This window comes from Bos javanicus, chromosome 16 (assembly GCF_032452875.1).
Source record: "Bos javanicus breed banteng chromosome 16, ARS-OSU_banteng_1.0, whole genome shotgun sequence".
In the NCBI taxonomy this organism is placed as follows: domain Eukaryota; kingdom Metazoa; phylum Chordata; class Mammalia; order Artiodactyla; family Bovidae; genus Bos; species Bos javanicus.
This window is the reverse complement of record NC_083883.1, coordinates 3253693-3484507: the sequence shown is the minus strand read 5'-3', so window position 1 is coordinate 3484507 and position 230815 is coordinate 3253693. Positions and strand designations below refer to the sequence as shown.

Sequence of the window (230815 nt, the reverse complement as noted above, 5' to 3'; positions counted from 1 at the left end):
CTGAATTAAGCACATGGTAGGTACTCAGTAAACATTCACACTTCCCTTTGGGCCCTTTTAGGATTCAGCTTCCCCATCTGTAATGAGTGCATGTACCCATGAGGCTGAGCCCTTCTCTGCTTCAAGGATTGGGTGACTCTGGATTCACCTTCAGAAGAGCTGGACTCTCAGCTCTGGATGACCCAGCTGGAGGACAATGGCAGGTCACTGACGAACACTTAATTTCTCTGAGAATCCAGGTTCTCATCACCAAAATGCAAACAATCCTATTCCTAACTTAGAATAGTGTAAGGACAAGTAGATTAAAATATGACTTTTATAGGCACTGTTTGTATGAAAGTGAAGTCGCTCAGTCGTGTCCAACTCTTTGCCACCCCATGGACTGTAGCCTACCAGGTTCCACCGTCCATGGGATTTTCCAGGCAAGAATACTGGAGTGGGTTGCTATTTCCTTCTCCAGGGGATCTTCCCGACCCAGGGATCAAACCCAGGTCTCCCACATTGTAGGCATTGGAGGCAGACGCTTTACCGTCTGAGCCACCGGGGAAGAGATGAAGTCAAGTTTGTATGAAGTGCCATGCAAAATACTGGTGATGATTCCCTCGACCATGCAGTCTCTGAAGGCAGAGATTTTCTCATTCACGCCCATGTTTCCCACACCCCCACCCCCAGCTTAACCTAGTGACTGATGCCTAGCAGAGACTCAAATAACTATCTGTTGACTGGTGAATAAATGGCGGAGAATGACTGCTCTGACAGTTCAGATGGGGGAAAGCGGGAGCTAGGAGGGGGGCAAAGGTTTTGGTGGATGGGTTGGGGGTGCCTCCTGACCTGGAATAAACAGTGTAGAGGTGGGGGACCCGTTTCTGGCATGGGTTGCTGGGGACTGGAAAGAGCATGATTCATGTGGGTCCGGGAGGAGCCAAGTTGAACTAAGCAGGGGGCTGGAAGGGAAATCTCAGTACCCCACCCACATTTGCCTTCCTAATTTTGTGTGAGGGCCTGAACGGGCCTGCAGCCCAGAGGGGCCTAATTATTCTCTTAGCCATTTCAACACAGGGCTCTCGGAGCTTCTTTTCAGGCTTATAATGGACAATGCTAATGTCATTATTAATATTTAATAGTAATGATGCTAATAATGCCTTGCATTTATGCGGTCTCTCCAAAGAGCTCAAAGAACCCTGAGATCTTTTTTTATGCACAATTTGGCCAGTGTGGGAGGTGGAGGGTGGGAGGGCAGGGGCAGCCAACAAAGGATGGAGCCATGGGGAAACTGAAGCCCAGAGGCTGTCCCAAGGTCCCGGAACGGTGGAGATGAAGCTGGGCTGGGATTGGGCGCTGGGGTTCCCCGTCTGGGGCTCTGCCCTCCGCCTCTCCAGGACATGCAGGGTCATGTTTTGACTTTGCCAGAAGACTCCCCCACCAAAGATGGCCTCCTCCTCAAAGCACGGCCCTGGATGGGGCAGGGCTGCCGGGCAGCGGCCTCTGAGTGCTCTTTACGAAGCCCGCCCTGTGTGGCTAACGCGCAGCCTGGGCACATGGGAGCTGGGGGGGCAGGTGAGGACACGGGTCCTTGACCAGATTCTGCAGGCCTCCCTGAGCCTCAGGCCAGGCCCTGCTGTCTGGCATCCCCGGATGGCTGAGATGTCATCTGCTGGAAGCAGCTTCAATCCACCCATGTCAGGGTGCAGACCCTCTCTTTGCTCGGTCTTCTTGTGCCGACTTTGCTGTCTTTATATTCCCTGCTACAATCTGTCAGGGCCAAAAACATACCCCAAAGACGCAGTCAAAAAAAGCGAGCACAAAAAAAAAAAAAAAAAAGCGAGCACATTAGAATTTCAGGGCTGCTACGAAGCACTATCCAGGGAACTGCACTTATATAAGAATGGTGGGTGGTACCCCTCGAAGGAGACAGTGCGGAACAGAGTGGAAGGCTATGGGCTTTGGCGTCTGACAGCTATTGATTCCAGTCCCACTCACTGTATTGATTGTCTGGTGACCTTAGGCTTCTCTGAGCCTCAATTTCCTCTTCTGCAAAATAGAGGTGAGATGCTCTGCCTCAGAGGGATGTGTGGGTCAGAGGAGGGAGGCACACATGTTGGACTGCAGCAGAGGAGGCGGCGGGACCCTCACGGCTCTGTCACCCGTGCAGGGAGCGTCCGGTGTGAGTGATGCTCGTGACGGTGTCCTGAGCAGGCTGTCCTGAGATGTGACCTTGCTGCCTCTGCCACCTAGCCTCCCTCTGTTTCTACCCATTTCTGAGTCACTTTCTATAGCCTCCTCTGATTCTGTGATCCATCTGATAACCTCCTGGTGAATCTCCTTTTTGCTTACGACAGCCGAAGTCTGCTTCTGCTGTCTGCAACCCAGAGCCTGGACTAATTTAGGATTCAAAGTTCCTAGCACAGTGCCTGGAACAGAAGTGCCGAGCCAGAAGCTTTGAGAAAAGTGTTGTACTCACACACCCAACCGCATCCGTCCTTCCATTCATCCATCTGTTTAATAAGCAACTATCAAGTCCTCTTGTAGCAAGCACTGTGCTGGGTGCTGGGGACACTGAGAAGAATAAGGCAGGGGATGCCCTCTTACGGAGCTCACAGCGGAATGGTGGGATGACGTGAAAAATGATAAGAACACAACCCATTGAGTGCTGTAACCCAGGCTCACACAAAGTATCATGGAAGGGTACCTGCCTTGGCCTAGTGAGGCTCAGGAACAGAGAAAGCATTTAATTGTGTCTTAGAGGTATACTCTGAGCTCGCCAGGTAGGCCAGGTGTGTTTGGCATGGGCTTGGAGGGGTGAGGAGGATGTGGTTCCAGGAAGGAGCAACCGTTTGTGCAAAGGCAGCAGTGTGGCAGAATATGGTATGTTTGGAAAAGGAGTTGGTCTAGGGTTGAGGATTCAAGGAAGGGATGAGGTTGGAGGGGAAGGCTGCAGTCAATCCTCAAGGAACGTTATGAGCCCAGGAGGAGCTTTATCTGAGGGCAGTGGGGACCATCAGAGGGGTCTAAGCTGGCAAGAGACAGGCTGAGATGTGTGCTTTGGAAGGTCCACTCAGGGGCGGCAGGGAAGGTGGAATGCACAGGGCAGACGCAGATGTGGAGGCAGGGAGGCCGTGTACTCAGCCACTGTCAGAGGGGAAGTCATGGGGGCTTGGAAGGGTTCTGGGCACGGGGCTCAGACCTGCGCTGGCCAGCCAGGAGTCTTCATCGGATGGCCATGGGGCTCTCATGCCTCTACATTGGGCCAGCCCCTGTATCCACCCCCGTGACGGTCAGTTTTGTGTGTCAACCTGGCTAGACTACAGTACCCAGCTGTCTAATCAAACACTGATCTAGGTGTTGCTGAGAAGTGATTTTGTAGATGTGGTTCACATCTACCATCAGTTGACTTCAAGTAAGGAGGTTACCTTCCATAATGTGGGAGGGCCTCATCCAATCAGCGGAAGGGCCTGAAAAGCACAGCTGAGAATTTCCAGAGGAAGAAATTCTGCCCTCAGACTGCAGCCTCCGCTGTCACCTGAGTTTCCAACCTGCCAGCTTGTAATCAGAAAACAGACTCGATAGCCCTCACAGTTATGTAAATCAATTCCTTGAAATGAAGCATATTTATTTCATGTGTATTTGTACACACATACGCACACACACACCTCATTTGTTTTCTTTCTTGGGAGAACCCCGGTTGATACACCCGCCTTTACCCTGTCCACCGGCCTCTCCTCTTGGCTTCCCTGTCTCATGAATGGCACCCCGGCCTTTACACCCTCTGTGACCGCACCCCCCCTCCTGTGTCCTGCTCGTTCTGCCTCCCAGGGGCCTCTCCCATACACGCCCCGCCCCCGTGCCCTTCCTGCAGTGTTAGCTCTGATGCTCACCTGTTTTCACCTGAGCTCTTTCTATCTGTCCTCCCCAGGCTTTCTGTTTCCAGTCTAGTTCCCATTCACCCTCCAGACTGCAGTCAGAGGGAGCCTCCAAAAATGCAAACCAGATCATACCGCTTTCCCGCTAACAATTCTGCAGCTCCTCTCCCTCCAGGCTGGTGCCAGGCTCCTTGCTGTGACTTGTGGTCTGGTGTCGCCTGCCCTGCCCTGATGTCACCTGCCTCACCCTCTTTAGCTCAACCCCGGTCCAGAGTACCACACACCCGCCCCCCTCCGCCTGACACCCCCCGCCCCCCCCGCCCCACCCCCCCGACTCACTCCCAGCATGCTGACCTGTCTGCCCTTCCTGGGAGGTGCTGGACTCTAACTCCACTCTTTCAGTGGTGTTCTTTGTTGGAAATGGCTGTCTTTCTCTCTAGGTATACCTGGCTACGTCCTCCTTGCTCTTGAGAATTGGCCTGGAGGTCGTGCCTCCAGGGAGCCTCGTGTGCCCGCCTTTCTCGAGCACGAGGTGGCCCTCCCTGGTGCCCTTGTCACACGGGCATGCTCCTCGCTCATCTGCATGGGGATGGGCTGTCTCTCCCTGTGTCTTACATCTGTGCACCGTCAGTGCAGTATCGCTGCTCAAAACGTGTTTGTTACATGGCTTGATGAGTGTGGCACCCATTCTTCTCCGGGGTTCAGGATGCGGCAGGGGAGGAGACCCTGCCGGACCACAGATGGCTACCTCCCCCACCATCCCAAAGGTCCTGTATCGTGATCCCTTTGAGAGCCTTAGGCCCAAGTGCTAAGAGTGTGTTTCAAATTTTCAAAGAGTTTAAAAAGGAAAGATGTTTTGGGAGACACAAAAAGAATATGAAATGCAAATTTCAATGTTCATAATAAACATTTCTTGGAACACAGCCACATTTATTCATTTGTGCATTTCCGGCCACTTTCCTGATGCTCTGGCAGTGGAAGAGTTGCCAGAGAGTCTGTATGGCCTGCAGGCTGAATATTCTCAGCCTGCAAAGCTGAGAAGATTCCCTATCGGGCGCTGCGCAGGAAGTGTTTGCTGGTGCTTCGTCTGAGGCGTCCCTTCGTCGCCTGGGGAGTCTGAAGCTCGAGGCGTGGCAGGCACTGGTGTGCCGGCGTCAGTTCCCCTCTTGCCTTAGCTCAGTGCTTCTCGACCAGGGGATATTTGGTGAAGTCTGCAGACGTTTATCACAACTGGGGTTGTGCTGGGGGGTATGGAATGTGTATCAGGCATCTGGGGGTAAAGGTCAATAGCCTATAAAGCATAGGGCAGCCCCACACCTAAGAATTACCCCAGCCCCAAGCATCATTGGGAATCCCTGTGTGGAAGGTCAGGACAGGGCCGGCCAGGTTCCTGGTTGGTCTTCTGGGCTGAGGAGCCAGCCAGAGCTTCCACTGCCCTGGAGTGGAGCAGTTCAATGATTGTGCGTGTAGGGAGAGGGGCAGACAGGCCAGTTCTTTTCTTGGCCCCCTGAGGCTCCTGTACCTGCTAGGGGCCCTGGGCAGGCCTCCGGGGGAAGACTAACCTCTCTCCCGTATCCCTCAAGGGACAGGACAGGTGCCTACCTGCTTGGGCAGGTGAGTTTGGTTCCAGAAGGGGAGATGGTTGCCAAGGCTGCCAGCTGAGGACATAGGGAGGGGTGCCAGGGCCAGGGACAGGGGGAACTGGAGGTGCTCGCAGGGGCCCAGGTGATCAGGGTGCTCAAACTGGCAGAAGGCGCATGAGGCGGGGGGAGCCTCAGGGAAGGGGTTGGCACGGCTCCCACCCAACCTTCTGGAAAGTGAGAAGAACAGATGCTGTGACTATCAGATGAGATGCTCCTGGCACTTTGGGAAATTGCAGAATTAACAAAAGGACGGTTGCTTTCAGGGAACACAAGCAGGGGCCCAGCGTGCACAGCTGGGCTAGACTCTGGGGACCCCCTTTCCTGGAAAAGCAGCGAGCAGGGGTCCTCCTGCCTGGCTTCTGGGCCTCCTGTGGGTCAGGACTGGGGAGACAGGGGGATGAAGCAGACGGTCGGGTCTGGGGGCAGAACAGAGTCAGGTCAGAGTCGGGCCAGTCTGCACGCAGCTTGGAGCCTGGCAAGTGGCAGGGCTGTTTGGAGGTCATCTCATCTCTACTCCTGCTCCTGGGTCCAGCCTCAGCAGACGGTGCCCCGCCGGCTGAGGATCCACACAGAGGGGCCCTCAGCAGGAATGCGAATTCACCAGCTGTTACTTGCAGAGCCCCCAGGAGCAGCAGCCAGCTCTCTCTGAAAGCTTCACAGACAAAGAGGCATGGGCCTGAGGGTCTGCAGGGAGCCTGCACTTCCTCCTGGCGGAAAGCTGGGCAGCAGGATGGCCCGCAGCTGGTGCGGTCGCCTCCTGGACGCTCACCGGGGAGAGGGAGCTGGTGTGCGCACCGCGTGGCTGGGGTAACTGAGGAAGGCTCAGACCAGAGCTGGCTGGCCGGTCCGCTCAGAGGCAGGAGGCTCAGACGCTGTGCTTCTAGACCTATTAGAAGAACAGGAAAGGAGAGGACGATAAGCAGTGTCCCAAGAGGGGACGGTTTTAATTGCAATGTGGAGCTAATTTAGACTCAAAGACAACGCTTTCTTTTCTTTTTTTAAATTGGGGTATAGCTGACTTACAATACTGTGTTAGTTTCAGGTGTACTTATAGCTGATTTAAAATATTGTGTTCATTTCAAGTGTACACATACACACCTACGTACGTATGTATTCCAGAGTATTTTCCATTATGGCTTATTATGAGATATTGAATATAATTCCCTGTGCTACATAGTAAATCCCTGTTGTGTATGTATTATATATATAGTGGTGTGTATCTGTTACAGAGAAGGAAATGGCACCCCACTCCAGTACTCTTGCCTGGAAAATCCCATGGACGGAGGAACCTGGCAGGCTGCAGTCCATGAGGTCGCTAAGAGTCGGACACGACTGAGCGACTTCACTTTCACTTTTCACTTTCATGCATTGGAGAAGGAAATGGCAACCCACTCTAGTGTTCTTGCCTGGAGAATCCCAGGGACGGGGGAGCCTGGTGGGCTGCCGTCTATGGGGTCGCACAGAGTCAGACATGACTGAAGTGACTTACAGTAGTAGTGTATCTGTTAATCCTAATTTTATCCCTTCCCACCCTTCATCCACAACTTTGTATTCTGTATCTGTGGGTCGGTTTCTATTTTACAAATAGATTCAGCTGTATTATTTTTTAGGTTCTGCAGATAGGTGATATAATACATCACATTTGTCTTTCTGTGTCTGACTTACTTCACTTAGTGTGGCATTCTCTAGGTTCGTCCACCCGAAGAGAGCTTTCCCAAGCTGAGAGGTCAGACAACCGGCAGGGGAGCAGTGCAGTCTCTGCGGGGTCAGGGACCTGCCTGCCTGCCCTGGAGGCCTGGCCTGGCTAAAGCTCCCCAGTCGGGTGGTCCTGGGGCATTGCTCTGTCCTTCCTGGCATACCCTCTGCTTTCTGGCTCCTGGAGCTGCTGCAGCTGAATTAAGGAAGGGTGACTAGGGTCGGGAGCCAGGGACTCCGACACTCTGGAGGCCCCGGGCATGGGCCAGGGAACCCCCAGAGGAGGCGGTTGTCTCCTCCACCCTCGGAACGTGAGCCATCGTGAGGCCACTCGTGACCGGGAGGCGAGCAGGAGTGGAGGGCGAGGGGCAGCAGAGAGGCGAGGGGTCACGCTCCTCATTTGCTGCAGTGTCATCCGTCTCCCTGTCACAACTCTCTCCAGGGGGCCAGCCGGCGACAGATGCGCCCCTGAGGAGGGGCTGCCAGCCTCCTCCCCACCGCCACCGGCTTATCCCCGTCCCTCCTCCCCGCTGGCGGCTGCCGGCTTCTCCCCAGCCCCGCTCCCCTGGAGCCCGCTGCATTGTTAGCTGGCCCCCCGGGGGACAGACTGCAGATGGAGCCAAGCGGGTGTCTGTTTTGTTTTGGGGGCGGGGGAGTCTCTGAACCAAGAACCTATTTGGCTAATGAAGTTGTAATTACTCCCGGGCTCACTAATCGGATGAAAACCCACGGCTCTGCTAAGGCCACTGACGGACCCGCGTGTGCCTGACAGCTCTGCAGAGGGCCGGGTGTCGGGAGTGGGAAGGGTTGGTGCTGGGCAGGGAGAGGGCGCAGAGGCTGTGCTTCTGGGCGCAAGTCACACCGGCACGGTCCTCGGTTCAGGATGAGACGAGATTCCTGAGAACTATCATGCCCCCAGTTTTCCCAAACCCAGCACAGCTCCCAGCTACCTGGTTTGGTGGGAGATAGACAGCTGAAAATCCCAAACTATTTCTACCTGTCTGTAGAATGAATCTATTCACAGGTTTTTACATATTTTGTTTCTTCTAGGAAACCCCTCGGGCCTTTCGGATGCAGTCCAGTTGAGCATAATGAGAAATGTGAGCCTGCTTTCACCAAGGAGGGCTTGGCTAAAAGGGAAGGCAGGGCCAGGGCGTTCGCTGGGGGCCAGGGACTTAGTGTTTGCTGGGAGGTTCCATGAAATGAGGGGACGAACCAGGACTCACAGTGGCCTTCACTTTCTGTAGGGCTGTTTCCTGAGGGCCAGGATCTTACTTCCCATCCAGGGATTGAAACTTGCTGCCCTTCTACCAGGGGCTAGAGGCTAGAAGCAAAATTTCCTGATTCTTACCCCATTTAAAAGCAAAAACGCTTCAAGGAGTCAGAAACTGCAAAACACGCACAAAGTTTATTATTAGAGATGCAGCCCAGTGTATATGGGAGCACACAGAGGAACATTTATTTTTGTCCGAAGCAGCACAGAAATACACACTGGGAGAGGAGCGTGGAGCGCAGTACAGTGATTTAAGTCACCGATACAGGACGGCCCTTCGGGTCTTTGTTTTCAGTTGGCCAATTACTTGTTTCTTCCTTCACAGCTGACAGGTCCTTGGACCCTCCCCAAGATGCACGCAGAACCTTCTGCTGAGACGGATCCCACCGCAGAGGCTTACGGCTGCCCATCCACACTCATTACAGGGTGGGGCCCCCTCCCCTTCGACCCCAAGAAACCTTCCTGCACGTGTGCAGAGGGAAGTCTCCCTTGACCTCAAGAGAGGCCATCTGATCTCTTGGCTTCAGCGGAGCTTAGTTTCTGCCACTAGATTTGCCCTTGGAATACCTGAGTGAGAACGACGTTTCAATTTTACTCCGCTTGACAGAAACCCGCCGTCCAGCCCAGGGGCCCGTCCGTCTCCTACCTCAGGTCTGAGCCACATGCACAGAGTTGGGAGGGCTGGGTCCGTCCAGGAGCCCCTGCCGACTGAAGGCTGCGCTCGCGGCCCTTGCGCACACCCAGCCCGGCCCACGTCCCATCCCAGCAGTTGGCCTGTGGCCTTGACCGCAGCAGGCAGCCCAGGGCATCATCATGTGGAAAACCTGGGGAGGAGGCGCGTGTGGCTCGGGAGGAAGGACTTTCTGGCTTTTGTGTCTTGTGGAGGCTGTTGCTCAGCTTTGGGAGGGAGAGGGATAGCGGATTTTAGCTTCTCTGGGCTTCAGAGCTGATGGCATCAGTGATGGTCTCTGACAAACGCCCCTTCCTTGGGGACAGGTGTGTCAGTGTGGAGCCGGAAGGAGCCCTGAGTCCCATCCCTGTGGCCTGGACGGGTGGTTCCTCCCGCCGAGCTCTGGCGTTGGTTCCTCAGTCTCAGGGGAAATGGCCCCAGGGAGGTAACCATACCCATTTCCAATCTGGGCGAGAACTCAGGAGGGGAACCTGGCCGAGTTCTGCCCTGGGGCCATTCTCTCGTGGGACAGACCCAGGCCTTCCGGATGTCTAGCCTATTCCTCTTCTGCGGGTTGTCTGGCCGGGAGGGGCTGGAGAGAGCAGGGGCAGGAGGGAGGGAGGTTCAAGATGGACAGTTCTTTCCCATAAATGAGAGTGGGTTCCTTGGCTTTCAAGGGAGACAAAAGCACTTAGGGGACTTTGGGAAACTTAATTAATGGGGCTGTAAAACGAGCCTCTAGCTCTAATATCCATCACCAGCCCTTACATCCAACCACTTGGAACCTGGTAAACTTGCTTTTAGGAAGACAAATACTGGCCGCTCCCATCCCCTCCCACCTGCCACCACACAGTCAGCACCACACGGACTAGACCCCTAGCTGGGCAGTAAATACAGTCATGCAGACGGCTTGAAGACAAACGGGCCTGCTTAGCCTTGGGACCACTGGGCGCTAAAGATCAGAGGACCACCCACTGCACATGAGGGACCACAGAGTTAGAGTCACGGGCCGCTGCTCCTGCCCACCAGAGGCCTGCAGCCTGGCCAGGCGTGGAGGAGACAAGTTGGGCACTTGTGTTGAAGGCTGGGGACAGAGGGAGTGGGGAGGTCAGGAGAAGCTCTTTGGAGAGAGATGGAACTGTGGGCCAAGGTAATTATGAAAGGAGGGACTTGAGCCCCCCTGGAAGGATGGGAAGGACTTTTGAAGGAAGGAATCAGGCTAGGGAGAACATCCTAGAAGGCAGAAGTATAAGGGGATTCATTCATTTATTTAAATTTAACAAAGTATTATATAATACTATGCATCAGGCATTTTTCATGTTTTAACTAATTTGATCCTTTGTGTTGTTTAGTCACTAAGTCACGGCTAACTCTTTGCGACCCCATGGACTGTAGCCCTCCAGGCTCCTCTGTCCGTGAGATTCTTGAGGCAAGAATACTGGAGTGGGTTGCCATTTCCTTCTCCAGGGGATCTTCCCAACCCAGGGATTGAATCTGCGTCTCCTGCATTGCAGGCACTCTTCACCGCTGAGCCACCAAGGAAGCCAAATTTGATCTTTACAGCAACCTAAAAGGTAGCTACAATGATAATCCCTGCTCTATAGATGAAGAAACTGAGGCAAAGCAAGGTCAGGTAACCTGTCTGCGGTCACAGAGCTGGGATCTTACTGACTGTCCACCGAGCCCTGGCTTTTTCTCGGTACTCAAGGCTGACTTGAGGAAGGATGCATGCCTAGGGCTTCGCTGCCCCTCGTCATGTGGCCAGGGGCTGCAGGGACCCACAGCCCTTCCCTGGGTTCTCTGGGTTTTCTTGGAGTGGGGTCAGGAACCCACATGTGCTACCACAGCAGAGCAGAGCAGAAAGGGACCAACTGCTGCCGGATCCCGTGAAAAGCTAGCAGGGGCCGCTCCGGCATGAAGCCTTGAAAACAAGATCCCAGGGCTAACTCTTCACAGATATGTGCATTCACACCCGAGTGTAGCCGTGACAGCCGAGGGTTCAGAGTCAGAAAGCCCTGATGGCTGGTTCTGGCTTCATCACCCACCTTGGGCCACAGATTCAGCCGCGCGGAGCTGCAGCTTCCTCATGCATAAACAGGACATAAAGCTACCTCCTCAGAGGGCGGCTGTGAGGTTAAGAGACCATTTGCGTAAAGCGCACAGCCTCTGTCTCGCGCAGTCGGCCAGCATCAACGTTATTAGTTACTCTTCTCCTGAATCACTTAATGTAGATGCACTGTGACCCAAATGCCAGCTGGTGCCTCTCTCCTCTTTGACATCCATGTATAAATGGCTTGCTGCTGCTACTGCTGCTAAGTCGCTTCAGTCGTGTCCGACTCTGTGCTACCCCATAGACGGCAGCCCACCAAGCTCCCCCGTCCCTGGGATTCTCCAGGCAAGAACACTGGAGTGGGTTGCCATTTCCTTCTCCAATGCATGAAAGTGAAACGTGAAAGTGAAGTCGCCCAGCCGTGTCCGACTCCTAGTGACCCCATGGACTGCAGTGCACCAGGCTTCTCCGTCCATGGGATTTTCCAGGCAAGAGTACTGGAGTGGGGTGCCATTGCCTTCTCCCATAAATGGCTTAGTTGTCTGCCAATTCCATGGTCTGTGGAAGTCAAAGTCTCCCATAATTCTTGCTGATTCCTGAGGTCTGTGCTCTGACCTCTACATTCTCCTGTGGTCTCTGCTTCCCTTTGCATCAGTTTGCATGTAGCATTCACCAACTTGGCTAGTTTTTATAAAACATTGACTCACACAAAACTCATCCATCAATTGGGTAGGCTTGACTGACAATTTGGGGGCAGTGGGTAGGGCTACATCCCAGAGTTCCCAGGCTTTTCCTTATGGATCCTCTAATCCAGGGGTCCTCAAACGTCAGTCTGCCTCAAGGGTTTGTTAAAACACATATTCCAGAGTTTCTGAGACAGTAGATGGGAGCGGGACAAGAAATCTGCATTTTTGATAAGCTCCCAGGTGATCCTACTGCTGATGGTCTAAGAACCACACTCTGAGACCAGTGCTGGTCCTGGGACCACACTCTGAGACCACTGCTGGTCTGAGGACCTCACTCTGAGACCACTGCTGGTCTTTGGACCACACTCTGAGACCACTGCTGCTCAGGGACCACACTCTGAGACCACTGCTCTCGTCTTCCTTCTGATGTCACTGCACTGCAGCTGTCTCTTGCCCTGGATTGCTCCAGAGTCCTCAGACCTCCCCCCTCTGTCATGCAGGCTTCCCTCACTGTTCTCTGGGAATGCTCCACCCAGATCAGTCCCAGACCCTCCACTGGTAGGATTCAGCCCTGTTAGAGGGCAATTGTGATTTTAAATATATCCTCAGTAATTTTGTTTTTTGTGTTTATTTGTTTCAGACTGATCTACTCTCGCCCACCAGCCACAGCTCACCTTTCCCTAGTTCTCTTGAAGCTGAGTTCCTATTGAGGATAGGATGAGTTCCTATGGAACCCTGGCCAGGACCCTACCAGACCCATCCCTGTCTACACAAAGCTGTGCTTCTCTGCTGAGGGTCTGAGGCAAGCTCTGGGCAGGGGTGGGGGAGGGGGAGGGGGCTGGGACCTGGGGCTGCTGGGCCGCAGCTGTGGCTCCAAATTGCTCGGAGGCCCACTGCCTGGTCCGCAATTCGGCAGGAACCACATCAAACAAATGGGCTCTGATGCATTAAGTGGGGAGGGGGAGGCTGAAATAGGCGCCCCCCCCAATGCAGTGTTGAGCGGTAGAGGCTGCCTTGATGAGGGGGACCATAACGAATTCCCAGATTCCATCCCTTCAAGGGCAGCTGGGCAAGAGGGGATATAGCCTTCACTCTTAATAAAGATTGGAGGATGACGCGCTCCCTCCCACTGGGTCAGTTAATCCAGCTCCACACTAGGGATCAGCATTTCTAATGGGCTGGGAGGCACAGCCTTCAGAAGCCGGGGATGAGGGATGACAGATATTCTGGGGTCCCTGGGGGCTCTGGAGGGAGGCTGGCCTCGCTTTGTTTGGACTCATTTGAATCGAGGTCCGTGTTCTTCGAGTAAGACAGTCGTTTCATCTCTCTACTTCTGTGCTCTTGAGTGGAGGCTCCTGCTCTAAAAGTGGGCCAGTGGACCACCCCAAATGTATCCAAGTCCAAAATCCAAATATCCAAAAGGGTGACACAAAAGTTTCAAATTCACCCGGCTACTTCTTTCCTTCAAAGGCACAGCTGTGTCATTCATTCATCCATATGCATTCTGTCCTTACTGTGTGCCAGGCTGGCCTGCAGATACAGAGGTGGCAAAAATGATATTAATTCAGGCTGTTCATCTTTTAGTGAAAGAAGCAGAAAATAAGTGTTATATGCCAAGCCCCTGGGAGAGACCTGAAATAGGTGTTCTGGGGGCATAGAGAGGGAATCTTAACGAGACTGCACTGTGCACACACTGTGCGTGTGTGCGCATGTGTGCGTGTGTGTGTGTGTGTGTGCACACGTGTGCATGTGTACTCATGTGGCCATAGCAGAATCAGGGAGAACTTCCCGAGACAGTGTCCCCTGCACATCTTGTTAAAGACATGTGACCCAGCACGGAGGCCACAGCCTGACTTTCAGGAGCTGAGATGATCTGTAGGGGAAAAGGTGGTTAGAGAGATTTGGGAAGGACGAAAGAGCCTGGAATTAGGTGTTTCAAGGCCTGGTTGTGAGCATCAGATTATGCATTATCCGGTTGGACAGGTGTCTGCAAAGTTGAGAGGAGAGTATTTCAAGCCTGCCAACTTTTGATGATAATTTATTTATTGAATCCACAGTTATTGAGCCCGTTGTCCTGGACATTGTCACATTGCTTTTGCTTACCTGGTCGTCTCTCTTGATAGTCTGAGTTTCCTGAGGACTGGAAATCTATCCTACTGATTTTATGTCATTAACTGGTCCAGAAAAAGTTATTAATAGGTGCTTTTTGAGGGGAATTAAATTGCCAAAATGGAGAAGTCTGAGAAATTGCATGTCAAAGGCGCTAGAAATCGCTTGAAATGGCTAAAGTTTAGGGTATATGTGAAGAATCGTAAAAGTAAAAAAAGACTGCAGAGGTAAGGGTCAGGTCATGAAGGATCTAACACGTCAAACCAAGGAGTTTAGACCTTATCTTATTGTAGCAAACTTGAGGTTTCCAAGTAAAGGAGTGACATGATCAGATTTGTGGTTTAGATCTTTTGGCTGCAGTTTCAAGAGGGAGTAGGCAACACTCTTGGCAAGGACACTGTCAGTTCAGCACGCGGCCGCAGACTAGCGCTGGGGACAGTGCAAATGAGCACAAGGAGCAAATTTCTGAGATAGTTTGTGAACGTGAGAATGATAAGATCTTTCTTGCGTTAGAACAAGTGCTCAGGGACGTTCAGAAGTGGTGTGTGACAAACCCAGTGAGTTATTCAGGAGCTAGACCTGGAAATACGTTCTTATTTTAATCTAGTGAAGCAGCAACTCCTCGAGTCAATGGTCTTTTCTGAGGGAAGAATAAGTACCAGTGCCTTGGAACTTGGTGGTTCTTTGTCCCAGAGGTTTGGGTCTGCGTTTGCAGGGGAGTCTTTTTGCCTATATTTCCCATTACTGCCTATAAACCACTAGTTACCTTTCTGCACAAGCAGAACCCCTGCATGCCCCACACTGTCCTGAGGAAAGGGAGGGGGCTTACGAAGTCTGGGTGCACCCTCACCATTCACCCTGCCTGGCGATGGTCTGCAGCCACTCCTCAGGGAAAACGCGCACTACCGAACCACGGGCCAAAGCAAAGGAGGCGTGCTGGAGCCGGAGCCGTGTTCCTCACCAACAGGGGCCTCTCTGGCTCCTTCCCTTCTCTCTTTGCTCATTGGCTGATATTCCTTTGAGTCTATTTGTTTCAAATTTAATTTAATTTTTAATTGGAGGATAATTACTTTACAATATTGTGATGGCTTCTGTCGTACACCAACGTGAATCAGCCCTAAGTATGCTTATGCCGCTTCCTCTTCAATCTCCCTCCCTCCTCCCACCCCATCCCCCACTCTAGGTTGTCACAGAGCACTAGCCCTGGGCTCCCTGTGTCACAGACAGCCTTTGAGTCTATTAGGAGGGGCTTTTGGTTCGTCATAAGCAGTTTTATTCATTCTTTCAATGCGCTCTTCCATCTCAGGGCAGGGCTGCACGGGCAGAGCGGCCAGCAGGCAGCCCAGCCTGGTGCTCCTCTAGAGGCAGGGGTGCAGAAGCACAGAGGCAGCTGCTGTGAATCAGCAGTGTCTCCATGACTGAGCACATTCCCGCACCACTCATTCTACACTGAAAACACAGATTGTGCCATTGAGTTTTCCAGGATATGACCAACTTCAAAATGGGGGCTGGTGGGACTGCCCTGGTGATCCAGTGGCTGACTTCACATTCGCATGCAGGAGGCCCAGGTTCAATCCCTGGTCAGAGAACTAGATCCCGCACCCTGCTGTGAAGATCAGAGACCCCACGTGCCGCCACTGACTCAGTGCAGCCAAATAAAGACAATATAGGGGCTGCCATCACCGACTTCTGTGTGTGTGCTGCCTAATGCCCATGAAAAACCCTATGACTCATTTCTTTTTATATATAATTTTATTTTTATTCTTTTAAAATATTTTGGCTGCGCCGGGTCTTCGTTGTTGCGGGTCTCACTGGGGTGGGGGTGGGCCTTCTCGTCACGGGCGCAGGCTCTGGGGTCTGGGCCGGCAGAAGTGGCGCACAGGCTTAGTTGCCCTGCAGCCTGTGGGATCTTCCTGGACCAGGCGTCAAATCTGTGTCCCCTGCATTGGCAGGTGGATTCATAACCACTGGGCCACCAGGGAAGTCCCCTGTGATTCATTTCTGTCATTAACCCCCAAACATCCCTCTTCTAGCCACCAACTAAGGAAATTGAACAAATTACACGGCCAGAGTCCATTGTGAACAACTTTTATTATACGTTTAGTGTTCTCTATACAAAAGAAATCAGTTTTGTTTTTTTTTACAGTGATTCAAAAAAAAATTCTGAATAATTTGGCCTTTCCATTGCTCATGCAGTCAGTTTATAAGTCCACATATTAGATGGTCTTCTACGGCCCAGAAGCCTTCCCTGCTGAAGGTCAAGCATGACACCCTCAGATACGCATCTGTCGCTGACAAGGTTGGTTAATGCAAAATAACTCGAAAAAAGGAAAGAACATGATGTGAGAGGGGTTAAAACAAGGTGTGCCACGGTGAGTGAAAATATTTAACCAATGGGAAAAAAAGATCAGACCAACTTGTGGGTGTGTGGGTATGTGGGAAGGGATGGAGACATTTGGAAAAGATTTCCCCGCTGAACAGAACAAACTGGAAAATGTGTGTGCTGGGGAGGCTGCGGGGCCAGAGGTCCCTGGGGCCCAGCGTGGAGTAGGGAGGGGCAGGACAGAGCGGCCACGTCACAGGCGACCGGTGCTCAGAGCAGGAGGGCGCGAGGCTGGCACAGAGCTGGGAGCCGGGCAGGGGACAGCTGACTGAGAACACTGAGTCTGGAAGTCAGAAAGGAGAGCAGGGCAGTCGTCTGACCTGCATCCTCTTTCAAAGAGAAACAAGAGACGTGCACAAAATTCTGCACTTCATCTCCCGGAGTTTTGTGTTTATTGCTTCACTGAAGTCTTTGCATGTGCTGCACGCCAGCCCGGCAGATCCGGGGGTGGAACTTCCACGGCCCCGCTCCCCCGAGGCCAGGGTGGAGGGCACAGAGCCTACCAGGCCCCCTCTCTCGGGGACGCAGTATGCTGGGGGCAAGAGATGCCACCCGAGGGGAGAGCTTCGTGGTGACAAACACCAATCAGCTGGTCCCTCTCCTCCTGGCCTGGGTCTCTCCTGAACAGCACAACCGGTTCACCACGGGCTGGCAGACTGACTGACCTGGGACTCAGAAAAATCCTGTGATTTCATTTGTGGAGGTATAAGGGCGTGTGGGAGAAGCAGAAAAGAATGTGGGCCAGATCTTAAGTAACATCACTGTGTCCAAGGCGGGAACACCGCTGTTTCCAGCTGTGCTGAGATGAAAGAACACTGCACAAGGAGTCAGAGGGCCCGAGTTCAAGGCCGGACCTCACCTCGATTTACCAGTTATGTGACTGCGGACAGTCCCTTCCCCTCTCTGGATTTGACCATACAATGAGTCATTTCAATCAGATCAGCTCTGTGGTTCCTCTGCATGCTGAAATCTGATCCTGTTTAAGCTTTGTACCTATTTCACTTCCATCTTTACTATGATGAAACCACCATTTAATACTAATAGACCAGTAGGGGGCACTGGTTTTGGCTTGAGACGCCGTGTGGTGGGGTCTGGCGGCTTCCCTGGATGGCTGTCCTTCTTTCCCTGTCCCTTCTCAGAACCTGTTCTCAGTAGCGGAGGGAGGGTAAGCTGGGCAGGCTGGGCACAGCCATAGTTTGGCGTGAACTCCCACAGGTGGCCCCTGCCTGTCCTGAAGAGGGGCTGCCCAGGAGTTGGGCTCTGCAAAGGTCACTGAGTGTCCTCCTGTAATTTCAAGCTCTTTGCTTTATTTGTTGACTCCTCTGATTTATTTTAATCAAGGATCTCCCTCTATGCACCTCCTAAGCCCACCACGTAGTGATCAACCAGGATCCTCAGAGTGGTTTCTTTCCCGGGGACCGAATCACAGCACGGGCCGGGGTGTATGTGGCTACTGGCGGAGTGACCGAGGCATCACAAACGGAGAGTGCGCTGCATCCTCCCACGGAGATGCCCTCCCGCCCCCGAGCTGAGAGGCCAGGAAGCCTCCTCTCTTCAGCCCTTAGCAGAGCAGCCTCGCAAAGACTGAGGCGAGGGTGGGAAACCCCCACCGCTCTCGTCACACGGCTTTTGGGGGTGCTCTGTGACTTGGCCTTGATGCTGCAGAGGGCTCCAGGAGCCTTGGAGAGCTGCGGCCCGTGTTGTTCCCCGGGAAAAACCCTCTCCTTTGGATCAGACTCTGTTCAGGGTTTGCCCACAGGAATCGCTCAGACGGAGTCCGGCACGGGCAGCCTCCGACCGCTGCCCCGACACTTCCAACACACTTCCCCACAGCCCTTCACACTTCATCTCCGTGTCTGGGAGTGGACTCAGCCTCTTCCAGACAAGGTCATGCTTTGTACTGTTCCTCCTGAAAGTGCTGCCCGGCGATGGGGCCTCGGCCTGCGTGTGCATGTCCGTGCGGGTGCTGAGTGTGAGCAGGGGAAGCCCTCCCTTGGCTGGAAAAGCCACAAATATCCACGGATCTGTTTCCAGCCCTCTTCTAAGGCTAACTGTGTTCAGGGAAATCACGAAGGTACTCTCCGAGCCCAGGCCACAGAAGTCCTTGTGGTGAGAGCAGTCGTGACCCCGGCAGCCTCTCGGACAGGCGAACATTTCTCTAGGCCTCAGGACTTGCTGGGAAGGGGGCCAAGGCGATGGACAGGGGACAAGTGTAAGCTCAACCATTTCCTCAAAAGCAAGGCAAGGGGCGAAGAGGTCTGTTCACCATGACCCCGGCCAAGGGGCAGGTACTGTCCCCCGGCCCTGCAGTGTGCTTCCTAGAGACTGGCACCCGCTCCTTTAGCTGGGCACATGCCCCTCTGTGGGGACAGGTTTTCAGAGGAGGGACTGACTAGAGGAGACAGAGGCACCGAAATACAGACAAGTCAAGCAGCCTGTCCGAAGCGCAGAGCAGAGCGACCCGGGAGGACCGTTCCCGTCCGGCCCAGAATGGGGAAGCGAGCTATCCCCGCAAGGACCTTCCCTTCAACCTGCAGCCACTGGTGGCTCGAGCATGCAGAGCGCTCCCGTCAACGCCGCCTGTCACGATACTCAGCGCTGAGGACAGGGGCCGCGGCTGCTCGGCACCGCGGTCTCCAGGGCTCAGGCCAGCTGCTCCTGACCATCTGCGGAGCGGAGGGATGGACGGACGGCTGAGAGGAGGAGACGCCATGGCTGAGTCCCGCGGGCAGACGGGGGCTCAGGCCGGGGGTTTCCGGAGCCGGAAACGGCCTACACTTCCGCCCCCTCCCCTGCCCCGGGCCAAGCAGGCCGAAGCACCGGTGGTGGCGCTCTCCTGGCATTGCGGTGGGTATGTTTGGGGTGGCTCTTGAGCACCCTGCTTGGCAGGGAGCGTTGGACAATACTGCTCTCCGGCTGAGCTGGGTGGGCTCTGGCGCGGGCTCCACGGAAGATGGACGCTCCTCGGCCTAACCCTGCGGCCCACACAGCCCTCTGGGCCCCTGCTGTCTTCGCTCGGGGATGACCTGGCCCCCGCCTGCCAGGAGGGCGGCGGTCACGTGGCGTGTGGCTCTCAGCACAGCAGCGCACAAGGGGGCTGGTGGCACTGCCTTCACACACAAGGAGGGGCAAGCCTGGCAGGACGCGGAGACAGGCTGAGGTCCCGCCCCCCTTCCCGTCATGGGTCTTGTGAAGGACTTTCTGAGGCAGGGGGATGGTATGACCACAGCTCGGCGCCCACCCTGCCTGCAGAGCTCGCCTCCAGCCCGGTGAGCGCAGACAGTGCGGTGTGGAGTGAAGGCCTGAGAAACGACTGCTCTGCTCAGATCCAGAGTGTTTCCGAGAAATCCAGCTCACAGGCACACCTCCCTGCCATTCCCTGCCCAGGCTCCGGGAACGCCCAGCGGCATCCAGGCAGGTAGAGGGGGTGAACGCCCGGGAAGGCGCCCCTGAGCTGGCTCCTTGGCCCGTCGGTCACCCCTTCCCTCTGACCACGAGAGCCCGTCCAGGCCTCCTGCCCGCACACCTCCCGCGGCCTGGGCCAGTGGAGAGCTGCCTGCCCTCAGGTTCAAACAGCACAGCTGGTGCGGCTCGGGGCTACCTTATCTACAGACAGAGTACCTGTGTCTAGGGGCTTGACCTGCACCTGACCAGTAAGTGACGTAAGCATTGCTAATACCTTTGTGGCTTAAACGTGTGGCAAACGAGGCTTAAATAAGGTCTCTGAAGGACACAGCGCTGCTCCTGCCCAGGTGCCCTGGCAAGCAGCCAGAGGCTCCCTGCAGAGACTCTGTCTGTGGTAGGTGGTCCACTCTGGGCGTCAGCTCCACCCTCCTAAAAGCAACTCTAGCTGCAGCAACAGCTGAAGGGCTACCCTTAGGCTCAAGATTTCTCTCTCTGAGGCTAGGTACCTTTGGTTTCAAAATGGAATAGGTGGGGAGGATAAAGGCAGAGCCCTGGGTCTCTGAGAACCGCAGGTCTTCGAGTGTCTCCATCTGGGGCATGTTTTGAGTGGCTGCTTCGGGTTCTGCTGGGATGCTTGCATAGGCCGCCCCGCTCTCCTTGAGACAGGTGTCACTGGAGGCTTCAAGGCTTGCAGGGAGGGGCTGCGGACCTGGGAACTGCAGGGACAGGTCAGAGCTGCGTAAGGCATACGAAGAGCGCTGCCAGGCCCTGCTCTGCAGCACCGAGTACCGAGGTCCTGCGGGGGCTCCTGATACGGGAACACCCTAAGGAACAGACTCGCAGGCCACTCCTGGGGGTAGCCGCGCCCCATCCACACACCGTAAAACACCAGACCCACTGTCACACAGAGCCGACCGAGGAGAGGCTACTGCCACACACGCAAGGGGAGTGCAGGTCCACCCCCAGGCACACCAGCACAGCCTTCGCACCGTGGGCTCCGTCTCCCGGGGGCAGCAGCACAGGCCCTGACCCGGTGTGGGGCAGCCCCCACCCTGGATGCAGGGGGCGCAGTCCTCTGCCCCACAGCCTGAGTCTCAGTGATGAGGAGGAAGGCAGTCCAAACCCAGCCCTTCCCTTCTCTCTCAAGGTGGGCACGGCTCCCAGGGACCAGACGCCTGGCTTCCCTCTGCTTGAGGTACACGGTCACAGGAGCCGAAGTCCTTCGCCTTGGTGCCCACTCCTGTTCCTCAGACTCCTTCAGTCAGCACAGCTTTTGTCTCAGACGCTCCAGAGCAAGGGGCAGGGTGAGAGCGAGGAGCAAGAGGTAAGCCCACCCCCCCAGCTGAACCAGAGCCCAGGCAAGGAGGCCTGACCCCCCTCTCCCTCCCTGCCAAAAATACTGTCATTTCCCAGAAAGGCGCCAAGCCCAGCTCAGCAGCTGACAAGGTTGAGGCAGAGGGGTTGGGGGCCGGGGGAGGCATGTGATGAGAAAGGCATCCTTGGGAAATACATGGGCCCAGCAGCAGTTTGAATACTATAGCTCTTCTGTATGTTGGCTTACAGATCAATCCTTTTTGCTTATCTTGCAGTTTCCTGGGGGAGAATCCGCCTATCGTTTCTTTTTCCAGGGACATTTCTTCAAAAGGAAAAGAAAATGGACATGTTGGGTCTGGAGGGGGAAGACTCACGGAGCAAAAACAGAGACGAGAAGGACTGTAACCAGCGGAAACCTGGTGTGTGTGTGTGTGTGGAGGTCGGGGTGGGCAGTGTGGTGGAGGCCTGGGGTGACCGTGAGGCTGAGTGAGACACTGGGGCTCCCTCCGGCGGAGCTGAGCCGAGGCAGCAGCTTGCCCACAGGTGGCACCGGGGGGTCATCGGGAGGGGGCTTGCAGTCGGCTGGGCAGTCGCCGGCCCTCACAGCTTGGCAGCCTCTCATGCTGTCCCCCCGTCCCTGAAGGTGGTGGCGGCTCTGGGGCAGGTCTGCAGCGGCTCATCTCCCCCCTTCCCCCTCTTGCTTGCGGAGTAGCGGCTGTGCCTGCAAGGCTCCGTTAGGCCAGAGAATAGATGGCGTTGACCGGTGACGTGGCCTCCGAGCTCTCGTTGCCTTCCGTCTCCTCCTTGTCCTTCTTGACTGTGTACTGGCCGATGAAGGAGCCGTCCTCGTTGAACTGGCCCTCGCCACCCTCGCCATAGTCCACCAGGCTGTCGTCACTCTCCTGCTGCTTAATGGTGCCGTCCAGGGACGTCTGGCTGCCCTGCAGGGGCTTGTTGTCCTCGTCACTGGACGGGGAGAGACAGAGGATCAGAGCCAGTCCACCCAGTGCCGCCCAGACCCCGGCCGGAAGGGAGAGGGCCTCCAGCCTCTTGCTGCTCAGAGGACCGGACCCCAGGATGACCCAGCCCTCACTTGCTGGCCCTGTCTGGCCAGGTCTGCAGAGGGAAGCTGAGGCCAAGAGAGGACACTTCTCCAGGGCAGAGGGGCAGGCGGGTGCTGGGCCAGGATGCCAGGATGTGCCCACACTCCTAGACGCCTGGGCGGGGGTCTTTTCTGTGAGGCTGGGCTGCTGGCTCTCTGGGATGGAAGCAGAGAAGCAGCCACCCTCCAGGAGGCAGACGGAACTGCTTGTGGACCAGCGGGGACAGGAAGGGTCAAAGAAAGAGGTCAAGGGCTCTGAGTTCTGGTCCCGAGTGTGTCCCTGCGGCTTTGGGAAAGCCCTTCCTTCTCACTGGGTCTTAGTCCTGCCATCAAGAGGGTTCATCTAGCTCTGACTCTGTGATCTGTGACTCTCTCTGGAAAGACTGCCCTTGGCAAGAAGCGAGGGTCCGAGCCCAAGAGAGACAAACCCCTCCCTGCCTTTCCTTTTCTCCTTCTTGGCGGTGTTACCCTTAGCTCTGGTTTATCCACACAAAGATGCTGGTTTCAGGGCAAGCGGAGGGAGGTGGCAGGGTGTACGTATGAGACAGGAGGGCTGGCAATCAGAGACAAAACTAGCCAGGCGTGGAGGGCTGTGCCCAGCTCCCTCAGAGGCTCTGCAGGCCCTGCCCTTAAGCTCCTCTCACGCGGAGAGAGCTGGTCATTACAGTGGCATCTGCCTGCTGGGGTGCCTGCTGTGCCCCCAGGGAGGGAGACACCCAGAGGGGGCAGGCATCTGCTCTGGCACTGCATCCCGTCCCCCGAGGCAGGGACCAGGTGCTGCACTTCAGAGGAGAGAGAGGTCCCGGCAGGCAGGAACACAGCGGGCCGGGCAGGCTGAGCAGACACCCCTTCAGAGGAGAGAGAGGTCCCGGCAGGCAGGAACACAGCGGGCCGGGCAGGCTGAGCAGACACCCCGCAGCCCGCTCCTCTGCCCCAGGCCACACCTAGCCATCCCTGGGCTGTGGCAAACGCCGTCTGGATTGTCACTAGAGTGGGAAGGGAGTTCTTGCCTCAGCGCTGGGCACAGGCAGCTGCCAGGGGCGGGGAGGGCTGCGAACCAGAGCAGAGGAGCTGGGCACCAGCAGGTGGGAAGCTAGCAGCCCACCCCCACTGCGCCAAGCGAGACACCCCCACCGCGCGCCAAGGGACAGTGGCCCTGTCTCCTGGCCTAACTGACGGCAGGGCTGCGGGAGGGGCAGCTGAGATGGAAGTGGGCCTCCAGGGTTACGTTATCTTTGTTCAGGGGGTGAAATTCATGTTTTGAAAAACAAGCAGATTCTAATGACCAAGCCCCTGACCCCACTTGCCACTCTGTTTCACCGGCACCCTCTCCCCAGGGCTCTCCACTCCCGCTGCACGGTCGTGATGACTGTCTGTGTGATTCTTGTGAACTCCAGGCCCCCAAGCTACATGCAGGCACTGGCCAGGCTGGCCCAGCGGGCGTGGAGGCTGTGGGAGAGGGCTTCACTGTGCTAGGTTCTTCTGGGGAAAGAGGACCTACATCCGGGAAAGGACTGTGACCCTGTGGTCTAGGCACCCGTTCGCCTCCCTTCCAGAAGACCTCTGAGGACCAGGTGGACAGACAAGGGAGAGAGAAGCAGAGAGAGCCCCACCAGAGAGGTGCTGGGCAGGGGGGTCCCAGACGAGCAGGGCGAGCCCACACCCCAGGCTGTCCCGCCCGGGAACCTGGTTTCTCCTCTAACATACTGATTTTCACCCTTTCCAACTTCCGACTCTGGGATTCATCCAAGTGGGGCTCCAGGATGGATGCTGCAGGCCCCCCAGAGCCACAGCCAAGGGGTGTGCAGGTGCACACACGTGTGTGTGCCCATGTGTGTGCTGTGTAAGCCCGTGCGTGCACGCACCAGTATTTGTGTCTCCAGCCTCAGAGTCAGTGGGCCCGGGGGTGGCAGTGGGGAGGAAGCACACGCTTTCACCCAGCAACTGTGGTGTCTGGGAGGAGAGGTGCCCGAGAAAGCAGCTTCTCCCGGCACAGGTCCCTGGGCCCACCCCTCACGCCGCCTCGAGCTGCACTGAGGGTCTGGGGAGAGAAGGCCCAGGCCCTCTGGGACTCATGGCCAGAGAAGGACCCTGGACCAACGGGGAAGCTGGGCCCCACGAAGGGTGCTGAGGACTGTTGGGGAAGGGCCTCTCACACTTGCCCTTTGGGAGGCTTATGAGGATGCAGAGAGTGGACGGACAGACAGTCTATAAGGCGCAGACACTCCCCAGCCTGGGCCTTGGTCCTCTCGGTGGGGACACGGGCCCTGGACCAAACGCTGTCCAAGGCCCATTCCAGGCTGCAGCCCAGAATGTCATTCTAGGTCCTGAGGGAAAGGCCCAGAACACCGCTCCCTTCATCCCTCAACCAGCTGTCTCAAACACAATACAACTTCCCCGTGTCGTCACCATTTTCAGGGCCAGGGTGGGGTACAGGCAGAGGGGGAGCTGAGGCAGATGGCTCCTGTGTGGGCAGCGGCTCAGCTGCCCGTTGATCTGATCCTGTCTGGGAGGCTGCTGACGGGCAACGTGGCAGAGGCCCAAGACAGGCTAAGGAGAGGTCAGAGGGGGACGGGGTGGCCTGGCCCAGAGAGACTGGTGGGGGTGGGCTCTGATCTGAGCACTTCCTCCCATCGCACCTGGCCTGGGGAGACCTCCAGGACTCATTCTGCACTAGTCCTTTGCTCAAAGCACACTTGCCATTAAAATGGACAGATGACAATTCTGTTAAGCCAGATACAAAGGCCCGTCCAGACCTGAGCGGAAGCATGGGCGCAGGACAAGGGCAGTAGCCGGACGTTGCGGCCCGGCCTCCCCAGTTCTGTACTAGCTCACAGTGGGGAGTGCATGAGGCTTGGCCAGGTCACTTCCTAGTCCGGGCCTTGGTCCTCTTGTTGGGGACACGGGCGCCAGAACAAATGCTGTCCAAGGCCCATTCCAGGCTGCAGCCCAGAGATGTCATTCTAGGTCCTGAGGGAAAGGCCCAGAACATCGCTCCCTTCACCCTCCTGTAGTTGAGTCTCAAATATAATACAACGGCCCCGTGTCATCATCATTTTCAGGGCTGGGGTGGGGTACAGGCAGATGGGAAGCTGAGAGCAGAGCTCATTGCACAGCAAGAGGGAGCCTGGGGCTCGCTTTCAGAGCAAAAAGGTAGAAACACACATACAAAGAACACAATAAACCTGAGTTGTGCAGCTGGATGAATAAAACGCTGCTCATCAAATGAGTGTGAGTGTGCTGGGCGGTGCTCCCGCCACAGGCAGAGCTGATGGGAGCACCTCCACGCGGTGGCCTCTGAGCCCAGCTGTCAGCCCTGAGGGCAGGAAGGAAAACCCACCAGACAGGGGTGCTGTGCGTGAGCAGGAGTGAAGGGGACCCCGCACCTGTAATCAAAGGAGCCATCCTCTTCTTTGGGGTCTTCAGGGCCGAGGGGCACATCCTTCTTTTCTCGCACTTGGTCAGGAAGAGAAACAAAGACACAGAGGTGATGACTGGCCCCAAAGGAACAGCCAAAGACGCTGCCTCTGGGTTCAACACCTCTTTCTCGATACAGCACCACCCACGCCCTCTGCTTCTTGCCTCCCGCTTTTAAGCAGGTTCCAGGCTAATTCTGCCTCCTCGCCATCATCTCTACTGACCACTGAAATCTTCCCCAACCTGGCTCGCCTCAGCCTCTCCATGAGGTCCTTCCCAAACACCTGGACGCCGTCCTTTCCTTGGCAACTTTCCTTTTTGCCACACTGTGTGGCAGGCGAGATCTTAGTTCTGTGAACAGGGATCCAACCCACGCCCCCTGCACTCCTTAACATGGAGTCCTAACCACTGGATTGTCAGGGAATTCCTTGGCACCTTTCTTAATCCTGCTCTGTGTGACAATTACTTGTGCACATTTATGACGCCCGTAATAGAATGCCAGTTCTTTCCTTGAGGGTGGGGACTGTGTGTCTCTTCAAAGCTCCTGGGAGAGTGTCCTGGGCAGAGAGGACACGCTGTACACGCCTCTGGAATGGAAGGCGCTCTCCTAACTGGGACCCCACTTGTCTGCGTGACTCCCCTTTCCCACACCGCCCGTGAATGGCCAGCACTCCTCCCAGGCCCTGTCTGGTGCTGTGACCCTCCTACTGCACCAGCTGCCCTGTCCTTGACAGAGCAGTCACTTCTTCTAGGACCCTTTGCACCCAGGACAAGGGCTGGTGCACCGCAGACACTCAGGTGAATGACTGTGCTTCTTTTTGAGGCACAAGGCAGGATAACCACCCCTATTTTCGTGGAGGGAAGCTGAGGCCTGGAAGACATCGCATAACAATTAGCCACTAAACAAAATGTCGAATGGACACTGGAGCCACTGGAGCCCTGGTCTCATGGCTCCTGGCTCTTTCATCTTCTGATGTAAGGAAAGGGGCATAACTGGAAGAAGAACTTTCTGAAATGGGCAGAGGAAGGTCCAGAGTTAGCTGATCAGTTCTCAGGTGTCCCAGTTCCACCTGGAACAAGGAGTGAGATCAGAGAGGCCGCCCTTCCTCAGCCTTTCTTACAGAAGAAAAGCAATCCCAGCACAGCACAACAAAGTGAACAAATCGTTCACCAATGTGCATGCTAAGCGCTAAGTCGCTCAGTCGTGTCCAACTCTTTGCGACCCCATGGACTGTAGCCCGCCAGGCTCCTCTGTCCATGGGGATTCTCCAGACAAGAATACTGGAGTGGACTGCCATTTCCCTCTCCATCATTCACCAATAATGAAGTATAATTTCCTGCCATTCCTGACTTGAAGGAGTCCTTTAGAATCCTAGGGTCTGAGAGCACATGGGCCAGAGGAAGAAAATAGAATAGAATCTCCTCTCTCTGAGTTGAGTTTTAGGAGATTGTGGAGAAGGACTTGTTCACAGAGATGGGGAGAAGCCAGTGCTTGGAGAGCACAGGGTGTATCTGGTGATGGCTCTGGGGGCAGGGAGCAATTTCATCCTGCAGTCCAGCTGGACTTCTGCTCTCAGGGTCATCCATTATCCTGTCTCCTGTCACCCTCCCCACCCCATCACAGACAGATGGCTTTCTTGTCCCTGTTTGAAAAACAATCAATATTTCCAGAAACAAAAAAGCCAGAGGTCCTTGTCCTTGACCTTGGTTTGTCTGGGCTGGAGGATCTTCAGGCCACAGAACAGAAGTACCTCTCTGGGACTCAAAGGAAAGCCCAAAGCCCTTTAAGGACTGGTGAGGGGTGGGGTTCCTCTCCGTGCAACCTACCCCCCAGCCTCTGCCTGCTCCTCATATAGGGCCATCTGTCCCCTTGTTGAGGTATTGTGATTGCAACCCCGCCGTGCTGAGCGCCCAGCTCCACAGCCTCTCTCGTGCGTGTGCTTCTTCCATCCAGACCTCTCCTCCCTCCAGCCTCTCTCTCTCATGGTTACAGAAAAGCATCTCTCCTTTCTCCTTCACTGGGATACAGGGTCCTAATGAGATTCAGGCTGAAAAAAGCCAATTACTGAGCAGATGGGTGGTGAGTCCAGGGGAGGGAAGGTCACTCTTAATGGGAGCCAGGGCTCCTTCCATCCCCTCTCTGGCTGCTTGGACTGCTCCATCCCCCCACCTCAGGGGAGCTTAATTAACTCAAGTGCTTTCTGGCAACTCTACGGTGCACAGAACAGGCAAGAGGACCCTACGTCCCAGCCTGGGGAAGGGCTGTGCTTGCTGAGAGAATGGCGACTCACAGGAAGAGCCTGGTGGCCCTGTCCCCGAAGCTGGCTCCTCGGACACATCTTACCGGGGTACTTGCCGCCGCGACTCCTCTTGATGAAACAGACGATGAGCAGGATCAGCACCAGCAGGGCGATGGCACACATGAGTCCGATGAACCAGCCCTGGGTGGCAATGTCCGCCTGGTTGTTGGTGTAGGCTGTGGGGGAGGGCCAGAGGCACACACATGAATGACCGGTTCACAAGGCGGCACGCAAGGAGGAGGGAGAATTTCGGCTATTTCATGGCCAGGTTCCTCCTGCAGCCTACCGCTACCACCCGGCAGCCCTCTGGCTCAAACCACCCCGCTACAGGGATGAAAAGGCAAGGGCAAAAGGTCAGAAAAGAGGCACCAACAAGGAAGGAGTAGAGGGAACAGAATAAGCAGCAGAAGGCTGAGCAGGCCCTTTGGGAAGAGAACCGTCCTAAGCTTGAGGCACTGGCATTCTTGCAAGCACAGTGGCTGGGCACAGCCTGGTGGGGAAGGAAGGAAGGCCAGGGACTGACTGTGACTCCCTGTGGATGAGCCGGGTTGAGCTTGCGTGCTGCCCACCCGGGAATGGGGGCCGCGGTCACACGCACACCCCCGGGGGAACACCTTCGCGGGCCGGCACAGACACCGGGACAGACACCTGTCCTCGCAGCCCGTTAGCCTTTCCCGAAGCAGGACCTGGGTGTGGTGCAGTCCAGGGTGCCCCATACTCCCTTGTGTCTCTCCAACATCCCTGCATGGGCACCTCAGATGGGCCAGGGGAGGCCATGCCTTCAGCACACCCCACGCCACTCCACCACACGTGGAGACCCCTGTGACAGACAGCCCCTTGCCACCCCTGCCTGGACACGTGGAGGCCTGTCTCAAAGCGGGAGACCCCTTCATGACTCCAGGGGCAGGCTGCATGGGCCTGGAGACCGGAGCACGTCTGACGGTGTCCTGGAGGACCCATGACTGAGGTTAGAGATGGGAAGGGGTGGGGTGCATAGGCGTCACCTGCCCTCTTCCTGTCTACGGACTGAAGAAGAAAAGATGCAGCCTTCCCTGGAAACCACGACTTGGAGGACAGGATCAGGGACAGAGGAGACCGCAGGGAACCTGGGGCAGACAGAGCCAGTGCAGTAGCCTCTGGGAGACCCCAACAATGGTGGGAGTGCTGGGAGTCACGCAGCCCGAGCTGAGGCTCCGGGCCTCCCAGGGGAGAAGCTCGGGGGCAGAGACGTGACCCCAGGCTGCACCCCAGGGTCTGAGTCACACCATCGTGTAGGGCAGGTATCCAGGTGTGGCCTACTCTTTGCTCTTCGTGGGCAGAAAAACTGTCTTTACCGTGTTCTCAGCGTCCAGCCAAGGGCCTTGCACCAAGCTGGGTCTCAATAAACAATGAAGACTGATGAACAAGACCTTCCCCTCTCTCTGCAGTCTGGCTGCCCAGGCAGTCCGGGCTGGAAAGTTCCATAAGACCATGGCCATGACCACGTTGATCCGGGTGCTGTGGGGGAAGTCCCACCCCTGCGTCCACAGGCTATGTCCCACACAAGATCTGAGAGGTCTTCCCAAGCCCCACAAAGGATCAGATTACAAGGATCAGATTACCTCCTTCCTTCAACCTCCAGCGTTTCTCGTTACCACTAGGAAAAACTCCTCTATTGCTTATCCTGACCCGCGGGGCTCCATCAGTCGCGTCTCCCACCACCCTGGCCGCTCCAGACCCCCCGGCCGCTCCCATGCCTGCCTCAGGGTCCTCTGCATCTGCTGCTCTGTCTTCAGACAGCGGCCTCATCAAATGTCATCTCTTCAGAGAGGCCTTCCTGGACCTTCCCAGCTAAGACAAAACTCTCTTTCCCACCCTGCCACTCTATCTGCAGGACTGATTGTGCCCTTTTCATAGCACTTATAACAACTGGCTATACTACTACTGCTAACAGCTTACACTTGTAAGCACTTCCTATGGGCTGACACAGCTCAAAGCACTTTCCCACAATTATCTAGTTTAACCCTCACAACAGTCCCATAGGGTGGATTTGTTGTTCAGTCACTAGGTTGTGTCTGACTCTTTGCGACCCCATGGACTGCAGCATGCCAGGCTTCCCTGCCCTTCACTGTCTCCCAGAGCTTGCTCAAATTCATATCCATTGAGTCGATGATGCTATCCAACCATCTTGTCCTGTCATCCTTTCTCAAGAAGAAGCAAGAACTGCGATCCGATGGCCTCCAGAATGAAAAGTACAATCACAGAAAACTAACCAAAATGATCACAAGGATCATAGCCTTGTGTAACTCAATGAAGCCATGAGCCATACTGTGCAGAGCCACCCGAGACAGATGTTTCATGGTGGAGAGTTCTGACAGGATGTGGTCCACTGGAGAAGCGAATGGCAAACCTCTTCAGCATTCTTGCCTTGAGAACCCCATGAACAGTAGGAAAAGGCAAAAATGTGGATTTGTACTATTACCCTGTTTCATAGGTGAGGCAACCGAGGTGCTGAGGTCAGTGATCGGCTCAGGGCCCTGGAACTGGTAAGTGGTGGAGCTGAGGTGTGACCCCAGGCTGTCTGGTTTGAGTCTGTGCTCTTTACCACTCCACTCAGAAGGTAAGCTCCTTGAAGGAGGGACTGTCAGGGACTGGAGGGACTGTCGTGCCCAGGGCTGGGCCACAGCCCGGAACACAGGGCCCTCAGTTCTCGTCTGCTCCTTGGCCTCCGCCCCGTGGCCCACCCTCTCACCCTCTCGGCCTGGTGGGGCTCTGCCTCCCTCAGACTCCATGCTGCCCTCCCTTCTGCACCTGTGCCAGCACTTGACCCAATCGCCCGCTGTGGGTCCCCTCGGCAGTTACTGCATTCTTCTGCTCTACAGTGAGCGTTGCTGGCGGAAGATGCAAACCAGGCCCGTCACGGACTCGCCGAGTCATACTTCAACGGGCCCTCCACGGCAGCCTGGCCCTCCTTCGACTCCTCCCTGCTCCCCGTCTCCCGCCCAGTCTGTGTCTCGTTGTTGCACTCACCTGCCCCACACTGGAGGCCACTGGAGCGTCACAGGCTCTACAACCGTCTCCTTCCATACCTGACGGGGCTCTCCTCTCTCCCCTCTGCAGGGACCCAACGCCTCACCTCCTTGGTGGCTCAGTCCTGTGAGGATCTCTGAAAACTCTAGCATTTCCCAGTTCTTCCCCAGTGCTGTCTCTTCCCTTTCTCTGTTAAACGTGCCGAAGCTCCCTGTTTTCAGGCATTGCTGAGGAACCTGCCAGGCTTTTTGGCTCTTGTGCGCACACTGTCCTCTTACAGGTAAGTGCTCCAACCTTCCGCCATCATCGCCGATCCCTGCCAGCTCCTTTCCGTGCCCCACATGCTGGCCTCCAAGCCCGCTGTAGTCCGTGCTCACCCACCACCACCAAGAGCGCCTTTCTCAGACTCACCGCGGCGCCCTAGACTCTCTCGCCTGTCCTCTGGCCATGCCTTTCCAAACTCCTTTCATCTCTCCTTGTTCTTCTCGCTGGTTCCACACTGCAAGGCCAGGGCTTGCTCCTGACATCTCCCTGGATCACCCATCTGCCCCTGCTTCTGCCAGCGCCTTCACAACTCACCTCTAAGGGCTATCGTTTACTCCTTCCAAAATGTCTCCCGTAGTCAAGTCACTACCCAGTTCTAAAGGGTTCCGCTCAGTCTGTGTTCATCAGACTTCAAGGATACGACAATACATCACGCTGTTACATTTCTAGAACACTTCAATCAAATCAGGTGCCCTGATCGTCCCCTTCCGCACCCTCCCCACCCTGCCCCAGAGAGCCTGGATGGCCACCCTTCCTGTCCTTCCCCTTTGCATGTTCAACCCCTCCTTCCTAAATCTCTGATTCCTCCAGCTCACACCAGTCTCTTAGGTCCGATTTCAACCCCATTTACTCTGCATGATGCAACATTTAATTGCTCTGTCTCCTGGGTTCTGATGTCCAATGATATTACAAAGGCTGGAGACCTGGGGATCCTTTGAGCCCCCGTGTCCTTAGCATGATGCTGGTCACCTAACAAGTCGTCACCGACTACTTACTGACTAATGGCCAATTTAATCCTAATATAACTATGGAGAAGGAAATGGCAACCCACTCCAGCATCCTTGCCTGGGAAATCCCATAGACAGAGGAGCCCGACAGGCTACAGTCCATGGGGTTGCAAGAGTTGGACATGACTTAGCAAATAAACCACCACCACCACCACCGTTAACATGGGCTACCTCTTTCATTTTTTCTTGATACCAGCCGAAGGGTCACAAGGATATTGGCTTCACCACTGCCACCTGGGCACTGGGATGACGAAGTCATTTCAACTTATGTTTGAACGGTGGTCCCCACCTTTTGCAAAGAAGTTGGTCTGAATATCTGCAGTGACCTGTTTGCTCCACTATCTTGCTGACAGCTGTCTCCCATGAGACCCCTTTCTCTTGGGAAAGAAAGGCGCAATTCCAGGGAAGGTGGCCATATGAGAAATTTACCAGTTAAATATAGCTTTCCATCCCTGACATCACCATGCAAAGTTCAAATGTTACTTTCAGTCCTTACTGAAAAGACCAGAGAATTTTCTGTGAAGTTCAGACATACAAGGCTCTTCAAAACCAAGCAGATTTTGTAACTATGTTTGGTGATAGATGTTAACTAAACTTGTGATAATTATTTTGGGTAGATCAAATGATTATGTTGTACGCCTAAAATTAATCAATGTCAATGATACACAATAACAAAGAAACAAAAAACCCAGTGGGATCTGGGGTAAGGTGGGCTCAATCAGACTCCGCCAAAATGATTTAGTTTCTCAAGAACCAAAAGAAATTTAGGACATAATCTCACTTACATGACTCCAAAGACTCTGAAAGGAGGAGGCATTTTTGCAGGGTTTCAGGGCAATTACATTTGTCTGCCAAGACCATTCTTAATTGATCCATTCAACATGTTTCCAGATCCCTAATGGTCACAGTAATAGCAACATCCCAAGATCAGTGAATATCTACATTTACGACCTTTGCTGGAGCTAACGGAACCCAGGACAGCACCTGTTCACTGGGAACACACAGTTCTAATATCTCATACTCTGGCCTAGAGGTCATATTTTGTGTGCCTTCCACAACCATACTCTACAACCCCGCTCGGAAATGTGTAGCTCACTTGAAAAGCACAGTTCCCTTAACTCTTCACTCTAATCAAGAGGAAATCCGTTTGATCATTGGAGAGAGACCAGTCACTCAAAGCGGGCAGAAAAATTGTATTTCAGAAATAGGGGGAAGAACAAATATGACAGGGATGGGCTTTCTTCAAATGCAGTTTGGCATGGCTGCTCTCACTTAATGCGTCATTTTACACCTTTCCATCTTTATCTCACTCCATCCTGGGTTTCTCCCAGCACAGCAAAAAGAGGCTGACCACAGGTAGGTCCCCTAATGTCCCTCCTCCCATGTCCCTGAAGCCTAAGGCAGCTTGCTGTCTGTCTCGCTGGGCCCCTGTCAGCACCCCATCCAGCCTGCTCCAGGATGTGAGAGCTGACAGGTCTCTTGGAATCCAGAGTTATGTGCTGGGGCCCCTCAGGCCTCTTTGGCTTCAAAAGCTTCAAGAAAGTGATTAACTTCTCACATGGGATCTTTCTGGTGAGAGTCAAGGAGCCTGTGAGCATTCCTTGTGTTTTTTTTTTTTTTTTCCATTTCCTGCATGAACCATTGTAACATGTTTGAGTCTATGGACGGAAGTGATAGCCTGTGGTTGTCTAAAGACCAGTGGTTGGGCCCCAAGATGGTCATAAACTTGATGAGACACAGGGACCTGGGAGATGATTGTGTGAACTTGGCTCTGGAGTCCACCCACTCCTTTGTGTATTTTCAGAGGATCTGGACACACGCTCACAGGCATACACAAAGTTTAGAAAGTAAAAATATTTTTCTTCTCTATGTGATTTGCACATAGTCATTTCTAGCCAGCCCGTGAGGAAAGGGAGCAGTAAGTGCCCAGAGCGAGGGTCATGAGCCTGCCCTCTCCAGCTTGCATGGGGAGGAGGTGGGGACACATGCGAGCGCTGCAGGCCTCACTCACCCTGAAAGCAAGCTATGGGGTCAGCCTCTCCATAGCAACCACAGGAAAGGAAAAATGAACATCTGAGTCAGTGTTCAGAAGTGCATCTCAATCACTACCATTGTTTTTCTTTGCATGGAATGCTGGGACATCAGAGCAGACTGGGACGTCCCTGAGGGCAGGGACTGGCCCTTTCCCCTTTGGCTCTTCCTCCCCAACCCACACCCACAGCCCCTGGGCTCAGCACTGGGCGAAGTTAAGCTCTGCAAGCAGGCTGAGCTGGCTTTTGCTGCATTCCCTGGGATGGAACTCGATCATCAGATCTCATCCTTGCTTTCTGCCTCTGGGCTCGACTCAAGTTTGTAACAAAGCAAAAGCGAACGCATGCATCGGGGAGCACCAGCTTGGCACCCTGACTGGGTCGGAGTCCAGCCCCCTGCTTCAGTCGGTCCACTGCCCAGCGTCCGGGCCTGGCTCCCGGGATGACCTGGCTCCTTGCAGACTTCCTGCCCGAGCCGGCCTGGTTAGCCTCAAGCAGGCAGCAGGACTCAGACTCCCCGAGTCTGGATGGCATGGACAGGCATGGACATGCACATGCGCAGAACAGGCAGAGACACAGGGAGGAGGCCGGGACACCCAGTCCGGGAGGGACCAGGCTGGAAGGGGTGGGGGAGGCATTACACACACGGGCTGAGACTCTCGAGACGCAAGCCACCAGGATCAGCCTCCTCAAGCCAGGCGCAGGAGGACACATAAGTCCACGTTTAGAACTTCACAGAAACCATGCTGCGTTCTTTCCTTTAGCCTTGTGTCTAGTAACCTGCCCCTGAGCAGGACGTGCCTGAGGGCAGGGACTGGTCCTTTCGTTTTTGTCTCTTTCCCCAAACTCATCCTTTCCCCAGGGCTTAGCAAAACGGCCCCTTGGCCAGCCTGCCCAGCTGACTTTAAAGAGAGACACAAACAGGCAAGCAATGCCCTCCAGACTGCCAGCCACCCTGACCAACAGAGAGATTTCTGAACCTTGTTAACTGACCCCCCGTTTCCCTGTTGGTTTGGTACAAATGAAGAAGCTTCTCCATCCACAGCTGAAGCCCTGAAAGATCCAGAGGTCTTCTAGGACTGGAAAGTTTCTCCTCCTCAGTGCAACAAAAGGTCAACTACTTTTAAGCCATGACAAACCTGGGGCAAAGTTAAACTAAAACAAAGCTCCAAACAATTCGGGTAACACACTTTGGAGTTTTTAAACAACGGTTGGCAGTGGCAAGGCAATGCCATACATGCTGATCCTTGGTTTGGTTCCTGGGAAGATTCTGGGGTCAAGACCTGGTCCTATCCCCTAACCCCACATGCAGGAAGCGAGCCCGTGTGAGGCCAGGTCGCACTGCCCCGAGACCCCCACACAAAGACCATGTTTATGCTCACACCGAGCCCTCATGGTTCCAGCACAGTGGAGGCCAGGGGGCCCCCACTGACCTCAGGCTGCGTGGCCTGGCTTCCGTCTGATGCCCCCTCATCCCCACAGGGTCAGACGCGCACTTTCCTCTCTGGTGGCATGCACTTTTGGCTCATTCTGTCTTTCCGGTAGCTGCAGCCTGACACGTAAGAGCCGCGCCGCGCCATGCAAGGTGAGGAACAGGAGGGCGAGTCTTCCTTCCCGGGAGGAGAGACAAGCGGGAAGCTGAGGATGAGCACGACATGCCCATGCTTGCTGGGGACGGCCAGGCCAGACCCCTCTCACCTGCACTGGTCATAAAGGTGATGACGGCACTGCTGATGCCCTCGTGGTCCCGGGAATAAACGCGCAACGTGTATGTCATCCCGGGATAGAGGTCTGTCAGCTGTACGGGCTGGGCCTGGGCCTTAACAGGGACAGTTTTTTTCGTATGATTGCCTGGGGAACAGAAACCTCAGTCAGCCTAAGGCCGGGCACAGGGAGCTGGAGAGGCAAAGCTTAGACGCCTGGGTGCCTGTTAAAGGTGGAGGCACGGTGGGGGCGGCGGGGGCCAGGCCGTCCCGCAAGACGCTGCCCCTCGTGAGGCTCTCTGTGCTCGCCACAGGCTGAGGCGCTGAGCACACTAGGACCCGCTTCCTTAGGCTCTCAGGGTGTCAGCCAGCGCTCTGCTGCCCTGAGAGGATAACTCAGCACCCCGCAGGGTGGCAGAGGGAAGCCGGGCCTCTGCTCCTCGGGCCGCACTCCCGGCTTGCCCTCTCATTTCTCGCCGCGTGAGCTCGCGCTGCGGGAGAAGCAACAGCCTCGGTGTCTGGGGGCGGGGTGAATGCTGGTCACGGGAAGCACTGCAAAAGTACGACAAACTAGCAGTTCTGGGTTCTCCAACCGCAGAGAACCGAGAGTTGGTTTTCTTCTCTCTCAGAGCTTTGGGTGCCCTTCCAGCACAAGTCTAACAGGCCAGCACGGTGGGTCTGAGCCCTCCGGAAGGGGGCCTTCCCCCAGCTACCCGGACCCCACTCCAGTCTCACAAATATCCAGTAAAGGAGGACCAGCTCAGCTCAAGCTGAGACGTGTGACCCTGGACGGTGTCTCTGACCTGTGGGCAGCTGGCGTCCCTCTGTGAGCAAAGTACAGTTGGGGGTCCACCTGTCCAGGGGAGACACTAAGAGTATGGATCCTAAGTAAAGGAATCCACACAGCAACGAGAGCGAGCTCACTGGGGTGCCGTCAAAACCCTTGTCCTGGGCAGGAAATGGACAAAGGGCCCTCAGCCAGGCCACCCCCCCGCTGCCGAGCAAGGTACCCCCAGACCACCACTGAAGGTGCAGAAACCCCTTCCTTCACCTTGAGTTTGCTCTGCCCACCCCTGCTGCCTGAGCACGTTATCGACTTCACGAAGCCACAGTGGAGCAGCTGAAAGGCCTCCCCAGGCCCGGGGGAGTGCCCGGGGCCTCTTTAAGGGCATCTGCGCTACCCACGGCGACTGCTGCCGCACCCACACAGCAATGCTTACTGTCGGTGTACTCAACCACAAAGTCAGTTCCGGGCCCGAAATTGTGCTTCCAGCTGATGTTGGCCCATTTACTGTTGGGGAGCACAGTGACGTTCCAGATGGACTGCTCGTCGGGGGCTGGCGGGGGTTAGAACAGGAGTTAGTGGTGAGGAGGGAGGAGGCACCGGAGACAGACAGACAGACAGGCACACACGGGCAGCCGGGACAGGGTAAGTAGGAAGGGGCCGCACACAGGGCCTGACGGAGCTCCAAGCTGCAGCCTTGGCGGCCAGGCCAGAGGTCGCCATCCAGGCATGAGCAGTACAGTCAGGGGCCCTGTGTATGAGGCAGAGCTGGAAACTGTGTGTCCACATAGGCGGGGGTGCGAACGAGAGAGTGGTGTGGGCCAGGCCACCGGAGGCCCTAACCAGGGTTCCTTCCCTTTTTAGGTCCCTTGTCACAGATTTCAATGGTGCAGTGAAAAGCCCTGTTAGCTAGGATGCAGACAGGGTGGGGGTTGTGGGGGAGATGTGCCTCTTTCCCATCAGCTACAGACATTCTACAGAAAGGAAAAAGGCATCTTGAAAAGCCAGTTGAGAGTCATGATGAGATCTGCATAAAGGGCAAGACCAAATGAAAACCTTATTGCGCTCCTGAAACTGGAGACGGAGAGTGGCAACTTACACGGAGCCCTTGGGGTCATTCTTGGTCACCAAGACGCTGAACTCTGTGAAAAATGGCCTCAGACCATCTAACGGGACTTGGGCCTGAAACCCCAGAGCTCCAAGAAGAGACAGTACGAATCCTTCCTCTCCCTTTCATGGGACCATAGAAGATAACTCCTTCTTGACACCCAACATTCAGAGGTCCAGATACCAGAAGAATCCTGTTCTGTTGGCTTCTTAGCACTGTATCTTTGATCTCCATGCAACACAGAAGACATTAATTATCTAGTTCCTATGAGCTGGGAGCTACTTTATTAAAGCCATCACACAAATCTGAAACCATAGCCTGTGGACAGGAGAGTGGCAGTAATCTTCAAACGTAATCATTTTTCAACATCCCAGCAGTCTAGTCTCTGTATCCCATTTCTCAGCAAAGATTTAATAGTGGAGTACTAGCATGAAGCCCTGTATTTCAAAGACTTTACCAGTGTGGCTCCTGTATATTTTATTAGCATGCAAGGGGGCACTGTCACCAACTCACTTGTCAAAAGTAAATGAATAGAGTACATTGGTGATGCATGTGTTCATTATCTATCTGACACGTGACTGAGTCTGCAGGGCTCGGGAAGTGATTAACGATCTCCTGGTCTGCACTCCAAAGAAGCGCCTTTTCTACTCCAGCCTCGTCAGCTGCCGGTGGTCCCAGGTGAATGGGATTCGTTTTAGGTGAGGAGCAAGAAAGAGATTCCATTGATGGCGCCAGGCCTTCTCTGCGGGCAGGGCAGAAGGCAGGCTTCTTGACTCATCTGTCAACGGTTTCCACTGTATCGGCTGTTTTCAGTCAGCCCGAATCCCAGCTCCTTAGAAGCTCATGGCTCTTTCTAGTGGGAGTGAATTGTGATTGGTTATGGTTTGGGGACTTGACATTTTCCCTCCTCAGCTCTGGGCCCTGGAAATAAGCCCAAGGATTTGGGTTTAAACAGTTTGACCACCAATACAACCCTGGCCCAAGGCTGACTGTCTTAAAGGTAATGGAAATGGGAGCACTATTAGATAAGGTCAAGCAATGGGAAACCAAATGATTTTTACTGGGAGGTGGAGGAAGGCTCTGCCACCTAGAAATACCAAGATGATGATCATTAAAGAGATGAAAAGCTCAGAGAGAGGCAGCAATAAGGAAAGCTATCAATGACTATAAAAACAAAAAGAATTGAAGGGAAGCAGGGATTGTTCTGTCAACTCCTGAGATGTGAGACTTAAGGGGTATCCCTTGAGATCAAAAAAGGAGAACTTAAGGACAAAGTCACATTTCACCCTGAAAAAAAAAGTAAACTTAGGAACAATCCTGTCCTCAGTTGTAAGACATGATAAAGATGTACATTCCTTTTGGAAACCCTGGGCAGCAGAGCCACTGTGCTGCGTGCAGGGAGCAGGGATGTCAAGAGGGCCCCGTAAGGACGAGCTCGGAGGGCAGCCCAGCCCCTGCGGCATCTCGGGTGTAGCTACAACTCTGCGTGCATGTCCACGGGCTCGTCCTCTGTGGCAGCAGGGCCAACCCTTCCAGGAGCAAGACCCACTCCCTGTCTTCATTCTCAGCACATCTCTTCTGTGAATTTGGAGCATCCACGTGGGACCCAGAGGCCCACCTGAAGCCTCCTGTGGCCCCAAAGAACACCCATCACCAAACTGCCAGCGGCAGCTTCTGACAGCCTAGCAGGTTTCTCCTTAGCCAACTTTTTCCTGCAGAGCAGGCTGTTACATTGTTGATACTGCAGCTTTAAGCCAAATCAGTTTTCAAGGTCTGAGGAGCATCATGTCAGCTACACATTGCGTGTCTCACTTACGGCTCACACAACTCCATGTAACTGGATTAAAGAAAAGACTCACACGTCCATTAAGCCTCCATTCTCAGTTGGGTGCTGAGAGAACACGGGTGGGGTGAGTGCAGCCCTGGCAGCTGGAGGGACGTGCCCAGGAGAGAGAGGGGCCTATGGCCCTGCAGCTGCTGGAGGAGCGTTCTGGGCGCTTCCCGCCAGCAGCCCTGCCGCCGCATCATGCTGGCTTGACAGTTGGTCTCTGGGCTCCACAAGCTGGAGGCCCTCCCCTCCGCGGTAATAGGAGTGTTTGATGTCAGTTCTCAGAAGCACTGCTGGGTCCCCGAGGGGTCTCCACAGGCTGCAAGTACAGAGCTTCCCGGCCTGGCTACCTGATGCAGGAACACCACATTGTCTGGGCTCAGCAGGCCAGCCCTGGGATCGATCCTTCCCAGGGGCCTCTAGAAAGCCTGTGGTTTTCCCTCCGTGTGTATATCCGGGGGTGTGGGGAATACGAGGGGGGAGAGCAACAGAGCACTTGCCAGCATTTCAGGACTCCTCGGCAGTACCATTTCCTGGAAGCTCTGACCTTATAAAAAAAGCCTATAAACCTGCTTTTCCAGGAGAGGCTCAAGGGAGGCGCGGGGTTCTGAGAACAGAGCCGCCTGGCTTGGCCGGCTACTCCCCACTCCCCAGGCTCTGCTGCAAGGCTAGGGCAACACGGCAAGGACAGGAGGCCTTCGTAGGCCAGCTGGCCAATGTCCGGCCCCTCTCCTTCCCTCCTCGCCCCCTCTGCAGTGCTCAGCCCTCAGCCGATCCCTCAGTATGTAGCTGGAGGCGGCCCTACCGTGTGGGCCCTGGAGTGCCTGCCTGCGTGGTTGTAGCCCTGTTAAAGAACAAGGATCTGAGCTTAGGACACGGGGTCTGAGTGGTGGAGACCCCCCAAAGAGTTGGGGCAGGGTGCTCTGTGCCTCGAGGCCACCAGCCTGAGAATCCAGTCTCCCCCCTCCTGTCTGGGGAGGCCTGCGCATGGAGGGGCAGGGGCATGGACGATGGGCAGTACCGGATTCTTGGATCTCAGTCCTGGAGGTGGTAGCGGGACTCTCCGTGGTGGTGGTGGTGGCGGTGGAGGCTGTAGTGGCTGTGGCTTCGGTGGTGGCGGTGGTGGTAGGTGCGACAGGTGGGACGGTGGGGACTGTTGTGGCTTCGGTGGCGGCGGCGGTGGCAGTGGCATCGGTACTGCTCACCGTGCCAGGCGCGCCCACCGTGGTCGGGGGCGACGTGGGAGGCGCTAAGGGGAAATGTAAAATAGCCGCGTCTGATCGGTCCGGCTGTCCCAAGGCTGGACGCACGGCCCCGCGTGCAAGGCAGGCAGCCCATGGGCCTGATGGAGCTGAGTGACCGGAAGGCTCCCCAAGCAGGACAGATGGGTCAGGCAGGTACAGGGCCGCGGGAAGGGAAGAGAATGAAGCCTGAGTGTTTCATTTTCTTCTCACGGCCTATGTGGCTCAAAGCTCCCAGCATGCACCCAGCCAAGGGCAGTGATGAAGATGACACATGTACTGAGTCGCTCAGACCCCAGGGATGACATGGAGTCCCAGGCCAAGCGCCACCCAGCAGAGGCCAAGCAGCATCACTCGGGTCCAGGCCTGGGGCCTGGGCCTTGAGATGGGCAGCTGGCAGGGCCCCATCTGCAGGGGCACCAGGAAGCCTGCCATTCCCAACCGTTCACTCCAAAACGACACTTCCTCCCGCCTGCCTGAGTTCTAATACCACCCAAACCCATCGACAGAGAGAGAAGCATCCCCACTCTGCGGGCAAGCCTTGTCCCGTGCTTCCTCTTTTCTGCCTCCATTGTCACCCCTTCCCCAGGCTCTCAGCTCATATTCATTTCCTGCCTCTCTTCCCGTCTTCTCTGCCCAGGGATGGTCCTTCCTGCAATTACCCCGATCCATCCTGGGGGCGACAGGGGATAAGATGGTTGAATGGCAGCACTGACTCAATGGACATGAGTTTGAGCAAACTCAGGGAGATAGTGAAGGACAGGGAAGCCTGGCGGGCTGCAGTCCAGGGGGTCACAAAGAGTTGGACATAACTTAGCAACTAAACAACAACCACCACCCTAACTTGTAGTAACTGCCTTTCTCTCTAGGACATTTGGGTCCTGGGCCCCGCCTCCCCAGTCCACAGTAAATGCAGAAATCCCAAGATATGAGTGAGGCACAGGCGGCCTGCTTTTTCGCATAAATCTTCAGAGGGCTTCACATCTGCCGTAACTCTTACTTTCTCATCTCCCATTCAAAGCTACTTTTTGACAGGGGTGAGCCATAGCGGGTTAAGTCTATCGTGACAGCGTGTCCATAGACCCTCTTTCTTTCTACAGAAGAGCCGTGGATGCTAACAAAGGGCTGGCCTATTACTCTTTAGTTCCAGTACTGCTAATGCTGAGAAGAATGATGGGAAATCAAGAGAGCCAGGGATACCGCTCCTTATCTTCTATCTCCTGTGATCTGACCAGCCTACTTTCTGGTAACAGGGCAGAAAGTCACTCAGCTGTGTCTGACTCTTTGTGACCCCATGGACTGTAGTCTGCCAGGCTCCTCTGTATATGGAATTCTTCAGGCCAGAATACTGGAGTGGGTAGCTGTTCCCTTCTCCAGGGGATCTTACCAATCCAGGGATCGAACCCAGGTCTCCCGCATTGCAGGCAGATTCTTTACTGACTGAGCCACCAGGGAAGCCTAAAAATACTAGAGTAGGTAGCCTATCCCTTCTCCAGCAGATCTTCCTGACCCAGGAATCAAACCAGGGTCTCCTGCATTGCAGATGGATTCTTTACTTAACTAAGCTATCAGGGAAGCCCTTAAGACACAAATAGGTAACTCTAACTTCCAAGGAAGAAAGATATCCTATCTTATCTCAAATCTCCAGAAGTTCAGGAAAATACTATCCATACTCCCTAGAAGAGGGCCGGAGCAAGAAAGAAACGAGAGAGAAAACTGCCAGAAAGCTTCTCTCAAGAATTAAGAGATGTTAAGCCTTCTCAACAAGAGCCTGACCAACAAAAGCCCTTTTCATTCCCGTGGGCCTCCATGTTACAAGTCCCCCATAGAACAGGAGAACTGTTCCTGGGATCCCAGTTGCTTCCCTATTTATAAGATCAGAGGCGTTATTGGGCCTGAGGGTGCTGATCACAGAGGTCACAGTGGGCAACTGACCGTGCCCCATGCATTCCAGAGATTCCTGGACAAGGTCAGGACAGACAGCGCTACGTTCTCCAAACCCCAGTCAACACGGACATCAGGAAGGTGGGCGTGAGGGGAACATGTAGTGGGAAAAACTCTCCCTCTCACAGTCAGTATTCAAGGATGCATTTCAAGTGGCCCAGGCCTGGAATGCAAGCCTAGTGTTTCAAGAGATCAGCCAGCGGGAATTGTCCTATCCCACTCACCAAGACAGGCAAAGAGACAGATGCACACACACACACACACACACGAGTCTGAGATCCACAGGGCAAAGGCGAGCTCCCTCCTAGGCCTCGTACTGGCAGCTCTATGGCCATGGATGCACATGGGCTTTTCCTGCTGTTCTGAGTTGCTGGAAGGAACCCTGAGAAGCTATTTTGTCCATCTGGACAGAACTACTCTGATTTGGCTCCTTATCAATAGTGTGTTTCCTAATAGTTTCAGAAGGCTCACCTTTGCTATGACTACTTAAAAGACATCATCAAAAAACTGACACTCGCTTCTAAGTCACCCGCCTCTGTAGAGTGCAGAGATGCGGGCTTCCCCCCACGTGCACAGTGGTTCTGCGTTCCAGCCCCGGGAGACTACACACACTCTCCTGTGGGCGCTGGTCCTCCCACGGGCAGGGACACATGCTCAAGCGGACACAGGGCTGACTGGAGGCCCACATGCGTCCCCCCCGGCACTGCAGCGAGCAGCCCTAGAAACAGAGATGTGGAGAGGGCCAGAACAAGTCCTTCCTGGGCTCCGCTGGGCAGAGACAAGAACGAGAATTGAAGATGCTGCCACGGTCTCAACCCCTCCCTCTCCGGTCCCTCCACCCAGTGTGGCTAGAGCAAGGGTTTTCTCTGATGATGGCTGCTGCTAAATGGCTTCAGTCGTGTCCGACTCTGTGCTACCCCATAGACGGCAGCCCACCAGGCTCCCCCGTCCCTGGGATTCTCCAGGCAAGAACACTGGAGTGGGTCGCCATTTCCTTCTCCAATGCATGAAAGTGAAAAGTGAAAGTGAAGTCGCTCAGTCATGTCCGACTCTTAGCGACCCCATGGACTGCAGCCTTCCAGGCTCCTCCATCCATGGGATTTCCCAGGCAAGAGTACTGGAGTGGGGTGCCATTGCGTTCTCCGAGCCTAGATGCTTTTCCTTCAGCTTGGCAGCAATAATCAGGCGTTAGCGAGAGGGGCCCAAGAGGAGTGGGAGGAAAGGAATCGCGTCCCAGGTGCCCTCCCAGAGGATGCCCAGCACCGCAGGGGCAGTAGCAGCGGTGCTTTAGCTGGCCGCGGTCACAGCTGGTGAATCGGCACTCTCTCTGGTCCACTGCTAACAGTGTCTGTTGTCCCAGGGATGGACAGGACCAGAGAGACTGGGAGGGTAGAGGCAAGAAGGCAAGGTTCTGGGGGAAGGGCTGGAAGTCAGGAAGTGAGCTGTCAGAGCTGTGTGCAGGCAGGAGGGAAGGGCAGGCTTTCCAGGGAAACTGTCCCGTGTTCAGGTCTAAGGGGATTCAAATGCCTTCAATCCCCGGGGCGGGGTTAGGGTAGCAGATAAAAGGGAAATAAGGCCCAGAAGTGGGGCTTATAGGCAGAGTGGCCCACGGGCTGGACAGACACATTGCTGGGCTGGGATGCCATCTCCAACGACAGCAGAACCAATACGGTCACTGCCCAGCAGAGACCACCAGGCTGGCAACTGCGTGACGGAGGGCCAGGGCAGTGACCGAGAGCGGCGGAGGGCCAGGGTGGTGACCGAGAGCGGCAGAGGGCCAGGGCGGTGACCGAGAGCGACGGACGATGGAGGGCCTGGGCGGTGACCGAGAGCGGCGGAGGGCCAGGGTGGTGACCGAGAGCGACGGACGATGGAGGGCCTGGGCGGTGACCGAGAGCGGCGGAGGGCCATGGCGGTGACCGAGAGCGGCGGAGGGCCAGGGCGGTGACTGAGAGCGACGGAGGGCCAGGGTGGTGACCGAGAGCGACGGACGATGGAGGGCCTGGGCGGTGACCGAGAGCGGCGGAGGGCCACGGCGGTGACCGAGAGCGGTGGAGGGCCAGGGCGGTGACCGAGAGCGACGGAGGGCCAGGGCGATAGCCGAGAGCGACGGAGGGCCAGGGTGGTGACCGAAAGTGATGGAGGGCCAGGGCGGTGACTGAGAATGACGGAGGGCCAGGGTGATAACTGAGAGTGATGGAGGGCCAGGGTGATAACTGAGAGTGATGGAGGGCCAAGGTGGACCTGGAGGCACAGGACCCCTCCCTGAAGTACTCAACCCAGTGTGTTATCTAACATACTCTGGAAGACGCCCCAGCCAAGGCCAAGGGTTTTCCACCAGAGTTTTGGGTGACACCATGCAAGAAATGAAGAAAATTAAGAGACAACATGTCTCTTATTCATCTTTTGTCACCCAGAACCCACCACGGAGCTGCCCAGCAAACGTTGGCAGATATGAGTTGAGCCAAACACAAGGGCAGCAGTTCCCAGACATTCCAAAGTGGATGGCTCGGTCCAAAAGTGTCCACCTGGTGCACAGACTACCTTGGCCAAATACAGATGGCCAGACAGATGGGCAGCAACCCTAAGAGACTGCAGACATGGGCACAGGAAAGGGATCATCTTTCCTGGGTGAGAGGAACACATCAGTTTGGGGGGAAAACACCCACAACTGGCGAGAAAGAGAAAGAAGGGAACAGCGGGCTGGGGTCCAGACCACGCCAACGATGGAGACCCTGGTGCCTGGCGTCACCTGGCGCCTTATAGGCTGGGAACAGCCGATGCTACTGGCACAGCTCATTTACCAAGAAATGCCCTGTGCCCTGCAGAAGCGGAGCCCAGGAAACACGTGACCGACAGACAGAGGTCCCGGCTCCCTCTGCACACCAGGGTGAGAAGGAGGAAGTGGGGGTTTGGAACTACACGCATCCCTCTCACACCTGCCACACGAGAGGGGCATCACAGCCCGGCGTGGATCCCACCAAGCAAAGCAAGCTCCCTGCCACCAGGCCCAGCTGCCTTGGGTCCCCGGTGCCAGCATGGGGAGGGGACTGTGAGCTGTTGACCAGAGAGCTCCCAGGTGATCTGCGTGGCTCCCTCACTGCCTCTCTCCTTCCACCTCCACTGAGTGGTTTCGGGACCCTGGGCACTTGCTGGGCCAGCCCCAGGGGCGCCCATGCAAACTCAAATCAGGAAGTCAGGGCCACCCCCAGGCTGCACGGACGGCCTTCCCCCAGTCTCCAGGCCCAGGACCCGCTCTGCCTCCCATCCCAGCAGAGGTGGGGAGGCACTGGCTGTTGGCCTGGGTTATCTGAGGGTAGGATGGAGGGGAGGGGAGCACGATGACTGCGCACCACCCAGCGGTCTGGCTGACGGGACAAACACAAACAGAGGAAGCAGGGTACGCAACAGAAACAGAACCAACCTAAAGCGAGGGGGGCTGTGAGTGAGCGTGGAGGGGAACCAAGGGGGGAAGGTGGGGTCCTCCACGCAAGCCAGCCCTCTAGCCTCCTTGCTGCCTGCAGCCTGAGGCAGCCCCGGTGCACCCACCTCACGGCCTCTGCTCTGCCTCGAAGGAGCCCGGGTCCCTGCCCAGCCGCTCCAGCTTGAGGGCCGGCCTTGCTGATGCTCCTCAGACCACAGCGTGAGGGGGCTTGGGCCCCTTGGAGGGCAGGTCACCTCCTGCTCCGGACCTGCCCGCCCAGCTCCTCACGGTGTGTCTGCCTCCCAGACCCCGGGAGTGGGCACTGTCCTTAACACCCAAGACTGAGAAGCTGGGTTTCTGCAGGCTGACGGGACTCTCAGCCCATGGCGTCCTCTGAGACTCCAGGTTGGGGGTGCCTGGCCTATCCCAGGACACAGACTCAATGAGTGGAACCCACGGGAGATGGCAGAGCTGGTGCCCGGCCCCATGCAGCATGCAAGGCCAGCATGCACGGCACGCTCACCCTCGGGTCACCTTTTCAGGGGGTGGCAGCCTGACCCGGAGACAGGAGCCAGCTGCCCCCACCCCCAGGGCACAGCAGGTCACCCAAGGGCTCTGGGCCTGCGGTGCTCTGAGATGGCAAGCTGGGCAAGGGACCAGGTGCTCAGAGGAGATAACCACTCAGCTCCAGAGAAAGCTGCAGCTCCAGCGAGCAGGTCTGGAGCCTCTGAGTGGGCTCCCTTCCAAGCCAGCCGCCTTCGTTAGTGAAGGGAGGGGAAGGCGCTGGCTCTCCTCTGGCCCTGCCCCTCCCCCCGCCTACAGGCTCCTGCAGAGTCCGGCTTCCTACCCGCTGAAAGGGTGCATGCTGAGAGCATGCTTTCACCCCAGGCCTCTCCCTCTGTCTGCCCCGCTAGGCTGGCCTCCACCTGCGCTGCCCCATGCCACGCCCATTACCTCTGCAGTTGGTACAGTACCTGCGGTTGGCGTGGCTTCAGAACACGGCACCCAAGATAGCCAGAGAGGGAAAGGGGGAAAGAACGAGAGGGAAGAGAAAACAGCACAGGTGAGACCACAGGACAAGCAATCACAGGAGAGACGGTTCTGGCTCAAAGTGACCCAGACGGCATGGCTGGGTGCTGGCCACAGCCCTGTGGATACCACCTGGCCTTTAGGGATTGTGTTCAACCCCACGGGGGTCTGCCACGCTCCTACAGAGAACCTTCCTGGTTCTTGGAGACCCTTCTAACATCTTTGCTTCTATTTCAACTTGAGGACATCTAGGAGGTGGCAGCAGAAACAGTCTGCCTAGAATGCATGTCCCCATGTCTGTTTTGAAGAATGTGTCCTTCTCTAGCGGGGCTGATCTTTACGAAGGAGCTGGGTGATCCTCGATGGTGCCAGGAATTGAGGGCATAAGACAGAGGTGTATAGGAGGACACCAACCCTAGGCAAAAGGAAGCCTCCTTTATCCCCAGGGGCAGGCAGTGGGTAGCTGAACCACGCTGGGGTGGAGGGAGATGGAGAATGGGTTTGGTGGCCCTCCCCACACCGCCTCAGCCTGGAAAGCTGGGGCCTGTGATGGACGGGAGCACGGGGCCCTGTCCCGTGTCCTGCCGCCCACTGGACTGCATGAAAGAGGAAACACAGCTGCGGACTGAGCCTAAAAGGAACTCCTGAGTCTGCTGCAAAGTCCTTGGCTGAGTGGGGCTGAGCATCCCTCTTGTTCTCTTGCCCCCGGCACTGAGATCCTTCCCTGCAGTGGTCACTGGAGCTGGGCAGTGGGGCCTTGTTTCTCTGATGTTCAGTATTGGTGGGGGCAGGAGAAGGGAGGGAGAAGAGGCTCTCTTTATGTATCTCCTTGTAGAGTGAAGTAGTCAAGAAAGTGCACCATCCCTGGCCTGACCTTTGGTAACAGGCATGTATCAACCACTTACCCAAAGTCACCCAGCCCTAATACACTGTCCAAGTACCCAAGAAACTGGAAGGGAGACTGGGGGAGAGGGGCATGTTGTGTGGCTCACTCCGGGTTTACAGGCACAGACACACAGCACCGTCAGCCTTCCCCAGCTTCCGCCTGGCCCCTTGCCCCTCTGCTTCGGTGCTGGCCTGCTGGTCAGGGGAGCAGGGCCGGGGGAGGGCCGCGGGACTGCTTGTGGAGCTCAGCTGGGAGCCTGGGGGGAGGCAGCAGAGGCAGCAGGCCTGGAGGTACCACTGCTCTCCTGGGCTGGGGGTGGGGATGCCCAGGAGGCCCCCCAAGCCAGGAGACCTCAGCCTTCTTGGGAGAGTGCTGGACGCGATAATCTGTGGTCGGTGTCAGAGGTCCCTAACCACATGGCCCCTTCTTTGCAGCCTTCCCTTGTAGACTCAACCCCATCCCCCGCCCAGCCACGGCACTTCCGTCACCCAAACACAGCACTGCTCGTGGTGAATCACAGTTGGATCCTCTTGTGGGCGTCCCTCCTTCTAGACTGGGGGAGCTCATTAGTTTTTATATCCCTGGTTTTTGGCACAATTGTCCGGCACCTCGGGCAGTGGCTGTTGAACAGCCCACGGTGCCTCTGGGGAGGCAGAGCCCCCACCCTCTCTCACAGGGGGTCTGCGGATGGATGCCAGGGCTTCCAGAGCCTCTCCCACCTGAGAGCTCCCGGACGCCACGAGCAGGGGCGCCGAGCGCCCTCTAGTGGACATCGCGTGAGCGCGCAGCTCCGGGCCGGGTGCCCTCTAGTGGACATCGCGTGCGCGCGCAGCTCCGGGCCGGGTGCCCTCTAGTGGACATCGCGTGCACGTGCAGCTCCGGACCGGGCGCTCGCGGTGGGAAGACGCCAGAGCCCAGGAGAGGAGCTCAAGTGCGCTCTCTGTGCAGCTGGCTGGGCCGACGGCTGTTTCCCAGTTCCCTGTCTTCTCAGCCTGACAGCTCACTCCCTTCAGGCCGCCAGGAGGGCTACTACGTCTGCCTCCTGCTCGACCCAGGACGCCGGCAGTCAGCGTCCGTCACGCCTGGTCTTCGTTCCTCTCAGCGCCAGGCACCCTCAGAGAAGGGGCAGCCCCAGGGGCCACCTCCATCACAGCGCTGCCTCCCTCATCTGGCAAACACCTTCCTGCTCTGTGGAGTCCGTGAGCACACTTACTTCCAACGTGCTTTCTCTCTCGTCCCCTCAGCTCAGCCACGACTCACACTCTCTTCCGTATATCCCCAACAGTTAAACAGCTGAACAAGTCGAGGCCACGTGGGGATCCAGGTCTGACTGGGACAGTATGAAGACGTGTCTTCCAGGTCCATCGCCGGCACCTACCTGTCAGCACGCAGGCTGGCTTCTCCCTCTGGGGGCCTGCGGGCCGCGGCCCCGCTATCCCAGGAGGCCAGAGGCCAGCTCAGGGTTTCTCTAGGCATCTGCACTCCCCGGGACCATCCGCCCCGCGGCCGCCGCAGTGCACCTACCTTCATTCGGGGGTGCTGGCGACTCCTCCGTGACTGCTTCCCCTGAGCCCACCTGCGTCCTGGCACTGAGGGAAAAGCGGTAGCGCGACACGGGGTCTGCTCTTTGCACCGTGAACTTGGTCTGATTGGGAGAGAAGTTTTCCACTATCTGCTTTCCTACTTTGGTTCCATTAACTGGAGAGAGACAGGTAAGTGGAATTGAGCTTTAGCAATGCTGACCATGATGCGTTATATATAAACTGCTGCTGGAAGGAGGAAGCCTTCTCCACTCTCCTGGGAAGGGAACCCATGAAACCTGCTCCTGATCTTAAGGACTCGGCCTGGGAGACGTTTTAAAGGCCGAGTGTTGGGCCACAGCTCCTCTCTGGCTCTTCAATGACGCACCAGGGTTAACACGTTCCCACTGATCTCATTATTGCTAGCTCAATACAAGGTTATGTGGCTGATTCTGAAAGATTAAACTTTTAATCCTCAAGCCTTTTCAACAAGGACAAAACTTGAGTTCCTTTTTTCCTTTCAACAGAACTAGGGCAAAACCACTAGAGCTTTTCATTATTAGTGCCTCCTTTGTAAAAGGCCTATTCACTATATATTCACCTCTGTTCACTCAGAGGGGGAAGGTCAGGTCCAGAGATGGATTCAGAATCACATTCAAGCACACAGTTGGCTATTAAAATCCTTAATAGCACAATGCCTGCCCTTTGAGCCTCACATTAAGGCATAACATCACCTACTTTAGAAGACGTTTGAAAGTCTTTCAAATAAATAACACTCCTGTCCCTGCCTGGTGATGCTGAATTCTTTAGGTGAGGTCATCCCAACCCAGGCTCCTGAGTGAGCCAATATTCAATACTGAATATTCAATATTCCATGGCAACTCCACAAACAGCTGCTTTACCAAAAATGGCAACTTGTTAAGGTGGCTCCGAGGGTCAGTGTCGTGTGGATCCCTGTGCATGTACTATCTGCCTAGTGGATGGAAGCTCTGTCAGGTAAGAAACGTTCTGTCCTAGACCTTTAGGAGTTAGAGACTCTAAGATTCCTGAGCCTGGGGGTTGAATCCCTCATCAGACCAGACGTCCCCTATGCCTCACCGGCTGACTGGAAGCCCCCTGAAGGAGCAGCTGTGACAAGAGAGCAGGGATTGGGTCTCGCTTGCCTCCCATAACCCTATAGGAAGCTTTTTCCCTGCCCCTTGCATCCCTCCACAATGCCCTGTGTACCCAGAGGCTTTCTACTTTAATTCCTTAGGAAAAGTGGTGAGAATGGGGTTTCTGATTCTCAGATTATCCAAGAGAAAGAAGGGCAGAACGTACAGGCCACGTATTTGAGAGTATATCCAATCAGGATCCCATTGGGGTGTTCTGGATGATCCCATTCCAGGTTGATTGTCTCCAGGTTGGGCTGCCGGACTCGGAAACGCCTGGGGGCACTGGGTACTTGGGGAAGGAGGAGAGAGCAGGGGACATGGGGGAGAGAAAGGGGCGGGCAGGATGAGGAAAACAAGAAACAAAGCACAAGTATGAAGGCATTGACCTCTGGACGACCCCTGTGCTGGGTCGCTGCTACGCCAGAACCTGGAGGGCTATGAGGGGGCTGGCACCCACTGCCTCATCCGGGATGGCATCTCCCCGCATCTAGGACAAGCACAGCTCAGACTTGGTTTACATGGGGAAGGGTCAGTCAAGTTCTCCTTTAAAAACTACCCTGAATACAGCACACATTAGACTCTGATCCCGCAAAGAAGCCTCCAGGTTGGGCAGAATCATCCTCAGGTAGGAAACCAATTTTAGCCTCTGTTTGGTAACAGAAGCCACGGTTCTCAATCTTCAGACAAGGATTCTCACCACAGGGTCAAAGTATCAAACCCTGGCCTCTGGGCTGAGAATGCCAGGTTCAGGGGTGAGGAGAAAGAAACCCACGTTGGAACATGTGGATGGTGCCAGGAGCAGGAGCAATGGGGAGAGGCTGGTGATGAAAACCAGACAAGGAGGAAGGGATACAGGAATAAAGAAACAAGGGAGAGGAAACAGGAGAGGAAAAAGGAGGAGGGGCAGAAGAATGGGGGAAAATAACAGTTAAGAAGGAAGGAGAAACAAGAGGGCTTGGTCTGAGGGGCCTGGCAGGAACAGGAGACGCGTGGGGACATCCCCAGGTGTCCAGCTCCCAGGACCAGGGTGCCCCCTGAAGGACAGCCTCTAGGTCACAGCGGTGACAGGAGAGAAGGTTCTTGGGGCTGAGGCTGGCGAACCAAGCAGATGCCTCCTGGGAGTCCAGGTGCCTTCTGGGAGTCCAGATGCCTCCTGGGAGTCCAGGTGCCTTCTGGGAGTCCAGGTGCTTCCTGGGAGTCCAGGTGCCTGGGCTCCCTCAAGATGCTGTGGGCGGCTCCTGCAGTGCCCTTGGGAGTCCGTGTGCACAGCCTGGCCAGAGTTCCGTCAGCAGCCTCACAGTCTTGTTCTGACATAGAACCGCCCATCGGAGCAGCTGCCTCGGGGACAGCACTCCATGGGTGCCATCAGCATGCCAGTCATCCCTCCATGAGGTTGTGCAAAGGTCAACTTGTGTCATCCGGGTAGAGGCGTGCTGGAGGCGCTTGGGGCCACTCGGCCACGCCACCCGTGTCCTGCCCTCCCCGGGGAGCAGCAGCCGGACCTACCTCCTTCCGGGGTGGTGAACTCCTTGGTTTCACTGCGAGGCCCATCGCCTCGCCCATTGACCACAACCATTTCCAGCTTGTAGTTACTGTAGGGGAAGAGGCGGGACACCACACCACGCAGGCGGTCGCCAGGGAAGCCAGCTTGCTGCCTCTTCTGAGACACCCACAGGTTCTTCAGCAAGCTGCTCTCCCTCCAGTAGTAGGCCTTAGGACAGAGGCGGGCTGGTGAGGGCTCGGCCGGGCAGGGCAGGGTTAGTTGTTAGTGGTGGTGCTGGTGGTGACTGGTCTTCCCTTTCCTGGCCACGGGCTCCGAATTGCAAAGGCCCTCAGCAGCCCCACGGAGGGCTGGGGGAGGCACCTGACAGTCCCCGATCATTAGCCACTAGCGTGTGGGGACCGATGTCAAACCAAATAGAGTTTTTGTTTTCGATCATTTTCTGAGCCGTGTTGTCTCTCTGGGGAACAGGCATGCTGGCCAAACGAACAGCCGAGATGCTCCATCTTGAGACTTATTTCCAAGCAGGGATTAGGTTGCTCAGGGAGTCTGTACCAAAAGCACAAATTCGAGCCAAGGGCCCAGGCATGGAGAGCTCTTTCCTGTGCTCAAAGACCACATCACCTTGAGTTAGATTTAGTATGGTTTAGATTGGCAGCAGACAGGAGCTGAAAAGTAGCAGGTTACCCCCAGAAGTCTGAATACAAGACAGGGTTGATTTAGTCCTTTAAAATCAAAAGCTTCCTTTTGATACTATTTAAAAACCCTTAGGATAGTGACATGTCCAAGCCAATGAGAGACCAGGCTGTGGGATGGCAAGAGCTGGGGTGGGATGGGACAGCCTGTGGAAGGTGGTAGTGCCACAGTCAGAGGCTGTGGCATGGGGTGTGATAAGCAGTGGGCGGGAAGCCCCAGGTCAGGCCGTCACACCAGCATCACCTGGGGCCTCCAAGAACAAGGTACGGAGGAAGTCCAGACTTAAGAAGGGGACCCAAAGAGAGCTGTAGCCAAAACTTCTCCCGGCAAGTAGGTTAAAGGTGCAAGTTGGGGAAGAGCTCATTCAGGCATATATATCAGCTCACTTTCCTTCCTCGGTCTGCCAAATCCATTTCCCTAGAAGAGACTGACTCCCTCTGTGCCACCAATTGTCCATCAGCCAACCCCCGATGACCTCTAAGGCACAGAACCCGTGTTACCCCAGGGCCACAGCCTCTCCAGGAGTTGTAAATAGAGCAGCTCATCAGGGAGAGCCTTGAGTACCCTGGGTTATCTCTCCCTTCCCATTCGAAGAGAGAAACATCAGGGAGAGAAGAGGCGGCTGGGGGAAGTCAAGGGCCATAATAACTGCAGTTGGCTGTGACAACAGGGAAGGGTTTGTACCCTTGTAGTAGCTCTTCCGGTTAGTTGGGGCTCCATGAAACCAGAATGGGTGAGGCAAGCAGCCCAGAAGGGCCTGTAGGAGAGGGGAGGGGTGTAGCTCAGCGGTGCCTCAACACTGCCTCTGAAGATACACGTGTCCTCACACATGGAGGGCAAGCATAATGTGTTCTGTGTGGCCAATGCAAACCCAGCACCCACCTGCCGAGCAGACTCTCAGCACACCTGGTGCAGGAGACACCTGGTGTATCTGTATTTTTTCTGAGTCTATTTTGAACAGCTCACTCTAGACATCCTGTTTTTTGTTTTGGCTGTGCTGCATGGCTTGCAGGATCTTAGTTTCCCAACCAGGCCAAGGAGCCGAAAGTGTAGAGTCCTAACCACTGGACCACCAGGGAATTTCTCGGACATCATCTTAAACCAACTCTGGATCCAACAACTATCCCAAGGACCCCTTCCAAACATCTCATGTACCGCGTCTGCTACCCCCTCGCCCTGTTAGGGAGCTGTGTGGTTAGATGGGGGCTGCAGCTGCTTCCTCACTCGATATTCTCTGAGCTGGCCCTGGACCGTGTCGGAGTAGACGCGGTTCCACTGAAGGCTGATGGCGGTGCTGTTCAGGACTCGGATTTTAACATCTGTGGGTGCAGCCCTGGGATCTGCAATGTGTCGGGACAGAGAGCTGGTTATGCAGGTGGGGCTGCCCCTCCCCGACGCCAGAGTCCCCTCTGACTTGCTTGCCCTCTGCTGGTTTGTGCCTTCAGCCCACTCTGGACGCCGGGCACTCCCTCCAGGCCGAGTGGCGTGATGGCACTCCACTGTGGCTGACGCCGGGCACTCCCTCCAGGCTGAGTGGCGTGATGGCACTCCACTGTGGCTGGCGCCGGGCACTCCCTCCAGGCCGAGTGGCGTGATGGCACTCCACTGTGGCTGGCCTCCCGGTGGCTTACCAACCTTGCTGTTTCCCTTCTAACCCTGTCCTCACACTGGAAATAGTCCCCCTTGAGTGGCATTTGTTTCTTGCCAGGGCCCCGCAGGAAACACTGCCCACAGACTGAAGACGCCCTAGCCTAGTTCAGGAAAAGACTCTGATCCTGTGACTACCTGCAGAGGGAGGGCCACTGCGCCCATAACTGGCTCTCTCCCCTGTTTTTTCTACTCTGCCACAACAGTGGTTCTGCCCTATCCCCTCTAACATGTCGGCTGCAGGGTACACAGATGCGACGGAAATGGTGGGGAGGTCCGTGAGTCCATGGCTAGATGCTGCCTTTTCCATACTTACCCTCCAGAAGTCCCCACCGCCTTCTGTCTGGAAGTGTCTGCCACCATGGAAATGAGGAGCGGGATGGACAGAGGGCCTGCTGATCCCCGGTCCCTATCTCCCGAGGGGGTCCAATCCACAATCACCTCCAGGGAAGCGGGGAACGCGGCCCGACCCTCACTTCCTCCTAGCTCACTGTCGTGAACCCCACTCGCCCTGCTCCTGACCCCAGCACTGGCCCCCTGAATCCACTCTTCCCCAAGACTCTCCTCCCTCCTTCCTTCGGGTCACCCCACCCACCTCCATGGTTTCTTCTCGGCTCAGACCCAGATCCACCAGGGTATGGATTACCCTGACCAGGAGGGGCGTCCCTAACCCTCCTGCCTTGCTCAGCAGCCTGCAGGACTGTTGTGCTAGGGACAGAGAGGCCCCCACTGTCTGGAGAGGCAGGTACACACTTCTACACATATCCCACAATCACATTGATTTATCCAGTGACAGCCTCCAAAGAATTCCTCTTTTTATGCCCAGTGTTGCAGTGGCTGGCCTGGAGTGTTCGGTCTGGGGAGCTGTGGACTTTAGTCCCTCCAGGATTCCCCTGGGGAGCCCAGGGAGGAGTCTGGCCTGGTCCTGCTTCCTGTGGAGGCGTCTAGTTATGGCCTTTGGGTCAGATGGTCCTTGGGGCTAGCAAGGCCTGCCAGTAATATAGACCACAAACCTGGGTTCTGTTCTCAAGCCTGGAATTTGCTGTTGTGCAGTATGGGCAGGGGTTTCCCTTGCAGGACCCCAGTTTTCACGTTCATAACATGAGAGTATTGGACTGGGTGACGACGTTCATTAATTCTAACTAGCATTCAGATGATACCATCTCTGCTCCTGGCACTGCCTGGGGCCTGTCTGCTCTAGGTCACTGCAGGAAACCCCTCTTTCCTGGTAACTAACTGTCCTCCAGGATGCTCTTAGAAGACCCGGGGCCCACGCCAAGGTTCCTGGTCTGCGGGGGTGGCCTGGGCAGCCCAGCCGTGCGGGCCTGGGGTGGAGGGAGGGCGGGTACTCACAATCTTCTCCAGAGTAACCGATGACAGTGTCCGGCTCAGGGCCCTTCCCAAAGTCATTTTCAGCCTGGACTCGGATCTCGTAGGGCACATAGACGGGGGTCTGCCCCACCACGTAGCGGGAGCCCCACACGGTGACATTGTTCCAGGTCTCGCGGGTCTCTCTCCGCCGCCACTTGACGATGTAGCGCAGGTTGGGGCCGAAGGCGGAGGTGGCGTTCATGGGCTGAGCGGGGAGAGGCGGCAGGAGTGGTGAGGGCGCCGGTGAGGAGCCCGGGCCACCCCGCTCGCCCTCTTCCCATGGCAGGCCCCTGTCCCCAGCCTGCCCAGCCGTGGCCAGCCCCTTGCACAGCTGGGGAGAGCCTGCCCCCCACTCTGAGTCCCCCGGGAGCCCGGAGTCCTGTGAAGCCAGCAGCACGCAGATCTTCCACCCAGGCCCCAGTCCCTCTGACCTCACAGCCCCCCCTCGGCAGGTGCACAGGCAGTAAAAGTGTTACTGTCAACAGGACTCTTTCCAGTGATGGAGCAATCAGAAGCAAAATGCACGGTGAGGTAACAAGCCTCCAAAGTCAGAGAGGAGTGGGTTCTGGTTTAGTCATGGCATGCCTGCTGCCAATGAATCAAAATTCCCGACTTCAGTCCTAGCGCATCCACGCCTGTCTGCCCTACCCTTCTTACAAGGCTGGAGCTGGGAGTGGGCATAACTCTGTCTTTGTTCTCCAAGGGCTGGTCCAGGAACCCGTTCCCTGGGCGCCTGCAATACGGAGCTGAACCACTTCTTGGCAGGTCCTAAAGGTGAGCCCTGGAGTCTTAAGTCTGGGCTCAGCCCAACTGCCAAGGCTGCTGTGAGACCAGGCCCTCGGCAGACAGTGATGGTCGTGATTCTAAACTCTGCATCTGTCTATTTCCATTATGCACAGCAACAGCACAAAAACGTTAAAATTTCAGTGGCTGGGACTTCCCTGGTGGCACATGCCATGGAGTGACTAAGCCTGTGCGCCACAATTACTGAAGCCCATGTGCCCTGGAGCCTGTGCTTCATAACAAGAGAAGCCCCCACACCACAGCTAGAGAGCAGCTCCTCTCTCCACAGCTACAGAAAGCCCTCGCGCAGCAACAGAGACCCAGAGCAACCAAAAATAAAAAGTTTTCAGTGGCTGAATTTACATCTCAGACTTAGAAGCAGTTTGGGGAAAAAAAAAAGAAATGTCATTCAGAGGCCACATATCCCAGTTTTGGTTTGGAAAATGTGGTCAGGTGAGCCAAGACGGAAGATGAGTTTTTCAATCCTGGTCTGGCGGTCATCTTTGGAGTCCCTCTGTCCATCCTGGACTTACAGACGGCGGCCACTGGAGGCCCACCGCGAGGCTGGTCTCTCTGCACACTCAACAATCTCCAGTGAGAGGAGCTCAGAGCTCACCGAAGCGAGGTACTGGTGTTTAGGCTACATCCTTTCTGGGGACTAATCTAAATCTCTCCTTCCTCTAAAGAAGTGCTTTAGTTTTGTGGGACTCTCTCTGCTTTTGCCAGAATCATAGTGTCTATGTCCTCAGTCACCTCTGCTCCTGTCTTAAAGCTTGCTCTCAGATACCCTCCTGTTTGATTTCTTGATGCTCGATGCAAAGAGTGGCCCTCACATCAGGCAGGACGCCTGGGCCACCCTGCAGCCTGGGGGGTCCCAGGGGTGTACAGGGCGAGGGCCCCAGGCTGCCAGGCAGGCGTCGTGGGCGGGCTGGAGGGGCTCTCACCGTCCACGTGATCTCCATGTTGTTCTTCCTGGTCCCCTCTCCCTTCACATCAGAGGGGTTGGACTCGGGGGCTGGAACCCAAATGGAGACAAAGTCAAACCCAGGGTACGCATCACAGGGCACAGTAAACAGCCTCTCCTCCCCAGCTGACTGGCCCCTTCCATGCTCATCTCTGCATTTCTCAACACACTCAGTCCCCTACGCAGCTGAGCTCGCTCTGCCACTCTGTTGTACATACGATGTGCATTCCTAGCTGAGACTTAAACCCCCAAAGGAGGGATAGTTTCTTCTGAGTTTTAATCGCTGACAAAATAGCATTTATTACAAGGCTTTCCACACTTTAGATGATCAATAGAGCCAACTCAATGTGGATTATCCCCTTTGTGGATTATCCACTAAGTGTGTTTAATACCAACTTGGTTTATCCTGGCATTCGACATTTTGGGGGAGCATCTTTCATCCTCAATGAGCCAGTATGATTTCAGAAATCGAAGCATTTCATTACCCAAGTATGTTAAGAAACCTTATGCAACATGAGATTATATGTTTCTACCGCCAATCTTCATAGCTCTTCCCTTTAAAGCAGATCATCAAGAATTATTCATAATTATTACTAATAAGTAGTAATAAAAATGTCAGTTAACATTTATTGTGTGCTTACTATATGCACATTACATTAAGGACCTGAATTGTATTTTCAAACAATTGTATTTTCACAACAGCCCTGTAACGGAGATGGTATAATTATTCTGTTTCATAAATGAGGAAGCCTGGAATAGCTTGCCTAAATTCACGTGGCTGGGGACCCGGGGAACTTAGTCTGTACTCGGGTGCCTGGCGTCAGCACCCGCCGTTAGCCCTCAAGCACTCACGTGCTCCGCTGGTTCGGTAGCGCTCAGATGGGAGGCTGGGGTGGCTGCTGCCCACCTCATTGATGGCGATGACCCGGAACTGGTAGTTGACATAGGGCGACAGCCGGAGCACAGCTGAGTTGACACTGCCCGGGAACTTGGAATGGTCATGCCAGACCCCTGGCTGGAACTGGTCTTCTTCAAACTGGACGACGTAGTCTGAGGAGGCAAGGAAGTCGGGACTGTCTGGGGAGCTGAGTCAGTGAGTTCTTTCCCAAGGTTTCCTCGGGTTCCCAGCAGTACTGACAGCCTCCCGTGGGGAGACAGAGGCACATGAACTCTTCCCAAACACAAAACGGGAGACAGACCACAGCCTCCATCCTGTCGATAGCCCAGGGTCCATGCCAAGTGAGGAGGCGGCGGGGCCCAAAGCCAGGGCCAGGCCGGCCTCCGGGCTGCGTCCCTCTCTCCTGGTCAGCACAGGCCCGTGGCTGACCTGTGATGGGGCTGTTGTTGTCGTCCCCTGGGATCCAGGTCAGCCTCACGCTTCTCTCAGCCAGGTCGGTGAGCTCCAGGTCCCGGGGTCGGTCCGGTCGTCCTGGCGGCAGAGGGAGGGGCTTCCAGAGTCAGTGCCAGCCAGGCCTGCATGGGTCCCAGCCCCAGCCACCGTCCCGCAGACAGGACCCGGGCGGGCTGAGCTCACCCCACTAAGGGACCAACCCTAGCCTGTGCCGGAGGGTCAGCCCAGGGGCCACCCCTGCCCTCGGGGTTCAAGGAAGGACAAAGAGGAAAGACCCCCAGATTCCACCCCGCCCAAAGACTATCAAGGGGCGCAGGGCGCAGTGAGAACTGGGGCCAACCCACCCCAATCTGTGGGTGTTCTTGGAGTGGAAGCATTTGGGAAAGGCTCACACCTTTAGGAAAGAAGTATGGGACTTCTGTCTATAATTATCTTCTACTCTGTGTGCTGAGGCTCTGAGGGGTCAGGAGCCCAGGAGGGTGTTTGGAGAGCTTGCAGGGCAGAGCAGTTGGGGGGGGTGGGGGGAGCGGGACAAACACAGAGGACCAGGCCAGGGAGGAGAGAGCAGCTCCGTTTAGAAGCTTCCATGATGGACAGCAGGACAGAGTCCCCCAGCAAGGGTGGGGCAGCGCCTTTAGGGGACTCCAGTCTCACTGGGTTTCTGAAGTGGGTATGAGTGCCCTCCTGGCCTAGGGATAAAGCCGTCCTGGTCTCTGACTAGTGAGGGCAGACGTGTTTCTTTTCTCCCACCCTGGCCCCTTGAACTAGTTATTTCCACATTTTGGCTGGTAACTGGAAGGATGTGAAAGGTGAGTCCCAGCAGCCACATTCACGTGTTGCACACATGTGCATGTGGACTGTAAATGGGTGGTAGGTAACAGCAGATCTGGAGAGGCTGCCAAAAAGATGGGCCTACGGATAACTGGAAGCAAGTGTTCCGAGAGCACATGGAGAACAGGCCGCCCCAGGGGAGCAGTGGGCGTGGCCAGAGGTAAGGGGTGGGAGGAACCACAACTCAGTCTACCAAAGGGGCGGGACTAGGAGGGCTCAGGGAGGGGACAGGGCCTCCTGACAGGGGTCAGACTTGGCAGGGGTGGCGCAAGCTGCCCCCTCCCCTGTGCACAGCACTCCTCTCCTGCAGGGCCTTCCTCCTCCTACACGCCACCCTCTGAGGCACCTCGAGTGCTTGGCGAGAGTCCCGGGGTTAGTACGAATTACCTTTGGGAAGGGCAGCCAAACGGTTAGTTGGAGTGGCCTGATCAGCTGCAAAGGTAAGACGGGTTATCCAGGTTAGCAGGTCAGCTGGGGATAAAGGTGCTCTAAGGGCGGGATCAGGAGGCCAGGCTTGAACAGCGGCCCCTGCTTGGCCCCACCCCCCATCCCGTGGAGGGTGCCCCGGCCCTCACAAAGGCCTTCCCATGCTCCCTCTGCAGCCATGCGGTCTGCTTGCTGTCCCGGTGCGGGCACCGTATCTGGGCCCACTGTTCCCTGGGACGGTGCAGGGATGCACCGAGACAGCAGAGGTGAAGAGAGGATACGCTCCCCTGGGCGGGAGACCACACCCCGGGGTTTGGGATGGCTTCGTGTTTACAGTCTGGCTTGGGGGTGAGGGCCCGTCAAGAGGGAGTCATCGGGAGTACCCAGCACCCTGTGAAATCCCTCCAGGAGAGGCAGGCAGAGAATAAAGCAGCAGTGGGTGTTAGAAGGCCAAACACAGAGCTGTCTTGTTGGATGGGCAGTTTTAATTGACTTAGTGATTTAGAGTCAGCTGTAAAGTTGGTTAAAACGACCACAATAGGAACCCCGTCCATCCCTCTCTCCTCCGGCACCCTTCAGTTGAGGATTGAGGTGAGTTAGCGATTCCATTCAGGAGGTAAGGCATCCAGTACAGCCTGCTCTGAGAGGAGCAGCTTCCTAACCCTCAGACCCTCAGACAAGAGGATCCCCATGCCTGGCTGGCTGGCTGACCGCGGGCACTGCCCTCTGAGCCACCCCACTTCTCTGGATGCAGGGAGGCGAGGTGGGGGCCGCGGCAGGGCGTGCAGCGGCGGTTACCTAGTACGGTCAGGGCAGGGAGGCGGGGTGGGGGCCGCGGCAGGGCGTGCAGTGGCGGTTACCGAGGACGGTCAGGGCAGGGAGGCGGGGTGGGGGCTGCGGCAGGGCGTGCAGTGGCGGTTACCGAGTACGGTCAGGTAGGCTTTGGCCAGGTCTTGGTCCAGCTCAGTGCTGGCAACGCACGTGTAGCTGCCCTGGTCCCGCTCGGCCACGCCGAAGATGGTCAGGGAATCCTCCTCCTTCTTCATTCTGCAAAGGAAGCGGGAGGGGTTGGAGGAAGGTGGAGGGGAGACAGTGAGGTGGGGAGGCGGGGGTGGCAGGCACTGCCTGTCCATCTTCTCCCTGGGGTGGGGACAGTGGGTCTGAGTGGGCAGCTGCAGCCCCTCCTAGGGGACGGGGGCTCACTGCAGTGTTGTGGGAGGGACAGGGTCTTCCTGCCATGCTGAGCACTCGTGGAGCTTGAGGAGGTTGAGGAGGGGGCAGGACACGGGCGGCACTAGGGGGCCCCTCCGTATTCACTGTGCTTGGATCCCCCGGGTCCTCTGCGCTCCCCTCCTGAATTAGGGCGCAGCACGGCCCACCCCTGAAGGCAGGTCTTCTCAAGCTTCCAGCTCTGTTTCCATCCCAGAGCGATGCCTGCACTCACCCAAGTGCCCTGGGCTCCCCTGAACTGTCTCCAGAGGGAGGAGGGCACCCAGGAGCCCGTGCCTGCTGTAGGATTATGCCCCTCCAGGAAACCAGATGATCGGCAGACCCAGCTGGTACCCACGTGCACCCTGCCCCGAGACCGAAGCTGGTACAGAAGAGAGCCCGGGGGGAGGCTCAGATCAACGTTCTCAGCCCCAGCTGCGTATTCCCAACACCTGGGGGACTTTACACACCATCTACGCCTGGGCCCACCCTCAACTTCAGTCAGATCCGAATCTGGCTGAGGGAGAGGACAGGCATGGGCCCAGGGTGCAGTAAGGGTGAGCCAAGTAACCACAGGGCCAGAGCCTGCTCAGGCATCCCCGCCTCTGTCGGGGGACGAGGCACTGCTGGCTGGGCTGAAAGGAGGCGGGGGGCATCCGGCATGGACGCCGAAGAGGAGCAAGGAGGGGCTGAGGGACAGAAAAGAGAGTGCAGATGGAAGGAGGAGGGGAAGGAAGGGAGGAGGGAGGAGAGAAAGGAGGGGACGAGGGGAGGAGAGGCGGCGGAAGAGGAGAGAGGAGCAGGGCGCTGAGTGGAGAGGGGGCAGGCATTGGAGGGGATCTCCCCTGAGGGGTCCAGAACCCTCTTCGGCGGTTCTGCAGTGATACACCGACATAGGAGCCCAGGTGCGTCCACGCATCACCAGAATCAAGGGAGAAGGCAGGGCCCCAGGGCGCAGCAGGCAGGGAGGCAGGAGCGGAGACCTGTTGCTGATGTAGAGCGGCTCGTCGTCCTTCAGCCAGGAGACCGCGAGCTTCAGGGAGGGGTCGTGCTTCACGCGGCACTCCAGCTGCACTGTGGTGCCCCTCTTGGCGACCTGGTCCTCGGGCATCCGGTAGATCCTCGTGGGGTCTGCAGAGAAGCGCCTGAGCTTGAGCTCCTCTCTGCCACCCCCACCCCCGAGCGGCCACGGGGTGACACGCATGACCAGCTTGCACGGACCGCAGAGGGTGGCAGAAATAGGATTCAGTTAGGTGCACGGGTCGGGGAGGCCCGGAATAGGAGATCCCCAATGGAAATAACGCCCAGGCCCTTTCTTGCTGGCTCAGGAACACAGGACGTGGTTTCTGGGGCGGTGGCGGGGAGCTGGTGTGGGGAGCAGGCTTCGCTGCCTAGGGCAGGTAATGACTCAGTGCGTGCAGCATGCAGGCCAGCCGGAGGCCCTGAGGGAGGTCCCACTAGGGATTAAACATTAAAGGTGGTGCATTTTCAAAGTGACACACACGGATAACTTTGAGGTGGCATCCTCAAAGTTAAAGATGCCCCCCCGGCCCCGACTCACTGTGTCCTCTACCTAGCGACCGTCTCCTTTACCTTTGACCTCGAGGCGGACCTGGTTCTCTGCTTTGCCCAGGATGTTGGTGGCAACACAGGTGTAGATGCCCTGGTCTTCTTTTCGGATCATCTTGATCTCCAGACTGCCGTTCTCATAGACATGGTAGTTGCCACCATCCAGGTTGCTTCCTTGTCCATTCTTAAACCTCACAACAGAGCAGCAGGACACACAGCATGCTGGGAAAGGACCAGCCGGGGGAAGGGACCCCAGGCCGTGCGTCCGCCCCCACCCATGGCTGGCCTTGGCAAGGCTCTGGCCTCAGTTTCCTTCCTTGCACAATAAGAGGCCTGACCCAGATGCTCTGCCAGCTTCATCTCAGCCTCCACCCTCTGCGGCTCCCAGAACTTGCTGAATCCCTCTCGTGGGCCGAATGCGATGAGAGAGGTGAGACAGATGCCCTTACAGATGCCCCCGTGGGGGAAGCCTGGTCTCCTGGAACTTACCATCGGAGTGTGGGGATGGGAGACCCAAAGAATGGGCAGTCCAGCCGGGTCCGGTTGTACAGGATCACCCTGATGAGCTGGTTCCGGGGCGACAGCATCCGAGGCGGCACGTCTGCAACCCCAGAGACCTAACCCTGACCTTGGGTGGGGGTCTGCCTTCCTCTGCGACCCCAGAGACCTAACCCTGACCTTGGGTGGGGGTCTGCCTTCCTCTGCGACCCCAGAGACCTAACCCTGACCTTGGGCGGGGGTCTGCCTTCCTTCGTGACCCCAGAGACCTAACCCTGACTTTGGGTGGGGGTCTGCCTTCCTCTGCGACCCCAGAGACCTAACCCTGACCTTGGGTGGGGGTCTGCCTTCTGTGACCCCAGAGACCCAACCCCGACCTTGGGAGGGGGTCTGCCTTCCTGTGCGACCCCAGAGACCTAACCCTGACCTTGGGCAGGGGTCTGCCTTCCTCTGTGACCCCAGAGACCTAACCCTGACCTTGGGCGGGGGTCTGCCTTCCTCCCCCTCCTTGGGGACCAGTCTTATCTCAATGTACCTTCTCCTCAGGGCAGCTTTCTAAATACCAGCGTGACCTCCCCCATCAATCTCCCTCGGGATTAGGTGAGGAAGGAGGAAGCTGACCCATCTGCACCTAGTCTACATCCAGTCTCACTTTTGCAGAGGATGCCCCCAGCCTTCCAGCAGCTTCTGCATCTGCCCCTCCACAGCCCCAAGGCTTCTCCTAGTGGCACCTGCCCTCTGCCCTCTGCCTGCTCCAGGAGGGCCACAAACACACTCAGGGTAGCTCCTACCCTGAGGCCCAGGGGAGACTCAACATGGACACACCAAGAAGGTGAGACGGTCCCTCCTCTCGTCAGGGGAGGAAGGAGACTGAGCCTGGTGTCTCAGCTCTCCGTCTGTCCTCTGAGTGGAATGAACCGTCTGCACACCCAGCTCTGCAGATTTTAAGTCCTCCATCACCCCTCCTCATTTCATCCTGGGTCTCCACGCTTCCCCACACTGCTGCCCTTCTCCCCACAGCCTGACCGATCTCTCAAGCAGAGAGGGAGCCCATGCTCCGAGCAGGGCCCTGGAGGTTCCCCGGCAGGCAGGGGGAGAGGGGTGCACTCACCCAGTACGCTGACGAAGGCGTTGGCCAGCAGGTAGCCGTGCTCGTTGGAGGTGTTGCACTGGTACACGGCCCGGCTGCTGATCTGTGTGTCACGGAAGATGATGGTGTCCCCGGCCACCTCACGGTTGGGGTTGGGCGGTGCCGCTACAGACAGGAAGGTGCTCCTCGTAAGACGGGGAGGGCAGGCAGAGGGCGTGTGGGACTCGGGCCAGGGCTCCCTGGTAGGACTGAGCCTACCAGAGTTTATTTCTCAATCCGTCCAATGGGAACAGGAATCCCGGTCAAAGCTACATGGCAGCTGGGCAGCCGTGGTTTGAATTCTAACCACATTACCCACCGGCCCTATTGGCTTTAAACGCTTCGGGCTCCTTGTCTGGGGATAACTTACCACCCTGTGGCATTTCTATGAGGATGACTGGAGAGCCTATGTATGTCATTAGAAGAGGGCTGAGCACATGTGGTTGGAGGGCTGTTATCATTTTAACCCAATGTGCATATACTCAAAAGTGTTTTGAAAAGCATAAAGCAATAAACAACTAGGTGGGGCCTACCCGCTTCCCATCCTCTGAGCAGAGCACTCTGCAGACGTCCACAAAGTTAAACCTGGAGGCGCACGCCTGCTGCAAGTTGATGAGTCCCTGCATTTGCCAAAGTGACCTGACCTTCCCAAGACACGTGCGCACTGAGAGGACACCCCTGTCGCAGTTCTCCTGGCCCCCCTGGCTGCGGATGCAGAGAGCGGAGGCTCGGGAGTCTCTTCAGGCACGTCCGGCTCTTTGCAACCCTATGGACCATAGCCTGCCAGGCTCCTCTGTCCACGGGATTCTCCAGGCAAGAATACTGGAGTGGGTGCCACGCCCTCCGCCAGGGGATCTTCCCGACCCAGGGATCGAACCCGAATCTCTTATGTCTCCTGAACTGGCAGGGGGGTTCTTTACCACCAGCACTTCCTGGGAAGCCCGAATCACTCTAAGAGTCGGGGCAAATCAGTAGCTCTTCCGGGCCTCACTTCCTTCACCTGTCAAGTAGGGAAGCGTTTCTTTCATCTTCCCCTACTCTGAGGAAGGGTAAGGTAAGAGAGCAAGAATGAGATAACGAGCGATACAAATAAAAGTTTTCCAGAAATGTAAAGAATCCACACTTTCCTCATCTTTCACCACCACGAGGTGCCTTTCCTCTGTAAGGTTTTGGGCCTGGGCCAGATGACTTGGCTTGTGTGATCTATGACCTCACCCAGGATCACTCAGACCTTCCACAGGAGTCAGCAGAGGGGGAGCCAGGGTCCGGCCCCACGGGCGCCACCCCATAGACAGCAGGTCTGAGCCTGGAGATGTGGAGTCAGGTGGTGAACAAAGCCAAGGTCAGCGTTCTCATCCTTCTTCCGGTGCCTCAGCAAAAAGGCAGAGAGGAAGCAACGCCAGCAACTTCACGTCTCCTCACCTGGAGGCGACCGGCGTTTCTCCCAGTCACTCCTTTGAACGAGGGGGGACCTCGCCAGGGCCAGTGCTCAGCTGCAAATCCCGGGCTCTACATTTCTTTAATGGTGCTGAGGAGTTTAGAGCCTTTGTCTGCCTTATCCCCGAAGTGCCATCAGGACAGGGAGAAGGGCAGAGGACAGGCCAAGTCAGTAAGTGGCTTGTGTGCAGGGGGAGGCTATTTCCCAGGATAACTAGAGGCTCAGTACCAAACAGGGCAGGTTGAGGCATTGTCACAGCAGCCCCCAGCTCCCTCCGTCCCGGGTCGTGTGACCTCGGGGCAGTTTCTGCAAAGGCGGCACTTCATTTCCTCATCTTCAGTGTCTGAGGTTAACGAGGTTAAGAGGGATGCTCAGCGCCCGGCACACAATAAATGTCTAGAAAGGTGCATTCACGCCGTCTCCTCTGCCCGGCTCCCTCCTCTCCACCTGCTTTTATCAGCTGTTGCTCACGAGTTAGGTTCTGAGTTCTTGCCATCTATTTTCTGTCCCATCTGGTTGATAATACAGTTTGTATTTGCCCTGACCCTTCAGAGAAAGTAAGGACAGGACGTTTAACATGTAAAGCAGGGTTTCCCTGGTAGTTGAGAGTGGTAAAGAATCCACCTGCCAATGCAGAAGACACAGGTTCGCTCCCTGGCCCAGGAAGATCCCACATGCCATGGAGCACCTAAGCCCGAGTGGCAAACTACTGAGCCTGCGCCCTGGAGCGTGGGGGCTGCAAGTACTGAGCCTGTGCCCACAGCCCGAGCTCCACGAGGAGAGAGGCCACTGCAGGGAGAAGCCCACACACCCCAGCTAGAGAGCAGCCCCCACTCACCACAGCCAGGGAAGGGCTCCCACTCACCCCAGCCAGAGAGGGGTCTGCTCACCACAGCCAGAAAAGGGCCCCTGCTCACCACAGCCAGAGAGGGGCCTGCTCACCACAGCCAGAGAGGGGCCTGCTCACCACAGCCAGGGAGGGGCCCCCGCTCACCACAGCCAGGGAGGGGCCCCCGCTCACCACAGCCAGGGAGGGGCACCCGCTCACCACAGCCAGGGAGGGGCACCCGCTCACCACAGCCAGGGAGGGGCACCCGCTCACCACAGCCAGGGAGGGGCCCCCGCTCACCACAGCCAGAGAGGGGCCTGCTCACCACAGCCAGGGAGGGGCCCCCACTCACCACAGCCAGAGAGGGGCCTGCTCACCACAGCCAGAGAGGGGCCCCCGCTCATCACAGCCAGAGAGGGGCCTGCTCACCACAGCCAGATAGGGGGCCCCCGCTCACCACAGCCAGGGAGGGGGCCCCGCTCACCACAGCCAGAGAGGGGCCCCCGCTCACCACAGCCAGGGAGGGGCCCCCGCTCACCACAGCCAGGGAGGGGCCTGCTCACCACAGCCAGGGAGGGGCCTGCTCAACACAGCCAGGGAGGGGCCCCCGCTCACCACAGCCAGAGAGGTGCCTGCTCACCACAGCCAGGGAGGGGCCCCCGCTCACCACAGCCAGAGAGGGGCCTGCTCACCACAGCCAGGGAGGGGCCCCTGTTCACCACAGCTAGAGAAAAGCCTGCGCAGCAATGAAGACGCAGTGCAACCAAAAACAAATAAATAAAGTTTTTTTTTTTTTTATAAAAAAGCAAATGCAACTAGAGTGAATTCAGATGTGAAACTTTGACCAAGGCCTCCGGCTGGAGAGAGCCTGGAGCCACGCACTCCTGCATCTGGGAGGGACTAAATCTTCCTGGACGCTAATGTGCACTCAGTAACTGCACTGGGCAGCTCTGCTCTCAGAGGGGCTTCCCCTCATTTCCGACCGTATCTTCCATGTTGTCGCACAACCCTGCCTCTTATTATACCCTCATAGAGGGAGGAGTTTGGTGGGGGGCAATGGTGATGAGCTACCAAGGTCTCCTCTACCTCCTGAGCCCCATGACCCAGAGCCCATGATCTCAGGGACACAGGTGAGGTCCCCAGTTCTCAAACTGAGCTTTGCAGTTATTAGGGGCAGAAAGCAGAAATTTATGAAAAAACCCCAGGAAGCAGAAATCCCTTAAACACAGGCACGGGCCTCCTGTTCTATCTCACACAAAGGAGGCTGGGTTTCCTCCCTCTTGAAAGGTTCAAAAGGATAGGTCGCTCCCTCACTTCTGATGGCACAGAGCTGGTCCACAGGGGTGGGGAGCTGGATGCTCCCAGGAGGGAGAGCAGAGACAGGCAGGACAGCAGCGATTACTCACATTGCAAAGGTTCCCCGTTCACCATCCACTGGACCGTGGGCTTGGGGTTCCCATTGGCTCGACACACCAGTCTCCCATCCTCGCCAGGAGCCAGGATGAGGTTCTTGGGTTCATCCAGCCAGTAGGGAGCAGCTGGAAGACAAGGACAGGCACAGGCAGGGGTGTCAAATGAGACAAGCAGGCTGAGGAAACCAAGGGGGCTCCCTCTCGGAAGGCAGGAGCCCCCGAGTGCCGGCCCCACCCCCCACGCCTGCCCAGGGCTCGTCCCGATGGGATGGCGGCAGGAGCCCCGAGTGCCGGGCCCACCCCCCACGCCTGCCCAGGGCTCGTCCCGATGGGATGGCGGCAGGAGCCCCCGAGTGCCGGCCCACCCCCCACACCTGCCCAGGGCTCGTCCCGATGGGATGGCGGCAGGAGCCCCGAGTGCCGGGCCCACCCCCCACGCCTGCCCAGGGCTCGTCCTGATGGGATGGCGGTCCCGACCTCTGGTCGACTTGGCACTACAGATGCGGACTGGTTTATTTCAAGTTCTCAGAACAAGAGTTCTAAACTGGGGCCTCCTGAAGAGCTTTTAAGAAACACGAATGCCAGGGCCCATCGTCAACCTAGTAAGTCAGAATCCCGGCGGGAAGCCCAGGCAGCCAATGAATTGAGAGCTACTCAGAGAAGGCAATGGCACCCTACTCCAGTACTCTTGCCTGGGAAATCCCATGGACGGAGGAGCCTGGTAGGCTATAGTCCATGGGGTCGCTAAGAGTCGGACACGACTGAGCGACTTCCCTTTCACTTTTCACTTTCACGCACTGGAGAAGGAAATGGCACCCCACTCCAGTGTTCTTGCCTGGAGAATCCCAGGGACGGGGGAACCTGTTGGGCTGCCATCTATGGGGTCGCACAGAGTTGGACACGATTGAAGTGACTTAGCAGCAGCAGCAGCAGGCCCTCCTGATGTGCACCCAAGGGCTCAAGCCAGGGAGGACAGTAAAGTAGCAGGGGCCAGCCCCGCTGGATTTCCACTGCTATTGCTGCAAGACCAGACCACTTAGGAAAGGCGTGCTGCTCATTCTTTTACCGTTGACCTTTGATTAGCAGAAGCTCTTAGCTGGCCACTCCTTCCAGCTGTTTGGAAATTTTGTGAATATGTGGATTATTCTGAGAAGAGGGTCCTTCGGATCAGAGTTCAAAGATCTTGAAACCCCAATAAATGTTAAGTACCCCTATTCTGAGTGTGGTGCTGAAACCAAGGTCACAGGTCAATGAGCATGTGCTAAGAAAGTTCTTGCTCTGTGGTATTTAACCTTATCACCCTGATCATCCACTCAGCCCCGCCATTCAGACTGAGAAGTGATTGGTGGAGCTCCCAGCCTCATGGTTGGGACCCACAAAGACACGTGCTCCATTGCTGACAACAGCTCAGGTATTTTTAGGGGAGGGAAGCGATTTCCTAAAAAAATAATTCAGGCCATGATCCCTCCCCATTTTTAAAAAGAACCACGTTCAACTACACAGACAGCATAGGGCTAAGACAACATGCCACGAACAGGAATGAGAAACGAAAGACAGGTTCCGGGTCATCCAAATGGGCCACAGAAGAGAGTGCGCCTGTGGAGAGAGCCCCAGGCGCCCAGGGGAGGAGGGCGACAGTGGGGGATCTCTGCCCGTGACACTCCCCTTCCTCCCTGCCCTTACACACGCACACACGCATCCGAGGGGATGCCACTCCTGCAGGTCGCTATTCCCACTCATCAGCGTGCTGGTGTTTTCCCCACTCATGCAACCACCCCGAGAGGGAGGGGTGGCCGCGGAGGTGAGGGCTGGCAAGGCCGTCGTAGTGAGAATTGCGCACAACGTACCCTTCACTCTCACCGAGATCGTGTGCCGGATACTGCCCATCTTGTTGGAGGCCAGGCAGAAATACTCCCCAGAGTCTTCCTCGGACACGTTGGTGATTCGCAGGGCCTTGTTGAAGTTCTCAAACTTGGCCTTGTCGGATGGCAGGTCCCCACCTTTCTTGTACCATGCAATGTCTGGTGTGGGGCTAAGAGAGACCAAGCAAGAAACAGGGACTTACCACCACATGTGGCTCTGCCACGCCTGTGTGGAGCCCAGGACACCCGGGTATCCTTATGGTGTCCTTGGGCTCAGGAGGATGCGTGTCCTTCGAGGGCTGATCCCTCCTGTGCAAAGGGGATGCTCAGCCACAGGGCGCACAAAGGAGTCAGCTAAGATCACAAGGGGGTCTAACACATACAGGAAGCCTAGCTACCTGCTCTCCTCATTATCTGAGAAAGAAAGGTGGCCGGAATGGGATGACCATGATTGGCAGTGTCCTCATTAGGAGCTGTCTGCTTCTCTCTCCCACCCCACCCTCTGCAAAATGTTGCAGCAACAGAGCATGCACAATCCCCCAACCCATCCTCCTGGGGGGGCGGGCAGAAGTCGGGGTGCAAACCATACGTACACCCCAGAGGCGATGCACTCCAGTAGGAGGTCCATGCCACGCAGCACCATCTGACTGCTCGCAGTGCCCTGGGGATACATGAAGCTGGGTGTTCTCTCTGCAACTCCTCGGGCTGAAACAGGATGGAACAAGCTCTGTGAGCTTACTGCCCAGAGGGCTGTCCCAGCTGGGCCGAGCTGTTGGACTAGAGAGAAAGGTCGTCGTGCCCTCCTGATGATGCCCTTAGCCGCAGACCCCCACCCCCTGCCGCACCGCTGAAACCACCCCAGGGGCCAGGGCATCATTAAGAGAGGTGTGTTAGGAAGCGCGGGGCTCCTCGGCCCCACCGGCACATGTGTGTGAGCAGCTCTAAGCTCTGAAAGGCTCTGCCAAAAGGAGCCCAGCGTCCCCCCAGTTCGTAAGCCTCTCCGGCCCTGGAAGGGGCAAATGTTGCCTGAGCAGGGACAGTCCACTCTCTGCACATCCCGCGCTGGGATCCAGAGGCCAGCACGGTGGCCCCAGGGAGGCCGTCTCAGCTTGGGGCCACAGGACAGACAACCGGCTCTTTGGGACCCCGGAGACAAGGAGCTGGGATGAAGCCACAAAGACTCAGATGAACAGTCAGAGATGCAAGGAGTATTATTAATGGCTTAGCAAAGACAGGGGAGAATTAATGCACAGGGATGACAGGAAATCACTGTGGGGCTAAAATCCAATCTGCTGCTTCACTAATGACTTCCGCACGGCAGGGAGGAGGGTGTTAATTGGATGTGAGAGACTGAGGGAGGGGTGAGAAGCAAGTGCAGCCAAGATGGAGGAGCCGCTCCACCACTCAAGCAGGCTGGAGCAGCCCTGGGGCCTGCAATCAGTGACACACACACAGCTTTCCAAGGACAGGGGCTCACAGAGGCGACACGCTCAGGGTGGCTCTGTCCCTGTGGAGGGGGTCATGCAAGTCTGGGGACACCCCAGCGCAGTGGACCCCACCTTACCTGAGCCTCACCTCTGCCTTAGAGCTCTCTGCACGGTTTTACGGAAATGAATGAGATGGGACGAGGAAGAACAAGGATTCTGTAACCAGGAACCCCAAAGCAAGGGCAAACTGGAGGGGTCACCTTTGCTCAAAAGGTGTGTGACTGTCAACAAGAAGAGTTAAAAATATAAATACAAGCTGGGCCTACCCACAGGTTTAATGGGTCTCTGACTCAGCTAGAGGGGAGGCGGCGCTGCCAGGGGCTGGGAGCCCTCAGACGTGCCTGGAGTGAGAGCAGGCGTGCTTCCAGGTGGGGCAGGTACTGTTACTGGGTGCCCGGAGTGAGAGCGGGCGTGCTTCCAGGCGGGGCAGGTACTGTTACTGGGTGCCTGGCGTGCAGGTACTGTTACTGGGTGCCTGGAGTGAGAGCAGGCATGCGTCCAGGCGGGGTGGGGTAGGTACTGTTACTGGGTGCTGGTGGAATGAGGACAGAGTGGCGGGGACCCTGTCTCAGTGCCCCTGCTGGGCTCGGGGGCTAGCTGGGGTCTGGCTGGCGCAGCAGGGCTCCTGTCCTGCGGGCACCCAGCTTCTCTCTATCAGCCATCAGAGGAGGGTGTGTCACAGAACTGGCGTGTATTTTATCCTTTTATCAAGGGGAAGGAATGATGAAATGTGCGTGGAGGTAATTAGTCTGCTGGCACACTGCAGGGCATGTAGCAAGTGCTTGGTAAATGAGTGTGGAATGAATAAATTCAAGAGGAGGAAAGAAGAAAAGAGAAGGCAACAGTTTACCCCGTGTCATCGCTCTATGCAGATGTCCTCACCTGCCCCACCAGCACACACACATACAACACTGGCTACTGAAGGGGTTAATCCATTATGTGGTTAATTGGTTACCATCTGTAACTCTAAGCGCATCCAGCTCTCAGTACCAAAGAAGCCTGATGCCAAGGCAGCAGCTTCCTCCCACCCATCAACCTGGAGTCACCCAAATGGTCAGACAACACAAGGTCAGGGGCACCGGGAGGAGAAGGAGATCTGAAGGCACGAGGCTCTGGTGCCAGTTTGGTGAATCTGTTGAGAGCTGGGAACTGGGGGGTTCCATGGAAGTTCAGTCAGCATATTCCTTCCACGTGGGACCCAAACCTGCGGCAACCAATGTGTGTCCCTGTGGACGTTTAATTCACACCTTAGCATGCAGCCCTGTAAGCACACACGACCAACAAAGCAAGGATGGGAGAGGGGAAGTGAGCACAGCGGCCCCCTGTGGCTGCCTGGACACACTGCAGCTGGGCCTATAAAAAGGCCACAGCATCCCTCACTTACAGGATGTGGGCTAGCAACCAGCGTCGCCCTAAAGGAGGAGAAGCCACTGCAACCAGGCCAAAGTTTAGAAATACAGGGAGGAGCATCTTAAAGGCAGAGGTCACAGTCAGGGCTGCCACTTGGCCACTCACTGCAGGCCAAGCACCGGGCTCGGCTCTGTCTCTACCACCACCGTCATGTTTGAAAGTCACAGCAAACCTGGGGGTATGCCTCTCATTTTCCAGAGAGGAAACAGAGGCTCAGCAGAGTCAACAGACTTGGCAAAGTCACAAGCCAGTTATGTTTGGCTTCTGGACCACTGGAGCCAAAGCTTGGGTTGCACCATCTATTCTACACTGCCCCTCTCTTTAAAGACTGATACCCTACTTGTTCCTACGACTGACAGTCAGTTTTGGGAAGATCTTTCTTACTCAAACCAAAGAATACCAAAATTCAAGGGCAAAAGAGATAAAGGAGAAAGATATTTTTGTTTTAATGAGCTTCTCTGGTGAAACTATTCCACAATGTTTCCCTCAAATATTGGTTCTTGCCATCTCAGCTGAGAGTCCTTCTCTCCTGGATGTCTGTTCAATAAAGTTAGGGAGATCCTTCTCTCCCAAACTGGAAAAACAGAAGCTGGGCTGGAAATTAAGAGGCTCCAAAGACATCTCAACTGGATTGTTAAGGCCATGGAAAGCTTAAAGAGGAGTCAGGGTGACACGTGGGATCGTTAAGGGATGAAAAGGCTGGACTCAAAGGGGAGGCTGTGAAGAAATGTCCTCTTACATGAAACGGATTTACAGGAAAGTTTAAGAAGGATAATTCAGCTGGTACCTTTGGGAGCCACTGCTCCCAAGGGAGGGTAGCTCATTTCTTTCCTGGGAGACACAGACCCAGGAAGAGTGCTAGAGACAAAGGTGATCACTCTATGAGCTGTGTGTGTTGGAAGATGACAGGGGGTTTTACAGGATCTGTCACAGAGGTGGGGACCCAGCCTCTCCAGTGTGATAATGCTTCTCTTATTCTCGTAAATCATCAAGGCTGGAGTCAGACCTGATATCTGAACAAACTCAGAATCCAGCTGCTAACGCTCACATCTCTGAAGACTCACAGCTTCCCACATGGGCTCATCTGACCTCGAGGTCATGGGCAGCCATCCTCTGCTGCTCTTGCTGTGGTGCAAGAGTGGGCTCATGGGTTTCCAGGGAATCTGGTCAGCAGGGGCACATCAGGAGATGCCTCTGCCTCAACCACCTTGGCTTTACAGAGACAATGAAAGCTGCCTCAGCACAAACTTGCCTCCTGCAAGAGGACACGGCAAGACTAAGGGAAACCCGAGTTGCCTGCCTCTGTCGAGTGCTGCGTGTTAGCAGAAGAGAGTTCAATGAATCAGACGTGTCTGAAAACCTCTGCCACACACAGCTTTTAGGGTGGCTGGACCTACCTTTGCTGCTTCCAGTTCTCGGAACTGAGAACTCACGGGGCTGGATTCCTGGCATCTCACCACCTCTCTGGCTCTAGAAATGGCTGACCAAGCAACCCCAGAAGATGAGCAAAACTCTTTGCTAGTAACATTTAATATCTTCTACTGCCAAGAAATCTCTTCCATAAATCTATCCCCAGCCCCTCATTCAGTAGCTGGAGCTTTGTTCTTACTCTGCTCTCAGCATAGCTGAGAATCGGAAAAGCTTTCATTTTTCCAGTCTGCCCTACAATTTCTCCCTCCATAGTACTTTCTTCCTGTGATTGTGCCTGTCTCTCTCCCCTAAGCTTCTCTTCAATTCCTCCACCTCCCTCTTAATTTCAGAAGCAAAGAACAACCGTGCTTGATCCAGTCAACACTAAACCATCCTCTTTAATACCAACAATGGTAACATTTATTAATCATGAATGTGTTTCACATCTCACTAGGGACATATGCACATTATCCTATTTAATCTTCACAACAATCTTTTGGAGCAGGTAATATACTCATTCTGCAGAAAAGGAGATTAAAGTTCCAACAGACTAAATGACTTGTCCAAGGTCGCTTGATGGCATGTCTTAGAGCCTGAGTTTCATTCCAGGCAGACTGCCTCAGAGGGCACGCTCTGCCTGTCTCCTTGCCAGGATGAATTCTAAGTGGCAAGTTACCATCTCAGACCAGCTTCCGCCTGCTACTTAGCGTGTCAGGGGACACCTGGCATATACTCACAGGATACCAAACCACTCTAGGAAAAGTGTGGTTATGGGCTGGCCCTGCTGTTACAAAAGGGGCATATTCAAAGCTAAGCCCAGAGGGGTACTGGGCATTATTCATCACACTGCGCCTCTCGGTCCAGGAACTCAGGGAAAGACTGTATCTTCTCTCCTTCCTTTTCACCTTCTGTTTTCTTCTAGAAGCATCTGAGCTAGCTGTCCTTGGTTCAGCACGTGCCTCACTTTGACCTTTATACCCTTTCTAGCCTGGGTCGTACTTGGTCAGCCCCATCCACCTTGGATTGAGGAGATGAGGCTAATCTTCCTGTGAGCTCCCGTGAGCTTTTAGTTTCCTAGTCTTGGATGATTCTTCTAACTCCTGCTTACTCACAATACTATCCACCACCGGTCACACACTAGTTTATTAAATGGCTAGAATCACTCAAACTTATCACTGATAGAACAACTCTACACGTCTGCCTCGATGGTTTATCTTATATACAGCAAGGAGCTTGGACCAGATGGCCTCTACGAGACTTACTGGCTTCTACAGACTCCAACCTAAAGACTACTTCCATGACAGATTACCCAGAATCTGATTTAGAAAAAGGCACATTTCTCACCAGTGCTCTGAGGCTCTGGACATAATGGTGGTTGGCCCCATTATTTTGAAAGCAACGTCCAGGATCCAACAAAGGTCCCCTGCATTCTCGGGCAGTAAATCTCCTTGGCAGGATCTCAGCATGGCTCTGGCTGCTTGATGCCAAGTTACAGCCTTTGCCTGTCTCCCTGGCTCTCACTCCCCCTTCCTGTCCTCCACTCCAGACACCGATCAGTTGATATTAACACATCAGCGCACAGACACTTCCTATCTTTCTGAGCCAACAGTGAGCCCCCTGGGGACCTGCAGCCTTAGCTCTGAGCCATAACTGATGCTGGGAGCAGCTGCGTCTCCAGAGCCAGCAAATGACGATTTCTCTGGCTGCTCAAGGAAAATGAGACATCCTTGAGCCATGCTTGGGGGGTAGCTCAGGTGTGGAAACAGCCAATTACTCTACTAATCAGCTTGAGCAACCAGTTGTGTGATGAGTTAGAAATATGCCTCATGGAAATTGTTCCATGACTTGCAAATGTGTGGTGGAGGGGGTGGGATTGGATCTGAGTGCACTTCCAGAGGAGGGAAGAGAACCAGGTGTAGACCGCAATGGATGGTCCAACTTCATTTATACTTACCTTGAAAGAAAACTCAGAGCAAGACTCTTCTTCCTATTTCCCAGGTGAATTTTAAAGAGATGTAAGACCTGTGAAATGTATGCCCAGTGACTAAGGCTAGAGCACGATGCAGGCAATTCACATCTAGACACTTAAACCCGGCTAATCAAAGACTACAAAGTTTTCTGTGCTCTTTAAGCCACTGATGGAAACGAGACTTCCTGTTTCCTCCTGACTGTGGGAAGTCCCTTATTTTCAGATATTCTCTGTCCACCCACCACTGATTCCTAAGTTTCTACTGAACCTCTGAGAAGCTGTTTTGAAGTCCTACCCTGGTTTGACCAGGTAGGTCAAACTTGTCCAGAACTCACAACTGGAGGCAGGTATCTCTGAGGAGACCACACCATCACATAAGCACCTCCACCTTCCACACTGGCCACCTTCCTCCCAGTTCTGGAGGAGTCACCTTGGTACCCTGACCTGGCCAACTGTAAGGCTTGGCAGCCGGCACGAGTTAATGACATGGTGTCAGTCGAGTTAGGCAAACTGGGGTTAGGACAGGCAAGGTTACTCCCAAGGCTACCACGGCGACTCACCACTGTACATGTCAGGGTGGTTTCTTAAGGACGAGTCATTATAGGGGTGGTCTGCAATAAACAAAAGAGGGTGAGCAAACAGGGGCCACGGAGAGGTCAAGGAGGCAAAAACGGGGGAGAACAACAGAAATGCAAAGCCACAAAACAACCAGGGAGCACCAGTGGTCTTTCGCAAAGGAAACACACAGCATATTCGGAAAGGAAATACGCTTGGTGAAGAACAAGCAACACAAAACAGCTCCCAGAAGGGAAGAAAAGGTTAAATCCTGCAAAAGAAGGCAATAGTAAGTTTCTTTTTTAATAAAGAAATTAGGCATGACCTTTAATTGCTTGGTCATACTATAATTTCAAACAAATGAGATATGAATTAGTGGTATCCTGTAGCAATTTGAACAACTCTTTTCCACCAAAATCCTCTGTTCCCAGGACTCTGGGTCAGGCCAGCTTCTGGGGTCACTAAAGAGAAAGGAATGTTAGTGAGCCCTGGGGCAAGAGCAAAGCCCCACCCGAGCAGAAGCCAACTTGCAAGGGGTGGGAGGTAAATGAGGGGAGAAGATAGAGACAGATCATCAACAGAATGGGACAGGAGGACCCTTGGTAGTGCCCGGCAATCATGTGCTGACCAGCAACAAGAACTCCCCAGATGGGCACTATCCTGGTCTCCAGATTGAGTCTGTTGGCAGAAACGCCTCTTTCTGCGGAGGCGAGGAGTGATTCTGGGAGAGGGGGACAGCTAGGCTGAGCTTCGGAGTTTAGGCTCAGAAAGGGGGCCAGGGACAGGAGAGAGTGCGTGAGCTGTGAGTTCTACACTTAGAACAGGGAAAGGCCTACTAACAAGATAGAGGTTCAAAGCTCTCTGGACTAGCTTAGGATGAAGCCATCCCTTATGGAACAAGAGACCAGAGGGCTCTGATGTTGGGTAATGAAAACCTTTGGGCATTGAATCCTTAGTGAGAAAGACATTTTGGAATGGGGCATATGATCATGCCAACATCCTTAAGGAGCTTTTCATTCTCCTACCAGCGTCTCCTTCCAGCTACCGGTTCAAGTTTTGACAGCACCAACAGAGGGTCGGGATGGGAGTGCCGACTGGAAGCCAAGCAGACGCCCTGAGAAGCCTGGACCCAGCCCAGCAGCCTGAGGGAGGAGAGGCTGCCAGAGCATTTGCATCTTGGAAGACGGATCAAATCCTGTTATAACTCATGGCGGGGAGGCAACAGGAGCACCAGCATTGCTCTGCATCCCAGAGCTGCTTAACGTCCACTAGAAGGGGTTTCGTTATTCAGAACCATCCTTTAAACAGGGATATATTGGTTGTAAAAGACCTTGCCTGTGTGTGGGAAGGTGGCTTGGGTTTATCTGGAGGTAAAGGTGGAACCCGAGACCCTCACTGGCATGAAGAGGCAGGGCAGCGTGGGGTGGGAGGGGTGACAGCTGGGCCTCGGAGGATGGGGGGGCCCCATGCTCCTGTGCCACCCGCTGCAATAGAAGGGCCCATGCTCAGAACTGACCTTACGCTTTGTGGACTCTGAAGCACATCTGAGAAACTCAGGGAGACTTCCTGACGCCTCTAAGAAGGCCACTTAGACAACAGATGTCAAAGGAAGCAGGGTTAGTTCTCCGGCCTGACTCAAGGACAGCCTTGCTCCTTCCCCACGGCTGCCTCCTGTCCCCGGGAGGCACCTGGGACCGAAGTGGGACAGGCATCTCTTTGTTATTCCCACTTCACTGTCTTTGACTACTTCCCAAGGCAAGATTTTAAAATGATTTTATATTGCCCAGTGTTCTGTATCAGATCCTTTCTCTCCTTCCTTTAATGCAGATAATAAAAAATTGGCTGTGATGAGATTTATTTCTTCCTCAGTGGGCAGACTGTGAAAGAAACCCCTGGTGAGAACAGTCTTTGAAGCTGTCCCAACTTGTCTGATTTGTCTCCCACTCCCAGACCTGGTTCTGAAGGTACAAGAAAACGCTTGTGTCCTTTCCAGGCAGGAAAGCAGAGAAAGCACAGCTGAGTTATTTTAAGCAACTGAACCCAGTTCTGAGCTGGCACGGATGCCCAGAACTTGCTCCCAGCCAAAGCTGCCCCTGGGAGAACTCCAGGAAGCCGACAGGGTTCTGTCCCCGACACCCAGCGCATTTCTCAGCAACTGGAGGCGAGAGTTTCAGTGGAGAAGGGGACCCAGAAATGCAGCAGAAACAAATATCCCTTACCTAACTCTGGTAGAGAAAAGGATGTTTCTGGAAAGTCCAACTTCTAAAGCTTGTTGAAATCTTCAACTGCTTAATTCTACAAAGGAAGGCTCTTCCCCACCTCTGTCTCCCTGCCTCTACCCCACGTACCAGGGACAGCTTCTGCCCAGGACTGCAGTGGCCACCTGACTCTGCAGTCCCCACACAGCAGGCAGACTCTGAGCCTGGGTCGGGAGAGAGGGACCCCGGTGAGGCAATGAAGGAGGTCCAGGGAGGTGCTGCCTTGACATCCTGCCCCTCCACCACTGCCCGAGGCTGCCTGCCCTGTCCTGGCTCCAGAGGCCCCTGGGCAGACCAGACTGTCCTCCTCAGCTCAGCCAGCTGGCAGGCAGTCCCTTCTGCACTCAGACAACCCAACTTTCTTCTCAGGGGTCCTCTCTGGGCCTGAATCCAGAATAAAAAACACCAGGGAAGAGGCAGCAAGTGGACTGAAGCTGGGCAACCCTGCTAGGAACAAGCAAGCCTTGTCCCTGGTTGCTGGCCATCCTGTTGGCTATCAGAGTACAGGCAGCTCTGAGCAGGGCGTGGGGAGCCCCAGAGGTCAGAAGGGGAGATTAGGGGAGGAGGAAATGGGGTTCAGAGAGAGACGAGTGGGGAAAAGAGGAAAGGGGAGGCGAAACAGAGAAGAAGGAAAAAAAAGGGAAGAATGTGAAGAGAAAGGAAAAGAGAAAAAACCCACAACAGGAGAAGGCACACAGGAGGGAAGCTGCCTCGGGGGCCCATCTCTACCCGTGGGATGGCTGGAGGGTGGGGCCAGGCTGACCCGCAGCACTGCGGTTCCCACCACGCAGGGGCCAGTGAGGCGAGAAGGGCCCACATGTCCTGAGAGAGGGGCGAGCTCACCCCTGCCTTCCTCTGCCTCTCATGCCCACCCAGGAGATAGCACCAATCACCCATGGGTCCGCTCTGGGAAGCCAGGGCTCAGCCCCTTTCCTTGAACCTGTGGAAACGGCCAGCCCAACATGGGCCCCTCTGCCTGAGCGCCTCCTCTACTGCCTCTGTCCACGGTGCTGAAAGCAACATTCACAACTGCCTGAGACAGATGAACATCTTTGAGAGCTTTTATACCGAAGGTCAGTGACAAAACCACAGTATAAACCAATACAGCCACTTCCAGTGTCCTGAGCAGGCGAGGACTGTAGCCAAAGCTCCAGGCTGGCTGGTCTCTGGCAAAAAGTGACTCTCTAGACCGAGAGCTTCTCTCTCTCCTGGTGAAGGGTCATCAATGCTAAAATGGGTCAGGAAATGCTGATTCATTCTGGTAGCAGCCAAACAATCAGGGAACAAAAGTGAAAACAGATAAAACTAAAAGATAAACCTGCAACTTGCAAACACAGCAATTCCATATGGTTCAGCATATACTCATTAATATTACAGAATCAAACACAATTTATTTTGTGGTATCACTAATTTAGATATTCCATGCTATTATTTTAGAAATAAAGATAACCAAACCATGACGAGAAATAATCAAGCTGACTGCATGAGAGAGATGTTGAATGACCACTTACAGCAGAGCTTCTCAAATTCTGGTGTGTCTCCAGGACACCTGGAGAACTAATGTAGACCAGAGAGGCCCAGGACTCTCGGGCAGGCGAGGGACTGGATGTAGGTGAGGGCGCCAAGCTTGCCAGGTGACTCTGACTCCACCAAAGTTTGAGAAGCACTGATTTGGAGCAGGACCGAATTTAACTCAAGGCTCCAGAATCAAGAGATATGGCTAAAGAGCAGCTAGAGTCACTCAGGCACCGTGAGCTGGAAGAATTTCTAGGTCAGCCATGGGGACAAGGCACTTCCCAGATCCCAGTGCCCAGGGCTGTCTGGGCTCGGTGGGCTGCTGTTCCCAGCCCCTGGCCCCCAGCCCCGGGCAGGGGCCCGCACACTTACTGGTCAGGACTTTGAGGGTGAATGGGTTCTTCTGCTGGATGGTGTGGGTGAAGTGGAAGCGGGCATTGCAGCTGTAGTCTGTCTGCATGTCCTGCAGCATCACATTAGAGAAATACAGGTCCCCATTATGGCCCTGGGAGACACGTTTGTCTTGGGTGATGGGCTCCATGGCTATAAGGAAGCAGGGGTACAGGGGGAGGTTAGCAGTAATGATAACAGCAATAAAAATCATCATAGTTCTGGTGATTGAACACCTACCGAGGGCCAGGCTGGGGCCAGGAGCTCCACAGTATTTGATGGAATACTGTCAACCCTGAGGCAGGGATTATTCCCATTTTAGAGCTAAGAAAGCTGAGGATTTAACAAGATCCGGCTTGCAAAAGCAGTGAAGGGGAGTGGGATTTCCATTCAGACCTGTCTGTCCACCGTGTTCACGCTCTGCGACCACACCTTTCTATTTCCTATTCATGCCACAAAAGATCTGACTGGCTCCGAGGCCAGAGGGAGGAAACACAGTCCTTCAGATGGTCCCCAAACCGGGAGGCACGTTCACCTGTTTTATTTTTTAAACCTCCACTCATCCCCAAGAAAGAAAAAAGCACCACCAACTGTCAGATATACACCAATCAAGGATGTATATCATCAACTTTAGGACACTTTCCAATTTTAGAGATGTTAAAATATGAAAATGTGTGCTTTTTTTAAGATTAATAACATCATAGGAGTGGCTGAGAATGCTGACCACACCGTCTACGTTTTTTTTAAACCACTGTATCTGTAAACGCAAATGACCAGGTTTCTAGGCTGTTAGGTTTGTAAAAATATAAGGCTGACAACTTACTCACAGGTATCTCCTTCTTATCCCTGATGATTGCTTCTCAAGTCACCATTGCTTTTTCTTTCTCTTGAAAAGTAGTTCTATTTAATTAATTAATTTTATCATGTTGTGACAAGGGGATAAGCTGAGAGGAGGAGTACCCAGTCCATCCTGGGCTTTGAGCTGAGGCTTGAAGGTCCCGTGACATTTACCAGGCAGAAGAGGAAGGAGCTAAGAGGTTTCTAAGCAGCAGGAACAGTGTGTGCTAAAAGTAAGAACCCACAGCCTGAACCGGGGATCGGGGGTGGGGAGGGCATATGAATGAAAGGATCATTTTTAGAAAGACCAGGGAGGCCAGGTATGGATGATTATTGTAACCCAAGGAAAAGCTGATGGTGGCTCCCGCTAGGGAGGTGGCGGAGAGAATGGAGAGCAGGGTCATGGGATGTGCTCAGGAAGCAGCGTGAACACCATCCAGCGTGGTGTGGGGTTGAGAGGGGCTCACAGACCAACCCGGCGGCCTGTGGCCAGCTGCCCTCCCCACACATCCGCACTGTGATGAGACAAGGGGGGGGACAACGACTGAGCACAAAGCCATCCATTCAGGACGGGAGGGAGGGAGGAAGCCAGGGAGAAGCTCAGAGAGATGGCAGCCTTCTATCCATCTTCATAACACCCCCTCCCTTTATCCCGACTGAAAACACAGGAAGAAACAGCGGACAGTTCAGAGAGCCTCTGTCCAAAACAGAGTCAGGACAAGCTCTGAATGAGGTACTCTGTCCTCCCTGCTCCAAACACCCTGTCTCCCCATCACTCCTTTATCTAAAGTTTCATTCCCAAATTCCTCTTCTGTCTGACGAGAAGACTGAATCAGAGCAGATCCAGACGAACCAAAGATTGAAGGAGGCTTGGTTTCAACCTGCCTTCAACTGGCCGATTGGCAGTTCGTCCTCTGACCCATTTCTTTTTCTCTTGCTCTTATTCATCACCACAAATATTACTGAACACTTACTATATGTCTGGCCCTGTTATAAGCACTTTGGACATATTGTCCTTTGAATCCTTAAAATAATTCTATTACATAAATACATTTATCAGTCCTAGTTTTTTAAAAGGGGAAACCGTAGCCCAGAGATGTTAAACAAGTTGCTTGAGATCACACAGCTAATAGCAGGCAGGCTCAACAGTGAGCCCCAGCAACCTCTCTCTGCAAAGCCCGTGTCCTCAGTCGCATGGCCACCTTATATCTGTTCTCACGAGTCAAGGTCGTCTAGCCTTGGGAAGACCCCTTCCCATTCAACACTCTCCAAAAATTAAAACAGAAATAAAACACCAGGCCCTCGAGACTTACAGCTGCTCATCCAGAAGATGACCGGGGATGGAAGCCCAGGTGGGGGGTTGCACTGGAGCGTCAAGGGGGCACCTTCTTGAACCACGACAGGGTCGAGGTTTTCCTTGGGCCACAGGGGGGATTCTGGGGAGAAACAAAGGAGGATTCGATGAGGGTGACGGCTGGGCTGGGCAAGGAGCTGGGTTAGAAGGTGGCAGCTAAGAGGGCAAAGAGAAGAGGAAACGGGAGAACAAAGAAGGCCCGCAAGAGGGACAGGGTCTATGTGTCTCAGCAAGGGGTGGCCTGAAGAGGCAGGGGAGGCCTTTCGTCAGACTGAATGAATACACATCTTCCAAGGCTCTACTCCTTCCCTGCCTCTTGCCCCGGACGGGTCAGTGAGGTTGTTCCACAGCGGTTTGGAAACTTCCTTTCCAAGGAAATTTTTTGAGTTGAGGGAGGCGCACCCCTGCTCAGAGGCCGGGCACGCAGATGCCCCAGGTAGCTGCAGGCCAAGGGCGGGTGGCCCTTCTGGAATGACCGTCTACGCCCTGCCCTCCACAGACCCAGCAGCGGGGCATCCTGGGCCAGGCCCACGCACTCACTGGACACTTGCAGGCGAATCCGATTGGACAGGGCCGTGCCAAATTTGTTGCGGGCAAAGCACTGGTATTCCCCCTCGTACTCCTCTGGCCGCCCGCCACTGCGGAAGTCGATCACCAGCGTCCCGGACCGCCTCCTCATCGACACCCGGGGGTCCTTGGCGATGTTAAAGAACTTGCTGTTGCGCGTCCAGTGGAAGCTGTGGACAATGCGGGGTGGGGGTTAGGGTCAGGGGCAACCAAGAGTAGAGGGTGGGCTCCAGGCTCCCAGCTCTAGGCCAGAATCTCAGGGCCCTAGAGTGGGACTCGGGCCATAACCATTCCTCCAGACCAGTGGGTCCCATCCCTGGCTGAGCAGCAGGACCTGCTCGGACCCCTGATGAAATGCTGGGTCTGGGTCCCACCCAGGGGAGTCTCTGAGGAGGCCCCTGACAGAAGTCGTGCCACCAACCGCAGCTGGGAGTCACGACTGCAAGTGAGAGACACCACGTGGCCGAGGGGAACTGTGCTCTTTGAAAGAGTAGGTAGCGATTCTGGTTTTTTAAAATCCAGAATGAGCAGCTACTCCCACCCCTAACCATTCCCAACCCAAATCCAAATTCCTATTCCACCGGTCCCAACACATCAGGGAATGGGCCCTTCTCCGCCTGTGTCAGTATTCGATAACTGACTCTAAGGTCAACATGAAATGGCCCCAGGTTATCTGTGCGCCGCTCAGAGGATGTAGATTATAAAATGGCTGTGCATTACAACCCCGGAAGAGCAGTTTTAAAATACAAAGTAGCCTTAATAAAACTGGGCCCTACGTGAAGAGACTAGAACATCCTCTGTTTCTCTGGGGGCGGACGCGTGTCTGCCCGGGACATAGCCTAAAAGAAGCACGGACGACGGCAGCTTCTCAGAATCTCAGGCACTGCCTGGCAAAGGCCTGTGGGAGAGAGACCAACCCTGAGAAGCGAGGTCAAGATACCCTGCCAGAGACTCCTGCTTCTTCACGGGCAAACAAGGCCCTGCTTGCTTCTGGGCCAGCCGCCTCGGGCACACCTGTGGAGGGAGACAGAAGCAGGGTGCCCACCCCGAGGCCCTGCTTGCTTCTGGGCTTGCTGCTCTGGGCCAGCTGCCTCGGGCACACCCGTGCAGGGAGGCACAAGCAGGGTGCCCACCCCGAGGCCCTGCCCGCCTCACGGCTCCTGCGACAGACACACACTGCACGAGGGCCTGTCACGTCTGGGTACAAGGCCACCGTGAGGCTGCCGGAGCTCCAGCCTGCGGCTGCTGCTTCGAAGAGGGTGGGCATTCCCATCCCCAGTGCTTATCACTTGGTAGAAGTTATGCCTGGTCTGGGGTGTCAGAGGCCTGGGGTTAGGTTCCTGACATCTCCGAGCCTCATTTCACTTCCTCTCCACGAGGGCATGGGTCTTTCCCTGAAGGGCAGTGAGGTGGGCGAACAGATGGTGTGAGGAGCAACGGCTTGCAATTAGTGTCTGCCGATATCTCATATGATCTCGTGTGTGTGTTTGTTAGTCGCTCAGTCATGCTAACTCTTTGCGACCTCATGGACTGTAGCTCACCGGGCTCCTCTGTCCATGAAATTCTCCAGGCAAGAATACTGGAGTGGGTTGCCATTTCCTTCTCCAGGGGGGAACCTTCCTGACCCAAGGATCGAACCTGGGTCTCCTGCATTGCAGGCAGATGCTTTACCATCTGAGCTACTAGGAAAGCCCACCATATGATCTTGATATGCACATAAATAAGCAGACATGAATGCAGAATGGAAGACTAAAGTTAGCGTGAAGAGGAACTTCCTGTAAGCTAAGCATCGGGTGGATGCTGGAAACATAAGCAGTGGGAAGAATGTTATATTCAAAGTCAGAAAACTTCATATCTAGTCCTGGCTTTTTGGTGTGAACTGAAGCCAGTGAAGTTTCCTGGCTCCCAGATTCCTCATCAACCACATTTCCTAGTTATCCAAACTGTACCTTCTCCCTAATAGGTGCCTAGCGGACATTTTCTGAATGGATTTCTCAGCTGCTTCAGCTATCATCAGGCTCAGGGGGAAGGGAACGGCTTTGATGCCCTTTTGGCAGGTCCTGTTCCTTCCACCCAGCTTGGATTCACCTGCTGTGCACTCACCTGGGGGCAGGGTTCCCCTTGGCTTCACACTCAATCAAGATGTTGTCACGGGGATCCACAATGTGGTCCTTCACGGACTGCTTGGTGATGGTCGGGGGCTGGGACACTGTAAGAGCACACACGGTGATCAGTCAGGGGATCTGCCCTTGGGGAACGGCTGAAATTAAGAGCTTCAGGAGCCACCCAGACAAGCAGGCCAGCAGCGGTGAGCAGTGCCCCGTGCTAGAGACCCAACTGCTTAAACGGGGTTGCAAGAAAGGGCGTGGTGTGTCAAGGACTAAGCGTAAGAAGAACCCCTTTAAGTTCCTGTCTTTATGAGAAACTGAAGGCCAGGCTTTTGGTTTGCTTGTTCATATATTCTCATGCTTAGTACAATGTCTAGCGTACAACAGTTCTTCATAAATGTTCATTGAATGAATAAAGGAACCAAAAGCAGCTCGATTTCCAGAACCTAGTTGCCATGATGGTTCTGAGATCTGTAGGATCAATAGTTGGAAACTGTGGTGAGGCTAGGGCTGAAAGCCGTTTTAGTCCCCAGAGGCCTTCCCAGGGGCTTGTCTGCAGCCAAAGAGCCAGCTCCAGCTCCCAGCCCCAAGATCCGAAGTCCTCACGGCACTGCCATGCCAGCCACTGGAGGACGGGGGCAGCGGTCCTTCCAGAAGCTTCTGGCAGCCCAGTGGCCTCCGCCTCCTCCCGTCCCTTCTTACTGCCCGCCACCTCCCAGAGGCACAGTGCAGACAGGCACCCAGGGGACTTACGCTCATTCTGAATGCTTGCTGTTAGTTCCCGATGGGTTAGCATTGTGAGGGGAGAAAAGAAGACAACGGTTATCAGTTATCAGCATGACTGTCACCTGGTGGCCTCAGGCCCCGGCCTGCAGGGGGAGGCGATGCCAGTGTGGCTCTCTCCTCCCAGCCTCGGAGCTCTGTGGGATAGCCACACAGGGGTAGGGACAGACCCGAGGACCCTTCACAGAGAAGGTGACGCCTCCCCCAGGGGACCAGACCACACAGCTGAGCAAATGACCAGCTTCTGACCAAGTGATTTCCAGGGAAATCTGCAAGTCAGAACTGGCAATGCTGCTCAAAAGAGGCTAGGTTCTGAGGATGCCACTCGTCATCTCCACATGCCAAGGGTGCGAGGGTGAGGCTGGAGGGCTGGGGAAGGGGTGGAGCTGAACCACTGGTGCAGGGCGGAGCCCAAGGGCCAGTCAGGTCCACGGCCTCATTGCTCCGCACCTTCTTCTCCTTCACACCTGAAAGCATCTTCCCACCTTCCTTCCTCTGCCATCCTTTGGAAAACTCGAGGGAAGGATGAATTATTGTCATCTGCTCATGGCACAAGTGCACTGTTCTACGGAAATCCTGCTTCTGAACAACTCCGGAGACGAAGCAGAACACACCAGGGCTTTCTGTGCTTTTTACAAGCAGGGCAAAGGGGCAGGTGGCTTGGATTTCCCCCGGCCTCACCTGAGACGTGCGTGTGCTCACGCACAGGGGTGTTTGGGGTGTGGGCCTTGCACACCTTAATCAGTGTGAGAATCACCTGGGGGGGGTGTTGTCTGGTAAACATGCAGGCTCTGACTCAGTAGGTCTGGGGGGTCTGAGCGCCTGCATTTCTGACAAGCAGCCAGCTCACGCTTGTGCCTGCAGTTTGTGGGCCACACTGTGAACAGCAAAGGTTTAGAGGGTTTATTCTTCGTGGGGAGAAGGGTTTGGTGAAAATTTCTCTGCATAGAAGAGAACATGCGTTGCTATAACTTTTTAAGATATTCTTTCCCTCACAGTTACATCACTATATATATTACATGATTACGTTACTGTAGACCATTCTTATTTCAGGCCAGTGGAGAGGTCAGACACTGCTGGTGTGGTGAGCTGACCTTTTCCAAGTGAGCGGTCCCTGGGGGAAGGCTGAGCCATGATGACCTCAAAACTTTCTGACTTGATTAGTGAGATGTGCAAGAGGAGATGAGAGGCTCTGAGCGGGGTGGCCTGGAGAAAGCAGAGTTAAGACAGGACCAAGTGACACAGAGGAGCCACAGGACAGGGAAGATCGAGAGGGGAGGTGGGGGGCAGCAGGGACGAGGGCCCTGCTACACGCTGTCAGGAAGTGAAAGTCTTGACAATAAAGCTCATGAAAAGGTTCGAAGGGATTCTTTCAGTGGGCTGGGGGTGTGTGGCCTGTTCATGGATTAAAGAGAAATTTTATCTGCTTTACCATGTGCCTGGGGCGACCTTGGCAAGAAATAGAAAAAGCAAGAAAAGGACAGGGCAACAACAGAAATCTTGGTTTCTGAACGCAGGCTCTGGAGAGCTCCCCACCGTGGCAACTTCAACCATCCGTGATTCTCCTGCCAGGACCCAAGAAAGGTAACTCTGGAAAGCCAGGCGTGTTGGGCAGGGACGGGGAGGGAGGCAGAAGGACCCACGGTCAGGAGCAGCAGGGCTGACCCCTGACCCACTCCCTCAACTACCAGCCCGGGCCCCTGGTTACTTCATCTCAGGACACATCTGACGTCTTTTGGGTCCTCATACCCAGTTGAGGGCTCTGGCCTCACCTGGGATACGAAGCCTAACACAGAGTCTGCTTTGCCCACATGGGTTTCAAGTCTCTTTTACACATCAGTTCAGTTCAGTTCAGTCGCTCAGTTGTGTCCGACTCTTTGTGACCCCATGAATCGCAGCATGCCAGGCCTCCCTGTCCATCACCAACTCCTGGAGTTCACTCAGACTCACGTCCATCGAGTCAGTGATGCCATCCAGCCATCTCATCCTCTGTCGTCCCCTTCTCCTCTTGCCCCCAATCCCTCCCAGCATCAGAGTCTTTTCCAATGAGTCAACTCTTCACATGAGGTGGCCAAAGTACTGGAGTTTCAGCTTCAGCATCATTCCTTCCAAAGAAATCCCAGGGCTGATCTCCTTCAGAATGGACTGGTTGGATCTCCTTGCAGTCCAAGGGACTCTCAAGAGTCTTCTCCAACACCACAGTTCAAAAGCATCAATTCTTTGGCACTCAGTTTTCTTCATAGTCCAACTCTCACATCCATACATGACCACTGGAAAAACCATAGCCTTGACTAGATGGACCTTTGTTGGCAAAGTAATGTCTCTGCTTTTGAATATGCTATCTAGGTTGGTCATAACCTTCCTTCCAAGGAGTAAGCGTCTTTTAATTTCATGGCTGTAATCACCATCTGCCGTGATTTTGGAGTCCAAAAAAATAAAGTCTGACACTGTTTCCACTGTTTCCCCATCTATTGGCCATGAAATGATGGGACCAGATGCCATGATCTTCGTTTTCTGAATGTTGAGCTTTAAGCCAACTTTTTGACTCCTCTTTCACTTTCATCAAGAGGCTTTTTAGTTTCTCTTCACTTTCTGCCATAAGGGTGGTGTCATCTGCATATGTGAGGTTATTGATATTTCTCCCGGCAATCTTGATTCCAGCTTGTGCTTCTTCCAGCCCAGCATTTCTCATGATGTACTCTGCATATAAGTTAAATAAGCAGGGTGACAATATACAGCCTTGACGTACTCCTTTTCCTATTTGGAACCAGTCTGTTGTTCCATGTCCAGTTCTAACTGTTGCTTCCTGACCTGCATACAAATTTCTCAAAAGGCAGATCAGGTGGTCTGGTATTCCCATCTCTTTCAGAATTTTCCACAGTTGATTGTGATCCACACAGTCAAAGGCTTTGGCCTAGTCAATAAAGCAGAAATAGATGTTTTTCTGGAACTCTCTTCCTTTTTCGATGATCCAGCGGATGTTGGCAATTTGATCTCTGGTTCCTCTGCCTTTTCTAAAACCAGCTTGAACATCTGGAAGTTCACGGTTCACGTATTGCTGAAGCTTTTACACATAGGCCAGTTCAATGGAAGCAGCCTGAGACGTTGCCCAGGGAGTGTCCGGTTCTTGAAAGGAAAGTTGACTTAGTTAAGGTTCCACAGGAAGTTTGGGGCAATGTATTACTGCAAGGAAAATCAGCTCTCCCACTGCTGGTCGAGAGCTCCTTTCACATGTCCATTCTCGGCTGGAGAGGTGAGCCAGCCAATGGGGGCCCTGGCACTCCGCTCTCCCTGACACTCTGGACAGAGCTTGGGGGAGTGCAGGTTCTCTGGATTCTGCCCCCAGCCCCACGCTGACATCTGGCCGGGGCCTCTTGAGAAACTACTTGCCTAAAGAGGTAATGACATCTGCAGCCACCACTGTGCAGCCAAGGGATTTATCACAGGGACACGGTCAGCCCAGAGGACACGCCACCACAGCGGGAAGACAGCGAGGACAGCCTGCCCAGGGACAGAGTGCCCGTCTCCACCTAGTCCTGTGCACACCCGGCCCTTCTATCCTACGGAACCTGCTGGGGGGCGATGTCGAGGGAGAACGAATTTGCTCTTTTACTTCCAAGAGGGAGGAAATCTTCCCATGGGCTCTGCAGGGAGCGAGACAGACGCCCGCTCAATCTGCAGAGTTCCTGCACTCATGAACCCCTTTCCCTTCCCCGGCTCTGACAGCCCCTGGCACCCCCGCCCCATGGAGGATTGAGTGACCGTGCGTGCACGCTGTCAAGGCCACCCCAGCCTCATGCCCTGGCCCGACAGTAAGGAGGGAGCGCTGCTCCTACCCCGCTGTCCTCCTCCGTGGGTCCCTAGAGGGGAAATGCCAAGTTCCTTGATGCAGGGAGGGCGATGGAGGGGCAAGCTGCCAACAGACTCACTTTTTTTGGCAAAATCGCTCTGATGGATGGGGCAAAAGCAACCCTTTGGTTTTTCCAAAGGTCACGCTGCTCTGCTTGGGGGTGGGGTGGGGTGCATGTGACTCTGCTGGCGGAGCAGCGGCAGCGGGAGGCCACGTGTTCAGTGAGGGATTGCGCTGCGGCTCGGGCTCTGTTCTAGGACACCTGCTGCGCCCAAGCCCCCGGAGGCCCAGATGATGCCCCCAAAGGGGAAGCGAGCAGAGGACACGCCGGGCAGCCCGTGGCCTGAGCCCCTCTGCCGCCCCAGCTGACACACAGAGAAAGCTGAGGGCGTTCCCACCGGCCACTGTCAGCAAAGCTGTGTGAACACAGGCGTGCAGGCACCTTTCCTGCCTTTTGCATCAACATGGATGGACCCTGAGGTCAATGCTAAAGGAAATAAGTCAGACGGAGAAGGACAAATGCTGTGTGTTCCCACTTACATGTAGAACCTAAAAAAAGGCAAAACCAAAGAAATGGAGTAGGGTGGCAGCTGGCTGGGGGTGGGGGAAGTAGGGAGACGCTGGTCAAGGAATACAACTTTTAGCTACGAGATGGGTGAATTCTGGGGATCCTGTGCACAGCATGGCAACTACTGTTAACGGTGCTGCATTATATACTTACAAGCCGGTACAGGAGATCTCAGAGGTCACCACCACACACCCACAAAGCTAACTTCTTTTCTGAGTTCTACACCGTAAATAAACATATTTTTATGTCAGAAATATCTCAATAAAGCTGGGTCTGGAGAGGAGAAAGCCTGACCTTTCCCCGGCCCGTTCCACTGGGTGAGATGGAAGGACCGGCTCAGATCGTCTGGGAGGCATCTACCCTGCTGGGCCCGGGGGCAGGGCAAACCCTGACTGATGAGTGCCTCTTCCCAGGGCACCTGGGTGCCCTCTGAAGGGCCTGCCTCACTCTTGTCTTGCTCTCATCTTTCGCAGACTCAGGCTGGAGACGTGGCCATGGCCACTGTGCCTGCAGCAACCAGGGAGGCACAGAATGTATGCAACAGGCACAGGCAGCAGCGGGAGCTTCTTGTCGACACGGCTGGGGGCACCGGGAGTGGCTCTGCAGAAGGACTTCCTCGTTAAGAGAGATGCCATGGTCACGTCCTGGCCCTGCCTAGGTGAGCTGGAGAAAACAGCTTCATTTCTCTGCCCCTCAGAGTCGGCCAAGGATGACACCGACTCCGCGGACGGGCTGTGAGAGTCACCGGAGATGTGCCTGGAGAGCTCTGAGCTCTCTGTCAGGCGTGAGGCAGATGCTATTCCAGGGAGACCCGAGATGAGCTACAGGGGGCAGGCCAACAGAGGCGGGGTGTGGCGCGTGGTGCCAGACTGGGGGCCAAGGGGCCTGGGCTCTTTCCGTGAGTCCGTCACCCACTTGCTGCGTGGCCCTGGGGAAGCAGGGACTGGGGTCCCGATGGACACTCAGGAAGACACCCTGCAGACCCTCCTTGGGGCTGGCAGCTCTGCCCCACGGCTGGTGCTCTGCAGAGACTGGCTGTGGGGTCCTGCCCACGGCCCCTGAGCTTTAGGATCCAGATTCCTAACACAGATGTCGAAGCCCTTGGTTTACAGGTTCACCCTGCGGGAACCCCTCACCCACCTGCCCCAGGGACCAGAGTGGCAGACGAGTAACCAAGGAGAAGGTGGCAGAAACAAGACGAGCCTTCACCGCTTCCTGCGTAACCCAGCTTCCTCCTCAGCCCCTCTCCTCGCCAGGGACGTGCCTTACCATGCTCCTCATTAGACTGCCTGCCTGGGACCGTTCATGAGAAACTGTCCTTGAGCCAGCAATGCAGACGGTCTCCATGGGAAAGGTCTCCTTCACAACTGCCCTCTCCCTCCCTCCCTGTGTGTGTGTGTGTGTGTGCGCGTGCACACACACACACGTACACAGGCTGGGGCCATCAGGAGGGCTGTGGGGGCCCTGTCCATCTTGCTCTGGGTCCAATCACACTTTCTCCTGGCCCTCTCCACCCGGAAGTACCCCCTCTCTGGGCAGCTGTTACTGGTGAAGTGCGGGCGGGCAGCAGCAGGGAGCTGAGATACCCGCGACTCTTCTCCAAGCTGTGCTAGCTCCAGGCCCCGGAGGCTGGCTTTGGAGAGCTCAGTGGGGACTTCTTCAAGGCTGTATCACTCTCCCACCCCTCCTCAGACACCTGTTGCCTGGAGAGAGTCCAAGGCAACACTGGCATCACATACATCCCATCTATTCCTCGAAGCAGGAACGGGGGACAGAAGTGGTATATTCACATTACAGCTCTGGGATGCCCAGAATTTCTGGCAGAAGAGTCAGAATTGTAGCAAAGGTGGCACCCATCTAAATACAGGGCCAAGGGTCACAGCTGCCAGTCCACGGGCCACTTACAAATGTAACATCAGATACGGCTGGTGGAGACATGGCTGTCAGACAAGCATCTTCATCCTGACTTTATGATCTTGAGGGCCCAATAATGTCCCACCAGAGGAAGCAGATGCCATGGACTTTACCTTTCAACTTTACCATGGGCAAGTTGAAAACAGAAGGAATTCGTGCCTGATTCTCCCACAGTGACACTATAATGGGGTTCTTTATTTTAATGTCTCACTTAGTCACAGTCTTTTGCAAAAGTCACCTCCTTTACAACCCTTCTCAGGCCATCTGTCCTCATCACTTCAGCCAAAAGGACCTGGCTATATGAGAAAGGCAAATCAGAGCTGTCCACCATGCTTGGCGCCTGGAATCTCCACTCTGACAGGTTAGTCAAGAGCACAGAGGGATGAGGGAGGGGTGTGGAGGGAAGGGCTCCCGAGTGATGCTCGGGCTTCCAGACTCTCAGCAGGCTCCGGGCAGCGATTCAGCACAGCCGCGGCCCTGAGACATGGCTCAGCAACTCCAGGTCCCAGGTTCCCAAGCATGAGCTTGCCCGGGTTGATCCTCTGGAAGAAAACCCGCTCTGAATCCAGAAGCCACTGCTTCTGCTGTCGCCGCCTTCTCTGAAGGGTCCTCGCTCTCCCCGCCCCTCCCCGCCCCACTGACTCCTCTGCCCCAGTCAGCAGATTCCAAGCGGACAGGAGACTCACGGTCCATGGGGATCTCGATGGCCCCGCCGAGGCTGAGCACGCAGAGGAGGACGGCTATGTAGGCCCAGGGCGGCGGCTGCCCGGCCATCCTGAGCACCGGGCCTCGCGCCCCGCGCCCCAGCCCGCGAGGTCTCGCTGCCTCCAGTCGCTGGAACTGAGCCTCCCGGACGGAGTTCAGCTGCGGAAAGAAATATGATGCCAAGTGAATGTTCCCTGAACTCCTGGTCCTCTCTAGCAATCCTACAGAGCCTTGAGGATTCAGGGTCCCCTTGATTACAGACCTACAGAGCCTTTTTTAACCTTGTCCTATCGACTTTGGGAACCTGACAATTCTTTGTGTGGGGACCATCTTGGGTATTGTAGGGTGCTGAGGAGCACCCCTGGTCTCTGCCCACTAGATGCCAGGATGGCCTACTCCTGCCCTCAACTGAAGACGTCTTCAGAATCGCCAACTGTCCCCTGGAGGTAGGGCAAACCACCCCCAGCTGAGAACCAGTTTTCTAGAAGGAAGGACAGCTCTACATAGAATAGTCATAAAAACAAATACTGGCTCGCAGGCCCACCAGCTGGAAGGTGCCCCGCACTGGTAGTCGCTCAGTCGTGTCTGACTCTTTGTGACCCCATGGACTGTAGCCCGCCAGGCTCCTCCATCCGTGGAATTCCCCAGGCAAGAACACTGGAGTGGGTTGCCATGCCCTCCCCCAGGGGGTCTTCCCAACCCAGGACTGAACTTGGGTCTTCTGTATTACAGACAGATTCTTTACCGTCGGAGCCACCAGGGAAGCCCCATGCACTGAGCCCGTAGGAAACACACCTATCTCACAGCCTTTCTGATCCAATGTGATGAGGGGGCCTGAGGCTGAGTGTGTCTGGGTTAGCGGCATAGAGACAAGATCACAACGCTGTCCTTTGACCTGGAGTCGGGGAGGGCAAAGGGGGCAGTGGAGCGGGGCAGAAGTTGGGTAAGTGGAAACTTGGTTGCCCACGAGAATTTGTGGAATGATTTCCACAGATACTTTGTGCAGCTAACTATTTGGCAGTGGTCGCTGACGCTGTCCCTTTAGGGATAATGGCAGTGTGGACATGACAGCCCAGGACACAAAGCTCCAGAGGGTTGGGAGAATAAGCAACATTCATGACAGCATGATGCTCACACCCTCAAGCACATTGTTCCAGGGCCGACAGGGGTGAGGGCTAAAAATGCCTGTCCAAGGAGCCTGGGATGGTCCTGGAGAGACAAATCCTCCCCCTGGTCCTGAGAGAGAGGAGCAAGAATGGCTTACAGCCCAGACTCAGATACCAACCTTTAAACTGCCTGAGGCTCTGAAACACAGAGTCTTAAAAAGTGGTCCAGTTTGCTGCTCTGACTATCATGGGGCCAAACAAGCCACAGAGGACAGCGGGAAGCAGTTTCCCCACGATTCCTCTGGCTTTTCTGGATGAGCAGCCACCTATCAAATGGACACACTGCTTAAAACAATTGGGCAGCAATGTGAAGTCTTGATATCACCCGAACACTCCTGCCAGCTCCCATATATCTTGACTGAGGGTACAGGGGATCCCTTGTGCCTGAATGTGGGCAAACCAACGGAAGCTTGGGGCTGACACCAGCCCCTCACCTCATGTGTATTTCTGGACTCCTTTCCTTGTCTGCTGTCTCCCTTCCCACTGCTCCTTCCTTGGTGTTGCCATCACTGTTTACATCAGTTACTGCAACAGCTTCCTAAGTGGTCTCTCCCCACATCTGCCCTTTCCCCTCTGACTTATTCTCCATCCATAACCAGAGCACTTACTCCTCAAAGCAAATCAGTTCAGCTCAGTTCAGTCGCTCAGTTATGTCTGACTCTTTGCGACCCCATGGACTGCAGAATGCCAGGCTTTCCCCTCCATCACCAACTCCTGGAGCTTACTCAAACTCATGTCCGTTTAGTTGGTGATGCCATCCAACCATCTCATGCTCTGTCGTCCCCTTCTTCTCCCGCCTTCAATCTTTCCCAGCATCAGGGTCTTTTCAAATGAGTCAGTTTTTTGCATGAGGTGGCCAAAGTATTGGAGTTTCAGCTTCAGCATCAGTCCTTCCAATGAATATTCAGGACTGATTTCCTTTAAGATGGACTGGTTGGACCTCCTTGCAGTCCAAGGGACTCTCAAGAGTCTTCTTCAACACCGTAATTCAAAAGCATCAATTCTTCAGTGCTCAGCTTTCTTTACAGTCCAACTCTCACACCCATACATGACTACTGGAAAAACCATAGCCTTGACTGGATGGACCTTTGTTGGAAAAGTAATGTCTCTGCTTTTAAATACGCTAAGTTTGTCGTAGCTTTTCTTCCAAGGAACAAGCCTCTTTTAATTTCATGGCTGCAGTCACCATCTGCAGTGATTTTGGAGCCCAAGAAAATAAAGTCTGACACTGTTTCCATTGTTTCCCCATCTACTTGCTATGAAGTGATGGGACTGGATGCCATGATCTTAGTGCAAATGCAAATATAGATACAGTATCCCCTAGTCAAACTCACTAACTCACTGTTGCCCCAAAATTGAAGCTGAAGTTCGTGACTTGGCTGGAAGCCCTGTGTGGTGCAGCCGCAACTGCAAGACCATTTCTTACCCTCCCCTTGCGCTCTGAATCCCAGCCAACATGGGTAGTCTACCAGGTCTCGTCGTAAATATAGCTCTGCTGTGCTGACTTCTGCACAGATTAACTTCTGTCTAGAACACTTTCTGCCTCTGCCCTCTCTCATTAGGGTGTGCCAAGTATGACTGACGTGCCCCCTTGTCTGTGCTCCTGAACACCACTCCCCTATTACAGCACTTGTCACTATGAATTCATTCCAAAAGTCACTCCTCTGTACACCCTATAAAAAGGAAGGTACTGTAGGGAAGGTGCCTCTTCTTGTTTATTCCTAGAGTATAGCATAATACCTAAACCATAGCAGGCACTCAGAACCATGTGATCAGTTCAGTTCAGTTCAGTTGCTCAGTCGTGTTTGACTCTTTGCGACCCCAAGAATCGCAGCACGCCAGGCCTCCCTGTCCATCACCAACTCCTGGAGTTCACCCAGACTCACATCCATTGAGTCAGTGATGCCATCCAGCCATCTCATCCTCTGTCGTCCCCTTCTCCTCCTGCCCCCAATCCCTCCCAGCATCAGAGTCTTTTCCAATGAGTCAACTCTTCAAATGAGATGGCCAAAGTACTGGAGTTTCAGCTTTAGCATCATTCCTTCCACGGATGCAAAATGAGCCTGAACAACAAAAACCACTTGGTTGACGTTTTAGACCTTGTGTTTCCCCATGAAACCACCAGGCGGCGCCAGAGAGCACAGGCTTTGGACCTGGGGACTGTGAGGGTGTTCCGTCAGTGGGGGAAAATCCCCTCCCTACACAGGCGCTGCTCTCTGGTGGGTAACCATTCAGCTGGGAGTGAGTTAAGAAAGTAGAACAGCTCCAGAGGGGAGACTGGCTGGAAGGCCTCACAGGAGGTCTCTGCTTCTTCCTCTTCTCTAAGATGACCCTTACAGTGTCTCAGAAAGAGGCTGTGATTGCCCCTCCATGGTTCCTCACCTCCAAAGACTAGACGCAGGCTGTCCATCTGAAACCTTAGTGCTGAGGGGCCAGGCAGAGGCTCGGCACTCCTCCCAGGAGGACAGTGGGGAGGACTCCAGTTTTGGCTCTGAGAACACCAGGTTTTGTTCAGGAGCCGCCAAGTGGTAGGAAGTGATGGGAAAGAGAAGGGTATCTTTTTCTGGGAATCTTGATGGAAACAGGAAGCCAGAAGCTATTCATTAACTAGATACACATTGGCAGGAAGAGAGGCCAATTATTTGCAGTGTCTTTAACCCACAATTTAAAAAACACAGTAGGAAAAGAACAGAGAAATAATCTCATTTAGCTATTTGACAATTCTCTCTCCCTCTTCCCTTGGAATCCAACTTTTCCAATAAAGTCTTTACAGAGGAAGATAATTTAAAGATTACTTAGCTTTATGGAATCTCCTTACTTCTCAAATGAGGAAACAAGAGCCTAGAAAGGGGAAGTGATATCCTCAATGTCACCTCACACACGGCTTTGTGGCAAAACTAAGAAAAGAACCCAGGTCTTCTGACTGGTAGCCCAGGGTTTTTCCATCAGATTTCCCTGTCTCTCCATATATATGACAATTACTGAGCAAAGTTGCAATTTAAAAAAGAAATGTATAGTTTGACAGTATTTCAAAAATTAAACATAAAATTACCATATGACCCCATATTTCTGCTCTTAAGTATATGCCCTAAAGAATTAAAATCAGGGACACGAACAAGTATATGCATGCCATGCTAAGTTGCTTCGGTCGTGTCCAACTCTTTGTGACCTCATGGACTGTGGCCCTCCAGTCTCCTCTGTCCATGGGATTCTCCAGGCAAGAATACTGCAGTGGGATGCCATGACCTCCTCCAGGGGATCTTCCTGAGCCAGGGATCAAATACCACATCTTCTGCAGCACTTGCATTGCAGGCAGATTCTTTACCATTGAGCCACCAGGGAAGCCCCAAACAAGTCACGTACACACATGTTCATAGCAGCATCATTCACAATAGCCAAGGGGTTGAACCAGCCCAATGCCCATCAATAGATAAATGGATAAACAAATTGCTGGATATAGGTGGGAGAAGCAGAGCAGCCAGGGGCCGGGCTCGGGGGCAGAATTGTCAGGGGCCTTCAGGGGGAATGCCACTAACGACGGAGCATCCCGTGGAGGAGTAAGGAAAGCCACATATCCTTGAAAGGGCAGATGGAGGCTGTGGAAGAGGGGGCGGTGATGACTGCCTTGGAAAGTTGGAGGAGGGTGTGGAATTTTTCTGTTTAGCTTCATGGGGGCAAAAAAAGGATCAAATGAGAAGAAATTCCAGAGAGGCAGCTGCTTCTCTGAGATGCAGAGAAGAATAATCTAATAAATATAGCCATCATACAAAACCATCTGTGAAAATGAACCACCGCCACACAAGCTACCACTATGAAGCATCTGAACAATCCTTTTATATTGAATTAAATAGGTAAGAGGTGAACTATAAGGATACAAAATACAGTAAAGGGAGGTCTATTGCAGGGGGAGAGAGCAAGGAAAAAAACAACAATAAAGAAAACCAAAAGACAAATCTTGTGTGATTTGAGGTATACTGTGAACTGCTGCTGCTAAATCGCTTCAGTCGTATCCGACTCTGTGCGACCCCGTAGACGGCAGCCCACCAGGCTCTGCCATCCCTGGGATTCTCCAGGCAAGAACACTGGAGTGGGTTGCCATTTCCTTCTCCAACGCATGAAGGTGAAAAGTGAGAGTGAAGTCGCTCAGGTCCGACTCCTAGCGACCCCATGGACTGCAGCCCACCAGGCTCCTCCATCCGTGGGAGTTTCCAGGCAAGAGTACTGGAGTGGGGTGCCATTGCCTTCTCCGATACTATGAACTAGGGACTATGATTAATTCAAGTCTTGTATATTTGTGAGCCCCACTCCCCAACCCACTGTGTGAGAAGTAAATGAAAGAGAAGAAAAAAAGAGAGTAGAGTCACTCAAACATGAAGTGTTCGGCAAGCGACGCTGCTTTTCATAAAGAACGCAAACGGCATTTGGTCAGGTGTGTTCCTGCCCCTGCAGGAAGGCAACTGGATGCTTCTGAGGATCACCTCAGCACTACTGTAAAAGCACAAATCCCTGGACCCTCAACCTTCTAGGCAGGGACCAAATCAAGCCTGCAGATTAGAAACGCCTTTTTCTATCTGAAGGCCTTTAGAACCGATGTCGTCTTACACGAGGATGCTTCACATGCTTGGGCAACCTTCCTAAGGCAAGGCCTTTATGCTTGGAAGCCTTGTGGGAGACACGAATTCAAAATATCTTAAGCCGGGGCCTAGGGAAGTACATGTGAGTTGAGTGATGATCAGCCACTGGTGGGGACACCTGGAAACGACATCGTGGCAAAGTTCAAGAGCAGCGGCCATGCAGAAAGACCCCCTGGGTCTGAAGCTGCACCCCGCTGACAAGGTGGGGAGTACTGAAGGTGGGGAAGTACTGAGCTTTCAGGTCTTGGCCTTTCTCATCTGAAAACTGCAGATAAGAGGAGCACCTATTCTGCAGGGCTGCAATTGGGACTTGATACCCACATCCTGCACAAAGCACTTAAAGCTTGGGGCAAACGCTCAAGAAATGTTAGCTGCTGCTACCCAGCAGGCTCTGACCTTCCTCCAGGACACCACCAGCAGCAGCCCCAGGAGCAATGCTACTTGGTCAGCCACAGGCACTTCCTGCTTTTCTGTTTTTCCTCTTTTGTGGGTCCTGGTTTGCTTTCTCTCCCCAGACTGGGGGGCCCCCAGTGTTGATTCCTCAAGCTGTCCCCGGCAGATGGAGGAGAGGACTGCAAGCTGTTGCAGTCGGGAGCTCCCCACATTCTCACAGCCCCATTCTGAGCTGTACTGGTGGTCACAGCACATTTGAAGTGACGGGGAGAAAAGACAGGCTGCGCCGAGACACAGCCCCGCTGGCAGCGCCACACCCCCCGCTGCAGAGTCCACCGTGGACTTCTGGGCGGCAGTCAGCCAGCCATTCGACCACTTACCAGACCTGGTTTCAGAGAACGAACAGGGACGAGAGATGGACACGGGGACAAGGGATAAGCTCTACTGTCACAGGGCTTACAGCGTTCCAGTGGGGAAGACAGGAAATAAACGTTGAACGGCAGTAACAACAAAGTGAGGCACCAGGAGGTGCAAAGAAGAAAATACAATCCGACCCGCACACAAAGTTTACAGTAGCCTTTTCCATAATTGCCAAAGCCTGGAAGCAACCAAACTGTCTTTCAGTAGGTGAGTGGATAAGTCAATTGTGGTCCATCCAGGCAAATGGAATATATTTTAGCACTAAAAAGAAATGAGCTATTAAGACATGAAAAGACATGGAGCAAACAAATGCATATTAGTAAATGCAAGAAGCCAATCTGAAAAAGTATGATTCCATAGTTAACTATGGGGCATTCTGGAAAAGGCGGAACTCTGTCTTTAAGTCTCTGCCAGAGCAAGTGATGGTGGCCAACTCCCTTGCTATAGTTCACTCTGAATAAAGAGCCTCTGCTTGTGCTCACTTGGGTGGCATTTATTTTCACACCAACTTTACACAAATCACTCTCTTTTTCTAGTCTGCCTTTCCTGTTCTTTCACCCAACTTTCTGTTATCTTTCAGGCACAGGTCAGGTGACACCACCTCCGGGAAGCCTCCCTTGGTTTCCCCGGACCACCAAGACTGGATCCGGTCCTCACCCTCCGTGCCACCACCTCCGGGAAGCCTTCCTTGGTTCCCCCGGACCACCAAGACTGGATCCAGTCCTCACCCTCCATGCCACCACCTCCGGGAAGCCTTCCTTGGTTCCCCCGGACCACCAAGACTGGATCCGGTCCTCACCCTCCGTGCCACCACCTCCGGGAAGCCTTCCTTGGTTCCCCCGGACCACCAAGACTGGATCCGGTCCTCACCCTCCGTGCCACCACCTCCGGGAAGCCTTCCTTGGTTCCCCCGGACCACCAAGACTGGATCCAGTCCTCACCCTCCATGCCACCACCTCCGGGAAGCCTTCCTTGGTTCCCCCGGACCACCAAGACTGGATCCGGTCCTCACCCTCCGTGCCACCACCTCCGGGAAGCCTTCCTTGGTTCCCCCGGACCACCAAGACTGGATCCAGTCCTCACCCTCCGTGCCCTCCGAGAATTCTGGGATACACCCGCTGTAACGAGTGCTAGGTCTTGGTGTAGAATGTTGTCTCCCAACTACGCGATGAGCTCCTTGAGGATGGGGGATGGTGTCTTATTCAACCCACACAATGTCAAGCACACAGAGAACCTCGTGGGCACATACTGAATGTTCACCCAGCGCCCCTGCTCTCCTCCTCCCATCCACTGTACCTGTATTCATCAGCTAGCGCTGCCACCACAAAGCACCACCGCCCGGAAACTCACTGTCTCAGGGCTCTGGAAGCTGGCAGTCCAGGATCAGGTGTCAGCAGGGCTGGTTTCTCCTGCGCTCTCTCTCCTTAGCTTGCAAATGCCTGCCTTCCTGCAGTGTGCTCACATGGCCTTTCCTCTGTGCAAACACACCCCTGGTGTTTCTTCCTCTTCTCATAAGGTCACCAGTCCTACTGGATGAGCCCACCCTACTGACATCGCTCAATGTCAGTTACTTCTTTACAGACCCAATCTCCAAATATGGTTACATGTGGGTAGACCTTCAACACACGAATTTTAAGGAGGGGCACAACTCAGTCCATAACAGTACAGACATTTTCCTTCAGCGCATTTGTCTCTAGAGTGATCCTACCCAATTCTAGGGTTGGGCTGTGATTAGTATAAAAAAATTAGCACTTTCTAACTCTCACCCCTATGGCTGGTTTAGGAATGGACACTTATCCAGCCAGAAGCACTGTGCTTCATGGAGACTTCTGCTAAAAGCTCTGAGAAAGACAAGTTTCCCCCTCTCTTGAACGAGATGCAGTGAGGGCGCCCCCGACGGCAGAGGGTGGAGCTTCAGGGATGGGTGGTGGGGGTCTCGGAGCATACCGTGAGGACACCCCAACACTGCAGAAAGCAGAGCGAAGACGCAGCGAGACCTGACCCTTCGCGTCACTGTTTCCATCACTGAGGGAACATTTCCTGAAGAAAGCCCTACTTGGGGATTTTCAATTACGTGTGTGTTTATATTAAAAATCCTTTTGAATTTTTAAGCCAGCTGGAGTTGTTTTCTATCACTTGCAACTGAGAATGCTATCAGAATCAGCAACGCCTCGAGCATATTCGTTGAACCCACAAGCTTCCCATGATCTTCACTTTCTGTATTTAAGAAGCATGTCTCTGTCCGCCTGCCTGCCTCCGCCTGGACCCGGCCCCATCCCTCTGCAGGGTCTCTGACCACCAACTCCCTGCTCTCCTGAGGGTTTCCAAACTCTTCTTAACTGGCTCTCTGCCTCAGCAGAGAAACATCTTCCAGTTCTCTCATAATGAAACCAAAGGATCATTCTCTGTATCGCATAGCTCCCTACAGGTACCTAATTTTTTCTTTCATTTCTTCTCATGAAAGTTTTTTTTTCCCAGTAGAGGTCAATGGCTTCTACGTTTGCTGACTTTGTTCCCATTCATTACTCCTCCAACCACACCCTGAACCTCTCCTGTCGGGCCCCCGCACTGGCCTCCAGATGGCCAGATTCAGGGTTTTCAGTCTTTATCTTGCTGGGCCCCTTGGGGGCATTAACAACTGTTAATCACCCAATCCGTCCTTCGTCCTTCATAACATCCTTTCCTCCTTGTCAGCCTCTGAAACCCCACTCTGGGGGCTCGTTTTCTTCCCGGCCCTTCTAGCCTCCACGGCAGCACGGATCACACTGCTGGACCCTCTTCCTCTGCCTGATGTCCTCAGTGTCTTCACTGGGGCCCTGGCCTTGCATCTCTCTTCTGCGTTTGCCGGTGCCCGCCTAAGTCACCGAGCAGACTCTTGGAATCTCTCTTACCTCCCACTTCTCACACCTCACATCCAGGCACCAATGGCGTCTCTCATCCTCCCCCTTCTGCACATTCTCAGTTGCTTACCTCTGATAAACATCATGTCTCATTGTAATGACCTCTCGCCTGGTCTCCTTCCAATCCATTCTCCATGTTGCTATCACAGTGATCTTTCTAAATCCCCACCTGATCATGTCACCGCTCTGCTGAAAACCTTTCCACTTCTCCCCATTGCTCTACATAAGATCAAATCCAAACTGCTGAACGTAGCACATAAGGCTCTTTAAGATCAGGTTTCTGGAGTGCCCTCCAAGCCCACCCAAATCCTAAATGCTTCCTTATGTGTTAGTAGCTCTCTTTTGCAGCCCCATGAACTGTAGCCCACCAGGCTCCTCTATCCATGGAATTCTCCAGGCAAGAATACTGGAGTGGGTAGCCATTCCCTTCTCCAGGGGATCTTCCCGACCCAGAGATCAAGCATGTCACACTGTATTCAACCTCCGTAATTTATCCATGCCAGCCCCTGTGCCTGTAAAGGCCTTCCCTCCTGTCATGTGATTAATTCCCACTCAGTCTTCAAGACTTCACTGCTCAGACATCTTCTGCACGGTGAAGAACGCCTTGTGCCCCTCCGTGCCCCCTACCCCCAGCAGAGCTGGGAGACCCTCTCATCTCCACTATAGCTTAAACCACCTCTCTGGGCACTTAGCACATGGGCAAAACTGCGTGATTAAACTAAGGGTTGGAGGCCTTTTCTGTAGAAGTCTAGATAGTAAGTATTTTCAGCTTTGTAAGACAGTTTCTGTCACAAGTGCTGAACTTACCATTACGGAGTGAGGACGAGCACAGACAGGAAGCGAGTGGATGGGTGTGGCTATCCACTAACAAAACTTTATTTCCGAAACAGGTAGTGGACTGGGACTGGCCCGGGCTGCAGGTTGCTCACCACTGGCTTAAGCTTTCTCCCATCTTTGGGGAATTCTTGAGGCTCAGACCACGCCCTGCTCATTTTCGTGTCCCCAGAGCCTGGCAGGGTCCCTGGCGGGAAGTATTTAGGGAAAGGAAGATCCAAGTAAAGGTCTCAGCCCTGCCACTTATCTTCTGTACACTACTTGTTTTCCAAACCTTTTCTAAAATCTCATAAATGGAAATAAATATTCCTGCTTTGTCTGCTGCAGATGGTGTTGTGAGAATCACATAAATAATGCATAGGAACACGAAGCACAGTACCAGTGGAAGCTGTTTCACTGTTCACGTGACTCCACTACACAGACTTTATCATGTGGGCCTGAACCCAGGAGAGGGCCTATGATGTACCCGCCCATCGCTCCGCCCTGACGGGTGGTGTGGGGCTTAGCCGCAGCCCACTCTGCCCTACCGCATCCTCTTGCTCTGGGGACGACACCCAGGGGTGAGGCTTCTCAACCATTCTCCTCTCCCCATCGCTCCACTCCCATTGTCCTAGCTTCCAGACTCCACAGTTGTTCGTGACAGATGAATGGCCTGATGGCCTCTGAGGCCTCCCAGAGACGAGAGCATGTTCTCTGGGTTAGAATCAACAGGGGTAGAAGCTGATGGCAGACCGGTAGTGCACGGTGAGAAGGAGGATGGCATCAAGGTTTCCAGGCTGGGAGACTGGATGGGATGACACTCATAACTGGCATCAAGAATTAAGAAAGCGGAAACGTCTGGAAGTGACTTGGGCTAGGGAGATCATGAGCTTGGAACCAAATATGTCCGGTTCGAAATGCCCAGGGCTGTGAACAAAACACCTCTTCAGGTAGTCTGAGGCTGTGCTTCTGAATTATTGCCTGCAGAGACGCACAGCGACAGATTAGTGCTACAGGGCCACGTGCCAGCAGCTAGCTCTTAGAATAAACTAATGAAATGACTGGAATAGTACTACAGGAACCAATGAAGGAGTACACTCACACATCACTGCCACAGGATATTGTGGGGGCAACAGAGAGATAATGAAAGCCCAACCGAGCCAACGCAAAACTCAGCCATCCTGCATCAGATTACAAAAACAAACACGCAGCAGGGTTTATCACTGCGGCTGCCTGGAAGCAACCTGTTCAGAAATCAGAGAGAGGAGCTGAAACAAAAGAGCAAAGAGAAGCCCATCAAAACAGGGAGTGGGGAAGGACCGTGTGCGTGGGGTCTGAGAAGCACTCAGGAGTATCCCAGGCCAGGCCACGGGCTCCCTGCAGACAGGCAGGCAGGCCCTCTTAGGGGAACTCAGGACTAGGACATAAGGAATTTCTCGTCATTTGTTCCCAGTACCAACCAGGAACAGTTGCAAATGATGTATACATAAATATAAATCCAAGTGGCTCAGCTTATATAAATATATAATACATATAACTTGTAATAATCACATTTTCACTCACTTTTCATTTTCTTTCTTCAAGAACAGAGAAAGAGCCGGTATGTGTTCCCTATTATGTTTTGGCAGAAAAAATAGCCGAGGAGCTGACTTAAGAGACAAAACCTACACTCTCTGTGCTCCGCTCAAGCCCTGTGACCTGGCTCCCACCCCATGCGGCCTCTTCTCCCGCAGGGCCAGCCTGGGCCTTGCACCCCCCGCCCCCCAGACCAGCCAGGTAGTTGCTGGGCCTTCGGCCACCTCCGTGAAGGCTGGACCGCTACCCCTTACCTCTCTACAGTGCAAACGCCCCTCCTCACCGAGGCCCTCGGTGGCAACCCCTCTGCAGCGCAGACCCTACCTTCCCACTGAAAGTGGGCTGCGATTTCCCCTGTACCCCCAGCGCGCTCTGTCCCAGGGGTCATACATATCCTCCTGCCGGTGAGACTAGTTGTTCCTCATCCATCTCCTGCATCAGATTCTGAACTTCCTGAGTCTATGCTTTGTCTCCCTCAGTAGCAATCCAGTACAATAAATATTCATGGAGTGAGTGAATAGCCATCTTATCAGATACTTCCTCTTAATTGAGAGATATGCATCCATCAAGAATTAGTGTATTAGAAATTCTTGATTAAATCATATATAATAAAACTGTTGTTACAGCATACACTTGAGTAATAAAAATAACAGCAATAACCTAATAACATCTATTAAGCATCCCATGAAGTAGACAGACCTCGTCCCTGCTCAGCAGACACACTCATCCCCTTTTTCCCTGAAATCCACCCCTACTCCCTTTCAGGGCATCTTTCTGATCTCAGTCAGGGCCTCCCTGTTTCCTCCATCCTGAAGACAGATTCTCAGAACTAGGGATTCGGGGCTCCAGGCATTAACCCCTGAATGGCCGTCTCTTCTGTTCCCAGCCTCCCTGCACCCACATCCAGAGGGTTTCAGCTCAGCTGCCCTGATTCTGAGGTCACCTTCTGCAGTGGGGTGCCCAGGGCGCCGTGGAGGACCCTCCTCCCTGCTCCCCTCCTTCCACGGGTCCACAGATTCCTTCCATCTCTTATGCCAAGGGAGGAACCAGGCAACAGATGGTGACCCCAGCCCGAGTGCTCCCTCCACTCACAGGCATCTGAAGGCCGGATGGGTTTCCTAGGAAACTCAAGTGCCCCATACTGGTGATCCCTAGCCTCTCCCAAAGAGAGCACCAAGCAGGAAGGAGGAAGACAGAGGGGAAGACGAGACCGATGGGAAGCCGCAGGAGGAGCTCCATGCCTTCCTCCCAAGTATCCCCAGTGAAGCCAGATGCCTCACATCTCCCCTTCACCCCGCCAAGATGGCCACAGTCTCAGCATCTTCACAAAGTTTCGCTGCCCGTGCAATCCTCCCCTCTCCCTTTCGGGGCTGTAACTACATGAACCCTCCTGGGGCCCCAGGACTTGACAGCCTAAGTAAGCACTCACCAGCCTGCTTCTTCATCTGCCTCTCCCCTGCCTAGGAGTGGAGACCCGCTTCCTCCCTGCGTGGGGTTCAACCAGTTGTCTTCTAGGATTTTCCAACAACTAAGGACACCTTGTATGTGGATTCAAGCCCCCTTCCCCCTCCTCCCTTCTCAGGGTTGGAGGAGGGTGGTCTCCATCTGCTCGGTGGCTGTGTTGCATGCTTGGCTCCCTGGCATTGTCAGAGGGAGCGATCTGGGAGGAGAGAGGGGCTGTGTTTAACCATTGAGAGGGTTCCCCTGGTGGCAGGGGCACCGGCAGGTCTGGCCCCTCCTCGCCCTGCCTGAGGTCACGGGGTCTCAGCAGGAGTGGGGGATGGGGAACAACAATATCAGGTGGCCCTGATTCCCACCAGGGGAGGGGGCGGAGGGGGACACCTGGGTTTAGGATTAAGGATTTGGCTGAAAACAACTGTTTCCTGCCCAACACCCAGAACTAATCTATTGGTTGAAACCTGAACCACTTGGCTATTTATTAAGTTGGGAACAAGGGAAGGAGGGGGCAGGAAAGGAGAAAGAGGGAAGAGGTCTTTTTCCCTTGAGGTGCCCACCGTGAGTGTCTGGTGAACTTCTCATGCTCCCTCCAGGCTGCCAGGGGCCCAGAGCACGGGCAGGCACCTTGCTGCTCACGAGCCACCAGGCCGCTCATGAAGGCTGTGCCCACCCAGAACGTGTCCCCCTTCTGGGCAGGAGGTGCAGGCCCCTCATTGCGGGGGCAGAGCTGGTTGGGACACTAAGTGAACAGCGCTTGGACAGGGAGACCCGCTGCATGATTTTGCGTAGCTGATTTGCGTGGGTCTACCAAAAATCTTTTAACCTTCCGCTTATAATGGATCTTGGGTTATTTTTATTTATTTTTTCCCCATCACCACAATGCTTCAGTGAACATCCCTGTACATGTAATACAGAGGAAGTGGGGTGGCTGCCTTATCCTGTCTCTTTAACCCCACGCCAACTGGAACCTGAAATATATCTTAGCCTGGTATAGAGAGGCAGCCCGAAGTATAAGCGGCCAGGTCCACGGCCCAACCCTGGACATCCCACCGCACAAGCCAACAGTTGCTGGACACGCTGGGAGGGACTGTACCGGTGCTGCAATCCACCCGAGCCCGCTTTCTGACGTTCTCTGGGGCGGTGCATTTTCTCCACATTATTATCATTGCTTACTCGCTCATCCTCCAAGAGGCAGCACTAGGAAACACACACGGAATGGAAAAAACTCTCAAATGTAGCCAGTGCCGCTGCCTGTGAGCTGGTCAGACGCTGCACAGGGGCTGCCTTCGATACGGTGTGTGGATATCTGTGAATTTCCATTATTCTGGCTCCACTCACTGCCACTGCTCACTGTTAACTGAGCTCTGACCAGGCTCCTTACAAAGACTAACAGGTAAAACAGACTATAAAGGAAACAGAAGTTAACAAGTAGGGTATGCAGACAGCCTCCAGCTTGGAGACACCAGCTAAAGAGACACAGGAAACAGCCTTCCCTCAGTGGGGGAGAAATTCTGCCACCTCCAGGAAGAAGAAGAAGAGCCCCCACCTCCCCGTACCTCAAGAGCCCGCTCCTCATTCATGTCCATTTTCTACCCTCAGGGAGAGAGTTTCACAGCAATTAGACACACATCTTTTTCACAGCTGGAGGGAGAGGAGAGAGGGCTTGTGAAGCTTCCACCCCCTCCACGTGGGGGAGAAGAAAGCAGGATGGCAGAGCTGGCCCCCCTGCTGGCTGACAGCCTGTCAGCAAAGGCTAGAGAGGAAAGTGATCATAACCTATGGACATGATCCTGTGTGTGCAAGGGTGCAGCCCCAGGTCCGGGGAGGGCGGGGAGGGACCTGGGTTCGAAGGAAAGATAAGAGACTGGAGATAGACGGCCTGAAAGGGGGCTTGGATTTAGTATGAAAAGACCTGCTCCTGCTGCTGCTAAGTTGCTTCAGTCGTGTCCGACTCTGTGCAACCCCATAGACCGCAGCCCACCAGGCTCCCCGTCCCTGGGATTCTCCAGGCAAGAACACTGGAGTGGGTTGCCATTTCCTTCTCCAATGCAGGAAAGTGAAAAGTGAGAGTGAAGTCGCTCAGTCGTGTCCGACTCTTAGCGACCCCATGGACTGCAGCCCACCAGGCTCCTCGGTCCATGGGATTTTCCAGGCAAGAGTACTGGAGTGGGTTGCCATTGCCTTCTCCAATGAAAAGACCTAGGGTTCCTCAAAACATGAAACACAGAATTACTATATGCCCCAGCAAACCACTCCTGGGTATACACCAAAGAACTACAGATATATGTCCACATGAGAACTTGTACATAAATGTGCACAGCAGCATAGCTGATCACAGACAAAAAGTGGAAACATCCTGAACGTCTATCAACTGAGGATGGATAAATAAAATCTATATATACCATGGAATATTATTTAACCACCAAAAAGGAATGATACAGAGAGACATGCTACAATGCGGCTGAACCTTGAGAACATCACGCTAAGTAAAAGAAGCCAGACACAAACGACCATGTATTGTACCATTCCATTAGTATGAAATGTCTGAAATAGGCAAATTTCCAGAAGTAGGAAATAGACTGATGATTGTCTAGGGCTAGAGGAAGACCAAGCTTCCCTGGTGGCTCAGATAGTAAAAAATCTGCCTGCAATGCAGGAGACCCGGGCTCGACCCCTGGGTCAGGAAGATGCCCTGGAGAAGAGAATGGCTACCAAACCAGTATTCTTGTCTGGAGAACTCCATGGACAGAGGACCTAGTGGGCTATAGTCCATGGGATCACAAAGAGTTGGACACAACTGAGTGACTAACCCTCACTCCTTGAGAGAAAGACCACGGTCAGGCAGAGGAGAAGGGGCTGCTGATGGGTACGGAGATTCTTTGGTGGACGGAGAAGGTAATGAAAACGTTCTAAAATTAACTGTGGTGATTAGTGCCCAACTCTGTGAATATATTAAAAATCAGTGTATAATATTTTTTAAACTTATTTTTTAATTGAAGTATAGTTGATACGCAAGTTGTATATTTTATAATGGTAAATCGTATGGTATGTGAATTCTATCTCAATGAAACTATTGTTTAAAACATCAATGAGAAAAAAGGATTAACTACGTAAGACCTTGGAAGACTTTGTTAGAAAACGGTGATACTTCAATAAGGAAAATAAACGATTAAATTTATAAACGTAGCTTCAAATGTTCAAAGGAACTCAAGTTTATTAATGGACTCAAACAGATTATTAAAATTTATGAGATTTATAAAAAGAATTGTAAAGTTTATCAGTTGAAAGGTTTAAGAAAAAACTAGGTTTGGGGATCAATATATTGAATATTGAGTTTTTAAAAAAGACTTTGGGCTAACTCCTCAGATGCCACCCAGAACAAGTCGCAGTCTGCGCACTCCCCGCCTCCGCAGTAAGCTACAAAACGCTGTGCAGACACGGTGCTGCAGGAAGCGCAACCTGAGACCTCAGTCTCTCAGCAGCTCCCCCGAAGGGTGAGGGCTGTGCCCTAGCCAGCTTCTGTCCGGACCCCCGCTTCCGCACTCCAGTCACCGACCACTGCATTCCCAGGCTCCCTGAGCGGGCTGTCTGTTTGGAGCCAGGCCCCTGTCCATCTGAGGAGCTACCATCTGGATCCATCTGCTCACGATGTCACTCATGTTAAGCTGCTTACTCCACCCTCTCTTTGTGGGACTCCAGGCCCAGTTTCAACAGACCAGGGTTCTAAAGCCATTTGAAAACCACAGGATGAGCTCAAGCAGGAAAGAAAAGGGTGGGGGGCCAGGGAGAAGGCAGGCTGTTGGAGAAGCTTGGGGTGGGGAAAGAGGAAGGGCCTCCAGCCCCTTCACTGACTGTGAGCTTCTTGGGGCAGAGGGCGGCGTCCTCTCCTTTCCTGTGCTCTTCATAGAAATGAACACCAGATGAAGGCAGAACAGGATCAACTAGGAACATGCAGCCCGGGGGAAACACGCCGGACAGCAATTCCGAGCCGCAGCTTCAAGAGGAAGGGGTGTACTGTGACCCGTCTGGCTCAGGAAGGGGGTGCAGACTCGGGAGCCACATACCCGAGGTTGTCTCTAACCTCACGGTTCAGCAATTCGTTTACCCTCTCTCTCAGTCAGAGCCTTAGTTTGCTTGTCTTTGAATGGGATAATACACATTTATTACAATATTATTGTGACTACTAATTAAATGAGTTGATTTAATTCATTTTAAGTGAATTAATGGGCTAATGCATTTGTATAGCATCTAACGGGCTTCCCCTGTAGCTCAGTTGGTAAAGAACCGGCCTGCAATGCAGGAGACCCACGTTCAACCCCTGGGTTGGGAAGATCCCCTGGAGAAGGAAATGGTAACCCACTCCAGTATTCTTGCCTGGGAAATCCCATGGACAGAGGAGCATGGACAGTCCATGGGGTGGCGAGAGTCAGACACGACTTAGCAACTAAACCACCTCCACGATAGCATCTAACCCAAGGCCTGGCCCAAACTTGACTTTCAAAAGCTATTGGTTATTTCTTCTTCCCCACAAGTGACATATGGTGCAATGCTTTGCTACGTGGCTTTGGACAAGCTGGACTTTCAACCCTAGATGTGTCTTATAGATCTACAAAACACACGATGCCTGTGCTAATAACCATACCCTACTCTGGGGCCAAGGAGTCATTACTGTCTCTGCACAAGTGCAGTCTACCGTGGACCAGACAGAAGGGCAGCTCCTGCGAGATTCCAGAGCAGCCAAAGCAGCCTTCGCTTCCCTCTCTCCTGCCTCAACCCTGCGTCCTGACCCAAAGCGCTAGGAACTCCTGGAGACCACTGCCCCACCCCCATTCTGCCCCTGCTCACCCAGCCTCTTCCACCAGTGGCCCCACGACCCATGACATTGACCACCCCAGGTGGGAGTCAACCTCAAAGGAGCCAGGTCCGTTCTTCTGAGGCTTCCATCCTGCTGTCAGTATTGGCCTAGCTGCTGATATTCCAAGGCAATGGCACCCCACTCCAGTACTCTTGCCTGGAAAATCCCACTGACAGAGGAGCCTGGTAGGCTGCAGTTCATGGGGTTGCTAAGAGTCAGACACGACTGAGCGACTTCACCTTCACTTTCACATTCCAAGGATAGCACATCCCTGGCTGCATTTTTAAGGTTCCTATCTGACACGACAGGGAGACGCAGGGAGGAAAGGACCAAGACAGCAGGAGGGAGCGGCATCTGTTCCCTCCCCTCCCTCCAGCCCTCTGCATTTACATCCAACTCAGACACTGGTCTGGGTCCAACTGCCATCCTGGCAGGCTTCTGCAGGCTGGAGACGTGAAAATACAGGAGCGTGGAAGAGGGGGTGTGGGACAGACAGGGGACGGTCGTTCCCTGCGTTATGAGATACGTTGTTTGTCTAGGGGTCTGCGGCTGAGTGCTGGCTATGATGCTTACGCCAAGACACGGCCGGCTCCAGCGGTGGAGGGGAAAGCCGCGTTAACGCCCCCAGTGAGTGCACACACCTGTGTGTGGCAGGGCCTCTCTTTGTTGTAGTCTCTAGTCCTCCCGTTAGAATCAGAAACTCACGGGGTGACACGCTGTCTCAAACCCAGCAGCCCCACCTCCGGTATACAGGTGGGTTCAGCAGGGCGGCAGAAAGGCTGGGGTGGGGGGGCGGTGTGGAAGTGAGTGCATCGCCTCCACAGAGATGAGGCAGACGGCACACGTCACTGAGGGGACCAGCTCTCTCTGCGGTCACCGGTGGCTCCACACCCAGCCCTGCACACCTCAGCACCCAGGACAGGGTGGTAAGCATGGGTGCTGTCTCAGGGGCCCGGAGTTGGTCCTGGGGAGAGAGTTCCCAGTGAAGCCCCACGGCCCACCCCCGATCATCTCCCAGCCGTGGTCCTGCTCCCCCCATGGCCAGGGAGGCCCGCTGCAGTGCTTCTGGAGGGAGAAGGCCTGGCACCTGGCAGGGAGACTGAGGGGTGTGAATGCAATTAACCAAATGACGCCATCTGAGACACCGAAGGCCTGCAGAGGACGGTGGTTCCTCTGCCTGCGTCAGAGGGCAGGTGTCTGCTCCGAGCGCCTGGCAGGCCCAGGAGCTGAGGCACCGAGGGAGGGAGAGGTTAGTCTGAGCGGGGCAGGTGCTCACGCTGGCGGAGGGGGAGGGTGGAGCGGGAGGGCGGAGGGGGCATGTGCGGGAGCAGATGCCGGGGTGGGCCCCAGATGGCTATGGCCCGGAACAAGAGGAGAGCCAGAGAGGAGGGCAGACAGACAAGAGGAGAGCCAGAGAGGAGGGCAGACAGACAGACAGACGACTTACTCATCTGAGGCCTCCCAAGCAGAGACACAAAATCAGATTTCTACCTAGAACCTGGCTGGAGTCCTGCTCAGAATCATCTGTGCAGCCCAGCCCACCCTGAGAACGCTCCACAGCCCCGAAGTCAAACGGCCAGCTGCGTGGTCCCAGAGCTGCAGGACGGCTGGGGTTCCATCCTGGTGAGGGCACTTTCTCAGCCGTGAGCGCTGAGCACGCTCCTTCACTTGTCGTGACACCAGTAAAACGTGGTAACAGTGTGTCCCATTTCACAGAGTTGCTGTGCGGAGGATTACAAGGAACACACCGAGCGCAGGATTACAGGGAACACGCTGAGCGCGGGCAGCCGGGGAGCCCTCCAGGGCTGATTCAGGCAAGGCTGACTGTTACCATCCTCTAAAGAGCCTGCTCAGTCCTCCTCTTGGAACTTCCTGGGCCCTCAGTAGCCAAATGTGTGTACTCTTGTTTTCTTCTTTTTTTAAGTTTCCCAGTCAATCTGAAAGTCCTCTGATCCTTTGACCCTTCATGATGCCTCAGACTGGAGGAGGCCGTGTGGCATCCCAGCAAGAAAAATGGCTCACAATTCAGGACATCTGAGTCCTAATATGAGCTCTGTTGGGAATTCATTTTGTGGAAGTTAGAGAAATAACTTCTTGAGCCTCAGTTTATCCATTAATCAAATGGCAATGCTGTCACCAGCTGCTGCTGCTGCTGCTAAGTCTCTTCAGTTGAGTCTGACTCTGTGTGACCCCATAGAAGGCAGCCTACCAGGCTCCGCCGTCCCTGGGATTCTCCAGGCAAGAACACTGGAGTGGGATGCCATTTCCTTCTCCAATGCATGAAAGTGAAAAGTGAAAGTGAAGTCGCTCAGTTGTGTCCAACTCTTAGCGACCCCATGGATTGCAGCCTTCCAGGCTCCTCCATTCATGGGATTCTCCAGGCAAAAGTACTGGAGTGGGGTGCCATTGCCTTCTCTGACTGACACCAGCCTTGCCCTCATAACAGAATTTTCATGAAAGTCAAATAACACAACTAATCTAAACAAATGCACTATAAAAATAAAAGCTCTGAACTAATATGGGCTTGCAGATGAGACTGGAAGTGTCCAGAGGTATGAACTAGAACAGGTTTGCCCTGCATCAGGCAGGCTGTGGCAGGGTAGGACTCCAGCTGCCAGTCAGATAGACCGCTGGACAGGGACACTGCTGTCATCAGAGAAGCAGGTTCCTCAGGGAGGCATCTGGTTGGGCAACCCTGAGTGTGTGTGCCCAGTGAGGAGGGCAGGGGGCCTTTGGAGGGAGCACAGAGATACAAAGTAGGGAGGGTGCAAGTGCCAAGAGAGGGGGCACAGCGACCCACAGCTGGACCAGCCCCTGATTCTGCACACACCTGGGGTCTGTTCCTATGCTGTGCCACAGATACTAACATGCCGGTTATAATAATCTATGCATTATTTTTGCAACCAGAGTCCTCCAAATACAAAGCAAAAAAACCCTGGTGGCTACTGCCAGTATGTTTAAGTTCAGTCTTCAGTAACAACGATCAGGTGAAAAAGTCCTGTGGTCAGATGGATTTCCCAGGTGGTCCCTGAAACCTGACACTGTTCTAGGGCAAGCTGCAGATCTAGAAGAACGCCCACAGAAACTACCTTCATAAAACAGGTATATCCGAGCCACTGTTGCTATGACAAATAGTAACTTTCATATACTAAATACCTACTCTAAGCCTACTATATGCCAGGCACAGTATAGGGCTCCTTTATGTTTCATCTTGACCACAAGATATTCCTTATTACCCCCATGTAGATAGCTAGAGTGGCTTGAAACTTTCCTACAGTCACAAAGCAAGGAGAGCTGGATTTTGTCCAGAGCCCAAATCCATGTTATCAGCATATCCTGTTCCTAACTTCCAGCTCCCTCCCTGCCTGCATCCTCCCAGCCCAAATCCCCAACTTTTTCTGGGAGGAAAGGGAACTGGAGCAATGAGGCAGGGATACCCACACTCAAGAATGGGGAAACGCTTCTCTGTTCAGGCTTCCAGGACAGACTCCCTCAGCCCAGAAGCCTGCAGGCTGCTCGTTTGTGGTTCAGTACCAATTACTTCTTGGTTAAAACTGTAGCCCTTAATTCTTGCACGTCCTCCTCTGACATTCCTGCCTGGAGACTGAAGCAGGAGCTGCCAGGAGCAGCAGCATTTTATCCCAGAATGGAACAATGCAGACCCTGGACACAGGGTGTGGCTTCAGTGACGTCAGCTTCAGCCACGAACTGTGCCCTGGACAGCTGTCCATCCACCAGGGCCCCCTGCCCGCCCAGAGAAGGTGTTCTCACAAGGCCCTGCATATGCTGGTGCTGTCATTCAGGAGGCTCCCGGGTTGCAGAGGCCAGGCTAAGAGGGGTGCAGGTCACAAACACAGCTGTTCCCCAGTTTTCAAAAGAGGTGAACAGTCGGGACAATATGCAGGACTAATGCCGGCTCACCACGTCTGCTGGAGGAAAAGGAACGGTACTTCCCCAAAGTCAGCCTCCGGCCAAGGACAGCCTTGCAGCCTGGCTCTGTGGCCCACTCTGGGGAGGAGGATGGAGCTGTCCCTTAGAGCCAGAAACTTCTCTCATCAAAGAGAAGGGGCAGGAGGCAAGAATTGCCCCCACCCCGCCCCAGAGCCAGGGAGCCGGGCACTCACCGTCTCTGCCTCATTCAGCCTCCTTTCCGTAACGCCAGAGGGGGCTCCCTTCCCGGCTGCAGAGACAAGGAAAACTCCGGCGTCCCAAACTGCACAGAAGTCAGTCAACCTGTCACAAAGCAAACACAAAGGAGAACCCGGGGTCACTCGAGGAAAGAAAAAGAAAAGGCTTTGTGCTCTGAGGCTTGTTCATTCACTGGAAATTACATCTTTGTCTACACCCGTTTGCACAGTTTCACATAGCATAAGAGCATCTTTGTTCACAGAAATGCAAAGCACTCTGCAAGAAATGGGAGAGATTCTGCAAGGTGCTGGACTCTGGACTCTGGGGAAGGAAGGTCGGCTCTCTGTCTCTCCATAAGGTCGTTATTGTGACCTGATACCATAATCAAATTGCAGAATCCTTAGTCGCCTAAAGGAGGGAAGCCATATCTAAAGGAATTTCTCCTACACCCGAGGAAGAATTTACCCAATAATTATTTCATTACTTTTCTTACTTAAGTATTATGTTTTTCTTCCCCATCTACAGATAATCAAACGGAGTTCATCATAAATAAACTGCACATTAAAAGCAGACCTAATTTTGGTGTTAGGAGACATGGGTTTTAGGTCCTAGCTTTTTTTATTCTTTAGGGTGGGGTCGCAGAGTGTAGGACACAACTGAGCAACTGAACAGCAACACTTCCCTACGTGTAATGCATTTTCCTCATCTGTAAAATGGGGAGAACGTACAGGACAGTGCATCAGATCACCAGACCATTAGTTGGCATTTCAAATGTTCAGGTCCCAGGTCTGATCCTTGGGGGCAATCATTTAGCCTTTCTCAGTACAGATAACATACTTCAATCATTTGCTTTAACATTAAAATGTGTCTGTAGAAAATGGTAACATCCACCTGTGTGGAGGGGAGTGTGGCAATATCTATCAAAATAAGTGTGCGTTTACTTTTTGGCCCAGCAGTCTCAGTTCTAGGAATCTTTTCGAAATACATCCTGCATGATGCCCATGTTGTGACCTCGAGGGTTACTGTTAAGTGAAAAAAACCATGATAGGAAAAAGTGTCTTTAATATGCTATCATTTAAGAAAGGGAGAACAAATGCAAATATATATATATATATTCTGAAAAGACAAGAAAAGGATAAAGCATAAAATAAAATTTAAAGGACCTGGGGGAAAGGGAAGAACAATGTGGAGGGAACAGGGACACTGAATACATCTTGTTGTGGATTTGCTTTGAAACATGTCAGTATTTGACATAATAATAAGGCACAATATTTCTTAAAGAAATTCCTAAAATGAAAGTGTAGCAAATGAGTCTATGTGTCCAGTTGGTTGATATAGCTACACATAGAGAAACTCAAACATGGCAATTTGGCTGTATATCATTAGAGGGATACACCTTAATAAAAAGAACTGCCCCATCCCTCATCCCCCCACCCAATACCCTAAATTGTTTTCCGTAATCATATTATTGATGAAGATATGGTGTTTTAATTGTTGTCATTCTGAGACTTTTGTATGTATATTGTGGGATAAATCAAATGAGTGATTATATTACTGAAAAATAAGAGTTTCTTGTTGAAAGAAGAAATAAATGTAAGCTTGATGAGATCAAGTTAAAATTTTGTAGTCCTGAGTACGAACTGGGAGTATCAGGATGAACTCCATGTTTTACCTACATCCATACACACACACACACACACACACACACACACACACACTTCCTGCTGCTACTGCTAAATCACTTCAGTCGTGTCCGATTCTGTGCGACCCCATAGACGGAAGCCCACCAGGCTCCCCCGTCCCTGGGTTTCTCCAGGCAAGAACACTGGAGTGGGTTGCCATTTCCTTCTCCAATGCATGAAAGTGGAAAGTGAAAGTGAAGTCACTCAGTCGTGTCCGACTCTTAGCAACCCCATGGACTGCAGCCCACCAGGCTCCTCCATCCATGGGATTTTCCAGGCAAGAGTCCTGGAGTGGGGTGCCATTGCCTTCTCCCCACACACTTCCTAGCCAGGCCTAGAAACAAGGATCGTCCTAGAAGGAATGAGTATGCCCAGAATCAGATTATGAACTCTATGTACCATCACCTAAAGGAATCAGGCTTTCTTGGAGGAAGGTCTGATACAGCAAATGTGTAAGTTGAGTCCAGAACATCTTGTCACATCATAAAAGCAAACAAAGTGTTAATGATTTCTAGAGTTACAGCAAAAAGATTCAGAAGCTACCCAGCCTAGGATGTCACTGGTTAAGTTGAGAATTAAAACAGAATCATGGCTACAATAGGTTGAAACATAACAAATGTGTTTAAATCTTATAAATCCCCAATAAGATTCTTTAAAACCCCAGATAACCTATGAGTCACCTTTTAGGGATGCTAGGAACATAGTTCATCATTTTAAAATCTGGTCAATAAAGCCAAAGGGGGAGGAGTGGGCAGCATCATTGCTGAGACAAGGCTGGCCTTGTACTAATCACTGTTGAAGAGAGTGATGGATGCATCAGGTCCATTACAGTAGTACTCTCTCCTGGTTGTAAAACATTTTCAAAATAAAGGAAAACTTTAAATGATAGAACAGGTTGAGAAATGAGAAATCTTAGAATGCTAATTCTTGAAACTTTAGAATCTAAAGTTATTTAATCCTAACAATAATCCTATATGGTAGCCAAGGATACAGACATTATTATCCCCACTTTGCACTGCAAGAAATAAGTGTAAAGAATCCTTTGAGTCAGGATTCAAGCCCACACATTCTTGTTCCAAAGTTCATTATTTACCAGTTGCTTCTTCAATATTCTCATCTTTTATATCTGCATTAGTAAAACGTTCATTGCCTATATGAGGTTAATGGGAGCTACCAAGAGAAAAGTCCTTGGAAAACAAACCTTTGTATATATATCTTTCTGTCACTTGAAAATTGGGGACCAGATTTGTCCTATGTAGTAGTTGTTCTGAGGATCCAGTGGGAACTGTGATTTGAAGATGGACAGATACCAAGAGAGAGAAACAGAGAACCCTTAAAGATGACTGAGATTACAATTACCCCAATGCCTTCACCATCACTCACAGGACGTGAGGGTTAAATGAGAAGTGAGGCTTGAACTCAGGATATAGACTCCAGCTGACCCAGGAATAGGATGGTCCTCGATATCTGATGCTCTGGGGATGATCAGGGATCAAGAAAGATACCTGACACCCTGCAAACTGCAAGAGCGGCTTGGAGTCACAGGTGGGTGGGGTCCCTGGTCAGGTTGCTGGGCATCTTGGGCACTGCCTCCAGATTCCAGAAGGCCAGACACCTGCTGGGTTCCCTGAATGAGGCCCAGGCTGGAGGGAGTGTGGTGGGCAGTGGAACATGGCTTTCTAGTGACAAGAAGGCAGAGCATGTCAGACACGGGGGAGGGCCTGGGGCCGCTCACCAGCTCCCAACTGCTCTCTCTTGGCATTCATAATCCTGATGTCTGCCTGGAGAGGACTCACAGGTCTCTTCTCAGCAAATGTTTATTCCCAGATTGTCCTTCCCTCTGCCACAGAAGAAAAGTGTGTCTCTAACACTTTTCACCTTGGAATTTCATAATACTATATGTGCTTATTTCTGGAGAAGTACAAAGTCAGACTTCTCCGGGATGCTGGTTCATGTGTCCAAAAGAAGGCTGAGCACCGAAGAATTGATGCTTTTGAACTGTGGTGTTGAAGAAGACTCTCAAGAGTCCCTTGGATAGCAAGGAGATCAAACGAGTCCATCCTAAGGAGATCAGTCCTGAATATTCACTGGAAGGACTGATGCTGAAGCTGAAACTCCAATACTTTGGCCCCTGATGGGAAGAGAACTCACTCATTGGAAAAGACCTTGATGCTGGGAAAGACTGAAGGTGGGAGGAGAAGGGGGCTACAGAGGATGAGATAGTCGGATGGCCTCATCAACTCAATGAACATGAGTTTGAACAAACTCCGGGAGATAGTGAGGGAGAGGGAAGCCTGGTGTGCTGCAGTCCGTGGGGTTGCAAAGAATCAGACACAACTGAGCGACCAAACAACAATTCCCTTGGCTATTTAGTCTGAGCTCACAGAACAAGGACTTTCTCTGTCTCTTGCTTGAGGTTCTTTCTTAAACATTTAAAAAACTACTTTGTACTTTGAATAGGTAATCCTTTCACATGACATGAAACCCAAAACTTACAAGGGTTCACAGTAAAAGTAGAGCGTATATAAAGAAACTTCCTTCCCGAGACTGTCCTGCATGTTCCCAGTCCCACTGAGAGCCTCTCCCCTGCCAGCTACTCTTAACAGTGTTTTGTATTCCTCCCATAGACTTTCTACGTATACATAGATACTCTTTAAAAATTATAGCATACTATACATATTTTGTATACAAAGCTAGTGGAGGTGATGGAATTCCAGTTGAGCTATTCCAAATCCTGAAAGATGATGCTGTGAAAGTGCTGCACTCAATATGCCAGCAAATTTGGAAAACTCAGCAGTGGCCACAGGACTGGAAAAGGTCAGTTTTCATTCCAATCCCAAAGAAAGGCAATGCCAAAAATGCTCAAACTACCACACAACTGCACTCATCTCACACGCTAGTAAAGTAATGCTCAAAATTCTCCAAGCCAGGCTTCAGCAATATGTAAACCGTGAACTTCCTGATGTTCAAGCTGGTTTTAGAAAAGGCAGAGGAACCAGAGACCAAATTGCCAACATCTCTGGATCATCGAAAAAGAAAGAGAGTTCCAGAAAAGCATCTATTTCTGCTTTATTGACTATGCCAAAGCCTTTGACTGTGTGGATCACAATCAACTGTGGAAAATTCTTCAAGAGATGGGAATACCAGACCACCTGATCTGCCTTTTGAGAAATTTGTATGCAGGTCAGGAAGCAACAGTTAGAACTGGACATGGAACAACAGACTGGTTCCAAATAGGAAAAGGAGTACGTCAAGGCTGTATATTGTCACCCTGTTTATTTAACTTATATGCAGAGTACATCATGAGAAACGTTGGGCTGGAAGAAACACAAGCTGGAATCAAGATTGCCGGGAGAAATATCAATAACCTCAGATATGCAGATGACACCACCCTTAGGCAGAAAGTGAAGAGGAACTAAAAAGCCTCTTGATGAAGGTGAAAGTGGAGAGTGAAAAAGTTGGCTTAAAGCTCAACATTCAGAAAACGGAGATCATGGCATCCGGTCCCATCACTTCATGGGAAATAGATGGGGAAACAGTGGAAACAGTGTCAGACTTTATTTTTCTGGGCTCCAAAATCACTACAGATAGTGACTGCAGCCATGAAATTAAAAGACGCTTACTCCTTGGAAGGAAAGTTATAACCAACCTAGATAGCATATTCAAAAGCAGAGACATTCCTTTGCCAACAAAGGTTCGTCTAGTCAAGGCTATGGTTTTTCCTGTGGTCATGTATGGATGTGAGAGTTGGACTGTGAAGAAGGCTGAGAGCCAAAGAATTGATGCTTTTGAACTGTGGTGTTGGAGAAGACTCTTGAGAGTCCCTTGGACTGCAAGGAGATCCAACCAGTCCACTCTGAAGGAGATCAGCCCTGGGATTTCTTTGGAAGGAACGATGCTAAAGCTGAAACTCCAGTACTTTGGCCACCTCATGCGAAGAGTTGACTCATTGGAAAAGACTCTGATGCTGGGAGGGATTGGGGGCAGGAGGAGAAGGGGACGACAGAGGATGAGATGGCTGGATGGCATCACTGACTCGATGGACATGAGTCTGAGTGAACTCCAGGAGTTGGTGATGGACAGGGAGGCCTGGCGTGCTGCGATTCATGGGGTCACAAAGAGTCAGACACAACTGAGCGACTGATCTGATCTGATACATATTTTTTTCAAACTTGTCTTTTTCAGTTAATATCTTAGGTATCTTTCAGTATTAGTTCATATGAAACTGCCTTATTACTTCTAGCAGGTGTATAGTATTCTACTGTATGAAAAATATATATATAATAATCCTCTACTGATAGACATTTAGAATGTTTGTAATCACTGAACATGGAAAATTGCTGTGATACATTATCTTTGGATAAATATGATTTCTCTTATTTGTAAGATTATTTTTAGGGTAAATTCTCAGATGCAGAATTCCTAGGCCAAAGGTAATGTGGCTACTCCATGAAAGTTTGCACAATTTAAACTCCCAAGAGCAATTTATAAAAGTTCCTGCTTCCCATTTCTTCTCCAACATGCTATGTTATTACTATGTTATTATTATTTTTAAAACCTTTGACCATCAGATGCCCACAAATTGGCATCCCTTTGTGGTTCTTTTATTATAAGTGAGGTTGAGCAATTTTCTTTTCTTTGAATTATTATATTCTTTGCCCATTTCTCTACTGGGTAGTTGGTTTATTCTTGTCAGTTTGAAGGAACTCTTTACACTTTTTTTCTTAGAACACAGATTTTTTTAATTCAAAATTATATAGAGTTTACTTGTAAAGAAAGATTTTTTTAAAATTGAAGATTCCTTTCTTATAATTACCATATTAATGGTTATTTAACACCACATTAGTATGTTCAATTTACTATAACATTTTCAGCCAGTAGCCTGTTTACGTATATTTGTTTTTTACCTTTTACAGTGTTGTGTTTGTTTCTGTCATACAGCAACGTGAACCAGCCATAATTATGCATCTATCCCCTTCCTCCCTGCCCTCCCCACCTCCCCAGCCTGTTCCTCCAGGTCATCCCAGAGCGCCAGGCTGGGCTCCGTCTGCTACACAACAACTTCTCACCAGCTGTCCGCCTTACACCTGGTGGTGTATATATGCTGATTCTACTTTCTCCTTTCGTCCCCTTCTCTTCCTCCCCCCCTGTGTCCACAAGCCCATCCTCTATACCTGCATCTCCATTCCTTCCCTGCAAATAGGTTAATCAATACAATTTTTCTAGATTCCATATACGTGTGAATATATGATCTTTGTTTTTCTCTTTCTGACTTACTTCACTCTGTCCACCTCACTAGAACTGACTCAAATTCATTCTTTTTTATGGTTAATATTCCATTGTATAAATACACCACATCTTTATCCATTCAACTGTCAGTGGACATCTAGGTTGCGTCCATGTCCTGGCTACTGTAAATGGTGCTGCTGTGAACACTGGGGTACAGGCTTTTTCAATTTATGGTTCTCTCAGGGTATAGGCCCAGGAGTGGGGTAACTGAGTCATATGGTAATTTCTAGTTTTTTTTAAAGAAATCTCCATACTGTTCTACGTAATGGCTGTATCAGTTTACATCCCCACCAACAGTATAGGAGGGTTCCCTTTTCTCTACATCCTTTCCAGCATTGATTGTAGATTTTTGGATGATGGCCATTCTGAATGGTGTGAGGTGATACCTCATTGTAGTTTTGATTTGCATTTCTCTAGTAAGGAAAGTTATGACCAACCTAGATAGCATGTTAAAAAGCAGAGACATTACTTTGCCAACAAAGGTCCGTCTAGTCAAGGCTATGGTTTTTCCAGTGGTCATGTACGGATGTGAGAGGTGGACTATAAAGAAAGCTGAGCGCTGAAGAATTGATGCTTTTGAACTGTGGTGTTGGAGAAGACTCTTGAGTCCCTTGGACTGCAAGGAGATCCAACCAGTCCATCCTAAAGGAGATCAGTCCTGGGTGTTCATTGGAAGGACTGATGCTGAAGCTGAAACTCCAATACTTTGGCCACCTGATGTGAAGAGCTGACTCATTGGAAAAGATCCTGATGCTGGGAGGGATTGGGGGCAGGAGGACAAGGGGACGACAGAGGATGAGATGGCTGGATGGCATCACTGACTCAATGGACATGAGTTTAGGTAAACTCCAGGAGTTGGTGATGGACAGGGAGGCCTGGTGTGCTGGCATTCATTGGGTTGCAAAGAGTCGGACAAAACTAAGCGACTGAACTGAACTGAATAATTAGTGATGTTCAGCATCTTTTCATGTGTTTATTGGCCATCTGTATGTCTTCTTTGGAGAAGAAGATATTTTTTTGACTGGGTTGTTTGTTTTTCTAATATTGAACTGTATGAATTGCCTATATATTCTGGAGATTAATCCTTTGTCAGTTTCATTTGCTATTATTTTCTTCCATTCTGAGGATTGTCTTTTAATCTTGTTTATTGTTTCCTTTGCTGTGCAAAAGCTTTTAAGTTTAGTTAGGTTCCATTTTTTAATTTCTGTTTTTATTTCCATTACTATAACAGGTGGGTCAAAGAGGACCTTGCCATAATTTATGTCAAAGAGTGTACTACCTATGTTTTCCTCTGACAGTTTTATAGTTTCTGGCCTTAAGTTTCAGTCTTTAATCCACTTTTGTTTTTGTGTATTATGTTAGGAAGTGTTCTAGTTTCATTCTTTTACATGTAACTGTCGGGTTTTCCTAGCACCACTTACAGAAGAGGCTGTCCTTTCTCCATCATATGTTCTTGTCTCCTTTGTAAAAAAGAAGGTGCCCAAATGTGTGTAGGTTTATCTCTGGGCTTATCTATCTTATTCTATCTATCTATCTATATCTATCTATCTATTCTATCTATCTTAAGCTTATCTATCTTATTCTACTGGTCTATATTTCTGTTTTTGTGCTAGTACCATACAGCATTAATGACTGTAGCTTTGTAGTATAATCTGAAGTCAGGAAGTTGATTCCTCCAGCTCCATTTTTCCTTCTCAAGATTGCTGTGGCTATTTGCAGTCTTTTGTGTTTTCATACAAATTGTGGAATTTTTTGTTCTAGTTCTGATAGATAATGATACCAATGATATAAAAATATCACTGGTAGTTTGATAGAGATTGCACTGAATCTGTGTGATTGCTTTGGGTAGTACAGTCATTTTCACAATATTGATTCTTCCAATCCAAGAACATGGAATATCTCTCCATCTGTTTGCACCATCTTGGATTTATCAGTGTCTTATAGTTTTCTGCATATAGATCTTTTGTCTATTTAGGTAGGTTGATTCCTGCTGCTGCTAAGTCACTTTAGTGGTGTCCGACTCTGTGCGACCCCATAGACGGCAGCCCACCAGGCTCCCCCGTCCCTGGGATTCTCCAGGCAAGAACACTGGAGTGGGTTGCCATTTCCTTCTCTAATGCATGAAAGTGAAAAGTGAAAGCGAGTGGTGAGTGGGATTGTTTCTTTAATTCTGTTTCTGATTTTTCATTGTTAGTGTATAGGAATACAAGGGATTTCTGTGTATTAATTTTATATCCTGTGACTTTACTATATTCATTGATTAGCTCTAGTAATTTTCTGGCAGAATCTTTATGGTTTTCTACATATAGAGTTATGTCATCTGCAGACAGTGAGCTTTACTTTTCTTTTACAATCTGGATTCTTTTAATTTCATATTTTGCTTCTCTGATTGCTATGGCTAGGACTTTCAAAACTATATTGAGTAATATTGGAGAGAGTAGGTACCCTTATCTTGTTCTTGATCTTAGAGGAAATGCTTTCAGTTTTTCATCATTGAGAATAATGTTTGCTGTGAGTTTGTTATACCTTTATTATGTTGGGGTAGGTCCATCTAGTCAAGGCTATGGTTTTTCCAGTAGTCATGTATAGATGTGAGAGTTGGACTATAAAGAAAGCTGAGCGCCGAAGAATTGATGCTTTTGAACTGTGGTGTTGGAGAAGACTCTTGAGAATCCCTTGGATTGCAAGGAGGTCCAACCAGTCCATCCTAAAGGAGATCAGTCCTGGGTGTTCATTGGAAGGACTGATGCTGAAGCTGAAACTCCAATACTTTGGCCAACTGATGCAAAGAGCTGACTTATCTGAAAAGACTCTGATTCTGGAAAAGACTGAAGGCAGGAGGAGAAGGGGACAACAGAGAATGAGATGGTTGGTTGGCATCACTGACACAATGGACATGAGTTTGGGTGAACTTCGGGAGTGGGTAATGGACAGGGAGGCCTGGTGTGCTGTGGCTGATGGGGTCGCAAAAGGGGACACAACTGAGCGACTGAACTGAACTGAACTGAGGTTTATTCTGTGCCTACTTTCTGGAGAGATTTTATCATAAGTAGGTGTTGGTTTTGCCAGAAGCTTTCTCTGTATCTATTGAGATGATTATATGGTTTTTATCTTTCAGTTTATTGATCGGAGAAGGCGATGGCACCCCACTCCAGTACTCTTGGCTGGAAAATCCCACGGACGGAGGAGCCTGGTGGGCTGCAGTCCAAGGGGCTGCGAAGAGTCAGACACGACTGAGTGACTTCCCTTTCACTTTTCACTTTCATGCATTGGAGAAGGAAATGGCAGCCCACTCCAGTGTTCTTGCCTGGAGAATCCCAGGGACGGGGGAGCCTGGTGGGCTGCCGTCTATGGGGTCGCACAGAGTCGGACATGACTGAAGCGACTTATATGGTGTATCATATTGATTGATTTGTGGATGTTGAAAAATCCTTGCATCCCTGGGATAAATTCCACTTGATCATGGTGAATGATTCTTTAAGTGTGTTGTTGTATTCTGTTTGCTAGAATTTTGTTGAGAATGTCTGCATCTATACAAAGGAACTCTTTAGGAAAATTACCTCTTTATATTATAAGAGGAGCTGTCCTGTCCATGTCAATATTTTTACCCTAACATTATTTATGATATTTTTGCCATGACAAAAAAAGTTTTTTCATAGTTAAATAGATCTTTTATCACTGTTTTTTGTCATACGTAGGTCTCTACTTTCAAGAATATTTTTAAGATTCCCATATATTCCTTAGCATTTCTATGGTTTAGTATTTTTGTTTCAATCTTCTATTCATCTGGAAATTATTTTGAACTCATAGGAGGGAGGACTATAATTTTATAAATATATCAGCTGGATTTCCCAACTTCATTTACTGAAGAATTCACATTTTACTCTTTGGTTGGAAATACCATCTTTATCATATATTAAATCCCCTTATGCATTTGGCTCTGTTTCTGGGTTTTCTCTTTCACTCATCTATTTATTTCTTCATATGCAGGTACCATACAGTTTTAATTACTGCAATTGATTAAATTTGGTTTTTAAGAATTTTCCTGCTTATTCTTGCTTGTTTTTTCCACATGAACTATAAAACCAGGTTCTCTAGTTTTTAAAAATCAGATGGTATTTTAAAATCATATTAATATTGTATTAGAAATGACAAATTTATGATGTTGAATCTACTTAAGAATGTGACATACTTTTAGAGGAATGGATAAGAAGATATGGTACATATATACAATGGAATATTACCCAGCCATTAAAAAGAATGAAATAAATCCATTGCAGCAATGTCTTCAACATAGTGCTAGAAGTTTTAGCCACTGGAATAAGGCAAGAAAAGGAAATAAATGGCATATAAGTCAGAATGGAAGAAATAAAACTGTTTCTACGTGCTGATAACATGATGGTCTTTATAGAAAATCCCAAGGAAACTACAAAAAGATCCTCTTAGAACTAGAGTCATCAAGGTCTCAGGATATCAGATTAAATACCCCCAAATCATTTGTATTTTTGTGTGTAAGCAATGAACACATGGAAAAAATTTCAGTACCCCTTTACAATCCCTCAAAAATTCAATACATAAGTATTGAATATATACATAAAATGAATAAAACATGTACAGGATTTATATGCTGACAACTACTGATAAAGTAAATCAAAGAATTACATAAATGGAGAGACATACATCATGTTCATGGATTAGAAGACTCAACAAAGTAAGCATGCAAATTCTCCACAATTTATATACTGGTTTAAACAAACTCTATCAAAATCCTACTGAGATTTTTAATAGATATAGACAGACTGTGCTAAAATTTATATGGAAATACAAAGGAACTAGAATAACTAAAATAATTTTAAAAAAGAAGAAAAACGGGAAGAATCAGTCTACCCAACTGAAAGACTCATTATATAGCTACAATAATCAAAACTATGTGGTGGAGGAAAAGACACACAGATCAGTGGGACAGAACAGAGAACCCAGAAATAGACCAACATAAATATGCTCAACTGATTTTTTACAAAGAAGCCAAAATAATGGAGGAAGATAGCCTTTTCAACAAATGGTGCTGGAGGAATTGGACATCCATAGAATCCACAGGCTATATATATATATATATATATTCTTAACACAAGTCCTTATACAAAAATGGCTTCAAATGGATGGTGGACTTAAAATGTAAAACTTGTAGGATAAACACAAGAGAAAATCTAAGCAAACTAGATTTGCTGACAAAAGCAAGGTCTGTAAGAGGAAAAACTGATAAACTGGACTTCAAAACTTAAAACTTTGTTTTGCAATAGATAAGAGTAGGGGAAACCATGCATAAAACAAAGAACTAGCTCTAGAATATAAAATAAAGAATCTCAAAAGTCAGCAGTAAAGATACAAACATCCGGTTAGGACATGGTCAAAGTTTTGAAAAGATATTTCACTGAAATATCTATTCAGACAGCAAACAAGCATTGAAAAGATATTCAACATATTAACCATCAGGGGAAAGCAAATTAAAATCCACAATAAAAAGAAAAAAATCCAGTGAGAGATCACTACACATCTATCAGAATGGCTAAAATAATAAGAAATGGTGACAACAGCAAATGCTGACAAGATGCAGAAAAACTAGATCACTTATCCACTGCTGGTGGGAATGCAAAATCATACATACAGTCTAGAACACAGTTTGACAATTTCTTTAAAAAGGAAAAACATGTAACTACCATGTAATTCACAAGTGCACCTCTGGGCATTTATCCCAGAGAAATAAAGACTGATATTCATAGCAAAACCTGTATGTTTACAGTGGACTGATTCATAATAACCCCCAGATGGAAACAACCCCAGAATCTTTTTTTTCCTCCCTTGGCTATCTATTTTACATATGGTAATGTAACCCCAGTATCTTTTAAAGGATGAATGGTTAAATAAATAGCAGCATGTCCCCATCATAGAATAAAAAGGAAAGAACTATTGAAACATGCAATGACTTGGACAAATCTCCACTAAATGACGATGAGTGAGAAAAGTCCACCCAAATGGTTCAGTTCAGTTCAGTCGCTCCGTCGTGTCTGACTCTTTGCGACCCACATGGTTAAATATTGTGTAATTCCATTCATATAACATTTTGGAAATGACAGAAATTATAGAGACAGAACAGATTATTGGTTGCCATGGGTTAAGAAAGGGGGTCCGTGATAGGGAAAGATGGGTGTGTCTATAAAAGGTTAACAAGAGAGATCTCTGTACTGACAGAAATGTGTTTATCTTGACAGCACACTGTCAATATCCTAGTGTGATATTATACTACAGTTTTGCAAGGTGTTACTATTGAGGGAACCTGGGAAAAGCATAGGGCTTCCCAGGAGGCCCAACGGTCCAGAATCCGCCTGCCAGTACAGCAGACACAGGAGACATGGCTTCGATCCCTGGGTCAGGAAGATCCCCTGGAGAAGGGAATGGCAACCCACTCAAGTATTCTTGCCGAGAGAATTACATGGACAGAAGAGCCTGGAGGGCTTCAGTTCACAGGATTGCAAAGAGTCGGACATGACTGAGCAACTGAGCACGCATGGCAAAGCATATAAAGGATCTCTCTGTATTATTTGCTTTGACTGCATATGAACCTATCATTGTCTCAAATAAAAAATATAATTAAAGTAGTTTTTAGTTGATTCTCTTTGTATTTCACATAATAATATCATCTGTAAATAATTATGTTATTTTCTCCTTTCCAATTTTTATGCCTCATTTCCTTCTTTTGGCAGATTCAACTTAATGTTAGGCACTGGAAAAACAAATTGGGAAGAAAAATCTGCTACCACATAAAGTAATAGAAACTGGATGGAAATATCTTTTTAACATATTTTCATTATGGGCTAGCACAGATTACAGAATTTTGACATTATTTTTAAAAACTAAAACATTTTCCCAGATGTATTTAAAAGCTGCATCTGCACAGTAAGGGGAGGAATAACCAGGAGAGGCTAGAGGGGCCTGCACAGCCACTGAGAGAGACACTTCTAAGAAGCTGCAGACTTAGAGAAAATGTTTGAAAGACAAATCTGGTAAAGGGCTGGCTGCAGAATACACAATGAATTCTCAGCTGAATAATAAGCCAATAAACAACCCAATAAAAAATAAGCAAAAGATTTAAATAGATCTTCAGCAAAGGAGATACATTTGGCAAATAAGCAGTCAAAAAGATATTCAGCACTACTTGTCATTAGGGACGTGCAAGTTAAAACCACAATGAGATACCATGAGACACTATTATATACCTGCTCAAAAACCCCAGCAAACGAAAACCTCACAATACCATGTGCTGGTGAGGATGTGAGACCACTGGAACTTACGTACATAGAAATAGTACATCTACTTTGGAAAACCACTTGGCAGATTCTTAAAGGAGAAATATATAGATACTATATGACCCAGTAATTCCACTCCTGGGTATTTACCCAAGAGAAATGAATATATATTTCTACTGAAAAACCTACACATGAATATTCATAGCAAGTTTATTCATAATTGCCAAAAACTAGAAATAAGCCAAATATCTGTCAACGGGTGAGTGGATAAATAAACTGTATATGTAATACAATGGAAAACTACTTATCAAAAAAAAAAAAAGAGAGATCTACTGATATAAGCAGCAAATCAGAGGCATCTCCAATGCATTGTTAAGTAAAAGAAGCCTGTTTCATATGATTTCATTTATATGACATTTTAAGAAATGCATACTCCAGGGACATAATACAGATCAGTGGTTACCAGAAGCTGGGATTGCAGGGAGAAGATTAACCAAAAGGGGGTATATGAGAACTTTTATGGAATGATGGAAATGCTCTGTATTTTGATTATGGTGGTGGTTACATAACTGTATCTGCAAAATGTATAGGACTGAACACCTAACAAAGTGGATTTTATTCTGAGGTATATCTCCATTGACTGAACTTGGGAAAAAAAACCTTTAAGGTATATGAAAGGCAGATTAAAACCTGGGGGAAGATAACAGGCATACAGATCTGACAAAGGATTACTATCAAGAATATATAAAGAAGTTCCGTAAGTAAATAAGATGATAACTAATCCAACAGAAATACAGGAAGGAGACAAGAATGCATATGGTTAATAACCATAGTATTGGTAATTGGGAAATGCAAATCAGGACCAATTTACAAACTCATTCAATTGGCAAAAATTACTAAATCGGATGATATCAACTGCTGAAAGAGGTTGAAAATATACAAAGTTTCTTATACACTGCTAAGGGCACAATCACTTCAGAAGAAGTTTAACATCACCCCCTAGAGTTGAACATTCACAATGATTTAGCAAATTTACTCCTAGATACAGATCCACAAGAAACTCTTGTATATGTAAAACTATGTCTTTGGCAGCGTTGTTCACTATAGGAGAAACCTAGAAATGGCCCAAAAGTTCATCAACAAAGAAATGGAAAATTAAATTGTGTTAGAGTCAAACAGTGAAATACACAAAGCAGACAAAGTAAGTGAACTAGAGTGCTGTGCAATAAAGGGATATAATAAAGAAGAAAACAGGATTCAAAATAATGATTACTACAACCCAACAACAACAACACACACACAATTAAAACACGGGCAAAGCACTTGAATAGACACTTCTCCAAAGCAGATACATAAATGACCAACAAGCATGTAAAAAGATGTTCAGTAGGGAAATGCAAATCAAAACCACAATGGGAAATCATCATATACCCATTAGAATGGCTGCTATCCAAAACAAACAAACAGAAAATAACAGGTGTTGCCAAGGACGCGGAGAAACTGGAACCCTCCTACATTGCTGGGGGGAGTACAGTGCAGCCTTTACAGAAAGCAGCATGATGGTGCCCCCAAAAATTAAAAACAGAATTACTATATGATCCAGCAATTCCATTCTCAGTTCAGTTCAGTCACTCAGTCGTGTCCGACTCTTTGCGACCCCATGAATCGCAGCACGCCAGGCCTCCCTGTCCATCACCAACTCCTGGAGTTCACTCAGACTCATGTCCATCGAGTCAGTGATGCCATCCAGCCATCTCATCCTCTGTCGTCCCCTTCTCCTCCTGCCCTCAATCCCTCCCAGCATCAGAGTCTCTTCCAATGAGTCAACTTTTCGCATGAGGTAGCCAAAGTATTGGAGTTTCAGCTTTAGCACAGTCCTTCCAATGAACACCCAGGACTGATCTCCTTTAGGATGGACTGGTTGGATCTCCTTGCAGTCCAACGGACTCTCAAGAGTCTTCTCCAACACCACAGTTCAAAAGCATCAATTCTTTGGCGCTCAGCCTTCTTTACAGTCCAACTCTCACATCCATACATGACCTGGGTACATATAAAAAAGAATGGAGGGACTTCCCTGCCGGTCTAGTGGTTAAAACTCCATGCTTCCACTACACAAGGCGTGGGTTTGATCCCTGGTTGGGGAACTAAGATCCCATGTGCTGTGTAGTGCAGCCAAAAAATTATTTAAATTTTTTAAATTAAAAAAAAAAAGTATTGAAAGCAAAATTTCAAAGAAATATCTGCATACCCATGTTCATAGTAGCATTATTCAAGATAGCCAAAAGGTGTAAGTAACTCAAGTATTCATCAATAGATGAAAGGATAATCAAAATATGGTGTAAATATACAATGGAATATTCTCCAGCCTTAAAAAGGAAGGAAATTCTATCATGTGCTACAACATGGATAAACTTTGAGGATACTATGTAAATTAAAATGTCAGTCACAAAAGGACAGATACTATATGATTTCCCTTATATGTGATACCTAGAGTAGTCAGATTGCCAGGAGAAATATCAATAACCTCAGATATGCAGATGACACCACCCTTATGGCAGAAAGTGAAGAGGAACTAAAAAAACTCTTGATGAAAGTGAAAGTGGAGAGTGAAAAAGTTGGCTTAAAGCTCAACATTCAGAAAATGAAGATCGTGGCATCTGGTCCCATCACTTCATGGGAAATAGATGGGGAAACAGTGGAAACAGTGTCAGACTTTATTTTTTTGGACTCCAAAATCACTGCAGATGGTGACTGCAGCCATGAAATTAAAAGACGCTTACTCCTTGGAAGGAAAGTTATGACCAACCTAGACAGCATATTCAAAAGCAGAGACATTACTTTGCCAACAAAGGTCCATCTAGTCAAGGCTATGGTTTTCCCAATGGTCATGTATGGATGTGAGTGTCGGACTGTGAAGAAAGCTGAGCATCGAAGAATTGATGCTTTTGAACTGTGGTGTTGGAGAAGACTCTTGAGAGTCCCTTGGACTGCAAGGAGATCCAACCAGTCCATTGTGAAGGAGATCAGCCCTGGGATTTCTTTGGAAGGAATGATGCTAAAGCTGAAACTCCAGTACTTTGGTCACCTCATGTGAAGAGTTGACTCATTGGAAAAGACTCTGATGCTGGGAGGGATTGGGGGCAGGAGGAGAAGGGGACGACAGAGGATGAGATGGCTGGATGGCATCACCGACTCGATGGACATGAGTCTTAGTGAACTCCGGGAGTTGGTGATGGACAGGGAGGCCTGGCGTGCTGCGATTCATGGGGTCACAAAAAGTCAGACACGACTGAGTGACTGAACTGAACTGAGAGTAGTCAGATTTCATAGAGACACAAAGTAGAATGACGCTTGCCAAGGGCAGGAAGAATAAGGAGCTGTTCTTTAATGGGCACAGAGCTTGAGTCTTGCAAGATGAAAACAGTTCTGAAGATGAGTTGCACAACTCTGCAAATGTACTAAAACTATAGAGCCACACACTTTAAAAATGGTTTAAATGGTAAGTTTTATGTCATGCATATTTTACTACAATTAAAAAGGAAAGATAATGATCACTTCTGGTAGTGGGAGAGGCAGAAAGAACAGCTTAGTTGTGATGGGACCATAAGATATTTGCTAGTTCTCAAAGTCTTATATTTCATTGTATGTGGTGGATTTACAGGTACTTACAATATTGTTATAAATAAATAAGTAAACGGATGATTAGGAAGGGAAAAAAAAGTAAGAAGGAAGAGGGAAAGAAGGGCAAGATAAGGAGGGAGGGAAAGAAGAAATAAAAGAAAGAAAAACAGCAGGGCATGCTTGGACCAATGATGAGAATGAGTCATAAGCCAAGGATCATGATTAATCCAATGCTGTGTTCCTGAGGCCCTCCCCTAAAAATATCCAGTGGGTCAAAGGAATCCTATATTAGCCAAAATAAACCACTAACTGAATTCCATCGTTCAAGGTGATGAGAAAAGTGATGCAGAAATAGATGAGAAACGTGAATGATGCTCAGAGAAGTTCAGTGATTTCTAGAAAGTCACACAGATACCCACATTCTCATCCTTCCTCAGCCACGTTTGCTAAAACAGTAGCAACGACGGCAAATTAAGAACAGACATCCATTCTTATAAACATCCCTTTTAATTCTTACAACAGTCCTATAAGGAAGGCATTATTATTCAAATTTACATATGAGAAATTTGAAGCCTAAAGATGTTAAAAAAAACTTGCCTAAGGTTTCTCAGCTGGTGAGAGGCAGAGTCAACACTCAAACCCAGGTTGGTGGGTGTCTTCAGAACCCACACTCCTTTGATGCTGCCACTCAGAAGCCTGGTTCACAGCAACAGGGCAACATTCCTACTGCTAGTTTGTGAATGGCCCTCGATTTCATTTAAAAGTTCTCTTTGTAATTTTTAAAATTTATTTATTATTGAATTTTATTGCTTTACAGAATTTGGTGTTTTCTGCCAAACCTCAATATGAATCAGCCGTAGGTATACATATACCCTCTCCCTTTTGAACCTCCCTCCCATCTCCCTCCCCATCCCACCCCTGTAGATTGATACAGAGCCCCTGTTTGAGTTTCCTGAGCCATACAGCAAATTCCCACTGGCTATCTATTTCACATATGGTAATGTAAGTTTCCATGTTACTCTCTCCATATATCTCACGCTCTCCTCCCCTCTCCATAAGTCTATTTTCTACGTCAGTTTCTCCACTGTTACCCTGTAAATAAATTCTTCAGTACCATTTTTCTAGATTCCGTATATATGTGTTAGAATAAGGCATTTATCCTTCTCTTTCAGACTCACTTCACTCTGTATAACAGGCTCTAGGTTCATCTACCCCATTAGAACTGACTCAAATGCATTCCTGTACATGGCTGAGTAATATTCCAGTGTGTACGTAACTTATTTATCCAGTCATCTGTCTATGGACATCTAGGTTGCTTCCATGTTCTAAGCTGTTGTAAATAGTGCTGCAATGAACCATGGGATACATCTGTCTCTTTCAATTTTGGTCTCCTCAGGGTATATGCCTAGGAGTGGGATTGCTGGGTCACATGCAGTTTTATTTCTAGTTTTTTAAGGACTCTCTATACCGTCTTCCATAGTAGCTGTATCAATTTACATTCCCACCAACACTGCAAGAGCATTCCCTTTTCTCCACACCCTCTCCAGCATTTATTATTTGCAGGTTTTTTGATGATGGCCATTCTGACCGGTGGGAGGTGATATCTCATTGTATTTTTGATTTGCATTTCTCTAATAATGAGCAATGTTGAGAATTTTTTCATGTGATTGTTAGCCATCTGTTTGTCTTCTTTGGAGAAATGTCTGTTTAGGTCTTTCCCCCACTTTTTGATTGGGTTGTTTGTTTTTCTGGTATTGAGTTGTATGCTGCTGCTGCTGCTAAGTCACTTCAGTCGTGTCTGACTCTGCATGACCCCATAGACGGCAGCCCACTAGGCTCCTCTGTCCCTGGGATTCTCCAGGCAAGAACACTGGAGTGGGTTGCCATTTCCTTCTCCAATGCATGAAAGTGAAGGATGAAAGTGAAGTCACTCAGTTGTGTCCAACTTAGGGACCCCATGGACTGCAGCCTATCAGGCTCCTCTGTCCATGGGATTTTCCAGGCAAGAGTACTGGAGTGGGTTGCCATTGCCTTCTCCGTGAGTTGTATGAGCTGCTTGTATGTTTTGGAAATTAGTCCTTTGTCAGTTGTTTCATTTGCTATTATTTTCTCACATTCTGAGGATTGTCTTTTCACCTTGCTTTCTCTTTGTAATTATATCAGCAAACTGTTACAGTGATTATATCAGAAAATTGTTTCCCTATGGGGAAAAAGGGTATAACTATACTTAGTTTATATATTCCATATGTCTTGGTTTTGAAATACACCATGAATGAGAGACAAATTGGTAAAGGTAACATGAACTGGCCAGAGAACAGACATGATGTCACAGCAAGCCCTATTCCTGTGACTGGGACTTGGGAAGAAGGGCTCCGAGGAAAGACAGGCTCTCCCTTCAGATGGGAGAGCCTGGGAAAGTGCACAAACTGCCACAGGCGGGTGAAGGCAGCAGTCTACCTGAGTGCTGAGCCACCATCAGGGCTGGGGGACTCCCTACATCTTTAGAGGATGCTTTGATTCCCAACTAGACCTCAGCGCCATCCTCCACAGAACCAGCTAACACGTGAAAATGAGGATCTGACACCGTTCACAAGAGGCAATAACATCACACCCATACCAGCCACACACACTGGAGAAAGGACTTACAAACTGACATTACGCCCTGGTGTTGGCGGTTTAGTTGCCAAGTCACGTCCCACTCTTGCAACCCCACAGACTGCAGTCCACCAGGCTCCTCTGTCCATGGCATTCCCCAGGGAAGAATACTGGAGTGTGTTGCCATTTCCTTCTCCAAAGATTACCCCCTAATTAGGGCCAAAGAGGAGGAGCATGGGACACAAGGCAATTGCAATCACTTCTTTTTCTGCCTTTTTTCCTTGTAGATGCAACCAAATAAACATTAAAAAAAACAAAAACAAAAACACTAGCAAAATATAGATTCAAAACCCAAAAGGGTGATACCATCAAGGTGTTGCATTCAATATGTTAGTAAATCTGGAAGACCAGCAGTGGCCCCAAAACTGGAAAAGGTCAATCCTCATCCCAATTCCCAAGAAGGGCAGTACTAAAGAATGTGCTAACCATTGGACAATTGCACTCATCTCCCATGCTAGTAAGGTCATGCTTAAAATCTTGCATGCTAGGCTTCAGCATTATGTGAACCAAGACATTCCAGATGTCCAAGCTGGGTTTCGAAAAGGAAGAGGAGCCAGAGATCAAATTGCCAACATTCGCTGGATCACAGAGAAAGCAAGGGAATTCCAGAAAAACGTCTACCTCTGTTTCATCGGTTACGCTACATGTGTAAGTGTTAGTCGCTCAGTTGTGTCCGACTCTTTGTGACCCCATGGACTGTAGCCCACCAGGCTCCTCTGTCCATTGGATTTTCCAGACAAGGACACTGGAGTGGGTTGCCATTTCCTTTTCTATGTGTGGATCATAACAAACTGAAGAAAGCTCTTAGAGAAGTGGGAATACCAGACCATCTTACCTGTCTCCTGAGAAACCTGTATGAGGGTCAAGGAGCAACAGTTAGAACCCTGTATGGAACAACTGATTAGTTCAAGATTGAGAAAGGAGCGTAACAGGGCTGTCTACTCTCAGCCTGTTTGTTTAACCTATATGCTGAGCACATCATGAGAAATGCCAGGCTGGGTGAGTTACAAGCTGGGATCAAGACAGGTGGGAGAAACATCAACAACCTCAGATATGTGGATGATACCACTCTAATGGCAAAGAGCAAAGAGACTAAAAAGCTTCCTGGGGAGGGTGAAGGAGGAGAGTGAAAGAGCCGACTTAAAACTATTGGAAAAACAAAGATCAGGGTGTCCGGGCCCATTACTGCATGGCAAATAGAAGGGAAAAGGTGGAAGTAGTGACAGATTTCCTCTTCTTGGGCTCTAAAATCACTGCGGATGGTGACTGCACCCATGACAGAAGACAATTGCTTCTTGGCAGGAAAGCTGTGACACACCTAGAGAGTGTGTTGAAAAGCAGAGACATTACTCCGCCGACAAAGGTCTGCATAGTCAAAGCTATGGTCTTCCCAGTGGTCATCAACGGTTGTGAGAGCTGGATTGTAAAGAAGGCAGGACACCAAAGAATCAATACCTTCGAACCGTGGGGTACTGGAGAAGACTCTGGAAAATCCCTTGGACAGCAAGATCAGACCAGTCAATCTTAAGGGAAATCAACCCTGAATACTCGTTGAAAGGACTGATGCTGAAACTGAAGCTCCAATATTTTGGTCATCTGATACAAACAGCCAACTCACTGGAAAAGCCCCTGCTGCTTTAAAAGCTTGAGGGCCGAAGGAGAAGAGGGCATCAGAGGATGAGATGGCTGGATGGCATCACCGATGCAATGGACATGAACTTGGGCAAACTTTAGGAGATGGTAAGGGACAGGGAGGCCTGGTGTGCTGCAGTCCATGGGATTGAAAAGAGTTGGACATGACTGGGCGACTGAACAACCACAAAATATACAGAAGATAAAATTTACCATTCTGGTCATTTTAATGTATGGTTCAGCAGCATTAAGTACATTCAACTGTTGTGCAGCCATCACCACCATTCCTCCTAGGAACTTCTTCATCTCCCTAAACTGACACTCCACAGCCAGTAAACAATAAATTCCCATATTCCCTCCTCTATTTAGCACCTGCAAATAAACCATTTTAAAGTACTTGCGGTAGAGTATTGAGTTTAGTCAAAACATGTGAGTGGGCTGGGGAGTCAGTTAGTCAAATTATCTGTGAAGCAAAAACAGGACGCTGATCCTGCACAACTTTATCACTATGATCAGAGGATGATACTAATTCATCCTAAGCCCACAGTGCCCACCTACGATGATCCCTACATGTGCAGCTGGTCGTGGCTAGGGAAATATAGACGTCCCTGCAGTCTGGTCTCATTTTAATTCACGCTCTTGAATCTCAAGTGGGTCCTTAACGGCACACACCAAACGCATCTCCTGCTCATCTGCTCTCCCAGATGGCAGTTCATACCTTCTCCTCTCTTCTTAACCCCCGACCTCTCCTTCCCCACTCTTCTCTCCCTTGTTTTAATTTCATTATGAAGTGGGAAAAAACATAATGAATCTCCATGAGCACATCTGCCAACATTGACAATTACTGACCCAAGGCCAATCGCACATTATCTAACACACACACACACACACACACACATACACACACACACACGCGTACGCACGCTTCTCCATTCTCCTCCACTGGATTATTTTGAAGCAACCCCCTGTCACTGGATAATTTCATCTATGGATATTTTGGCATCTATCTCTAAAAGACGACACTTTTACAAAACATAACCTCAATAACATCACACCTCCAAAATTATCAATAACCTAAAAATTTTTATTGGAATATAATTGCCTTACAATGTTATGTTAGTTTCTACTGTACAACACTGTGAATCAGTCATGTGTATACATAGATGCGGAGAAGGCGATGGCACCCCACTCCAGTACTCTTGCCTGGAAAATTCCACAGACGGAGGAGCCTGGAAGGCGGCAGTCCATGGGGTCGCACAGAGTCAGACACGACTGAGTGACTTCACTTTCACTTTTCACTTTCATGCATTGGAGAAGGAAATGGCAACCCACTCCAGTGTTCTTGCCTGGAGAATCCCAGGGACGGGGGAGCCTGGTGGGCTGCCGTCTATGGGGTCGCACAGAGTCAGACACGACTGAAGTGACTTAGCAGCAGCATACATAGATGCCATCCCTCTTAAGCCTCCCTCCCACCTTCCCATTCCACCTCTCTTGGTCATCACAGAGCACAGAGCTGAGATCCCTGTGCTACGTAGTAGCTTCCTGCCGGCATGCCCTGAGAAAATCACAACTCAAAAAGACACGTGTATGCCAATGTTCATTGCAGCACTATTTAAAACAGAAATATAAAATAAATAAAAATAAATAAAACAAAGTGAAATAAAACTTCTATTATTATCAAATATTCACTCATTGTTTAAATTTCCAATGGGTTCGCAAATGTCGGTTTTATTCACTGTTTGAATCAGAGCTCAAATAAGATCCGCAAACTAGTTGATAATTATTACATCTCTTTTAACTTGCAAGTTTCATCTCTTTTTTTTCCCTTATACATTTTTTTTTAATAAACTGGAGTTCTCTCTCTCTTTTTTCCTTTATATTTTATTTTAACTTTTTATTTTGGGGTATGGCTGATTAACAGTGTTGTTATCATTTCAGGCGAACAGTGAAGGGACTCAACCATACATATATACGCATCCATTCTGGCCCAGTGGTTAGTTGGGGATGGTTAGATGGCATCGTAGGCTCAATGGACACGAATCTGAGCAAACTCCAGGGGATAGTGAAGGACAGGGAAGCCTGCTGTGCAGCAGTCCATGGGGCTGTAAAGAATTGGAAACAACTTAGCAACTGAACAAGATTCTCCCCCAAACTCCCCTCCCATCCAGGCTGCCACATAACACTGAGCAGAGTTCCCTGTGCTATATAGCAGGTCCTTGTTAATCCATTTAAAATACAGCAATGTGTACATGTCCTTCCCAAACTCCCTAACTATCCCTTCCCCTCTCATAATTTCATTTTCGAAATCTATGAGTCTATTTTGTAAGTACATTTGTATCATTTCTTTTTAGATTCCACATATAAGGGATGTCATATGACATTTCTCCTCCTCTGCCTGATGTACTCAGTACGACACTCTCTAGGCCATCCATGTTGCTGCAAATGGCATTATTTCATTCTTTTAATGGCTGAGTCATATTCCATTGTGTATATATGTACCACATCTTCTTTATTCATTCCTTTGTAGATGCACATTTAGGTTGCTTCGATGTCTTTGTTATTGTAAACACTGATACAATGAACATTGGGGTGCATATTTCTTTTTGGATTATGTTTTTCTCCAGATATATGCCTGGGAGTGGGATTGCAGGGTCATACGGCAGTTCTATTTTTAGTCTTTTAAGGAACCTCTGTACTGTTCTCTGTAGTGACTGTACCAAGTTACATACCCATCAGCAGTGTATGGGAAGGTTTCCCTTCTCTCCACATCCTCTCCAGCAATTATTGTTTGTGGGTTTTTTTGACAGTAGCTATTCTGGTTGGTGTGATGTGATATCTCATTGTAGTTCTGATTTGCATTTCTCTAATAATTAAAGATGCTGAACATCTTTTCATGTGCCTATTGGCCATCTGTATGTGTTCTTTGAAGAAATGTCTATCTAGGTCTTTTGCCCAATTTTGAGTGGATTTTTTGTTTTGATGCTGTTAAGAGTCATTTGCTGTAAATTTTGAAGACTAACCCCTTATTGGTCAAATCATTTTCAAATATTTTCTCCCTATCTGTGGGCTGTCTTTTTGTTTTTTGTTTCTTTTGCTGTCCAAAAGCTTTTGAGTTTAAGTAGGTCTTATTTGTTTATTTTTGTTTTTATTTTCATTGTTCTAGGAGATAAGTTGAAAAAGATATTGCTGTGATTTATGTCAGAGAGTGTTCTATGTTTTCTGCTAGAAGCTTTATAGTGTCTGGTCTCACACTGAGGTCTTGAATCCGTTTTGAGCTTATTTTTGTGTATGGAGTTAACGAATGATTTACTTTCATTTTTTATATGTAGCCGTTCACTTTTCCCAGCGCCGTTTGAGGGGACTGTCTTTCCAGCATTGTGAAGACCTGTCCCCTTTGTCATAGATCAAGTGTCCATAGGTACCTGGGCTTAACTCTGGGTTTTCTATTCTGTTCCATTGATCTGTGCTTCTATTTTTGTGCCAATATCATACTGTTTTGATGACTGTAGCTTTGTAGTATACACTGAAGTCAGGGAGCCTGATACCTCCAAATCCATCTTTCTTTTTCAAGACTGCTTTGGCTATCCGGGGTTTCTTGTTCCTCCATACAAGTTTTGAGATTTTTTTGTTCTAGTTCTGTGAAAAATGCCATTGTTAATTTCCGCAGAAATTGCATTGAATCTGTAGGTTGCCTTGGGTAGTACAGTCATTTTGACAATATTGAGTCTTCCAATCAATGATCATGGTATATCTTTCCATCTGTTTATGTCTTCTTCGATTTCTTTCATTAACATCTTACAGTTTTTGGTGTACAAGTCTTTTGTCTCCTTGAGTAGGCTTATTCCTAATATTTTATCCTTTTTGATGTGTTGGTAAATGGGAGTGTTTCTTGAATTCCTCTTTCTGATCTTTTGTTGTTAGTGAATAGAAATGCAACAGATTTCTGTGTATTAATTTTGTAACCTGCAACTTTACCAAATTCATTGATGAGTTCTAGTAGTTATCTAGTGTCTTTATGTCTTCTATGTATAATATCATGTCATCTGTAAACAGTGACAGTCTAACTTCTTTGCCAATTTGGATTCCTTTTACTTCTTTTTCTTCTCTGATTGCTGTAGCTAGGACTTCCAAAACTATGTTGAATAAAAGTGGTGAGAGTGGACACCCTTGTCTTGTTCCTGATCTTAGAGGGAATGCCTTTAGCTTCTCACCATCAGGTATGACTGTAGGTTTGTCATATATGGCCTTTATTACATCCAGGTATGTTCCCTCTATGCCCACTTTCTGACAGTTTTTATCATAAATGAGTGTGGATTTTGTCAAAAGCTTTCTCTTCATCTACTGAGATGACTGTATGATTTTTATTCTTCAATTTGCTGATGTGGTGTATCACACTGATTGATTTGTGGATGGTGAAAAATCCTTGCATCCCTGGGATGAATCCCACTTGATCTTTTTTTTGTATCATTGGACACAGATTGGTAGTATTTTGCTGAGGATTTATGCATCTATGTTCATCAGTGGTATTGGCTTATAACTTTATCTTTTTTCTGGTATCTTTGTCTGGTTTTGGTTCAGGGTGATGGTGGCCTTGTAAAATGAGTTTGGAAGTTTTCCTTCCTCTGCAATTTTTTGGAACAGCTTCATAAGGCTAGGTGTTAACTCTCTTCTAAATGTTTGATAAAAGTCACCTGTGAAGCCATCCGGTCCTGGACTTTTGTTTGTTGGGAGGGTTTTAATCACAGTTTCAATTTCAGTGCTTGTGATCGGTCTGTTCATATTTTCTACTTCTTTCTGGTTCAGTCTCGGGAAACTGTACCTTTCTAAGAATTTGTCCATTTCTTCCACATTGTCCATTTTATCGGCATACAGTTACTCACAGTCTCTGATGACCCTTGGTATTTCTGTGGAGTCAATTTTAGCTTCTTTCTTATTTCCAATTTCGTTGATTTGAGTCTTTTCTTTTTCTTGATGAGTCTGGCTAAAGGTTTATAAATTTTGTTTATCTTTTCAAAGAAGCAGCTTTTAGTTTCATTGATCTTTGCAATTGTTTTCTTTGTTTCCGTTTCATTCATTTCTGCTCTGATCTTTAGGATTTCTTTTCTTCTACTAACTTTCGATTTTGTTTGTTCTTTCTCTAGTTGTCTTAGGGGTAAGGTTAGCTTGTTCATTTGAGATTTTTCTCGTTTTCTGAGGAAAGATTGTAGTGCTATAAACGTTCCTCTTAGAATTGCTCCTGCTGCATCCCACTGGTTTTTCATTCTTTCATTTTCACTTGTCTCCGGGTATTTTCCGACTTCCTCTTTGATTTCCTCCATGGTCCATTGGTTGTTTAGTAGCATACTATTTAGCCTCCACGTGTTTGTCTTTTTTAGAGTTTTTTTCTTGTCATTTACTTCTAATCTCATAGCTTTGTGATCAGAAAAGATGCTTGACATGATTTCACAAGGCCCACCTTGTAACCCAGCATGTGGTCAATCCTGGAGATGTTCCATGTACACTTGAGAAGAATGCCTGACACTCTACATCTTAAAGAAACTGGGACTCTCCCATCCTTTTGCTCTTGGCTGATGGCCATGTTTATTCCTCGACAGAAAACAGAGATAGCAAGTAGGAACCTCCACAGAAGCCACCACCCCGCCTGCCAGCTGATGTCCTGCACATCCCACCTCCTCTTCCTCCCCATGGGTGACCTGTCTGGCTCTGGGCCCAGTCTCCTCTTGCCGGCTCAGCAACGAGCTCCAGCAAGGCTTCTTGTCCTCCTGCCTCATCAGGTTTTCCTTGCTTATTGGATCGTTCCCACCAGTTTACAAATATGCTGCAATTTATCCCAACCCAAGGATTAGCCTTCTCTCACCCAACTTTCACCTCTGGCTGTGGCCCTACTTCTCTTACCTTCACAAGAAAAATCCTTACAGGCCTGCCAATGCTTATATCCTTTAATTTCTCTTCTCCAAACTCCTTGTAAACCTGTACCAACCAAGATTTTCCCATACAACTCAAACAAAACTGGTCTTATCAAGGTCACCTCAACAGTGTAAGTCCAGTGGTAAATAAATTCTAGCCTCATCTTTCTTGCTCTAACACAAGCGATCGCTGTGTGTTCCTGAAAACACTTCCTTCACTTGGCATCTGGAACAGCACCATCCTCCTCCCTCCTTCCTGCTCTTCCCTCTCCATCTCTCTGCTGGATCCTCCTCTTCTGCCCAACTTCCAGGGCTGGAGTGCCCCATGCCCCACCCTAGGAGGTCTTCTCTACTTAGGCTCTTTGCTTTGTGATCTCACCCAGTCTCACAGCACTAAACACCGTGTGTATGCTGAAAAGGGGTAGTGCATGGGGCTGCAGAATTAGACACAACTGAGAGACTAACATTTAACACTATATGCTGAAAACTCCCAATTTTAAATCTCTAACTGGTAAACAATCTGCCTGCAATGCAGTTGATGCTGGTTCAATGCCTGGGGTCAGGAAGATCCCCTGGAGAAGGGATAGGCTACCCACTCCAGTATTCTGGGCTTCCCTGTCTTCCCTGGTGGCTCAGACAGTAAATAATTCCCCTGTAATGTGGGAGACCTGGGTTGGGAAGATTCCCTGGGGGAGGGCATGGCAACCCACTCTAGTATTCTTGCCTGGAGAATCCCCATGGACAGAGGAGCCTGGTAGGCTGCAGTCCACAGGGTTGCAAAGAGTCGGACACGACTGAGCGACTAAGCACAAGCACAAAGTCTTATATTTTAACACACTTTTGCTTTCACGAAGACCCTTTCCCCCAATATTACCACCACAACCACGTGAGAAGGAAAGGGAAGGGTATCACTCTCCCCTTCAACAAAGAACACTGGCTTTTAAGTGCTTTAAACTTGTCCAAGTGTTTCAGATTTTCACTATAACTAATCCTCACAACTTCCTTGTATGGTAGACATTATTCCCATTATTTCCATTTGACAGATAAGAAAACTGAAGCTCAAAATGACTTTTAAAAATCCTTTATCTGAGGGAAAAGAGATTTGCCTTACCCAAGGTCATACAATTAGAAGCAGGAGAGCCAGCAATTGAATCTGAGGCCCATGATTTCACATCACATGGTCTTTCCTGTCCACCATGCTTGCTTAGTTTAATACTGATGGGAAAACACTGGCCCTGGTAACAGAGCAATGGAATGAAGGAGAATTTGCTCAGTTCAGTTCAGTCACTCAGTCGTGTGACTCTTTGTGACCCCATGAACCGCAGCACGCCAGGCCTCCCTGTCCATCACCAACTCCCGGAGTTCACTCAAACCCACGTCCATCGAGTCACTGATGCCATCCAGCCATCTCATCCTCTGTCGGCCCCCTCTCCTCCTGCCCTCAATCTCTCCCAGCATCAGGGTCTTTTCAAATGAGTCAGCTCTTCGCATCAGGTGGTCAAAATACTGGAGTTTCAGCTTCAACATCAGTCCTTCCAATGAACACCCAGGACTGATTTCCTTTAGGATGGACTGGTAGGATCCTTGCAGTCCAAGGGACTCTCAAGAGTCTTCTCCAACACCACAGTTCAAAAGCATCAATTCTTCGGCGTCAGCTTTCTTTATAGTCCAACTCTCAATTTGCTCAAGGTGACATTAAGTCATTTGTGGGACAAAAGCAAGAGCTTCCTGATCAATTCAACTTTGCCCGCAGTAGACCTCAAGTTTTCTTTCTCTCTTTCCTGACATCAGCAGTCAGGGGCTCCCGGGGAGGTGCTAGGGAGGAAGGGCAGGGAGACAGAAGGATTCCATTTCGCCAAGGATGGCCAGACAAACACACTGTATGCTGGACAGCACTCTAGAGCATCAGCTGGAGGCCCAGATGTTCTCCAGAGGCACGAGCCTGGCCCACACAGTGGAATGTGAGTTGTGAGCCAATTTGGGGTTTGGATGAGGGGAGTGGAAAGACAGCCTGAGTGTTGCCAGTTACCTGTCTCCCTACATCCTGCCAGGGCCTTAAGGAGGCTCCTAAAACAAGCCACAGGCAGAGGAGACTGGCTCAGCTAAGATGGGCACAATCTCGGAAACGACTGACCTCACCAGCTTCCCATTTTGCAGGTATGATAGCACTTGCTGCTTTTGCTGCAGCCAGGAGAAGGCAAGAAGCAGCGAACATTTCAAAGTCCTCTGGTGGCAGCATGGAGACCTAAGTAATGTGACTTTTTTATATGGCTTTGGTAACTTTGGTCACTGTGCTCTTTATTCTCCTGTATCTAGGCTTTCTGTCTCTCCCATCAGCCTGGGGACTCCCCGGGGTAGGTCTTCCCTCCCCTTCAGTCTGGATTTCATGAACTGTGCCTCCCCCATCACACTGCGAGCTGTCTGAAGGCAGGGGCTGTGTCTCTTCCATTAGATCGGAAGCTACCTAAGATTAAAGATCACATTTCCCAACAGCTTTAGAGTGCCCTGAACCCCGGGACTCCCATCTCCTCTTTTAACCCCCCAACACCAAGGACAGGGGACTGTGTTCTCTTCTCCCCTGCAATCTGACCTCTCAGAAATCCATGAACTACACGACGGAACCTGGGAGATCAGACTCTTGGGAGAGGATCAGGCACTCAGCTCATCCTCGATGCCCGAGCCTCACCTATCTGGACTGAGATGTGGAGCAACTGATCGTGCTTGGTCTCTCCGCTCCCTCCCTGTCTCTCTCTTCTACATTCCGCCCCATGAGCCCTGCTGCCTGCCCTGGGAGCAGACAGAAAGGAAGGGCTCTCTCAGCCTAGCAGCACAACCCTAGTTTAATCACAGAGTGATTTGTCCTCACAATTAATAGTTTCATGTTTCCTCTCACAGTCTAATGACAGGAAAAAGAAACGTGTGCTTCTGAGGAAGAGGTCTACTTCAGGGTTTTCAGGTGATAAGGGTTAGCTATACAATGTACAGGGTAAGTTTCATGGTAGGTAAGGTAAGTTACAGGTAGGTTACAGGTAAATTTCGTGGTAGCTCAGATGGTAAAGAATCCACCTGCAATGCAGGAGGTCCAGATTCTATCCCTGGGTTGGGAAGATCCCCTGAAGAAGGGCATGGCTACCCACTCCAGTATTCTTGCCTGGAGAATCCCCTGGGCAGAGGAGCCTAGTAGGCTACAGTCCATGGGCTCGCAAAGAGTTGGATACAACTGAGTGACTAAACTTCCAGTGTCTCCTTTTATTCTGTATCTCCTAAGAAACTTAGGGGGAAAAAAATCTGTGCTCAGATGGAATTTCTATCTCCCCTCAGCTCATGGATTTCATTATTTTATTCCAAATTTAATCATCTTGTTTTATTTAAGCCATCACAAGAGTCTTTAAATCCTAAATTATACAAAGAAGCGTTAAAAAATTATATTGTGTATATATTTTTGTCTTATTAGTGACCTGAGAGGACAGAACTATGCAGTGATTCATAAAATGGGCTTTGGAATTAGAGACCTGAACACACACCAGCTTTTATTAGTTCACCAGTGAATTACCGTGCAGCTGTGGGCCACTCGTTCAACCCGTCTGAGCTTTGCTGCCTCGCGGATGCACTGGGGACAGCGTGTCTGCAATGCATTCTCACTGATCTAAATCTCTTACCAGGCCTCCCACTCCCGGCCCCCGCCTAGCCCTCTGCTCTGGACCACGCTGGACTTCACAGCCCCACGTGCTCACAGGCCGTTGCCGCCGCCTGGGGCTCGCTCCACCCTAGCCTCACCTGTTGCGTTTCCGGCTGGATCCTCGTGACATCTCAGTGTAAAAGTCTCTGCTTGGGAGAGGCCTTCCTTCGTCTCTTACTTTAGACCAAGATAATCCCAGGCTGCTGGCCAGTGCTTCCCAAGCTTCAGTGTACAACCAATGACTCACCCAGTGATCTTACTAAAATACAGCATGCCTGGGTGGGGCCCTACATTTGTAATTTATAACAAGCTGCATGCAGGTGGTCTGAATGCTGCTGGGAGGAGCGCCCTTGAGAGTGCCAAAGCACTCTCGCACACCTTAGTCATTTGTTTAATGGTATCTGTCTTCCTGCTAGACCGAGCTCCGTACCCCAGGCCCAGGCCCACTGCCGAGACCAGAAGCACTCCAGAAATGCTGGCCGATTAAACTGAGCAATATCTGTGATATCTCTAGCCTGCTTTCTGGTCAGACAAAAAGAGATTCAACAAATGGTACCAATCATTATTAATAATATTATGATTTCATGCTCACCACAACTTCATGTCTTTTACTTCTCTCCCAACCCAAACAGTTCTTTGGATGGTCCTGGACATAAAACCAAGGCCTGGAATATGTTTGTTGAATGGATGCCTAAAGGAACAAGTGAATGAGAGGCTCTGATCCAGGCCCCTTTATGAGTGTCCAACATATACAGAATGTCATAATTAACATGTCCCCAGCTGTTCATATAAACCCAAACCCTCCCTTCTACCAATTTCTGCTTGTGGTTGGGAGCATACAACTTAAAAACACACAGCAGAGACCAAAGAGTTACTGAGAAATCCTCAGAACAAACAAGTGGCAGCCCAGGAAGGACAGTATTGTTTTTAAAATTATTTCCTTAGTCCTCAAAGAGCTGGAACAAAGCAGGATTGTGTTGGCTGCCTCCCCTGCAAGAATTCGCATTCTAGGCCTGTCTAAATGCCAGCCTAAATGCTACTCGGAATACAATTACTAAACCCAGCAAGCATCAGCCACAGGCGGAGGCTGCAACGCTACCCTTCCCACCAATTTCACAGTGACTTCAGGCAGTGAACCTCATTTCTCGGCATTCAGCTTTTCTGATTACCCCACTCTGGCTCCCCCGCCTCCATCTTGTTCCTTTTGGCCAATTCCATGCTGTCTCCTTCAGGCCAGAGAGTGGGCAGACCTGTGTGCAGTTCAGAAGCTTCTAAACAAAATAATCTCAAGGAAACCAGTAGATCAGGCCATCTCCAGGCAACCTAACCGATTGGCAGAACCAATTCCCTTCATTCTCAACGCCTACGGGCTAGGGAGGAAAGTAGAAACCCGGAGAAGGTGCTGAAGGTCTTTGTGCCTCCAAGTAGATGAATATAGGACTAGACGAGCCACTTACTTAGACAAAGGGAGTTGGAAACATCAGCCCTCAAATTCAAATGTGGGATCTTAAGTATTAAAAGAGGAGATAGTCTTGAGTGCTGATTTGCATTTTCCTCATATGAACAAAATGTTGTAAGGAAATAAGACTGAAATCAAAACAACAAATATTTACTAGGAAAGATACTGTGGGGGCGGGGGGTAAATAGAAATAAATAAAATAGGACATTGACCATACTTACAATCTTGTTAGGGGGATGAGATAAACGAGAACAGTAAATAACAAAGCGGCATTTTAAGTAATGCATTGAGTCTACAGCATTCAGACATTACCATGAAGTGAACCCCTAAAAGCTGAGGGAACAGTTCGGGTGTTCCACTTCCCTGGCAAGGCATTTCTGGAGAACACACCTTAAAGCTCATTTTCGTGAGGTCTGTTCCTGTTTCAGTCACTCCTGCCACATTCAGTGTTATCAGCTAAAATCCAAATGGGAATAAACAAAGGCAGTGAGAACGGATGATCTGTGAGCGAGTCCCCAAAGTACCCCTTCATGGATCACAGCCTTGTCACAGTGAAGGGGCTTGGGTAACTCAACAAAGCTATGAGTCTTGCTGGGTGGGGCCACCCAAGATGCACAGGTCATAGTACAGAGTTCTGATAAAACGTGGTCACCAGCGGAGGGAATGGCAAATCACTCCAGTATTCTCACCACGAGGATCCCATGAACAGCATGAAAAAGCAAAAAGATATGACACCAGAAGATGAGCCCCAAGTCAAAAGGTGTCCAATATGCTACTGGGGAAAAGCAGAGGGCAATTACTAATAGGCACAGTAAGAATGAAGCGGCTGGGCCAAAGCAGAAATGACACTGGGATGTGGGGCTATCTAGTGGTGAAAGCAAAGTCCGATGCTGTAAAGAACAATATTGCATAGGAACCTGGAATGTTAGGTCCATCAGTCAAAGTAACTGGACATAGTCAAGTAGGAGATGTAAGAGTGAACACTGCCAGCTTAGGAATCAGTGAACTAAAATGGATGGGAATGGGGCAATTTAACTCAGATGACCATTACATCTACTACTGTGGGCAGCAATCTCTTAAAAGAAATGGAGTAGACCTCATAGTCAACAAAAGAGTCCCAAATGCAGTACTTGGGTGCAATCTCGAAAATGACAGAATGATCTGTTTGTTTTCAAGGCAAACCATTCAGCACCACAGTCATCCAAGTCTATGCCCCAACCACTAATGCCAAAGAAACTGAAGTCGACCGGTTCTGTGAAGACCTACAAGACCTTCCTAACACCAAAAAAAGACATCCTTTTCATCACAGGGGACTGGAATGCCAAAGCAGAAAGTCAAGAGATACCTGGAGTAACAGGCAAGTTTGGCCTTGGAGTACAAATTGAAGCAGGGCTAACAGAGTTCCGTCAAAAGAACACACTGGTCATAGAAAACACCTTTTCCCAACAACACAAGTGAGAGCTGTACATGTGGACATCACCAATTGTGATCAAAATCACATCAAAATCATACTGATTAGATTCTTGGCAGCTGAAGATGGAGAAGCTCTATACAGTCCGCAAAAACACGACCTGGAGCTGATTGTGGCTTAGATCATCAGCTCCTTATGGCAAAATGCAGGCTTAAATTGAAGAAAATAGGGAAAACCACTAGGCCATTCAGATATGACCTAAATCAAATCCCTTATAGAGTTGTTGTTGTTCAATCACTCACTTGTGTCTGAGTCCTTGAGACCCCATGGACTGCAGCACACCAGGCTTCCCTGTCCTTCACCATCTTCCAGAGCTTGCTCAAATTCATGTCCATCGAGTCAGTGATGCCATCCAACCATCTGTCCTCTGCCATCCCCTTATCCTCCTGCCTTCAATCTTTCCCAGCATCAGGGTCTTTTCTAATGAGTTGGCTCTTCGCATCAGGTGGCCAAAATTCATCTTTAATAACAATCCTTCTAATAAATATTCAGGATTGATCTCCTTTAGGATGGACTGGTTTGATCTCTTTGTAGTCTAAGGGACTCTCAAGAGTCTTCTCCAACACCACAACTCAAAAGCATCACTTCTTCAGCATTCAGCCTTCTTTATGGCTCAACTCTCACATCCATATATAGCTACTAGAAAAACCACAGCTTTGACTACGTGGACCTTTGTCAGCAAAGTAATGTTTCTACTTTTTAATTATGCTGTCTAGGTTTGTCATAGCTTTTCTTCCAAGGAGTGAGAATCTTTCAATTTCATGGCAGCAGTCACTGTCTGCAGTGATTTTGGAGCTCAAGAAAATAAAATCTGTCACTTCTTCTACTTTTTTCCCTTCTATTTGCTATGAAGTGATGGCACCGGATGTCATGATCTTAGTTTTGTTTTGTTTTGTTTTCTAATTGAAGGATTACAGATTACAGCTTTACAGAATTTTGCTATTTTCTGTCAAACCTCAGCATGAATCAGCCATAGGTATACATCCCCTCCCTTTTGAACCCCCCTCCCATCTCCCTCCCAATGCCACCCCTCTAGGTTGATATAGAACCCCTGTTTGAGTTTCCTGAGCCATATAGAAAATTCCTGTTGGCTATCTATTTTATACATGGTAATGTAAGTTTCCATGTTACTCTCTCCATACATCTCACCCTCTCCTCCCCTCTCCCCATGTCCATAAGTCTATTCTCTATGTCTGTTTCTCCACTGCTGCCCTGTAAATAAATTCTTCAGTACCATTTTTCTAGACTCCACATATATGTGTTAGAATATGATATTTATCTCTCCTTTTCTGACTCACACATGACTCTGTATAACAGGTTCTAGATTCATCTACCTCATCAGAATTGACTCAAATGCATTTCTTTCTATGGCTGAGTAATATTGATCTTAGTTTTTTGAATGTTGAATTTTAAGGCAGCTTTTTCACTCTCCTCTTTCACCTTCATCAAGAGGCTTTTCAGTTCCTCTTTGCTTTTTGCCATAAGGGTGATGTCATCTGCATATCTAAGGTTATTGATATTTCTCCCAGCAATCTTGATTCCAGTTTGTGATTCATCTAGCCTGGCATTCCGCATGATGTACTCTGCACTGAAGTTAAATAAGCAGGGTGACAACATACAGCCTTGATGTACTCCTTTCCTGATTTTGAACCAGTCCCTCATTTCATGTTCAGTTCTACCTGTTGCTTCTTGACCTGCATACATGTTTCTCAGAAGACAGGTAAGATGATCTGGTATTCCTATCTCTTTAAGAACTTTCCAGTTTGTTGTGACCCACAGAGTCAAAGGCTTTAGTGTAGTCAATGAAGCAGAAGTAGATATCTTTCTGGAATTCTCTTGCTTTTTCTATGATTTAACAGATGTTCACAATTTGATCTCTGGTACAGTAGAGATGATGAATAGATTCAAGAGATTAGATCTTTGGTAGACAGTGCCTGGAAAACTAGGGACAGAGGTTCACAACATTATATAGGAGGCACTGACCAAAACTATCCCCAAGAAAAAGAAATGTAAGAAGGCAAAGTGGTTGTCTGAGCAGGCTTTGCAAATAGCTGAGGAAAGAAGAGAAGCAAAAAGCAACAGAGAAAGGGAAAGTGAAGTCGCTCAGTCATGTCCGACTCTTTGCGACCCCATGGACTGTAGCCTATCAGGCTCCTCTGTCCATGGGATTTTCCAGGCAAGAGTGCTGGAGTGGATTGCCATTTCCTTCTCCAGGGGATCTTCCTGACCCAGGAATTGAACCCGGGTCCCCTGCATTGCAGGCAGACGCTTTACCGTCTGAGTCACCAGGGAAGACTGAGAAAGGGAAAGACATACCCAAATGAACACAGAGTTTCAGAGAACAGCAAGGAGGGATAAGAAGGCCTTTTCCAATGAACAATGCAAAGAAGTAGAGGAAAACAAAAGAATGGGAAAGACTAGAGATCTCTTTAAGAACACTGGAGCTATCGAGGGAATATTTCATCCAAGGATGGACATGATAAAGGACAGAAGTGGTAAGGACCTAACAGAAGCAGAAGAGATTAGGAAGAGGTGGCAAGAATACACAGAAGAACCATACAAAAAAAGATCTTAATGACTGGGATAACCGTGATGGTGTGATCACTCACCTAGAGCCAGACATCCCAAAGTGTGAAGTGAAGTGGGCCTTAGCAAGAAGCATCACTATGAACAAAGTTAATGGAGGTGGTGGAATCCCAGCTGAGATATTTAAAATACCAAAAGATGATCCTATGATAGTGTTGCACTCAGTATGTCTGCAAACTGGGAAACCTCAGCAGTGGCCACAGGACTGGAAAAGGTCAGTTGTCTTTCCAATCCCAAGGAAGGACAGTGCCAAAGAACATTCAAACTACTGGACAACTGCGCTCATTTTGCATGCTAATAAGGGTACGCTCACAATCCTTCAAGCTAGGTTTCAGCAGTATGTGAACTGAGAACTTCCTGATGTACAAACTGGGTTTAGAAAAGGCAGAAGAGCCAGAGATCAAATTGCTAACATTCACTGGATCATAGAGAAAACAAGGAAATTCCAGAAAAACATCTACTTCTGCTTCACTGACCACATTCAAGTCTCTGTGTAGATCATGACAAACTGGAAAATTTGCAAAGAGATGGGAATACCAGACTACCTTATCTATGTCCTAAGAAACCTGTATGCAGGTCAAGAAGCAAGTTTGAACTGGACATGGAACAATGAACTGGTTCAAAGCTGGGAAGGGAGTACATCAAGGCTATATATTGTCACCCTATTTATTTAACTTATATGCAGAGTACATCATGTGAGATGCCAGGCTGGATGACTCACAAGCTGGAATCAAGATTGCTGGGAGAAATATCAACATCCTCAGATATGTAGATGATACCACTGGCAGTAAGTAAAGAGGAACTAAAGAACCTCTTGATGACAGTGAAAGAGGGAAGTGAAAAAGCTGGCTTAAAACTCAACATTCAGTGGATACAGAGTCCCTTTGCTCTTCACCTGAAACTACCACACAGCAGTCAGCTACACCCCAATACAAAATAAAAAGTTTAAATTACCAAAAAACCTTCAACATTCACAAAACTAAGATCATGGCATCTGGTGCCATCAGTTCATGGCAAATAGAAGGGGAAAAAGTAGAAGCAGTGACAGATTTTATTTTCTTGAGCTCCAAAATCACTGCAGACAGTAACTGCTGCCATGAAATTGAAAGATGCTCACTCCTTGGAAGAAAAGCTATGACAAACCTAGACAGCATATTCAAAAGCAGAGACATCACTTTGCTGACAAAGTCTGTCTAGTCAAGGCTATGGTTTTTCCAATAGTCATGTACAGATGTGGAGCTGGACTGTAAAGTAGGCTGAGAGCTGAAGAACTGATGCTTTCAAACTGTAGTGCTAGAGAAGACTTTTGAGAGTCCCTTGGACAGCAAAGAGATCAAGCCAGTCAATCATAAAGAAAATCAACCCTGAAAACTCACTGGAAGGACTGATGCTGAAACTGAAGCTCCCATACCCTGGCCACCTGACATGAAGAGCTGACTCTTTGGGAAAAATCCTGATGCTGGGAAAGACTTAGGGCAAGAGCAGAAGGGGGTGACAGAGGATGAGATGGTTAGATGGCATCACTGACTCAATGGACACGAATCTGAGCAAACTCTGGGAGACACTGAAGGACAGGGAAGACTGGTGTAGTGCAGCCCATGGGATTGCAGTCAGACAGGACTTAGCAACTGAAGAACAAGAAGAAAGAGCTGAGATCAATGACACCAAGGGACAGATGTGTTTGGAACACTGATGTATATACCACAGCAAAAGTGCATCAGAGTTCAGAGAAGGAAGGGACTGTGGGAGACTCACGGGGAGGAGTGGCAGCTGCTAAGGAGGTGGCATGGGGGCTGCTGAGCAAACTATCAGACAGTCTAGTTCTTGGAAGCTTAAAGACAGGGTAGGAAGTAAGCAAGTCAGGCAGGGAATGCGTGCATCATTCGATCCTGGGCTGTGTTTGTGGAATGAAAGACTCAAGGCTGGTCTTGAGGGCAGGAAGGATGCCAATTTGAATGGAGAGGGAAGTTCATGCAGAACTACAAAGGGAGAGGGGCTGGACAGAATGTGAGAAGCTTTGAAAGCTAGGCTAGAGGTTTTTTCTTTTTAAATTCTTCAAGTAACACAATACATTCTTGCAGTAAGGGATGTAATACAGATGAAGTTAACAAACCCCTTAACACCTCTCAAGTCTCTCCTACATAGACAACACTGTTATTGGCTTGGTGGCAACCCTTCTGATGGGCTAGAGACTTCATGAACAGGCAATGGACTCACTAGAACATTCTAAGTCAGGAACTGTGTTCGAATCAGAACAGAAGCAGAGGTGAGCAGGTGACTCCTCAAGAATGGAGTAATGCAAGGCAGGAGGTGGGGGAGAGTGACTGTGATAGGAACACAAGATTTGCAAAGTCAGGGCTGGCTGCACCAACCAAGATGGTGAGGAATTTGGCTGCAACACTGATTTAGAACTGAGCAGAACCAGCCGGCCGATTCAGTATCCCAAGCACTAAAGACCTCCCAGGAATAACAGAGGCCAACGAAAGGTATTTTAAAATTTGACCTGGTACCTGCCTCAGAGGTGAAATAACTGTTTTCTACATAGTAGCCCCTTAATAAATGTTGGGTTGAATGTTTTCAAGCCTAAATTGCAAGGGCCAAAAACATGGGTATGGAAGACACCATTGGTTTCCCATTCAAAAGTCATCCCTCCTTCTTCCCTGGTTTTTAAGATCCCCCCCTTTTTTTTCATGTTAGTGCCAGGCTCAGAGAAGGTGGATCATCCTTTTGCTCCAAGGTATGAGCCATGATTTGGTTAAGTCAGCACAGTAATACCATCTCCCTTTGCTCGTGCTTGGTTTAGAGATGGCCAAGTTGGCCAAAGAGACGTAAGAGGAAGCTGGCTAGGGAAACTTCTGACAAAGATTTTTTATCTCTGACAAAGATACAGCACAGGCATGACATTTTATTCCTTCCAAGAACTTGACTATTTTCGGATATGATGCTTGGAAGTATGGCAACCATCCCATAATCACGAGGCGCTAAACCTGGAGACTAAGGATCAACAAACTTAAGACACCAAAGAGGAGAGAAACAAAAGCTGAGTCCTCTACAAGTCCTGCCCCAAACCTGAGGCTACCTACCTTCAGACGGCTTATTTGGAGAGGTAATTAAGTGTCCTTTTACTTAAGCCTCTGTTGTCTGGTTATTCTGTTCACAGTCATCTGAAGGCTGGAAAATGGTAACGTGTTAACTAAGACCCTGAAATGTTTAATTGGGAAGCAAAGTTCTTGCTGTATACTGGACTTAGTGACCAAGAGGAGGGAAAGGGGAGAAGCTGAACAGAGGAGGGAAAAAGTCTAAAATAGCTAGAGTAGCCCAGGAAGTAGTAAACTCAATTCAGTTCCAACAAGTGCAGTATGATACAATGCAACTTAATCGAATTCAACAAATATTATTATGTGCCTTCTGTGTACAAGGGCTTCCCTGGTGGCTCAGATGGTAAAGCATCTGCCTGTAATGCACGAGACCCAGGTTCGATCCCTGGGTCAGTAAGATCCCCTGGAGAAGGAAATGGCAACCCACTCCAGTACTCTTGCCTGGAAAATTCCATGGATGGAGGAGCCTGGTAGGCTACAGTCCATGGGGTTGCAAAGAGTCAGGCATGACTGAGCAACTTCATTTTCACTTTCACTTTCTGTATACAAAGCTTTAGGGGGAATAAAATGCTGAATACATGCCCACTATGTTCCAGGAATCTTTTTCCTTTTCTTTAGCAATTATAGATTAAGTACAAGATCCTGTTACTAGATCACTTTTTGGCCTACTTTGAAGGTTCTGTTTACCTTCCTTGTACTTCAAACATGGCTATTTCCCAGGGTCTCAGTCCCAAGCAATATCTTCTTAGTTTACCCAGCACCGCTCTGCAGAATCCCTTCTCTGCAATGGTTTTAATCATCTCCTACTAGATAAGATTCCCGGTCAACTTCTCCTGTCCCTCCTTCTCTCCCACAATTAAATTCATATTTACAGTTGTTTACTGACCATCTCTACTTGGGTCTCCTATAGGTACCTTAAAAACAACATAATTAAACAAGACATATGATCTGCTCTATCAAACCTATTCCTCTTCCTTGTAGTCACATTATCAGTGAATGACACAATTATCCACCTACCTAGACTTGAGAACCAGACTCTTGTCTTTCTGTAAAGTGAAAAGTGAAAGTCGTTCAGTTGGGTCCGACTCCTTGCGACCCCATGGGCTATACAGTCTGTGGAATTCTCCAGGCCAGAATACTGGAGTGGGTAGCCTTTCCCTTCTCTGGGGACCGAACCCAGGTCTCCCACACCGCAGGTGGATTCTTTACCAGCTGAGCCACAAGGGAAGCCCTCTGTTTCACTAAGCCTTCCACAATCAAGTTCTATCAATTTTGGCTCCAAAGTATCTAATTACTCTGTCCCTTACTATTCATGCTTCCTGCTGTGCTTTAGTTCAAGTCTCAACAAGATCACTATAAAACCTGTTAATTGTTTTTCCTGCTGTCTAATAATATTTGTCTCTGAGTTTCAGCAAGGTAAATGGTACAGAGTTCTGCGTTACGGTGGCCACAGAAGTTGCAGACTTCCTCAGGACCTAGAGCATTTGGGTCAAAAGACTAGGTGGGTGTCCTTCAGTCAAGCTCAACGACGGTCACTAACCGAAGTGTCTCCTTTTCGTCGTTTGGTTGGTTTGATGACTGTTCCCCACACTGTCCCACGTGGCCCAGCAACATGAGTGGACGTCACCTGACTACAGCAGAACGTCGAACTATAGGCCTGGGCGACTGTGTCTGCTCCTGGTGCTTGGGATTGACTTGGGCTGTCTGTGGCATGAGGGCACAGGGTGTAATGGGGGTGGGGAAGGGTACGGAGGTGTCCAGCAGGAGGAAAGCACCGAAGCTGGAGAAGCAGGTGGTCCACGGAGAAGCCTGGCATTCATCAGCATGTCAGTGAGGGGCCTGAGCAGCACCGCCCAGGCCTGGACTGGAGCAGTCCTCGTCTCTAGGTCTCACCAAGTCATTTAACCCTCTGGACCTTCGCTTCCTTCCTTCAAACAGAGGTGTTACAAAGCAAGACTCTGCACGCGAGCCCAAGCTCCCCAACCTTAAAGAATTCTGGATCCTTCTACCAGAAGTGAAATGTGTGGGACAGAGGTGAAAGGCAGGACCATTTATCCATTTCATCATTTATGTGTATAAACTGTGAAACCATAGTTCCATTTGTAACACAACTCTATATTTCATTCATATAGTATAATGCTGTCCAATGAAATATAAACCACATATATGGTTAAAATTTTTCAAATAGTTATTAAAATACTAAAAAGAAACTGATAAATAGAGACAAGTAGAATTAACATTTTATTTAATCCAATATTACAAATTATCATTTCAACACATAATTGTTGTTGTTCAGTCACCCAGTCATGTCTAACTCTTTGCAACCCCATGGACTGAAGCACACCAGGCTTCCCTGTTCTTCACCATCTCCCAGAGCTTGTTCAAACTCATGTCCATTGAGTCAGTGATGCCATCCAACCATCTCGTCCTCTGTCATCCCCTTCTCCTCCTGCCCTCAATCTTTCCCAGCATCAGGGTCTTTTCTAATGAGTCAGTGCTTCACATCAGGTGGCCAAAGTATTAGAGCTTCAGCTTCAGCATCAGTCCTTCCAATGAATATTCAGGGTTGACTTCCTTTAGGATTGACTGGTTTGATCTCCTTGCAGTCCAAGGGACTCTCAAGAGTCTTCTCCAACACCACAGTTCAAAAGCATCAATTCTTTAGTGCTTAGCCTTCTTTACATTCTTCTTTAACATGCTGTCTAGGTTTGTTATAGCTTTTCCTCCAAGGAGCAAGCGTCTTTTAATTTCATGGCTGCAGTCACCAGCTGCAGTGATTTTAGATCCCAAGAAAATAAAGTATCTCACTGTTTCCATTGTTCCCCCATCTATTTGCTATGAAGTGATGGGACTGGATGCCATGATCTTCATTTCCTGAATGTTGAATGTGAAGTTGCAGAAGCTCTATAAAGTCAGCAAAAGCAAGAACAGGAGCTGACTGTGGCTTAGATCATGAACTCCTTATTGCCAAATTCAGACTTAAATTGAAGAAAGTAGGGAAAACCACTAGGCCATTCATGACCTAAATCAAATCCCTTACTATTATACAGTGAAAGTGACAAATAGATTCAAGGGATTAGATCTGATAGAGTGCCTGAAGAACTATGGACAGAGGTTCATAACATTTTACAGGAGGCGGTGATCACGACCATCCCCAAGAAAAAGAAATGCAAAAAGGCAAAATGGTTGTCTGAGGAGTCCTTACAAACAGCTGAGAAAAGAAGAGAAGTGAAAGGCAAAGGAGAAGAGGAAAGATATACCTACCCATCTGAATGCAGAGTTCCAAAGGACAGCAAGAAGAGATAAGAAAGCCTTCGTAAGTGAACAATCCAAAGAAACAGAGGGAAACAACAGAATGGGAAAGACTAGAGATCTCTCCAAGAAAATTAGAGATACCAAGGGGACATTTCATGCAAAGATGGGCACAAGAAAGGACAGAAATGGTATGAACCTAACAGAAGCAGAAAAGATATTAAGAAGAGGTGGCAAGAATACACAGAAGAACTATACAAAAAAATTTTTAATGACCCAGATAACCACGATGATGTGGTCACTTACCTAGAGCCAGACATCCTGGAGCAAGAAGTCAAGTGAGCCTTAGGAAGCATCACTACGAATAAAGCTAGTGGAGGTGATGGAATTTCAGCTGAGCTATTTCAAACCCTAAAAGATGATGTTGTGAAAGTGCTGCACTCAATATGCCAACAAATTTGGAAAACTCAGCAGTGGCCACAGGACCAGAAAAGATCAGTTTTCGTTCCAGTTCCAAAGAAGAGCAATGCCAAAGAATGCTCAAACTACAACACAATTGCACTCATCTCACATGCTAGCAAAGTAATGCTCAAAATTCTCCAAGCCAGGCTTCAACAATACGTGAACTGAGAACTTCCAGATGTTCAAGCTGGATTTAGAAAAAGCAGAGGAACCAGAGATCACATTGCCAACATCCTTTGGATCATAGAGAAAGCAAGACAATTCCAGAAAAACATCTACTTCTCCTTCATTGACTACACTAAAGCCTTTGACTGTGTGGATCACAACAAACTGTGGAAAATTCTTAAAGAGATGGGAATAACAGACCACCTTATCTATCTCCTAGGAAACCTGCATGCAGGTCAAGAAGCAACAGTTAGAACCAGACATGGAACAATGGACTAGTTCAAAATTGGGAAAGGAGTACATCAAGGCTGTATATTGTCAGTCTGCTTATTTAACTTCTATGCAGAGTATATCATGAGGAATGCCAGACTGGATGAAGCCACAAGCTGGAATCAAGATTCCAGGGAGAAATATCAACAGCTTCAGATATGTAGATGACACCACCCTTATGGCAGAAAGCAAAGAGGAACTAAAGAGCCTCTTGATGAAAGAGGAGAGTGAAAACGTTGGCTTAAAACTCAACATTTAAAAAACACAAAATTAATATATCACAATTATTAATGAGATATATTACATTAGATATAGTTGCTAAGTCTTCAAACCCCAGTGTATTCTATATTTACTGCACATCTTAAATTGAGCCAGCCACATTTCAACAGCCATACGTGGCTAGTTGCCCCCGTACAGGCAGCACAGCCCTCAGCCAGGCAGCTGGCAACAGCACATGCCAGATGTGCAAGGCTGTCTGACACCGTCCCTTTGGGCCACCTAGTGAGTTCAACCTCATGAGTGACTCCAGGCATGGCCATCAGAAGAACGTCTGAACCACACTGTGCTTAAACTATTGACCAGAGAATTGTGAATAAATGATATGGTGGTTGTTTTAAGCCCTTAAATTTTGGGGGTGGCTTGTTATGAAGCAGTAAAAAACTGATAAAGCAGTAGATAATGTTGCTGCCTTTACTAAAGAAATGAAGGTTTTAAGAGTTCAAGGGAGGAAGGGGTTAACTATTGAAGAAGTGTCAATGTAACCTAGTCAAAGAAATGTGCAAATGGATAGTCAGTGTCAGAGATTCAGTTTATTCAAAATGTTTCAATTTTGCCAACCCTGAGCCCCTTTTAATGCTTGTATATTGCTTGCTAAAGTATCACATGCCTACACAGATGCCAGGCACATCCTTGGCACTCAGTACTAACTGAGGAGTCCACAGAACTCTTTTATCTAGGCTGGGTTAGGTGCAGGCTCCATGGAGGAGGACTGGAGAGGTTAATGGTTTCCTTGTAGACTAGGTTCGTGTGACCAGAGGTTGGTCCACAGCAGACTGAATGGAAGCTGTTGCTGCTTACCTGGGTATCTTTCCTCTTTATCTTCATGCAAAGGAAAACCAATCCTTCCTGGCACCACCCCCAGCCCCATCCTATGCCCTACATTCTTACCAATATTGAAAGCAAATTTATCTTGCCTCTTGTCCACTACGGCGTGCGACTGTGTGGTCTGGCTCCCCCTCAGCCACATCTGTCGCCTGGGCCTTCAGCCTTTCCCTCTAGCCCCAGACACTGCTTCAGTGACCAGCTGTACAGAACTGCCCACATCACGTGGGCAACACCCAGCTGTGCCTAGACTTATGCCCACTTCCGGCACCTCCTGCTTCCAGCCCAAGGGCTCCCTATTTACCCTGTAGGCTGAGACACGGCAGGGCCTACTCGCGGAGGCCAGGCAAGTGCGACCCAGAAGTGCCAGGGAATGAGGTCCAGTGGGATGAGCTACTAACCCATGGAAGAAGGGATACCTTCTGTTCCCGACTGAGGAGCATCAGCTCTTAAGAGCCTGAAACATGGAACCACCGGCTGCCCTTGATACCCAGTAGAGGCCAGAGCAGTGACGCATCCGCGTGTTGGCACGCCCTCTTTCCCTGAGCTCCCGGCTGCTTCACTTCTGTCTGGGGTTGCTCTCGCTGAGAGGTGGAGCACATAAGCCTTTGCCTGAGGCTGTGTTCTCAGGACTCTGGGCCAGAGGTCAAGTCATCTAGGATTCTTCCAGGGGGTAGATCCCACTCTCAAATATGATGCTATAAACACCTTGTGTCTAGGGGCTTCAAGGGAGATCGACATTTCTTTGGCTCCCAACTGAGGACCCCTGCCATCCCTCTCTGCTTGCCCAAGAGGGCCCAGCCCACAGCCAGAGCCCTGGGCCACTGGGCAAACACGACGGCATGCGTGCACCGTCCTTCCCCTCTACACCCCTCCTGGAAAAGAGCCCCTCGCTTTCCAAAGACACAGACACTGTTTTTCTTAAGCACGTTTACTCAGGATGCTTAAAACACTTCACTTCTCCCCTTCTTTTGATACTATTCTTTGCCGAGTTTAGGAACAAGAGCTTGAGTTTCACCTGCTCCCTTGACTTATCTGTGAGATGCCAGGGTTGGGTGCTCTACATTCTGCCAACAGTCTCACACAGAGCAGTCTGATTTTCCCAAGCATCCTGGAAGCCCTGTGAAGGCACGCACCAGGTCTCACTTAGCTCTGGTCCCCAGGCCACTCCCAGCACAAGCAAACACTATCTGAATGAATGGATGGAGAAAGAGACGGATGTTACCAAGGAGGCAGCTCAGGGGACTCAAAGCATGAACTCTTCCACGGGTCTAATGCCCAGAGAGTCAGCCACACCTGCCTCTGTGCTCTGTAACACCCTAAGCAGACGCACGAGGGAGCTCCCAGAGACAGAGGAGGCCCACCTGCTGGTCTCCTGTGATCTCTGTTATAGCGCGACAGGAGAAGGTAGTCAGTTGCTGGAGGGGAACTACCTTTTAAGCTGCAGCATGATGCTGAGGTAAGGTAGGGTCTGGTTACAATTAGGAGCCAGCCACTGATGTTAATGAATTCTACAAATTTGTACTCTGAAGACCTGAACAGCCAGAGAGGTCACCAATTACCACCCAGGACATTTACCTTCCACGATGTTCCTGGGATCTGGGAACTCTTACAAGCCTCCATCCTAACGTGAGTGAAAGGAAACGAAGATGACCGACATTCAGAGGTGGATGTCTGGACTACTGCCCCTGGGAAAATGCCCTGGGACCTGCCAAGACATTTACCACTGCGGAGAGATGGAACGAAGTGGGTAAAGGGAACTGTAACCAGGGAACTCTATACAGAAAGGCAGCACCGTCTGCTGAAACAAAGTCAGTAAAAATGATGCTATTCTGGGCCCACAGGGATTCTGTGGATTAACGGCCCCATCTGCTTCACCGTTCCCCTCAGTTAACCTGGATAATGGAGCACTAGAACTAGACCAAAAGACTCATTTCTGATGACCTCAATAATGGGCATCCTGCTGCTTTAGAATTCAAAACTGGAGAAGAGTAAGTAGTCTGGCCGCTTGATTCCCTGATCCTGGGTAGGTGGGAAAGCGAAGGTGATACACACCTTTCAGGAGTCCTACACCTGGATGCTATTAGTTTAACTTTACTGATATAAGAATTTTATAAGTCAACCAGAAAGAGAATGCTATATAGTCTCAACTTCCCTTAAAAATATTATGATTTTCGTTAAGTTTCACAACATCCTCCCGAGTCAGCTAAAGAGACATCTGGGTTCTGCACGCTGGGTTGGGACTATGAGCTGGCAAGTCTAGGGCCTGTTGTTTCTTCCCCTTAAGCCCCCCCAAAAGCTGCTAAAAACAGCTGTTCTAGATCCCTCCAGACAGGAGTGGATCCCAAGGAAGACACCTTCTTCAGCCCTCAAGCTGACACCCATTTGTAAGCAGAAAGCGCTAGACTTCCCAACTGCTGCTAAGTCACTTCAGTCGTGTCCGACTCTGTGCAACCCCAGAGACGGCAGCCCACCAGGCTCCCCCGTCCCTGGGATTCTCCAGGCAAGAACACTGGAGTGGGTTGCCATTTCCTTCTCCAATGCATGAAAGTGAAAAGTGAAAGCGAAGTCACTCAATCGTGTCCGACCCTCAGCAACCCCATGGACTGCAACCTACCAGGCGTCTCCATCCATGGGATTTTCCAGGCAAGAGTACTGGAGTGGGGTGCCATGCCTCACTAATTGCAGAGTAGCACAAGAGGTAGTTGGGTGGTAGCAAAAATCCAATCCAAGTAACTGGTTATTTCTTGCAAAACACCCAGCTTTGGAACCCTGTCTGATAGCATTCTCGCACTCTTGTCATGCTCATTCATTAATTCTACAAGTATTTTTTTAAATCTCTACTACATGTAAGGTCTTCCCATGCCACCACCTGGCACGCTGCCTCCCTGATCACAATCATGTTCCATTTAGGAAACGGAAGGTGCAGTGTGACGGGGTTGGACCACTGGTTCCAGACTTCATTCTGCAATGCAGTGGGAGTGCTTGGGGCTGGCAAGATTTGATGGGCAGGAATACAAACCATCAGATAAATGCTCAACGACAAAGAAGGAGGCAAATATGAATGAAGACTGGTGGTAGTGAAGTCAGAGCAGAGTCAAGGAGCAGAAGAGAGAAAACGTAGGAGACCATTTGCAATCTCTGGTAGTAAACTGAAAATAACAGGGTCTCTTTGTCACAAGGCCTCAGGGCAGTGAATTCACCTTCCAACACGAGCACCAGATGAGTAAGAGCCAGCGGCTGTTCCCACTCTACCCACTAATTTGTTAATAGCAGATCCATATTTCCAGCCGCAAGCTCACAGAATCAAAAGAAGATCAAGTACCTCCAAGTGTGATCCAGCAATTCCACTTCTGGGTATATACCCCAAAGAACTGAAAGCAGGGGCTTGAAGGGATATTTGCACATCCAGGTTCAAAGCAGCATTATTCATAATAACCAAGAGGTAGAAGCAACCCAAGTGTCCATCAACGGATGGATGAATAGAATATGGTGTATACACACAGTGGAATATTGTTCAGCCTTAAAAAGGAACCCCATTCTGACACATGCTTCAACATGGATGAACCCCGAAGACACTGTGCTAAGTGAAATAAGCCAGACACACAAGGACAAATACTAAGATGATTACACTTACATGAGATACCTAGAGTAGTTAAATTCATAGAGACAGAAAGTAGAATGGTGGTTACCAGGGGCTGGAGGACAAAGAAATGGGGAGTTGTTTCCTGGGTACAGAGTTTCAGTTGGGGAGGATAAGAAATGTCCTGGAGGCAGATGGTGGTGGCGATGCAGCATAACAACGTGTACTGAGTACACTTAAAAATGGTCAAAATTTTAGATTTTGTGTTGTATTTTATCACAGATTTTTAAAAAGCATATCAAACACAAGTTATTCCTGTGGTGAAATGAAAATCAAGGCCCAGTTGTATTAAAGGGGCTAACAGGCCAGATTATTTGAAACCAGGAAGGTCTTACAAAATCTTAAAAACTAACACTCATGTTAACTAGCCTCCAACCAAGAAATAATAATTTGCAAAGCATTAGACTGGGCATATTGAATGCCTGGGTTTCAGATCCAGCTTTGTTACTAATCTAATTACACAATACTTGGTAAAGGAGTCACTTCTTCCTATACTTCAGTTAACCAACATGTAAAATAATGGGGTTGGATTTGCTGACCAAAGCCCCTTTCAGTTAGCTCAGGAGGTGTCTCAGGATATGGGCCAGGAGCAACAACATCCCCTGGGAGTATATTAAAATGCAAATTACTGAGCCTCACCCCAAACTTACTGAATTAGAAGCTCTGTGCGTGAGCCCAGCCACTTGGGCCTGAACAAGCTAAAAGGTTTGAGAACCACTGACATAAAACATTTTATGTTTTTATAATTGATAATGAACTCAGTAAGCCACATTTTTAATAAAATAAAAAGCACAAGTATCCACCCACATAAAACAAATGCATTAGGAAATGAACAGGAATGAAGAGGATCACTTTTTAAAAACATGAGATATAAATGTAAACAGCAAACTCCATTAAAAAATCAGAATTAATACGCCCACATGAGTCCTGTCTTCAAAATAATAAGAACCTACCACCTGTTTTCTAAGGATGAGTCTGCACAAAACATTTTTGAAATTTTATTTGGAATCCATTTCTGGGTCAGTTAGAAGTTGGATGAAATCAGCTTTATTTGTTTGCAACTAAAAGAATCTCCATTCAGCTTGATCTTATACTTATTTTCCTGATAAAGCTACTCCCCCAAATCAGATTCCCTCTAAGAGAAAGAAGAGCACCCATTCCTGAGGAAGCGTGAATGTGCCTGTGCTGGAGGCTCAAAGGCAGATCCAAAGCACAGCTCTCACGTGTTCCCAACGATGACAGCCGTGTGTCTGGCATCTCAGAGTGCCTATCTGGAGCTGGAGGGGAGTGAAAGATCACCCCACCCTCCCAAACCCCCTTCAAAGCGAGCGGAACTGCCATCACCATCTCACACATGAAGCCACTAAGGCCAGAGGGGCTGATGAATTTGCTGAGGGCGACGGAACTAACAGATAGAACCAGAACTGCGCTTCCCTAAATAAACCCTGCACAGGCTAAGACCCTGGGGCCTGGGAGTGGGGGCTGGGCCAGAACGGGAGGCCCAACCCCCCAGGCTGTGATGTCAGATCAGAAGAGGAGGCTCCAGCCCAGTCACTTTCTTCAGCAAACAAAAGACTCTTTCGAATTTACTGAATATTTTGGCACCCGCCCTGGTCGATTCTTTCTCCTTCAGTGGGTTGGAAAATATTTCTAGCATCCCACAGAGTCCAGTGAGAGCGAAGACGGTGGAAGATTCCTCCTCTATCTAGCCACACAGACGTTCTGCTCTTTGGGAAGGAGGCGCCCATGGACGAGCCCCTGGGAGATCATGGCGAGGGTGAGGCTAGAGGGCTCTGGCCACTTGGACCTTCCACCTGGCCCCTCAGCCAGAGGGCTTCCTCCTTGCTCTACGTGTGTTATCATAAAGTGTTCACTTGCAGGGGCAGGGAGATACTAAAAGTAGAGTATTACTTTGAATACATATCAAGTTTTTTCCTAACTCCTCAAAAGGCTTCTTCCCTCCATGGGTCTTTCCTCAACACCCTTATGGTCTAAACCTCATTTTAGATTTCTACGTATGTTGTGCACTGTCCTTTGTCTTGCGTGTATTTCTCTTTCCAGCCAACTTATGTCCTGGGTGGTTGACATGTGATTCTCTGTATTTTTCAGCGTCCAGCATGGCACTGGGCACCACATAGGCACAGCACCATCAAGTGGTACTGATGGCGATGCTGTTACCTAACCTGTGCCCACGAGGTGCTGGGTTCCTGGATACATGCTCTGCTGGTATGCATTAGCTCAGTGAATCCCCACACAGTGCAAGGTGCCAGGGGCCATTCAATTCACTTTTCAGATAAGAAAACCAAGACTCAAACTTAAGTAGCCTATTCAAGGTCAAGGAGGTGAAGTAGCCTATTCAAGGTCAAGGAGGTGAAGTAGCCTATTCAAGGTCAAGGAGGTGAAGTAGCCTATTCAAGGTCAAGGGGAGAGGCTGGGGTGCAAATCTATGTCTCCTGGACTCCAAAAGCAGAGCTCTCGGCACTTTGATATGGCTTATTTCTCAAGATCCCAAATTAAGGGTGTTAGAACACTCCTGATTTTACCTTCTGCTTCAGGCATTTCAGCCCCAAAGGCTCTACCTGATCCTTCCTAATCTCCACACTCTCCCGCTCCAGGCTAAGGGGTTAGGGAGAAGGGACTGCACAGCCCACGTGGTGGTTTTAGGAACCACTTTCAAGACGACTGGACTTCCCTGATGGCTCAGTGGGTAAAGAATCTGCCTGCAATGCAGGAGACACAGGAGACTTGGGTTTGATCCCTGGGTGGGGAAGATCCCCTGGAGGAAGAAATGGCAACCCACTCCAGTATTCTTGCCTGAAAAATCCCATGGACAGAGGAGCCTGGTGGGCTACGGTCCAAAAGGATGCAAAAGGTCGGAGAGGACTGAGCAACTAAGCACGCACATACCAAGATGACTGACCCCAGAAGAAGCAGCAGGAGGCTGACAGGAAACTGGACATTGCAGGGCAAAGATGCCTTCCGCAGGCCAACGGCCTTTCCATCCGGAGGCCACTCTATCCACAGGGCTGACACCCCCTGACACGTCCTGCCTGGAGCCCGACAGGGTAGGAAGCCACATCACAGCCCGGTATCCGAGGAGAATAACTGTCACTCCAGCAGAGAGCAGGATCCGTTTATCCTAACTTCCCAAAGCAAGCCTCAGCACTTCGGGTGGGACACAGGGCTGAAAACCAAGGTGCTGATGCGCTGTTGCCCATGTTTCACCCACCTGCGCTGCGGTCCTGAACAGGAGACAGTACAAAGAGCACCGAGCAGGGAGTGGGGACAGCCGTCCCGGCTCTTCTGTAACTCTCTGGGCCTGAGGCACCTCGTCCCTATGGCAAGGGCACCACCGCAAGGCTTGCAGACGGCCTTCCGGCCCCTCAGCTCTGCAGCCCGTGACCAGGCTTGCCAACCACACGCCACAGGCAGCCAGGCTGCAAACGTGGAGGGCTGATGCAGGAGGTAGGGTCACACCCTGGCCCGCTCCCTGGGAACCTGACCTCGCTCCCCCTCAACCTCAGGCCAGCTCTGATGGTCTCCCAAGGAAAAATCTGACCTCTGGCCTGGCTGACTCCCAGTTAAACAAAGGACTGCAAGTTGTTGAGCTGGGGGCCGCCTTCCCCAGGGCGGCCCATCTTCCACCTGCCAGCTGACTCTTGCACAGGCTCCATGCCCCAGCTGCACAGGCTGCGGGGAGGGGGCGGGCCCAGCGCACTCTCCATGCCCCAGCTGCACAGGCCATGGGGGGCATCATGCCAACAGGACTCCAGTAAGACGTGAGTGATGAGGAAGGGGCCAGAAAGCAGAGTTCATGGGTCACTGCTCACTGCACACCTGTCACTCCCACCCAGGCTTTCAGAGCAGGAAGGACCCTCAACGTCCCTGCTTCGCCCTGCTCTACCCAAGTTCACACTCCATGTCGGCCAGGCACACTTGCTCCCTGTGGCCCACTGTGGCTTCTCAGCATTACAAACCAGGCCCTCAAAGTGAGTCACTCAAAGCTCTTCTGTCCTGTATGAAAACCTGCCTTTTTCTTATAACTACTAATTAAGATCTGTTTTCCAGAAAGTCCTCCAGAGTCCACCTCGAATGTACTCTACCTCATGAGCCGTTCTGTGCATGATTCACGTGGATTTCTCAAAACTGACTAACATACAGCATCTCGCAAAGAAAAAACAATCCCCAAACTCTCATGGGCATATCTAAGAACCAACCCCCCCAAGGGGTCTGTATATCCCAGCCTAAGAGGTACTGTCTTTAAAAAACCAAATCTAATTTTATAAACACTGTCTCTTAATTGCAACTTAGAATTGCACAAGAGATTTTTTCTCTTTTTAAATGTTAAAAAAATTTATTTTATTGAAGTATAGTTGATTTACAGTGTTGTATTAATTTCTGCTGTCACAGCAAGTGATTCAGTTATACACACACACACACATACATATATACACACTCTTTTTCACGTTCCTTTCCATCATGGTTTATCACAGGATAGTGAATACAGTTCCCTGTGTCACACAGTAGGGCCCTGTTGTCTGCTCATCCTCTATATTATAGTTCGGATCTGCTAACCTCAAGTTCCCATGCATCGCTCCCCCAGCCACCCCCATGGCAACCACAAATCTGTTCCCTCTATCTATAAGTCTGCTTTGCAGATAAATTCATTTGTATCATAGTTTAGAGTCCATATATAAGCAATATCATATGGTATTTGTCTTTCTCCTTGACTTAGAGAAGTTTTCTCTTTACCACTGTTAGAGTAATACAAAAGCATATTGTAAACACTCTCACAGAATCTCACATGATCAAACGCAATTCTCTGAGCTACACAGTTTGGCACTTAGTCATCCAATATTTACTGAGTGTTTCACATGTGCCAGGCGATGCTTTTAGCAACGGGATTCCGGGATGAATAAGACACTGTCCCAGCACTGGGGGAGCGGGCCTTCCAGAAGGGGAGGCAGGCAATCACACATGAACGTGCACATACACAAGGGCTGTGAAGAAAAGCAAGGCGGGGAAAGAGGGTCGGTGAAGGGTGTAGGGAGAAAGGAAGTCCTGATTTGACACGGGGTGGTCAGGAAAGGACACCAAAGCAGAGGCCTGAACGAAGTGAAGGCAGAGGAGGTGATGGGGGCACAGCAGGGAAGGCCCCACAGCAGGAGCCACTGGAATCCTGAGGATGAGCCCAGAGCCCAGGACGGTGAAGCCTGGGGGGAGGAACGTGCACAGCACGCCGGGGAGTCCGACTTCATGGGGAGCCGTGCACACCACGCCGGGGAGTCCGACTTCTTGGGGAGCCGGAAAGGAGGCCGCTGGAGGGCTCGAAACAGGAAGTGACGGCTGTTTCCTTCCGTCTCTGCCCCTACCCTGGCTCTTCCTGTGCATCAGACCGGGAGCCCCCTGAGCCTCTCATACCAGAGCTCCCTGATGGCACAGACCGTGCTTCCCCTTCCTTCTGATGTCTCCCCTCAGGGCCCAATCCTGCACCCCCACCTGTCACCTAAGGTGCAGCGGCTCCACGCAGTGTGGCGACTCCAGCTGCCCTGCCTGCCCTGCAGGCTTGGCCACCGGAGCCCCTCAGAGGAGCCCAGGTGGCAGTGCAGGCAAGGCTGGCCCCTGCCCCGTGCTGAGGCACCATCGTGGGTAACACACCACCTCGAGCCCTGCATCATCGCTGCAACAGCCTTGAGGCAGCCACCGCTACAGCTGCCCCAGGGGAGCCCGTATCCATAGCAACCAGCATTTGTGAGTTGCCATCCCTGGAGGGAGGGCAGGCAGCATCAGTCTTGCTGTTTATTCTGAGTGGAAACAGGCTTTTCTCCTGCTGGTTTGGGAAGTGCTCCATTCCTGACAGAGGTATCCTCACACACTTCGGTCTGTTTCCCCTCTCTGTCAGCAAGGTGTAGTGGAGATGATATACTGATTCAAAGGTAGGATGTTCTCCCGGTTTCTACTTGAAGCTGATCGTGCATAAAATCTTGCTTCTATGTTACCTGGGAGCTCGGAGTAGGGACAACTAGAAAAAAACAAATCACACAGCTGGTAGGAACCTGAGATGTCCCGCCCCCCTGCCTCTGAGCCAGATGGCACCTCACCTGATCTCATGGCAAAATCAAAAACACATCTTCTTTTTAAATGAATTAAAAATGAAAATGAAAAAATTAGAACACTCATAATAAATGCTTTGCTTAAAAGGTATTCCAGCCTGGGACTCTCATTTCAATGTCTCATATTCCTTTTAGGCCAGGCAGGCAGAGGTTCTACGTTTATCTTACACCATAGGTTACAGGTTAAACATGAGTAGGGGTGAGAGGCTTCCTGGGATGAATGCAAAAGACAGTCACAGGTTTTCTTTTAAAATATTTAAATAATTTGGTGCCCCTTTCTACAGAGATACCAACCAATCTGACCCTAGAAAATATATTCAAACTCAGAAAGCAGGCTTCCATGCGAAAGAAACTGGGCACACCAAGCCACCTTCACCCCAGCAAGACAGTGACGTTGCCACCAGCTCCCGTGAACAGGGGCCACAGCCCACCACAAGAGTCCCAGCCACCTGACAGCTGGACTACGTCAGCCGGGGCAGAAACTGCCCCTTCCTCACACTAAAAACCACATCTCTCATTCCCCAGCTCTTGTCCCTTGAAAGATGGCAAATCTTTTTTTTCTTTTAAAACACACACAGAACAAACCTAGCCCGCTGTCTTTTCTCTATCGCTTTCTGCAGCCTCTAGAACGCACTCTTAAATTCCAGTCTTGACTCTTCCCCTCCTCCCAAAGAACTGCCCTGGCTTTGAAATACAAGGAATCCCACAATCCTCTGTAAAGTTGAGAGAAAAAATGTACCGTTTGGCTGCCCCAGTCCTTTGAGAAGGCACACCTGGTGGCGCTTATGTGAGCCCGTTCCTGCAGCCCCAGAGATGGCCCCTGGTCCCCTCCACCCCCCATCACCTGCGGTCTCCCCTCCCGACACTCGTTCTGCTCAGACAGGACAGCAAGAACACACACCTCTGCCAGCGGCGGGACGCGTGACCCCAGTTTCCCCGTCTACAAAATAGACACAAACTGTACCCATCTTACAGATTGCTTTGGGGGGTATAATCAGACAATTATGTCAAGCATCTAGCACATACATATGTGAATTGTTATTATCAGCTGTTACATTAGTTGCTAATAATAGCTGCTATTTTTGTGGGCCACAAATTTTTCCAGAGCAGATATCAACATTACATAGTTGGATTCCCAGCTCAGTGTCTGGCGCATGGTGGATATTTAAAAAAAAAAAAAAATTAAAATGTCTGTTAAATAAATCTAGTTGAAGAGGCCATAAGCTTATTTCCTATTGGTTCCCACTCCATATTAGACTGCCTTGGCTGTTCCCCTAAGGGGATGGTTATCCTCACATAACCTCTCCTCCTACTCAGAAAAATTCCAGTAAAATCAAACGGAAGGAGGAAAACGCTTTAAGAGCGGGAAGTCTCTCTGCACATCACCTCGCCAGGACTCACCAGGCCTCTCAAAAGATCGGTCCCCTCCCCCTGCCTCCTGGATGCTGTTCAGTAACCAGCTGAATAATGAACCATCAGAGGGGATTCCAACTGATGGCAATTAACACTCTTCCAGCTGGGAAGAGAGTTAACTTCACGGTGCCCAGATCTGCCGACTCCCCTTCCCTCTTCCAGAAAACGCCAGCTGCTACCACTCCACACAGGAGGACCCCACAGATCAGAAAGAAGAACCTGGTCAATGAAACAAGACTGGTGATGGAGACATGGGCACCACGAGACTGTTCTCTCTACTCTTGTATATTGTGAAAAATAAACAAAACCCTGATTAATAATTCCTTCTTTTGCATAACTAGGAGAAGGAAATGGCAACTCACTCTAGTATTCTTGCCTGGAGAATCTCATGGACAGAGGAGCCTGGTGGGCTGCTGTCCATAGCGTCACACAGAGTCAGACACGACTGAAGCGACTTAGCATGCATGCATGCATTGGAGAAGGGAATGGCAACCCACTCCAGCAGTCTTGCCTGGAGAATCCCAGGGAGGGGGGAGCCTGGTGGTCTGCCGTCTATGGGGTCGCACAGAGTCGGACACAACTGAAGTGACTTAGCAGGAGCAGCAGCAGCAGGGCAAAGAAGCCCAAAGGGTTACTCTTTCCAAATCACAGGTGGAACACCAGGCCTGGATTTATATTGTAAAATAAAAGATCTGGAAAATACCTCTGGCATTTGAAAGATCAGTATGGCATTTAGGTGGTATATAGAAAGAGTGTTGGCCTCTGAGCTTGGGCAAGTAACCCAAGTCCCCTGAGCCTCTCCTCCGCTTCCTTACCCTTAAAACTTAGGCTTTGTCCCTACGTCACAGGGCTACCCAGTGAGGCAAAGGAAGTGAAGCTTCCAGTACTGTGAAAGCACCTCAAAAGGTACCTAGCACATAGTAGATGCTGGATAAAATTTAGTTTATTTTCTTCCCTTAATGAAACAAAGCTGTTCTATTGTATTCTTAAGAAGCTTATGGAATCAAACTCCAGAAGTTAGCTGGTGGCCAAGAGTAACTAAGACACATTAGTAACTAAGACACAAAAGAATGCTTCTAAGGAAAGGAACTCAACTCTACTGCCTGGGAAACCTGAGCTCCCAATACCCATCCAAGACTGAAGTGTGTGAATAGCGTCACTTGTCACAGGCACTAAGCCAGAAGGGATAGGGCTGCAGGCTAAGAAGGAGAAGGGCATTCCTCTCCCAGGCCTCGGGCAGCAGCAGGTTTAAGCAAGAGGAGATGCTAGAAGGGTTTGCTGAGCATTTAAATACCATGAAGACCAGACCGATATTTGTACACAAATGTTCATAACATTAGCATTATCCACAATAGCCAAAATGCAGAAACAACCCAGATAGCCACTGACAGATGGATAAACAAAATGTACTATTTATACAATGAAATAACATTCAGTTTTTTAAAGGAACGGAATTCTGATACTTGCTACAACATGGATAACCCTGGAAGACATTATGCTAAATGAAATAAACCAGATACAGGAACACTGATTCCCTAACACGAGGTTACTAGAGTAGCCAGATTCATAGAGACAGGAAGTAGGATGGTGGTTACCAGAGGAGGGGGGCCCACGGGGAGTTAGTGTCTAACGGGTACCGAGTTCCGGTCAGGCAGGACGGAAGGTTCTGGAGATGGTGTCTGCACACAAAGTGAATGGATTTCATGCCCCTGAACCGAACATTTAAAAATGCTTAAAATGGCAAGTTTTATGTTGTATATGTTTAACCACAATTAAACAATAACAGTGATGATAAAGAGAGGAAAAAGTGCCATATTGACAGCATCTTGGTTTTTAGCTTGTATCCCTTTTTCCCAAAGGCTGAAAGCAACCTCAACAGGCCCGCTTGAAGCACAGGTGAACTGGATCCCAGAAAGGCCAGGTAAACTGCAGTAAGTCGTTAGCGATGTGTCCTCCGGCAGGCGCCACCTGGGACGGCTCTGCCACATGAGAGCCAGGGTGAGCACAGCTGTCCTCCTGCCTGCCTGAGGACCAGGTGAGCTGCAGACGGGCGCACAGGCGGGAGGCCGGGGAAGGGCGCAGAGGCCTGGGGAGTCGAGTCACTCTCTCTCCCCCGCATCTCATCAGACCCCAGAAGCGGCACGAAGAGGCCAGCTGTACACACACACATCTCCAGAGCAGCAGAGACCGTCTCAGTGACAGAGCGCCCCGGGAGGCTGCCTGGGCCGGCGCCTGAGGGGAAACTCACTGCAGTGGGATGAGGGCAGTTTTAGGGGAGATGAAATAACCTTTATCCTGACTGCAGTGGTGGTCACATGGGCATACACATCTATCAAAACTCATCTGACGATACCTTTAAAACAAGTACACTTTACTGAATGAAAATTATACCTCAATACAGTTTATTTTAAAAGTTAAAAAAAAAAAGGCAGGGGTGATAAAGTCACACGCTTTGGTAGTAACTTAGGAGGCAAACCTAAAGGGCTCAAGAAGGAAGACGATACATTCCAAAGGACTGTGTGTAGGCCAGGCTGTTCTGTGCTGAGTCTGAGAGACCCCTCCTGCCTCTGCCTCCCCCGACTAACCCCAGGATTTCAGAGTCAGGCAGACAAAGACCCAATCAGACCGCGCAGGCCAAACTTCAGATGCTCCCTCAGAACCAGTTAGTAACATCCTGTCTTGAGGAAAGGGGAACTGGGTGGTGGGTCCCTGTCACTGGCTCTTGGTGTGTGCTCAGGACCATTACCCTGTCACTTATATCTTTCCCTATAAAAGCCTCCAGCAGGGGAGCTGAGGGCTTGGGGACCGAGAAAGCTCCAAGGAGAGCCCCAAGACGGCAACAGGAGCAGTGATCCCCACAGACTGAGCAGCATTCAAGTGCCCAGCACTCAAGCCTCCTGGACAGTCTGCAAGAACTTTGCAGAATGTGCCTACCCAGCCCGTTCTTAGGGAAGAAAGCACTTCAACTTCCTAATGCTGTATCATTCAGGCACTTCCAGATCTGTTTTCCTTTCCCTTCTTCTGGCAAAATATCATCCACTCTCAGGCACGTGTGACTTCTGGGGGGCTGACATCAGCGGTGCCCCCCACGTCTGGCCTAACCAGAGGCTGACAGAGCAATGGGACGCTGGGGTCTCCCATCTTGCCTTCAGGGAGGTCCATGGCAAAGAGATGAGAGTTGCAAGGAAGGGACATGAACAGGACGCTTGGATCTGCTCAGGGTCAAAAATCCAGCTCCCGGGTCATCAAAATTCTGATGTATCTGTTGCTCAGTCGCTCAGTTGTGTCTGACTCTTTGCGACCGCATGGACTGCAGCAAGCCAGGCTTCCCTGTCCTTCACTACCTCCCGGAGCTCGCTCAAACTCGTGTCCATTGAATTGATGATGCCGTCCTAGCATCTCATCCTCTGGCACCCCCTCATCCCCTGTTTGACCCACCTCCTTCTAAATAAACAGACCCACACTCAAATTCTGACTCTCTCGCTTAATCGCTGTGTGACCTTAGGTAAGTCACTTAACCTTTCTGTCTCCCCATCAGTGAAATGGGGATTGTAGGGCCTGCCTCCTCTGATTGCTGACGGAACTGAATGAAGACATGTGTCAGAAGCCTGGGCAGTGCCTGGGGGCAGCCAGAGGACATCCACCGCCTTTCTCCCCCCAGCTCCCTCATCCTGACCCTGCTCAGTCCACAGCAAAGTGGACAGTTACCTCTCGTTTTCAGCCTGGTACTGGCTCCCAGAGCTCAAGGGGGCAGGAGGCAGCCAGGGTCCGCTGGCCCCTTCCCTGAGCCCAGGAGAGCGGCAGGGGCACCAGCATGTGGAAGGACAGCCCCCACGCAGGACAGAGACCCGTGTAGCCCTCAGCAGAGGGGCCCAGCTCCTTCCTCCTGTGCTAAATGGTTTCCTGGTTCATTCATTCACCTTCACAAAAACCAAGACGCACCTGCTATCAAAATCAAGAGCTGAGGAGGCCAGGAGGTCACGCGGCAGAGGTGGAACTGGGACCGGACTCCAGCCTGGCCCCACCACCCACGTCTGACCGCCCTGCCACACTGCCTCCAGGATGCTGCATCCGCTGCTCACAGAGCCCATCGGGGGAGGACAGACTCCCCATCCTTCTGAGGCTGCTCCACGGTACCGGAAGGGTGACGGGGGCAGAAACTGCTTGAGCAGTTGACACAAGGAGCCTCCTGCCCTTCCCTGACCGCTCACGGATCTCACCGAGGGGCCCTTTGCTCTGGCGCCTACACGGTGTCCACTTGGAGAGCTTCTAGCAGCTCTTGCTGAGCACGCATCCACCACAGATGCCTCGTCCTGTGTGCGGAGGCCCAGGGCCACAGGCCCTGGCAACGCTGAGCGCTGCTTGCTGGGGAGCAAGGCACATCTGCCCAGAAGGCCACTAACCCTCGGGCGCTCCAGAGTTCCCAGGAGTAGTTCCCCTCTCTCAGCCTTCCTCCTGGGGCCTCCTGAACAGTCCAGTCTCCCAGCTTTCCGCATCCTAGATCCCGGGTGAGTCCTTGGTGCGCCCAGAAGCTGCTGGCGGTAGGCACCCTGTGTTACTGACACATGGTCCGGCATCTTTCAGGGATGGTCAGGGGTCCAGGAAACAAAGCTGCCAAGACTCCAAGAAAGAAAATCCCTCGAGTGGTCATGAACCCGGAGTCCGGCCTGCAGGAAGGCCCCCCCTTCTAAAGTGCTGGGTGCTTCTCAAAGATCTCTAAGGAAGAACATCCCACCCAGTCCCCGGTCACCGTCAGGAAGTATCCTTGCATCTGACCTCAGTCCTCGTGGCCGCCAAGGCCACACGCACTGTTTCCGTCTACTGGCACTCGGGCTGGAGGGCGCGGGCTCCGGAGCGGGGCAGACAGTGTGACACTGGATGTGCTTCCCTCCTTGAGCCCGGCGTAGAGCGGCACAGTTACTGGGACAGTTCCAGGAGATGACAGAGCTCAAAGCTCCAGCAGCGTGGATCCCAGGGCAAGCTCTCCAGGAACATTCACCAGTGTTATGGCTGTTGATGGTGTCCGCATCACCGGGGAGGCCACCTGGCCAGCTCCTCCTGGAGCTCCATGTGCAAGGAAGCCTTGGAAGGCGGTGTGCCCACACTGACTCAGCATGCCGCCCTCCTGAGGAAGGCCCTGTCTCTGCTCCTGGACCTTTCAGGAACCTCCCAGAGCAACTGACAGTCAGACAGAGCCAGAAGGAAACCCCAAAAGCTCGGGAGGACGCTGGGTCATCCCTCCGGGCGGCTGACTCCCACTGGACTCTCCACATGCACACACTCCCACACCCCACGTCCAGCTGTTTCTCCAGGGCTCACGTACTAAGCAGACGAGCATCCAGCCCGGCAGATGAATCACAGAAACAGTGCTCCCAAGAGCATGCAGGTGCTTCTACAAATAGTCACTGCTGCTTCAGACTGTGGGGGAGGGAGGGAGGCGAACGCCTGGCACGGGCAGCAGTGGCGAGCCCGGAAGGGCAGCGTTCTCTGCAGGGCCTGCTCATCACCCATCGCGCTGAGGCTGGGGCCCAGGCAGGCAACACCAGGGGCGCGCCGGGCTCAGAGCCTGCCCTGTCTGCTCTGTGCACCGGAAGAAGGAGCCCCTTCCTTTTCCCTCCCACTCACAACCAGATCAGCATGCATCTCTCAGAGCTGTCTTATGATGGAAGGGTTTCCTAATTCAAGGTAGCTCCTGGCCAGACTCACTTCCAAAGCTGAAAGGGAGGCACCATCAGTTCCTGGGAGAGCCAGCTGACCCAGGCATCTGACTCCCCGCTTGTTCTGGTTCAGCACTGAGGGACAGGGAACCGGGACTCCCCTGAACTAGGACCTGCTCTCATCCCCTGGAAGCCAGCCGAGAGGGAAACAGCCTGTTCTCACTTCTCTGCAAGCAGCAGCTTCTGCCTTCTGACCTGAGACCCGGAGATGCCAACACTGAGCCTTCCTGGTGGGCCTGGAAGGCAAGGGGCTCACGTGGGCTGGTGGAAGCCAGAGAAAGGAGCTGAAGGAGAGAAAGGGAGAGGCCAGGAAAGACAGGAAACAGAGGGGAGGGCCATGTCACAGAGTTCACGCAGAGAGCCGTGCAGTGAGGTCCGCAGCACCGAGTCCTCCCTGGGCTGAAACGAGCTTCAGCACAGCCCTTCCCTGACACCCCTGTTCCTCAGCCCAAAGCGCCCCTGCCACCCTCGCCCCCGCCTGCCTCCCTCCTACGTTTCAGTTCATTCATCACAATCGCAACTCTCCTTCTAGCCCACCTGCTTCATGCTCCTGATCCTAACACCAAACAGGCCCACTCTCTGGTGCGGAAGCCTTTTGCAGGCCTTGCACACAAGCAGAGCTCTAGCAGCGTCAGGGAATTATGCAGAATCCCACACAGGCCGAAGCGGGACTCACCTGGAAGGAGGCAGCGGGCGGGTACAGGAGGCCAAGGGACGGGGCGGAGGCAAGCATCCCAGCCGTCTGGGGGAGGCGGCCAGTCCACCCAGAGCCTGCTCAGTCCCCCTCCATGGGGACAGGTGGGACGGAAAGCAAGGTGCGCTTTCAGCCACCCCGGGGGGCAGACGCAGGCCTGAGCAAATTCCTAGCTAGGCCTTCCCCTTGGCCGCCTGCCGCAGAGCAAACACAGCAGCCCGGCCCTCGGTGGAGTCAAAATTGCTCGCGGCTTCCCTGCTCCTCGCCACCTCCCACGTGCCACCTCCCCAGCCCTCCTGGCACAAACAGGGCTCTGTTACCGCAAGCCCACCATGTCCCCTGAGAAGGCTGTGAATGGGACGCCACACAATGCTCTTGTTTATTAATAAGCACTCGGGTCCCCACCCCCAGCCGGCCTGCTCGCTCTCTCGCCGCCGGGTCCCCTCCTGCATAATGGAGGGGTTGTGCCACCCGTGACACAGGCCAGGCTGTGCCGCTCAGGCTTCGAGGGGGACAGATGCAGACAAGTGCCAGGCCGAGCCAGGCTCCCCAGGGCAGGGGCGGATGGGGCGCAGACCCCCCAGCTAAGACCTGGAGGCGCCATGGCTATGGGGGAGCACAGTGTGCTGTGGGTGGTACCAGCCCCCCACGCAAGTCAGGACGGCAGCGGGTCATGGAGCATTTACTCAACCCCTACCCTGCCCATCGCGGCCAGGTGTTGCCCACACGAGGGGGCAGCTCTCCACATACCTCGGCTCAGCCCACTGGCTCACCTCTGCTTCAGGGCTCCAGGACAAACCGTCCCTCTTCCTCTCGACAGTCCATCGCACATCTGATGACAGCCATGCGTGTAGCCTCTGCCAACGCTTCCAGTCTTCTCTGGGCTAAATATCTCCAGTCTCTCCAACCACCCCGCAGGAAGCTATCTCCAGGCTACTGCTCCAGCCTGCTTCCCCTAAGAGGGCCAGACTTCAGAAGGTCAGGCTTTCCCTCAAGCTCTCCTATCCTGCTGGTGAGAGAGTGCCTTATAACATTCTTCCCGGGGAAAGCTTAGAAATACATTCAAATGTCTTTAAAACGTTTATGCCCTTTGTTCCGTAAATACCATTCTGGGAGTAGATCTTAAGTAAATAATCAAGGACAATTAGAATATATGTCACACAAATGTTTATCAGAGTATTGTTTATAAAGGTAAAAAATTAGAAGACCCCTAGACAGCCATCACTAGGGGAAATGTTAACCACACTATGGCAAGTCCATGGCTTGACAGGCTGTGGAGTATGGAAACAAGGGTTCTGACTCTGCCATTTACTGGCTGTGTTACTTCAGGCGAGTTACTGAGCCTCTCTATGCCTCACTATTTGTATAATTGGCATAATAAAACAATCAATCAATTCAATGACAACAGTACCTGATAAATAAGGTAAATGCTTAAAATAAAAACACTTCGATTCTTACTATTACCGCAGGCCACAGAATATTACATAATTGTTAAAATGATGAAATAATGCAGGGCATCTTAATAACATGAACAAGTAAAAAAAGGGCAGATTACAAAAATAGCGTAAGAATGGCTATCTTTGAATAGTGCAATTATAGATAATTTGCATTTTTGCTTTGTGCTTATTTACATTTTTTAAATTTTCTGCAAAGAACATAAATTACTCTGGTGGACAACAAGTATGTGTAACAGGATGGTCCTACCCCCAGCCCAGAGACAGGGCAGCGCTGGTCCCTGCCGTGACCACCTTCGGGGAAGCCCCTCTGGACCCTGGACCTTCTCTTCCCACGGCTGCCCCACACTGAGCGGCAAGGTGGTAACCCAGCCCCGGGCCCGGCTCCCTCAGCCCCACACCTTGCCTACCGCTTGCCCATTCCCCAGGGGCTTCTTAGGGCCCTTTCTCTTGCCAATGACGAACACGGGGCTGGTGGAGTGTGGGAAAGTCTGGAAAGGATCATTGAGAAAGGCCTGGCCACAGTGGAAGGTGTGGCCTCAGGTTCAGAGCTGGAAAAGGGGCACCTCTCAGATGAGGGGCAGAAGCAACTCCCCCTGCATATCGGTAGGGTAGAGAGGGGCGACTGGAGAGACCAAATTCATCCCACCTTGAAGAGGAATAGAGGGAAAGACTGAGAAAGCCAGACAAGCATCCAGACAGGGGTGCCCCCAGAGGGCGGAACCTCCTGCCCCAACTCTGCTGCTCTCGGGTGTCTGTGGCTCTTCTCATGGGGGCAGCCACGCTGGCTGACCCCTTGGTGCCCCTGCCGACGGCAGCCCCTTTCTGGATGCGGGGTGACGGCCCAGGACAGAGCAGGGGTGGGGCAGGTGGGCAGCTCTGGCTGGGGAAGGCAGAAGAGGGCAGAGAGCTGCGGGGCGGCTGGCTGGAATGTGGGTCACGTCCGCAGAGGCTGGAACAACAGCTGTGCCACTGGGCCTGGCAGAGAAGTCCCTCCTGTTCTGGGAGGGCAGCCCCTCACCCCCACCCATCAGGAGCACCCCTCTGCCACCCACAGCCCCCACTGACAGGACTGGAATGCCACTCTGCCACCCCAGGACTGTCAGCAATGAACCATCTGGGGACTGGCAACTAGGCCAGAGCGTGACCCATGGCCCAGAGGAATTGCGGGCTCGGGGCGGGTCTGAGTCCCTGCCTGAGGTCCTCACATCACATTTGTTAACTGCTGTGGCGAAGGGTTCAGCCTCACCTTCAGGCACAGAATCCTCACTTTCTAGAAAGAAAAGCAAACTCTACTAAAGCCAGAAACTTGCTGTCAAGAAGTACTTCACCTAAAGTGGTTAAGGAATAGCTGGGTGACCCCCAACAACAGTTGAAAAATGCCCACATGGAGTGGGAGATGGGCTAGGAGAGCCTCTGAGGGCTCATCCAGGGCCGAGCTGCCAGGAGTGCATGCGGCTGCAGGCGGCCGGCAGGAAGCTGGTCCCTCCGAAGTGAGGCTGGGGTGAGGAGGACAGGTTCCCAGAGCAGCCGGCCCAGGACTGTGCCACCCGGATCTGTCTGTGGCTGTGCCTATGTGTGAGCGTGCATTTGTGAGTCTGCGTGAAGGCACACACCTGGCGGAGGGCTTTGGCTCCCACATGTGCACCCCCATGAGTGTGAGCACACTTTGCTGCATGAAGATGTCTCAGTGTACTTACATCTTAGTGCATACCTACACGCCCGACTTGGTGAGCTTATGTGTGTGACTGTCCCAGAATGTCTGTCTAGTGGTCTGTGTGTGCAACTTTAGTGTGACTCAATATGTGTGGGTATTTGGGCATGTACACAGGTGTTCCAACACACATACATGGTATGGGATGTGTGCTCCTTGGGTTTATAGGCTGGTATCATCGTGTAGGTGTGTGAGTGCAAATATGTGTGTGTGAGTTACAACAGAAGGATGTGTTTTGATGTGCGGGTCTGTTACTCTCACACGTGTTGGTCCTGGCTCCTCTGTGCATGTTTATGGCATGTGTGTCTATCCTGATGTGTGCACCATCTCTGTGTGTGTCTGCACATGCATGTGCATGGGTGTGGAGGGGAAGGGTCAGGAGAGGGTGCGGCAGTCCCATGGTCTCCCTGCTGCTCTCTAGGCAGGAACAACACTGCATGAATCCGCCACCTGCAAACCCTGTGGGGGCTCCTGCTTCTGAAGAATAAAACCCACCTCTCCCAGGCTGACACCCAGGCTGACATCAATATCCAGTAATCTGCTACACTTGCTTTTCTCCAAATGTCTGAGATAGACCATCTCTACCTCTGCTTTTCTGCTTCTTTGCCTGGAGGTCCCTTACCCTGTCTGTCTCCGCCCAACAAAATCCTACCCATCCTCTAAGGCCTAGAGCCAATGCCACCTGCTCCAGGAAGCCACCAGACCTATCCTCTAGCAAGATGTGACCATTCCTGCCTCCGGCTTCCAAGCAAATTACTTATATCCCTCACTAAGCACAGATCCCGTCCTCCTTTCACTGCAATGATGGGCACAAGCATTTCTTCCTCTACTGGATGATGAATTCAGAGTCAGGAACTCCACCCAGTTCTCTGCAGCTCCCTGAGTGCCTGGTTCAATATCTGGCACACGGAGCCTGCAGCTAATGTTCACTGGGCTTAGCTGCCCAGCAAGCTGAAAATGGAGATGACGTTTACTGTCTTGGAGCCTTTAGAACTGGGCAAGTATGTGATAAAGGCCCGCAAGTCTCTAGCCCTGGTAAACTGCGGGGCTAGGAAAGCCTATTATTAGCCTCTGTGGTCTCAGGTTCTGTGCCTAAAGGAGCCTCCTCTGGGAGCAAATGCCCAAGGTCAGGTGGGACAGTTCTGCCAGCTTCTTCATCCTTGTGAAGCATGGTTACCTAACAACTGACCTCTCTCAGCAGCTGGGCACAGCTCCAAAGCCCTATCCACACTGGAATACACACCATCTGCTGCTGCAGCCAGGATAGAGTCCAGTTACACATTTCCTTCAGCAACCCTACACGCACAGTCCCAATCCCGAGGTTTCCCCATGGAGGCTGAGCTTCTGCAGCCCACTCTGCCTGCCCACCAGCCAGATCTCCAGCATCCAGAGGAAGACCCTGGCTCACAGTGATGGGGAAGGGAGCAAGAAGTACTCTTCAAGGCCTGGTGCCAGGAGAAAGAGTCCCTGAGCAAAGAATTCAAGAATAAGAGCGGTGTTTGACTCATACTTTGGGCCAATAACCAGAGTGGCTAAAATTTTACTAAAAAATTGATAATACTAAACATTGGTAAAGATGTGGTATAACTGGAACAAGTACACTGCTGGCAGAAGAAGAAACTGTACAGTCACTTTGGAAGACTGCTGGGCAGGGCACACTAAAGCCAGGCACGCTAACACCTGCAGTCCAGCAGTCCCACTCCTGGGCGCTCACCCAGCGGAAGTCAGCACTTACATCCACACACAGGTTCGTTCAGCAGTGACTGACTATACTCAAATCCATACAGACTTGCGAGAGGACCTGAAGAGCCAAAACAATTTTGAAGAACAACAAACCAGAGACTCACATTTCTGAACTGCAAAACTTACTGTAAAACTCCTGGAGAAGGAAATGGTAATCCACGCCAGTATTCTTGCCCGGAGAATCCCATGGATTCCCATGGATGAGCCTGGTAGGCTACAGTCCATAGGGGCGCAAGAGTCGGACACGACTTAGTGACTAAACAACCACCACCACCACCACCACTATAAAACTACAGCAATCGAATCAGTGCTGTATTGGCACAAGGATAGACAGCCCAACGAAATAGAATTTAGAGTTCAGAAATTAACTCATACATCTATGGCCAACTGATCTTTTTTTCAAACTTTATAAACTTTTTATTTTGTATTGGGATATAGCTGATTGGGCTTCCCTCATAGCTCAGCTGGTAAAGAATCCGCCCGCAATGCAGGAGACCCCAGTTCAATTCCTGGGTCAGGAAGATCCGCTGGGGAAGGGAGAGGCTTCCCTGGTGGCTCAGCTGGTAAAGAATCCACCTGCTGATTAATGATGTTGTGGCAGTTTCAGATGAACAGCGAAGGGACTCAGCCGTACATATACACGCATCCATTCTTCCCCAAACCCCACTCCCATCCAGGCTGGCACATAGCATTGAGCAGAGTTCCATGTGCTGTACAAGAGGTCCTTGTTGGTTACCCATTTTGAATACAGCAGTGTGTACAGGACATTCCCAAACTCCCGAACTATCCTTTACCCCTGGCAACCACAAGTTCGTTTTCTAAGTCTGTGAGTCTCTGTTTTATAAGTACATTTGTATCATTTCTTTTTAGACATAGAAGGGATGTCATAAGTATTTCTCCTTCTCTGTCTGACTTTACTCAGTATGACACTCTCTAGGTCCGTCCACGTTGCTGAAACGGCTTTATTTCATTCTTTTTATGGCTGAGTAATATTCCACTGGATATATGCACCACAACTTCTTTATCCATTCCTCTGTCGATGGGCATTTAGGTTGCTTCCACATCTTGGCTACTGTAAACAGTGCTGCAATGAACACTGGGGTGCATGTATCCTTTCAGATCATGTTCTTCTCTGGATAGATGCCCAGGAGTGGGACGGCAGGGAAGTACGGTAGCTCTGTTTTTAGTGTTTTAAGGAGCCTCCATATGGTTCTCCACAGTGGCTATACTGTGAGTCTGAGTGAACTCCGGGAGTTGGTGATGGACAGGGAGGCCTGGCGTGCTGCAATTCATGGGGTCGCAAAGAGTCGGACACGACTGAGCAACTGGACTGAACTGAACTGATGTGGTCAAATTTATAGAAACAGAAAGTAGATTAAGGTTGCCAGGGCCCAGGGGAGCAGAGAATGGGGAGTTGCTGCTTAATGTTTACAGAGTTTCCACTGGAGTAATGAAAAGTTTTGGAAATAGAGAGCAGTGACAGCTGTACCGCACTGTGGTAATATCCTAATGCCATGAACAGTACACTTAAAATGGTTAAAATGGAAAATCTCATGTCACACACACACACATATAGTTACAGCAATAAAAAAGATTTGTTTAAAAATCACTGCAGCATCCTCCCCTGCTTTGCTGCCAAACCCATCAATACCCGACTACAAATAAATGCCTGTCAGGACACATGCGACAAAGACAGAAGATTTCAGAAGCGCTATTTCCCCAGAGGGCGATACTCTTCAAACCTTTGAGTGAGTTACTGTGATGCTACAGTGGTGGAGGGATCTATTCTTGAAATTCCACCGACCTTGTCATTCACTTCCTGGGCCTGGCTGTAGAACTGGGACAGCGTCACCAGCCTCCAACGTGCATCTGAAATCTCCTGAGAACCAGGCTACGTGTCTCTGACCCAGCACCTTCCCTCCAGGCCCCTCTCTAGACGTCTTCAGTTCCACCCTCGTCACTGCTGACTTCATCTTTTGTCACCCAGTAGGTAAAATATACGCAGCACACTGGCCTGGGGCCTCTGCCCTGAGTTCTCTGCCAGACTTCCAAAGCTGGCTGAAATATTTAACCTTTAAAGAGAAGCCATGGATTGTTCAGGCTTCGGCAAGTGAAAGTGAAAAGTAAAGTCGCTAGTCGTGTCCGACTCTTTGCGACCCCATGGACTGTAGCCCACCAGGCTCCTCCATTCATGGGATTTTCCAGGCAAGAATACTGGAGTGGGTTGCCATCAGGAGATCTTCCCGACCCAGGGATTGAACCCGGATCTCCTGCATTGTAGGCAGACGCTTTACCGTCTGAGCCACCAAGGAAGATAGACGGCAAGAGATGTGCTATTTTAAAATTTTTAAAACTCCACTTGCCAAGGTACCAGTTCACCTGCACTCATCACCAGTCTCCTTCTCACACTGCCCCTAAAGAGGGAGAATGATCTGTGCGTAGTTCACTTCCCAGCCAGACCGATGACTGCAACAACCTAACTGCCCCACTGACCCTCATGAAGAGGGGGCTCCCCACTGACCCCCTCTTCCCCAGCAGTTAGGCAATGCTATTTTGTGTTAAGCAGCCCACCACATTCCCAAGTTATATTTTGGACTTGGTCTCTCTAAAACTCCTAAAATGCATATCTTTCTTGGTATCTTGGAGGTGTACATAATTCAATAACTGTTCACATCATCTTTTTTAGTGTATGGAAATGGCAACCCACTCCAGTATTCTTGCCTGGAGAATCCCAGGGACGGCGGAGCCTGGTGGGCTGCTGTCTATGGGGTCGCACAGAGTCAGACACGACTGAAGCAACTTAGCAGCATAAGGCTTTCTGACTGATCTTTTAAATGAACAGACCAGAATTTATACATTCGGATGACTGCTGACTCCTTCCAAGAAGTCCCCTTGGGAGGCTATAATCCCAGGGATGGGGGAGCCTGGTGGGCTGCCGTCTATGGGGTCACACAGAGTCGGACACGACTGAAGTGACTTAGCATAGCATACATATTCTAACAATGCACTTGCCTGTCCTTAGAACATTCCTGAAGCTTCTCTTTGGAACTGCTTTCAAAGCCTATAGCATAGCTTTTGATGGGCCCCCAAGGTAGCAAATGTTTATCCTATGTGGGTAGATTCGATTTTTTTTCTTAGCTTGAAAGACAGGGCTAAGAATGGGAAAGACAGCTGGTGACGCAGTTGGGAATACTATTGAAGGTTAAAAGCGAAGAATTACTATTATCGAGGATAGATCTCTGAAGACTATTCCTAGGAGGATGAAACAAGATTCTGAGCACTGGCCCCCTTATAGGGATAAATACACAGCCCTCAAATGGTGCAGTTTTGGAGGACAACACATGTGTGAGTGAGTAAGATCTGGTTATACCATTAAAAACAATTTGAAATCACTCTATTGTCACCATAGATTCCTTTGCTGTATCCATTCACGTCACTGTGTCTGGCCAGGTGCTAGGAACTAGAAACTTTCCAGAAGTGGCTGCCAAAGACAGTGGCCTAGAGTGGGCACAGGGAGCAGGCTGCCTGCTCTCTAACGAAGACAGAGGCTGGGACATGCAGGGATGCGGGCAAAGTCTGGCGGGTCCTCGTTAAGTTAAACATTGAATTACACGTGGACTAGAAACTCCACTCCTAGGTGTACACGCCAGATTACTGAAAACAAGTGCTCACACAAAAACGAGGACAGAAATGTTCATGATAGCACTACTCACAAGAAACAAAAAGCCTACCAACAGATCAATGGATAAACAAAATGTGGTGTATACAGATGAAATATTATAGAGCCACAAACAGGACCTGCCACAGCATGAATGCACCTTAAAAACGTCATGCTAAGTGAAAGAAACCAGTCACAACAAGCCGCAGAGTGCATGGTTCCGTTTCTGTGAAATGTCCAAAAGAGGTGTGTGCGGAGAAGAGATGGCCAGGGGCGATGGAGGGACGGAAGGGGTCTGGAACTAGACAGTGGTGATGGTACCCAGCAGTGTGAAGAAACGAAATGCCACGGAACTGTATATTTTAAAATGGTCAACTTTATGTTGTGGGTATTCTACGAAAAGGAAAAAAAGACAAAAGAAGTAAGCGGGCAGGGTTTCTACGCTCACCTCTGGCAGGAAAGCAGTCTGCAGTGGGCAGCGGTGCTGGCGAGACCTGGCGGAGCGCACAGGCAGCGGGGCTGAGAGCCTCACAGGTGCGAGAGGAGAAGGGGTGCAGGGACGCCGGCCCACACCAGCGACCACCAGGGACACCAGCCAGCCCGCAGCAAATGCAACTCAAGCCATGTGTGACAAAAGATCCCCTGCGGTGAGAAGCAGGGACATTTCCCGAGACAAAGCCAGAGGAGAGCGTTTCTAATGCAGCTGGTTTCCCTGTCGACTCTCATCTCTGCCTGCAGCATCCTGACCGGCTGCCTAGGACAGCACTCCTGTCTCTTCTGGGTCATCAGCGCTGGGAGCCTGGGGGCTGGGCCGGGGGCAGGGCCTGCAGATAAGATTCCTCCCTCCACCAGCAGCTGCTTGTCAGGAGGGCGACCCAGGCCACACTGCTCTGCAAGGCACCCTCCTTTCCTCCCCCAGCTCCCTGAGGGGCTCACAGATGCTCCCGGCGCCTCTCTGAATGGCCAGCTCCAGGCTCGAGCAGGAAACTCACACACCAGTCAGGCAGCTGAGGCTGCTCTCCAACCACCTGCCCCCGGCAGCCTCCAGCTTAGGGGTATGTTTTCCTAATCTTCATGTGTGAGGATCTACAAATCCAGAGAACAGACAAGACCCTTAGCAGCAATTACAAGACTAATAACATTAAGTCTTAAATGGTTATTACCAACCCAGATCCCTTATTAGTTGTGACAGCCAGTGAATTGGGGAAGCAGTGAATTGTAGTGCATATGAAAAGTAACTTTAAAATTCAATTGTCTCTCTGGCTAAGGCTCAGTGCAGCTGCTGGACCTGAGACCCAGGCTCTGGGAAAGATTGGAGAGCGACCCAGGCACGCGAGGCCTGCTCCTGACTCAGGGATTACTGGAGGCCACCTTCACACCTTGCACACTCAGCAGCAGGGGGGACTACAGACCTCCTGCATGCTTCTGGCGTCTTCCAGTCTCCTCAGGTCGGGAGAAAGGAACGAAGGACCAACTTCTGTTGCTGGTGACGGCAGCGCAAGGATGCCTAAGGCAGGGGAGGCACTGCCCAGCGGCCAGGCTCAAAGGGACCTCCCCACGGACGGCAGCTCCAAGCACAGCGAGCGTGACAAGGAGCTGATTCATTCCACTTGCTGGGAGACGGCGAGGTGTGGTGTGAAACAGGCGGCAGAAAAAGCAGCCTGCAGGGCACCTGCACTAAGGCAAGGGGCCGGGCAGCTGAAAAGGCAGTGGGATGACCTCTGAGAAAGGAGTCAGGCCCTGATCATCCCCCCTAACCGCGGCCACGCGGGGATGGAGATGGGGCTGCTACAGCTCCTGTGAGGACAACATCCCCACGCTGACGGCAGGCAGGCTGCGCCCCACAAGAAGGCGAGGGAGGGCCAAGGGAGGGCCGGAGGACCTGAGAGGGGAGAGGCAGCTCAGAGGGGCAACTGTCAGGCCAACCGCAGCACGCAGCCCGTTGCCATGACGACGCCCTCCTGCGTGGCACCCAGGAATAAATGATTGATCGCAGACACTGCTTTCCCGCCTGCCCAAAGCCCCCAGTGCCCTCTTGGCTGCCGCCATTCATCTCCCCTCCTCCACCTGTTCTGTATTTGGCTGAAAGAGGAACCAAACAGGAGCCCAGAAACATCACAGGCCCCCAAGCCCCTCCCCTCACCTCTCTGCCTCCCTGTCCTTCTCACCCTGGCTGCCCTCTTCACCCGTCACAGGCTGAACCATGGCCCCTAAAACTCTTATGCTGAAGTCCAAACCTCCAGAACCCAGAATGGGACAGAATTCAGGCCTCCTGAAGAGATAATTATGGTAAAATGAGGTCCTTAGTGTGGGCTCAAACCAGCATGACTGGTGTTCTTATAAGAACAGAAGGTGGGACGTAGGTACAAGCAGAGGGAAACGCAAGCAAGGACACAGGGCGAAGGGGGCCGTCAACAAGCCAAGGGGGAGGCGCAAGAGGCCAGTCCTGCTGCTGCTCTGACCTTGGACTTTCAGGCTTCAGACCTGGGAGGAAACAAGCTTCTGCTGCTCAAGTCACCAGTCTGTGGTACTTCGTTATGGCTGTCCCAGCAATACAACACCCAAATAGGACCCCCTCAAAGCCAGCTGTCATTCTGGGGTGCCAACCAAAATGGAAACATCATCTCAGCAGCAGAGTCAGAGAACTCAGAGGTGCCACGTGTCCACACAGTGGGCTTCCAGGGGCCTGAGGCTGGGAGACAGGACGACCCAGCCCGGAAAGCGGCCGGCAGACTCAGTGCTGGGAAGGCAGGCTGCGGCAGGCATCCCGGGCTCCTCTGCCTGGGCTGAGCACAGCAGAGTCACCCCCCCTCCTGGGCTGCCCTAACCTGAAGAACACAAGGCTGCCCTGCGGGCAGAACCAGTGCACAGCAAGGAATGACAAGAGCCAGAAGCGGCCAGGGCCTCCTGCCTGCGCTGAGCAGGCTTAGGGTCCTACCGGGAGAAAGAAGCACCGGTTCCACGGAGTCCAGGGTGTAAAACTGTGCAGGGCGATCAGGTCAAATGACAAGCACCAGGTGGGAGACAGGAGACACGGGACCCCCGGGGCAGCACTGCGGGAGCGCAAAAAGGAAATGACCGTTTGGTGGTTCCCCCACAACTTAGTCATAAACTACATGACCCACAATTCTACTCCTAGGCAGACACCTCCAGAATTGAAAGCAGGTACCCAAACAACATGCACAGTTTCACAGTGGCCATTCACAAGAGCCAAAAGGTGAAACAGTGCAAAAGCCCATCAGCGCATGAATGGATAAACAGGTTATGATATAGACATATGATAGAATATTACTTAGCCATAAAAAGGGATGACGTCCTGATACACGCTACGTTGTGGATTAGCGAAAGCCAAGTAAAAGAAGCCAGACCCAAAAGGCTACACATTGTATGGTTTCTCTGATATGAAATGTCCAGGACAGGCAGATCCGTACAGACAGAAAGCAGATGAATGGTTGCCAGGGGACGGGGGAAGGGGAGGGAGAAACGAAGAGCAAGTGCTCAGTGGTATGGGCTGCTCTTCTGGGGTGATGGGAAAGTTCTGAAGCCAGAAAGAGGTGGTGGCAACACAGTGAATCTACTAAATGCCACGGAACGGTCCGCTTTAAAACTGTTATGTCACGCAAATTGCCTCTCAGTAAATTACTTTTTTAAGTTAAGCCCTAGGTATATGGGTAGTTAGTCTAGTCTCACTACCTTGGTGGGTGCTTCCCCGACATTTGCACTCGTGCGTGCACACACACAGCACAAGCAGGGACTGCTCGGCCTCCCTGCTCCACACACACATCCTGCCCTGCAGCTACAGGTTTCCTCACTCGTCCCTCTCCCTCTGCCTCTCTATTAATCATCCTCTCTCCTTTCCTCCACGCATCAAAATACTACTGATCTTTTCACGTCGAGCTCAAAACCTGACTTTTCCACAAAGATTTCCTCAACGACTCCAGTCAGCAGTGGACTTCCTCCCCACTAATCCCACTGCGGCTTATCAGTTGCCAGTCAATTATGTTCATGCATGGAATGGCCTTCTTGAGCCTCCTTCTGTGTGTGTAAATCTTGTTCCCACATTAAGATTATAACCTTGAGGAAGACCCTGAGCTGCACACATGTGCTCTGTCTGCCGAGCCCTAACACAGCCTCTGCCGTGCTGCAGAAGCCCATTCCTGGAGTCAGGCAGGCTGAAAGCTGATTCCGGCTCCATGCCTCCCTCACTGACTAAGCCTGAGTCCCAGGGGTCCTCTTCTAGGCTCCCAGTCAGAGTTCTCCAAGCGCTGAAAGGAAGGTCAAATGCAGCAGCCTTACAGGTAAAGAATCCTGCACACTGGGAAGCATGAGGCCACAGAAGGCACTCGTCATAAAGCACACACTCCATACCTGCTTGATGAGCACGGGGAGCTGCCCACACAGCAAATCCCTGGGTTCCAGCATCCTGGAGGCGGTGGGTCTGAGGAAGCAGGCGTCAGCACAGCCAGGCCTGGAGAGGGTCCATCAGAAACCTGTGTCTCTCCAGGGACTCCCCACGGGACTGAACGGCTCTGCCTGGACTGGGGTTGAAGGGGACCCTGCAGGAGGACAGACTGGGGCTTCTGGCTAAACACACCATCTCCTGAGGGTCCCCGCTGAGAAAGATGAGCAGAGATACGCCCGGGTAAGGACTCCCCTGGTGGCTCAGACAGTAACGAATCTGCCTGCAATGCAGGAGACCTGGGTTTGATCCCTGGGTTGGGAAGATCCCCTGGAGAAAAGAATGGCTTCTTCACTCCAGTATTCTTGCCTGGAGATAACCATGGACAGAGGAGCCTGGTGGGCTGCAGTCCACGGGCTTGCAAAGAATCAGACACGACTGAGTGACTAACACTTTACCACTTTCACTTTCAAAGCAGATCTATGCTAAGCTGGGACTGTGGTTCCTGCATCCCTGAGACGAATGAATGACCAGGGGAGGACTGACCAGGCTGGAAGGACTCCAAAGGGGTTCACCTCCACAAGGATTGCAAACGGAAAGAAGATTCTTGTCCTTGGGCAGCAGCAACCAAAGGGTTAGTCTCAGAGTGGTGCACACCCCCAGTCCAAGGGTCCCCGCCCTCCTCAAACTGTTCCTCACTGCAGGTAATTAGGTCAGCTTAGAGGATTTCCCTGTCTAGAGGGTGGGGGAGGCAACCCAATGGAGCCCCATTGTCCCAGGCCAAGATCCCAGCTAAGCCAGCCCCTTCCCCCAAGACGGGCGCTTACCTCTGGGGTGGAGGGTCTGGCACCTCCCAGGTGGAGGGTCTGCCACAGAATGAAGGGGCCAGGCTCAAAAAGTGGAAGCAGCTGGGGCCACTTATATGCAACCCCCAGTCACAGTGGGATGGTCCTCGCCCAAGGGTCAGAATGAACGAGAGAAAGAGAAGTGGGAGGATCTGGGCTCCTGCTGAGAGGCTATGACCAGGTGGAGAGGAGCCAGCAGCCTCATGGCAGTCAGGGAACAGTCCAGCAGCAAGATCACACTAACGGTCAAGTCTAGGTGTGAGAGACTGTCAGGAAGCTTGCTAATCCCACCCAGAAGAGCAGGAAAGAAGCCAATCAGCTCTCCTGTGGTCCATATGTCTCCAGTCTCCCTGCCCCTGCCATTTCCTAGGGCAGCAGACATCCAGCAGAGTAGCAGGCAGAAAGGGTGTGTCCTGAGAACCCCACTGAGAAACTCATTCACACCTTCACCATGGGGAGTCCTTCTCACTCTCCAAGTGGGCAGGTCAAGAACATCAGAGACTTCTCTCAACATGTCAGTGAGATGTGGAGGGGCTGGCTGGGTCTGACATCATACCAGGAGGTACTCACTGTGTGAACAGCTGCGTTCAGTACACACACACACACACACACACACAGCAGATGCCTCCCATGGACAGGGGCAGAACACAAAGGACTGGCTGAGGGTCACACCCCCTGTGCTTCAGCTGGCTTCATTTTAACTGCACTCCCCAAAGTAGGGGAGCCGGCTACGGAGTCTTGACTATAGAAAGACGCAGAAAGATACTCTAGACTGGGCTCGGAGAGGCTGGTCAAGTCTAAATGGGTGTATGAGGAGACACACACACACACACACACACACACACACACACACAGGAAATGACCAAAGTCGAAGAGGATTAACATATAAAAATATAAGCTAATGTGACTGTGGGAAACTAAAAGCAATCGATTATCTGCAGCAAACAGCTTACTTCTGAGCCTGAATGAATTCAGTGGGTACCCCACGTCTAACATGGGTTCCAAGTATATATAAAAGCATTCATTTTCAGCCTCAATGAAAGAAAAGTTAAGGAAGATAATCTGTGCAAAAGTGACATGCAGTCAGTCATTCATAAACCTAACGTGGACCGTAGATTATCTAGGGTTTGGGCTTTCTGTGACATTGCTTCCCATCTGTTAATGTGGTCAGAAAAGCAGCAAGCCAGGCTGGGAGGAAGTGGCGTGGAGACAATGTCTACTGACCCAGCAGAGGATGCTGTAGGCGACGTGAGGCCTCAGATGCGTGCCCAGGCCAAGGGCCATTACACCAGGCCTCCATAGCTAATGGCCACCAGACCACATCATTGGTGCCTCTTTCAAACATGCAGCTAAAATTCTGATGCCACTGAAGACACACCAACCAGCTCACCCAGCAGAGGCATGCCTAGGAGACTGGTGAGAGGGAGCACTGCAGCAGTGTTCCCAGGACTTCCAAGACCAGGCCCCAAACTGATGATCCCTGGACTGACCTTTGCCAAAGACAGCTTTTAGCTGGTGGGAGAGAAGGAGAGAGAGCAGTGACCGTTTGGCCACGCTCATTTCTGAGCCCCACTGGCAGGCTCCAGCCACGCAGGCCAGCAGAGCAGGCCGTCATCCCAGGCCTGGGGTCAACTGGCCTCTACTTAAACACTTCCTAAGACACAGAGTTCACTTCTTGCAAGGCTTCTCACTCCACTTCTTATTTGGGGGCAGCTCTTAAAGGGTTAGATGATATCTAAGATCCCCTCCAATTCTCTAATCCAATCTGAAGTTCTTAAGTAAGTTGGACAGAATGTTGCTTGTTGTAGTTCTGACATCTGGACTCTCAAAGACCGCATCCAATCCTATCTGCAAAAACAACCTAGGAGGAAGGGGCACACTGTTCACCACCCCCGATCTCTCATTTGAAGAACTGTCACATTCATCATGGTTTTCAGACCCCACACCATCCTAGAATCCTAGTGGAACCAGGAGGAATCTTAGAGGTTGTTCTTGTTAATGTTTCTCCTCTTTCTAGCATGTAATCATGCCAAGGAAATGCTAATATAATTTGTTTATTTTTGCATACTTTTAAGTTTAAAAGTATGCTGTTTTAGATCAGATTCAGTCAGTCAGTCAGTTCAGTCGCTCAGTCACGTCTGAGTCTTTGAAACTCCATGGACTGTAGCACGTCAGGCCTCCCTGTCCATCACCAACTCCTGGAGTTTACTCAAACACATACATGTCCATTGCGTCGGGGATGCCATCCCACCATCTCATCCTCTGTCATCCCCTTCTCCTCCCGCCTTCAATCTTTCCCAGCATCAGGGTCTTTTCCAATGAGTCAGCTCTTCACATTAGGTGACCAAAATACTGGAGTTACTGCTTCAACATCAGTCCTTCCAAGGAACACCCAGGAAGGATTTCCTTTAGGATGAACTGGTTGGATCTCCTTGCAATCCAAGGGACTCTCAGGAGTTTTCTCCAACACCACAGTTCAAAAGCATCAATTCTTTGGTGCTCAGCTTTCTTTATAGTCCAACTCTAACATCCATACATGACTACTGGAAAAACCACAGCCTTGACTAGACAGACCTTTGTTGACAAAGTGATGTCTTTGCTTTTTAATATGCTTTCTAGGTTGGTCATAACTTTCCTTCCAAGGAGTAAGGCATCTTTTAATTTCATGGTTGCAGTCACCATCTGCAGTGATTTTGGAGCCCTGAAAAATAAAGTCAGCCACTATTTCCACTGTTTCCACATCTATTTGCCATGAAGTGATGGGACTGGATGCCATGTTTTCTGAATGTTGAGCTTTAAGCCAACTTTTTCACTCTCCTCTTTCACTTTCATCAAGAGGCTCTTTAGTTCTTCTTCACTTTCTGCCATAAGGGTGGTGTCATCTGCATATCTGAGGTTATTGATATTTCTCCCGGCAATCTTGATTCCAGCTTGTGCTTCTTCCAGCCCAGCGTTTCTTATGATGTACTCTGCATATAAGTTAAATAAGCAGGGTGACAATATACAGCCTTGACGTACTCCTTTTCCTATTTGGAACCAGTCTGTTGTTCCATGTCCAGTTCTAACTGTTGCTTCCTGACCTGCATACAGGTTTCTCAAGAGGCAGGTCAGGTGGTCTGGTATTCCCATCTCTTGAAGAATTTTCCACAGTTTATTGTGATCCACACAGTCAAGGCTTTGGCATAGTCAATAAAGCAGAAATAGATATTTTTTCTGGAACTCTCTTGCTTTTTCCATGATCCAGCAGATGTTGGCGATTTGATCTCTGGTTCTTCTGCCTTTTCTTAGATCAGATTACTATCAAAAATATTATTAACTGCAGTTGTAACACAATCCTTAATAATGGTTATCGTAGGAATAAATTCAACTCTCTACCTTCCCAACTTAACAAGTTGCCCAATTTAGTTTAGGATAACTAGATTAAAAAAAGCACAATTTGTTAACACGTTTTTTAAAATTTATATTTTGGCCCTGCCATGCACAGGATCTTAGTTCCCTGAGAAGAGACTGAAGCTGGGCCCTTGGCAGTGAAAGGTCACATTGCTAACCAGTGGACCATCAGGGAATTCCCTGCTGACACATTTTTAGATGGCATATTATATCATGTTGGGCTTGGTGATCAAATTATAGTAATTTAATCAAATGTTGCTGCTGCTGCTGCTAAGTTGCTTCAGTCATGTCCGACTCTGTGTGACCCCATAGACGGCAGCCCAGTAGGCTCCTCTGTCCCTGGGATTCTCCAGGCAGGAATACTGGAGTGGGTTGCCATTTCCTTCTCCAGTGCATGAAAGTGAAAAGTGAAAGTGAAGTTGCTCAGTCGTGCCCAACTCTTAGCGACCCCATGGACTGCAGCCTATAAAAATAATCAAAACCTGCTCTCACATCCTGAAGTTGGAACTTCTTATTCTTGGTTGCTCTGTAAGTTTGAAATTTTGTTTCTGTAAGAGAAAAGTGTTCAGACTAATTTACATGCATTTCTTTTTTATAGGTGTAAATAGTGTTTATTCCCAGTGAATGAAAATCCACTTTAAGTATAATTATCACTTTTTCTGAGTACTAGAAACATCTTGATGTGTTATATAAAAATTCTGGGAATTTTGTAGAATTATTATTGTGTTCCCCATTAGCTCTGTCACGTTCCATATGCTTCCTGTCTCCACTCATGGTTCATTATGGATAAAAGAAACCATAGATGACTATGAAGAAAAGCAAAGTGAAACTCTGAGAGCAGAAGCACCCTGCAGCCAGCAGTGTTCAGCAGACAATACAATCCAGCCCTGATCTCCTCCAAATCCTCACCCCTCACATACCAGCAGAGCCCCAATCTGTCTCATATTAAGGAGGAAAAATAGAGCTATTAACTGATTAAAAGCAGAAATGAAGCCAGACGACACTTTAACTACTTGAGAGTCCCCAGAGTTTCAGAATCACATGGTAGGAAAAGGTCTTGTTCAACCATAACCTCATCTATTGCTACACTGAATTTTTTTAGTGAAGAAACTGAGGTCTCCAGGCAAGGATTTAGCTGAGGTCACCTGAGACTCGGGGCAGAGGCGGCTCGGGACCCAGCTCCTGACTCTGAGTCCTCTGCTCTCCCTGTGCGCCTGGCAGTGCCAGGGTGGCTGCAAAGCCATCTGAGGGTGAGGCCCTGTCAGGGGACCAGACGGGGGAGCGCGAAACAGCTGCACAGCACGCAGGCCGTCCCGTCTGGGGGCCACCCCACAGCCGGGCACAGCCCCCTCCCCACAGGAAGTACTCGACCATCGTTTCCTGGGTTATGAACGAAACCACAGCAGGTCCTGCTTCTATCTCTCCCCCGAGTCAAGGGGCGCCTATTCTTGTCCCCTTTGCAGAGTCGGGACAGTTTCCATCTCATCAAGAAAGCAGCTTCTGAAGACCCAGCCGCCAGCACTTCCTGGAGCATAAGCGGACCAGGACACAGTGTGGTCCACCATGCTGTCTCAGCCCCTTCGGCTGCTGCAACAAAATGCCACAGGCTGGCCGGTTTACAAACAACAGATACTTCCTTCTCACGGCGCTGAAGGCTGGGAGTTTTAGGTCAGGGTGCCAGCACGGTCAGGTTCTGGTGAGCAGCCTCTCTCGGGACATATGTCTGCCTTCTCACTGCATCCTCACGTAGTGGAAGGGAAGAGCTAGCCCAGGGATCTTTTACAAATAAGGGCACTAATCCCATTCACGAGGGTGCCACCCTCCTGAACTAATCACCTCCCAAAGGCCCTACCTCCTAGTACAATCACCTTAAGCATTAGGTTTTCAACACAGGTAATTTGGCAGGGGTAGGGGGCGGGGACACACACACTTTCAGACCACAGCAGGCCCACACTTCCGAAAATGAAAGAACTGGGCTAGCCATCCTCCGAGTTCGGTCCCTGAACCAGCAGTAGCAGATCAGCCGCTAGCTTGCTAGAAACGCACATTTTGGGCCCCACCCCAGGACGCCTGACTCAGACGCTGTGGGGGCGGGGCCCAGCAGCCAGTGTTCTAAGAGGCCATCCAGGGCACAGCGGCGCAGGCTGGTCTGAGAATCACAGACTAGCCTGTGTTTACGGTTCCTTGCAGCTCTGACAGTTTCTATCCCAGCCTGAATAATGAGATGGTGATTTGGATGATGACGGTATCCGCAAACACTGGCAGAGTTGTCGCAGCCCCAAGTACTTTCTGAACACTCCATGTAAAATGACTCAGTGCCCCAGTGGAAGGCGATCTCTGTAGGGAGGCGCAGCTGCAAGTAGCTGCCGCTGACATGCCCGAGAGTGGGGCCACATCCTCCCACTCAGGGGCTGCTGCCCTCCAAGCCTTGTCCACAGGCCCCAGCGGGAGACCTAAGCAGCAGCCTTTACCCAGGCCAACTGGTCTCCCTGAGCCGCACCTGCCCTCACTGCTCTGGGACTCTCTTCCCAACTCATCACATCTGACTTCTGTACTTTGAACAATGCAGGAAAATTCAAATAATGGCTTGCATGGTGTTATTACTAATTATTTGATTTATTAACAGCTGGGGCAGGGGTGATCATGTCTGTAAGTTGCAGGTGCAGAGTAGAAGCTAGGCTGCAGCAGGGACCAGCAGTGAGACATCCTGAGAAGGGGCAAAGGATCCTCCACGACCCTGTCCGTGTCCTCTGTTCCCAGCAGCCGACTTCTGGCAATAACTCTCAAACCAGGAGAAGAGCGACTGAAAACACACACATCACATCTTAATGGTTGTGATTTCTAAGTGCTTGGGGTTTTTTGTTTGTTAATGCTTTTCAAATTTTATAATTTTACCTTTATAACCAGAAAACTTACATTTAAGAAATAAACTGTGGATTTCTATACTTTACTGTATACATGTTTTAATACCAGTTATTAAAAAATAACAACAACAAAGGGGATTGCATCCAACCCACTGAGTCCTGCTGACCCCTGCTACAAGGCAGCATCAGTTTCCAGGTAGGATGGGTGAAATGGACAGGATGAGCTCTCCAGATTTCCCTGGTTGGGCTCTGGGTCCCTGAGTCTCAGTGTGTCCCTCCGGGAAACGGGGAAATAACTGTTTCCAGTGGGTTGACAGGAAGACAGATGCAGAGTCAGAAATGAATCCCCAAAGCCCACATTGCCCCCGCCTGTCTGTTTGTTCACCGTCTTATCGACATCACAGTTGAGACTGTGCTTCTCTGGCTCCGGGGGGATCCTGTGGGCTTTCACCTCAGAAAGAGGCAAACCTGACAAGCCCCAGCATGACGCCAGCCCCCAGGGCCTACTGCTCCAGGGGAAGGTGAAGGCACAAAGTGGCCTGCCTCCAGATGGAGATGGGGGCGCACCCGTCACCCGGCCAGGGAGGAGCCTCTCAGAACCTACTCGGTTTGTGAAATTTTCTGGAAAGAAAAAATAGGAGGGTTGGGGAATGTCAGCAAAGAGTCAAGTCCTCTACAGCCCCCAACTTCCCAAGTGCGCCAGTGGGTAACAAAGGAAAAGAAGCTGGCGGAATCTCCGCTGCCCACGCAAGCCGACAGCCCGGTAGGGAAGAGGGAGCTGGCCTGGCCCTCCTCCTCCCCACCGTCTCACACTGGCATCTGGGGTGTGGGACGTGGGCCAGAAAGGTGCTCGACAATCAGACGGTGGGGGGGGGGTTCTGCCCCTTACTTTGCCACTAGGTTGCTGCCAGCTTTGAGCGAGTCCCTTCCCCAAGCTTCGTCCTCCTCCCACCCAGAGTGAGGGCCTCCCAGCTCAGATGGCTAAGACTCTCGTGAGATACACAACCAAGGAACCCATGAGCTGTCAGATGGTGCCTTTTCTTACTCCACCAGGAGGGAACGGGGAGGGGTGGTCCAGGCAACAGCGGACTCCCTAGTGGGAAAGGACCTCCTCAGCCTTCAGGAGAGCACCGGAGACCGCGAGCTCAGTTAGATGGAACCTGACTGGAATCAGAAGGATCTGAGTCGAAGCCCCAGGTGCACAGCTTACTAGCCGAGGAACCTCAGAAAAAAGCCATCAAGCTCCCCGTACTTCCCTTCACTCTCCCGTAAAGCAGGGCCACTGAGAATACTACTTCCTGAGTGTGGAGACACTGATTGAAAGCCCTTAGCCTATGGTAAGCTCTGAATATCTGGAAACTGCCATCATTCTAACCTCACTCTTCCTATTGTTACTGCTGCTGCTGTTATGACAACAACGGGGGAGAGGGGGCAGAGTCGGTGTGGGGAGGGTCACAGGCCACTAATGCCTAGGACTCATGACCACGGCACACTTCCTGTCCTCCCACTGGGGGTCAGGCAGATAACCAAGGTCAGTTTACCACATCTGCAAGAAGAAAACCACACGGGTTCCTGACAGTCACGTATCAGCTCTGAGTTACCTCCTCCCAGAGGAACCCCCAGTAAAGAAAGAGGTCTGCTTTTCAGGAGGCTTAATACCTTCCTTACCCATCCTCTCCCTCCCCCTCCACTCGCGCACACACACACACGCACATGCACGCACACACACACCCATCCTCTCCCTCCCTCTCCACTCACACACACATGCACACACACACACACGCATGGACACCCACACACACACCCATCCTCTCCCTCCCCCTCCACTTGTGCACATGCACACACACACACACACACACCCATCCTCTCCCTCCCTCTCCACTCACACACACACACACACACACACACACATGGACACCCACACACACACCCATCCTCTCCCTCCCCCTCCACTTGTGCATGCGCACACACACCCACACACACACCCATCCTCTCCCTCCCTCTCCACTCACACACACACACACACACACACACGCATGGACACCCACACACACATCCATCCTCTCCCTCCCTCACCACTCACGCGTGCACACACACACACACACACACACATGCACAAGCACTCACAGAGCCCGCAGTTTTCCATCAGTACCATGGAGGATTCTAGGACACACTGGGGCAAAGGTTGAGCAGGTGCCAGCTGCCCAGCTGCAGCTGAATACAGGGCTCAGAGAAATCTACACAAAACAAGTTCAAACCGAACAAGCAAGCCAGCCAGCAGCCACATAGCCAGTGGTGATGCAAGAAGACAGTGGGCCCTTCCCAGGCCTGGTCACCAAGTCCCAGGGCTGGTGAGACCAGGACTTTAAACGCTGCCAGAGCTGGGAGAGGGTAGCAATGGTCAATGGCGTTCTGGGCCAGAGCTGTTTGAACTGCTCGCCATCGCCCACCGAGGGATCCAGGGCCTGCCTTGCATTGGACACCAGCTGAGCCCCGTGTCCCAGGAGACACCCAGCAGAGCGCAGACTGGGAATCCACAGGTAGAAAACGCGGCTTGCCTCTGCACTGATGCATGCTGCTTCCTCAACCGGTCACCAGCTCCCTATGCTTTGGTTTCCCCACTTCTACAGCAGAAGCAATCATGAGCTTAGGGTATTAACTCAGTGTGGCAAAGAGATGATTAAGATGCAAGTAGATTATAGGAAGCCAGACAAGGGAAATGAAATGGTTTATAACTGGAAATGAACTCTCATACTCTGGCCTGATAGGCAGCCTCGCTTCTGCCTCTGTTTCATTGATTAACCTTGTGTTGATTTCCTTGCTGTGTCTGTGCTCAGAGAAGCCATCCCTTTCTCCCCGCCACCCTTTTTCCTTATAGGTGTGGCCAAAATGAAATTAGAAAATTAGAGCTTGAGAATCACCAGACTATCCATTTCTTCTGAATTTCTATCCGCCCTTGTTTACAGGAGACACTCTCTAATGAGCTTGTTAGGCACACAGAAAAAGTAACAGCTCCATCTTTCAAAGCTCCACTCTGAATCACCTCCTTGAATCTTCCAAGCTACCACAGACTGAAATGAACTCTCAAACTCCACGAGCTCTGTGCTCCAAACCATGCATTTGCACCATCCGTATTACTTTGTGTAGTTAGCCATCTTCACCACGCATGGATGCCTGGAACGCCTGCTCAACTAGAGTGCAAGGTTTCTGAGCAAAGATGGCCTCTTCCCTCTCTGCTGTAATTCTCACAGTACCCAGCACACAAATGAGCACCTGTGTGAGGCTCAAAAATATTTTTTGGTTGCTCCCCAAAGTCGTTAGGTGTACTTGAATAAGGCTGGGCATGAAGCTACAGAAGGGAAGGTGGGGAAATAACAGCAGCAGCTCAGTTTCATCAGGTGCTTCTTATCTGCCAAAGATCACGCCACTAATGAGCAGAGAGGCCAACTGGAATCCAGGCAGCCTGACTCCAGGCCCTTGCTCTTGCACCATCTTCTACTTCCAAGACCAGATGCATGCCCTTGAGCATTCATTCCACTTTGGGAGCTGAGAAAAACCAACCTGGGAGGGCAGAAAGAAAAGAACGCAGGCAAATAATCTGCAGCAAAAATAGTCCAAGCCAGTAGAATATCTTTAGCCACTACTGAGTAGCCCTTGGCCTGTTTTAGTCTGTCCCCCACATAACGCATCTGGGTAGACCCAAGATGATGTCACCAGCCTCGTGAGAAACAAAAGCATTCTTGCTCTCAGAAGCCCCACTGTAATTTTTTAGGTTGCCATCCAAAAGCTTTTTCTTTATTTTTCAAGGCTTAATAATGCAGAGGAACCATGGGATGTGTTCAGAGACTTTCTCAGTCTGACTTGGAATGGGGCCCTGACCCCACTCCTGCACCAGAACCTTCCAGGAGGGTCCAGCCACACAGCATTCATAGCCTTTTGCTACATCTCCTTTTATCTTGCATGCGTGCTAAGTTGCTTCAGTTGTGCAGGACTCTTTTCAACCCTATGGATGTAGCCCACCAGGCTCTTCTGTCCATGGCGTTCTCCAAGCAAGAAAAGTGGAGTGGGTTGCCATAGCTTTCTCCAGGGGATCTTCCCAACCCAGGGATTGACCCCACGTGTCCTATGGCTCCAGAACTGCAGGCAAATTCTTAACTGCTGAGCGACCACGGGAAGGCCCCTTTTATCTTTGCAGATGGTGACTACAGCCATGAAATTAAATGACGCTTGCTCCTTAGAAAAAAAGCTATGACCAACCTAGAGAGCATATTAAACCTTGGAAAAAAAGCTATTACCAACCTAGAGAGCATATTAAAAAGGAGAGATATTACTTTCCATCAAAGATCCATCTAGCCAAAGCTATGGTTTTTCTAGTAGTCATATATGGATGTGAGAGTTGGACTATAAAGAAAGCTGAGCACCAAAGAATTGATGCTTTTGAACTGTGGTGTTGGGGAAGACTCTTGAGAGTCCCTTGGAAGGAGACCCAACCAATCTATCCTAAAGGAAATCAGTACTGAATATTCTTTGGAAGGACTGATGCTGAAGCTGAAGCACCAATACTTTGGCCATCTGATGTGAAGAACTGACTCCTAGGAAAAGACCCTGATGCTAGGAAAGATTGAAGGCAGGAGGAGAAGGGGACAACAGAGGATGAGATGGTTGGATGGCATCATCAACCCAATGGACATGAGTTTGAGTAAACTCTGGGAGTTGGTGATGGACAGGGAAGCCTGGTGTGCTGCAGTCCATGGGGTTGCAAAGAGTTGGACACGACTGAGCAACTGAACTGAACTCCCCTAACCTGCATGCTCTACATCTGTCGGTGCAGCATGAAGGCCCCCACCGCGTGAAGGCAGCCAGATGAAGGAAAAGAGCCAGAGGCCTGGGGCCACCGGCCAAACCCACCCAAGTCCCAGAGCCCAGGAGGCTCATGCTGATTCCTACACAACCCAGGACGGGTTGTGCTGGAACACCCCAGTCCGGGAGAATGAAAAAGATTAAAGTACTAAGACCCCAGACCTCTAAGTTAGACAGGGTATTTAACAGTGTCACACAGACAGGTTGTGGGTGGCCAAGCTTCTGGGTTATCAGTCAGTTCATTTCAGTCGCTGAGTCGTGTCCAACTCTTTTTGACCCCATGGACTGCAGCACGCCAGGCTTCCTTGTCCATCACCAACTCCCAGAGTTCACTCAAACTCATGTCCATTGAGTTGGTGATGCCATCCAATCATCCCACCCTCTGTCATCCCCTTCTCCTCCTGCCTTCAATCCTTCCCAGCATCAGCTTCTTTTCCAATGAGTCAGTTCTTCCCATCAGGTGGCCAAAGTATTAGAGTTTCAGCTTTAGCATCAGTCCTTCCAATGAATATTCAGAACTGATTTCCTTTGGATGGACTGGTTGGATCTCCTTGCAGTCCAAGGGATTCTCAAGAGTCTTTTCCAACACCAGAGTTCAAAAGCATCAGTTATTCCGGGTGATAGGGGATTCATTTTTTAGCCCAGGCCTAACTGGATGTCCTTATTCTTATCAGAGGGGCAGCATATGCTGACCATGCACAACCAGAGACAGAAAACAGAGCTGTCAGAAACAGAAACCCCTAGGGACATTCAGAGAGAAAGAAAAGCCAAAATATGAAATGGAGATTTAGCAGAGAAAATATTGAAGCAACACAATGCATAAACACTCTGTACTTAAAAGTAAACACTGAACAATTCATAAACAAAGTTTAAGAGAGGTCTGGATGTTATAATACTGGCTTTGAAACAGGAAAGCAGTATCTCAGCACAGAATTTCATGGAATGCATGAGAGGAAAAAATCAGTCAAACTGCAACAGAGCAAGAGGGTAAATGTGGAGCAGATATAAGAGAGAGTCAGTCATTTCTCAGTGAGGAGCATTAGAAGTTCATAGCCAAGCCACAACGTGGGATCCCTGCGGCACACGTACAGTCATCCTGAGTTTCCTACCCAGATATACAGGACAGGAAACTCCCATCCTACAGTCAAGTTTTTTATTTTTTTGGTCCTCTAAGTATGGATTCCATTAGTCTCAGCTAACACCTGATAAGGTCTTTAATTAAAGAACTCTTCCAACTCCAAGTAAAGACAGATAAGCACCTGGACGAGGTAGGTCCCTGCATAACTGGTCAGACCACGAAGACAGCCCTCCTCTGTTTCACTCAACAGCTTAGCCAGGATAGCTCCTGCCAGGGGGTGTCCCTGAAATAATGGCAGCATTACTGAGGTTAGAGAAGCAGACAGGGGGACTACAGACATCGGGTCTCCTCTCCATGCTGAGTCTACCAGAGAAGACCCCCCAATACACCGCAGGGTGGGAGCTCGGGCGCCAGGTGATGAAAATCGTCTGCTGATGTTACACTTGTGGATGAAGGAGGCTCCCGGAAGTGTCCCCTTGCAGGGCCCCGTTTTCTTATAGCAGAGCACCAGCATGAAAGGCAAGCCTAGACAGGCAAAACAGACAAGAGCTGGGCTCAGAGGCTCCGTCCAGCAGAGAGGGGACCACAGGGGCAGATGGTGATTCTTGCATGGGGAAGGGGCCGTAGCTTCCACCCGAGTCCTGATGAAGCCTCCGAGCAGTGGTGTTACAGTATCATGTTGGTCAAGACTCAGAAGGCTCTTGGGCCATCAGACCCTAACATTTCCTAACAGAAGACCGGCGCTTCTGTGTTCCCAGACTTTTATCTCACTCTTCAATACAAGTGACTCTCAGACATGGTAACTTCTCAAACAAGGGACCATCAGCACATATTGGAATTCAGAGCTGTCCAGTGGGTAATGAGCCAGGAGTAGGAGACTTTGGGATCAGATTCAATCCCAGCTTTGCCACTTAGAGCTATCTTACTTCGGGCCCATTCTGAGCCCCTATCCTTCCAAGTGATGGGTATAAATATCCAGTCCAGGGCTGTGATGGATCAGTGAGTTGACAGAAGCCACGCATCTAGCACAGTCCTTGGCACAGGGTCGATGTCCAGTCAACCCTGCCTCCCTTAGCCCCTGGCTGTCCTTTGGACAGAGGCACACACGGCGGGACCAGGGAGGGTCTTCCGACAAGGGCTGGAAGCCCAGCACCTACAGCTCAGCCAGCCGCTGTTTAAACGGATCCTCACACAAACACATCTGCTTAAATGCACAACAGCATTTATAGAGTGCCTTCTCCTATATAGTTCTTAAACAGTCCCATTAGGTAGGCGTTATTATCCCCATTTCACAACTGGGAAATTTAAAGCTAAAGAAGGTTAAATAAGCAGTTCTAGTCCCTTCAGGTCCATAACCCAGTGCCCTTCCTGCCACCCGATACTAGAATAATCATCCATTTACTGTCTACTTCTTGTAAGTCTGCTCTGGGCCTGAAGGCAGGGCTGGAGGCCCACTGGGACTGGCTCCAGGAGCAGCGCCAGCCTGCCCTATGCCGGCCACAGGCTTCTATGCCTCACGGCTGGCGGTGCGCCGCTGGGAGCAGAGGTCAGCATGATACAGCCAGCCGAGCTGACCACCGTGTGCTGACTGAGGACCGCTGTGGGCGAGGCTGGTGGGTAAGACATTCTGCATCCTCAAGGCACTGCTCATCTCCTGAGCTAAGAAAGGAACAGCCAGGTGAAAAGTAGATCCGAGGAGGAGAAAACCCATCCAGAGAGCCAGTGGTTCTCAGCCTGGGTTGTACATTAGAATCAACAAGGGGCTTCCCTGGTGGCTCAGTGTAAAGAATCCACCTGCCAGGGCAGGGGACACGGATTGGATGTCTGGTCTGAGAAGCTCCCTCATGCCTCAGAGCAGCGGAGCTCACGTGCCTGTGCTCTAGAGCTGGGGAACTGCAACTGCGCCCATGCACCACAACCGCCGAAGCCCGTGTGCCTAGAGCCTGTGCCCTGCACGAGAGAGGCCACCGCAGCGAGAGGACCACACGCTGCAAAAAGGGGAGACCCCCGCGGCCCCAACTAGAGAAACGCCCGTGAACAGCGAAGACCCAGCACAGGCAAAAATAAATCAGTAAATAAAGTTACAGATCACCAAGAGGAAACCGAAACACTCCTATGCTGAGGTTCAACTCTTAGAGACTGTGATTTAATCGGCATCAAGTGGGTCCCAGCATCAGCACATCTGAACATCTCTCCAGGTGAAGCTAACTCATTGCCAGGTTGACAACACACTTGCAGGGTGCTGCCAGTCGGTGCGGTTTACTGACGAGTAGTACCAGCCCTACTCCGGAGCTTGTCAGAAATGCAGACGCTCAGGCCCAGTCCAAACCCAGTGATTCTACCCCACACTTTAACAAGATCCCCGGGGACTCACGGGCGCGTGGAGGACAGGCAAGGGCAGGCTCCGTCCTAGGAGTCAATCAGAGAAGGCCCTCCCAGCCCTGCTGAGAGATACAGCCCACCTGCTCCCCACCACGCAGGGCACACCCCTGAGAGGAGAGCTGGGGAGACCGCAGGGAGCCGCCTCACTCAGCTCTGCACCTCCTGTCCCCGCAGAGTCACACCTGAGCCTGCATGATGCTGCTCCACGGACCAGAGCCGCCGGAGCCCCAGCAAGCCCCTCTGCGAGCAGGAGGGAATCTGAGAGCAGGACCCTGCCACCGTTTCAGTGACAAGAAGAAAAAGGAGTTTCTTCCCCTTGCATCTCCCTCCCCCCATCGGCACGTCTCCACCACAGAAGAGGCAAGCTCAGGACAGCAGCGCCTCAGCCCAGCCTCAGAGAGACAGTGGGCAGCCCGACCCACCATAAAGGCAGCTCTGTCTCTGCAGGCACGGGGTGGCTGGTACTGGCTAAGCCTCGCGAAGGAGGGAATCCTCAAGAGAAGGCCAGAGACACACACACAGGGCAGCCCTGCCAGTGCCCCGCGCCCCTCCCCCAGCTCTGCATCCCCGCAGCCCGGCAGTCTTTGTTTCCATCAGTGTGTTTGTGTGTGTAATTTTTCTCACGTGCTGGCCTTTGCTCTCCTGTTAGACTGAGATCAACCCTCCCTGGCTCCTCCTTTGTCACTGCCCAGAATACCAAGTACAGAGACTTAGGCCCAGCAGGGGTTTGAGAAATATTATTTGTATTCATGCGCACGCATTTTCTAGGAGTCAAACCCATAGCTGCAGGCTAACAAAGAGCTACTCACAAGCAGGCATTTATTAAGGATTATTATCAGAAAACTGAGATTCTATGTAAGAAAACTAGAAAGCATGGCTTCAAAAAGCACACACTCTGGTTTAGGAAACTAGACTTTTACTCAGAAAGCCTAAGACAGAGACACAAAGAAATCAAACATATTTAGAATAAGCTTACACAGACCTCTGTGCACAGACTCATAACAACACAAAGGAAATTTTCTATTCCAGTTTTCTGACAGTTTGTTATTACTTGCTTATTGATTGGCATTTTGAAGCATTTTCCCCTCTGGTATTTCTACCACTGACCACATCCACTACACCGGGTAAACAAGATGAAATGACGCCTACAGTCAGAAAGGAAGATGAACGAAGACCAGGAACTTCTCTCTGTTGGATGCCCACAAACATCTGACGTAACAGTACAAAATCTGTATCCCATCCCACCACAGAGTCAAGTGTCCAGAGCCATACACACTGAGCTCCTGACCCATTCGAGGCTCCAGAAAGTCTCGGATCAGGTCCCTGGGACTAGAGCCAGAATCCAAGGAGCCTTCTCCCTGCCCTTGAAAGGAAAACCGCAGTGCATCACAAATGGTTGTTCTCATTGTGACAAAAAAGGGCAAAACTCACAGCCACACACAGACCTTCAGTTCAGATTCAGCATGAGGTTTTCTCCAGCAGTGGGTCAAATTCCTCCCCATTCAAACGTCCATTTTTGCTCTAAGTCAAACAGATTCGGGCATGAGAGACAAATATGCAAAGGTAAATGGCAAACTGCAAAGATTCTCACACTAGAGCTGTGCGGGATATTTAAATTAAATTAAAATTTCAGTTCTCAGTCACATTAGCCACGTTTCAAGTGCTCAACAGCTATGTGTGGCCAGTGGTTACCACGCTGGAAAACGCAGATACAGAATAGTCCCACCATCACAGAAGGCTCTATTGGACAGCACAAATATTGAACATCTAGATTTTCATTTAAAGAAATGAGTAGGGTCTTCTGGGGACTTCTGTTGTTCTATCCAGGTGTGCTGGAGAGGTTTTAGATACATTTCAGAATGTTGGGTAGAAAGAGTACCTTTTCATAATGAAAGAGGCAATGTGCTGAATGTGCTGGGAGTCTCATGTAAACACAAACACTCTAAGGCAAAATTTGCAAGGCTACAAACTGGGTCATTTTAACACGCATATGTGCACACACATGGTCTCTCCTTCTTAAAAGGGCCATTACTAGTTCTCCTAACCCAAACTTTTGCTTTCATCACAAAGATTGTGAAGTCAAATGCTGCAAACCAATTTGGTGCCCAAAAACCCACATGCTACCTAGTCCTAGCCAGAACTGTTTTCCAGATCCCTCTTGGATGGTTCTAAGCATTCCCTGGCTTTACCTTTTAACATGGCATCACTAGGGAGAAAAATCTTTCAGATGGCAGGTCAGCACCCTGGACAGCAACAAGCTCCCTGCCTGCCAAGGAAGAGTCCCAGTCCTCCCCATTGCCTGAGACACCCTTCAGAAACAACACTCCCCAGACAGCACTGCCTGTGCAGGGATGTCACTCACGTCTCCTAATGCCACAATCTTGTTCAGAACAAGAGCAAGCTCAGCTAAGAAGCCTAAATGCTCCTCACCAACTTCAAGACAAAGTCCAACTTCTAGTCAGATTCAGGACTCTCTGGAGTCTGGCCCCAGCTGGCCCCTCCAGCTGTACCTTCCACTGTTCCAGCCTGGCCAAGTCAATGCCAGAGGACCACTTCCCTCCTCTAAACCTTTGATTATGCTCCTTTAGCCCATTTCCTTCCTTTATCTCCTACCCATCTCTGGGGACCCAGATCAGCCCCTGCATCTCTTCAAAATCTTCCCAAAGGACTTTAGTCTACATTGGTATCCTCTCTTTTCTGACATACCAAGGCATTTCTAGTTTAGATCATGCTTAAAGGAACTTAATTACATACCCTCTTGTACAATTACTAGGTTCGTATGCAGAGTTTAAAGTTCCCAGTGTCCTGGTACATGGAAGACCTAGCTTTGCCAGCAACTACACATTTTGATCATAAAATAATGATCTTAGATGAAACCATCTCTAGCATTCTATGAGTTGAAGATTCTCTCAAAACAAGTTGCCACCCAGAAGTGTGCTATGCTCATAATAGAGGCTTCAAAGACTAACTGCAGATGCAATGAACACCATGTAAAAAAAACACACACAAAAAAACAAAACCAAGGCACAGCTCAGAGCTGGCAACAGCTAGACAACCCTGGTTTAGCTTCCAACATGAGTCACAAAGGCTTCATTTCCACTCAGTGCGTGATGACGAACAGAAAGAGATCCTGTTTTTGTCCTTTCCTACGTCATAGCATGGGAAAACCGCCTGTGGCCTCAGAGAACATGTCACCTTCAACATGTGGAAAAATATCACACAGTGGGTATTGTAACACTGGCATTATAACAATGCTTCTCATACAGACATCCATGGGCAGGCCAACCAATACCTGACCGCAGTGCACTCACCCCACTACTAATTATGCATAAGCCCAGATAGACTATGGAAAATAACAAAAAACATAATTTTGTTGGTGCCCCCAAATAAAATTCTGACTGGTCTTACAAGTCAAGAGGTTCCAAAGGGGAGCGAGAACTGACTTAAAATCTCAGCTCAACATTTTACTTTTTGTCAAAATGATTGTTATATGACCTCCTTGTGTTTAAAATCCTGTTCTCACAGCACCAACTTACAGATCCACATACAACAGGACACAGGGATGGCTCTTTCCCTCATGCACATGGAGAAATTAAGACCCAGAAGAGTTTAATAACTTTTGTATTGCAAATAAAGATCACATTAGAATGAGAATCCAGTTGAAACAATTTCAATAACATAAGCAACATGCACACATAAACATTCATATACTTGTATACACATACATTCAAAGAACTCTTAGTAATATAAAGAGATGAGTTATGAAATTCACCGAGCTTGGAACTGGAAGATTCCACTGAATTCTTGCAAAAAAGTGTTACTGCCAAAGCAAATTGGCCAGCATCAGTAAAGAAGGAACTCTCATCACGGGGAAAAGTCCTTGGAATTGCTCTGCCAGCCATTCACTCTCATCCCAGAAAGTCACAAGATCTGAGAACAAAATTTAGCATCTGGTCAACCGACCCCAGTTGGTCTAAATTGGATCCAGGAAAGTGAGCCCAGCATGAAGGCCACAATCATCCTGTCCTAAGCCCTTCCCCAAGTCGACCATTCTAAGCGCTCAGAGAGGGATAGCAGTGAGACCCCAGGGTAATCAGGTTAGAAAAGTAGACTCTGGCACTCAGGGACCTCTATGACTATGTCTCAGTACAGTGCTCCAAATATGTCCCTCAAACTGAATTACATGCATCCACCACCCAAGCCATGCCATTTATTCATCGTGACTCAAACACCCCTGCATATTCCTGCCATTGAATCTGCATTCCTCCAGCAGCTCTGATTACCAAGTCTTCAAATCTTGATGTCTCAAGATCCCCCTCAATTATTTCCTCCTGCAAGAGGCTTTTCCAGATTGTCCAAGCCCAATATAATCTCCTGTCAACCTTTTAGAATTTACTGTCTGGAATTAGCAAGTGTTTCTTGTATTTGAAAAAAAAAAAAATCTCTCTCTCTCTCTCTCTCTATATATATATATATATCTTATCTCCATTACAGTGAAGACAAGGTCTTGTGAGCCTCCATTTTGCTCCAGAAGATGGTGTGGTACCCACTACCCACATAGCACATGTTCAATAAATGTTTGGTGATGATGGTAAGAATAGTAAGACCTCTCCAAAGGTCCCTGTTACCCAAGGACAGACCTAGATATACAACTATGTCCATAGGACTGCGTGGGGCAGGCAGAAAGAACCCAAAAGGGAACCCACGTGGTGGGCAACAGCTCACACAGCCTTCCTCCAACTCCGCCAACGGCTTCCTCATTCTAGGACTTAGTCAGAAATCCTCCCTTCCTACCCTTGAGCCACTGCTCCCAAGCTGTTTATCTCGTTAACTCTGTTTATTGTGATCCTGGTAAGAGGTTCTGAAGCCCTCCAAGCCCCTCTCTAATTAAATTCATTAGAACAGATTGGGGCTTTCTTTCTGCATCTCAGAAAAATTAACAACATGATTAGCATCATAATGCTGGGGAGATGGGCTGCCAGGGAGGCCTTTCAGGAGGGGCTGGCCCAGTCTGGGAGGGGAAGAGTGAGGGGGAGCAGGTGAAGAAGAAGGCAGATGCTCAGACAGCTGCTTCCCAGAGGAGGGGAGCTACGGGGTCAGAGGGGATGGTGGAGTCAGCGGAGATGGTGACAGCCTGAGGGGATGACCCAACAGGCCCCAGGCACTCCAACTTTTTCAAGGCATGGCTTTTGGGAGAGGGAAGGCAAGACAAGAAATTAATCCATGACATAAATACCAGAGACACGGGCTTCTGGGACTAGAGACTTTCAGCAATCTCTAGTGTTAGAGAGAGAAACATATTGAGGCTCTGTTAATGATGGCATCACCGACTCGATGGACAGGAGTTTGAGCAAGCTCTGGAGTTCATGATGGACAGGGAGGCCTGGTGTGCTGCAGTCTATGGGGTTGCAAAGAGTCGGACACGACTGAGCAACTGAGCTGAACTGCACTGAATGCTGGGGCTGGAAGTAAAACAAGCCCCTCCTGCTGTTCATGACGATGTCCCTTCGGTAAGGCTCTACTACAGGAAAATGGGGTGAGCAGGCACAGGTAGGCATGTCACTTCTTTCCCAGAGAACCTGATCCCACAGAGTTCTTGCTTATACCCCTGGTGGGTTCCCTCATCTAGAAAATTCTCACCTTCCCTTCCTTACCAAAACTCTACCAACCTTTCAAGGCTCCGCTCCATTTCCACCCCCTGTAAAGAACAGTTAGCATTTGGTATTTACTGCTGGCCAGGGAGGGTGCTGGAGTCTTCTCTGCCTTATCATATGTAATCCCTAACACAGCTCTGCAAAGTTCATATTAACGGTCCCATTCTACAGACTGGGAGACCAAAGCTCCTCAGCCAGTAAGTGAAAGAACCAAGCTTTGACCGAAGGTCTGTCTGAAGCCACAGCTGAGCAGCTTCACAATGCTGTCACCTCCCTGACTCCATAAGCCATACTGAGGCATAGCTCCTTCCTTGGAAACCTCACTGCCCAGGGTCTGAAGACTTAATTATACGATACCACTTTGGTGGCACTTTCGTATTACGCCACTTTCATTTTTCCCGACTTGTCTCAAAACCTAAGCAAAGAGGGTGGATCAAGAGATCTCAAGCTGGCTGGCAAAGTCTGACTAATGCCCCAGGTCAGCAAAGCTGTGAGTAGCACCTCCTCAAGCACCCAGCAAAGTCATTAGCTCCCAGAGCCCTCCCTGAAGCCCCAAGGACCAGGGTGCACACATTTAACATCTGCCCTTGCAGCCTGAGCCCTAGCTGAGCACTAGGAGTAAATGCTCAGAAGTCTGACATGAGGCTGCTCTAGCCAAAGTGGCAGTCGATCCAAACAGGGTGGTGCAGTCATCCCAGGCCCTCCTGCCCGCCAGGACCCCTCGGCCATGCTCCTACAAGGCCAGGAAGCCATCTACCTCTGGTGGAGCATTTCTTGTAGTGAACTTAAATTTGTTTTCATTTCTGTAACTCCAACTCAACTTATATGCCCAACATGTAGCTTAGTTGGGCATTCAACAATATGCCCTAGGATATATTCAAAGGCTCGGGACACACTAATGAAATGAGATAAAGCAGATATGTACCCGGAGGGGGCTTCCTCAGAAAGGTGAGGATGGCTGTCTTTATCCTTGGGCTCCTTCCCAGTTCAGCCATGGATGTTCACGGCAACCTATGCTCAAGAGTGTAGCTTCTACGGATCCCTCCGTCACCATCAACCTCCTCCCTCCTACCTGAATTTCTCCGATGACTCCCACCTGATCGTGACCTCCCAGAACTCCAAGACCCTTCCGCCCATGTCGAGCTCACAATAATTTTACTCACCTTGCTCCTGAGCACGTATCTGTACTCGCTGTCTCTCCATCAGTTAGGAGCTCCCTGAGGGCAGATCCTGGGCCTCTTTCCTCTGGCTCACTTTGACATTCTAAGCATATTTTGACCATCCTTTGCCCCTAAAATACAAGTGCTTAAGAAATGAGAATGGGAGAGTTGAGGAGCCTCAGTCTTGTCCCAGGGTTCCCCCACCAGGCTGAAGCAGCAGCCAGCAGGGTTCAGCTGCACGCAGAACATCACCTCTTGCCCCTTGAGTCAGGGATCTGGTAATATCCTGCACCACCTTCTTCCTCACATTCAACCTCCAAGTCAGCCCTGGGCCCCATTCTGACAACACCAACCCAGCCCTCTTCCCAGCTGCGGCGGAGGGGGCCGATGCCACAGGAGGGAAAGATGTTCCTCATCCCTGGCCCCATGTCCTTACTCAAGCTTATCTGTGTTATTTGTCTGATCACTCGTCTCTCTTTTCCACCACGCTGGCAGCTCTGAGAGATCCTGTTTTACTTTCCATCTCTATGATCCCAGCACCTAGCACATTGTAGGATTTAACTAGCATTTGTTGAATGAGTAAGTATGTAACCAGCCTTCAATTCCCCTTACTTCCTTCCCTCCTCTTCTCCCAAGCCAAACAGACTGAAACTGAGCTTCTCTGCCTCTCTCTTTCTAGTTTCCTAGGAAACTCTTTTTCTGAAGACTAAATGATGACCCTCACACCCCAGCTCTTGGATAATCTTAGAGAAGAGGGGCACCAGGGGAAGGGAACACACTGCAGCAACTGCTAAGTAACAGGAGGCTTGGAACCCTGTCTCTCAGTCACTGCAGAAACAACACCATCTTCTGTGCCTCCACCCCCAGATATCCAAAGCGAGAACCCAACCCCCAAACACCGGCCACCTCCTCAATGTACCCCTGACCGATACAGCCCGACTCCATAAGCCCAGCCTGTCACAGCCCACAGGGAGCTGGCCAGGTCTTGCTCTGGCTCCGCAGGGAGCTGGCTTCCCACTCTGTGTGCCTCAATTTATCCATGCCATAGCCTCTGTGATATCAAACAAGGGATGAGAGGTGAGATTCACTGCACAGAACCAGGAGATATATACACAATTATCAGAATCCCCCACTTAACCTGAACCCCAAGCAAGCATTTCAACACCAGTAACTTAATCCAATCAGCTCCCAAAGATGGCTCCAGGTGATACCTCCTCCCTGGAGCAGGAAAACCTGGGAGCCCTGGGAATGCTGATGCCAGGGGAAGCTACCACCTCACCCCACTCATGAGGGGAGGGACACGGAAGACCGACAAAGCAGAGGACAGCCAGTCCCCCAGCCTGTGCCTGCCCATTCAGAGACGCTGCTCATGAGCTGAAGGAGTCCACTCTCTATTCTAAAGTGAGGGAGCCTTGTAGAGAAGGGGCAGCATCCACCAGCAATTTGCTCTCAACCTCCAATTTAAGACTTGGGATTTTAGCTGAGGTCCCCAGGGCAGGAATTGGGCTGCCATTGCCTGGTTCGCGGTGCCAAACACAACTTCTGGACTAAGTGTAAGTCAATCTCTTTCCTCATTTGTGTTATTCATCCTCATTCTATTTGCTCTCTCTCTTTCTTTCTATACTCACGCATGCGTGCACGCGCACACACACACACACACACACACACACACACACCCCTTCAGCTGAATCTAAATGCTAGAGGAAGAAATTACTCCCTCCGAAGTGCCAGTTCTGTCAGGACAAAAAGTAGAATTATTAGATGCAGAGCAGATCCCACTCCCATCTTCTTTAAATCTTCCTGCAATGCAAAGCCACCAAATGCAATCACCCCCAAACCAGGGGGGGAGGGGCAGGCTCCTGTCTGCCTCCTTCCTCTGCTCCTCCAGCTGGCGTGACCAGTCCCCCGGGTCTTTACACATTTTCCCTGGGCTTCTCTTACTTATGGTTCAAGTTCAGTGGGTTGTGAATCTGCCGGTCTCCAGCTCTAGACGAAAACTCCGCTTCCTGCCCACCCAGGTCTCCAAGCCCTGTGGCTGCCCTTGCCGGAGACGTGATTAGGGCCCAGCAAGGGCTCATCCACGTTCCGAGGGTAGATAACACACACCGGCCCTCGTGCCAGGGAGACAGACAGGCAGAAAAGGGACATCGTCATCCACTCCTTTGGACGGAGGAAGGAGGGATCTCTGCCCAACACACACACACAGACACACACACACACCACTGCCAAATGCCAAGTAAGGAATGAGGAACAGAACCCAGCTCAAGGCAAGAGGGACTGCCATGGGGACCAGAGTCTAGGTGATTCAGCACTCTGCCCACTCAGCCCAGCCCATGGGCCACACTCATGACAGCTCTCGATGCCAAAGTGCTGACTTGGAGGCTGAGAAAGAATCCTTTCTAAAATCCGAAATTTTCCAGCCCTCCAGAGAGGCTCCTCATCCAGGCCTTTGCATCCCAGGGCTCAGATCAAGACCAGGAAGAGGTTGCGAAACCATTTCTTTGGATTCTGCCTCTCCTCCTTACTAGTTTTCCTAAGCTTAACACCTCCTCCCCCCCACCCCCACTCCCATCCCTCTAGGAAACAAACCTGAACAGCTACAGGAAGACAGTGGCTAAAGAGGAATGTAAGAGAGGCCTAATAACACGCAGCATCCTTTGCCCTTCCCCACCCCGGAGCCATGAATAGGATCAAACATGCAGAAAGGGGTATAAGTGGATTCTGCCACAGTGAGTACACAGGGCCTTCAGAGTCCTAGGCCTCCCCAAGCAGAGAAGGAGGGCCCAGCGGCAGGTGAGGGGGCTTGGGACAAGTCTGTGTGGCTACAAACAGCACCAGGAAGGGCATGTGGGGAAGGTGATGGGGGGCTCGCCAGGTAACAGCCAAGAGGGAGAAGACGGCGTTCTGGAGAGGGTGGAGGCGGACACCAGTAGGCAGCTGGGAAGGGGCTAGGCCCCGGTATGCAGAAGGGACGCGGTAGGGACAGAAACTGCGAGGGAGCTGATAGACGCACACGGAGGGACGGGGGCATGAATCGGCGGCCGGAGCAGTAAGGGCAGGAGAGAGGCGGGGGTGCAGGGAAGGGAAAACAGAAGGGAAGGGGTCGCACAAATTGGGGTGCGGTGGTAAACAGGTCAGTGGAGAGCTCGGGGTGCGGCGGGGACGGAAGGACAGGGGAAGAGACGGAGGGGAGGGAGGGGGCGGGGAGGCGGCCAAAGAGCAAAGGCGTGCGGGGGGCTGGGGCGGGGAGCCGGGTGGGGCAGGGTCCCGGTGTAGACTCGGGGCTCGGGCAGGTGACGACGCGGAGAGAGAGGTCGAGGCGTGGAAGGAGGGGATGGGTTCGGGTGAGAGATGGAGACAGGCAGAGAAGGGCGGGAGCAAGGGGACGGCGCTGGACGGGCCTCCACGAATCCGTTCCACCCGCAGCTCGTCTCCGGTGTCCGCGCGTGCCTACCTGCAAGGGCTGGGGCTCCGGCCCCGGGTGCAGTCGGCGCTGTCCGCCGCCCGCGCAGCCGCTTGCCCGTCGTCCCCCGCAGCGCCGCTCGCCTCCCGCCGCCGCATTAGGGCAGAGCGCGGCCCGTGCGCGCCCCCGGCGGCCGCGCGCCCCCGACCTCCTGCGTGCGCGCGCCCGCGCCTCCCCGCGCGCGCCGGGACGGGGAGGGGGAGGGGAAGGGAGGGCAGAGGAGGGAGGGGGCGGGGAGGGAGGCAGAGGGGGAGGGGAGGGAGGGGAAGGGAGGGGAGAGGCGAGGAGTCGGGGAGGGGAGGGGAGGGCCGGACTGGGGAGCGCGCGGGCCGAGACCCGGCAGGGCCTGGAGGGGCGCGGGCCAGAGGCTTGCGGGGTCCGACCCGCGCCGCCTTTCTCTTCGCACGGACCCCCGGCCTCTGCGCACGGGCGTTGGAGACGGTAGTGATCCGCTCCGGTTTCCATTCTCCGAGCCAGACTTGCAGGAGGGAACACGCTGGCGGTCTATCCGGGACTATCGCGTTTGTCCTGTGCACGCCCCTCCACCATTAGACTGGGACTCATTGTGGGGCTTGTTCCCAGGGAGACTTACTTCTGGTAGACTCTCAGGAGCTTTTCTTTACTGGAGAGCTGTTGAATCCCGAACTGGGGAGGTCAGCAATGTTGTGACACCTGCTGATGGTGTCTTTTAAAAGCGGGAAATTTCATTTAAATGGGCTCAGGCCCTGCCCAGACTTGAGTTAAGGGGGAAGAAGCCCAGGACTGGGAGGCCAGATATCCAAAGTCTCCTCCTGACTCTGACTCTCGTGGTGAGATGCTTCTCTGTGGGCCTGTTTTCTCAACTGGACGATGAAAAGTTGATTAGATGATCCCTTCATAACTGGCAACTGTGAGGCCCTGTGCAGGTTGAGAGAGACACGAGCTCACTGTCACCTGAAACCATGGAGAGATCTGGATTGGGGCATCACATAACCTTAGGCGGGGAGAGCACTTGGAAGAAGTTTCTAGTCTATCCCTCATCCCAAACCACAGTTCCCTTGGCAGCCCCCCTCTGAGGTCCCATTCAAAATTATGTTCGGGGAGTTTCCCTGGTGGTCCAGTGGTTAAGACTCCCCCCCTTCCAATGCAGGAGTCTCTGATTTGGAAACTAAGATCCCACATACCATGTGGCACAGCCAAAGAAGCCAAGGGGAAAAAAAAGCACACGCAGCCCCCTTCCCTGCGCTCACACAGCCCCTGCCCTAGCACCACGATTGCTGAGCTGCACCCCATGCCTCCCTGCCCCTCTCCAGCCTGTGGGCTCCGGGAGAGCAGGAATGTGTCTTGTTCCACAAGCTGTTCCCAGCCGTAGCACACAGTAGGTGCTCAATCAATACTTGATCAAGGAATGGATGACAGCCAGTAATAAAGGAATCATCCAAATACCCAACAAAGTATCTCACTCTTCAGTTAGGTGCTTTGAGACTTACAATTACAGCTATTAGGCAAAGTCTATACGATGGGAAAGGAAGGGGTTGATATGACAGGACCTGAGAGCATGGCTGCCTCTAGGTGTCAGGAACCCTGGGCAAAAGTTTTTGCAGGGTCCCTTATCAATACAAACAAGTTGACTTCATTCAACATCTAGTCTCAGCATCATTCTGGCAGCCCACTCTCACACAATCCTATGAACAAAGGAGGGCATGCTCCTGGAGTGGGGCCTGGCCATGAGGCCCTGGGGTGACCCTGCAGCATGCATGATCCTGGAGTGGGGCCTGACCACGAGGCCCTGGGGTGACCCTGCAGCATCCAGGAGCCTCCTGGGGTGTCTGGTCAGCCCCACTGCCAGGTGATGTAGAATGCTATAAATTTCTCTGAAGGGGAGAATCTGGACATTGGGGAGCCCCATCCAGATGCATAACTGGCCCCAGTTGGTCCCAAGCACTAAGGAGAAACTTAGGAAGATTAGAGAAAGTTGCTTCCAAGCACCAGGGCCCTTAGGTCTGGACTCAGGGCAGGACCCCCTTACTCTCTCACTGGACGTGTCCAGCTGTGGCTGTCTCCGTAGAATAAAGAAAATAATTTCCCTTTTCTAAGCATCTGTTGTATGTCAGCTGCTGGGTTCCTGTTTAGATCATTTGCGGGCTCTTTACAGTGATGAGATGGAGATACTTTTTAGGTGGTATTGCCTGTGGTGATGACACCAGCTCAGACACCTGCTGGGATTCAGATCCCACCTCCACCACTTCAGATGTGGATGAATGTGGGCAATTTCCTTTTATTTCTTTTGAAAAATATTATTAAATCTATACAAGTGTAGAATTACAATATGAATTAGAGCCAAATCATTCTATAAGATTTCTTACAAAATACGTTTCTCTCATGCTTTCCCCTCTCTAGAAGCCATCACTTTCAACCCTTTTGATCTTTGGTTATTGCCTATTTACTTCTGTGTATCTAATAAGATGCTATGTTGCAATTTCTTGCTCCTGTTTAGGCATTATCTCTTGATTCCACCCTATGAAAGACACTCTTCACATATACCTGTCCTGTTCTCTTTTCCAACCTCCCAAACTAGTCAGATCTCAACACTGGTTAAATCAGAATTAGTATTTATTATGATTACTTAAATGCTATTTACAATGGACCTTTTCAGTTCCTGCAAACTTTTTGTTTTTTCCTTAATATTTGTCATTTTTGGTTTGTTTTGTTGCCACAGGGAAGCCCTCACATATAGTGAAAAGTGAAGTCGCTCAGTCGTGTCCGACTCTTTGCTACCCCATGGACTACAGCCCACCAGGCCCTCCTTCCATGGGATTTTCCAGGCAAGAGTACTGGAGTGGGGTGCCACTGCCTTCTCCGTTAACAGTGGCTAGGCATAATCACATATAGTAATTACCTATAATTCAACTCTAAACTCTCCATCAGTTGTCTATGTCTATTTGTTCAAAGCTTTCAAGTATTATATTAATCTTTATCTTCTAGAAGATTCTCTCCTAGAGCCTTCTGATGTTGAAGGAGCATGGGATTTGCCAAGAAAGTCCTAGCTGACCAGGAGGGTGAACTTGGGCAGATCATTTAACCTAAAACTTATTTTTCTCATCTGTAAGAAAAGGGATAAAGTGAACACCAATCAGGTAAGGTCCTTCGTAAACTAAAACGCTCTGCGCACATGTTAGCTATTGCCCAGCTTTCTCTTCCTTTCCTTCATCTTTTTCAAAACAGCTAAGAAAACTGAGGCTTGGAGAGACAGAAAAGCACAGTGATTTGGTGGTGGAAACTGAACTAGAACTCGCTTCTCACAGCTGTGGTGTGAGGAAGTGAACTCTGGGCCAGAGGGGAGTGAGCGGAGCGCGCGCAGCAGGTGCTGTCGTCCGACGCGTCCCCCTGACTAGGGGAGGGCGCCACCTGCTGGCGACAGGCTTTGGGGACAGGCACTGGCTTGGGCTCACGCTTCTGTGTCAGGAACAGGCTGACTTGGTGCCAAGGGCAGAAAGCGATAACTTTTTCTCTCCAGACCTTTCTCTGGCCTTCCTGTATCCTTTTCTTCCCTGAGTGTGTATCTCTAGTTCTGTCTGAAATTCCAGCAGGCATCACTCTTCTGACCCTAGACTTGGAGCCTCACTTCCTGTGTCCTCTGTAATGCTGAGTGTTGAGTCACGAATGATTCTTAGATTCCCTCGCATCTCATGGCTCCCAACCAAACTGCAGAAGCCCTGCCTTACCCTGGGCTCAGGCCAAAAGAAAGCCTCCGTGCTGTCTCAGGTGCTTGGGGGACACTGGCCTGGGAGTGCTGAGGGACAGGGCTGGGCCCCACCAGCGTCCGTTATACCCTCAGCCACCCTTTTCTGCATGGCCCCTAGAAGGTGTGGGAAAACAGACAGTTCCTGCATTATTGCTGGAGGTTTAACTTGATACAGGGCAATTTGCCAGTGCCATCAAAAACGTTAATGTAGCCTTTAACCCATCAGTGCTAGCTCTAAGACTCTAGCCTGCAGAAACACTGGCACAAATCACAAAAATGTGTATGCACAAGGACGCTCACTGACCATCCAGAGGTCAGGGGTCAAACAGGTTGTATAATCTGTGGGGTAGAGAGGTATGTGTGCATGCTAAGTTGCTTTAGTCGTGTCTGACTCTTTTTGTCCCCATGGACTGTAGCCCACCAGGCTCCTCTGTCCATGGGATTTTCCAGGCAAGAATACCAGAGTGGGTTGCCATGCCCTCCTCCAAGGGATCTTCCCAATCCAGGACTCTTGTGTCTCCTGCATTGGCAGGCAGGTTCTTTACCATGAGTGCCACCTAGGAAGCCCTGTGGAGAGGTCTGGAGCCACTTAAGAAATAATAATACACACACATATCTTTTTAAAAGAAGAGTAGCATAATAGCATGTAGAGTATAATTCTTTTCTGGAAGAAAAATAAAAGCCAGTTGGCATAAGAGGTTGGGAGAAGAGAGAGGGAATGAATCCCTGGGCAAGTTTAGAAGCTTGAGTACAGAGCACTTGGAGGAAATCAGGAGGGACCCAATTTTTTTTGAAGCCTTTCTTGTACCATGCCCTTCCCATTGACCTTTACTGACTATGCCAATGCCAAAGCCTTTGACTGTGTGGATCACAATAAACTGTGGAAAATTCTGAAGGAGATGGGAATACCAGACCATCTGACCTGCCTCTTGAGAAATCTGTACGCAGATCAGGAAGCAACAGTTAGAACTGGACATGGAGCAACAGACTGGTTCCAAATAGGAAAAGGAGTACATCAGGGCTATATATTTGTTACCCTGCTTATTTAACTTCTATGCAGAGTACATCATGAGAAACGCTGGGCTGGAAGAAGCACAAGCTGGAATCAAGATTGCTGGGAGAAATATCAATAACCTCAGATATGCAGATGACACCACCCTTAGGCAGAAAGTGAAGAGGAACTAAAGAGCCTCTTGAAAGTGAAAGAGGAGAGTGAAAAAGTTGGCTTAAAGCTCAATATTCAGAAAATGAAGATCATGGCATCCGGTCCCACCACTTCATGGCAAATAGATGGGGAAACAGTGGAAATAGTGGCTGACTTTATTTTTCTGGGCTCCAAAATCACTGCAGATGGTGATTGCAGCCATGAAATTAAAAGACGCTTACTCCTTGGAAGGAAAGTTATGACCAACATAGATAGCATATTAAAAAGCAGAGACATCACTTTGTCAACAAAGGTCCGTCTAGTCAAGGCTATGGTTTTTCCAGTGGTCATGTATGGATGTGAGAGTTGGACTATAAAGAAAGCCGAGTGCAGAATTGATGCTTCTGAACTGTGGTGTTGGAGAAGACTCTTGAGAGTCCCTTGGACTGCAAGGAGATCCAACCAGTCCATCCTAAAGATCAGTCCTGGGTGTTCATTGGAAGGACTGATGTTGAAGCTGAAACTCCAATACTTTGGCCACCTGATTGGAAGAGCTGACTCATTTGAAAAGACCCTTATGCTGGGAAAGATTGAGGGCAGGAGGAGAAGGGGATGACAGAGGATGAGATGGCTGGATGGCATCACTGACTCAATGGACATGGGTTTGGATGGACTCTGGAAGCTGGTGATGGACAGGGAGGCCTGGCATGCTGTGGTTCATGGGGTTGCAAAGAGTTGGACATGACTGAGCGACTGAACTGAACTGAACTTCCCATATGTTAGATCATGTAGTCCTCACAAAAACCCAGTGAGATTGGCATCACTGTCTTCAGTTTACTGATGAGGAAATAGAAGCCCAGTGAGATTAGTAAACTGCAGCATCATGTGGATGGGATGTGGTAAGGGATTGCGTGTGTGTGTATGTTCGGTTGTGTCCAACTCTGAGGCCCCTTAGAGACCCCTTAGTCCACCAGGCTCCTCTCTCCATGGGAGAATACTGGAGTATGTGGCCATTTCCTACCCAGAGGATCTTCCCAACCCAGGGATTGAACCTGCATCTCTTGTGTCTCCTACATCGGCAGGAGAATTGTTTACTGCTGCACCCCCTGGGTAACCAGGTAAAGGATTAAGCTTGCCCAAAGACAGGCTTAGCCTTTGCCCTTGGCTCCTGGGAGGTCATCTCTAAACCCCTGGGATGTCCAGCGATGTCCTGCATGACAAGAGGGTCTTTGTCTGCTTGTAGGGGCTCAGCCTCACTAGACAGTCTATGCTGACAATGTGGTTTATGGTGGGGGTTTGGGGCATGACCGCCAGAGGGCTGGAAACTTAGGTCAACCACAAGGGGGGTCAGCCAAGTCTAAGTGCTGCTGTTGCTTAGTCACTTAGTCATGTCTGACTCTGCAACCCCATGAACTCTAGCCCGCCAGGCTCTACTGTCCATGGGGACTCTCCAGGCAAGAATACTGGAGTGGGTTGCCATGCCCTCCTCCAGGGGATCTTTCCAACCCAGGGATCAAACCCAGGTCTCCTGCATTGCAACCAGATTCTTTACCATCTGAGCCACCAGGGAAGCCCAAGAATACTGGAGTGGGTTGCCATGCTCTTCTCCAGAGATCTTCCTGACCCAGGGATCGAACCCAGGTCTCCTGCACTGCAGGTGCTTTCTTTACCAGCTGAGCCACTGGGGAAGTGACTGAGCCTCAATAAAGACTCTCACACTGAGGCTCGGGTGAGCCTCCCTGGCTGGCTGTCCTCTGCGCACCATCACACATCCCTGCTGGGGTTTGGCCCTGTCCCCGCGTCTCCCCTGGGGAGGACGTCCAGAAGCCCTGCACATGGAGCTCTCCTGGGCTCCGCCTCTTCCTGTGTCTACTTTACTCTGAGTCCTTTCACTGTGATAGAGCATAACCAGCCATATACTAGCTTCCAATGAGTTCTGTGAGCCCTCCCAGCAAATTATTGGGTCTGGGGTGGTCTTGGGAGATGCCCAAGCTTGCAACTGGTGACAAAGTGCAGGTGGCTCTGGGGACTGCTCCCCAACTCTGAAGATGGTAAGCGGTGGAATCTGGAGTTCTGCAAAGGTCTCAGAGATGCCAGTGTGCCCCCTCCCCACGTCCCCCGCACTCCACACACTGCCCCGTTGTATGACCAGTGCTGAAAGATAGACATTCTAGCTTCCTGTGGATGGACAAGGGGAACAGAGTGATGGCCACACTAAGGGGCAGGGAGGTGGGTGAGGATGTGGCCAAATAAGCTGAGGCGTGTTCAGACAGAGTACTGAAGATTTTAGAAGGATCCAGGAGCCTGTGCCCCTCTCAGTGCAGGACGTTGGGGCGGGGGCAGGCATAGAGAAAGTCAATGGAAGAAGTCACTAGGGACCCCATTTTCCATAGGTCCCCTAAGAAGCTAGAAACCTTCACCCCCTCTTCCTTTTCCCTCAGGATTTCCTCCCCTCCCTAAGCCAGAAGTGAAGTGAAGTGAAGTTGCTCAGTCGTGTCTCTTTGCGACCCCATGGACTGTAGCCTACCAGGCTCCTCCATCCATGGGATTTTCCAGGCAAGAATACTGGAATGGGGTGCCATTTCCTTCTCTAGGAGATCTTCCCGACCCAGGGATTGAACCCATGTCTCCTGCATTGTAGGCAGATGCTTTACCATCTGAGCCACTAGGGAAGTCCCCTAAGCCAGAAGGGGAGTTTAAACCTTGATTTGCATGTAGATTTAAGGGAAGGAGGGAGAAAGCTGAGACTGGGCCCTGATCCTTCCCCTACTTGGGGACACACATGGTCCTTTCCACAAGCCCCCATATTGCCCTCGCATCTGGCGCATTCTTGACTACCTGCTCTCAGCCCCCAAAGGAAAGGTCCAGTCTAGTTCCAGGCTGGAGAGCACGTTTCTACCTGATTTCTCACTTCCTGCTTTGGAATTTTTAAAAAAAATCATCTACTGCTGAGGGCAGGAGGGCTGAGGCCCTGAGGTCACTTGAAAAGCACACACAATGTCCGTGTTGTTAGCTCGCAGATGTGGAACCCTCTGCAAGGTGTGGGATCAGTCTTGCACCTTGGCAGGGAACAAGGAGGCAGGCGGAGGGGAGGTGAGGCCCTGGAACAGCCCTTATTGCAGCCCTGTCCCTGATTTGTGAACAAGAGTTGCAGCCACTCCAGTTCATGCTTGTACACGAAGCATATTTCCCCCTTTAAAGGCTGCCCACTGTGATCATTTGGGACAAATTTCACCTGCATAAATGTGCAGGAGAAAGTAGGCTGTTTGGAGCTGTTCTCCACTGCAGTGAAAAGCCCACACCTGTTTACATTTTCCTCTCTCCTCCAGCCAGCCAGCAGCAAGAAGACAGCCCAGCTTCAAACTCTTTTTCTCTAAATATATGAAAGCTTGGTTTTCCAGAGGCCTATAAGGACTAATTTTCTAGGCATAATCCTGTCCCCAAACAGGAATGAATAAGATCCCTCTCCAGCAGGGAGTCCTGGCATTTAGAAAATCATTGCCAAAAGAGCTTCTTCTTCTGTAGCTGTCTTGCAAATTCACTTGTACAAATAATCCTGAGAGGGGTCAGGCACTGCTAACCACAAGAGCATCCGTATCACCACAATCAAATGGTTAAAGCATGTTAAACAATTCCTCTTCCCGAAACCTCTCTCTCACTTTATTTTGGCAGTAGACTCCTATTTTAAGACCCTGCTTAAACATCTCTCTGGTGGGGAAAAACAACCTCTCCCTTTGCCAGACCCGGCCCCTCTCCCTTTGTCTTCACCTGGGCAACAGTGCGCGTGTCACATGCTCTCTTCATAGCTTGTGATACCATGTTTCTTTACAGACGTGTCTCCCTAACTAGACTGGAAGTTTCCTGACAGTAGGGAGGTTTTATTCTCTGTGCCTCCAGAGTCAAACACAGCGTGCTGCTCGTGGCTGAAGCTCCATAAATATTTATTCAACAGTTGAATGAATGTACGAATAAAAGAGCTGCTGCGAGTATAGACCACACTGCCCAGTGGTGGGCCCACGAGCCACAGGTGGCTATTTCAGTTTAATCTAACTCACTGGAATTCCCTGGCGGTCCAGTGGTTAAGAATCCGCCTGCCAATGCAGGGGACCTGGGCTCCGTCCCTGATCTGGGGAGATCCCGCCCACCGCAGGGCAACCGTCCCGAGGGCCACGACCGCTGAAGCCTGCGTGCCCGAGAGCCTGCGCTCCCCAACAGGAGCCACCCGGGTGAGCAGCCCACACACCTCGACCAGAGCGTAGCCCCCGGCCCTGCTCCCTGCAACTAGAGAAAGCCCACACGCAGCGACGAAGACCCAGCGCAGACAAAATAAATTAATTCTTAAAAAATAAACTAATTAAAACCACAAATTCAATTCAGTCACAGTAGCCACATTTCAGCCAAGACTGAAGAACATTTCTGTCGTTAAAGAAAGTTCTATTGAACAGCGCTGGCGGGACCTGGAGCTGTGCCGCGCACGACTCGCACAGTGGTTCGGAGCAGGCTTCTACGAATGAAGCACCTCCCGGTAGGTGGCGCTGTGCAGGCTGCTGGTCAAGGAATCACACAGACATTTATGGTCTAAGGCAGGCATGGGAACATTTAAAGAATGCCCTGTTAATAAATAAATACAGGCTAACTGAAGCAAACACATTAGGGTTAGGTATAATAATAATGAGCAGACCAAAGAAAAGAAATGTAAATAGACGTGGCTGTCTTCATAGCCTGAAAACCGTCTGCTTCCCTTCTTATGTATGAAATGAATGTTACTTTATTAGAATTATTTCTTGGAGAAGTACACATATTTGACAGAAATAAACATGCTGGCTATGGAAATATAGCTCATGCTCTCTCTCTCTCGGAGAGGGCGATGGCATCCCACTCCAGTACTCTTGCCTGGAAAATCCCATGGATGGAGGAGCCTGGTAGGCTGCAGTCCATGGGGTCGCCAAGAGTCGGACACGACTGAGTGACTTCACTTTCACTTTTCACTTCCATGCATTGGAGAAGGAAATGAGGAAATGGCAACCCACTCCAATGTTCTTGCCTGGAGGATCCCAGGGACGGGGGAGCCTCGTGGGTTTCCGTCTATGGGATCGCACAGAGTCGGACACGACTGAAGCGACTTAGCAGACTTAGCAGCTCGCTCTCTCTCTCTCTCTCTCTCTCTCTATATATATATATATATCAACCACATGCAGCAACCACAAAAGATGTTTGTTACATGGTAGCCACTGACATTCTAGGTAAGATTTTAAGATTTCCAATGGTCTTTCCTGTTGTTTTCCATAAACCATGGTAATGTCTTACCCTTTGCAACCCTTCAACCTCCAAATTACCTTTCTGATGCTGCCTCTTGCATATAGCAAACGTGCAAAAATTTCTTGTCTGTCTGTGTTTCTTGGTTGTCCATCCCTGTACCTTGCAGGTCCTCCCCATCTTCTGCAGGCTGTGATCACACTCTGCTAAAGGGACCAGAAGTCTACATGGTTCGGGACGCCTCCTTCTGCACTGGACCAGACCCCCCGGGCTGCACCTGCGCTCTGCAGCCCCAGAACCCAGGCTTCTCTGCTCTGCCCTCTCCCGCCCACTGGCCCTCAGCACAATCCCTGCTGACTGCCGGGATCGGCATGAGCTGGGAGCCAGGAGGGGGCAGCTGAGAGCCTGGCCTATGGGCTGGCCACCCCTGTTTGTTTATCTTATTAGTGCTGGTTTATTAGCACAGAGCCCCCGAGAGACAGCAGGAGGAGGTTTCTGTTCTAAATAAGCATCAGTACGTTGTCGTGTCTGTAGACTCAGGCCTTGATGGGTGGCCCTCCTGCCTCCCACCTCCTCTGGGTGGGTGGACCCAGGAGAGTACTGATCTGTCTGGACAGATGGGCTGGTGTGTGCTTCTAAACCTTAAACCCAAGGTTCATCACAGTTTTATAGTTTTGTGTGCAGAATTCCTGTTAAGAATCCTCTAAGAGTCTATTTACAAAAATAATTTCTCTAATAAATAATAATTCTTTTGTAAATAAAGCCGCCTTAATAATTACATCTTGCTCTCTCTTGAGGCTTCAGATGGACTAAGTCTTTCGACTCTGAATGTCAGGAGCTGGGGAAATGCCGTCTTCCTGCTGAGGAGCACCTGCATCAGCCTGAGTCCCCATCACTCACTCCCTTGTTGAAGCTGAGGCTGGAATAAAGGGTACCTACCCTCTCAGACACAGGAGAGCATTTGAAATGAATGGATGACTAGGCATAATTGGATTCAAAGCACCTAAAAAAATTTCAGGGGCCATGAACTCCTTCTGCTTCATAGAGATCAAGTACCATGACCAAGGAGATCCTATAAGGAGACTCAACCAGTCTATCCTAAAGGAGATCAGTCCTGGGTGTTCACTGGAAGGACTGATGCTGAAGCTGAAGCTCCAATACTTTGGCACCTGATGCGAAGAACTGACTCATTGGAAAAGACCCTGATGCTGGGAAAGGTTGAAGGTGGGAGGAGAAGAGGATGACAGAGGATGAGATAGTTGGATGGCATCACCGACTCAACAGACAAGAGTTTGAGCAAGCTCTGGGAGTTAGTGATGGACAGGGAGGCCTGGTGTGATGCAGTCCATGGGGTCGCAAAGAGTCGGACATGACTGAGCAACTGAACTGAACTGAGGGGGCCAGGAAGGGGAGAAGAACCCCACATACTGTTTCTTCCCTCAATGACACCCAGCTGTAAAAAATCCAAGAACAAACAAAAGCTTCTCACCTGCCCATCCCCTTGCCCAGAGAGAACCTTCCTTGGGCAGTCACTTGGCCACTGTGTGCATATTTTTGTGTGTTAGGGCGAGAATGAGTCTGTCTGAAGCACAGATGTCCTGGTAAATATACAACAATAGGTTCACTGGGGAAAAAAAGAGAAGCCTGATGTGTAGCGTTTTCTGATTCGTAAGGTGTAAATTCTCCCACCACAGTTAATTCCGGTCACTGAATGTGAAGATGGGAAGCACGCACAGAGTAGCTCAGGATTATATTATGTCCCGCACACCAAAACAATAGACAGGAACACCCTCACGATCATAGATGACAGTACAGTGTAGTAGAATAATTAGAAATGATGTCCTGCATTATTTATTACTTTTGTCTTCAATATAATTATTTAATTGTGAGCTTCTGTAACTTAATTTTAAGTCATGACTGTGTTGGGGGTACCCTGGTGGCTCAGTGGTAAGGAATCTGCCTGCCAATGCAGAAGACGCAAGTTTGGTCCCTAGGTAGGAAAGCTCCCCTGGAGAAGGATGTGGTAACCCACTTCAGTATTCTTGTTAGGACTTCCCTGGTGGCTCAGACGGTAAAGCGTCTGCCTACAATGTGGGAGAGCTGGGTTCAATCCCTGGGTCAGGAAGATCTTCTGGAGAAGGAAATGGCAACCCACTCCAGTATTCTTGCCTGGAAAATCCCATGGATGGAGGAGCCTGGTAGGCTACAGTTTATGGGGTAGCAAAGAGTCGGACATGACTGAGTGAATTCACTCACTCCCTTCACTCATGGACAGAGCAGCCTGGCAGGCTACAGTCCATGGGGTCGCCAAGGCTGAACATGATTTAGTGACTAAACAACAACAACAGCAACGACCATGTTTTACAACTAGATTGCAAGGTCCCTGAAAATTTAGCTGGGAGCTCTTGTAGGCTGACACAGCCTGGCTCAGGCACACTAGTGCCCTGAAGCCATGCAGTCACATGGTTCTGTCCCTGCCTTTGCGACTTCCTAGCCCAGAATGTCTGTTTCGTGGCTCCCACACAAACTTCAGCAGCATCAGTATATCAGGCCTGTGTGAAGGAAGTAGAACCCAGCGGCGGGAGACACTGCACAGCTGCCTGAGCGCCCAGTGCCCCGCCCCTGCTGCAGTATCCATCCCCTGTACCCTTTGGGGAC

The 230815-nt window shown here is 50.8% G+C and overlaps 1 protein-coding gene and 1 long non-coding RNA gene across 25 annotated transcripts; one reads left to right on the top strand and one right to left on the bottom strand.

Annotated features, from left to right (window-relative positions):
• Positions 1 to 16058: 16058 nt before the first annotated feature.
• NFASC (neurofascin) lies at positions 16059 to 218131 on the bottom strand. 21 transcript variants are annotated; one of them, XM_061381960.1, is made up of 34 exons: positions 218025 to 218098; positions 214574 to 214701; positions 116154 to 116262; positions 93797 to 93974; positions 86749 to 86766; positions 85991 to 86096; positions 83861 to 84057; positions 83280 to 83402; positions 81112 to 81282; positions 76972 to 77022; positions 70729 to 70840; positions 70121 to 70305; positions 68268 to 68399; positions 64577 to 64720; positions 63457 to 63568; positions 62992 to 63158; positions 62382 to 62529; positions 61112 to 61236; positions 60151 to 60195; positions 58909 to 59010; positions 58434 to 58631; positions 57562 to 57632; positions 55817 to 56039; positions 54041 to 54156; positions 52126 to 52330; positions 50786 to 50908; positions 49470 to 49643; positions 47005 to 47019; positions 40443 to 40670; positions 36922 to 37038; positions 35697 to 35849; positions 27952 to 28083; positions 25577 to 25646; positions 16059 to 22054 (listed from the first exon to the last, which is right to left on the bottom strand). In XM_061381960.1, the coding sequence occupies exons 2-34, from the start codon at positions 214690 to 214692 to the stop codon at positions 21823 to 21825; spliced, it is 4401 nt and encodes a 1466-aa protein (XP_061237944.1). In that variant the 5' UTR covers positions 214693 to 214701; positions 218025 to 218098; the 3' UTR covers positions 16059 to 21822. The 21 variants fall into 21 exon arrangements, with proteins under 21 accessions (XP_061237944.1, XP_061237945.1, XP_061237950.1 ...); XM_061381961.1 differs by lacking the exon at positions 214574 to 214701 and having other exon boundaries at positions 218025 to 218131; XM_061381966.1 differs by lacking the exon at positions 40443 to 40670.
• On the top strand, positions 59215 to 65710 carry LOC133227477 (uncharacterized). 4 transcript variants are annotated; one of them, XR_009729840.1, is made up of 5 exons: positions 59217 to 60203; positions 60366 to 63397; positions 64126 to 64297; positions 64608 to 64734; positions 65150 to 65710. It is a non-coding gene; the product is annotated as an uncharacterized LOC133227477 (long non-coding RNA). The 4 variants fall into 4 exon arrangements; XR_009729841.1 differs by having other exon boundaries at positions 64017 to 64297; XR_009729842.1 differs by having other exon boundaries at positions 59215 to 60203; positions 60366 to 64297; positions 64486 to 64734.
• Positions 218132 to 230815: the final 12684 nt, after the last annotated feature.

Bases quoted from the DNA above. Each gene is read 5' to 3' on its own strand.
- NFASC (XM_061381960.1), bottom strand. From the start codon at position 214,692: ATGGTCAAAATATGCTTAGAATGTCAAAGTGAGCCAGAGGAAAGAGGC. The intron at 25,647-27,951 runs GTAAGATGTGTC...TTCCTGACCAAG, and splicing joins TCGCGGCGGCAAGTACCCCG to TGCGAGAAAAGAAGGATGTG. The intron at 22,055-25,576 runs GTGCGGGGTCCC...CTCCCCGTCCAG, and splicing joins GATGGCTCCTTTGATTACAG to TGACGAGGACAACAAGCCCC.